The sequence below is a fragment of the Sciurus vulgaris genome (genome assembly GCF_902686455.1).
Source record: "Sciurus vulgaris genome assembly, chromosome: 7".
In the NCBI taxonomy this organism is placed as follows: Eukaryota; Metazoa; Chordata; class Mammalia; order Rodentia; family Sciuridae; genus Sciurus; species Sciurus vulgaris.
The window spans coordinates 46,014,256-46,302,613 of NC_136467.1; the positions used below are offsets into that span (position 1 = coordinate 46,014,256).

A 288,358-nucleotide genomic window follows, 5' to 3' on the forward strand; every position below is an offset into this window, starting at 1 on the left:
CTACCCAAAGTACTGCTGTTGTTACCTAACACCCGCCTTTGTGAATTAGCATCTGCATATCATAGAAAACATTCAGCCTTTGGTTTGGGGGATTGATTTATTTCACTTAGTATGATATTCTCCAGCTCCATTCATTTACCTGCAAATGCCATAATTTCATTCTTCTTTAAAGCTGAGGAATACTCCATTGTGTATATATACCACATTTTCTTTACCATTCATCTGTTGAAGGACCTCTAGGTTGTTTCCATATCTTGGCTATTGTGAATTGAGCTGCTTTAAGTATTGATGTGGCTGCTTCAGTGTAGTATGCTGATTTTAAGTCCTTTGGGTATAAATCGAGGAGGGATAGCTGGTAAAACAGTGGTTCTATTCCAAGTTTTCTAAGGAATCTCCCTACTGCTTTCCAGAGTGGTTGCACCAATTTGCAGTCCCACCAGCAATGTATGAGTGTACCTTTTTTCCCACATCCTAGTCAACATTAACTGTTGCTTGCACTCTTGACAGTTGCCATTCTGGCCATTCTGACTGGAGTGAGATGAATCTTAGAGTTGTTTTGATTTGCATTTCTCTAATTGCTAGAGATATTGAACATGTTTTTTATATATTTGTTGATTGTGTATCTTCTTCTGTGAAGTGTCCAGTTCCTTAGCCCATTTATTGATTTTTTTTTTTTTTTTTTGATGTTGGGTTTTTTGAGTTCTTTATATATCCTGGAGATTAATGCTGTATCTCAGGTGACTGTGGTAAAGATTTTATCCCATTCTCTAGGCTCTCTCTTCATGTTATTGATTGTTTCCCTTGCTGAGAAGAAGCTTTTTAATTTGAGTCCATCCCATTTGTTGAGTCTGATTTGGGTCTAATTTTTCTTCTATGAGGCACAGGCTCTGTTCTAGTGCCTAAGTCTTTGATCCACTTTGAGTTGATTCTTGTGCAGGATGAGAGATAGAGGTTTAATTTCATTTTGCTACATATGAATTTGCAGTTTTCCCACCATCATTTGTTGAAGAAGTTATCTTTTCTCCAATGTATGCTTTTAGTGCCTTTGTCTAGTATGAGGTAACCCTATTTATGTGAGTTTGTCTCTGTGTCTTCTATTCTGTATCATTTTTCTTCATGTCTGTTTTGATGACAATACCATACCATTTTGTTACTATAGCTCTGTAATATAGTTTAAGGTCTGGTATTGTGATGCTTCCCACTTCCTGCTTCACTCTTCTTGTCAAGGATTGCTTTGGTTATTCTGGGTCTCTTATATTTCCAAATGAATTTCATGATTGCTTTTTCTAGTTCTATGAAGAATGTCATTGGGATTTTAGCTGGAACTGCATTAAATCTGTGTAACAGTTTTGATAGTATGACCATTTTGACAATATTAATTCTGTCTATCCAAGAGCATGGAAGATATTTCCATCTTCTAAAGTCTTCTTCAATTTCTTTCTTTAGTGTTCTGTAGTTTTCATCATAGAGATCTTTCACCTCTTGTTAGGTTGATTCCCAAGTTGTTTTTTTTTTTTTTTTTTTTTTTTTTTTTTTTTCCCGAGACTATTGTGAATGGGGTATTTTTCCTAATTTCTCTTTCAGAGGATTCATCACTGATGTATACCAATGCATCAGATTTATGGGTGTTGATTTTATATCCTGCTACTTTGCTAATTCAATTATTAGTTCTTGAAGTTTTCTGGTGGAATTTTCTTTGGGTCTTATAAATACAGGATCATGTCATTGGCAAGTAGTGATAGTTCCAGTTCTTCATTTCCTATTCATAGCCCTTTAATTTCTTTCACCTAATTGCTCTGGCTAGAGTTTCAAGGAGTATGTTGAATAGAAGTGGTGAAAGAGAGCATTTCTGCCTTGTTCCAGTTTTTATAGAGGGAATGTTTTCAATTTTTCTCCAATTAGAATGATGTTGGTCTTGCATTTAGCATATATAACTTTTACATGTTGAGGTCTGTTCATACTATTCCTACTTTTTCTGGTGTTTTGAACATGAAGAGGTGTTGTATTTTGTTAAATGCTTTTTCTACATCCATTGAGATGATCATATGATTCTTGTCTTTTAAGTCTACTGATGTGATGAATTATGGTTATTGATTTCCAAATGTTTCATCAACCTTGAATCCCTAGCATGAACCCTACTTTATTGCAGAATGTGTTTTTGTATGTGATTTATCAGAATTCTATTGGGAATTGTTGCTTCTATGTTCATCAGGGATATTTGCCTGAAGTTTTCTTTCCTTGATGTGTCTTTGTCTGGTTTTGATTCAGAGTGATATGAGCCTCATAGAATGAGTTTGGAAGGGTTCCCTCCTTTTCTATTTCATAAAATAATTTGAGAAGTATTCGTGTTAATTCTTCCTTGAGGGTCTTGTAGAACTCTGTTGAGAATCCATCTGGTCCTGAGCTTTTCTTGGTTGGTAGACTTTTAATGATGTCTTCTATTTCATTGCTTGAAATTGATCTGTTCAAATCATGGATGTCCTCCTGATTCAGTTTGAGTAGATAATATGTCTCTAAAAATTCATTGATGTCTTTGAGATTTTCTATTTTATTGGAGTATAAATTCTTAAAATAGTTTCTAATTTCTAATTATCTTCTGTATTTCTTCTGTAATGATATTTCCATTTTCATTGCAAATTTTACTAATTGAGTTTATGGCTAAGGGTTTATCAATTTTATTTACTTTTTCAAAACCCCAACTTCTTGTTTTGTCAACTTTTTAATTTTTTAGTTTTGTTTCAATTTCAATGATTTCAGCTCTGATTTTTTTTTTTTTGGTTACTTACAAATATGAATTGATTAATCACTTAAACTAATATTATAATTATCATGAGTTTCCTCTTCATTTGGTTATAAATGTGCACACATATCTGCAAATATACATATGTATGTTCTTAACTCCATTTTATACCATTATGAGTCATTAGATGAGTTCAGTTTTGAACATGATATGTAAGTACTTTATTGTTAACTTTGAAAATTTAATTATTTCCTGTTTTCTACTGCTTCATGTGCTGGTGAGAAGAAAGTATATTCCCTCATATGGATGGAATATGGTATGTGTCTGTTCTACCTAACCTTCTGACTAAATTTTGCCATTCACTCTTACCCTGTCCGTCCCAGCTGCAGTGGACTCCTGCCAAGCACATGTTTCCCTCACTTGGCTTTGCATTGGATCTTTTCTTTACTTGGATAACTCTTTCCTCAAATTATTGCTTGTTCTGCTTTCAAATTTTATGAAAATCTCTCCTCCAACATCATTTCAGCAGGAAAACTTACACACACCACACACACACACACACACACACACACACACACACACACTTCTTATGCTTTATCTTGCTTTCTTTTCAGAGCTTTTTGTGCTACTTGAATTCATATTATGTTTTAAATTATCTTCCATATATTGAATGTCAGAAAGGCAAGAACTTTTTCATTGTTGTTCACCCTAGTGAACCCTAAAAAGTCCAATGCCTAGAACTGCAGCCAGAACATAGGACTAGCTCAAAAGGAAGACAGCCTTCCAATAACTACCTGCGTTAATTGTGATAGCCATCATTATCTTACGTTAAGCAAATTTTGAAATGGAAAATCCTTGAAGATTAGACTCTGGAGATAATTTAAGAGTAATCACAACTTTGCCTATTCTAAAATAGTAGTTTCTTTTTATTAATCTAAATAAGTGAGCTTTGAGTTTCAAAGCTATGATTAAGGTTCTGCCTGGAGGCAATGGAGGACAAAGAACAAAGGATAAGAAAGGCTCTTTTCTTATTAATTATTTCTTTCTCCTTCCCCATACCCCCACATTTGTTGAGTAGACAAGTCATTAGGACAGAAGAAGGGAAGAGGATGATGACATGCCAAATTCCCTTGGCAGAAAGAAGCTATCCTCCCAGCCTTACTCCAACAACCACGAGCCAACAGATTCAAGTAGATTGTAGAGTTCAAGGTATTTGGAAGTGGATAAAGTCTGTAAAACAGTTCCATCTTTGATTTTATTCACTCAATTTTCTGTAGTTTTGAGGAATTAAGTGATGATCAGAACCCTGAATCACTGGATCCAGTCAAATGAACCAACACCAATTTTCCATAGCATCTCTATCCATCTCTTCTGCCTTCTGGGTACCTTACTAAGAAAAATGAACCTTATTTAGAATTTTATTATTAGTCCATAACTTATACTTAATATTTTTAACTAATGTCCTTTTCATCATCACTTTCTGTGACTTACAGAGCTAAATTTATGCTGTATAAATGCCATCTAATGTAAATAACCTCTTCTTATTTTTTACCTACAAAATATCCAAACTTACAACCAGAGGAAAAGCCATTATAAACTACTATAGCAGTAAATTTGGGGTGGGACATCATAGGCAAGAATTACTTTCCAATTTCCTTTTACCATACTATATTTTCAAAATTTATGTGTTTCAGAAGTAATGTGGAAATTAACAACAGGAAATAAAATACCACTTTACAGTAGAATATATGTATTTCTCTCTTTCCCAGGTCTGTTCATGATTATAACAGGAGTTAGATGTTTAGACTATCCTAATCTGTATTTGTATATAAATTATCTAAAGCCATTCCTATGTCTGTGGTTTATTCATAAGATTATTTTGTACATGAAAAAGATAATTTATATAAAGCATTTAACATATAATAAACATTTGACAAGTGTTAGATATTATTAATTAATAAGTTCTAGCATTCAATTTAAATAGACTTAAGTTACCCAGAATATGATAGAAGGCACTACTTTTAGCTTTCACAAACCTAAATTATAATGGCCAGTCAAACAATACACAATGGAGGACATAGGGTAAAATAACTGTTTTGGAAGCAACAATGATTTTTGATTTCCTCAATTTATTCTATAGTGAAAAAATGAGGGAAAAATCTTTAATTCATACAACAAATATTATGTCCAGCCTCTACTATAGACCAAGTGCTAAAACATAGTAGTGAACAACGCTGTCAGGTTCCCTATTCCTATTGAGCTTGCACTTTATAATGAAGGACAAATATTAAGTGCATTGACTTTAACTCTGGTGAATAGTAAGAAGGAAAATGCAAGCAACAAACAAGCCTCTAAATTAGTGGGGTCTGAGTCACAGAATTCCTTGAGGAAATGGCAAGAATATGTAATTTACATGGACATCAGATGTGATTCTTTTAGAAATTTGAAATAATAAGAACTGAAATTTCAAACTTACACATGTGGATGTAATAACTGTAATAAAGCCATCTTAAACAGTCATTAGATTCTGAAGTTCCTGGCTATTGCACATAGTTAAAATTGCTTTGCAACCTCCAAGTTACAAAGGGAAGGAAGGAAGAATAAAAGAAAGGGAGAGAGGGAGGAAAAGAAAATATAAAATCAGTATATGTAGTAATATTTATATGATATTGACAAGATCGAATTTTAACTGAGCCCTATGTGCCTGGAAAATAGTAAAAGAAATCCACCCACCCCTCTGTGTTCCAGGAATGACTTACTGTAAAGAACATCTTTTTCCAGATGGCTTAGACAAGACTTCCAGCTGACCCCCTTATTTACCTATGATAAAATCAGACAGACTCTCCAAGTCCTCTTTTTTTTTTTTTTTTTTTTTTTGCTTCATATATGATTAGCTAAACTGCACACCCTCACTGACCAATGGCAACAAAATGCCCAACCTCAACCTAAGCCTGTACACAACTCCCTTTACACAGCCCGTAGAGAGAGTAGGCTGGTCTCAGAGTAAAACACTCTGATCTACTGTTAAATTATGCAACCCTTTCATCTGTCTTCCCCTCAATACTCACCCAGTTCTTTCTATCTTGTTTACCTCTTTCTACTAAAGAAAAACCACCCTTTTTGCCTAACATTTGAGAGGCTTGCCTTTTCCTCCATCTTGCAATAATCCTTTCAAATAAAGTCTCTCTTTGTTAAATCCAGATCTGTTTTTTATTTGACACCATATACTAGAATCCAAACCAAAATCTCTCAATAAGTACTGTACAATTGGGTTTACTCCAGCATTTGAAGAATTTAATGTTTCTCAGTTATTTAACAGATAAAATGTCTACTTGGTAATGTGGCACACACACAAAAATTATGTGGCTTCCAACATTGCACATGGAGCAAGATGATTACATCAGAGAGAGCCTGAGAGGATCTAAGATCAAAGTAACAGCAAAAGCCTCTCTTCTAGCCCAAGCTCAGGCCAAAATATGTGCTCACGGAGTGGAGTGGCTGTTGAAAACACCACAGTAGATTTTTTTCTGCCTTTTCTTCCACTCCTTCTCTCCTCCCGTGCAGACCGGAATACTTTTAAAAGAATTTTATTCTGAATACATATAGTTGAATTCAGTTAAGTGAAATGCAAAGGTGATGAGTCTTCTCCATACTTTAAAACACTACAATAAGAAGAGAGAGGAAATAAAGAAAATAAAATAAAATCTCAGCTCTCAGAAATCCCTAGAGGATATGACATTCTGAAATGTGGAAGATTTGCTCACTTCGATTTCTTTATAGAAATCTTTCTGAATTTCATTGCATATATTACTGCTCCCTTTAAGTAGTCTAACTATAACTTAACCTTTTCTTGGATGATAAATGATCATTCTTACGTTAAAAGAAAATCCACTGTAGAGTAAAGCAATGACACCATGATCTACTATGGCACTGTGTATTACTGAACTTGGTGGGGTTTTCTCTGCTCCTCTTCCTCCTCCTCATTTTATCTTTACTCTCTACTTTCTATTGCAAAAGGTCCAAAGTTGCTGTTTTTTATTTTTTTCACTTTTGTCATTGTATCTGCCTGTACCACCAACACTCCCCTTCCAAATGCTGCTTTCTATATGCTTTTTAGATTGGAGTCAAAAGGAAAATAGAAATTTCTTACACACCCAGGATCTGTTTGAAACACAGAATACTGTTTTATAATAAACTTTTTAAATAAATAGGAGCACACACCAAAATACCCATAAAAGTATAATACAGTGAATCTATAAACCAGTAACAGTAATTTGTTATTCTGATCAAGTATTATAAGCCGCACATAATTGTACATACAATAGTTTTGTGCCCCTGATAGTATAAGGGTTTGTTTATACTAGCATTATCCCAAATCACTTGGCTATAATGTGACCAGGTGATAGAAATTTCTCAGCTCCTTTCTAACCTCAGAGGACCACACAGTATGTGTTGTCTGTCATTGGCCAAAACATCATTATGTGACTCTAAAGAAATGAAAATCCTGGAAGAGCAAGATGATGGTAATAAGGATGAAGGCTGTCTTTGGCAGGATATGAAGGGGCAGGTTAACAAATCATGTGAAAAGATTTGACTAGAAAGATCAATTCCTTCTTAGGTAATACAATTTCCAGATCATTTTTTCTCTTAATAAAGGGATCAGGAAATGTGATTTAATTAAAAAAAAAAAGAGAGAGAGAGAGAGAGAGAGAGAGAGCACTGGACTTGGGGTGGAGTGTTTGGTTCAGACTAAAGGCCTGTCATGTATTAGCTATACGACCTTGTATAAGTGATTGATTTGTTCACTCTATTTTTCAGTTCCTCAACTATTGAAGGGAAATATGAATTCTTGTTCTATCTCTATAACAGTTTTTCTGTCAAGATCAAAGAAAGTAATAAATTTTAGAAGTGATTCATAAACATAAAAATAAAAAAAAGTGAATGAACTGTCCAAATGCCAGGTCATGACTATACTGTAAGTTTTCTCTTTTTATAATAAAAATGGTATATATTATCCATGGTTTGGATAAGTGTCCCCCAAAGTCTCAGGTGCTAAGTGCTTGGTCCCCGGTCTATGGCACTACTGGGATATGGTGGAACATTGTAGGGTAGAACGCTAGTAGAAGAAAGTTAGGTCACTAGGGGGTGTGTTCTTGAGGATCTCAGTCTCTCTTTCCTAACTTCTTTCATTTAGGCTATGAGGTAAATGAGCTTCCTCCATCACAATCTCCCATGACAATATATGGCCATTAAATGAAACCTCCAAATGTTTATAATTTGATTATCTCAAGTATTTTGTTACAGTAATGGAAAGATGGCTAACCAATATTTATGGTATATAATATTAATACAAAGTATATGTGTATGTGTGTGAAATGATTATGATTACCATGGTCAAACAAATTAACACGTCTATCTCACATGAGTACTTTTGTGTATGTGTATGTGTGATGAGCACACATTTTCTAGTATAAAACATGTTGTTAACTATAGTCCTCACGGTAGACATTAGATATCTAGACTTATTCATCCTCCAAAACTGTAACTTTGTACACTTTGATCTACATCTTCCCATTTGCCCTACCTTCCCATCCTTGTGACCAGCTATCTACTCTGTTTCTATGTATCCAACTTTCTTAGACTCAGCATATAAGTGCAGTTATACAGTATTTTTCTTTCTGCATCTAGCTTATTTTACTTAGTGTGATGTTCTCCAGGTTAATCCATGTGGTCACAAGTAGTAATATCTCCTTTTTCAAGGTTGGATAATATTCCATTTACTTATAAATAACAATTTCTTTATGTATTTATTTGGTGATAGACACTAAATCTGCTTCCACAGCTTGGCTAATGTGAATAATCCTGTAATGACCCTGAGAGTGCAGATGTCTTCTTGAGGTACTGGTTTCATTTCCTGTTAGTATATTCCATGAAAAGAAATTTCTGGATCATATGGATCTATTTATACTTTTTTTTTTTTTTTTTTTTTTTTTTTTTTTTAGGAAACTCCGCACCGGTTTCCTGAAAGGCTCTACCAATATGCATTCCCACCAACAATGAACAAGGAAGTACAAGAATTGGCTTGTCTTCACATCCTTATCAACACCTGTTGTCTCTTGTCTTTTCAATAATGGCCACCCTGACAGGTGTGAAATCATAGCTCATGTGGCTTTCTTTTCATTGATGACTAGTGACATTGAGAAATTTTTTCATATACCTATTAGCCATTTGTGTGTCTTCCTTCGAAAATGTGCAAAGAGTATTCATTCAAAGTACATACAAAGAGTATTCTGAATCATTTTTGTTCTAATCTCCTAGCTGATTCTAAAATTTAAAAAATTTTCAAAAAGGAAGGGAAAAAAGGTAATATCTATTTTGTTTGTGTTTGCTATTGAGTTGTAAAAGTCTTATATATTTTTATATTAACCCTTATCAGATTATGGTTTGCACATATTTTCTCCCAATCTGTGGATTGTCTTCTTGTTTTGTATACACAAGTTTTCTGCAACTCAAACCTCAAAAATTGTGGCAGTTGTCCTAAATTTCCTGATGATATACATAAAACACCTCCACAGTGCCTCTTGGACATTAGTTGGCCCAGAATTGTGTTAAAATGCATTGTTAAATGCAAATTATGATTTGGAAGGCTGGAAATCGGATGATGCTCCCGGATTATGCAGACATACCTCACCTGAGAGCAATTTGCTAGTTACGTGATAGCTTCTTAGAAATGCAAAATCACCAGTTTCTCCCAGACCTGCGGAACCAGAATCCAAAATGTAACTATCAGATTGATTCACATGTACTTTAAAGTTTGGGAAGCACTTTCATAGCCTACAGCAGTGACTCTGCCTATTAGAAATGCAAATTCTGAAACCCCAACCAGACTTGCTGAATGTGGAGGGGGAGAAGGAGCATTCTCACTTTTGGTTTTCATATGCCCTCTAGGTGATTCTGCTGCATTAGTAAAGCTTGAGAACCACTGGCCTAGAGCATTTATTAAATGTACAAATTTCTAGGTCACATCTTTGGAAATTCTGATTTAATGGATCTGGGTCAGGGCTGTAGAATCTGGGTTTCTGATCATCCATTTTGGGTGAATATTATGTTCAAGCAAATTTAAGAAATACTACCACGGCAGTGGAGTCTCGCCTTCTGGACCCTTTCATTTGCCTTTAATTAGCCCTATCATTGGGAACACTGCTATAACCATCCCTACTCCACTGAATTCAGCAAGTCTCTATTGAGCATTTCTGTGAATCAGACACTAGGGTTCAACATCCAAAGTCCTACCCTTATGTATCCTAAGAACCAATCCTAGATTTTAGCAACTTTATAGTCTGTGAAGAGTGTTTCTTTCCATCAAGATTTCTTAATCTCCTAAGTGGGTCTTTTAGCAACATTTTATCAGTTCATTTGATACTATAAACTGGCCAAAATTTGCCCCCAGAGGACATAGCCAATTTGTTACTTGAAAAGAAAATAGTGGTGTTTTCTTTTAAGTGGTTACAACTGTAGCACATACTAATGTTATCTTTAATGTAATAAAAACTAAGTCTATCATTCTACCCTTTTCCCAAACAATTCTGATTGGTTAATGTTCATTCATTTCTTTATATATATCATCATCTGTTACGTGGCTATTGAACATTCACTTCATGACTAAAGTGCTGGGCACTTGGAAAATGTATTTGAAATTTACTTTAAGATACTTTGGCATGGACAAAGGTGCCAAAAATATGCAATGGAGAAAAGATAGCCTCTTCAACAAATGGTGCTGGGAAAACTGGAAATCCATATGCAACAGAATGAAACTAAATCCCTATCTCTCACCGTGCACAAAACTCAACTCACAATGGATCAAGGACCTCGGAATCAGACCAGAGACCCTTCATCTTATAGAAGAAAAAGTAGGTCCAAATCTTCACCTTGTTGGCTTAGGATCAGACTTCCTTAACAGGACTCCCATAGCACAAGAAATAAAAGCTAGAATCAACCACTGGGATAGATTCAAACTAAAAAGCTTTCTCTCAGCAAAGGAAACTATCAGCAATGTGAACAGAGAGCCTAAAGAGTGGGAGAATATCTTTGCCACTCATACTTCAGATAGAGCACTAATTTCCAGAATCTATAAAGAACTCAAAAAACTCTACACCAAGAATACAAATAACCCAATCAACAAATGGGCTAAGGAAATGAATAGACCCTTCACTGAAGAAGATCTACAAGCAATCAACAAATATATGAAAAAATGTTCACCATCTTTAGTAATAAGAGAAATGCAAATCAAAACTACACTAAGATTCCATCTCACTCCAATTAGAATGGCGATTATCAAGAATACAAGCAACAGGTGTTGGCGAGGATGTGGGGAAAAAGGTACACTCATACATTGCTGGTGGGACTGCAAATTAGTGCAGCCACTCTGGAAAGAAGGGTGGAGATTCCTTAGAAAACTTGGAATGGACCTACCATTTGACCCAGCTATCCCACTCCTTGGCCTATACCCAAAGGACTTAAAATCAGTATACTACAGAGATACAGCCACATCAATGTTCATAGCTGCTCAATTCACAATAGCCAGACTATGGAACCAACCTAGATGCCCTTCAATTGATGAATGGATAAAGAAACTGTGGTATATATATACAATGGAATATTACTCAGCCATAAAGAATAATAAAATTATGGCATTTGCAGGCAAATGGATGAAATTGGAGAATATCATGCTGAGATAAGCCAATCTCAAAAATCCAAAAGACGAATGATCTCACTGATAAGCAGATGATGACACATAATGGGGGGGTGGAAGGGGGGCAAGAATGGAGGAAGGAGGGATTTTATAGAGGGAAAAGAGAGGCGGGGGGGTGGGGGGAAGGAAAAAATAATAGAATGAATCAAACATCATTACTCTATGTAAATGTATGAATATGCAAATGGTATGCTGTTACTCTATGTACAAACAGAAACAACATGTATCCCATTTGTTTACAATAAAAATAAATAAATAATATAAAAAAAGATACTTTGGCATGAACAATTTGATGTTATCAATGTTCAGGTTGTATTCCAGGTTTTTTTTTTTTTTTTTTTTTTTTTTTTTTTTTCCTAAACAGACACCGCCTGTTCCTGAACTCCGTGGGTTGTTCACTACTTATACTACTGAAAAAGGCTACTTACTTTGTAGATCCAGTTAGCACAAAAGGGCCTCAGTCATCCTTATATAAATGAAGCAGAAGTCTTTGCAAATTAGCATGATGAATATGCAAAAATCATTTCCTTTGCTAAGATTAGTGGCTTGTTTATTAGTATAGTGGATATTAAAAATGACATACATTAGTGAAATTAATGGTATTTACAGTATGTCATGTGAATGGAATATTTTGGAGCTTCCTCACCACACTCCCACATATCCATGAACAAGGCATAAGAATCTAACAAAAAGTTCATCTTCATCTTTCATCTTTCATCCCTGACGATGACACTGAAGTCTATATCTCTAATTGGCCTGGATCCTAATCATTGGTTAGACTATTCTGGCAGCTGGTATCTACTCTAAAGATAACTAAAACCTGACTCTAAACTGATGTTGCACTTGCTTTCAGTGAAACTTTTCGTAGATGGAATTAGAGCACATAAAAGGACCACAAACTGGGATTTTTATGGAGCTTACCAGAATATGTAATATACACTGGTTTTTCCCTTGTCATTAATTCATATTTGTTTGATGAATGACTTTGACAGAATTTATTCTAAGACTAGCTTACATCACTGCATAAAGGAGAGACTGAGGAGCACCTTCACCTTCTACTTGTACTTTCTATTATCTAACTACTATGCTTGTCCAGATTCAGTCCTTACTAAGAAACATTGGTGAGAAAAGCCAAGCAAGAGCCTTGTCCTCATAGAATTTACTCTCTGAAAGTAAGACATATCCATCACATATCACACATAGAAATGCACAATGCAACTCAATGTAAAATGTCCCTCATTTATGATGGTTTGATTTAGGTGTTGTTTTTTTTTTTTTTTTTTTTTTCTTTATGATGTTGCAAAGGTCATAGGCATTCAATAGAAAGTCTCCTTGAATTTTGAATTTTGATCTTCTTGATGTGCATTGCTATAGTCTCATGTGATGCTGGGCAGCAGTAGAGAGCTGCAGCTCCCACTCAGTCATGAAGTCATAAAAGTACACAACCAATATTTCACAGTGCACTGTGAGGCTAAGTTATGATGTCTGGAGGTCTAGGTGTATTAAATGCATGTTTAACTTATGATATTTTCAATTTAAGATGAGTTTATCAATATGTAACCCCACTATAAGTTGAGGAACACCTATATTCTAACTTAGTGTCTCAGGGGATTATGAGAACATGTAGTAGAGATTGTAAACTTGCCACAGAGTTTGGGGAAGTCAGTTCTTATGGATTAAATTGTGTCCTCTCCAGAAATCATATATTGAAGGTCTAAACCCCCAAACAACTATATTTGAGATAATTAAGTCATAAGAATGGGGCTTTTATCCAACAGGATTGGTGGCTTTATAAGAAAGGAACATTCCTTCTCTCTCTCTCTCTCTCTCTCTCTCTCTCTCTCTCTCTCTCTCTCTCTCTCTCTCTCTCTCTCTCTCTCTCTTTCTCTTTCTCTTCTCTCTCTCCCTCCCTTTCCCCTTTCCTCTCTCCCTCCTTCTCCAAGCATATACCAAGGAAAGGTCATGTGAAGACACAATGAGACCTTTTTTACCACCACTAATAAAACAAAAGTATTGTACTGTACTGTAGAACATTTTAAAAAGAACTCTGACATACCAGTAGTTCTTGTATAATGAAATCAAGTGTAACCTTAATCCATTCTTCCATTTCAACCCTGAGGATTCCATGATCAAGCAGTCAATGCTAAAGATCCCTATACCCAACTCATTACACACTCTGCTCTCATAACCACTATCTCTTCAGTGATGAATGATCCATCTGGCTTCTACCTCCTTAGGGATTCCATATTCCTAACAAAATTGAGAAATTCATTTCTATTTCAGCTTCTCCCACTGTCTCCAGAGAAGAGTCACTACACTCCTTTTGAAATATGCCAGAGATGTGTTATAAATGTGCCTCAAAGTCCTAAGATGATGCTTTGAATGTCTACACCAAAACTCATGTGGAAATTTAATCCTTTTTTCTTTTTTTTAGCATTAAGAACATGGAAGCTTTATCTGATTATGATCATTTGCACATAGGACTTTGGGGAGGTAAATAAGTGAGGCCATAAGAGTAGTGACTTAATTCAACGTGACTATGGCTTTGTAAGAGAAAAGACCTGAACTAGAATATTCTGTCCTCAGAACATTCTATATCATGGTGGGTTTCTGAAGAGTCCCCACCATCAAGAAGAATCTTACCAGATGCACCTGGCTGATGTTGACCTTCCCAGTCTTCAGAACCACAACCCTAAATTATTACTGTTTATAAGTTAGTCTTTGACAATCAGCTATAGCAACAGAAGATGGAATAAGACACCTAGTAATGGAATGTCTTCTGGTCCTTCTATAGGGAAACTTTGATTAGGTGAGTGACAGGCACCTGTGGCACAACAAACCTGGGATTCTAATCCCCAATTTCTTTAAATATTTTCTCTACATTATTCTAAGACATTTCTGACATCTCAAGTTCATCTGTAATTCCAGGTTAGTGTTAAAATGCCCAGATTCTCACCATCATTTGACATCAGTAATCCCTGGTAAGTAAATTTGCATCAATAGGTTTAACCTAATCTAAAATGATATTTTTCCATCCATAGTCATATACCTTAAAATTCTACTCTTCTATGTGCATTCCAAATTCTGTTCACGTAAATTGGTAAAGCCCTATAATCTTTTGATGTCTAAACCTTCTCCTCCTAGGTTTTACTTTATAATTAGTATCCTGAGGGTTTCTAGGTTTCTAACTGTAGATATAAGTCCATGAATAATTCTAGTTTCTTCTAGCACCCCAACCACCTCATTTAATGAAATAATGGTCACATCTTGAGTACATTCTATGCACCTGTATATTCTTCAAATAAATTTCTTCCTTCATTTTTTATGTTTTGCTTTTGTTTTCATTTTGTTAAGTTTTGTGTCCATGTGTTTTTATTGTTGTTTTGTTGGTGTTGCTGTTTTGCTAAAGGAGACAAGTATCACTTTCCGTTATTTATAAGCAAAAGAAAGCATCTTAACAAAAAAAAGAAAGAATGAAAGAAAAATTGGAAGACTGGAGGTATAACTCAGTGGGAGAGTGCTTGCCTAACATTCATGAGACTCTATAATGCCCAGCACCACAACCCACCCCACCCCACCATCAAGAATTTGGAACCAGAACATGGGGTATTACTAAAACCTCTAGAGCCTTCTTAGTATTCTGGGGAAGATAATGTGGAAGTTCATGGTATTTCATGACAAAAAGATAATTGGATTATAATCTTTGGTCACCCAGACTCAGGAATACAATAGGGATAAAACTCAGCATCAATTTTGTTGTACCAGTGAAGAATTCAAACCACTGAGTGGCCAAGGGTAGAAATTTGTGCTTTTGATAACATTGAAAATCTTAAAGAAATGTTACTAAATTAAAATACCTAAATTTTTAACTCGTAGTACAAACTAAAACCTAGAAACTTAGATATACAGCTAACCAAATGTTCATCCTCCAATAAAGCAAAAACCAAATTTTTACAACTCCAAACATCAATGCATTTTGGGTTTGCCACATTTCAATATCAATTCTTATATGAAATAAGGATTGTGAAACAGTGATCCCCCAAAAAAAGTTGGTGAGGGCATAGAGAAAGATTTCTCCCAAATAAGTACCATATAGAGGAACATGAACATCTCTCAAGAGAAACAATCTAGCAATAACATTAAAACACTGTGTCCAAGTACCATCAGGCTCAAAATGAATGCTGAACACTTCCTTGACCTTCAATCAGTTACTCATGAAGCAAGGGGGCAATTAGAAAAGCCCCAATCATGTGCTATAATCTGGCACTGTAGAAAAGAGGACTAGATTTTTCTAGATTCAGTAGCAGAAGGCTGGGAATTCTCTCCCATCAAGACTAGGGAGTGTCTCCCAAGAGAATGTTGGGAAGGAAGGGCCTAAGAAAAGGGGTAAATGTCAACTAGAGATGTGGTAAGATGGAGTTGTTTTGACACATACGAAAAAAGAATTAGGTAATTGTATATACAGATCTGAAATTCTAAGAACTCTAGATCAGAAATGTTAATTTTAAAATATTTTGCATATATGTGTTAACTGAAGCAACGGATATGAATAACATAAGTTAGGAAGATGGAGAGGGTTGAGAAGACATGAAGTTCCAGTACTGAGTCTTTAAGAAGGGTTAGTGTTAGGGTTAGAGTTAGGGTTAGGGAGGGGGGCAAGTATGGAGGAAGGAAGGACTGTATAGAGGGAAAAGATGGGTGGGAGGGGTGGGGGGAAGGGAAAAAATAACAGAATGAATCAAACAACATTACTCTATGTAAATTTATGATTTCACAAATGGTATGCCTTTACGCCAAACAGAGAACAGAGAAACAACATGTATCCCATTTGTTTACAATAAAAAAATACATTAATAAAAAAATAAATGCCTAAAGTCTTTAAGTAAAAGACAGGAAGAGTCAGGCAAGGTGGTGCATACCTGTAATCCCAGCAGCTCCAGAGGCTGAGGCAGGAGGATTGCGAGTTCAAAGCCAGCCTAACAAAAGTGAGGTGCTAAGCAACTCGGTGAGACTCTGTCTCTAAATAAAATACAAAATAGGGCTGGGGATGCAGCTCCGTGGTCGAGTGCCGCTGAGTTCAACCCCCAGTACTCACCTCCCAGGAGGACAGGAAGAGGATAAATCCACAGGAAACAATGAAATTGACCAGAAATGTTGAAAATGAAGAGATTGTGGGGTCACAGAAACCAAGAGAACTCTATTTCAGAAAGCAGGGAATGATAAACATTGTTGATTAATGCTGAGATGTTGTAAAGTCAAATGATCAAAAATTATCTCAGGAATTTACAACCCGAGGGCTCTGGTGACTTTCAATGGAGCTATTTTAATGGAGTGATGGGCCAAAAGCCAGACTCAAGAGGGCTGAGCAGAGAGGGAGAGGTGAGGAATTGTAGATGGCTAGTATCATTAAGTATTTGGAGAAAAGTAGTTGCTAAAAGAGTGAAAAGAGAGGGCAGTAACTGGAGGGTTGTTTTGTTTTCATTATGTTTAAAATCAAAAGGAAGAATATAAAAAGCAAGATTGAACATATGCAAGGGTAAATGAGTAAATATAATAATGCTACGGAGAAGGTGAGAAGTCTGGAAATCCAAAGCAAAGTGGTGGAGTTGGCTTCAACCAGGAGAAGGTTATAGCTCCTGTATTGTAACAGTAAGACATTCAGGAATCATTGTGGTGGGACAAAAACTTGGGACAATGAAATAAACCTGTGGTGCAAGAAACTACTGTACCATAGTTTATAGCTTAGCATGTTGCTTCTTCATCTTCATGCTCTTTTCAACGGACCTGTCCTAAGGCTCTGATGAAACTACAATGTTTGCACAGGATGACATTGTTACCAGGAGAAAACCTAAATAAATCCTTGAGCTTTGATTGTTTTTGTTTTTGTTTGTTTGTTTGTGCTGCTGGGGATTGAACCCAGGGCCTCATGCATGCTAGGCAAGTGCTGGGTTATTGCCCTAGTTTCACTAATTCTTAGCTTAAAAATCACTAATTTGTGAGGCTGTACAGCTGAGCAATACATTATGAGACTCCCACTAGCTTTGCTGTAGATAATCTGTGGTATGTGGTTTATGATGATAAACAGTTGCCTAGGTTACTTTTCAGGAACTTCAAGGCCTCTTTCGCTGAAAACACTGACTCTTCACTTGGGACTGCAGATGTCTGATAGTTGACTGGGATGGAATCTCTATCTTCATATTGTGTCTGTTCCCTTTGCTGCTTTAACTTTTGGGTCAGATTCTGTTTAGCTGTCCACGTGGATATGTTGATTTCCTGTTGGAGTTGGGGTTTGTTTTCTTCTACCCCATCCTTATGCCTTTTTAGCAGCTATAGTAGCTCAAGCACTCAAAGTCCTTCAGCCATATCATCAGGTACAGACAGAGCCACAAAGCCAGGATGTTTGCACAGACTGATATTGCCAGCTAAATGATAACTCAGCAGTTTCCAAGACAAGTTGACTGTGACCACTTGGTGGTCTGAGTCTCAAGCAAGAAGAAAGGTCATAGGGGAAACTATGCCCCTGGTCAGGGGAAATTTACCAGTCTCTATTCTACCACAATAAATCAATGAAAACTTGCATCTTTCTTTGTTTAGAAAGCAGCCTAGTCCCTCCATCTCAGTGCTTCAGCTGAATCGCCAATTAAAATATTGTCCATATATTACAACTCACTTGATCCAATTTCATTTCTATCATCACCAAGTCAAAAGTTCTTATCTCAACAAGATATGAGACTGGGTGCAGAAATACAAATCTGTTTTGTGTTTGAAATAGAAAAGATGCAAGTCGCTATTTTCTCTATCAAGGAGGAAAGACATATGCTGAGCCTGGAGCGCTAAAGGAGGGTTTCTGCACCTGAACACTCTGACTTTTGGACCAGATCGTTCAGTGTTCTGTGGGTCTATCCGTGTGTCGTAGGATGTCAGCCTTTACCCACTAGATGTCAGTAGCAGTCTCGCCTACCTCCAATGGTGACACTCAAAACAGTCCTCTGACAATGACAAATGTCCATAGGGAGTGCCTCTCTCCAGTTGAGAATCACTGGAATAGAGAGAATAGAAGAGAATGGAGAAACTCTGAAGGTGTTGTGGCAGTGTGGAAAGGTGAATAAACCAAGGAGTCATAGGAAGCTTGTCAGGCAGTTGAGGCCTGTTGGAAGTTGGAGATGAATCCTGGTGTTTTTAATCTGACATATTGTACTTTGCTCTTAAGACCTGGCTACCAGGGTATAGATACTGAAAGAGTAGATGCTTATGTTCCCTAGGGTAAAGTTTTTTGCCAGGAAAATGTGACAAAAAGATGGAGGTACAAAAGAAGGGAGACATTGGCAAGACATTTATTGAAATTATGAACCGCAGAATCTAAGAAGGTTGTGGGGTGGGGAGGAGAAAGGGTAAAACATAACCTCTTTTTTAAAGAAGAATGATGGGAGACTTGAGGAGCTAGAAATTAAGCTGTGGCCAAAACATCTTCAAGATCCACAGAAATATGCACGTGAAAACAACTTATTCCAAAAACAGTTTATATCCTCCATTTTCTTATACTTTCTATGAAGAAAATGAGAATAAATAGAAAATAATATATCCTATTGTTTTGTAGCCTAATTTCAATTCATGATTTCCAGTGTTCAGTTTCTCACTAACTAGGTTTGAAAACTTCTGCAAAGAATTTTATCTTTGCATTTTGGATTCCCAAGTCCCTTATCTACTACAGGTAATAAACAAACAGCAAGGAATTTATGAAATGACAAAAACCTCTGTTTTCACTTAAAGACTGGTCAACTAAAATGTCATGTAAGGCTGCTGGAAGGCAGTGCCCAAATTAAATCTTTGGAAAAAAACAGTAACACTGAGGGAAGAAATTAACATCTATTTTCGGAGATGGGAAGAACTAATGAGCCAGTTTCTTCTGACTGGATATAAGATGTAAAGGGCTAGACAAAACAAAATGAAAAACATAAACATTTTAAATTGAACTAAAACTTCAAATAAAGGGGAAAGCAAACTACCACAAAAAATGAGGAGCAGTTATACCTTTTTAGTCAACCAAACAAGGTTCATGTATTTTGAATTTACTAAGGAAGGCAGAATAGGAATAAAGATGGAAGAGCTGATGCTAAGTCATCTCACACTCATTCAGATTATTGCCTGTATGTGCCACATTCTATGGCTTGGAAAAGAAATTTTAACTGGAGATTTAGCTGTTGTACATTTCCATGTTTAAGTATTTCTAGTTTTATGTATATATTTTTAAAGACAAGGAAGATATAAAAGTGTATCATATGTGACTTTCAATGAGATGAGAATAATTGGTTTCCTTGTTTTATTAATGTCTTTTACTTTCCCCAATTTTTATAAAAAATATATTTGTACTTAGAAAAAAAGGTTACCACCTTTTAATTATGGGGCACATGGGAAAGTAAAAAAAATAGGTGGTCACAATAAATAGAATAGAGTTTGATTCTGATTTAAAAGAAAAGATCAGTGATAGAACCTCTTTCATTTCCCATTGGTTGCCATTTTTAAAATGAGAACATTTAGAGTTTTAGCAAAAGCATTACACATCCCCATCTGCCTTCAAGGTCAGGCAGGAAGCAGAGCTATTACTCACTACAAATAATTTTTTTAAAGAAGTGGGGAGGGAGGAGGAGGAAATCCAGAAACAATGTTTAGTTGAAGATATTGAAAGAGAGCATAACTTCACTGCTTTAAAAGACAAATGCTGTCTTCTTCCTCCCCCTTCTCTTCCTCCTCTTCTCCACCTCTTTCATCTTATCATATTATTGTAAGAATGTTTTTAGTCCATATATTATAAAATTTCCTTAATATATAGATTACATTTGGAATAAGGATATAAAATAATAAAAAGGTAAAAATCAATTTAAAAGAGAAAAATATAAGCTTAATGGATGTATGAATACTATGTGAAAACAAAAAATTAAAAAATCCTCAGGATGCCCTGGTAGTATTATTTACTGGAGATTTATGGAACAATAGCTTTTATTTTGATAGGATTAACTGAACATAGAAGAGTCAGATATATGTCCTGCTATGAATTTTATTACATATCCTATTAAATATTCATGATTTTTAAAAAAAATTGAATAATATTCAATTCTTTCAAATGTTTTAACTTATTAAGTTAAGGATCTTGGAGATAGATATAATTTTATCAACTTGGGATTCTCAATTATTATTGTACTGGAATTCCAATGCTAGGTTCTCCAAGTGCTTAATAGCAATAATAATAAATTCTAATTTTTATTGTTACTTATCTTAATAATCATTAATAGTCATCCCAATACCTGCCTGTTGTAGAGCATCCTTCAGGACACAAGGGATGTCTATTTTGCTTTTCACAGCAACTTTATCAGATAAGGGAAGTCCCCATTATCATACAGAAGAGGAAATCAAAGCTAAGTGACTAACCCATAGAAATCAGAGCTAATTTAAAAAATAGGTCTTCTGATTTCTCATCCAGTTCTCTTGCTCCTGCAATCATTTTGCTTGAGTGTAAAGCCCCTGCACTACGAACCAGTCAAGCTCTTCTAGAAACATCCTGATCACTACCATGTTGTGAGGTATGATCAACTTAATAGTAACTTTTCACACATCAACAATATGAATGATATTACTTGCCTATGTTTTACTTAAAAGGAATGAATGTTCAACATGGGGGTGATTAAAAAATGTTCCCTTGGTTTGACTACTCCACAAAAATATATATTACTTAAGCTAAGAAATTGTGGAATTTTCTTCTGGTTTTGAAAATATTTCTTGATTTTGTACTCTTTAATATTTAATAATGCTATTTGATATGATGTGAACTTCATCCTGTTATTGTTGTATCTTTTTTCATTTAGGATAGTCTACTGTTCTTCAACAAGGTAAGTATAAAACAGTACCAAAAGGAAAACACTTTGCAATAGTTTTATTGAACTATAATTCACATAACAATCCCCTGTAGTACACAATTTAATAGTTTTAAAAAATTATTTTCACAGAATTATGTAGTCATCACGACTATCAAGTTTAGAATATTTCATTACCCCAAAATGAAGCCCAATTCCCTTTAGTGGTGACCCTTCATTTTTCCATCCCCCCAACCTTCACCTTTCCTTATAGAATTATCTATTCCAGACATTTCATATAAATAGAATTATACCAGACGCCTTCTTTGGTGATTAGCATCTTTAAATTTAAAGGTTTATCCATGTCATAGTATGTGTCAATACTGCATTCCTTTTTTGTTAAATAATTTTTCTTGTTTGGATATACAGCATTTTTTTATTCACTTATCAGTTAGTGAACATTTGTATTGTTTCTACCATTTGACTACTAAGAACAATGCTGCTAAAAATTTTTGTGTGCACATATATTTTCATTTATGTTGAATATATACCTAGGAGTGGAATTGCTGGATCATATGGTAACTTTATATTTATCCTTTTGAGGAACTGCCAGACTGTTTCCCAAAGCAGCTGCACTATTTTACATTCCTACCAGCAGTGTATATGGGTGGAAAACAATTTTTAAAAGGAGAGGGAGATGATGAAACTACATACTCCTAATAAAATACTTGAGTACATTAAATATAACTTGTTAGTAATTGAAGAGTTCTACAAACTTAAATTTCCTAGGTTTCTTCTTATGGTAATTGATTCGACTCTACAAAACCTATGAAATAAAAGAAATTAGCTGTAGGATTATGGAAATAAACTAAATTCTTTATAGTGCATAATTTTAAGAACAATGAATTTAATTTCTTGTTGTAGATAGATATGAATTTTAATATTAAGAATGTAGGCACTTGACATTTTCATTTCTTGTTGATTACTGTAAAAGGTATCATCACATCATAAAAGAACTATTATGCCTATTTAATATTTGGGAGAGATTGGAGAATCTCCTGATTTCAGAGAACAAATTTCTTTATAATCTAAAAGCCAGATTAGGTATCTCAAATTCATCATATTTAAAGCCTGGTAATTTATAGAAAATGTATATGAGGCTCTGCCAGTCCCAATCAATTAAGTCTATTAGATTGATGGGTCAGTGGTTTGGAATTCTCCCCTTCTCTTTTCCCATGGCAATTTCTATATTTTTTTCTCTTTCCTTCCCACAGTCCCAACCACTCTTAATTATACCAAATGAATAGACTACCAAACATTCAGTAGACACATTTTTTTTAGGGACTATCTGCAACATAGATCTATTTTTCTCTTTGCCCCTAAATGAATCCGATGTACATATCAAGAGAATGCTCTAAATGAAAGTGAAAAATAACAAGTGGATAAAGAATCACACATAAATTCCTCTCCACTTACAGAACCCAGGGATAAGACAAAATTCTGTCCTCAAGGACAATAAGGACTGAACATGTAGTGCAAACAGTGTATTTATTTTGCAATAAAATTGGGAAGACAAGTGCTGTCAAATCATAGTTGTAGAGAGATTCTCCAAAATAGGAACAAGTTCATGTGGTTTTCATTTCACTTTATTTCATGGACACCATTTTCAATTGGGTAGAATAATGTATCACAATTTTTTTCTCTTTTTGAATTTGTTTTGTCTTTCTGGAAAAGCATATGATTGTTTATAAGAGGACGGAGGAAAAAATTTTTACAAAAAAAACATTCTTTTTAAAAATAAATCTAGTATATTAAAAACTTATTAAGGAAAAATTTTATATCTTTCTTTGGTCAAGGAAAGAAACTTTTCCTTTGTTCAAATAGTGTATTCTCAAGTCATAAAATTCCTATGTATTATTTTATATATTAGTCTATAATGGCCATTGCTAACATTCTATATCTAACCTTTCGGCTCTAAGCTTGGTTTCCTGATTCTTCAAGCACTAACAGGCAATGTCATTCTCCTTACTTTGAGACTTTGCCATTGCTTATGTTTTCCTAAGGCTTTAGAACTATAAAGCTGGCTAACTGGTAAACTTTTTGATTCTACTTATATAAGTGGAGAAACATTTGCGGGATCTATGACCTATCAAAGCCTAAGGCTGTTCAGCCCACCCATCCCTTCTTCTCCAGTGGATATTATTCAGTGGACATGAGTTGAAAAGTGATAATCCTATGAAGAACCAGTAATCCACAATTTCTTCCTCATTTCTCTTTTGTGGCTCTTCCTTAAAAGAATCCTATAGATACTGTTCTTCTGCCACTCAGAACTTTAATTCTGCTGCGGGGGGCGGGGTTTGACTTAAATTCTGTGAATGTCTGTTGTGCCAGACACATTAGTTATATCAGTTAGCCTAAGAGCCACAGCAATGCTGCTGATGAAGAATGACAGTCACAGGAGATAGGTGACTTATCTGCCATTGCCATGCAGCCGAGGACATGCATGTCCTCTATAATAAATTCCTCTCTTATTCAAACTCTTGCCCAGTACCTTAGGAAAGCCTCTTCCTGTGCCAATTTCTTTCAGTCACTGTGCTAATCAAATCAAATCAAAACAAAACAAAACAAAACAAAAACCACCATAAGGATGTCCTTGTAATATTCTTCAAACCAAAAGAAAAGTATGCGTGATGAAGAAAACCTATACCTGAGAACTTCCACACACCTTTCTAACCTTGAAAGTTGATTTAGAACTTCTCTGAAGCTATCATCGTATCCTCTTTCAAATAAATGTTTGTCCTCAGGCTCCAACATTCAAGATGAATCAAACACTTTCTAATTTAATGCTACTTTGATTACTAACATCGCAACAGTACTTTTTTCCCCCAACTTTGTAGTCTTCCCTAGGGTCTTGGGTCGTTGTAGAGAAGGCTAGCAAACTTTGTTTCTATGGAGAGAAAAGCTCTGAAAGTTAAAAAAAAAAAAAAAAATCATGAATGCTTGTGGACCTAATGTTTTCAAATTGCAGACTGCTAATATTTATGGAATGAGGGTTCAAAAGAAAAAAAGATCTTTCAACAGGACCCTGCAGGGACAAAGGGGCATGTTGGTTCAGCTCCTGACAGCCACTCCTTCTTTGGGCCTCCCCAAAGGTGATTGGAATTCTATAAAATAATCTGCTACGCAATCTAAAGTAAACCGAGGAAGGGCAAAAATTTGGAGTCATAGATAAAAGAGTACACTCCAATTTTAGTACCAAAAACTTCAATTAATTCCCATATTAGAAATTCAGAGTTCTCATTGAAATATTGCAATTCTAAGATTAATGTTCACAATAAAGTACTTTCTGCATATTACATTTTTTTTAATAAAAGCAAAAAACTTTTCTAACCTGGAATTTGAAGATGATTAGAAAAGATTTTTTTTTTTTAATCAGAAATTTAGCTTGGAAAAAGAAAAAGAAAGGAAATCTAGCTTGAAAATTTTTAGTAATTGCCATATATATGTATATGTATGTTTATATATATTCATTTATTTTATTAGAATACTTTTTTATTTTTAAATCAGAGAACAAAAATCCTCAAAAAGATTCTTTCATAAACTTCTAAATAGTACCTTCTGGAAATTGCCTAGTAAGAAGGGTTTTTGCCCTTTAGTTTTAGAAAACACAACAATTTTATAAAACTACTAATTCAACACAAGTTTTTATTAACATTTTGCCAATTTTTCCTCTGTAACCCTGCTCATAATTATTGTATTTAATTTTAGACATATTAACGTAAAAGTTAAATCTACCCTTTGTTAAATTAAAAAAAAAAAAAAAAAACAGTGAAATCCAAGCAACCAAATGAATTGGGAATTTTTTTTTGCCTTTTAGGGTAGTAGCTATGACTACAACCAGGTTTTTAAAAAATGACTTGATTCTAAAGATTATATTTTGAAATATGAACACTTACATGTTGTCAAAGAAAGAAACTGAGACACAAACACTGAAAAAAGGAAAAAAATAAGAATGAGCTTACAAGCAACTTGCAAAAGGTTCATTCAAGGGAGTTTTTCTTCAGAAAGACTGGCTGACAAATCAGAAGGCACAGCAAGTATTTAAAGAGAGAAAAAAAAATTCAACAACATTACAGAGATTGCCAAGTTTGCATCAGACTATTCATGAGAAAACAGCAATTTCATCACAATCACTGTAGTCACAAAGATCATATTTGTTTAGGTAGATAAGACTGGAGAGTATTATGGAATAGTCAAGATTTTAAGAGTTGAGAAACCAGAACTGGTCATTTTTTTTTTTTTTTTTTTTTTTTTTTTTTTTTTTTTTTTTTAATCTCAGGGTGCAAAACATTTTTTTTTCAACAGTAGAACATGAAGTACTTTGTGACACTGAAATTAAGGGAAAATGTCACATTTTTGTTTCCACAATAAATACATTTTTACTCCTTGAGTCTTCTCTCTATTCCTCCCTTCCTTACCATGCATATAAAGACTATGCATGGTTATTTTCAAGAAGTTTGCATGGTTGTTTTGAATGGTATATCTTCTGAGATAACTTTCATGTGATTTTTAAAACTTGCTCTAGCCTAGATACGAACATTCTCATATAGTACTCATTCCACCTACCACATACTGGTACCCTTGAATATGAGAGCTAATTTCTTCTTTAACCAATTATTAAAGCCAGGTTTCAATCACAATAAGCTTCTGTCTTATAAGAAATACAGATAATAAAAAATATTATAATAAGCTTCGTAAGAGTGAGTTAAAAATTAAAAGAGCAGTCACTTTAAAAGATTTAGAAATGATATAGATAAATCAAATTTAAAGTTCTTAGGGAAAAATCATTCCTAAATCTCAGTGCCAGTTTTTGAATGCTTTCACTACAGTCAGTAGGGTCAAAGCCCAAACTGGTTTGGTATCAAAATTAAAGAGTTCAGAAATAGAATTAGGTTACAACTTCCCTTTCACCACCATTTTAATATGCACTAAAAAATAGATTTATTACTTTTCTGGAATACTTAATAATAATTTATGCGAAGTTTCTAAATATGTCTGTTGCCATAAAAAAGTAATCTCTTTCTTAAAACAAAAATTTTAAAAGAAGAGATCATTCCAAAAATGATCATAAAATTGTTTGTTTCTTGGGTAATTAATCCCAATTTCTATCTGTCATTTAGGTATCTATGAAGTAACTCAGTTTTAAGGGTGTTGTTGGAAACAAGCAATATTATTTCACAGTGATTCAAACTTTTCAGCCTACCTACAACCTATAAATGTAGTTTGAAACAAAAAGTACCTTCCCATCATTAAAAAACAAAAAAAAAAAAATATATATATATATATTGTTTTATTTTTTCAGTCCTGAATTTATTACCCTGCTTGGATATGCTGCACTCTTCTGGGCATAGAATTTCATAGCAGGTATCAGAATAACCAAGCCATCAGTTGGCTTTATCAAACCATAATTTCCTATTAACAAGAACTTCCTATGACTGGCTCATTTTACAAAAAAAAAATTATATCAAGCAATGATAAGCTAAAATTAATACACATATGAAAACTGCTGTAGGATTTCTGATTTAGTTTTGTATTTTCTCAAACAGCCTAACACCTGAAAACAACCTTATTTGTGGGCACCTTCCTGAAAGATGTCATCTACTTTCATTGTTATAAGACAAGAAGAAGCTGAAATAAAATCACATTTCCAAAAAGAAAAAAAAAAATCATATTTCCAGAGAAGGATGAGGGTAAGATAAGGCTGCTACAAACCAGTTTTCAGTAATGGGAAGTCAACTTTTTTTTTTCTCTTTCTTTTTTTTTTTTTTTTTTTTTTTTTTTTTTCCTGATAACCCATTACTGGAGCAAAAGGGGAATTAGGAACACATTTTGGAAAATAATGCTGGCCATCCCTTCTGGGGGTAATGGGTTACCTACCGATTAGGTCCTAAAGTCGTTCTATGTGGTATCAGCAGGGACCTGGGCATTCCATGCGATGTCATGGGAGGTGGAGCCAGTCTCCATGACATTCCTTGAGATATCAAATACTGGAAGGCTGTGTTGAGAACACTCTATTGGACCAAGTTCTTACTTCGCTGGAAGTAGTCGGATCCAAGACTTAATTTCAACAGTGTTCAATTTATTGCTTGAAGCTCTGGCAGCATAAAACTCACTTCTTTGAATGGAAAATCTGAGCAACTGCTATGAGGTAAATGAATTTCGAAAGTGAGGGTGGGCGGGGGGGGGGCACACAACTTTATTTTGAAGGGGGAGAGGATGCATACGAAGATTTCTAAGTAACCATAAAACCATAAGTCTCTGAGGATGTAAAAGGATATTATTCAGATAGACCAGAGTGCTCAGAAGCTCTCGGGATCATGGTTCCTCTAAGGAGGGACTTTGGGCTTAACTGCTATTGGGCGCCAGAGAATCCCTGTCTTGGGTGAAAAGAGGGTAACTGGAGAAAAGACGCGCCTCAAAACGACCCAATGCCCTCAGATCTATGCCTTTTCCGGGACACCTGGAAGCGGGTCCCTGACCGCTGGGCATGGTCCTATCCAAAAGCAAGTCCAGGAGGTTCCGCTTCAACCCCAGGTACCTCCCTGATCACTCGAGAACCAACCACCCCTGGGACCCGGGCCTGAGGCCCGCGCGGAATGAACTCCCGGACCTGAGACCGCCGCCTCTTCACTCGGGGCCTCCACGCGGGTCTGGCCGCGCAGCTCGCGGCAGCTCCAGCCCGCCTCGCGCCTCCGGGACCAGCGACCTCCCCGCCCCCGGTCGGGCCCCCGCGAGGCTGCGCTTCCCGTAAACTCCCCGCCTCGCACGGCCCCCTCCCCGCCTCGGCTCCACCCCCGCGGGACCCTGGGCGGCGTAAGATTGGCCCGGCCGCGCTGTCACTCTCCGGACGTGTCACCGCCCTCGTTTCCGACCGCCCGGAGACCGGCAGTGATATTAGTGATCGCGGGGCCGTGGTAGAGGGCATCGTGCTTCCCTGGCCGCTCTGACTTACCCGCGGGTGGGCGCACTCGCCCACCTGAGTCGCGGCGGGGACTGCAGGGCAGCCGGGCTGCACGCTCAGTCGCCTCCTGGAAGAGGCAGCCGATCTCAGCTTGGAGATGGGGAGCGGGCGAAGTTGAGGAGCCCCCCACCCACGCTGCGCTTTTCCTGCCAGAGGTGCGCTACCCCCTCCAGGGGTGTCCGCACACTGCTCTGCCCCAGGTGTGCGCGGGACACCCTCCACGCCCCCGGGACTCGAAAACTTCACCTCAAGTGGAAAGAGTGGGTTGCGAGGGCGGTGCCCGGAGCAGGACTCAGGGTCTCTGCACAGGGGGACTCGGGGGTCTCTGCGCAGGGGGAGCTGTCCTGGTGGCTCGAAAGGCCGTCGGAGGGCGGAGACCCGCTGAAAACTTTATCATCATTCGCATAATTACTATGTTTTACTGTTTTCTCTCCCCGCAGGCGCTGCAGCCAGCGGTGTGTCACGCGTGCTTGTTTGCAAAGGGAGCCGCCCCGGGGAGAAGACCCGGAGGGGAGTTATTTCCCCTGGGGAGACCTGCAGCCCAGCGGATCGGTTCGGGCGGCCTGGATGCGCAGGACCCAGCCCCGCAGCCGCTGACGCCCGGCAGCGGCGAAGTTTGGCTGCTGACCCGCTCGGCGCCGGGCCACTGGACAGACGGCCGCTCGGCGGCGGCGGCGACGGCGGCGGCAGCGATGCCCGTGGGGGGCCTGTTGCCGCTCTTCAGCAGTCCCGCGGGCGGCGGTCTGGGCGGCGGCCTGGGTGGGGGGCTCGGCGGTGGAGGCGGCAGGAAGGGGTCGGGCCCCTCCGCCTTCCGCTTGACAGAGAAGTTCGTGCTGCTTCTGGTGTTCAGCGCCTTCATCACGCTTTGCTTCGGGGCGATATTCTTCCTTCCCGACTCCTCCAAGCTGCTCAGCGGAGTCCTGTTCCATTCCAGCCCCGCTTTGCAGCCGGCCGCCGATCACAAGCCCGGGCCCGGGGCGCGCGCCGAGGACGCAGCGGAGGGGTTAGCCCGACAGCGGGAGGAGGGCGCGCCCCGGAACCCCGCGTCCGCCCTGGAGGACAACTTGGCCAGGATCCGCGAAAACCACGAGCGGGCTCTCAGAGAAGCCAAGGAGACCCTGCAGAAGCTGCCGGAGGAGATCCAAAGAGACATCCTGCTGGAGAAGGAGAAGGTAGCCCAGGACCAGCTGCGTGACAAGGAGACATTCAGGGGGTTGCCAGAGGTGGACTTTGTGCCTCCCATCGGAGTGGAGAACCGGGAGCCCGCTGACGAAGCTATCCGTGAGAAGAGGGCAAAGATCGTAGAGGTGAGTGCACCGTAACAGAATCCCTCCCTCCCAGCTGGCCGTGTTTCTCTGGGAGAAATGGCAAACCTTTGAAACTCTGAAGACTTCAATATTACTCTGTGGTGGGAGATGGAGGTTTTCGTATTCCACCAGGTGCTATGTCAAAAAGGTTCTTTCGTTTCCCTTTTTTAGTTTTATAGTAGATATAGCTAAATAAGATCTATGTTGCATTCCATTACTTTTAACTTGCATGCTGTGGTGAACTTAAGCGATATGAAATAAGTGTTAATACTTACACAGGTGATAGGCAAGCCTCCACTGGTTAATAGTCTGAGTATAGTCACAGTTAAGGTACTTCACAGCCCCCCTTAATATGACTTGGAAGTGGTTTTAAAGTGAAGCTTGCTGGTAAACGCAAAGCATCAGTCAACCAGGATGTAAAGGTTCTAGCAGCTAGCCAGAGCTCCTAGCGTTCAGTCATGTGGCCCCATGCTGCCAGGTGGCATTCTGTATGCACTTATAAACTCTAAGGGTGAAACTGGAGAACTTCCCACCATAGGAGAATACTACTGTTTACTTTTCAAAAAATGAAAATTTCGCCAGTCTACTACCTCTTGTATTTCTAGTGCAGAGTCAGAAATAGAATTATTCCATGTGAAGCAACAGGTTTGCTTCATAACAGCACAATGATAACAAACTTAATCTGGGACAAACATGAACTTTGATAAATCCTTTAACTTTATGTAATTTGTAGTTAGAACTTGTTACCTGTGATTAGGTCATGACCAGTTTAAAGCTGAGGGATACCTTAAATATCATTTCAGGCTGTCATTTCAAAGATGAAAGTTTAAGGGCCCAGAGCTCCAGAATCAGTTAGTGACCAGGTAGAGAAATGAATTAGGACCTTGGGACTTCCTCCCAGTCACCTGTCACCAGGGTGTCTGTGGACATACTCTTCCAGAGCTGCTCCTCTGTGTGAAACTATGCCAGCCTGGGTTTTACTGACAATCAAGAGCTGTAGGAACCATATTTGAAGCATGTCATCCCAAATCATGATGCAGTTTTCTAAAATACATTATGAATGGAGGTAATTTTTTGACATTTTGAAAAATGATACCTAGTGTCCCTGAAAATAAATTTTGTGTTTTGATATTGGGTGAGTAATCAGGAAAGGAAGCTTTCTGGTCCCCTTTTCAGAAAGGAAACAGAATTTTGAGGCGGTAAAGAGGTAGGTTAAGTGGTTACAGAATAGAGGCTTATAGATTATCACAGCACTTTGACTTTAATATAAGACTGGATGAAACTGGGTAAGATGTATTTAAGCAAGTTAAAATGGATTTGGTTCCTTTTCAGTTTACCCTAGGAAGAGTGCCTTCATCCCTGCCCTGCACATAGCTTCCTTCTGTAGTGCTTCAGCCTTTCTGCTTCTGTAAGACTCCTCCTCAGGCACAGAACTGAGACGTGGGGGAATGAATTCTACTCTCCTGAACAACTCTAGCAGTTTCCCTTCTCCATGAAATCCTGTCAGAATCACCAAACCAGGAGGATAAGACAAAGCTCTGTCTCTTCCCAAACATCCTACCATCCTCATCTTCCAGACTCCTTAAAAATATCCAATCCAAACCACAGGAAAGCAATCCTAAATCATCTGTATGTGCTTGTTCTCTTTAAATTTGAAGAAAGTAAACTAAACATTTCATGCCTCTGCATTCATATGAGCTGCCAGTTAGCACAGATCACAATTTTCTGAGTAAGATTTTAAACATCAAAAATGTACAGGTATAAAAAAGCTGTTGTTTCTGACCAGTAGTGATTAAAAGTACTTTTAGAGCATAAGCAGTGATATAATAGCAGTACATTCAGGTCATCATGTTAACAGTACATATATCCATTCCTCTTAGATTCACCTAATCTATATCTCTAAATCCAAAGTTCGTAATTTACCAGGTGAAGGAAATTAATCTAGTCTCTGTTGGAATTATGGTGCCAACATCTTGGCACCAAGATGTTTTGAAACTGCCCAGTCTTGCATAAAGTTATAGAGTCAAATGTGTTCTTTAAAATTCCATGTTGTGAGAACCCAAAATAGCCAGCATAATTAGCTGCAGTAGTTGGTCAAAGGCCAATGGGGGAAAAATGGATTATGTTTTTCATCAGATTAGTTCAAGCAGATGTAGTCCTTTGTTTAAAAACAAAAAAATGTAATGCATGATACTCTAAAAGGATGCCATGAGTGAGTGGTTTTAGGAGGAAAAAGTGGTTGCCCATTGTAAGTAAAGCACTAGACTTTGCATAAGTAAGATTCAGTTTCACATAGCCCTATGGGCTCTTTATAATGAACCAATGGATCTTTGCCTTGGTTTTGCTCTTTCTTGTTTCTGTGTTTTCTAGATATTTATATATATAAATATCTAGAAATAGATAGGTAGACTTTTTTTTTTTTAGTTGTTAATGGACCTTTTATTTACATTTATTTATATGTGGTGCTGAGAATCAAACCCAGTGCCTCACATGTGCTAGATAGGTGCTCTACCACTGAGCCACAACCCCAGCCCTAGATCTTGTTTTAATACTTAGGTTCTTTATCATACCTGACTGTACCAACACTTTCATAGTTAAAATTTAGAAAATATAAGCAAGTCTAACATGTTAGGTCTTGGGCTGTAATTTAAGTCGAACTCTTATAAATGTGGCTCACAGGCTATTAATAGTAGTTTTCATAATGCTGACACGACTGTGTTATTGATTCCCAGCAACTTTTCAACAAATTTATGTCTTAGGGGAGATCATATATTTCAAATTGGATATTCCATAGTGCCCTTCCCAAAAAAAGGTGTTAAGTGATTTCCACTACTAATTTGATAGAAGATAAATTTTTGATGTAATATTTCAAATTAAAATTATGATTTTCCTGGACCTACCCCTGTGAAACTTTTGTCAATATTCTGTAAATACATTTACCCTGAAATTTCCTGAAATTTATAATGCATACAGAGTGCCTATTTATTTTCATGAATTGGATCTTCTTGAAATTATACTCAAGTTGCCCTTAGCTTTAAAAAGCAGTGTTAGAATAATGAAGCTCAGAAGCTAAATAGCACATGGAATTTTTAGAGAAACTGTTCATTTTCCATTTTACTTCACCCCTTTTTAAAAATTAGGAAGTATTCTTAGTTTTATTTGGTGATGGTGGGGGTAGGTAGAGGGGTTCTACACAATGAGCTTGCCCTGTCCTTTAGGATTAGAGCCCTAATCCAATTTGGAGGATGAATATTTTATTTTTCCATTTCCTGGAAGTATGAGGATTTCTGAGTAATGGATGCTGAAGATGAATTGTCCCTTCTCAGACTAGAGTCCCCACCAACTTAAAAGGCAAGTGGGGCTTATGCAGGTTGGCAGCCTTCTGTCTATCAAATAAGGGTTTAGGATCCATCAGCTCTTGGGATGCAGATGTCTGCTCAGTTTTTCAAAGAAGCCTTTTTTTTTTTTTTATTATTATTCTAGACTTGTACATTCATAAATTTAAAGAAAATTTCCATACTTGTGGTGAATGGTTAAAATACAGTTTTATTATATTTTATACTAATCTTATATGCATATCCTTGGGAATAATATATAATTTGTATTAGCTATTAGCCATGGATGCTTTTGGTAGAGCTCAGATGTGTGAATAATCTATCTGGACATACCAAAACAAAATAAAACACTTTTTATTTATTTATATTTTTAAAGTAATAGGGATTGAACTCAGAGTCTTGCATATCCTAGGCAAGTGTTCTACCATTGAGCTATATCCCTAACCCCACTTTTACTTTGAAACTTAGCTCTTTAGGTCGTTGGTATAGGTAGTTCTGGTATGGAAAATATCAGTTGCAAAGTAATAAAAGTGACAGCTTGAAAACCTGACCCAAGGAGGGTAGACACCCTTGGGTTGCTTCCTGTGACACTGTTCCCTGCTCTGGATACACACCATGCTAAACAGAAGCCAGTGAGAGACTGACCCACTCAGGGACCCTTCCCCAGAGCAGAGAGGGCATGGAATATTTTTAAAGGGTTTTCTCTTCAACAAGTAAAAGAGTCAGTTAAGATCTCAACAGTGTAAGTACCAGAGTAGAAAGATGCTGACTGCTGAACATCAATGTACAAAATCAGGAAAAGATTGTCAGTGGGTAGTTAATTATGTTCAGCTATAACTTATTGATAATTTCTCCAAGAGGAATATTCTGTCTTCCTCCTATTAGGCAGGTAAGATTCATATAAAATTACTGTATATAGGATTTAGAACCTAGTTAGAATTATGAAAGGAGATTGAAAAACATGCATTTTCAAATCAATGTATCTGTATTTCTTTGATGACCTAGTAAATTTAACTGTCTTGAGAAACTGAGCCTAGTATTTCATATATAAAAAAATGCCATTATATGAGATCTGATTTTGTTAGAATTCATTGGAGAACTTTCGTATTTCAATTAGATTATTTCATAAACTGTAGTAGTACAAATAAATTATTTCATAAAAATATGGTAGTATACATTTTGTGTTAAAGTGAGCTTTAAGCATATGCCTCAAGGTCAGAGGGAGGGAAAAAGATCTGTGTGAAGAATTAAGGCTAAGTATATCAGGGGATCAGAATCGCGCAGGTTCCCACATGTATGTCCTAGCCCAATAGAGTGCCGTGCAGCCTTTTAATTTCTTTGTACCCTACAAAATCGTAAACATATGTGTTTTTGAAAGATGAGTTTAGACTTGTCAAAATAAGACTAACCATTGTGGACTCCAGAGAGAGTGCGATATGTTTGGCAAAATGGTCTATCTAAGTAGATAAAAATGATAAAGAAGAAATCTGTTTAAAAGTTTAGGGAAGAATTTCCTTGTTTGGGAAAAGTAAGTATTGACTTTTCCCTCAGTGCTTTTAGCCTAGGGCTCTGCTTGGTGTTTTGTAATTGAATTACCTGTATCCACCCAGGCTGCCCCCATCTGTTGAAAGGCCCTTTACACAAACTATGCAAATTATTTTTTCTGTTACCATCAATATGCCATAAAATAATGGCTTTAAATCTCTTATTTTTGAAAACTAAACATATGCTGTAAGTCATATAGTATTATACTTGTGTGAGACCTTAAAGACAATTCAACTCACTCATTTTACCATGCATGCAACCAAAACACCAAGAATATTCTGGAAATCATGCCACCAGTTAGTGGCATAGTTAAGATTCAAAGTTCCAATCCTCTGTAAGTATTGCTTGCTATCCCCTGCACAACTTGCCTCCTAAATAAAACTCTAAAGAAGTATATTAATTGCCCACAATCATTATTTGCAGAACCTAATGTTGAGTACAAAACATGTACAGTATAATTCTGCAGTATTGTAGATTTGGTCTCATCTTAGTTTTTAACTTTTTAAAATCATACCAGTGAAATGATTGAGAAGACTTCTTATTTTTAAAGCCACCCAGGGCAAGTTTGATATAATAGTTTTTTCTGTTTATAAAGGTCTCTGCAGGAAGCAGAGGCATTTATAATTATTCAATTGAACATTCTTTTTGAAGAGAAGTGGGGAAGAAGAAAGAGAGAAAGGAAGAGAGAAAGAGTTATAGCATATAAGAAAGGCATGTGTGGGTGCCCAAAGAAGGGTGTGATCATTTGGGGGAATTCTTTCAAACTATAAATATCTGTGCTCTTCTGATGTTGCACTATGGATAACCAAAAAAGAGTCCAAAAGGACTCTTTAAAAGAAAATTGATTTGGAAAATAAAAATACTCTTAAGGATCATAAATAAATAAATAAATAAATAGATAAATAAATGGACATACATTTAAAAACCATACCAATCTATGATTCATTCTCTCTACCCAAGTAAGTTCTGGAGAGTCTTCCTTTGGGTGCCCTTTACTGTCTACTCCATCCTTTTACAGAGACATGGTTAGAAGGATGAATTCTGGAATCATTACCTGGATCTGAATCTGCCTCTTCTACTTACTAGCTTTGTGACCTTCAGCAAATTGCTTCATCTCTCAGAGCTTCAGTTTCCTCACTGAAAAAACAGTGTTAATAATAGTGCCTACATTGTTGGATCCTAAGGCTTAAATTTGATCCTCCACATAAGCACTTACAATGGTATTGGGCATACAGTGATGGTTACTGGTCAACACCTAATAGCAGGAAGCCATGATTACGTTGTTCTAGATACTGCCTAATAAGTGAGGAAAGTGGGTAATGAAGTTTTAAAAAGCCATTTTAAAAACAATTAAAAATATTTTTCAAGGTTTAAAGAGATATATTTACAGTTCATCAAAATGATCTCTCCATTCCCCAAAAACCTTAGGCACCCTTAAAATTTTACTCACTGCATATATTTCTTCAACTTGTGTACTTCAAAATAGATGTGCAAAAATTAAGTTGTCTCTTTCTCATAGTGGAATGTGCTTGTTCCTGAAGTACCATGTTCTCAGAGTAGTCACAGTTAAGTTACCCCCTTAAGCACTGAAATTATTCCTCAAAACAGAGAGATGGAATAAAGTGAATTTGAATTCATTTTGGTTTTGGAAGAATGTTTTTAAAAAGTGAGAAGAAACATACTTTAGACTTAGCAAAAATTATATAACTGTGATAAATTTTATTACCAGAGCTCAGTCCATCACCCAATAGTCAAATATTGCATAAATCAGTTATATTTTGTAGCTTAAAGAGTTTGGCCTTCTTAGGGGTTGGGGTTGTGGCTCAGTGGTAGAGCGTTTGCCTAGCACATGTGAGGTACTGGGTTTGAACCCCAGCACCACATAAAAAAACCAAATAAACAAAATAAAGGTATTGTGTCCATCTACAACTAAAAATATTTTTTTTCAAAAAGGAGTTTGGCCTTTTTAAGGAATTTCACATTGAATTTAGATGTATTAACCTTTCAGACCCAGGAAGATTTCAGTACTTATCTCACATATACATAGTAGGGGCTGATAAGGTGTGTGCCCCCGAGGTCTCCCCAGAATACCAAGGATGGAGCAGGGAACTGCTGCATAGTGACCAGGCCCCATCAGCCTGTGATATTCTGGATTCTTTATGACAGCCTGTTCTTTGGAGACTGGCAGACTGGCCCCTCCCTCTTCATCTAGGAATGGCAGCTTTGCTGAGAACATCCTAAAGGGATGGAACAGCTTTGCTTGAGAAGGTACTGCCTGAGAGAACAGTATTGGCTAATTCCTTCCTCTGAGGAATGTGGCTGCTGCTGCCCCACCCCCAGGGAGTCCTGATAAAGACTTCTGTGATCATTAAGTACTTGAAAGAAAACCAAATGAGATTAAGGTTTAAGAGCGTTTAAGAATCACAGCCCTCATTTCTGTCATGAATACTCTGGCAGTTGCTTTAGGTACATCAGAGCCTAGCAGTCCTGCACATAATCCAGAACAGAGAAAATAAAATTAAAAAATGCAAGTAGCTTTTGTATTTATTTGACTTCTGTAACTAGAATGGCTCCCTCCCTCTCATCTTTTGTCAGTCCATCAGGCTCCCTGGCTTTTAAACTTAGAGTATCCCAATCCTTAATTTGCTCTACTGGCTTTCTCATCGCTCTTATTCCACATCTTCCATACAGGTGACATTCAGACCGTATTATATTGGCCTCAACTTACATTTACCAGTGGAACTCCTGCCTCCAGTCCCTAGCGTGGGGAAGTTCAGTGAGGACTTGGTATGAGAAGGCATGGAAATGAGAAGGAAACCTGATGACCTCCAAGTTCTGAAAGGGTGGTTTTATAATGTAGCTCGTTACACCCTAAAACAATCCTTGTTGTAGTACTAGTGAGGAAGTCCGTTTGCATATGCTAGGAGTCTGTGGGAAAGAGTGTGGTGGAAATTGATGTACACAGGCTTGTAAGTGACTGTTTGAGACAGGGAACACAGGCCATCCCATCCAAAGACTATTGAGCTATTGCTGGAGTCTCCAGTTCTGCCAAATCCTTGTTCTTGAATGGTGTTTTCAGAGTCCCTTGAGGAGCACTTGATCCTTCTAAGAGGAGCGTCTCAGATAAAAGCTCCTCACCCACACTGGGGGTGGCAGTTCAACTTCCCTGAGCTGAGGTTTTAGGATATGCTTGACCCTAGTTTCTCTTTAATAGGAATATGTATGCCGGAGCTAGTCAAAGGATGTGTTTCTCTATCTTTGTCAGGACATGAGGAAAAAGGACAGATCATGGAATGGTTAAGGTAGCCTAGGGGTGTGTAACCAGTCTCTAAACTCTTTTCCAACTGCCTGAAATTTCTCCCTTTCTTGGATATATGGCTTCTTGAAGGCTGCTTTTAATGGAATATCACTCAGTAGAAATTATTGTACATTGAGGTTTGTTTTAGCAAGGGAGAATAATAGGTTCGTAAAAGAAGCAAGTATCTTTCACTGTAGGTTTTTTTTGTAAACCGATGCCTGCTTTGGAAAGAAAAATTCAAAAGCACACAAGTAGAAAAAAGAAAAACAATCCTTCATCGATCTATCAGTCACAGAAGGTTCAACTCTCCCCCTCTCCCGTCCAGTGTTAATTTTCCCACACCGTAGACACATTTTTTCTTTTTCTTTCTTTTTTTTTTTTTTTTGCCATGCTGGGTATTGGACCCAAACAAGTACTCTACCCCTGCACTACACTATAACCCCAGACCTCATTTTCATATTCCACCTCCTAGTATGTCATTTTACAATAGCATAATGTATCAGAAAGTTCATACTGTAACCACTTCCTTGGACTTAAGCATTTAGCTTATTTCCTTTTTTTTGTTTTTCAATTCAAAAGTGCCAAGATAAATGCCTTTGTCTAGTCAGTTTATCTTACTTTTCATTACTCCCCACCCCTATAAGGAGGATTTTCCTTGGATTTCTAGAAGGAAAAATAAATGGACCAAAAGTTTTAGTACATTTTGATGGATAACTTTTCAAAAATCATACTCCCACCTATGAAATAGTGTATGGGGTCTATTGAATCTTTATAAATGTTATAGGTGATGAATCAGTGTCTTATATTTTTAATTTACCTTTCTTCAATTAACATTTTCTCCTGTGTTGGCCAACTGCGCTACCTTGTTGTGAATTGTACAGTACAAGGAAGTTTTTAAAGGAGCAGGATTGGGAAGAAGGCAGAATTTGGAGGCCTCAGGGGTTCAGATACCAGAAGAGATGGATCTGGCAAACTGGCTGCAGGAATGTGATCTGAGGGAAGTAAAGTCCTAAAGGCGTCCATAGAGTTTCAGTGGAAAAAAAAAAAAAAAGTTACAATGAATTTCCTTCTTCCCTAGGCTAGGAAGTACTCTCCATTGATAGGAGCTCTTCTTACCCAACAGCTTGGGATACCCCACTTTCCCTCACTGAAACCCAGCAACTTCACTCAGCTCGTCTGCATTTTTAAGTTACTGGGATTTTTCATCAGAGACTGGATTAGCCTCTGGAGTTCTGTGGAAGGCAAGATAGGATGATCTTCCTCTGTTTAGGACTCATCAGGATGATTTTCTAGAATTTTAAGATCATATTTGAAGATCAGAAGTAGTACAAATAGAATTCCAGAAATAATTTTAATGACTGAAAGCAATGAATTCCTTTTTTGGTTTGTCTCGTTTTTGTACTGGGGATTGAACCCAGGTGCGCTGTACCACTGAGCTTTACCGGCAGCCTTTTAAAAAAAAGTTTTTGCAACTGGGTCTTGCTAAGTTGCTTAGGGCCTAAGTTGCCAAGGTTGACCTCAAACTTGTGATGCCCCAACCCTCCCTCCCTTCCCTGAGTTGCTGGGATTACAGGCATGTATTACCAGGCATGTGTGGGGTTGTGAGCTTATAAATTCTTACAAAGTTAAATTCCTTAAAAAATAACCAAGAGAACACCATTCAAAACATTTTATAACAATATCAATTCTTATGTTTGAATGGGCAGACAACTCTTTTATGTGTTAGGGACCTTTGGTGTTTTAAATAAGTTAAATATACATTTTTATCTAAGGCATTTTATTTTTGAATAATACAAAAGCATGATTTCTTTTGTTTTTCTTTTTGTTTTGTTTGTTTGGGTGAAGTTTGGGGTTAGTGTTAGTGTTGTTTGGTTTTGGTGGGACTTTTGTTTTGTTTGTTTTTTGACTAATTCCTTCAAGTCAAGCGCTTTCAGTAATGATTTTTAGTATGGTTAAGAGTTGCACATTTCAAAATGTGTTTGTATTCTGACCTCAGTTATTTCATAAAAGTCTAACAAACACTGGAACTATTTAAATTTGGCTTTGAGGCCATGTTAACATGATAATAATGATGGACATAAATGTACTATATTATTTTTATAAATTGTGGTTTGAAATGATAGTAATTTTAGAATATTTAAGATGCTGATCTCTGAGGCATGTTATTTCTTTAGTAAACTGGCAGTGTTGAATGTTATATCTAGTCAACTACAGGTTTTCAGCTCATAATTAGAATGCCTGAACAGTCCATATTGTGATTTAAGGGGTTATTAGCTCAAGTCAGCAACTTTATAAGGAATTCTTATTAAGACATATAAAGGAAACTTTATGTAGTAAAAAGGGTATTTTATAATTGGCATGTATTTAATAGATTGTATACATTCATTCATGTTAAGTACTTGGCTTTCTTCATCCTCCTGGGATTACTTAACCTAGAATGCATAATGAAGAACTCAGTAGCTTTAAAAGGGGAGGGGTGGATTTGAGGAGCATAAAAAATGAAGATGATTTATTAACTACTGTTGAAAGCTGCATTAATAGTTAGAGTGAATAAAAATTATGATTTACTAAGTATTCCATCAGTAATATGATAAAGTCACACTGTAGGTTAGAAGTACTTGCTTTTTCCTCTCACTCCAAAACCAGAATTTCTGTGACATAGCTCTATATGGTCATTGATCTGTTCCAGAACTATCAAGCTGGTTGGGGAACCTTCCCTGTTTATCATGTCCTCCAGGTCAGCTGTCTCCGGTCCTGCCCATAAATGGACCCAGTAAATATTTGTTAAATGAATGTGCTTTTTTAAACACACATACCAGCAGGAGTTATTCACGTTAAGTTCTACTCCCTTTTAAGTAATCACACATTCCTAAAGGGTCTCCACCTATCTTTGGAACCCTGTTTCCCACATGTATGCATGAGCTGCAAGGTGTTGTCTTTTGAAGGGGACTTCAGTTGGGTTTTTTTTGTTTTGTTTTGTTTTTCTTTTTACAGCAGTGTCAAAAGTCGTAAGTATATGATCTAGTGAATAAAGAGACTAATGAATGTAGAAAATGATCTTTTTCAGTTTTAAAGCTATTTTTCAAAATGATTTTATAAAATAAAAATGGTATTTGTTTCTTATACAACTTGTAAACTGTGAAAGTGGTTCATAAAATATCTTCCGAGTAAATGTAATATCCCTAAAATGTAGATAATTGTGAGATTTATTTAAAGGTCAACACTTCCTTAAATAAAAAAAGCTCTGTTGTTCTGTGAAAAGTCAGTGTGCCTTATATTTATCTCCAGCATTTTGTTTTTTAGGTACGTGATTTTTTAATTAGACTTCTCACTCATTCCTCTGCATTATTTTTTAGAGTTGTGGCTATATTTAATATTTGCTGTCATTTTCCTTTTGTTTTCCTTTCTGTTTTGGGGGGGATGGGCACTGGGGACATCCCCAGCCCTATTGTATTTTATTTAGAGACAGGGTCTCACTGAGTTACTAAGTGCCTCTTCTTTGCTGAGGCTGGCTTTGAACTCACAATCCTCTGCTTCAGCCTCCTGAGCTGCTGGGATTACAGGCGTCTACCTTCACGCCTGGCTAATTTTTCTTATATTTCAATTTTACACATTTTACACCTAATTAAAGTGTTGGGTTTTCCCTCTTCCATTCCAGCTAAAGTTTTTGAGAAAATAGTGTTTTAATAAGTAATGCTTATAGTGCCACACAGATTAAAAAGTCATAGGTTAGGTATCATTTCCCACTAGAGAATTCAGAATTTCATAAACATGTTCTTTTATAAGAAGAGGTGACATCTTGAGAGAGAAAGAACCTTGATCTTCTCTTTCCATCTTCATATTATATCTCCTGAAAAGTACTGTCTCATAAATTATTACTTGGCAGAGATTTTGTGAATTTTATAAATTTGCAAATGGTCCCCTTTCTAATTCATTCTGTAGATTACTATTAAATTGATCTTCCTAAAATACCAAGTCTCCTGTGTTATCCAAAGAGAGTTTCAGTGGTCCTCCATTTCCTGTAAGGCAGCCATTGAATCTGACTTTCATCAGAATCAATCCCCTGGAGGGTATGTTAAAATGTAAATTACAGGGCTCTGTCCCCAGAGTTTCTTACTCTGTAGGTATGGGTGGGCCCGGGAAGTTGCATTTTTAACATGTTCCCAGGTAATGCCAATGCTGACACTGACTTTGCTTTGAAGCACACTACTCTAGAAGTCACAGCTCCCTAGCTTAGCATGCATTGTCTTCGCCACATCTGCCTCAGTGTGCTTCTTAGTCATATCTCCTCTTACTCACAGGGAAAGACTCTGTTCTTTTACTAAACTTGCATAGTTACTATCTCCAAAACACACTTAGCAGAATTTTGCCCTGTTTTCTTTGTTGCTCTCACTTGCTCAAAATCTGTGTTCGCATGAAGCCCTTTTTACATTCTTAATCTTTACTGAGTTTTTCCTTCTTCAAATCCCAATGTCATTTATTATTTCTATCATTGGACATGCTTGTGATAATTTCACAAGCATATCTGTTGCCTTCCTACTAATTTCAGATGCATTATATGTAGATACACCTTTTTCTATCCCATAAGTTCATGACCCATAATTTGATAATAGAATGTGATTCATCTTAAATGTAACCAAAATGAAGGAACAACTTAAGACCAAAATTCTTTACAACCTGGTTAGATTATGAGGCAATATGCCAGAGAAGAAACACTTCTGAGTTTCCCTTTTCACACCTGTGAAATGAGGCTTATAATTCTCTTTTGCAGAATTGTTGTAAGCATTAAAATAGAAAATGTATAGGACTCTCTGAGCACAATGCCTGGCTTGTGGCATTATTCAATAAATAATACTTATTTATTAGTAACTAGGGATTAGTGGAAGTAATAAGCTTGGACTTTTATTAAGAAAAAGCATTGGTAAGTAAATTGGATTCAGGAAGTTATTTCCAGGAAAGAAAGGGAAGTTTGGCTGCAGTATCGCTGTATTGACCAATATCTTATATTTTCCATTGTTGCTTCCTTTCCTTAGTTGCTGTTGCCAAAATTCTTGCTTCCTGTGGCAGGAAAGTAAGCATTATTTGCCTTGTTTCACTTGTTTTCCCACCAAAGTGATATTCCTCCTTAGGAAAACCATGGAGAGGGTGTGGAATGGAGCTGTTTTTCATTCATTCATCAGTGTTCGGTTTCTCTGACTTCCCAGCCTTGTGTCACACAAACTGATCTGGGAGCAGGAAAGGAAAATTGGGTGAAGAGTGAAATCTGGAGATAAACCTTCAGAGCATCAAAAGAAATATTTTGTGAACTGAAAAGCTAAAAGCGTTTCAGCTATGTGTATAAATTTAGCTCAATAATTAGGCACATGGTGCTTTCCACAGCCTTTCTTATAATATCCGTTGATTATTAGAGCTGCCGCAGCTTTAACTGTATGGGCAGCAGAGATTTCTAGTACATTTAAAGCAAGAATTGAAGAGTGAAATGGAAAACTGAATTAATAATTTTGTTTTTGTTGGATTTTAATCTGCTGTTTATTAACTTTGTAGTTTATGCCTGAAGGATTAGATTTGGAAACACACCACCAATGAATGTTCTAAAAGTTTACTTTTTGGAACTTTGTACTTGAAAAGACTTTCCAAAGAACGTTTTGACTGCTTTTAGTGTTACCATCAGAAATGACAATTCATTTCTTTAAATTCAATCTCAAATAATAGAAAACTTTAAATCCATGACATTGTTAATTTTCAGTTATTTCTTGTTAGAATTCAAGGCAGGATTTACATAATAAAAACTGAGTGATATAAAAAGATAAAGGTATTCTCTGATGGGCACAAATGTATTTTGGTCTCCATTTTTCCTAGCTTTTAAAAACTCCCCCAGATCTCTGTTTTTCAATCTTAGAATTTTGAATCTTCTTGCCTTCAGTGGCAGCAAAAAAAATAAAAAATAAAAGTTAAAAATCAAAGGATATAACTATTTCCTATGCTCTGTTAAATGTTTCCAAAATTGATCGAAAACTTTTGTAATATTGTAAATCTAGGAAAGAGTTCTATTCCAAGGTACAGCATAGTAAAGTGAACTGAAATACAGTGATTTAAAAAGAGATGCCTAAGGGGAGTAGGGAAGGGGGGCACAGATCATGTCTTTCTTTCTTAATGCTTCTTTAACATAGTCCAATTAGAATATGTCTGCCTGAGAGTCTGGGAATTCTGTGTATTGCTACTGTGGTGGTAGTTCTCCACCCACCTGTGATCTTGAGAATTGCACTCTAGGTTTTCCTAAGGCAGAGACACTAAAATTTGGGCATTTAAGTAGGGATGTCTTTGAGGACCAGGAAGCTCGGCAAACTGTAGTTTCAGGCACCTGTCTGAGAAAACCAGATGAAATTCTTCATGAGGAAAACTACTGTGGATGTGTGTATTCCGATATATGAAAGTTTTGATTTAAATTCTCTACTTTTGGCTGATGTGCTAATAGAGGTTTAGGATTTTAGCCATATTGTCCCAGGTAATCAGGTGTTAGTTTTAGCTTTTATAATTTAGTGGTAGCTTCTAGTGCTTTACCTATAACTGTTAATCACCTTCTGTTCCTTTCTGTTTTTTCTTGGAGAAAGCCAATGCTAATGCCACAGCAGAAGGGTAGGAAGTGGGATCATACACGTTACACGTTTCAGATCATGAGTCACATGAGAAATCAAGAATTGATTATGGTTATCAGCAGGAACTGAGCAGCACTCTTTCCTGGAAACTCCAGGGGGGAATTCCAGACATGAAGACTTTGTGCAAAGATAGATGGGTTTCCTTTGACCTGCCCAGTACTTGCAACATTTTAGAATTGCTGAGGGAGAAAGCTGTCTAACCACAAGATTGGTTAGCATATTTGTGGGCCTTTGGCCCTCTATAGAATTGTTCTAAAGTCGTCTTAGGAAGTCATGCCTTTGATTGATTTGAAATTTCAGGCTTACCATAGTGTTGCTGGTGCTTCTCTAAACACTGGAGGATTTTTACAGGGGCTGATTTGAAGGTGGCAAACCAAACTGGCAGTAAGGAAAGGGTTTTCCTCTACCTCTAAGTGAGGCACTGCTCCAGACTGCTCCCTGAAGGATGTCACAAACCCCAGGGGACAGAGAGCACATTAGTGGCCATAAAAGTGAGCTTCTGCAGTACAGAATTCACCCGGCAGTTTATCATTATTATATAACATGAACCCAAGTTAGCTATATCTCTTTTAAGCAGAATTTTACCTTAATATTTAAAATAGGAATCTTATTCCTTGATTCTTAAACCTCAGCTATTGATTTACAGGTATATTTGGTTTATGAATCTCAACAGCAATAACAATATCTGATACTTTTCTCTTTTTCTCTATGTTTAAAATAGAGGCCACATGTTTAAGACCACATGTTTAATAAAAAGTCTAGCTTCTCACTATGTACTACACTATGTTCCCTCTTTCTCCTAATACAGCTTATTCTTCTTGTCTCTAACTGATTTTCTGTGTAACTTGATTTATATATAATTAAAACCACCAATGACTTGATTTTAAAAATCTCATCTTTGCACAGACTTTGTCATTTTAATTCTAGGCTGGTAAAAAGGATTCAAGAAAATATAGCATACCATTTGCTGAGTGTTTATTTCTTATTAGGCACTATTCTATCCATTTGCATATTCTTATTTAACTCTCAAAACAGCCTTATCAGTTTGGTCTTATTTTCCCAGTTTACACAGAGGAAATTAAGTCTGAGAAGGGTCAAGCGAATTTCCCAGGGTCACACAGCTCCTGTGTGCCTCATGGGAGATCTGAACCTGGGTCTGTCTGGCCTTGGCACCCAACCTCCCCCGACCCTCTTCCTAAGCACTCACTCCCACTGACTCCTCAGTGCCTGGGTGTTGGCATCTTGAGGCTCTTACCTACCTTGAGTGAGGAACCAGGACTCCTGTGGTAGTCACTACTTTGCCTAAGAAGGAAGTAGGGGGAACAGGGCATTGAGGGCCGGCCCTGTGTCCATCCCAGCTTATGCCACTTTAATTACTAAAGTAAAACCTATGTTCACTTTGTTTGGAAAAGCCTCTCTTAAGAGTAATATTGTGCTTAACATCAAGCATCATGTTCACTAGTATATATTCATGTATGCATATATACCTTAATAATACAGATGTGCATAATAAATACATGGTTGTATGTATGTATAATTATCTAAAATAGTGCTTTAAACATCAATGAAAGTAATTGGAGACTCTGGAAAGTTGCTTAAATCAAAATGAAGAGAAGGATGATAGTCATTGAAAGAAACAACATCTAAACTTGCTTCTTGTTCTGTCGATGTCCTGGGACAACTGTAACTACTAAATTTTATAATATATAATCTTGCAAATATTTAATTTTAAGCAAGAGATTTCATAAAGTATAATCATAATAATGTAAATGATATTTGGATTCTGAGTTCACAGTGAACTATAATACCAAAAAAAGATAACTTTGAGTTCAAGTAATATGTTGTTGCTGACTTTATACCTAAGTTTTGTATAGGAGAGACAACAAAGTCATGGTCAAATAGTTCTCAGAGATGCTCCCACACAGTGTAACTTTTTTCAAAGTATATATACATAGAGAGATGTAGGAATTATTCACACCTAGCTGGTCTTTAGAATTTTTAATATTATTTTCCTTCAGTAAATCAAATTAAGGATCATTTCCAAATATGCTCCTTCTATACATATTGAAACGTATTACCTATGCAAGGCACTGGAGGGTCAGTAGTAAGTAAAACAGATGAGCCTTTGCCACCATGGAATCCAAGGATTAAAGTACACACAAGCAGGCCAAGAAGTGCTGCGGTAGGGCAGGTAGGTAGGGTGTGCTCTGGGAGCAGGCAGTGAGGATGGTTCAATGAGATTTGGAGTTAACTCCAAATGTGTCACTCCAGTAGATTTGAGTGGTTCCAGAACCCTTTCTAAATGAAGTATTAGAGAGCCCTGAGAATGAGTGGGAGTTAACCAGTGGTGGGCAAAATGAAGAATGTTTCAGGATAGGGAAGGAGGTATGAGAAGGTGCTGAGTGCAGCCAGGGTGCTGAGCCAGTGTGGTGCATCTGAGAAAAGAGGGCTAAGATGAAGGCCATAGCAGTAAAGCAGAGCAGGGGTCCAACCAGTCAATTAGACTTTTCCTGAATTCATGGGAAGGTATGGAGGTTTTTAAGCTGGGGAAATTATATCAGATTTGCATTTTCTGATAAGACTAAAGTTAGGGACATATGTTAGAAGGCTTGATCCAGATGAGAGGCAATGATGGCCTAAGTACAGAAAGGAGTAGAGGAGATCCTTGAGACATTTAAAAAATAAAATGTGTAGAATTTTGTGTCCAATTAAAAAGGAAGGGTAAGCGGGGAAATGGAGCCACAGGGGATGCTTGGGTTCCTGAATTGAACGTGGGTTGACTGGCAGTCAGGATCCCTAGTGAAGGAGGGGAGTGGAAAGGTGTGATTGGTGGGGTTTGGGGTATGTTGCATGAGAGGAGAAAGATGTTCCAGTGGCAAGTCTTTCATAGGCAGTTGGGCATATATTGTACTTCAAACAGTTCTAGGTGCCAGTGTTGACCATCAAGCCATGGAACTACGTAAGATTACTCAGGGTGGAATGCCCTATTAGGAGAGGCAAGGACCTAGAAGCCTCAGGAACATCAACATTTAAAGGTCGTGCAAAGTAAGAAGTCATAGAGAAGAGAAAATCAGATGGAATAAGAAAACTAGCACAGTGTGGCAACTTGGAGCAGTTTTTAGATATTTAAATATTTTATGGAGTGAATCTCAGTGGTGTCAAATGCTGCTGAAAGGCAAGATAAGGACTGTGAATTGTCCTTGGGATTTGGTACCCAAGCAGATTTTAGGTAACTCTGACTGGGGCAGATGCAGTAGAGTATTTAGGAGCCATATTGCAGTGGCTTTAAGGAAGTACATAGACAAATCTTTCAAGAAAGTTACTGTGGATGGGACCAGAGAGGTTGTGTGGTAGCTGCAGTACAATAAGGGGCAACTGGAAGTCTGAGCAGAGAAACAGCAGTGCTGGACACTGCTCAGCACAGTTGGGGCTGTCAGCTGGGGGTTTGTAATGACCCCCTCTACTCACCAGCTTACTTTATTTTCCTTAGTGGGATTCAGTCACTCTGCCACATCTGAAGAAAATAATCAGATAGGTTGATCTAACTTTTAGACTTTTATAGTGTTTGGAACAGAAGTAAAGCACATGGTACCCAAGTGCATTACAGAGAATCTGATAGAAGGAATCATTTGTTTGTAAGAATCTAAATCCACTCAATTTGGGTTAAATAAGAGGGGCAGAGACATGTATTATAAGGGAAAAAAGGGTTATCTCATGGGTCAAGGTCACAAACTACAACAAGACCTCACAGGGTCTGGAACTACAAATCTAGAAGGCACCAGACACTAGACCACTGTTCTTCTTTCTTATCCTGGTATATTTGGTCTTTTGTCTCCAGACACATCTGCTCTATTCTTTCCTCTACAGACAAGCTTTCTATGAATCACTCTGGAATTTACATGGACAATGAGTTTAAGAACAAGTAGAATTTCTTATAAGCATCTCAGAGGCTCAATTCCAAATTCCCAGAAGGGAGACTCTGACCCAGCTTTAGTTAGGTGTCTAATCAGCTATGACCAGGGGGTGGAGTATTGATTTTAGTACAAATGTAGCAATGGCACAGAACCTCTTAAGTGACAGGAAGGAGAGGGCTGCTTGCATTCAAATGTCTGCTTACTGGAAATTTCTCTGATGTGGGCCTTTATGTCAGAGGCAGATCATCTGAAGTCCTGCTGTATATTCACTACAAAAAGTTCTGCCTTCTTGAAGTGACCATTCACAAGTATTAGCATGTTATGTTGTTTGATTAACTGTAACACAGACATGTCTGAAAAATATCAGTTCATGAATCAAACTAACCTGCCCTGAGGTGGTCATGATGTGATGAAGTCTGAACACTTTAATAGGGAACAATTAAAACACACACACACACACACACACACACACACACACACACACACTTTTATTCCAACTTTGCAAAACAATCAGGTGTTACCATTCCTTTATTCAAATCCTACCTGTCCATCAAGACTAGATTTAAATCTTATCTGTTCCATAAATTCTTGCCTCTTCTTATTCCCTGCCAGCAGAAAAGCATTCTTTCTTTGTGTTTTTATCACTCTTTGTTTAAGCCTCCATATTCTTTGCCTTCCTACTGTTCAAGGCAGCACATAGAAAGGCAATGAGAGGAAAGGACCCAGGGTTTTGTTGCTTATTAACAGTCCAACCCTGTGTACATTCACAATGCTTTTGAGCCTTTGTCTCTCATCTGCAAAAGTGATGATAATGCCTATCTTATGTGGCTGTTGTTTTGTGACTCCTGTTACAGGTAGGGAGTAACCCAAATGAAAAGAAGCTAGGTTCCTAGTAGTTTCTTTGTATTGCCAGCTGAACCACTACTACTGCAAATGATGCAGGGAAGGGAAACAAAGAGGCTATCTCCATATATAAGGAGTATTGATAAGTAGGAAAAATATTCCATTATTTCGGATTTTCATTGAAGCCTTACCAGTGGCTTTGGAAAAGTTTGTTTTAATGCCATTGTTGTTCCTGTTTTACAAATGAGTATCCTGAGCTCAGTAGAGATTATTTAAAGTGCTGGTGTTTTAAGACTACTAAAAATCTTGAAGAAAAGTAATTCCAATTTGTGTTTATTTTCCCTGCATCTTAGCAAGTATAGTGTAGAAATTAGGAGCACACACTCAGGAGCCAGACTTGCCAAGCTGTCACTCACGTGTTCAGTGATCTGTATACCTGTTTCCTCACCTGTAAAATGAGGGAAAAATAGGCCCTACTTTATGTAGTATTATTGAGAATTAAATTAAATGTGTTGATATATCTAAAGTGGTTAGAATTATGACTATTACATAGTGCTCTGTGAGTATTAGGGCTATTATTCTAAATGAACAAAGTTTGTTATAACCTTAGGTTTTCAACAAGGGCTATTTTGACCCTCCAAGATTACATTTGACAATGTCTGCAGATGATGGTTGTCCCATCTGGAGGGATGACATAAGCATCTAGTGTGTAGAGAACAGGGATGCTGCCAAGCATCCTATAATGCACAGGGCTGCCCTCACCCCAGAAGAATTAAATACTCCAAATGTCAATAATGTTGAAGTTGAGATGCCCTGCTTTAAACCAGTAGCTTCTACCAACTTCATTTGCAAATAAGATATTCATGTATTATGAACAGTGATGATATTCCTGCCTGAAGTCATGAGACTCCATGATATAATTAAAGGTTCTACAATAAGATAAAAAGTAGGAAATTTTTTTCCATGGGAATTTAAAAAATTTTTCTATACAGCAATTTTTCAATTTTTATATGCAACACATATCACTGGAAAAGTGTGTGCTTCACCCCTAGAATACACATTTAGGGATCAGAAACTTTTTGACTCTCTGAAAAATTGAGTGGAATTTCTAATTTTCTTAATTTCCTAATCTTCCAGTGAGCTTTCTTTTGCAGATCATAGGGAAATAAGTAACCTGGATTTGGGATCTTACTATGTATGTTAAAATACAGATAGCCAAGGTAACTATACTTAACAGCAACGAAGATTCGATTTACCTTGTAGTGGGTGTTTTGAGGCCCAAAACATTTTGCAGGGTCATTTTTATTTCTGAATATTACATAAAGCTTGTGTGTTTATGGTCTTCACCCCTCGCATCCCACAGGCATACCTAATTATGTAGAATGTCTCTTAGAGTTTTCTTCAGCTACTCCCTTGTCTACCACCCCTCACCCTTACCCACCCTGGTCACCTCCACCACACTTTCCCCCCAACTTTACCTATTCATTTACCTCTCACACTTTCCAAGACTCTATTTGTCTATTCTTGTGGTCACAGAATTTGTTCTTTTGATGGTTGGTCAGTTAGTTATCAATACCTGCAGTATCACAAAGTACAGGTAGCCAATTAGACCAACATCTGAGGAGCGTAGAAAATAATCTGGCACATTCCGGTACCTTCTGTTCTGTTATCCACTTGGAGAAACTGAGAACCACAAGACACAACACAACAATAACCTGCAGTTCAATATGGTATTGGATTAAACAGAACACTGACATGCTGGGTATCAGTACATTTGTCTTGTGGTATTGAACAAATTCTTGACTTATGTAAAAGTCAGCAACAGGAAGTTCCAATTGTAATGGGGATGATCTCTACTCAGTCTTTTTTGGGTCATGATGTTACAACTTTGAATCTGTAGGCATGAAGGGAAACACCCATGCATTTCATTCAAGAGGAAGAAACAAACATTTTTTTTATTCAAATCATGTATGCCATATTTTAAAATCAGGGCTAGAAACTGAGAAATAGTTCATAACAAAATTCTGTCTTATATTGTGACCTTTTGTTGAACTTTACAAGTTTGTTTTTGTGACAGTCAAACATGGTAGAACATCATTAACTACTTCTTCAGACTGTGTGATTAAGAGGGATCAGGTCTTAATGTAATTAGCATCTTTCAAGGGCTTGGACAAAGTCCAGCTTCTTTCCTGTGATCTCAAGCTGTTAGAATGGAAAACCTCTTCTGTCAGCAGCTGCCTTGCTATGGTCTTGATTGCATATTTGAGCAGCACATCAAAGATCAAGCTCCATAGCAGTTGAAAACTAGTTAAGGCCTTCCTTCAGTTTTGAAATGACTGTTGCCCAATCTTGTTTCACCACTTCATAATTCAGATCTTTGTGCTAAAGGATTTTGGAAAAATTCTTAACAGGTTTTTACCATAAAATTTGGGAAAATACTTAAATTTCTCCATCCAGAATTTGTGAACCTGAAGAAGAGGGACCTTGGACGACTCCTGTAAGCATGTTTGGTCTGGGAGCAAATGTCACCAGACTGTATTTCTTGACTTGTGGGAGTACATATAATGGCATTTTATGATAGCCTAGGCCCATGGCTGGAGTGGCCTAAAGACTAGAGATCACAGTAGGAAGACATTTCCTTTTGAAGAAATGATTGGCTACTAGTAGTCCTGAGATGAGAATTGAGATCTGAGTTTGGATGTAATAGACTACAAGTCAGACATATCACCATAGTGATGAATTAAACTGAGCACGTCTCAAAGGTTCAAGTCAGAAAGAGGGGAAAAAAGCAGAAGTGGACCGAGAATTGTTCCACTCTGTAATATTGAAAGATGAACCTAGGCACACAGCTGTGCTCCAGTAGATCCCCTGGGAATAGGAATCAAATGCTAGAGGAGAACTTGTAATAATGTGCTCAGAAGATGTTTGTGGCAGAGGCAAATTGTTCAACTTGGCACAAAGGAATTGGTGAGGATGGGATTTGGTCTGGTATTAGGACAGGTTCCACCCTGTTGCCCAACTGAATCTCCTCAGAAATTTTCTTTTGGCCTGGCTGGTGAAGCTGTGATTTGCTTCCTTGTATGAGTGCACTTTCTATAGGAGTGTCCCCTACAGTGGAGGACGGAGGCCCCTGGACACCAAACCATTGCCTATTGTAAACAATTTTAGGCCAGGTATTTGCTCCGTTCAGTTTCAGGACCTCAATTCCTTGTCAGTTAAATTCACAGGTGAGTAGTTTGTTTCTGGGAGAATGACCTTCTGAGTCAGGGCCAAGGAAGAGGCAGGATAAGCAGATTCCTCATAAATTCTGACAGAGCATCCTGGTAGAAGGTAAAACATTTTCCTGGTTTGAAAGAACATTTTAAACAAGGATATTTTAAATCAAGTTAGAGTCCTAAGCCAAGGACAGTGATTTTATATTCAGTACTAGGACGGTGTTTTCTGTCAACGGTAGAAGGTCATACTTCTCTGTTTGGAACAACAGTCTTGTTTCCAGAAATGAAGGATATGGAATTCTAATATTGTTCAAACAAATACAAAGTATAAGAGAGTCAGTTTATATGGAAATTGATGGTGGAAGATGACAAGTATACTGACCTGTTTTGAATAAAATAAGGTACAGTTATAATAAAACTTGGAGGGAGGGTTGTATTCTTTCACAAACAAATGTGCATATACACACACACATGCAAAATTAAAAGAAAAAAAATTTGAGAAAGAGAAATTGTAACAACTATAATACTCTTTAAAAGTAGGCAAAAATTAAATATTTCAACTTTATTAGTTTTACTAACAGTTATCAGTTTTACTAACAAGAAACGCAAGGCTTAGTAAAAGGATTAGAATTTCTTATTTTTTTTTTTTTTTTAACTTGAGCCCTTTGCAGAAAGCTAAAGCAGTTTAGTATAGTTAACAAAATGCATTGCAACTACTGAGGTAATTCAGTTTTTACTAGCACAGTGATAAATTTTTATAGAAGAATCCTTAATTAATATTTGAAGTTTTTATCCAAAAATTATTGCATAGTCTTCTTTGATAACAGTATTTACTTAAACAATTTATTCCATTTTAAACAAATATTTTACTCTTTTCCAACAAGGTCAAGAAAAGCTGCTTAAATTGTTCATGATGTCGCTGTTTTCTAAGTGAATCCAGGAATCCTGACTATATACCTCTTAAAAATCATTTATGTGCTCCCCGAGCCTCAGACATCAATCTTTTAAAACTTGATCAGAGAATTTCTTTGGTAAGTCAGACCACTTATCATCACACAACTTTGAAATCTTGAGTACTTTCAGCTATCAAATAGTGTTATAAATAGAAATACTGCAGAAAAAAAAAAAAAAAAAACTTCTTTTTTTCCCCAAATTGGTGTCAAATGAAGACCAATTTTGATCTGGCAAGTTTTAAAACAATAACCAAAGAATAGCCACTTAAATGTTAAATTCATTGGTAATTGGTAGTAGATGAGTAAGTAACAAAATAACCTGTACTTGAACTTTGAACAAGAACTGACTGACTCTTCCATGAGGGACCAGCCCCTGAAGATCTTCTGGCTTTACACTCATATACAGTAGCAGAGCAGCCACTGTGACTGCACATCTACACGTGTCACACCTTGATTTAAGGCAGGAAGAAGAGGGAAAGCCATAGACTTTGGCAAATGTCTCATCGGCTGAAACCTTGCCCTATGGACACCTCTGGCTATAGAGAGAATGAGAAAGCATACATCTGTCTGTCTTTTACAGGTCCCATTCAGGGACAAACAAGGAAAAGGAAGCTTAGGAGTAGGGTGAGTCGATCTATAGAATTCTCAATAAGTAGAATATGTATTTATATTTTTTTCCATTTTTATTTTTGTTTTATGGCTTCATGTAGTTCGTTTTAAAAATTAAGTTTATTTGACCTCTCCTGACGAACCTGCAAGATTTTTTTTTTTTCCTCCTCTACCCCTTCCTTCTTCTCCTCCTTTTTATGGAGATCTTTGCCTTGCTTTAAGCGGAACAAAATTGGAAGTCATTGCACTCAAAAGTAATACTAAATAATGCAGTCTATTTTAACAGGTCACTGAATCTGGCATATATATAATACTGGGCATTTGCCATCCAAATGAATGATGATTTTGAAAAAATGGTCAAGCTTTATCAGATCATAATGCTCAATCAGAATCTTAAGAGCAGTGCACTTTCAAGCCCAAGAAATCTTTGCCATCACTTATAGAATATCTCAGATGATCTGTGAATACATAGAAAGTACACTTTATAGGGTGGTAATGATACAAGCAAATTAGATGTCAGTGTTTGCCTTAAAAATGGTACTGTATCACTATCATCCAAAATAATTGTTTGCCATTTTCAGTAATAATCTTGGTAACATAGAAGGCTAAATCAAACTATAGTAGAGACAACTTTGAACAATAATCAATATATCTGTACTTATTTTTTGCATATGTTTGACAAGAAATGCAATGTTGCCATTTTAGGGACAATTTTTAGAGTACTCTGGATGTTTAAACTAGAATATTGAGCAATATGTCTTTTTTCAATAACCACAAAATGAAATTATTGTTATGTTCCGTTGGTGATGAAATGTCTTCTACAACAAAGTCAAGAATAAAGATTATGAGATAACTATGTGGGATACCCAAGTAAAGATAAATAGATATCTTTTAAAGGGAAAAACTTTCAGCTGTTAAATTTTTTTTAAAGCAGTATTCTATTTCAACATATGTCTGGTAACATTTCCCTAGAAGGCACCAGAATAAGAGATGTTCTCATTTTCAGTACTTAATTTTCCAATAGATTTAATGTTTCTCCCCGAATCTACAAGTTCTTCCAAAAAAAGGAAGATTAGAAGCTGGTTTTACATACCATGTTTCTGGAAGTCTCACTAAAAAGATAAAATTTTCCAGAATAATTAGGTAATACAGAAAGTTGTGTACCAACAACATGTGAATCACGCTTTATTTGGAAGTTTATTTGAAAGGCAAGTCTCCTGAAGATTGCACAAGTCACTTATTTGTCTCAGAACAATATACAGGACAATGTATCATAGGCTTCAGAGTAGACTGAATTCAGAGCTGACCTCTGACACTTGGTAGAGCACTTTGAGAAGATTACTTAACATCTTGATTTCTTCACCTATGCACTGGGATTTTCAGTGGGGATACTATATTCCCTGCAGGGTTGTTGACTGAGAGAATATATAAATGATTTATGTACTTTCTGACATATGAGTGCTCAATAAATGCCAGCTATGCCCATTACAAGTGTGATAAGAAAATACTTTTGGGGCCAAATTAACTGCTGTGAATTTTAAGTCTTTTGGAATCATTAGTTGCTACTCAGGATTATATTTGGGAATCAGCATTTCTGGTAGCATATAAATTTTACATTTCACAAATAATTTTTAAATGCTTACTTTTATGTACTTTTATTATTATTATGCCAAGATAATAATTTCTAAAACTATTATCTATAGTATACAAAATAATTACTTTCATTCTTTTATAAGATTATCATGGATTCTGATAACAATATTCCACTTGTTTATTAATAATAAACAATTTTAAAGGTAATTATTTCAGAAATATTTTCTATAATGTGTGACATATTATAACCAATCTGTTTGAACTTACAAATTATAATTCATAATGCAGTAGCTAACAAAATAGTGATTTCTGGTTTTGATCTACTTAAGAAAGCACACAAAAGGAAAGAAAAAAGAAAACACATATATCCTACGACTCTCCTCTCAATAACTAAAAGATAGGTCTTGACTCTGTAGGGCTAGTTTGCTTTAAAAAGGAAAGGAAAGGGAAGGATTTATTCAGTTAACTTCCCTGAGTCTTGCTCGTTTTTATAACATTCAAACTGATCCTTTTTCATTGATCATAATTATGTTTTCATAATTAATAACTTTACTATTACTATCTGGTATTAATTATTGAAACTATTAATGACTTGTTAATATTGTAAAGTTTATAAAGGGAATCTATAAGAGCAGAAAGTTGATTTTTATGAACTTGAAAAATCCATAAACAAATCCCTCAAAGTCAGCGTATTTCATTTCAAAAAGTCCTTGTGTCACTATTGCAGAAAGATATAGTGAAAATATATGGGTTCATGAGTTTAAAAATATTTCAATTTGCATTTTAAAAGTTTTTTTTTTTTTTTTTTTCAAAATTAAGGATTGAACCCAGGGACACTTTACCCCTGAACTACAGCCCTTTTTATTTTGATTTTGATACAGGTTCTCACTATGTTATGAAGGCTAGCTTCAAACTTGCAATCCTCCTGCCTCAGCCTCCTGAGTGACTGAGATTACAGGCATGTACTACCAATGCCCGGCTTAGACTTGCATTTTTATTATAAACATTTTTATAATAAAAACCTTTTGAGGTGAAATAACATACAAGAACAGTATTTGTTTTCCATGAAATGAGTTTTTAGTCTCTTTAGAATCTAAAAGGAGCATTGTGGTCCCAGCAGAACATACCATCTCTAAAAATTACTATAGATGACTAAAGAAGGGCCATCATTGTCAGTGCTTCCCACACTGGGAAAACCCTCCTAGGTCTTGGCTCAAGACTGGACAGGGAAGATAGCTGGCATCATGGCCTGCAAGGAGCCACTTGCTGATCTCACACTGATCAAAGAGGTCTTAGCTGGGTTAATCTGATAAAGTTTTAGTGTTAATTAAAAATCCTCTGGATTAACAGACCCCAAAATCCTGAGGTGAACCTTTAAACTTAAGTGACAACTTTTGCATAGAGACCAAAGTCATTAACCACAAGACAGCAAGCTTTATTTTTTTTTTTTTTTGATGGTGAAATATTTCAAGAAAGCTATTTTATATAACCAAAATATTCTCAATAATACTGTTTCTTTCCAAAAAGAAATGTACTAGTCACATATGAACAAGGTCTTTTCTAACCTCTAACTTATTAGATGCTAAATTCCTATCAGTATTTTAGATAAATGATTTCACAAGTTAATCAAATATTTCTTACTTTGCTTTTTTTTTTTTTTTTTTTCCTGTTTTTGTTTCGTTTTGTTTTTTGCCCTGAACATCAATCCTTTTGGTAACAGCACCATTCCTTTTGATAACAGAATTTGTTACAAAGAAAGAAAACCATCAAATGCTTATGATCTAATTTTTTGAGCTAAAACTAGAAACAGTGCCCATTTCTTAGGAGAGCTTAGAAACAGGAAGATCTGCCACTTCTTAGAAACAGGAAGATCTGCCCTCTATAAGTAGTGAGTACTAGGAGTCTCATTTTTCTTTTTAAACTGGTTTTATCAGAACATGGAGTCTTTAACGAACTTGCGCTGATAACCACTCTTTCATTTCACTGGGGAATTAATACTCAGTGGCCCATTAAAATTCATGCAATTGCATTAAATAATTACTCCTTCTTTATATATCTCCTGCTGTCTTCAAAAAGTATATCAAAATTGGCCATGGGAGAATTCAAGACATTTAAATTTAAAGAAAATTCACACACGTGTATATCCTGGTGAAAAGGTAACCTTGAGGAAAGTGGTCAAAAGCACACATGGCAAGATTATCCTGTTTCTAAGAAGTGTCTCATTCTCTTAAGAAATAAGCCAGTGTTTCTAGTTTTAGCTCAAAAAATTAAGAAGTAGAGTTGCAGAGAAAGAGGAAAGAAAAACTGGCTTACATTGGCCCTGATGATGGTAATAAACCACAAGAAAATATCACAGGAAACTGGTGGGGCGGTCAGTAGCCTGGCACAGAGGAGAGGATTCAGTGTTTCTTAAAAATCTAATGATAGGCCAGGTCAGAGTAGAGTGGAGCCTTCCTGTGAACCCAAGTGGTGAACAGGGCCTGATGTGGAGGATTTGGGTGCGGGCTGGAGCTGAGAGCTGAGATGGAGGGAAAAGGAAGACCTAGAGAGTTAAGGATGTTAGGCAGGCAAGGAGGGCCATGCTGTAAGCTTCATTCCATGTGTCACAGCTCACAAGTGTGATATGGTATGTGTAATTGTGATGCCAGGCCTGGCTAGCAGCTCCTTTGACCACAGAGCTCCCCTCTGTGTGTGAGAACTGGAATGGTCAGAGGCCACTGCTGTCTTAAGATTTGGAAGCAGTCAAAGCATTAGGTAGGGCTCTTTTTAGTGGTGCAGTGGAAGAATAAGAGCGAGAGTGCCCATCCTTGCTTCTCTGTGCTCTTGTGGGGCCTCAGCGCCCTCATCAGTAAAATGGGGATTAGGATACCCCACAGGGATATTGCAAGGATTAAGTGTGGTAAATTGTATCAAGTTCCCCCTCACAGTGCAGGGTAGTGGGTATCTGACAAAGTTCATTCACTTCCTCTTTATACCCTCCAACTCTAAAACCCACAGTGATGACAGCTCTTTAGGTTTCCTTTGTAGAACAGAGTATTTAAAATTCTAAATGCTTCCTAAAAGGTTGAACTACTACTCAAACAGGGAGAAGAGAATTGCTAAGAAGTTTATGCATAATGCTTTCTATCTCTCAGGTCTCACAGGCTCTCAAGGACTTTGCAAATTTGTGGCAAAAAGACTTCACCTATGGTGGGACCAGCATAGTTCAGGAAGCTGGGACTGCAGAGCCGCCTGTGCTGGAAATGGACTGAAATTACTGAGCTACGGGAAACAGGGCTGGTGGGAATTTTCAGGCCAACAGACTTAACAGAGTGGTTAGCTCTAGATCTGTGCCTATAAGTGGAGGCTTGCAGTATAGACTACCGAGTTGTGGGCTGTATGGCTCACACATATTTTTTTCCCCTTAGCCAACATAGTATTTTTAAAAATGGTTTTAATCAGGGCCTTCACTCTTGCTTTGTTGCATTCCCTGTTATTTCCAGTTGCTCTAGTCCTGGCCATTCTACTTCTGTTTGGCCCTTCAGTTTGTGTCCCCTTTTTTGAGTCCAATATAGGGCAAGGCTCCAGCCAGAGAGCTGGCAGTAGAGACCAAACCAGGGATTGAATGTGTCCTATCCTTCTAATTCCAGATAAACAAATTCTGTGTATGTGTGTGTGTGTGTTTAAGTATGTCTCATGTAATTATTCTGCTTCCTAAATCTGGCAACTATATTCTATGCCCATTTGTAATTCTTGTCCTGGCATCAATAGGTACTCAGTAAATTGAATTGTTATTGAAAAGTAGGAAAGAGAATCTTAAAAGTAGAACACCTTAGTAGCCTTAGGGAAAGGAAGAGAGGACTAACATATTTCAGCATTTTAAAAAGAAATTGAGCAAAGTATATGAATGCATGTTTTAGTTTGATGTGGGGTGAAATCGGCAACTATCCTGGCCCGGAGGTTTTTCTCCATGTGCCCACTGATGACAGCCAAAAGGTGACTGGAGGTGGGGCCTCGCTCAGTGAAGATCACTCCCAAGACTGACTTAGGTGGCATTTTGATACCTGTTCAGTGAGAATGCTCTAAACGCTTTTAGACATAATTGTGACAGACTCCATGGCCTGCAGTCTCTGTGAATGCGAAGTCATGCCAGGCTCTGCATTCTGTCACCTCTGGGTGACATTGGCCTCTTTTCTTTCCTATCCCATTAATTCATCTCTCCTTGAATCGCCCTGCCCACTCTGAGTTACTAAACGCCTGTTTTCTTTCTCTTATCTCTACTGCACTCCTGAAGCCTTGGAGTGCTCTGAGGAGGGGGTGCAAGTGGATAAAGGTCAGCCACACTCCCTGATCATCTTCTTTTAGGTTGGTGCATGACCACATTTGATCTCCTTACCAAGTTGTCAAGGAGATAATATTCTTTTTTATTTTTATTTTTTAAATAGCCTTATTTTTTTTAAAGTAGTCTAGAACATTCCCACACAGTCCCTCTCTCCACATAAACACAATCTCTCCCAATGTCAGCGTTTCACACCACCGTGGTGCATTTGTTACAATTGATTATTCTGCTTTAAGGAGGAGAAAACTAAGGGTTTGGGGGCCTTAGATCCTTAGGCTTCAGGGCTTGGGCTCACCCACTGTAGCCCTCCCTGCCATGTGCCTTTGGTAGGGTCTCAACATCAGTGTGCTCTTTCTGGCCCACTAAAGCCTTCAGTGCTGCAGGGAGATATAGGTGGTAGGCAGAGGAAGTGGAGACTCGTTTTCTGTTTCTTGTTCACCCCCCTGGAAATTCCTTTCCAGTGGAGATGTGAGGGCTGGAAGAATCTGGGAATTAACTCTCTCAAGTTACTTGTTACCATCTCCCTTTTCCAGTTCCACCAAAGATTGAAAGAAAGGAGGCTGATATCAATGACTTTAAAAATCTTTTGCATCGACATTGTATCTGAAAGTGTTAAATGTTGCTTTTATATGGCAGTCAAGCAGTTCCTGGCAAAGTTTGGTGGAAACTATTGTCATGCTTCTAAGTCAGTGTTTTTCAAAGCATCAACCCTAATTATAATTTAAAAAGTAATGACATATCCCTGTAGCTTTAATAATCGGTAAGTTAAATGCATCTCCCACTCTGGACTGCACCTGAGCTTGACCCAGACCTTTGCATTCCCCAGAACAGTGGGAATGTGAGCATCACTGGACTTCAGAGCTCCCTTCCTTTAGTGCTGCACAGCAGTCTCTTTTTATAAATGAGAAGAGGATGGTTTTTGTCTTTGGTCTCCATGTTGTTTATTTCCTCACTGTAGGTTAAGACTCATTAACCTAAAAACCCACTGGCAAAACTAAAAGTTTTACACATCCAATTATTTTTATTTAAAATAACTCAAGCACATTTTTAGCCATTTAGACGCTGCCTGCTGTACATATTCTGTGAAATCTTATCCAACATCTATTGGTTATTGATAAGATAGAGCGTTGTGGGTTTTAGACCTCAAACTGCTACTGTCCTTCAGAGTCCTCTGACCTAAAGACTCCCCAACACACTGCTGAGCAACATCACCTAATCTTAAGCCCTCTGTCCCGTCCTCTTCTCCACCAGGAGTTCCTTTGCCCTCCTCTTTCTCGGGATGGTGACCCTTGCCCTAGGCCTCTGGCCTGTCTCATGCTGTGAGACTTTCTCATGGAAACCTGTCTAAGCACCACCCAATAAAGCTTCTTGTACATTATTACCTCTTGTGATTATATATTTTTCCTAGATCAGTCCCCAGATCCCCTGAAATACATCTTCAAATCAATCTTACCTGGCACAATTAAGATTTCATGAAAGCCAACAGATAAACCTTTAAAGATAACTCGCATTACCTTACACTTGAAAAGGACCCTTTCTTTATCCTTTCTTTTACCTTTTGCATACAAAATAGTCATGTATACTTTTAAATGTATATATTTATAAAGAGTTTGTGCACATACAGATTACCTGGTTTTGTGTATATTTGTCCCTCCTGTTTATATATGTTACTGGGGAAAAATATTAAACTCTTTGAGATTGCAAAGATCAAAGTCATGCTTAGGTTTTGTACTAAGAATATGATAATGCCTAATGTGTTAGATTCTTTGCCTGAGTTATTTTCTCATCACCACAACCAATGAGGCTGTGTTTTTATTCATTCACATTTGATGGGTACAAAAACTGGACTCAGAGAGACTAATTGCTCACTGAGAGTCACACTGGTGTTGTCAGAGTTGAGACACCAACCCAGTTTGTCTGATCCCTATGCTTGTGACCTGCCCTTATACATTGCTTTCATGAGAAAGTTTTCTCTAAGGACATTCAGGAAGTAAACAAACAGTTTCAGTAGACAACAAGCCATGCCTGATGGAGGAGAAGAAGATAACTTACCAACATTCAGGAATTAACAGCACTGCTTATAGGTCTACAGATCTTCTGCAGACTAAACATAATTTCAGTGGTGCTCCATGCACATTCTCTCAGCCTCTTCCTCCTTTTCTTACCTTCTGTTTCCCCCATGGCTTCAGCTGCCTTTTGACTCCTAACGATGGCTTTTTCTTTTGGGCATCTCTACTTTTCTGCTTCTACATCACCCTGTGGCTCCATGTGTTCTCAGAATATCTCCAAGTTGCACTTCCCTGGGTGGAGGAGATGGTTGGGTCAGTCCAGCTTCATCCATCAGTGAGAACTCTGCACCAAGACACCTCACCTTGGAGGCTTGGTGGCCAGCCATCTGTTGTCTTTTTTTGAATCACCAGGATCATGCAACTGGGGACAGGATCACATTGGACAAATTATGGAAATTTCTTACAAGATCCCCTTTGAAGGGGGCTATAAGTGGGACGTGAACTTCTAGGCTTTTTAAAGGGGCTTTGTAAGACCTGTCTGGTAAAAATGGTAAGATTTTTACAAAGATTTTTAGAGTGTTTGTTATGAAAAAATTAAGGTCATATGATTAAAGCTTCAATAAATAGAAATATTTGCTAAGGATAGTTCCTAGCACCAAAAAACAGGTTATGAAATCTACACATAGTCGAGGAAATTCAGACATATTTTCTTTCTACTGTCCTTGGTTAGGTCAGGGTATTCCATTTAAAATAAATTGTTAAGTACAACAGTGAAATTGCGCATAACATTTAATTGGTTTTCTTATTGTTTCCCTGTGTTGATAAACTTTTATTGACTACATAAGAAGGAAGACTCTTAAGCTTTCATACGTTATCCATTGGATTATAAGTGAGACAGGGTCTTATATACTTCCCTTCTAGTCCTTCAGCATCTTATTATTCATAGAGTAGCACTCAATAAATGATATTGCCTAATTACTCCACTCTGATATCAATTGAAAAGAAAGTACGAAGTGAAGAATCTTTTCTATAATCATAGAGAGGAGAAGTAAATGCTATGTTTTTATGTACATTTTGCCTTCTTTTCATCTTCTCTGGACCAAAACAGTAGATTATTATGAAATTGTAGGTCATTCTCTGCTGTTTGTTTATAGGTATACAGTGTCTTAGCTATACTTTTCACCAGTGCAAATACAATTATAAAATTATCTTTGGCTTGTTTTCAGTTTATCTTTTTTCCTGAGGATTTCGGTATTGCACTTGAGTCCTAATCAGTCTCTAGTGTAGGCCTGTTTTAATCCTCCTTCTTCAGATATGAAGTTCTAGAACCCTAATTAAGTCGAGGAAAGGCTACCCAAAAAAATAAATAAATAAATAAAGGGCTTGAGAAGAGCAGGGATCAAGCCTATTCATGGACTTGTTTGTTAACAGTGGAATTTTAAAAGTGACCTTCTTGACTGTCAGCTCATGGTTAACGTTGCAGAGTCTGGAGAGATTAAATGCCTTAATCATCCCCCCAGCTGCTTAATAGTATAAAATTAAAAGCTAGTAACATTTTGATGTTTTCAAATATTTTTATAAAATCCATAAATCTCAGTTAGCAAGGTGATTTTATGTATGACTTGTGACTTCAATCACACAATTAGTCTGTGTTTTCACACACACACACACACACACACAGTCTTACAGTTAACTTTAACATGGCAAATCACTTCCAGAGCTGACCAACCACTGGAGCCAGTCGACAATGTGAATGTTTCTCTTCACTTTATAGACCATTGGAGAAACCACTTCTGATGTTCCATTCAGGTCATTTTGGCCACATCACTCACTTTCTTTTCTAACTTTAACTTAAAAATCTCATGAGATAAGGAACCCATTTTGAGAAGTGTGTCACAGCAACTTTTGAAATGTAGGAAACTAAGCAATTAGTGTTAGATTTTCCCTTGAGGGTAAAAAAAAGAGGAGAAAAGTTAATATGTACTACAGAGGTAACTTATAGCAATACATCATATAAATGGTAATTTTTGACAAAGCAACACAGTCTTCTATGGGAAAGCTTTATGCTATCATTAATACTATATGGCCTGGTTTTCATTCATATTTGAAGTTGAAACAATCATAACTTTTTTCCTTTTTCTATGTCAAGTGTATTCTAAAAACTCTTGAATTTTTAATAATTTTGGAAATTTATGGGTATGAATTATTTACCAAAAGTAGTATATTTAATGGAATAACCAAATAAAATCAGATTAAATCTCAAGTTTTTTGTGTATTTCATATACCTAGTCTTTCAGAAGCTCATTGATTTCTACTTTTTTTGTGATGTGATATAATTAGTTTCAATATAGCTTTAAAATTTAATCAACATGTTTCAATATAGCTTTAAAATTTAACCAACACCAATCATATATCAAGCAGCATGCTAGGTGTAAAAACACAGGCCATATTCATGGAATACTTTCATATACTTTATGAGAAATTAAAACCCAATATTTCAAGAAAGGAGAGTCTCACAAAAAAACGATGACTCATCCATTGGTATGTAACTAGCCTGTGGCATCACAGAGATTATAAATCATTATCTGACCCTCAAATCTATCATACTTTTCAATAAAATTACTTAATAAGAAAATCTTGAAAAAACTACCCTACACACATTATTTTGATTGTTAGAACGTCAACGATTTGAGTCTTTAAAAGCCATCATGTTTCTGACTGGTTATGCGTGGTTGGGTGATGCCTCAGCCTTTGGAATAAGGCCAACAGGGAATGAACCCTGGCTTCTTGGCTGTGCAGAACTGTCATGACTTCAAGTAAAGTTTTGTTTTCTTTTTAAATTTCATGCTTCAGTTTCTTCATCTACCAAATGATGGCAATAAAACTGTATTTCATAGGGTTGTAGCCAATATTGAGAACTATAGCAAAGATAAGCATTTAGGAGAGTGGCCAGCAGATGGTACAGATAGTTGGTAGCTGTTAGTAGTAGTAATAGTGGTGAGAGAGGAATGTACAAAAAATTAAAGGAAGATGCTTGTTATCGTGTTCAGAGATGTGTTCAGAGATCCTCACACATAGTATTTTATTTATACTGTTATAAATAAAATTGAATTGAATGATGAGCAGCCCTTGAACAGTATCTATAACTTTATATGATGCTTTTTAAAAATATTTAAAAATATAGAACCAGATTTGAGACTATTCAGATCATGTCCATATGTTAATTACTGTTGCTAAAAAATAGTGGCATGATTAAGTTCTACACAGTTGAGTTCCTAACCCTTTAAAAACTCTACACAAAAATAATTATATATGGTCTTTGAGTCATTGATAAATAGTTTATGCCACTAATTTATGAGAGAGGAATTCGACTGTTAAAAACATTGCTAGTACATGGATGGTCAATTGAGAATATATAGGATCCAATCTTAAGTTACGTATGTATAGACGTTCATATCTTGTTAAAGATTGACTATATTAAAATATGAAAGTTTTTCTACATGTAGGCCTAAGAGAGTTTAATTTTTTGTTTTGATATTTCAAAATACTTCTCCATATAGTATTAGTAAAGAAATTAGAGTGTTAAAGTGATAACCTTGGATATTTGTCTACAAACCATGAGGTAAACAAAGCAAAAAGAACCTTGTGCAAAGATACAGATTTTAAATATAGAGTCTTTACAGATCTAATCTGTTATGAGAATGACATAGATCAATATAGGAATGATTCATCCTTTTGGGATAAGCAAACTTTCTCTTGCTGGGAAGTGAGTTTTGAAAATTGTATTTATATTAAATAGGATTAAGTAGACTCAAAAGAAGAGTTTCCATTTGCAAACATTAAGGGGTAATCTGTATGTATGTGATGTACATGTGTTCTCATTTATTTATACTGTCATCTCTTTTTAAATTAATCATCACACTGGAGATGGCCTGCATTCTCCCTTGAACCTATATTCCTTGCTTTACTCCCAAAACTTCTCACTCTTGAAGTAACCCACAGACTCCCTTGAATGTGTCTCTGCTTTCCTAAATAAACCTCTGTCTGTTTCTCTGGGGGGGCAGGGAAGTATGTAATCTAATTTGTAACAAAATTTCACTTCAAATTATAATCTCATTTTTATTTCTTTTCTCAGATGATGAAACATGCTTGGAATAATTATAAGCGTTATGCCTGGGGATTAAATGAACTGAAACCTATATCAAAAGAAGGCCACTCAAGCAGTTTGTTTGGTGAGTAGAATGTGCTTTAGTTTCTTAGTGACATAACTTCTCTCCAATTGCCTGAGTATATGATGTTGGAGAAGTTTGTGTGATATGGTGCTTCTCCAAAGCTCCCATGTTGCTAGGAAACCTGCACACCCAGTGGAGTTTTCTTCAAGGACTGTGCATAGTGTGTCATTTAAATAGGGCACTGACTGCACATTAGCATGACCTGCAAAACTAAAAAGTACTGACAAATGGAGCACACTTCCAGAGAGTCTTATCTGATGGGTGTGAGGCACAGCCTTAGGATTTATAGCTTGAAAGGTATTTCCCACAGGAGAGCATTTGATCTGCTATATTTACTGCTTCCTTCCAGGTAAAAAAAATGTGTATTTATGGGTAAACTGGCCAAGGGCCAAGGTAATCAGCCATGGTGATCTTTGCTGCATCTCAACCTCGACTGTAGGTTCCTGCTGTTTGTAATATGGAAAAAGAGTCTGAGGATACATTGGGTCATGTATATGGACTTTCATCTGTATTGCATTTGGTCCTCATAGCACACTCCATGATTGGTCCTGTGGGTATTAATGGTGTTCCTGTGGTGGAAATGAGGAAGCTAAGAAACAGAAGGGTTAAATGGATCCCACTCAGTGTCTTTCCTACTGTACTTGATATCCTTCCAGTCCCCATACATTTTATCTATAAATGTTAAGATGAAAGGGAATGGAGTCTAATTCTAAGGATGCTGAATTCACCAAGAGAAAACACAGCTTTCCATACCTCAACAAAATGTGTTAATTAGTACCAATTCGTATATCAACTAACAGTTTCAACCGACATTTATTGAGCACTTACTCTGAACCAAGTACCATTCATACCACATCTCTTAACCTCTTCATTATACGCATTTTATTGATGAGAAAAATGAGGCTCAGAGAATAGCTTTCCCAGAGATAATCACACAGATTATGTGGTTCTTTGTTACATTGATGGTTTTAAAATTTATGCCAGAACTTTAAAAACGTTTTAAATAGCTGGACACAGTAGCACATGTCTTTAATCCCGGCAGTTCAGAAGGCTGAGGTAGGAGGATCTCAAGTTCAAAGCCAGTTTCAGCAACTTGGCGAGGCTGTAATCAATTTATAGAGACTCTATCTCTAAATAAAATATAAAAAAGGGCTGGGAATGTGGCTCAGTAGTTAAGGGCCTTTGGGTTCAATCCCCAGGACCAAAACAAAAAAATAAGAATATTTTAAAAAGACCCAATATACTGTCTCTTCTGCCTTCCTTTTTTTTAACAACTTTCATTGGACTTTTTTGGTAAAAACACATTCCATACTCCAAATAAGAATTCATTTGTTTAAAAAAGTCTTCAGATATTTGCATAAATAAATGAAATATTAATACAGTGAAATTTCTTGCTCCATATTCAAATTAAATAGGATACATAAGGATTTTCTTGTTATAGTAATACCAATGTAGTAGGACTTGTTACAAAGAATAAAGTTTTTATTTTTACAGATGAAGGACCTTTTAAATGACTTCCTTAGCTCATTTACCAGGCAGGTTCTTATTTGTAAATGAATATGTTGTGCTATATATTCTTCAGCTAATGAGGTAGAAGACAGGAAATTTTGAGTCCCTTACCACCAGGCTTCTTAGGGATGGCTTTTAGTTTGAGATAGATTACTGAGTTTAGACTTTAAAAGCAACCTTGTGTTTTCAAAGAAAGCATTAGTCTTTATGGATCTAAGTTTTCCCAGTTATTAGTCCAGGGAGCCTTCCAGGCTGCTTCCCTCTTATGGTTGTTTCTTTCCAGTTAGGTTGTGCCTCACATCTGTTTCTGAGGGAGAGGAAAACTGGTTACTTTGGCAACATAAACAGTAGGGAGCATAAGAAATTATCTCAAGTATCCATCATCTCCCAATTCCACTTTAAATAAGAAACTTGAGCTGTTATTTTAAGATTTCAGAGATAAGAAGATTTCAAGTGGAAATACACCTCAAACAGAGATAGGAAAGTGCAAATACTTGACCAGCTGTACTCAGGATAAAGCTGCAATATAAGAATAAAAATATTTACTTAAAGTTCTTAATCACTGTAAAATTAGATATCAGTGAAAATGTGAAGCTACTGTCTTAAAATTTTGCTTTAAAATATTCCCTTTAGTGTTTTCCTGAATCCATAGTTCTATTTTTTAAAAAATTTGTATTTTAGAGAACATTGACCTACAATAAAATATGTCATGAAATAAAAGTATCTTCAAGTATTTTTTCTCCTTATCATTAGGTAAGATTTATACTTACTTTATATATTTTTTGAAAGTTAAATATTTGATATTCTGTTTCTTGTGTTTTTCTAATGATAATTTCTCCATTTGATATTTGAAGAGAGTATGCCAAATGAAAAAACTTTTAACATGGGCAGATTTAGATTTGGATTGGCTACAACACTATCTGAGTAGAGTACCGAGTCTTTCAGCATCCATTCATTGACCATCACAATCACAATCATGCAGGGTACCATGAAGAATGTAGAAATGAGCAACACAAGGTCTCCCAGGTCTCAGGAAGTTTACAGATGAAAAGCGATTCATACAAAACAGAAAATGAGGAGTGCCAGAGCAATGTAAGGTCTCCCTACTGAGGGAGTTTGGAGAAAATAAAACATTCTGGACTGACTGGGTTGGAAAAGGGAGTTGGAATCAGTCAAGTTTTCATGTGGGGGAGGGGCGTGGATTCCATTTTAGAGTACAGCAGTCCCCCTATTTGCCCATGATTTTGTTTTTTGAGTTTTAGTTACCTGCAATCAACTGCAGTCTTAAAGTGTTAATTGGCAAGTTCCAAATCTAAACAATTTGTAAGTAATGAATTGTGTGCGGTTCTGAGCAGTGGCATGGAATATTAAGCCCTATTGCTCTGCACTGCCTGTATGCGGTCATCCAGTGTTCCCACTGAATGCGTTACACACCTGTTAATTAGTAACCAGCTTGGCTCAACTGTCCTGGTATTACAGTAACAGTGTTCGAGTAACTCAATTCATTTGCTTATAGCTCCAAAGTGCAAGAGCAGTGATGCTGGCAATTCAGATATGCCAAAGAGAAGCTGTAAAGTGCTTCTTTTATAAGGGGAGATGTGATATTCTAAACTTTATAAGGAAAGGGAGGGGGGAAATCATGCTCAGGTTGCTAAGATCTAAGAATGAATCGTCTATCCTTGTAATTGTAAAAGAGGAAAAAGAAATTCACGCCAGTGTTTTGCTGTTATAACTCAAACTATAAACGGATAGTCACAGTGTATAAGTGTTTAGTTGAGCTGGAAAAGCCATTTAATTTGTGTATGGTTAGAAAATAACAGTATATTCAGAGTTTGGTACTATCTGCTATTTCAGGCATCCACTGGGGTTATTGGAACATATCACCTATAGATAAGGGGGTGGTTAATGTAATGATTTCTTTGAGGTATCACTAAACAATTTTAGATGTAGTAGTTGTATTTAGATAGTTTATATGGTGCACTTCAGTGTAATTACATTAAAATTAATATGTGTGTTGCCCTTTGTTTTAGGCTTTTTTTTTTTTTTTTTTTTTTTTTTGCTAGAGACTCAATCACAAATTAAATTTCTAAGAGATTTATTTTCTACAACTCAAAAAAACCCATTGAAGATTAGTGTATCTTCCTGTAGCCTGTGATAATTTTTTTAGTTTGGTTTTGATACTTTTTTATATTGTATTTTGCTGAGAGAATTTTCTATTGTATTCAGTATTACTGCTTATTAATAAATTCAAAATTACCTTCTTTTCTAGGTATGGTCAAGTTTCATATGTATATGTGTCAAAAGTATTTTACTGAATATTTTTTTCTGATATTTCCAGGTAACATCAAAGGAGCAACTATAGTAGATGCGCTGGATACACTTTTTATTATGGGAATGAAAAATGAATTTCAAGAAGCAAAATCATGGATTGAAAAAAATTTAGACTTTAATGTGGTAAGTTAAAGTTGCTAATTGAGTTCTTGAAGCTTAGTTAACATGGATACATTTTGTATTGGAGCAGAATGCCCTATCATAATGTATCCTAGCAGAAACAAATAATGCAACCTTGCATAGTAAAGATATTACTAGCATACTATGTATTTGCTCTCTTTTACTATATATATACATATGTCTTTGTTTTTTGGTAAATTAAGGGTAAGAAAAATTAATATTTGTTGAAACCCACATGTGCCAAGTATTGTTGTTCAAGTTCCACAACAACCCTATGAGACAGATATCATCTTCATACCTTTATAGATTGGAAACTAAAGTGTAAAGGTTAATTGGGGTCCAGCTATAAAGGTTAAGGGGAGAGCAATAAAGAGGCAAGCACACAGGATAGTGAACAGCAAGAAGTGGCTCCCAGGGGAAAGCCAGTTCAGTTTATTATCTATTCCAGGGTCATATCAAGTTTTATTAGTTTACATAGTGCAGTTAGCTTTGCACATGTGCAGATCATATAACCTGCTTCTTGGACTCCACTCATACCAAATGTTATTATAATAAGATAATGTCTCTAGGCCTCAAGGACCGAGGAGTTGCAGAGTATTTCTAAATCCTTCAAATGGGGGGGAGGGGCTTTCATCCAAGAACTTTTCTCAACTCGAGGACATTGCTCCTCTGTACATTGACTGGCCTGAAATCCCTCCACGTAAGTATCAGAGGCTTCTATCCAGACCATGCGCCTACTTGTGTGTTGGAGCTGTGATTACACCACAGGTCTGTGTGGCTCCAGTGCTTGCACTTCCCACCATGCTTGGCACATCCAGCAACAGCAGCACCCACTTTCTCATAAATGCAGCTTCTTGGTCATGAATTCCTACCCGTACAAATTTTGACCATGTATGGATACGTGCATGCATATGTGCATTCTTAGCAAATGCCCTAAGACCCACTGTACACTGAAGAAAAGATTCATAATTAAAGGATAGTACTTCTTAATAATTTTGATTAGAGAGGACTGTGTTCAGATCTAATTTTATAGTCATTGTTTTATCTCATAATTGGTGTTGAATTTATTCTAAGAATTTATTCTAAGCAAAGGAAGCCCTGGCGTTTATTTATGTATTTATTTATTTATTTTTCTTTCTTTTGGGGGCTTTTACTTATGGCTGCAATATTGGTACTGTTTTTAATCTGAGATTACTTTGCAGAAATCCTTGTAAAACTCTTGTCCATCTAGTAAGCATTCAGTGATACCTGTAAATCTCCATAACCAGGCACAATAAATGTGATGTATGTTAAAATTGGACATAGAAAGAGGGTTTCCCTGCTGCACCTCTGCATTGTAGCACTTTTGTTCTCCCACCAGGGTCAGTCAGAATATTAAACATCAGTAAAGCCAAGTTTCCCCCCATCTTTTTAAATTAAAAACATGGAGAAATTTTAAAATTTAATATTATTTTCCGCTGCTCTCATTAATTGCTTAATACACCACATTTGAGAGACCTTATGGACAGGTAGATGAGTCTGTATTTCATCTGTGTGATAAAGGAGTCTAGAATATGAAGAAGACAGTATTTTAATACAAAGGGAACTTGGAAATCCATGTGTTAAGCCCTTTTATTTTAAATATGAGGAAAGAGTATACAGAGCTAGTGATTTACTCATGTTTGTAGAGCTCTTTGATTGAAATGACCTAGTTTTGATACTACTGATAGAAATAAATATGAAAAATTAAAGCAATGGGAAATTTTGTTTTGCAAGTTTGTTCTCTTAATACTTGTATGCATATATTTATGCTAGAAATCAAGGCCCTACAGATGCTGGGCAAGGACTCTGGGCTATATACCACCAGGCATCTTAATAATATGTTAATCCTATATTGTTATTTCAAATAAATTCAGCTACCTTCCTTCAAACTCTTACAGGTTTATCTTCATCTACATATGAACTCTCTCCCTCTTTCTGTGCCCCCTCCCCCACCTTACCTCTCTTACCTCAGCTGTGTCTCTCCTCTCTCTCCTAAAAAATAACTACACTCTTTCAAAATCCAATGATGGAAAACAGGAAAGTAGACTTAAATGGTAGACCTATAAATAGCGTCCAGGCCCTTCACTGATTCTTGGGTTGGTCTGCCTGATAATTACCACGTTGTTTTCCCAAACCTCCCCACTACTGCAACTGCTAAGTGCTCAGTGATATTCTGAGCAATTCTGGACTTGGGGGGTGGGGCATGTGAATCAGGGAGTGCTCTTTTATTTAAAAAGACTGAGCACAAAAGCCTCTCATGCTAAGACAAGTTGTTACCCTAACAAGAAAATTGGCTGGCCTCAGACCACCACCAAGTGACATAAATGTTCTGTGTGCCATGGGAGCCTGTGACAAAGCTGAGTGAATCTCATAGGGGATATCAGACAATACAGAAAATTAGAAAAACAGGTTACTTGGCCCCCTTACTTGTAAGATAAACAGATTGAACTATCATGAAGTGATTGCTAAGGTTCTGACTTTTCTTTATCTAAACTTGTATTCTTTTCTCTTTAATAAGATTTTATGCAGTTAGCTATAGACATTATGTATATACATTTTAAGACTGCTAATGATAATCTTGAACTGTATCTTTTAAAATCTACTTTCAAAATATATTTCTAAAAATGATAGTTGTAGGTCTCAAGTTTCTGTTTATTATATTGTTCTTAATGTGAAAGTTCTTAAAACATATTTGTTTCAACTCTTTCTTTAGGAATTATCATATTTTCCTTTTAAAAAATATAAACCATCAATAATGTACAAATGACAGTAATTCCCATATTAAAAATAGTAACAAATTCAGGAAAGGGGTATTGATTTACTCTTCTGATCAATCTTTGCATTATAAAGTTTTACAGTTTACTATTTTCTAATTGGTTTTATAATATATAACATGAGAATTTGTCTTCTCTTCACCCATTCTACCCACAGATTCAATTGATTGTGTGATTATTTCAACAATTGCTTGATCTTCCTTTAAAAAACATGGAGAAAATTTTTTCCATTTATCTGAGGGAAGAAAAAACTGAAAAAGCCTTAGCAAAAAGAGAGAAAAATAATTTCATTTTTTATGGATAACACGTAGTATCATTCCCACTTAAAAACATTATTACTTATATTCAAATTAATAATTTTTCCTGATAACATTTCAATTGACAATGCAAGGTTATTATAAAAAAATAATGAATCTAGATGTATTGTAGGGGAAGAATAAAAATGAAACTGAAGCAGAAACACTGCTATTGAGTTTTATCTTACAGTGTTCCTATATATAAACAAATCTTGCAGACAGGAATAAATTTGTTTATATGCAAAATATTCAATTTACATCACTTAAACGCATTAAGTAAATGCTTTTCATTGGCTTATACTGTCATTAACTAAAACTCATTTTCTTTTCATTAAGGCACAGCAAGTTGATACATTTTGTATACTTGATAGCACAAAGTTCAAATGGCTTTAATAACTAGCTTAAAATAAATCACTGGAATAATACATTTTTGGAAGTGGGAGCAAAGGCTTTACAAGCTCTATGTTCAATTCAAGCATCTGTAGAGGCACATAGGTAATCCTAGAAAACCCTAAGAGTCTATGTAGATGAGTTTTCTGATTTTAATTCAAAGTAATCTAGAACAAAGAGTCTAAGACTGATTCTTGTTTATTCATTATTCATTCACATGTGCACTAATTATTTATCAGGTACCCTCTAAAAGATAATTTACTTACCCTTATGGAGCTTCTAGTCTAGCAGGGAAAATAGAGTACCTCAGAGAAGGCTGAGTTATCTAAGGTATCAACAATTGAATGAGTACCTGATACAGACCAGGTATTATGGTAGTGATTGTTTTTTAATAGGTTAATCTCAATCTTTGTAACAACCCTACAGGGTATTTTTCCCCCTACTTTTATAGATGAAGATGTGGTTCATTAATCTGCCCAAAATTATACAGCAAGTAAGAGCCGTGGTTGTAATATGATCCGCCTAACTCTAAGACCCTGTTTTTTACTAGAGAGGAAATACAAAGAATTGAGAAATACATAGGCAACCAGAAAATATGAGTCCTCTGAGGTTAGGAATGTAATCTTATTATCACAGTACTCATTAGAGTGTGTCATTTAATAAGCATTCAGTAAGTGCTTGTGAAATGGTGAGAAGTTAGTCCCCCTGTCCTGCTTCTCAACTGAGTATCCTAGATTCAGCTGGAAGGCATACTGACAGGGAGCAGAGGTAGCTGTATTGTGTCATATGTTTTTATGGTTAGAAATGATCTGTAATTCAGATAAGTTAACCTACCTGTTTTTAGCTAACCTACTTCCAGGACAGATTTGTGGTGGTTTCTGCAACAGGAAGATCATTAACAGAAGGACAATCAAGGGTTTTCAACATGGGCATTTCGAAATTCGGTTGTGCGCTCCTTCTTTCTTACAGCACATACAAAAATAAATAAACAAATGAAAACACTGAAAAACACTAGTTACCTAGATCCTCGGGTACTGAGAACTACCCTTCATTAGCAAATTTTATAGAACATGTATAACTTTTCTTCAGATAACAATTTCTTATATAAACCCTTTGTAAATGCAAAAACTATATTAAAACTATCCTTGAAATACATATTTCCATACTGAGGTAAAATGATGTCTTGTCGTAAGAGGCAGGGCTTTGTCTGAGAAAGACAAAGGATAGATGATTACTCCAGACGCTAACTAGCAACACACTCAAACAGAACTTTGGCAAGCACCTGGATTGTGCCTTTGATTTTAATGAATGCCATATGTTTTGGAAAAGAGGGGTATTGGTGGCTAAGGTGACTTTATTTTTTAATTTAAAGATCCAAACTGTTTGTTTCTTTAATTTCAAGGAAATAAGGTAAACAAGCTGTAGGGGTCCCTACTGGAAGGATGTAAGTTGGCTTCAGGAAGCAGCTCTGAATCTTCTCATACGCCTGAGTACTTGACTTTGATCCAGTTCCATGCCAAAAGAAGTAACTTTTGCCCTAATAATGCTCCTGAAAATGATCTGTTTTGGAGGAGAACATTGCATCCCAGTGGGTACAGATAACTAAGTTAATTATCCTGTTGAATGGAGTTATTCAGATTTTCTATCTTATATTAAGAAGTACCTGCCAGGAGAGATGATTTGGGCTTTGGCTTTTGAAGGAGCTGTTCTCTGACTGATTAGCAATAGATCAGGCTACTATGTGAGGGCCTTTCTGGACCTGCATGGCAAAACCAATCTATTATGTAAACAAGGTAGTTATTTGCTTCTCATGGTGGCCCAGAGAACTTGCATTTTGTTAACAACCTCGAGATTTATCATGTTACTTAAATATGGAACTAAAGCTGCTAGGATATACTAAGAATATAAAATATTGCAATTTAATCTGTTACAAATGTTTTATGCTTACTCTTAATCCCCAAAGTATACAACACACATTTTGAAGTACTAATTATGTAAGTAAAGATGTATTTTAATTCTAAACAGGCAAAGCTTTCAGGCAGTTACCTGTCTTTAATCAATGACTGAAAAGTCTCAAGTTTCCAACATATTTCTCAGTAAGGTAAAACATAGTTATCGTACCTGTTAGTAGTGGCACGGTTATTAAATATAGTTACACACTGGATTTTAGTGGAGCAATTGTTATCAAACACAATTATTGTACTGGTATGTAGGAGAACAACTGTTATTAAATCTTGCTTATTTCTCAGGTATGATAATAGCCTGGGGAGATTCAAGAACTGCCCTTAAACACACACACACACACACACACACACACACACACACACACACACACATACAGACACATACTCCTACCCCTATTGTATTTTGAGTTCACCCTGAAAATCAAGGTGTCATAACTGAAAAGTTCTTAAAATACATCATTTTGTGAATAATTTTGATAAGCAAATTGCTTCTAGGATTCAATATGATAGAGCTTCTCTGAGTTGTTTAAAGTGCTGCCTTGTCTAGTGGAGGAGACACTCTGAAACAGATTTTAAAGCATTCACTTTCCTATCACCCAGATAGGGTTGGATTCTTCACATACTTGAGCTCATGACATTGATTTGAAGGAAGCCTTTCTAGCAGATAGATAGAGCATAGCGTTGAAGATGCGGGAGAAAGACAAAAATTATAAATTTAGACTCTTTTTTCCATTTTTTGCAAATATTTATCATTTCATATTATAATTTTACATGTGTGTATAGTAAATCAGAGGAGAGAAATATGAAGAGAATGAAGTAATTTAAGAGGGACATTACCAGGGTAAGGAATCCAAAAGACTTAGGCACTAATAATTTTTCCATGACTTATATTACTCACCAATTGATTGTTGATGTAAATTTAGTCATACAACATATTTTATTAAGCTTATAGATGGATCTGGTTAGGTATCATTGCTGGGGAAAAAAACAAAAATAAATGAGCAGTTTCTCCAATCCAGATTTGTTTTATGCTTACATCTTTAGTTGAAAATCTCCAAGCTGTGCTTGCTTATCAGGTATGATATTAACTAGTAGGTTCTTGCAATTTAAATAAAAGACTGGATCTACTTCTTAAATTGACACATAATGCTGTGTACTGAACCACAAAATATATAGAGCACACTCCTGGAATGCAATCTTAAAGATTTAGGGGAAAGTTTATTTTATTTTAAAACAAGCCCAGATAAAGTACACTACAAAATTCACATTAATTGTTAGGGTAGAGCACACAAAACTCTTATTTTTAGAGGCTACTTTATCTATGTATGTCCTTTCCTGCCCCATCCCCTCTTCTGTTATTAGGATAAGTGAATAGAAAACTTTCAGAATATCTTAAAACTACTGCATGAATATTAATAGGAGGAATGTATTCTTTTATAATATGATTATTTTAACAGACATGAAATCAGAAATTTGTAAAAATGGCCTAAAGTTCCTATATTGTAGAAATTCACTTTTGAAAATCCAGAAATCACATCAAGTATCTCAAGCCCAAATGGAAATTGGTCAGGATACTCTATGGCAAAAGAAGACTCCTCAAACATTGGGGAACACCATTCCTGTGAAGGTCACAGAAAATGAGTATTGCGATTGTTCAATTACCCTGTGGAAGCTAGGCCTTCCATTATTTTGGCTGAGCTGATACACAGAGGTAATAGCAACAACTGTCTATTGAGTGCCTTACTTTTTCCAGGGATTGTGCACAGTGCTTTACACTCATGGACTTATAATACCTTGTAAGGAATGCATTGTCCCATTCTATAAATAATAAAACCAAGACTCAGAAGAAATGAGTTACCTAGGATCTCACACTCAATAACTCCCATACCAGCCTTTAGTCCCAGATCTTTCTGACTCTAGGCCAGTGTTTTCCTAGTCTGCTAACTAGTTCCTTATGGTGAGAAAATTTTTATCTTCCTCATCCTTTTTAATCTAAGGATCTGTATGGAGTAACCTAAGTATCTAAATTTCAATCTTCTGGTGTAAAACATAATATAACCCAGAATATTAAAGTGGCTGAAATAAATTAACTTTGAAAAAACAGAGGGAGGAAGAATTTTACGAAGAGAATTCAAAAGTAGTTCTAGTTTTCCGAGGAAAATGGTGACTCTTGAGAATTACTGATAGTGATATTGTGACATTCCTGAACAAAAGTTTTAAAGACAAGGGCATAGCAATCACTGGGAACCTATGTGAATTCACTAACAAACCAAATTTGCTTCTTAGGCTCACTGGAACATTAGATCCATGAAATTTGAAAGTCACAGCAACTGACTTTCATTATAGTACCTTACAGGGTTATCTTTCAGTACCTTAGCGGCAGAGGAAGACAAATAGATTTAGGTTCTAGAATGCATACATAGCTGGATCAATAGCAGGTTGAATAACTGCATCTAATAGGTGATTGATGTCAAACTGAAGATATATTTCTGGTGGTATTTGACATGGCTCAGTCCTCTACCTGCAGTAATTTTTATCAGATGTCTTTATAAAAGTCCCAATGATCTAAAATTTTTGTGGGAGGAAGAGAGAATGCATGTGTACTGAATCCATAGTTAGAATTAGAACATAAAATCATCTTAGCAGGCTTCAATAAACAGAAATGTGGGGGACTGTTCTCAGGTTTAAAAATGGAAAAACACAAGAACAAATTGAGAGGAATATGATTTGAGGGTTAAGTTTGTTAGATTTTATTATTAGCATTATTACTCTTGGACAAGGAATAAAATTGTGTGAACCAAACTAAATTCATAGATTATCTTCCCTTTTCCTTATCAGTAATTTTGTAGACTACTCACAGTTTGCCCAATATTTATATAATCTTCATTCAGGGACAGATGAAGATAAATTGAACCTACACAGAGTAGCTTTAATCAAAATATATTACATACATGGTACAAAATATGAAATACATTTAAACAAACTCACCAGTGGTCTTATTGTATGACTCTTTTACCTAACTTTGGTCTACTAAGTCCCTTTCTTAATATGTTTTTATAATATTTCTTTTTCAGAAAATTTTTTGAATTATTTTAATCTTAAACAATTACTTAGCTTTACTTCTTAGATATTTTTATCTTTTTAGAGAGTATGTGTGTGAATTAAGTGACTCTATATTTCCTTTATTTTCTGGAAACATTTTTTTCCCACTAAAACGTAGACTCAAGGAGTTTGAGGACCTTGCCAGCCTTCGTTGCTATGTCTTAGCACCTAGGAAGAGCCTGTCACATAGTAGTTGCTTAATAAATGTTAAGGGAGATAATATCTCAAATTATTTTGACTAAGTACATCTGCCAGATAATTACTCCACATGTTACAGGTTGCTGTTAGCCCTTGTGATTATCAGTGAATGGTTTGATGTTAGGCAAAAGTGACAATTATTAAGGAGGCCCAGTGAATATGAAGAGAAATAGCTCACAAAAGCTTGAAGTGGACCTTGTATGTATTGTAGGAAAGTAACAGAATACAAAATTTATTTAGTAGACAAATACTGTAAAATAATAAAAGTATTGACAATAAGTACTAATTAGATGCTGTAATTATTTCAGGTATGCAAGGTATTATAAAAATCAGAATAGCAAAGCCCTGAACTGGGAATCACAAGTTCAAATCCTGATTCTACCACTTATTAGTTGTCCAATAAGTCACATTAACTAGTATAAGACTCAGTTTCTCTATCTCTGAAATGGGCATAAGAACAACAATTAATTCATAAGATCATTGTGAAGATTTAAAGACAGGGTCATGTAATGAGATTAGCCCAGCATGATTATAAATAATAAAAAGAAAGTGATTATTGCTATAAATAAGAACTGTTAGCAAGATACAGTATACATTATTATTATTTCTTTCATGTAAAGATGAAATGTCGTCTCTAAGAGTGCGACTGTCCCAAGTTGCAGATAGAAAGTTGGAAACCAGTGCTAGAAACCAATATCTATGACTTTAGATTCTCTCTGCATTCTGCCTGTGCTACTTTAACATAGTGTGAAAATATGCTAGACTAATGTCAAACTCCCAGCCACAGTAGAGTATGATTGGTCTTTCAGGGAGAAGAAGAAAGCAAATAAATAAAATAAAGGAGTACGCAGAATAGAAAAAGCACGCTCTGGTCCTATTGCCTTTGCACAAAAGAGAATGCCAAGTGTTGTATGATTTGTTGATCACAAGGAAGAAAAAACATTAAATATTTTTATGAGTTTTATTTTGAGCCAAATTATTTTTATCTATTTAAGTATATTTTGACACCACTGAAAGGGAGGACTTTTCCCCTTATATATACATTTCTCTGGGCAAGCATATAAGATTTGAACAGACTTTAAAGAATATGCAGCCATCATGATGGTTTTCTGAATTGTGTACTGTCACTGCATTTGAACCTCCTCCATTCTGTTTCCGTAGAATGCTGAGATTTCTGTTTTTGAAGTAAACATACGCTTTGTTGGTGGACTCCTATCAGCCTACTATTTGTCTGGAGAAGAGGTAAGATGAAAAACAGTGTGTACGTGTGAATTATAAAGTATCTTCAACTCACATTTATTTGTTAGATTTGCCTTTTGTGGCATACATTTAGGAGGAATCCATTAAATTTTCCTATTTTGGTGGGCTCATAGTTTGCATTGAATTTCTCATAATATGTGCTAATTAAATGAGCAAGTTGGGAACGTTTGGCAGAACATATTGTCAGGGAATGTTAAGTAATGCCTTTAAAAAAGCCTGGCTCCATCTATTCTGTTACGTATGGTGTAATTATAACTACAAATTATATATGCCAATAGACAAATTAAGAGTTTAATATAGTGGCAGCCTTGTGGATGGATTTTTTTCTTTGAAAATTATTTTAATGTTAGCATACGTTAATTTAATAAAAACTTTTTTTTAAAATGAAGAAAGCATGGCAAGTAAGATATAAAAATGATAGTATTTATGAAACTGAGGGGGAAGCGCTCTCAGCTTCCCAATGAAGAGTTCTACAGGCCAGTGAGCCTGTGCAAAATGCTTTGGTGTTCTTCCTGGGCCAATGATGAATTAATTCACTAATGCTTGAAGCAAAGGAAGAGTTTTTAATTTAGCTCCCTTTTATTGATAAAGAAAGGATTTTGTATCATGCTCACAAAGGATACTGATGCTGTTTTCTTGAAAGGGTTTGGACAACTTTATTAATAACGTTAAGTGTCCACTAAAATGCTAGAGTAGACCTCACCTTTAATATTGACAGTGTTAAAAACTGACATCAAGGAAAAAATAGTCACATTCTTCAATTTCACTTCAATCAGATTTGCATTAGCCTCAGCATTCCGGTTGGAGGAAGAGTAGGTCTTATGCAGTGTAGTGTTTCATGTATCTCTAAGCTTCAAACAGATTTAGGCAGAGTAATAAATGTTTAATGAGAAAAGCTGCTTGACTTTGTTCCTATCAGGTTCTTTCCTAATCATAACAAGACAGTCTTCACAATCTTATATTTTCTCTCTCTCTCTAGATTTTATTCTACCATATATCTTTCAGTGTAGAGATGGCTTCTGTATTCTCCAGTATCTTCCTGCCTAAGTGTTAAATTCTTACTTCTTTATGAACTGTGTCACCTTCTCAGCCAGGGTGATGAGGGCCTCTGGTATCTTATGCTTCTTCCCTTTTCCCAATTTTTCCAATCCCCAATAACTTCATTTGTCCTATTCAGTTACACATTCCTAAGTGTTAAGCCAAGGAATATATATTTTTAAAAAGACTTGCTTAAAATTAAATAATGTTATTCTAATTAATAAATTTATGCTTTTACAATGTGTTTCTCTGAGCATCCAATGCCTGGAGGTTCTCATGTTTGAACATGGCATGCTATGATGACCTTAGTTTTAACTTTCTCCATAATTTACATGTAGGTGAAACAATTTGGAGGAAATAAAAGACTGCATTTTCTGTGTCTAGGCTCAATTAGGATAATACATCATAGAAAAAGAAACAAACATGTATTTCTTCTAAATATGCATAATACTTAATTAGGATACTTTATCATTTATAACAATGTTTTAACCTTGCATACATGTAAGAGTTTCTACTTGTATATGTACTTAATGATACGTATTTATATATTTATCTAAATATAATGCTATAAATAATACACTTTGCTTATAGATAGAATAATTTGCTTAAGAACTTGTAAGGGTGTTTTTTAAATTTTGTATTTAGCTAGCATTAATAAACAAAGAACAGCAAAAAGCACCTCTATTGAAAATGACTATATTTTAGTATATGTGCATTGTTCCTTTCACTGTATAAATCTTGTTTTATTGTAGATTTTTCTATATTTTAATTTTATGAGAATAAAAGTTGCTTAAGGTATTTTCTTTCTTAGATGCTATTCTGTTTCTATAGAATGCATTTTAATTTTTGTTCATAAGAATTCTTCTTTTTGGCATATTTTTGATTGATGGTTCCCTAAATGTTAGACATTTGGGTTATTTCCAGTATTTCTGTATGTTGAAAAATGCAGCTGTAATCAGTCAATAATATTTATTCTCTCACATAGGGTTACTAGATGAGAACTCGTTAGTAGGAAATTGATTTAGCATCATTTCCTGCATCTTCTCCCTAATCACCTTGTCACTGACAATGGCCTTTCAATTCTCCAGTGCATTCAGGAGAACTGTCTATCAGTAATGTGATCAGGAAACATTATTTTACTCCAGGTCTGTGCTTGAACTATTTGTCTCCATACCAAAATGAAAACATGGTCATTTAACAGAACAGAACATGGCCAAATTATTAATAAGTTGGTTTCAGATAGTTCATGAAGTTCTCTTCCACACACTTTTATTATATCATAGGATTTAAGGTAGTTAAGAAAAATTATCTTCCTAAATTACTTCATAGAAGACTTACTATCCTACCATAATTTAACATCCTGATGTCATCACTGAGGCTTGGGAGCATTTTAAGAACATCTTATAAATCACCATCAGAAGTATATAGGCCCACCCTAATACAATTCCAGAAATCTTAAATTATATTGCAAAAGCAAGAGAGGCCACACCATCATTTGTGTTACATTCTACCGTAAAGTTCATTAGAAACACTGAACAATATTCAAGAATGCCACAAGAACTCTAACCTACCAAGAGAAGAGACATGAAATGCCTGTAATAAACTGAGATGATAGGAACATATTCATAAGTATGAAATGTCCTAGCTCAGTTAAAATATTTTGTAGTACCATAAAGTCAAGCCTCAAAAATTTCCCCAACTATAAAAGAAACTCAAGCAACCACAAGAATTACAAACGTAGAATGGAGATACGATGAATACTAAATAGGAATGATCACTGTTAAGAATAAAAGATAACATTGCATTGCTCTATAATAAGCTGAAGAGAAATGAAAATCCTTGCAGAAAACAGTAAATATAGAAGCATCTAGAATATCGTTACCCAAATATGTTATACTCAAGAGTTTCTTTTGATATGTCAGGATAAATCTGTATCTCAATGTACATTAAAAATAAGTTTGAAAAAAATCTACATCCCGTTTTCTTTCTTGGAAATTCACAATGCACAGAAAAAGAAACATTCAATTTTTTTTCTTTGTTATTTTCTACATTTATTTTATTTATTTTTATGTGGTGCTGAGGATCAAACCCAGTGCCTCACACATGCTAGTCAAGTGCTCTACTATTGAGCTACAAACATGGCTCCTATTTTCTACATTTAATTAACTATAACCTCCCTGGGATTTTTAAATGTAATATCTACTAACACTGAGTTGGAATTATTGTCTCCCAGAAGTTTTGGAAAACAACAGTGTAAACTAGTAGTAACCAACACAAAAATGGTATTGAAAATTTGCAAGTGCAAAATAGAGATGAGTAAATTTAAGGAATTGCAAAAGATGCTACATGTATAAAAGAGCACATACGAATATTATGTGACATTTTGTAACAGAAACCAATGTAACGGTTAATGGGGAGCAAATAAAAGGCACACACACACGATGTCCTACAGCAAGAAGTGTCTTCCATGGGAAAGCCAGTTCAGTTTTATTATCTACTTCAGGATTATATCAAGTTACATTAGCTTACGTGAGTGCAATTAGCTTTGCGCACGTGAAGATCATATAACTTGATTGCTTCTTAGAGTCCACTAATACCAAATGTTTTTCTAAGAAGATAATGTCTCCATGGCTTAAGGACAGAGGAGTTAGTTGCAGAATGTTTCTAAGGCAGAGAAACAGAAGGCCTTTATCATCCTGAGGAGTGTGCTCACTCAAAGGACTTATGCTCCTCTGTACCTTCTCATGAACTGAACCTCTACAAATCAACAGCTGTATTGAACAGGTAGTGAATTTAATGGGGCCTAGGGATACAGCAGAATCAGAGAGAATGCTGAAGAACAATCTGAAGCAAAACATCTCTGGTTACCCTGGAAGATCTCTTTAGATGCTACCTCCCTAGGACATTGTAGAATCAGTAAAGGTAGACTATTCTTTTATACTTCACTCAAGATACAAAGTTCCCCAAGAAGAAGGCATTGGCAATGTTTCTATTACATGCAGCCCCTTGGGGATTAAGGAGTAAAGGAAAGAATACGCTAGGAGTCTTCCGCAGGGTTTGAGTGTAGTATCCCATGAAGGCTTAGTGTAAGGAAGTATAAACAATTTGTGAGTGCAAATTAGGGCCCTGTTAGAAGAACGAGGAGAGTAGATGTTTTGGAACCAACAAGATGCAAGTTCACTATGGTGAATGGTAAGAGAGACAGAGGAAATAGACAAGCCATATGGAAACTGATAATTTAATAAAAAATTGTTCCCCCCCAAAAAAACTTTCCTTGATTCGAAAACCTCCTTAATTCTTTAAATTAAGGGAACACAAATAAACTCCTAGAATATTTAATCTTCAAAGGAAATATTCTCCTAGTATGTTTGAAGTCTGTGAACCACAAAAACACACAAATCAACAACCAAATTGATGTAAGAACATTTCTTTTGACGAAAAAGAAAAAAAAAAAAAAAAAGTAGAAGACACAAGATCCAAGACTGAGGAAGCACAGAGAATGGACTCTTAAGTTACATCACTTCCCTCAGACAAGATACCCTATCATTTTGGTGGCAGCAACAGGATTTTCTCTCAGATCCCCCAAGAGTTATCTGCTGTACCAGATGGTTGTTGAGAGACACTTAACTGAATAAGAGAAACAGTTGGTACCCCTGAAATTTTAAGACTATTAAAGGGGAAACATAGAGGAGGTTGAGGTTGAGGAGAGGAGACAGAGAAGATGGAATTTAGTGTTTGAAAGATCCATTTGTGTTTCATAACAAGATTTGGACATATGGAGTGTTTGAGCAAGGATTAGAAATTAGTTTTTGAAGTTTTCTTCGTGATGAATAGTCATAAAATTATTTAGAGATCCCCTAGAAAATTCGGATGTATCAATGTGGTTCCCTTTCAGACTCAATATCTGCCATGACCTGCCAGAAAGAGTGCCATCTCCCAAACTGTCCATCTGTCTCCTACCTTATTCTACAAATGAAAAATTAAAACAACTTACAGAAAATGTATGATGCAAACAGAACTGTGGAAAAGCAGAGAATAAATTCAGGGCATATTAAAGTTGCAGATGAGATTAGCACGTAGCAAAGCATTCTGCCAGCTTGTTAATCATTGCAGCTTTGGACAGAGACTTGTCTTCAGGTTTCCTAGCGACCAGAGCAAAGAAGGGGAGAGAATTAACAGCAATTTGGTTTTGCTATTTTTATGAACACTAAAAATTTGATAACACAAAATAGCCCACATATAATATTACCTGTGTATGTACCAAATTTTTGATAAAATAAAGACTATCTGATATAAATAAGAAAAACCCAGCAATACAGTTGGATCTAGCTTAGAACCCTCCCAAATCCTGCCTAAATTGTTAAAATTGGGCTCAGTTTTCTCTTGCTTTCTCAGATATATGGTATTTTAAGTTTCATCTCTAACAAAGTAGTTTTAAATCCAAAAAAGCAGAAATATCAACAAAAGACATAGTTTGCAAAAAATAATTCATAGAATTGAAAAAAATTCTTATCACAGTATCTTAAGATCAAAATATAATTTGTTCATTCTATGCAATGAAGAAATAATAGATCTATGCAACAGAGTTAAAAGGAAAGATTGTCATAGTGATAAAATTAAGTTTAAAAAATTAGGTAATCAGATTTTTACAGTATTTATCTTATAATACAGATAATGAGAATTTTATATTATGCCACCAATAAAATATAACATTAGAAATATACACATTGAAAATAGTAAAAAACCATATGAAAACTTAAAAATAATCTTTTCAATAACAATTACCTCAGGGAATGAATCTATAATATAAAAATTAGATTATTTAACAATTAAAATATAAGTATCACATTAAGTTTTCTGGACAGTAGCCAAAGTGATATTTAGGGTAATACATAGCATTATAGATCTATATTAAGAAAGAAGTAAATATATGGTTAAGTAAGTTTGTATTCCACTGATGAAAAACAAATTAAGGGACTTCATAAAAATAAGAGCATAGATGGTCAAATGAGAAAACAGCTGTACTTAGAAAGTTTTCTTCTATTCCCTCTCAACCTCCATGTTGAGATGATCTTCTGGGAAAGACCTTGATAACAGTAAGAACTGTATTATTCATGTAGTAGGACACAGGGAGGTTTGATGAAGGTGAGTTTGATGGTTCCCTCAATAGGAAAACTCTTCACAGGTGTGTCTTAGTGTTGCATCCCAACCCAGGCAAAGCAGAGTAGTGCTGGTCACACTGGGCAGAGATGCACATAAAGCAAGGAGACATGTACCCGAGGACACAATCTCTATTTGGGAGATATCAGTTGAGTGCCTGCCAACTGTATTAGAGACACTATTCTTGTCCTTGAGATGTACCTGAGAATAAAATAGCCCCTAAGCCCTGACCTTATGGAGCTTCTACTTTAATAAAGAAATGTAACTCAAATCAAAACTGTAAATCTTGAATAGACCTGTAGAAAACAAAAGTTTATATTTTGATTGGATTATTTTGGTTTTGCTATGGTAGGACATTAGGCAGGCAGAAAACTGACTTCAAATTCATCCAACTGAGCTGGCCTTCATTCTGCCATCATCTTCCCTCTTCTCAGTTGTTCACTTTGGCACTGAAAAAAAAAAAAAATCAGACCACACAGTCTTCTTACAAACCTATTCTGATACCTGTAATGTAAAAGTGAAGGTTTTTTAAATCATTGCATAAAGTCTTTATAATTTTTGTCCCAGTCCCCCTCCTCTTTCTGGTTTTGTCCATTACTTTCTTCACATACCTTCCTCTGTATTTTGGTTTTCTCCTTCTCCATCTTGGCAAATAAGCCAAACACATATGTGTGTTTTGTCCTGCTCCTTCTACCCCTAACCCTGAAGGTCATTTATGAGATGGTCCTTGACCTATCTGCATAAAGTCATCCCCATGAGAAGATTCAGAGGCTTCCTTTCCTACCTTCGCTGCATGTGCTGCTGTTAAAGTTCACTCTGCATGGTCTGAGTCATGTTACCTCCTCACTCCTCTTTCCCCAGTAAAATTTGTACAGAAATGTCAATTGAGTTTCCCATTCTTGTATCCCCTTGCTTAGCACCGTATGTCTGGTGGTAGAAAACCTTCAGTAAATTATTGTTAATTGAATGCTTCATTAGGTTTTCTGTGACCTTGTTAAAATTCCTGTAGAAAATGTTTCTGGTAATTTTTAAAGTAAAATCTTTTTATTGATAACATAAATAAGCAACTGGCTTGGAAGGCTTGGAGTAGAGGATGTGAGGAAAAGAATGTAATAAGGTGATAAGATCTCTAGCTCCCCAAAAGTCCCTGTGACTCACCCCAGTCTCCATGTCTAGCCCCCTAGCCCCAGCAGACATCTTCCTTTTTATCTGTTCTATGCATGCTGGTTCTCTGGAATAGATAGAATTTTGAAAACCAGTGAACTAGAAACTCTATCTAAATGAAATCATTATTAAATATGGGAGATCGTTTATTGTGGACCTCTTAAATAGAATCAACATTGTTAGGGCATTTTCTGAAATTACAGCCTAGGAGGAAATTATAAAAAGTAAATGTGAAAGGGATTCTACAGCACGTTTTCTTTAATTTGAGAAAACTATTAAGCTAAGACTTTCTAAATCATTTAATGGCCCATTTATGCTGCTTTCTTAAAAAGGCACAGTTTTAACCACATTTATCAAATAGTATTATTGATTATTTCTTTGTTATTTTGTACTATGATTATCTTATTATTACTTAGAAATTTAGACTGATCCTTACATATACTTTAAATATTCATTTACTGTTGGTATTCATTGCTGAAATTTTTATTAAAAAAGGAATAGCTAATACTTTCACTTAAAAAGGTTTAGTTTAGTAAAATATATGGAGAACAGTGATTTTACTTATATTATAATTAAATTTTCATGGTTCACGAATTACAACTGACACACATTGAATATTCCATTATGATTGGTAAATTTAATTTGTACTTTAAAAGGGATATAGCAGTATACAGAACTGATTCTGAAATAACATGCATTTTAGTCAAACGAAATTACTACCTTTTCTTGCCCTAGAGTGAATGACAGAAATCATACCTACTCCTTAACTCAGGTTTGTTATATGTGTATTCCTCATTATAAACCTCTATCTTGTATTTATAATTGTTTTCAAAAGCCTAGAGGTTTAATTAGGTATAATAATTTTATCTCTGTGGTCCATGAAGCATTTCTACAGTTTCCTAATAATTCCAGCCCTAACACTTACTCAAACTGATGTGTAAATGACCTGGCCTTTGACTTAATTGTCAAACTAGTGCTTAACACCTGAATGAAAGAGAAAGTCAGAAAATTCACTTGTGACTTAATGAACTATTTTTATCCCTTTTGCCTTAGCACAGTTCCTTGTACACAGTAGCAAACTACAAACTCAGATCAAAGAGAATGTACCTTAGTTATGATGCAGTAGCAACCTTGACATCTCAGCAGAATGACAGTATGGTCTGCTGTGGTTTTGCTTCTCCTCATCTTCCCTTCAGAGCCCAGACTATGGGGCAGCTGCCATCTGGGCCATTTCCAGCTGCCATAAGGAGGAGTGGTTGGCAAAAGAGGACCTGGAAAACCATTGATGTGTACTTGAAAGACACGTGTTGCTTCCATTGACACTTCATTGGTCAGAGGAAGTCACATGGCCATTGTAATTTGAAGGGTGGTTATGTGGATGCAGTTATTGCCCTGATATCCTGGGTGGGAAATTGGTGAAGGGCATTCATGACTGTCATATTGGCCTCTTGACTTCGATTACTCTGGAACCCTTCTGATCACCAAGAGTAGTAGACAATAAGAATCAGTGCAAAGAGAAAATTTGTCAAAGGTCCCCAAACTAGAATCAGTTGGTCCCCCTGGAAAGAGGCACCAAGGTAGTAATAGTAGAAAGTAGTGGTTTGAAAATAGAAATAGCCATCCTCAGTGAATTTCCAAGTAAAAGACTTCTTATCCAGTCCTTGTTTACAAAGTTCTGCTTCTCCAAGAAATATCCTCTACTCTACAAACTTTTCTCCTGGCATTTCAAATGTCAAACAGCAAAGCTGACAAACCCATGAACTACCCCATAATAAAGGAATGTTCATCTGCAGTGTCTGTGGTGAGGACTTAACATCGCTTTTGGCAGCACCTTATTATGTTGACCAGACACTAGGGACCTGGTGCTTTTCCTTCCATCACTTTCTGTTTTATTTTAGCATTCCCTAGATTGGTCACTTCTCATTTTACAAAAGTCTAATGAAAGAACTGGGTAATGAATTTATGTTTCATTTTACATTGAATGGTTGTATAATTCAAAATGGCTGTAAAAACCAGTATTTCAAATCTTTATTTTTTGCCTGAATCATATTGACATGAATTTTAAGACTGGATTTTGCCTGTGAGCATGTGTTTTCAGCAGAAGTTTTTTTCAGGAATATTCTTGCATATTCCTTTTCTTTGAAATTGTGTTATCCTTTTGAAGGGTTTCATGAGGTAGCTGTAGCAAGGAATTTAAAATTTAATAGGGCTAGTATAAAATGCCTTAGAATTGTGGTAATTACCATCTGGTAAATTCATTCATGAAGTGAATGAGCAGATGTTTGCTGAATACCTTCTTGAGGCATTGCACTTGGCACTGCAGAAACAACAATGAACAAGAGCAACACAGTATCTGTTGACAAATATTAATTCAAAATTTAGTTTCACAACAACCCTGTAAAGTAGGAGTAGATATTATTCTTATCCTCTTTTTATGGAGGAAGAAACAGTTATGTAACTTATTTGAGAATATGCAAAGTAGCAGTGGTAGGCTTCAAGCTTGGGTAGGCTGGCTCCAAGACACTGCAAAGCAGCTGTACATCAGGGTTGTCAAACATAGAAGATAAATGTTGACTGGAGCCTAAACTCATGAGTCATCAACAACTAAATGGTCACTGAAGAAATAGACAGCAATGGTGTTGCCCAGGGCATTATACACAGAGGAAGAAGAAGAACCTTGATGAATCAGCATTGGTGAAAAGAAGGAACTAGAAAAGGAGACTGGGAAGTGGTGGTCTGGAAGTAGGAGGAAAACCAGTAGAGTGATACAGAAGTCAAAAGAGAATAGTACTTTGAAAGATCAGGTATTCAGTTGTATCGCTGCTATGACAAGCTGTATAAGGACAGCTAAGTATCTTCAGATGTAACGATATGGAGGTCTTGGATGATTTTATTGAGAGTGCTTCTATCAATCAGACAGAATCAAAGTTGGTTTAAATTGAATAGGAAAAGTGGAAGGAAATGAAGATTAATTTAGGGTCTTTAGAGATGGAGAAGGGTAGAATTAGGAAGACAGATGACCTTAGGGGAATCCTTCTTCCATTGCAGTATAAAAAAGTGAAGGAGAAGACAGGTACAAATGTCAGTAACTTGGTAAATTTGATGACAAAGATACCAATTTCTATCTGATCGTCCCCTGTTAACTGTATGAAGAAGTAAAGACAAAGATAACTCTGAGACTTGGAAAGAGGACAGACGTTTGAGATGAGCGTGTTTAATTTAAAATGGTCATTCTAGAGAGGGTTATTAGAGAAATATGAAAGAGTTTCTGGACAGAATTCTAGAGTGGAGACACGAATCATGATGGGCCCCATCCTCCCATGCATATGACGTTTCTTCCTCCAACAGTGCTCAGTGTTTCCATGACAGCCATGGAAAAGGAACTTAGTTTCATTTGAGTTTGGGAGCCAGATGACACAGAGGAAAAAGGCATGGATTTTAAGGTGCTAACAAAATTTATTGAAATTATAGACCATGCAGTCCAAGATGAGTGAGGGATGATAGTGGGAAGGAAGCAGGTAGGAGACTGATCATGCAATATATTTTAATTGAAAAAAATATAATGTAAAAAAAATCTATGTAAAAAATGGTCTTTAAAAGCTACCAGGCATTTGCAATTTTATTTTTAACTTTGCTAAGATATAGTTTACATAAAAGCCATAAATCAGTCTGAAAATATGTACTGATCAAAGTTCCTACTGAAACAAAAAAAAAATTCTTGGGCAGAAAGCATTTCAAATATGTAATTGCTGGACAAGCATTCATGACTCCAGAGCCTAAAGGAGTTAATACATATGATTATAGCTGGCAAGTAGAAATGTAAATGAAATGCGTATCAGCTAATTAGTTGGGATGAATATGACCATACCTATACCTATATAAATCTCTTTCTTTTAAACTATGACTAGTGAGAATTTTTTTGGGGGGGGGAGTGGGCGCAGCTAGCCAAATGTTATCTATATGGAAAATGTAGTGAATTTGGGGGTAGCCATGTGAATTTGTTTTAAATTTCTTTTAGAGGGCTGGGGTTGTGGCTCAATGATAAGAGTGTTGCCTCACATATGTGGGGTACTGGGTTTGATCTTCAGTGCCACAAAAATAAAGTGAAGGTATTGAGTCCTACAACTAAAATTTTTTTTCAAAATTCTTTTCCTTTTAGAAATTAAATCTTACCTAATATATGAAACTATCATCAAAAATTAGCTTTGGTTAATTTTTTTGTTATTTGGAAATCTGGACCTTCCAAAACAAGTACTCTAAGGATTTCATTTGGAAACTTTCTTGTGATGACAGGCAAATGACACATGCCTATAATCTCAGTGACTTGGGAAACTGAGGCAGGAAGAGTCCAAATTCAAAGCCAGTCTCAGCAATGCAGAGAGGCCGAACAACTTAGTGAGACACTGTCTCAAAATCAAAAAACAAAAATCAAAAATGAGTTGGGGATGTGGCTTAGTGGTTAAGCATCCCTGAGTACAATCCCTGATACAAAAAAAAGAAGAAGAAGAAGAAAGTTTTTTTCTGTTATCATTTTATGGTATAAATTTATATTTTATGAATTTTTAAAAGTTATTTTCCTTCGAACATGTTAGAAAGAGATCACTGACAAATCTTAGGCTAACCATCTTATTAATTGAATCCATTTCTGCTACCTTATGAAATGTTTATTGAGAGGTCTGCCACCATTCACTTTGCATCTGAAAATGAATATAAATTTGCTAAAACTTGATTTATACTAATACTCAAATAAAACCTAAGTCTTGAGGGTGAAATTATTTCTAACTTAACAATTGATCTTTATTTTAGCTTGAAGTGTTCCATTCCTGTGAAGCAGCACAAATAGTGAATAATTCTAGGGTCTTGTAAAATGAGGAAATCCAAGAGCTTTGATGGATAGGCATAGAGCACAAGAATTATTTTTCACATTTGTTTTTCATTTTTACCATTAGGTAGAATGCTAGGGTTACAAAAGAAAAGCAGAAGAAATTGTCTCCTTAGTTTTTATAAGCATGATTTAAGCTAATGTGTTTACTTATTCATCTTATCTTGATAAATTAGTTTTTGACATAATAATGGCCACAATTTTTCTAATTTATAAATCACTCTTAACTTCTGCATTTCAATTCTTACGTTTGATAAGGTATTGAGATTATTAAATAGTGATATCTTTAGGGACTGAGGTTGTAGCTCAGTGATGGAGCATGTACTTAGTATGTGAGAGGCCCTGGGTTCAATCCCCAGTATCTTTTAAAAAAATGCAGACAAATATATACATTTATATATAAATATAAATATATTGTGATGTCTTTAGTCTTCTTTCATGCACTTAAGTCAGGTAGAAAATACACTGGCTTATTCAATTTAGGCTTAATTTTTAATGCATATAATGAATCCAGCATTTATGTTGAGTTTCTGCTATCGAATGCTTTACAACTAGACACAAAATAATAACAGAGTTTAACTCTAAAGAATTATAGTGAAATTTCCTATATCATCTGATCAGGCCTTCAATTATTAATCTGTTTATACCCTTATGATTCACTGCTTTATTCAGCAAATATGTGTTGAACATTTATTATATGCCAGTCTGTGTCCTAGGCTCTGGAGGATTCAGAGTGAACAAATAAACAAATTAGACCAAGTATCTACTTTCATGAAATTTTTATTCCAGTGGGTAAAATATATGTTCATAGGATAATTTTGGGCAGTGGTAAGTACTGTGAAAAAAATACAGTACTGTACAGTTGAGTAAGGAGTTATGGAGGGTGGAGTGGGGAGTTGATAAGGACCGCTTTAGATCAAATAGGAGTCACAATTTGACACAAAGGATCTGTATTTGGAAAATATCACATTCTAAACAGAGGCCCCAAAGAGTTCCTAGTTTACAGTTGCTTTCTATTTTTGGGGATAGAGAAGAGGCAGAGGAAGACCGAAGTATGAATATAATGATGACATTAAGACTGCTTTTTGAGGGTTTGTTGTGTGCCAGGTATATAGCACCAGTATTAAAGAAATTACATAATATCTATATTGTAATACTTAAGCTCTGAGAAGCAAATTTCTTAGCCATGCAGTATGTGACCAAAATAGGATCAGATCCTCCTCTGTCTGCTTTGAATCCCCTCATTACCACGGTTGGTACCCTAGTTTTTCTTATTTACTTGCTCTTTGTTCAGCATTTAAGCCTCATAAAATGAACTAGCAGCAATTTTCTAAAACCCATGAAATCTTCCACTTTCTGAGCAACAAAGAATAATTAAGTTAGGAAAACTAATCCATGACATAGTCAAAACACTTGTGAGTTAATAACAGATTTTTATTCAAGTTGTATTTGAAATTATTTATTCATTGCACTTAAGCCTGTTTAAAAATACAAAGGCAGAATTCTTTAATTTTTCCACATAGTTCATTAAGTTGCAAACATTCTCATTTTCCTTCTCCAAGTTTTCATTCCTCATTCCCTCCCCCATTAGTATGTTAAAATGCTTTTCATAGTCCAGTAAATACATGTAGCACAATCCTTGCAATATGTATAAAATACCCATGTGATTTCAGCTTTAATTTCTCATTTTACTCTGAATTAGCATGAGTTACAGTTCAAAATGTTGATAAAATTTATATCCACATTTTGATGTCACACTGTGATAATCAAGGTATACATTCAACTTCTTCTTTATAAGCAAGCATATTGAGGACAAAGTAACTGAGAGTGTTGAATGATGTAAATGTACACAATTTACAAGGAAGAATTATTTTCAGTTTTTGAGCATTTTTTGACACAGAAATATGAAGGAAAAAGGTAGTACCTTGTTTCAAATGAAGCTAAAATATTTTGGCTTTATCAACAGACATAAATTGTGAAGGCTTACCAATACAATTGGTATGCTTTTATGTAATTAGAGAATTCCAAAAAGCATTTAGAAATAGCTTATAAATCTACCATATGTTGACAGCACTTTAATAAATTTTTCTAGACTGTAGATAAAAACTCTGGAATCCATTTGCCTATTTGCTTTTTATATTTCATTCACTAAGAATAAGTGAGAAAGGAAATCTCAAATTTATTGTCATATATCATCAAAATAGCTTCAAAATAATTAAAATATTTCTTCATCATAGTTATTAAGAATTTGTAGGGAACCAACATTTTATACAATATTTTCCTTTAGTTATGTTAATTATTCTCAAAAGAGAAGTTTCAAACCAGTGCCCCTAAAGTTAAAGCAATATTAGATCACATGGTCTGGTATCCACCAGTTTTGTTTGTAGGAATCCATCTCATTGTGGAATTTTAGGAGTTTGATTAGCATTCACATAGGTGGGTAGTTCCCACATATTTATATTTCCCATTCCATTTCAACATTGCCTGGTGTATTTCTCACTACTTTTACTTATCCATTCAATGCTTCCTTGATGTCCAGACAGATGCAAGATCAGCAGTTACCCACTTTATAAATACTCACAGTAAAATATGAACACTTAGACTGTCTCCACCATCCGCCACCTTTATTCCTATCAAATTAACAAAAACTAAAAACCATGTTGATGCCAAGTTCAGTGAGAATATAGCAAAAACTCAGACATTTCTGATGGAAATACAATTTGTTATAGTTGTTCTAAACTACCAAGTCTGTAAGAGAATCCTTAGAAGTATTTATTTAGGTTCAGTTATTCTATATTGGGCAATCTATCCAAAGGAAATAATCTAAGTAAGATACAATAGTATAATATCTAAAGCAGTTAGTGGAGATAGTTTATATGTTTAACAAATAAGAATACATTCCAAATACCCAGTTTTAAGACAATGGTAGAGCAGACCGTGAAATACTAGGTAATAATAAATTTATGCTTGTTAATTTATTTAATGGCATGGACAACTATTGGTATAATAAATAAATCAGGATACCAAACTCCATGTATAGTATGATTTCTGCTATAGAAAACACGGAGCAGCTATTCTGAAATGTTGACTATTTGCTTCTGAGTGATAAATGATCTTACCCCCTGCCTTTTTTTTTTTTTTCTGTACTTATTGGAATTTCCATTGTAAATGTGTAATATTATTATAATCAGAAAAAAATTGGTAAAGAAGAATCTCAACAGATTTGGAAAAAATCATTACTAGGGTTTTGCCATTATTCTTGCTGAGAATTTGGTTGTTCTAGCCTTTCTTAAGATTTAAATTTTTTAAACTTTTCGTACCAGCCTGTAAAGTCTTGAAAGTCACCTTTCTCCTTTTCTGACATCTGTTTTATAAAGAAAATGACTTTACTTAATGATAATTGAATTTTCTTCTTTATAGTCAATTTATAGATTTCCATTTCAGAAGGTTGTTTATTTACAACAACATCAATTAGCTGTTAAAATTATTCTCGGTTCACATGGAAATGGAGGTGACACAGAGCTTAAGTAAACAGACTGGTTATAAATCTTTGCACAGTCTCAGTTCCAACTACTTAGTCTTTTTAGCAAAAGAGGTTTCAAAGACAGAGGTTTCTTATAGCTATGAGATTGTTGCACACACACACACACTCAGTATAATATAAAATAATATGTATGTACAGTATTTCATATTCTAAAAAATGTACATTTGAAATCTCTTTGCATTTTCTTTAATCTGCTATTTAAAAGTTAAAAAAAGTGAAATTATTTATAATAATCATATAGACTACAATGATGGCTAACATTGGTATATATTCCTACTGCAGAAGGAAATTGGGTATACTGAGGCACCTGCCACGATGTGACTTTGTCTTTCCCTGCAGGACCTAATTGAAAGAAGGTGTTAGGGAAGACATAGCAGAGAGGCCTTTTCCTGTTGTTACAAGCAGCATTTGTCCCTTAAGAAACTTCAAAAGGAATACATGCTTGCTTGAGGAAGAAGACAGTCAGAGAAAAGCTGTTCAGTAATGAGCCAGGGAACAAAGGAAACCTGGTCTGAGAGAGAAAGGAGGAGGCTGTAAAAAGGGGAGGAGAGTCTACCAGAAACTCAGGAAGCTCTGCAAATCAAAGCCTACCTAGACTCATTTCACAAGGGAAACCCAAGGTAATTAGAAAGTGAATTTTTTTTAATTTGTAAAATGTTATTTTATTTTTTTAAATCCAAACAAGTAAGAATCTAAAACCATGTGATACAAATTAATAGAGCTTGATTATGGGTACAAAGGTATTCACATTTTTTTCTATTTTTGTAATTTTTTTAGATGTTTTAGACAATCTATAGAGGTGATTTTTATTAAAAAATTGAAAGTTTCTTTCACTTTATTCTCTCTTCACCCCAAGAATATGCTTCTCCTTCCAGTTATGGGACATTAACTACTTGTCTGAGAATCTGTAATTAGAACAGACTTTTATGTGATGATCTGAGGCTCTTACTACTTATAATTGTACTTCTAAAGGAAATTGCCAAAGTTCGGCCTATCGTTATACCATTTGTAATTAAGGAACTCCTTGAAATAGTCATGATGTCAGAAATATTCACATCATGAACTTAAGAGGTATCTTATGGAGTAGATAAAACACTCCCCTTGGTATCTGGAATTCTGGTTTCACAGATCCTTTTTGTTTATTGTCTCACTGCATAACCTAAAGCAAACCCTTTTATCACATTAAGACTCTCTTCATCGATTTAAAATCATGAAATATGAAACAAATGTCTTTTAAACATCCTTTTAAATCCAGTTTTCTAAAAACTGGATATGATATGCTGATTTTCAAGTTCATAAAATGTTATTAATTGAAGGATGGTGTGCTAGGAGAAATTCCCTTGCTTTAACTCAAAACTTCTTAGAACACTTTTGGCTGTGAACATTCTGATTCCTCTGGTGAGATGTAGAATTGTGTTTCTTGTACAACACCTAGGTAGTCCAAGTATGTAATTACCTGGGAATGAAAATGAAGGGAAGCTGGGCATCTGTTTGCAATGAAAAAAATCTGTGTTCTCTGGGAAAGCAAGTGACTGATTAATAGTGGTAAGAAGATTCTAAAAGGAGAAGCTTCAAGAAAAAATGATAAATGGCTATAGACAAGTCAGAAACATGTGCTGATTCTTCACTGTGGAGTGGCCAGTCTGAACTCATTTCTGACCCTAAATTTGAATGTAGATTGCATTCATGACAAATATATTCTCCCATTTTAAGGACAAACTCAAAGGGAATTCTAACTACTGTGGTGAAAATGAGAAATAAGGATTTTATACCCAGTGAAACTGACTTTCAAGTGTAAAGAACACAAGCATGAAATTAGAGAATATTCTCCTAGAAGCCCTTCCTGATGGCTCTACTAGAGAAAAAGCTTCAGACAACCAAAATACAGTACATGGTATGATTTCACCCTTATGGAATGTCCAAAATAGGCTCATCCAGGGAGATCGCATGTAGATGAGTAGTTGAGTGATTGTCTAGGACAAAGGGGTAGAAGGCCAGGTGGGGATGGCTATTAACGGACACGGAGCTTCTTTGCCGACCTGATAAAAATACTCTAAAACTGATTTTGGTGAATCAATTCAGTGTGACTACTAAAACCACTTAAATGCACACTTTAAATGGGCAAATTATATGGTAAAGGTATTAGAAAAAAACAAAGTTAGAAATTTTAATTGAAAATGTTAGTATGGACATGTATTTCACCTTAAAGTTGTGTAAATATGCTCACATATGCATATCCCCTGAAAAGACCTAGAAATGATGAAGAACCAGTAGCTACCAGCATCCCTGACATGCATGTTGTACTCTTGAATTCCCATTTCCCACTGACCAGGGCTTCTAGATAAATAACTAAAACTGAAAATGTACAAGATTAGTCAAAAGCATCTCAACAAATCAGAAAACGAAGACTATTAAAGTAATGTCAAAAGACTCAGGAGCTTACTTTTTGAGGCTTCCACTGGCCAAAGTTAAGAATTTTCAGTTTCATTAAAAATTAGAAATGTTAACAGATTAAAACTCATTAAGTATGTTTATTAAGTTCATAATCATATTAAAAAGCAAAAATAATTGATTATCTTTTAAGAATGACAGGAAAGCCATTTATTACCTTGAAAACTGGTGAATAAAGGAACGAGACGGGCATTTATCTGACCTTTCCTATGTGAACCATATCACTGATGTTAGATGAGTACCATCAAATAGTAGATGAGCCAAGTGTCTCTTGGTAAAATTATTCCTGTTTATAAATCAAAGTGAAATGATAAAAATAAAAATTCACACATTTTTACAACCCATGATGAATTAATAGATCCAGTCTATGATCATCAGCAGCTCTTAAGGAGGGAGGAGACTATATAAACGACCCCTGATGAGAGATCCCATCACCCGTAGTCTTGCCAAAGGGATCAGGTCTCTGCATCTAGCTTCCAGTTTGTCAGAAATACAGAGAGAATACTTCAAATGCCACTACTCATGCACAACCAAGAAAACAAAATGTGTTTCCAGCATTTCGAATGATCCAAGTGTGTCCAGATGAATTATGAAGAAAAAAACAAGGAGCCTGTGATTTAGAAGTGCATATGACTACATATATAGTTCCTGATGAGGCAGACTTGGCTAATAAAACCTTAAGGAAACATAATACAGTAAGTGCCAGAATGTGGTTACCTGTGAAGAGAGGGAAAGACGGGTGATGGGAAAGGGCACCATAGAGCTTCTGGAGTGGGTGACAAAGTCCTGCAGCTTGACAGGTGTACCAGGGTGTTGTCTTATGCTACACAGGCTATACATTCTGTGTGTTTGTGTTGGGGATGAGAGGATTTGTACTTGTTTTTGTAATTTAAGTGTATTTTTTACATAAATAACTTAGAGTATCCAGATATATGGGCAAGCTTAATGGAATCTATTTCACATCTTGAGATTTGTCAGATCTCTCCCTCCATCCCCCACTCACCACTAAAAAGAATATTCAATGTATTGAATTAGGTTGATGTGTATAAAATTATGTATAAGTCAGAGATTATATTTCGGGCCTAAAACAAGCCTAATTCAAATATAAAGTATATGAAAATATTCTACATGCCTTAAAGAGCAGCTGTAAACATTCATGTGCAGGTTTTTGTGTGGACATAAACTTTCAGCTCTTTTTGGTAAATACCAAAGGACACAATGGCTGTATTGTACACTAAGAGTGTGTTTAGTTTTGGAAGAAAGAAACTGCCAACTGTCTTCCAAAGTACTGTATCATTTTACATTCCCCCAGCAAAGAATGAGAATTTCCCCTGCTCCATATCTTCAACAGAATTTAGTATTGTCAGGGTTCTGGACTGTGGCCATTCTAACCAGTATATATGGGGATCTCATTGTTGTCTTAATGTTCATTTCCCTAATGACATGGAGAATCTTGTAATATGCTTATTTGCCATTTGTATATATTCTTTGGTGAGGTGTCTGTTAAGGTCTTATCCTATTTTTTAAATTGGGATTCTTGTTTTCTTCTTGCTGAGTGAGTTGATCACATAGAACTAGAGAGCAGAAGGAGGCCACCAGAGGCTAGGAAAAAGAAGGGGAGAACAGGGAGGAAGAGGGGTAGATGGTGGTACTAAAACACAGTCCGGGAGGGAGAATAGTTCTGAAGATACAAAACACCCTAGGACAATTATAGTTGACAGTGATTAACTATACATTTCAAAATAACTACTGGAGAAGAGTGACAATATTTGAGGAGATGGAAATGCTCACTATCCTGATTTGATCATTACACACTATATACTTGTATTGAATCACAACTCTAAACCCCTTAAGTAAGTATGGGTATTATATGTCAATTAAAATTAAATTTTAAAAGAATTCTTCATGTACTTTGTAAATGGTCTTTTAACAGATACATGTTTGCAAATATTTAGTTCCAGTCAGTGGGTCCTTCTCATTCTCTCGATGGTGCCTTTCACAGAGCAAACATTTTTAATTTTAATGAAGTTCAACTTATTTGCTCTTTGTTTCATGGACCATGCCTTGAATATGATATCTAAAAAGTCATCACTAAACCTGAGGTCATCTAATTCTCTCCTGTATTATCCTTAGGAAATTTTGTAGTATTGCATTTTACATTTAAATCTGTGATCTATTCTGTTAATTTTTATGCAGGATAAAAGTTCTATGTCTATATTTATTTATTTTTTTCATATGGATGTTCAGTTGGCCTAGCACCATTTGTTTAATAGACTGTCTTTTCTCTGTTGTATTCTCTTTGTTCCTTTATCAAAGATCAACTAGTAGTGTTTGTGTGGGTATGTGTCTGGTCACTCTATTCTATCCCATTAATCTATTCTTTCACCATATCACGCTGTCTTAATTATTGTATCTTTATAGTGAGTCTTGGAAGCATCTTTGCCTTGTTCCTGATCTTAGAGGGAGCATGTTATGATTTTTCAAATGTACTAAGTTATTCAACCAGCACAAGATCAATGTGTTATTTTTCTCTCAACTTTAGATTTTAATCAGTGATTGAAAAATGAAGTGTCACTGGTATGAAAAGGGTTTAGAAATACCTCAGGAAATTTTAAAAAATCTTTATTTATTTCAATTTTCCAAGTTTCCTGAGTGATTCAGATACCAAGAAATATTTACGTATATCCATTAGTTTACATTTCCTTCCCATTGCTTTCATTATTAAGAACTTAAATGAAAATAAATCCCAAATGTACCTTAAGAAATTTTTACACAAATCGTCACACTTTTAACATAGCATAGGCTATTGGTATAGCTTCCACTATTGAAAGAGTTTCGCTCTTCAAAAATATGTTAACTTTGACTCATTCTATGCAAGGGTTATTTTACCTGTGATCTATCACAAGTAGATAAAATAACTACTTTACATTGGATGGTTCTTTAAAAATGAAAACTATTGTGAGCTGATTTGCAACGTAGTCTTATGAAGAGGGGAAAAAAACTAATAAATGCTGTGCTGGGAACCAATAATTAGACTCTCAATGTGGTATAAAGTACTCACAGGAGGTTCATTCTTGGCCTCATAAATTCGACTGTATCTTTTCATTCTAATGCTATTAAGTGACTTAGAGACATTATTTAACAGTAAAATATGCTTCTAAACCACAGTGGCAAGCACATAAAGCATGAGATTATTCAGTGATGACGTACCATTTGTTCAGGAATTGGCTGTCCTGTCCTATTTGCTCTTAAACATAACAGCAAATGGAACTTGGTTGTTAAACTGCAGATTCAGCATCACGTGGCTTAATACCTCTTGTGCTATTTGCTAGACTTAAAGATTATTAACGATTGTTGCTTTGACCACTGAAGAAATAGCACAATATCTGTGGCATTGTACAAATATTTTGATTACAGTGTGGTTTCCAATTTGTTTATTTCTCCTTCTTTTTGGATTCCCTGAGTATACTGAGTTCAGTGGTTTTCAAACTATGGTTACATCAGAATCCTGGGAAGGGCTTGTTCAAACACAAATTTATAGTCTCTGTTCTCAGAGCTTCTGATCCTGTAGATCTGAATAGGGCCAAAAAATAAGCATTTCCTCCAAGTTCCCCGGTGATGCTGACTCTGCCTATCTGTTGGAAGACCACACCTTGAGAGCCACTGACCTAATACCATAAAACCTCTCCCCCCTCATTTAACAGGATTCCTGTTTTTAAAAAAGGGGCTAAGAAAATAGACATTAGAAGTTAGCTGTTGCCATTGTTCAGGAAGCCATTTCTAATTTACTAGGTCAAGAATTAAGTAAACCAGCCAGGCATGGTGGCGCATGCCTGTAACCCCAGTGACTGGGGAGACCGAGGTAGGAGGATCACAGGCTCAAAGCCAGACTCAGCAATTTAGTGAGGCCCTGTCTCAAAATAAAAAATAAAAAAGGCTGACGATATGTCTCAGTGGTGAGCACCCCTGTATTCAATTCCTAGTGCCCAAAACAAAAAACAAAAACAAAACAAACAAAAATAATTAAGGAAAACATTTATTATATTGGAGAATATAATAAAGTTCTTTTCCTGAGATTGGACAAATATCATAACTACTAAATGGGGTATTAAACTATTTTAGATTTCCTTTATATCAGAGAAAATTCCTATTAAATAAATCAAATAGAAGAGCCCTCTTAAAATCTCTGAAGAATATGTGACACAAATTTCTATCATTAATATATAATGCACAGTTTCTTTTTCCCAGGTTCTTAGTCACTTGTCAACAGCACTGGAGATTATACAGTGATGATGTGCCATGACTAAAATTAGGACTTGAGTAAGAGTATCCCACTTTTATTTTGTCTTATAGCATGAAATTTTCAGTATTTGTATTAATTTTTTAGCCAGTGCTTTGCTATTTGTTTAAGGTTAAAATAGCTTGCCTTCATTTCTTTCTATTGAAGCTGTCTATGGTTTTGAATAATCTAATGGATTCATTCCTTAGCTACCAAGAGTGATTCCTGTCAGAATGATAATCTTCAAGAAACTGACTAGTCACAGGAGAAAAGATGTACTTAGGATGCGTATAGATCATATTGGGGCGTGTGCTTTGCCAAAAGCTGAATTTAAAATCTACAGGAGCACCTTGATAACTTTCCCTTCAGCTTTGTATTGTTGCCTTTGTATGTATCTGCGACACCTTTGCCAACATTATTTGGTAAGACTTGTTGGTGGCAAGGATTTCTCTGATTACCTTGTACAGGATTCCCAACAGTATTGTATTGTCTTCCCTTTCTTTTCCGAATAAGCAATAGAAGCTATTTCTTGATCTTTTCCTGTGTATTGTGAACTAATACAAATACTCCTGTGGATGTTTTTCCACTGTCATGCTTCAAAAGCAAGTATTACTGTGAGTCACTGACCACAGCCATCTCCTGTATCATGTATTCCACATGCCTTGTGCAGCTTGGCATGTAGTCCATAGGCGCTAAATAAATATTTGTGGAATAAATGAATGGGCATTTTGTAAAGGTCAAAATTATAAAAGAGGTCCTTCATTTTTAAAGTTTATCATTTAGAAAGTTCTGTTGAAATATATACATGTGGTAGCTTTAAAAAAAACAAAGCAAAAAAAAAAAAAAAAACATTGTTAATGCAAGAGTGGCCACAGTGGACAAGATAAATTATGTGTCCTGTTAGTTATTATTTATATTTGTATTTTAAACAGGAAATGCCTCCCAAATTACTTCAATTTAATATTTTCAAAACTCTTGTAATAAAAATATTGAGTTATGTGATACTTTAATATTCTGATGATGATTGATATTAATTCAGGGCATTGTTTCACTGGATTATTTATGGTAATATTAGACTGTAACACTGACCTATTAAAAATATATGCAGTGTTGTCACAAAAGAGGATACATGAAAATATTTTAAGACCTTTTAATTTAAATGAAAAATATTTAAGATGCTTTCAGGCAAGTTAACATAATTCAGGGTCTACAGGGTCCAGACACATGATTTATTTACATTTTGCTTATGACTGCTAAGCATACATATATGGTGAATGAGCCAGCCAGTGAGTGAGTGAGCAAGTGAATGAGTAAAATGCCTTCTGACCAGCAGTTGCACTTTCAAACACAGAACCTAAGGAAATTGTAATGCTACAAATAAGTAAGTATTGAGATGTTCCTTCTCCAGCTGTTGCATCCTAGCCAAAATTGACCTGAGACCTGTTTTTGTACTATCAGAGCTAAGAAGGGTTTTTGCATTTTAAAGAATTATAAAAGAAAAATAAATACACAAACCTGAGCCAGAGTATGTGGCTAGCAAAGCCTATCACAGTTACCATCTGAGACTTTAAATATTTGCTGACTTTGATATAGAATGTTGTTTGTGAGGTACATTAATTTGGTGGAGGTTGATGTAAAATATTAAAAAGTAGTGTATGCATAATTATGCCATTTAAAAATGTGACCAATACCATTTAGAAGGATAGATGATTAAGATATTTACAAGTTGTGTGTGGATGGACAGGATTAATGGCATCCTATATTTTTGATCTACCTAATTTTGTACTTTTTTAATAATGAGAATGCATTCATTGTATAATAAGAAAAAATAAAAATTCAATTTTGATGTGGGGAAAAATAAAATCACTTCTGTATGTTAGTTGTAAGGTTCAAAGATATGGTGCTCTATTTTGTGGATGAGGAAACTCAGGCTAACAGAGGTTAATTTACTTGGCTGGCAGGACACAAATATAAGACAAAAATAGCATTGTTGCCATATATTCTGTCCAGCAGCATCATCATTTGAAAATTTAAAGAAGTTATCCATCAGCTGACATAAAATTATGAACTCTGTGCCCTAAGGCAACTTAGAGGTATCAGTTATAATATATGCTAAAGAAGAGTAATGCAAAAAACCAAAACCACCAGCCTGATGGAATTAGATACATATTAAGTAGGTTTGCATTTGCTTAGATAGATTGGAAAAGGAATTGCTTACATAATGCATAAAAATTTTTAAAATGATGTGCACATTGGTATTTACTTTAGAAATTCTCAAACTATTCTTGCTTAAAAAATAATTCATTGTTTTTCTCACCTATAGAGTTAATGGATCAATTCATACATGAGACACAGAAAGGCACATGTTCTGAAGCTCATACCCTTTGCTATAAAACTGACCCAAAAGAGAACATTCAACTAATCCCCATACCTTCATGCAGACAGCTGCTTATGCTGCAAATAAACAACACTGAGAAGTCTTTATTGTAATAAACTGATAGTTAATAACAGAAGGAATCAGTAGGACCATAGAAAGTAGACATAAAAAGCCTAATGGTTTGGGGTCTTTTTAGTGTATGGACAAAAAGCCTCATATCCTTCCGTTATTCCCAAGAGAACCACTATCTTAAGCAAAGAATGATGACAGTAACTATAACTGCTCTTTAAAAAGCACTTGTGCATTTATTTACAACCATTTTGTGATTTTGGAGAATGATTCCTTAGTCACATATTTAGAAACTGAGACACCAGGAGGTTTACATGAGTGTTCAGGATGGTGCATACCATTCAAATGGTGACAGGAAACTAGATCACCTGGTCCCAGCACTGTGTCTGCAGATGATGGTGATGCTGATTCAACATGTCAGGATCACTGTACTTCTCAGTAAATAAAAAAGAACAGATAGAAATGCTTTTAAAACTGATATAAATAAAAAGGTAAACTATAAGTGTTTTTGTGCTCTTCAGAGGTGGGATTCACTTAACTGGAAAAATTCTCCAACACAGAGTGCCTCGTAACTCAGAAGGGTTAGGGAGTCACAATGTACTTAAATAGAGGAAGCTATCATTTTTTCCTTAGTCTTATCTTTTTATTGATATTTTTAAGCCTGGATTTGATATATTTCATATGAATTCTGATGTCTACCTGCAAAAGCAATAGTAAATAGAACAGCCCCTATTTTAACACTATGATATTATATATTAACCTCTATGTACTGGATTCCACAGATTCTTTTAGAAATCATGGCTAGGATAAGTACACATTTTCATAATTCCCTGTTCCTTTACCAGGCATTATATTCTTTAAACAAAAATAAAATATTTTCCTTTTGATGAGAAATGTATGCTTAGAAACTATTTTGCCTACTTATATAATATTAAACATTAGTCATTATATACTGGGTATTTTTCTAAACATCATGTTGGTGATTTGCCCCATTTTGAAAATCTAAACTGAGATGGAATAAGCAGTTTGACAGCCCCTGTTTAGGCACTGCATAATGGCTTGGATTTTTATGCTGATTTTATTGTTCTTATTATACTTTAATATTATTTATAATTCTTGAGAAGGTGTTTTAGGAGTTATAAAGTAAAAAAACAGCACAGTGGTGGCACACGTCAGGATAAACTTAAGCTATGTGACCACAAGGTTTCTTCTTCCTTCTCTGTGCATTTTTAAATTCCATATTAAATGCATGTTCGAAAAACCTAACACTTAATTATACTGTTTCCTTTCTCCCTACCCACTCCTCATTTATTGCTAACACAAATATATACTTGCTTCTTTTTTTTTTTTTTTTTGTAGGTCTTCAGAGTTTCATTTTGTTTAATTTATTTTTATTGTACACAAATGGGATACATACTGTTTCTCTGTTTGTACATGAAATAAAGGCATACCATTTGTGTAGTCATACATTTACATAGGATAATAGTGTATGATTCATTCTGTTATTTTTTCCTTTCCTCCCACCCCTCCCACCCCTCTTTTCCCTCTATACAGTCCCTCCTTCCTCCATTCTTACCTCCCTCCAATCCCCCACTATATGTCATCGTCCGCTGATCAGCAAGATTATTTATCCTTTGGTTTTTTGAGATTGGCTTATCTCACTTAGCATGATAGTCTCCAGTATCATCCATTTGCTTGCAAATGCCATAATTTTATTATTCTTTATGGCTGAGTAATATATATATATATATGTTTCTTTATCCATTCATCAATTGAAGGTTGGTTTCACAATCTGGCTATTGTGAATTGAGCAGCTATGAACATTGATATGGCTGCATCTCTGTAGTATGCTGATTTTAAGTCTTTTGGGTATAGGCCAACGAGTGGGATAGCTGGGTCAAATGGTGGTTCCATTCCAAGTTTTCTGAGGAATCCCCACACTGCTTTCCAGAGTGGCTGCACTAATTTGCAGCCCCACCAGCGATGTATGATTATACCTTTTTCCCCACATCCTCGCCAACACCTGTTGTGGCTTGTATTCTTGATAATTACCATTCTAATTGGGGTGAGATGGAATCTTAGGGTGGTTTTGATTTGCATTTCTCTTATTACTAGAGATGTTGAACATTTTTTCATATATCTGTTGATTGCTTGTAGATCTTCTTCTGTGAAGTGTCTGTTCATTTCCTTAGCCCATTTGTTGATTGGATTATTTGTATTCTTGGTGTAGAGTTTTTTGAGTTCTTTATAGATTCTGGGAATTAGTGCTCTATCTGAAGTATAAGTGGCAAAGATTTTCTCTCACTCTGTAGGCTGTCTCTTCACATTGCTGATAGTTTCCTTTGCTGAGAGAAAGCTTTTTAGTTTGAATCTATACCAGTTTTTGATTCTTGCTTATATGTCTTGTGCTATGGGAGTCCTGTTGAGGAAGTCTGATGCTAAATCCACATGTTGAAGATTTGGACCTACTTTTTCTTCTATAAGATGAAGGGTCTCTGGTCTGATTCCAAGGTCCCTGTTCCATTGTGAGTTGATTTTTGTACAGGGTGAGAGATAGGCGTTTAATTTCATTCTCCTGCATATGGATTTCCAGTTTTCCCAGCACCATTTGTTGATGAGGCTATCTTTTCTCCATTGCATATTTTTGGCATCTTTAACTAGTATGAGAAAATGGTATTTATTTGGGTTTGTGTCCATGTCCTCTATTCTGTACCATTGATCTACCTGTCTATTTTGGTACCAATACCATGCTGTTTTTGTTACTTATGCTGTGTAGTATAGTTGAAATTCTGGTATTGTGATACCCCCTGCTTCACTCTGCCTGCTAAGGATTGCTTTAGCTATTCTGGGTTTCTTATTCTTCCAGAAAAATTTCATGATTGCTTGCTCTATTTCTGTAAGGTACATCATTGGGATTTTAATTGGAATTGCATTGAATCTGTATAGCACTTTTGGTAGTATGGCCCTTTTGACAATATTAATTCTGCCTATCCAAGAACATGGGAGATCTTTCCATCTTCTAAGGTTTACTTTAATTTCTTTCTTTAGTGTTCTGTAGTTCTGATTATAGAGGTCTTTCACCTCTTTTGTGAGATTGATTCCCAAGTATTTTATTTTTTTCAAAGCTATCGTGAATGAGGTAGTTTTCCTAACTTCTCTTTCTGAAGATTCATCACTTAGGTATAAAAATGCATTGGATTTATGAGCTTTGATCTTATATCCTGCTACTTTACTGAATTCACTTATGAGTTCTAAAAGTTTTCTGGTGGAATTTCTGGGTTCCTCTAAATATATAATCATGTCATCAGCAAATAGGGATAGTTTGAATTCTTCTTTTCCTATTTGTGTCCCTTTAATTTCTTTGGTCTGTCTAATTGCTCTGGCTAGAGTTTCAAGGACAGTGTTGAAGAGAAGTGGTGAAAGAGGGCATCCCTGCCTTGTTCCAGATTTTAGGGGGAATGCTTTCAATTTTTCACCATTTAGAAGATATTGGCCATGGGCTTAGTGTAGATGGCCTTTATAATGTTAAGGAATGTTTCCACTACCCCAATTTTTTTCTAGTGTTTTGAGCATTAAGGGATGCTGTATTTTATCGAATGCTTTTTCTGCATCTATTGAAATAATCATGTGATTCTTAACTTTAAGTCTGTTGATATGGTGAATGACATTTATTGATTTTCAGATGTTGAACCAACCTTGCATCCCTGGGATAAAACCCACTTGATCGTGGTGCACTATCTTTTTAATATATTTTTGGATGTGATTTGCTAAGATTTTGTTGAGAATTTTTGGATCAGTGTTCATTAAGGATATTGGTCTGAAATTTTCTTTCCTCGAAGTGTCTCTGTCTGGTTTATGTATCAGGGTGATATTGGCTTCATAGAATGAGTTTGGGAGGGTTCCCTCCTTCTATTCATGGAATACTTTGAGAATTATTGGAATGAGCTCTTCTTTAAAGGTGTTGTAGAATTCAGCTGAGAACCCATCTGGTCCCAAACTTTTCTTTGTTGGTAGGCTTTTGATGACTTCTTCTATTTCATTACTTGAAATGGATCTATTTAAATTGTGTATGTCCTTCTGGTTCAGTTTAGGTAATTCATATGTCTCTAGAAACCTGTTGATGTCTTTGAGATTTTCTATTTTGTTGGAGTAGGGATTTTCAAAATAGCTCCTAATTATGTTCTATATTTCACTCGTGTCTGTTGTGATATTTCCTTGTTCATTCTAAATTTTAGTAATTTGAGTTTTCTCTCTCCTTCTCTTTGTTAGTGTGGCTAAGGATTTACCAGTTTTGTTTATTTTTTCAAAGAACCAACTCTTTATTTTGTCAATTTTTTTCAATTTTTTCTTTTGTTTCAATTTCATTGATTTCTGCTCTGATTTTAAGTATTTTCTGTCTTCTACCACTTTTGTTGTTGCTCTGTTCTTTTTTTCTAGGGCTTCGAACTGTAGTGTTAGGTCGTTTATTTGTTGATTTTTTCTTCTTTTATTGAATGAGCTCCATGAAATAAATTTTCCTCTAAGTACTGCTTTCATACTGTCCCAGAGATTTTGATATGATGTGTCTTTGTTCTGGATTACGTCTAAGAAATTTTTTATTTCCGTCCTGATATCTTCTGTTATCCATTCATCATACAATAGTATATTATTTAATGTCCAGGTGTTGGAGTAGTTTGTTTTTTTTTTTTCCTGTCATTTTTTTCTAATTTCAATCCATTATGATATGATAAAATACAAGGTAGTATCTCTATCTTCTTGTATTTGCTAACATTAGCTTTTTGGCCTAAAATATGGTCTGTTTTAGAGAAGGATCCATGTGCTGCTGAGAAGAAAGTGTATTCACTCTTTGTTGGATGGTATATTCTAAAAATGTACATTAAGTCTAAATTATTGATTGTGTTATTGAGATCTATGGTTTCTTTGTTCAATTTTTATTTGGAGGATCTCTCCAGTGGTGAGAGAGGTGTGTTAAAATCATCTAGTATTATTGTGTTGTGGTCTATTTGATTTCTGAAATTGAGAAGAATTTGTTTGACATACATGGATGAGCCAATGTTTGGGGCATGGATATTTATGATTGTTATGTCTTGCTGATTTATGCTTCCCTTAAGCAGTATGAAATGTCCTTCTTTATCCCTTCTAACTACCTTTGGCTTGAAGTCCACATTATTTGATATGAGGATGGATACTCTGGCTTTTTTGCTGAGTCCATGTGCATGGTATGTTTTTTCCCATCCTTTCACCTTTAGTCTGTGGGTATCTCTTCCTATGAGGTGAGTCTTTTGTTGGCAGCATATCGTTGGATCTTTCTTTTTAATCCAATCTGCCAGTCTGTGTCTTTTGATTGATGAGTTCAGGCCATTAACATTCAGCATTATTATTGAGATATGTTTTGTACTCCCGATCATTTGGCTCATTTTTGTTTTTTGACATGACTTGGTTTCTCCTTTATTTGGCTATTCCTTTAGGATAATTCCTCCCTTTGCTGATTTATATCGTTGTTTTTCCTCTCTTCCTCATGGAATGTTTTGCTGAGAATGTTCTGTAATGCCGGGTTTCTTTTTGTAAATTCTTTCAGCTTTTGTTTATCATGAAGGATTTTATTTCATCGTTAAATCTGAAGGTAAGTTTTGCTGAATATAAGATTACTGGTTGGCATCTGTTTTCTTTCAGGGCTTGAAAAATGTTGTTCCAGGCCCTTCTAGCTTTTAGGGTCTGGATTGAAAAATCTGCTGATATCCGTGTTGGTTTCCCCCTGAATGTAATTTGATTCTTTTCTCTCGCAACCTTTAAAATTCTGTCTTTATTTTGCATGTTAGGTATTTTCATTATAATGTGCCTTGGTGTGGGTCTGTTGTAATTTTGTGTATTTGGAGTCCTATAAGTCTCTTGTACTTGATTTTCCATTTCATTATTCAGATTTGGGAAATTTTCTGGTGTTATTTCATTGAACAGATTATTCATTCCTTTGGTTTGTTTCTCTAAGCCTTACTCAATCCCAATAATTCTTAAATTTGGCCTTTTCATGATATCCCATAATTCTTGTAGATTCTGTTCATGATTTCTTACCATCTCTGTTTGGTCAACTTTGTTTTCAAGATTAAATATTTTTTCTTTAATATCTGAGGTTCTGTCTCCCAGGTGTTCTATCCTATTGGTTATACTTTCTATGGAGTTTTTAATTTTTTTTTCAATATCTCCAACTCTTTATTGAAATGATCTTTTGCTTCCTGTATTTGCTCTTTCAACTGTCGATTGGTGCGATCATTCAATGCCTGCATTTGCTCTTTCATCTCATCATTTGCTTCTCTGATCATTTTAATTATGTACATTCTGAACTCCCTTTCTGACATTTCTTCTGCTGTGCTGTCATTGGATTTTATTGATGTAACATCTAGATTTGTTTGGGACATTTTCTTCCCTTGTTTTCTCATATTGGTCAGGTATCAGTAGAACACTGAGATATTGCAGATTTCCTCTCTTGGCTTATAGTGTCCCTGTAGATTTCCAATAACTCACCTCCTAGCCTTCAGTAGCCTGAAGTCTTGGAGGAACTTGATAATGCAGTGCTCCACAAGGAAGCTGCCCCTCTAGGGGTGGTGGCCTTCAGGTGGGGTATATTCCCTGCTAGTGGGCAGAGGCGCCTCCACTTGTTGACTGATGGTCAGCCAAAGGGGAACTAGACTGAGGGCTGAGGCAAGGCTTGTTTGGGCCTGTGTTTCTTGTTCTACTGCCCTTGTGGGAAAGCCTCGCCTGGCAGGGAAAACTCATCTGGTGGGGACATCTCACTGGTGAGCTCCCCTCCTAGAAGTTCCCCTCAATCCAGAACTACCACCTGGGCTAGGCAGCCCTCCTCTGCAACGTTCCCATGGACCGGACCTACTTCCTGGGCCTGGGAGCCTCGCCCTGCTCCGAAGTACATCATTGGTGGCCCGCAGTTCTGGAACCTTCACTCTGTCCCTAAGTTTCTCTCTGTGCAGCTCCTCCTCTGAGAGGCTGCCTAGGGTCCTGGGATGGTGCTCCGCGCCTAATTGTCTGACTGTGCAGTCCCTCCTCTGAGCAGCCTGCTGGGGTCCCGGGGCAGTCGCTCCCTGCCACAGTGTCTCGCTGCCCAAATGGGCAGCTGGCCTTCTCAGAGGAGGAGCCGCCTAAAATCCTTGGCTTTCGCTCTGCGCCCAAGCATCTTGCTGAGCGGCCCTTCTCTACAATGCTCCCAGTTGTCCTAGTTCACCACCTGGGAGTGGGGGACGTGTCTCGTTGGGCAACTCTATTTCACAAAGTTCCCTGCTGTTCCAGGACTACCGCCCCATCCAGCGTGCCTCCCCAATGGGAGAGACTCACCCAGCAGCTTTGAGTTGGTTGGTTTTTTTGTTTAACTTAATCTTTCTGTTTCTTGCCATTTTCTAGACATTATTAATCTAGCTCTCTGCCTGCTACGTATCATGAAAAGCTCTATGTGCCTCCTTCTCCCCTTTGCTTTATCTCCTGTCCTCCAGGTTAACATGAAGTATGTGCATAGATGTGTGCCTCCTCTCCTCAGATAAGCACATACCTGCCCCCATGTGAGGGGCACCTCTTCAGTCTTAGCTCTCTTCCAAGGCCCAATGCAATCTCTCCTTTTATTTGTATTGTCATTTTTAACTACACGTTTCATGTTTATATAGTTTTATATGACTGATTTGGCTTTCTGATTGTAAACCCCCTTTTCTCCTGTATCTCTCTTATAGCCCTTACTACACTGGTAAACATGTAGTAAGTGCTTACTAGTTCTCAAAAGCATATCCTATGGAGCAGAAAAGTAACTCAGGAAGTGTCTTATCTATAGTCCTCATATTACAAAAGAGGAAAGTCAGAACAGTGAAATGACTTGTCTTCATTAGGGCAGGACCATGAACTAGCAAATGCTGAACTAGTCAATGTCTTTTACCAGGCAACCTTGACTACAGTCTATGCTGAGGGAAAACACAGTACCCGGTCTAGGAGGAAGTGACAGTGATCGCTGCCCAAATGGGTAGTGGTGATGTGTCTTCCTTACAGAATAACCTGAAATTCTCCTGAGTATTTCTCCCCATTTTTGAACTTTCTCTCATACCTGTAATAAAATTCTCCCCACTTGGGTGCAAGGGAATGAAACCACAGTCCTTTCTGTGGAAAAATTCAATATCAGGATGCATTTTTTTCATTTATTTATCAGCATATATTCATTTTGACAGTGAGATCATATAAAAGCAAACTTCTTTTAAAGTTTCACCAAGTGGTAAGTTTTGCATGAGAATAAATTCTTTAAAAAGTAGATAGATCTAAAATGCCTACTTGCTAGAACATACTACATTTAGATTTTTAAATTATATTGCACAGTTTCTTCCTTCATTAAGCTTTGTGCTTTTGTACTTTAAGAAAGTTAAGTTTAAGGAACATTCATTGATTCTACTTTTTTGTGACCCATAGTTATGGCAAGTGATTTTGAATAAACAATTTAGAGAGTTTGGTGCTTTAATTTTTCAGGAAAATAAGCAATACTCTTTCCATCTACTTGCTTGAGGGCTAATTGAATTGTATAGAATTACAGGGAAGAAAAATAAAACAATTTACAAAAGCAGTCATCTAATTAAATGTTAATTTTTAAATGAAGTTCATAATGCAATTTAGCAAATAGAACAAATTATCCTTTTAATTACAAAAACTTCAGTTTTAGATATCAATTAGAAATTAAAAGAAAAAATGGGAAAATCAGAAAAAGTCAATGAAAGAAAGATGGGGGCACACACACATATAGAAATGACCCACAAGGGAGAGTTAGTCTGGATCAAAGAACTTCGTGAATCAGAGATGGCAGGAAGCTTTTGCTATTCACTTGACTGTACCTGTCCGTGAACCATTAAACATTTATCTAGGAGAATAGAGTCTGAACTTTAGTTTCTTTATCTGTATACCAGGATTATGGAACTAGATGACTTTTGATACCCCATTTATGCTTCTATTGCATTAATTGTTTTTACATTATCTTTATTCTGGTATTTAAACCTTTCAAAGTTCCCCCCTAAATTTAAAGCCAAAGAAGCTTAATATGTATTAGTTGATTGACTGAATTTAGCCCTCAGTGAATGATATTTCATATATTTTAGTTATTTTCAGCCAAAGATATTTATCACATCTGTGACATCTTGTGCTGAAAGCTTTATGTATAAAAATTAGTAATAGTAAACTCTGCTTATATTAATGGGGATTTAGTGTTTGGTCTTTTAACAGTGAAATTTTCAACATGAGCATTTGAAAAACGGCTCTGGTATTGATTGTGCATTTCAAACTGGAGCATGTCTGAACTGAAAATGTCTCTTTTCATAGCCATCTGTTCTATTCATTTCTTCTTTCTTTACTCTTTACTCTGGCATGTATATTATTCTTGTACAGTGTTCTTCAGGGAACTGTAAACTAGAAGGACAAAGAAAGCCATACATCTTATTTACAGCCTTGTCCAATCCTATCTGTAAGGGTAAAGTAAGAAGATAAATGTTTCTATTTGACAGATTTTAAATGTTGAAGTTTTTAAAATATTAGACAAAAACAGCAGTAAGATTGTGATGATGGTACTTAAATGTAATGAAAAGACACAATGTTGATGTGGTTATTTTGAAATTCCTAACTTTTGGCCATAAAAGTTACTATTTAAAGCTATTTGTTAGTTCATCTTTGAAAGATTATTTTAGAAGCTATTTCATCATATTTAACCATCCTTCTTTCAGCAAATTATATTAGTTTTGACTTTTGCTATCAGTGTAATCAGAATCTCTCTATAATGCAAAATATTCTTGGAGATTCTTGTTGGATCATAAGATATCTGTCCATCTCATACTGATTACTAATTGTACAAAAGTCCCATTTTCTTTTAATAGTCCTTTGTTAAAAAGAAAGAAAATGTCTTCTGTTATAAGCAGGGATCACATTCTATGAACTGTCATTTTTCATCTTGCCCTCCTAACATAAAATCCTCTCCACCAAATGAAGGTTACCAACGAACTTTGAAGACCAAAATTGACTATGAATTGGGTGTAAATTAATATTTAACTTTTTAAAAATATTATTAATTGTGCTTTTTCCCCCCAGATACACTTTAGTTAGTATTGTGACTCCTGTGTGCTAGTTTTTCCAGTGATAAATTGAAAGTAGAAATGACCAGTCCTGCTTTCTCATTGTACTAGGGAAACTCAGAACCAGAAAAGTTAAGCTTCCACCAAGCTTTACATAGAAGCAGAAGTAGATTCAGACCTGAGATCAAGGTCCTTAGTTCAGTCCCTCTGTCTTCTCCATCATGCCCAGCCCCCTTAGAAGGAACACTGAAGTGCCGTTTAGTGTGCTTTTTATAATAATTTGCTTTTCGGCACATCATCCAAGGTGTGCTAGTTAAAACTTAATTGCCCTTTAGAATGATTTGTGACTTGCCTCCTTCATTCTTTTAACGTTAATTCTACAAGTAAGTTTTATCACACACACATCATTTTAGGTAGAAAGACATTCTCTTTTGGAATCCAGATTGCTCCTCCAGCTAACCTCTCTTCAAATCTCAGGAGGAGATAACAAATCAAACATTGAGAATTGAAACCGATAGAGATTCATCTATGATTTTACTTAAAGCATCAATGGAATAATTAAATTTGTACCCAAAATTATTTTGTAATTGTCCCCTAATGATGCCCAATGTTGAGACTCCAGAATTCTTGAAATAATTATTTGCAGACAACAGCAGCTAGTGGAACAGGATGGAGCACTTTGCAAACACTATAAGACCAATGGTTTCTCAGAACGCTGCCCCAAGCATATTAATCAATCTTCGATGGATTCATTCATTTGTTAAATGAACATTTATGGAGTACCAGATACTGTTGTACTGAATACTGGGTACATTTATAGCAATGAACAAGGCAAAGTCTATGTTCTCATCTTTCTAATAGCAAGTCATCAGACAGTAAAACAAGTAAGCAAATAAGATAATTAAGATGTGATAAATAATGAGACAGAAGTGAACAGGTTGATACGATAAGAAATAAATGAGGATGCCAACTTCATGAGTTTAAGGAAAAGGTCTCTTTTAAAACAAACCTTAAAGATAAGAATGAGCCAGGCATGCAAAGAGCCATATGGCCAGAGGAAACAGCTCCTGAGATGAAAAAGGGCCACAGTGCCCTATCTGCTCATTGAGAATACAAGTGTCTTCCTAACTACCACTCGGGAACACTGTGGTGGTACCAGATTTAAATTTTAATCTTGGTTGGCTATGTATGCATAATAGTCAGTAAGGGAGAAATTGAGGTCTTTTTCTGTACTTCTAGAAAGAAAAGAAAATTATCAGGAGACACAAGAGAATAACACATGAAAACATTTAGAGGTCAGCATTTGAAGTTTACAAACCCTGCATTGTGATGCCAACTGTTGATGTGAGACCCAGTGTTGACCCGGTGTTGAAAATTGACCTGACCCTTGATGAATGGACAAATTTGGACTGACCAAAAGAAGGCAGGCAAGGGTGTTTCAAAACAAGAGGATTGTGTAAATAAAGATGATAAGGTGGGCTGCATTGGAATGAATGCTTGAGACCAGGAAGTCTCAAGAGCACTCTCCGAGGGAACAGAAAGTTCATAGGAATTGTTGAAAGATCAGTAGAGCAGTTTTGACAACAAAGGGAATTATTGCAGTTTCTTGAACAAGAAGTAGTATGTTAAAAAGGAGAAAGTTGGCACTATTAGATAAAAATTAAAACTAGAGAGAGAATCATAAGAGGCTAGATAGAAGAAGCTTCTTTTCTTTTCATCTCTTTCATTGTTATCTGGTGATGAGAACATGGCCTTATGCTGATCTCAGAGAATAAGCTGTATACAAGACATAGAGGAATTGATGATGATACTTGGTTACTGAAAGGCAATAAATCAAATGTCAGTGCCAGCTCTTGAGTTGAGCTCAAATGTCAGTGCTCAGCTCAGAGTTGAGTCCAAGGAACTGAACAAACAATACAGTGATGGAATTGGGGACATTTGTGCAGGATATTAAATGATTCTTTCTGTTGGACATGTTAAATTTCAAAAGACAAATAAAACACCCATTTTGTGATTTGTGCACATGCAGAACTAGAGGGAAAATGGAAAGTGGAATCTGGAATGTTTTGGTGATGAAACTGGGGGCTTAGCTTTAGGGAATGAATACTTACCCGGAAGGTTAAGAGTAGGTGGTGGGGCGGGGTGAATGGGTATTAACAGAGACGGAAAGACAGATAATATGAGTAGGTACAATGCATCAACACACCAAAACAGCAGTCGTATAAAGCCAATAGAGGAAGGCATTTCTGGCAGTAAATAGAGAAAGTTTTTGAGGAAATACCATTATCATTATCACCATAAAAATGAGAAATAACCTTTTGGAATAATTTCTAGATGTCCTAAGTTCTTTAAATATAATATTTATTTCTTTCCACAACCTTTAAAAAGAAAATGCTATCATTAGCTCCATTTTGTAGATGAGGAAGCTTAGGCCCAGAGAGATTAAACGATTTGCCCAAGATTACTCAGTTTGAAGAAGTGGAGCTGAGATTCAAACACAGGCATTGTGCCTTCAAACCTTGAGTCCTTAACTCTCATGCCATATGGTTATACCCAAAATGGTGTTTTAATTACAGAGTTTAACTTCTATCTTATGTAAGTGTCTTGAAAAGGAGTTAATTAGTAGTTTAAAAAGTTGGGTGGAAACCAGAAAGTCAACAGATGGCTGGACGGTGATTGGATGAATCCTTACAACAGAAGACACCCTGAAATTCTCAAAGGCGAGGCAGAGAAAGGGAAGGAAGAATGTACCCTTTGATCTATTTTTTCTTTCTTCTCTCCTCCCATAACACTGTTAGTTGTTGATAAAGGAAACTGTCCACTTTGATAAGAGCAGCAATACTAATTTGTGAGGAAAATGACACCTCTACTTTTATTTAGCACTTCCTATATATTATAAATGTGTGTCTTTATTTGTGCACAAGGAATGGCAGTTTATCTACATTGATTGTCAACCAAAGTTTTAGACTAAAACTTAATTGTTTCCTAACTTTCATTACAAAATGAGAGTTAGATTTCCAAAATGTAAGGTCTAGATAGTAACCTCAATGTTGGTCCCTTAGTCAGGAAATTCAAGTGCTGGGCCTTCTCTGTGAGGAGGCTCAGGTCTTAAAGCAGGATCTGTAGACAGTAACTCTTCCCTCTGGAGCAGACACACATGCCTGATTTTTTTTTTTTTTTTTTCAGTTGTAAATGGACACAGTACTTTATTTATTTATTTGTTTGTTTGTTTGTTTATTTATTTATTTAATGTAGTGCTGAGGATTGAACCCAGTGCCTCGCACGTGCTAGGCAAGTGCTCTACCACTGAGCTACAACGGAAGTCCCCACATGCCTGCCTTGACAACCACTTTAATCATTGCTTCCTCACTGCCTGGAGAATGCCTTTTCATCCATTCTCCATGCCCTTCAGGGCTCCTCCCATCTTTCTCATTTCTCCCGTGCCTGAAGAGGAGGCAGAAAAAAATAAATTCCCAGTCTACTAGGCTCACTAAGGAGCGCACCTGCCTGGTGACACAGCTATCACAGGGAGAGCTGTGGTGGTCCTTCCTTCAGTGAATGAAGTAATGCTTTTTCTTTGAACTTCAAAGTGTGAATGGCTACGATCTGATCATTTTGCATAAAGCAAAATACTGTCCAATCGAATTGGCAGCTCGAAACTTTTGGTATTCTCCCACTTAAACAGAATAAAATTCTTGTGACTCTCCATGATTTTGGCCCATGCTATAGATTAGGCCCACCCTTATTTGCTAGTATTCCCGTTTGGTCAGGCCAGCTATGCTCTTCCTTGTTATATTCTGCAGGCTTCTGCTTTCCTTTCTCTGTGCTTAGACTGATTCCACAGGGAGGATCTCTCTTCCTACTCCTCTCTCCAGTCTTTAGTAGTATTGGCCCCAGTTCAATGCTGCCTACTCTTCTCATCTAATGTTATCTCTACAACACAGCCTTGCTGAATTCATCTAAACAAGAAAAGATTTCATCTCCAACTCTCATTTTATCTGTTCTAGATATTTATGTGCATATATTATCTTCCCTACTACACTTAGAATCTGTATCTAATTTAACTTTGTATTTTCCATGTCACCTACTCTTAACAGAAAGTTAAAGCTGCAAGCTCTAAGAGACATATACTTACTAGTGATAGTATGTCAGTTTTAAAACTTCTCCTTTCTCTATGCCCTAGTAAATAACTATACTGAAGTGGGTATAGGAACAGATCTCCTGGCTCTCAGATGAGAACTTACTCTCCAACAATGGTGCTTCTTCCTCTGATATGCACACTTAAATATGCTTTAGAAATTCTGATCCAGGAGCCTCAGACCATAAAAATGACTGGGACTGGAGCCTACGCTTCAGTTGTGTTAAGACCTCCATATGATTCTAATATGCAACCAAAACTAGGAATAAGAACCCCACAGCATAAAAGTCCCTGGATCATTTTTTGTTTACTAGGTAATTTTATTAATTTTAGAAACTTCTTTTTATCAGATAAGGAATGCTTGAAGTAGAAAAGTGCTAAGCCTAATAGATCATTTTGTTTTGCTTGCAACAGTAGCTTACTTAACTGTTTAACTTTTCAGATTTTTCGAAAGAAAGCAGTGGAACTTGGGGTAAAATTGCTACCTGCATTTCATACTCCCTCTGGAATACCTTGGGCATTGCTGAATATGAAAAGGTAAAACTTCATTTTCAACAACATATTTGAAGGGGAAATGGTTGAGATTGTGGACTAAAAGTAACCACTAGATGGATTATTACTTGTGTGATCATACTGACAAACCAACCCCCAACCAGGATCTATCCTTGTGTTGGAAATTATAAACTTTTCAGTGATCTATAACTTCATATGGATCCACCATGTATAGCACAGCCCCAGCAGGATCATGCAAATCAGACATGATCTGAGGTTTTCACTATTACATGGAAACATCACATCTGTGATACTGTCTCTCTCCATAAATACCAATAGCATCCCACTGTCTTTTAAGTCATCATGAAAGTGTTTCACTTCAGAGAAAGCAAATTTCTAAGAGCATCTAACTACTGGAGATATTACACAGATAGAAACTGGGACAAATCAAATTCCCCCTAACAAGGAGCTAATATAACTGAGGTCGGGAGCACCTGAGGCTTCCCTGCACACCATTGTTAAGAGAGAAAGAAGTTGATCCATTGACCCAGTTCAATCCAACCTCTCATCTTCTTTGGGTGGGGAAACCTGGTATGCCAAGTCTATGAGAATATGGCTCCAATAAGAAACCTAAACTAAACAACTTTCTAGTGTTCTTCCAGGAAATGGTTTGTGTTTTCACAATAGTTTATGCTTGTCACTTAAGATTCTTAACTCCTTCCTCTCCATGAATTATTAATGGCTCATGGGGCTCTTTGAGATTATGATGATGATGGTGGTAATTGCCACTAATATTATTATTATAAAGTATGGTGGGTTCTTTACATGTATTACCACACATAAGTTTCACTATAGCCCAGTAAGGTCAATACTGTTATCTCCATTTTATTCATAGGGAACTGGAGTCACAGAGAGATTAAGTAATTTGCCTAACATCATACAGTAAGTAAATGGTAGAGTTGTGATATGTACTTAGATGTGTATGTATGTATATACATATATGTGTGTATATATGTATATATATACACACACATACACACACACACACACACACACACACATTGATGTATACACATAAATAAAATGGCTTTCTTGTTTAGAAACACCAAGAAGATGAACAGGGTGGTATGACAGGATTAATGGACATTTCTTCTTAATTATTTTTAGAGACTGTCTTTTCTGAAATTAATCATGAAATTGCTGATTATTTTCTTTTTCCTTTAATAAATAAATCCATGAAATGCCATGCTTTAATTTGTATGTTATATTTATTATGACCTTGAAATCATCCTGTGCCTGTCTATAAGTGTGTGTCTATCTAGAGGGCAGGTGGGGGTGTTGAGGCAGAGGGATGGGGAGACTCCGTACCACTGGGCTCTCTGCTGTATAGTGTCTCAGGATCTGTTTTTCCTAATAGATCGCCTAAGACTTTCTCTTATCAGTTTGAAATCTTTGCATGTTCTGAGCTTGACTTGGAGACAAGTTTTTGTTTATTTGGAGGCCCATGTGTTTTATATTTGGCTCATGTAGACTTTCTCTATTGCATTCCATATCAACAGACTCAGTATCTAGAGATAGCATTCTGACCAGTATATCCTTCTCTTATGTGAGGTAAGATCTGGTAACAAAAGCATTGCTCAGTTAAATCACTTTTTCCCCTACCTTCCGTCTAAGAAAAATAATATGGGCTTGGTAATACGCTAAACTAGTTGGTTACTGAGAGATCTGCTCCTAGGTTTTTCACAGCTATTAGAGGTTTGTTTTTGGAGCAATCATTTAAACTCTCCAGTCTTATTTATAAACTGGAAGAAAGGCTCGTTCAGTAGTTCTTTTGTGAAATTCACAGACTTTCAGATTCCAATGAAATCTATACCTTGTCTCATAAAATGCATGTTCCTGAGTATACATAATTTCCAAAAGTCCATAATTTCCAAAAGTTAATAGGCGCCCACTAGGACCTGAGAACCTCAGGTTTAAATTCTTGGAGTAATGATCTTTCAAGGTTCCTGTTATAGGATTCTGTGGAACTAATTCCTATTGCTTCCTGGAAAGTAATGAAATCAGATAAAGTCTTACTGAAATTATAGGGTGTGAGCTACTTCTTTGCATAAGTTGAGTTGGTTATTATAAGATGTTGATATTTTATTAATTCTAGCATCTCTTGAAATAAACTTAAGAAAACTGGATTGTGTTGAAGTATATATAACTTTACTTAGTGTTTATTTGTAACAGTCAAGTGGATTTTTCCTTAGTGAAATCTTATTTTTTAGTGTACTATGAAGATTTCTTTCAGTACATAAAGGAATAATTAACTATTAAATTCTAAATCCTTCATTAGTTTTTCATACCTGTGCCTACCAAGTTATGAACTGTGGTGTTAAATTTTCTTAAAATACTTATGTTTAATTTCAAAGATTACAGGAAATTTTTATATGGTGAAAAATGAAATGACCATTTCATTTTCATTTATGTATTCTCTGATGTCTTCAAGTTAAACTGGAGGAAATTAGGTAATCCTTTGGCAGCTGATGTGGTTCTTCTTGGAAACTTGAATTAATTTTTTATTATGTGTTTTGTCCACTTTTATTCCCGTTTACCAAATAGCAGTGACTTACCCAAATTCACACAACGAGCATTGGCAAGATTAATAGTAACAGTCCACTGAAATTCTTCTGATCCTTTTGCCCAATCACCTACATTTATATAATACAGTCTTCTTTTATCTGTGAGGCTGATTAATTATATTGAGATTTTCCCTATAGGAAAAGAAAATGACATTTCCTATTTACCTACAATATTACTTTTCAGGTGTGCATAGATGCTGTTTTCTCTGAATCTCTGTGTTTTCACAGGGCTTAGAAATGGGGGAGACAGCTGTCGTGAGCTTCTTTTCTAGCTTTTGAAGGCTGTCACTAGCAAAAGTTTCAAAGGAGAGGGGGAAAACATGTCTGGCCAAATCATATTGTCTTAATTATCTTCCCAAAATAAGAGAATGTTCGTGGAAGGATGCCCAAGTGGGTGGGGTGGAGAACACTTTTTCGACTAGAAATGTATTCACTGTGGACTGGCTTTGAGACTCAGCAAGAGAGATGACAGGAGGGACACTGAATATACTGGTTATAATATCATAATTCTGCTCTTCCCACTTAACTTTGAAAATCATTATGAATACTACCTTTTACCAATACCTGTATTTCAACAAAAATATGAACTTCCTGGTATTATCTGTTCACATTCGTCTAATATTCTGATTTTGCCTGAAGATAATTGACATCTTTACTTTTTCTTTGTCAAAAACAATCATTTATTTGAGTCCTGGCATGATAACGGTTCTGTTCTAAGTACGAGGAAGATTTTCTCTTTCTCTTCACTTTACTCAAAAAGATAAGAGACACGTTCTTTCCCTCAGGGAATTCACAGCCTCGTTGATAAAGTAGAATATATATTTAATATGTCATATTTTACACTCACACATGTAATTGACAAATGTAAGGTAGCCTGTGCCAGTGAACAATAATAAATGGTCACTGGGTTGAATTTAAAGCAAGCAGTATTTTGAATTGGGAAAGGTTTATGTATTTGGAGCCAAAAGACCAATTAGAGAAATTGCAATTCCATATTTGTGCAAACCGAAATACGCAGAGAACCTAAAATAATGTATTATATGCTACCTTAGGAACTCTGTCCCAAAATCTGTGCAGAAAAAAATATATTTAAATCGTCTCTTCTGCTTAAATTCTTAATTTAAGAGCTTCCATATTAAGTTCTAAGTTAACTAAAATTGTGATTTAATAGCAAGTAGTCATTTGATAGGTTTGGTGTTACAGACAGTGCCAATCAGGCAAATATGCCTACTTCACCAGTGCAGTTGTAGAATGGAGATGCTTAGGTTATGTAACATCTCTGCTAAAAGAGAACCATTTCCTTTCTAACAGATTAGATTTTGGTGTAACTCAATTTCTCTAATGTGAAAATGTCAGAGATTGATGTCTGATCTTGTTACTACTATTAGCAAGAAGCCCTGTGCGGTTTTTTCTCTAACTGCAGAAAAACATCACCTCTGTGTTTATAAAATCAAGGGTTTCCCCATTTCCATATTTCTAGGTAGAATGCAGGCCTAGGTGTAAAGTAGGCTTAGATTAGATTTTGGACTTTCTAAAGTGTGTTCTTAATTTAAAATAATGTTGTTAATGTTCCCATTATTCATTTCTATCACAAGACATACCGTGTGGGCATTCCTAATAATTATTTTGTCTTTCTTGATAAATGACTTAGTTTTAGCTAGGTACTGTTTTATCACTTGTTTCTATTGTGGGTTTTTCTGAACTGCCACGTGCCTGGTGGTTATATTAAAGAACTGTCTATAGTGTGTGCTTTTATTGCATATCATCAGGCATGTGCCAGGACCTGGCCAATCTCCATTCGAATTCTAATTAGTCAGCAAGGTGATAAATGAGGCACATCCCCCAACCTGTTTTTATTTCCTTTTTGGTGAAGTTTTATTTACCATTATTCTAATTATCTGATGACAATGTGTCATTAGTTACATTGCAGCTCATTTTATTATAATTAAATTGCAAAGTCCTTTACCTGAAACAGGGCTTTATTAAGAACAGTACGCGATTTTTAATAGTGAAAAATTTTCTTATGTGAAGTGCACATAGTGTGTATATTTTAATAAAAGGTGATAGCCTTCTTATTGGAATTTTAATAACTTGGTTGAATAAAATGCTAAAATATTAAATTGTAATAGGTTGGTTTTAATTGACACAAACTAGAAGAGCCAGTTTAATGGGGTAAATATTTTTAAAGTATTTTCCATATATCTACTTAATAAATTTCTACATTATTAAATTTGCTAACCATTTTCAAAGTTTCTGATTTCAAATTTGAAGGAAATATATATGTTTTAGGATGAAACAATACAGTTCCATACTTTCACATCATAGGAATAGTATTAAAATATTAATTAATAAATTTTTTTTGGAGCATAAGCAGATCAAACTGACTTAATGATTTTTTTAGTATTCAAGAGGTAAAAAGGATTCCTTAATTACCCCAAAAATGTTCTTCAGCCAGTGTGTAAGCCTGAATGTAAAATCAGAGCCTCAGCTTACAATTTATGTTTTATTTATATATTTCACAAATCTGTTAAGAATTCAAAGATAAGTTTATCAACTCAGAAAAGTAAAAAGAGAGGTTATAGTCTTCCCAAGTATCTTAAGCTGAACTTTTTTTATGGGTTTTTTTTTTTTACCTCTGCAATTCTTTTGTTCCCTGAATTAGACATTTTGTAATATTGGACTTCCCTTTTTTTTTAAATTTGTACTTTTTCTGGAAATGATAATCAGTCATACTTTACATTTAAAAAATGACATGCCAGAGTTATTCATAGCAGACATTTGAACATTATTACTGTTACCCATCCAGGTTTGGTTTTGCTCACCACACTACTGCCAGCAGTATTCAAGCCAGAGTTAGGGGAAGGGAACCAGGTTTTATTAGGAAAAACTTGCTGATAGGGAGATGGCCAGACTCTCATCCTGATGGCCATTTCAAAGAATTCAGTACATGAAAGAGTTTTTGTTTTTTTTTTTTTTTTTTTGTAAACAAATGGGGTACAACTTGTTTCTCTGGTTGTACATGAAATAGAGGTGTACCATTTGTGTTATCATACATTTACATAGGGTAATGGTGTTTGATTCAGAAAGGGTTTTTTTATGGGGAGGGGGAAAAAAGCAGGAAAGTGAGTCAGTAAAACAGTTGTGTGCCAAGCAGCATATATTCAAGGGTGCTTTCCTTTCTCTTAATGGGGTAGCCCCATGACTACAAGCAACCTTCAGCTCCTGGGCCAGTTTATAAGCCTTTAGAGGAACACGGTATTTTCATGTGAGTTCAACATTATTCTTCTTTGGGATTAGCAAATACTTGGCTCATACTTTGGTGTTATTTGAAGACCACCACGTGTTCCAGGTTCTGAAAATCTAAAGATTACTGATTAGGAGGTCCGGGAGACTAATTTTTTTTTTTTTTTTTTCCTCTTTGGTCCTTTTTACTAGACTAATTGACCCTAGTAGTCAATATGTCAGCCTCTCAAAGTGGGGATTTCTTTTAAAACTTGTAATGCTGGGCAAAGGGAAAAACAGAATAACTTTACAAGAGGCAGTTTTTCAAAGGTAAATAATCTTGAATAGGATTGTGTTAAAAACAAAATGGTGTAGACATTTCTGCTGTGGTATTACCATAGTTGAAGCTCACTTATTAAGACTGTCAGCACAGCTTTCAACCAAGGATAACTGACTCAGAGTTTGTCTTCTCCTAGTAAAGCTAAAACAATAGCAATATGGTATCTATCCTGATGACCTCACATGCCTTTGTGAAAATCTAATTAAATAATACATGAAAAAAACCATTGCAGTGTTGGGAAGTAGACACATGTTGGTTTTATTCTTAATTTATGGTTTCATTGACAATATTTGACTATAAAATAATACATACAAGTATGGCCTATGAAAATGAAGAAGTTAAGGATGTGCCATTCAAAGCATGCCAAACCATTATATTGGTTATTTCAAGCTGAAATCACCCAAAGAACTGTAACGGCACAAGAGCCATTTGGCCTGTCCTTTCCTACCTGCGGATTCTTTTAAAAAGGGATGTCCTTCCCATGTAGGTGAGAAAATAACCTTAATCACAATAGTCTGGCAATTGGGACTCAAATGAATCTGAATAAATAAGCTCTTTGGAATAACTCATTCCACTAATTTCATCCCCTGATATAGCTCTCAGTGACATTCCTATAATTTACTGCCCCCATTCAGCAATCCTTGTATCCTGTCATTCCTTCACAAATCTGTTGGTCTCTGTTTAAAAACTATGAAAGTATCTTGCTTTGTCATCGTGCTGGACTTCTCCATCATGTGATCCCGTTGTACATATGAAATTACTAAAACTTGCCCTTGTATGCTTTCCTCCTGTTAATCAGCCTTATATTAATTTGGTTCCTAAATCTAGCCAGAGAATTCACACAAGAACTAAGGCAGAGGAGGAAGAGGATCTCTCCTTCCCCTGTAATAAAATTGTGGGTAGCCAGAACTAACTCGGTGCTAATGTCCTTTCAGTAGTCTTCAGCTCCTAGCCCATCAGTGCTCCTAACCTATTCTCAAGCTGAGCTCCATATTCCTAAGCCAGTAAGGGAGATGGTATTGTATAACGAACTGAAAATATGGAGCATATGTCTCCATGAGGTCCATATAAAATGATGTGGTTCTATGCTCATGCTTTTACTGTTTTCTCTTTATTATTTTAGATCCAGCATGTAGAGTCAAAACTGAATTTTCTCCCTAAAATTACATTTACTGGTGATTTATCTGCTCTAGAAATTAGAGCTGTGTAATCCATAAGCTTTTAAGAGTGTGTGAGGCAATAAAAGGTTATGTTCTTTTTTTAAAGTCCAGCATGCTAACTAATGCCTAATTACTATGGAAGTGGGTGCATTCCTGCTATAAACATCCACATAGCCATATTTCCTTATTCTTGGGTTATGCTACTTCTACTAAGTGTCTAACCACTGTGGTCACTTTATATCAGTGATTCTCAACCTTCCAGTAATGGGAAATTAAATATATACATGTACATATATTTTTAATTTATACACACACACACACACACACATAATATTGCTGCCTTCCTCCAGTCTGTCTCAACTGATTTGGGATTGGGTTCTAGTATTTATTTAAGTGTCCCTGTTACTCACAATTTGCTGGTTCCAACTCAAAGGGGAGACCCCCAAAGCAGGATATTTTTCATTCAGTGTCACAAATTCAAAAACCTGGGACCAACCACTGAGTTCTAATAGCACAAGTTGATCCAGTAGCCAGAGGATGGAGAAGCAGGAGCACAGCTTCCAAATGAGCTTTTCAACCCATTGGAGATGGAGAAGTCATAGATATGGGGCAAAAAAAAAAAAAAAAAAAGAAAGGACAGGCTAATAAAGGGGAGAAATATTCATGTATTTTCATAGATGGGGATTTCTCAGCACTTGGGCACCACATGTTTTCACTCCTTTTATGGTCTTTTGCTTCCCATCCTGGTGGCTATTAAGAGTGTCGCTTAGTGTGGAACTTAGATTATAATGATGTGAGAGGTTACCTGGATGACACTCTTAGCCATTGTAGATCTAACTGGTTTGGGCTAGTCTACTTGAAGACAAATTTCTGGTTTTCAGGTGTCCTGTCCTCAAAGATAAGAAAGATTAGAAATTCTAATAAAGCATGGTAGAAGTTCAGCTAGACCAGGTAGCCAATAGTACACTGGGTAACATCCCAGAGCGTTCTAATATTCAACTAGAATTGAGGATAACTGCTTTTGGGCTAGTATTTATATGCCAAGGATAGCCTCATTTCTTACTCACCTTTAAAAACTTTCCTCCATCCATAATGATCAATTTAATTATTGAAATATAACAATTCCAGAAAAATTTGTAAATACCCAACTTTAGGAGAACAATGTGTTTCAAACTTGGACTGTATCTGAGAATTTCTGGAGAGATTGTTCTACACATAGAGCTTCTGATTTGGTCTGTTTAAAGTTCTATAGTTTGTTCTTCTAATCAGATCCCCACTGATGCAAAAGCCACTGCTGCTGTTGTTCTAAGACCTCACTTGGAGCAGTATTATAATAAGAAATGACAGAGCCATCAGGTGGTGACACACTTCTGTAATACCAGCTACTCGGGAGGCTGAGGCAGGAGGATCTCAAGTGTGAGGCCACCTTAAATAAATCTCAAATAAATTTTATGAAAAAAAGACAAGACTGAGCTATCTGTGTTCTTTATATCTTATTTGTCTTAGCTGCTCAGTGAGGTGGCTAACTTCACTGTTAGGAAGGGGGTATCAGGGTGTATTCTTTGGTCATTAATTATACTTTTGTTAATAATTATGCCATGTTTCCACTTAAGTTGAAGCAGTTTTTTGCATCTTCTGAAAAACTGCTAATTCCAAACATTAATTCCCTTAAAATAATTGACATGTTCTTTTTCCCCTTGTACTTCTTTTTTAACCTAATGAAACTAGAAAACCAACTTTGAACCATCCTAACGTAAAGAAAACTAAAAGGTATTTTTAATTAAGAACTTGAGGGTAACTGTTTAAAAGCAAAACCATTTCAATAAAGCCATATTTGTGGCTTCAGGCAAAGTGACTTTATTATAAGCAGCAGGGGACGTGGCTCCTTAACTCAAGGTGCTACAAGAGCCAAAGAAAAGGGTTTATCTTCCCTCCAGATGAGTAGGAGGGAGCAAAGGCCTCTTCTGAGATCACTTAACCCTCTCAGCAAACCTTGGATCACTGTCTCCTCCATGCATTCAGTATATTGACCAAATTTTAAAAATTTGCATTTACTTATTGCAAGTGGATAGATAGCAGCACTTATTTAAATGCACTGTGTGTATAGCCTCCTTTATGAAGAGGGAAGCAACGAACAGTTTGAACAGAGAATGTTTTGATGTTATTAGGCATGCACTGTAAAGCAGTTGGTGCCTGAAAAACTTCAAGATTCCTAAGTAGTTTCCTTTCTTCTCGCCTCCCTGGACATGATTGAAGTTAACACCCAGGTAGATGAGATTTTAAAGCATCTTTTATTCTCTAGAAGAAGAAACAGACCACATCTGCTTCTAAACACTGGCTCTGGGATCCTCATTTCTTTTGCACCTTACCCTCTGAATTCCATCTGCACAGACATCTTCTATGCTTGTGCTAAGACAAGGGAAGAAAATTGAAATGTGAATGGAGTGGCCTAGTCAACAATCCTAATCAATGGATCCCTCATCCATTGGTTAAATATTTTAAAATATTTTTCTCCACTTACAGTAGGTCCTATATTTTAAGGGTAAATTGCAGCATATGAATAATAGATGCAGGGATTTATCAAAAGTGATATGTAGGACAATTGAAAACCAATTTATCCCAAGAAGTTTACTTAAATCCCTTTTAAAAAATTTATTGATATGTGGGAAGTCTGTTAATGTTTACTAGAGTTCTAGACCAGAGATCCAACTCTGGGGGTCCCAACAAATAAGATCTGGCCACTTTCCCCAAAAACCAAATGGAAAAAATAATTATAAAAAGCAGCAAAGGAACTTTAATCAGTGTAGCTATACTAGAAAGAAAAAGGGAACCAGCATTTCCAGCCCTGTCCTAGGGAAACAGTTACAAGCTTCTGGGTTAGATACACAAAGGTGGGGGGACATTCTTGGTCAGACTATGGTCTGGTTGATCATTCTCTCAGGATTAGTCAGCCAGGGTCTCATCTGCTACACAGAAGTTGCTATTGCCGGGGGATAGCTTCAACCAACCACATAATGTTTATTGATCAGATATGTTCTTTCTGGAATTCAGGGTGACTGAGTAATAGCAAAGAAGATATACAAAATGAAGGCAGGGATGCAAAGTGTTTTATCCTGCTTTTAGTTGCCCATGGGACATTTGTAGACCCAATTAAAGAGTATAAATCCTTGTTATGTTAAGAGGTCTTCCTCACTCTTCTCAATTTGGAACAGATAGAACCTTGGTACAAAGTACATGGGATTGGATTGTTAAGTATAACCACTGCTTTCCCCACAGTATCTAGCACTCTTTAAACAGTTAACTCACTAGGAAATTTTTGTATAAAAACAATTATAGTTATTTGAATGCAATGAACTAAATTTTCCCAATGCACAGAACTAAGATTTTACAAATTCAGCTTTGCTCACTCTATTCACACAATTGGTAGCAAATCAGCCTTGGCAATTTAAAATTTATGCTGTGTACAGAACATAGATTAGGGACAAGTCAGAACACATAAATTCATACACTGCCTTTGCAGGCCAGCAATGGAATAATCTGTTCAAGGAATTGACTTCCCCAGGTTTTTAATGAGCCAGCAATCAATTTTCCTGTGATTGATCTCAAGACCAGGCTTATGTTGTTAGTGTGGGGCCAACCTTTCAAATATCTAATTAATGAAATTTAAAAGTTTATGAAGTAGTTTGAATAGATATTTGAAAATCAGCCCAGGTATCAAGGCACTTTACCAGCCCTTATAATTGTTAATCATTGTAAATATTTGACTTAATACATTGAATATGAGTGGGAGTTGGAAGGTCAATATAAAATATTTAGACTACAGTCAATAACTTTTAAAAGCCTCCCAGTCTCAGTGGTGCATTAACCACTCCAGGCCTCCTCCTTGTGCAGTAATAACTATAGTGGATCTGTTCTGGAAAATGGGATGAACAATAATTGATTGCAGTCTCTTATTAGCTGGAGAAGGAAAGTGATGGAGCAATACTAAGAATTAATTGTAATTTACGAATCTGGAAATTAATGTGCAGCTGGGCATGAGTACAGGCAATTTGGTGATTTAGCAATCATGACAAATTATCTTCATCTGTAAGGTGGAGAGTTGTTAGGTTCCTTTATTCAGTTTTTAGTAGCAGACCCAGTTTCAGGAAGACTTTATATGAATGCTTATGTTGCCCTTTTGTCCTGAAAATGTCAATTGGAACTTAGCGTTATTAATTAAATATCACTTTTCCTCTTTGTCATGTCATGCTATAGTTTTTATAGAACATTTGTACAAAACAGTGATTACTGGTAATTGACCTGCATATGTTGAATAATCTTAAGATGCGACTGAGAGTTTAATGTACCTTGTAAATTGAGAGGCATCCAATTAAGTCAAGTTCTTAAGATAATCACTTTCAAAACTAATCAAGTAATAGGACATTAGTAAAACTCTTATTGACTTAATTGTGACAAATTAATAAACAGATCCAGTGCAATTACTACAATGGCTTTATCAGTGAACAGTTTTCTGAGATTTAAGCATAAATCTGTTCTGCACCCCCCCCAAAGTAAAACAAAAATTACATAAGCCATTTTATGGTGGGTATAATTTATAATAACTGTGTTTGAGAGGTTTAGAAATGTTTGTATTTTTTGTATTTCATTTAAAATATGACTGCATTTGTTTATTCCAAAGGTCAGTGAATCTAATTTCTGAGCCCTTAGAGCACATGATTTTGCAAGAGACCTTTCATGTGCCTTGGACAAGACTATTACCTCTTCTTATGTGTTCTCTCATCTCTGCTTTCTATGTCCCATGCCAATGCATTGGTGCATTTTCTCTCCTCTTGAGAGCTTCAGAATTTCTTCTACTCTTTGTCCCCAAGAGCTATCACCACACTGTTTTTTTTTATACCCATAGGTACTCTGCAAATGGGCATTGGAAAGTGAGTGAGTTATGAATTACAGATTTGCCATAATTTTTAACTATCTGACAGTGCCAATTTCCATAATTGGGCCGATTGTGTTTAAGAAAGCTCAGCAGAAAGAAAGGTCAGCAGAAAAAGCAGGGATGTAAATCAAAACATATCAAACTGTGTATGTGTGTGTCTATGTGTGTGTGTGTGTGAGATGCTGTGCTTTATTGAATATAACTTTCTTAAGTATAATCACAAGTCTTCTCTCAAAATTAGTCTTTTTATTTATTAAAGTAGACCTAATAAGTAGTATCAATTTTACAGAGATAATGCTTATGATAGAAGCTAGAAATCTGAGGATTTGGGAAGGGAGGTCATTGAGACCCAAAAGAATGAATCACTGTGGTATTTTAGGACCCCAGATGGGTCAGTACCAGCTTATCATCCCTACAGATCTTCAGAAATCATCATGGAGCCATCTCCACCGCCTATGATTGAGTCAGATGTTAGGAAGAATGGATTTTCAAGTAAAGAAGTTTGTGTGTGTGTGTGTGATGTATACACACATTTGTAATTCTAATGGTTCTCTATGTATTCAGTTTATAACACACAGTCCTCCGCAAACAAGGAAGCATTATAGAGTCCTAGTAGTAATTGTCATCATCTGGGACAACAAAGGGAAGTACACAATGAAGCAACCCAGCTGAAGAAGGATTATTTTAAATTATCAGAATACCCTGAAATGAGACTGAAATAAGGACCAAAGTTATAGCAATTTTCCTTATTATAAAGTATTTAATTGTAGTTTTTAAATTTAATAGTAAAAAAGAATGTTAATACTGTATAAATGGAGCACTTTTTGCTATTTATTTACATGTAAATCACTCTAAGTGGTTTCATGATGACATAGGGATTTGCACCCCACAAATCCAGCAAGACCATAAACTAGTGGTCTTTAAACTCTTTTGAATGCTTTCTCATCAGTAAAATATTTTCTGTGTACTTACTGGTAATTATATATAGATATTTATTTATTTATCATTTATATGTATTTATATATTTACCTACACATATATTTATAATATACATACATATACATACACACATATGCATCACTGTATTAATGTCATGATCTCATAAAACATTCAAAAAATAAAATTATAAATGAATAAGATATAGATGAAATAAAACACATAAATTATTGAAAGTACAGGAATATTTTTAGTGAGAACAGAATGAGATATATATTTTACAGAAGTCATTAAAATTTCTGTTTTGGTAGTGACTCAAAGGTTTTATTCTACGTTGCTTACGTCAAAACATCTGTCCCAGGTAGAAAAGATACAAAGTTATGTTGATGAAAGAAGTCCAGTATTAACATTAAAACATGTTTGTTTTAAATGCCACTGTTGAGTTAGAAAAAGAATTTTCTTAAAATTCTGGTAGAAAATTTTCATCTTTCATGGTTCTTGCAAATTAATAGAAAGGTTTTCTATGTCTAATTTTAATATGTAATTATACACATTTAAAATTTTTAAATATGTAAGTTTTATTGTTTTATATGTACACACACACACACACACACACAGAGTTTTTAAAAATAAATTCAGAAATCCCTGAAATGCCTCCTTCTGGAAGGTTTTAAAGTGAAGTAGAAAATGCCATATGTAAGTTTGGTACAAATATGAGTTTTATAGATGAACTACTTTCACAAATATTTTCATAAACATCCAATTTCAAGGTGATCTTTCTTTAGAATGAGTTTCTTTCTAAATGCAGATGTTTTATTCATGTTAAATTGTCGCCTTTAGCTTGCAGTGGTTGATTGTGTTGTTTTCTTTCTTTTCTACTCAAATATTTTATAGGTAGCATACTAATGGACAACTACTTGTCACAGAAAACACGAACAAGCTAGGGGCACCTTTCTGTGAAATGACCACTCTTGATTAAATACTTGGCCTCAAGATAATCAGAAAAACTCCATTTGACGCAAAATATTATGATGGTCATTCTCCAGCTTGTTACAAAGTATTGTGATATTGTAATTATTGTCCTATGTAAGAGTTTTGGAATCTACAATACATGAAAAGTAACTGAAGGCCATAAAACAAGGAAAGGTTCCATTGCCAGGTTCTCATTTTGGAGTCTCTACTGGAACCTCCTGAATAGCACCTTTCATAGAAGCACCAAGAGAGAGCAGTGTATATCTGAATATTTAATTTAATAGAGCTTTTTTCCCACTTTTAGATAAAATATTTAGAAATAGCAACTTTGATAGTTTCTTCCTACACCCTAATTAAGAGTCTTGCATTCAGCTTCAAAGGCTGCTGCCATAAACAATAAATATCTAAATGTCATCTACCTTTAAGTCCAGACCAATTTCTTATCATTTGGCAGTTCATAATGGGCATATTGTCTCATTATATTAAGTGGGCTTTGATCTTGTTTAGATTACTCTCAAGAACATTTTTTTAAATTGGCTTACTGGAAAGTTCTAAATCACTTTTAGCTAGATATAAATATTATGAAACTAAATAATCCTTTGACACATTCTCTTTTATTTGTATTAATTTTCTCCACTGTAAAGTGGGCCAACTACAGCCGTATGCTCACAGTGATTACTGATTAGATCAAGAGGGTTTTTTCAAATGAGATAACTCAGAAAGTGCTTAATCGCATGATCCCTTAATGTTGGTTGAGTAGGCAACAAAATGGTGGAGGGTGTCACTCTGCAGGGAAAGAGAGGTGCCACAAAATGGACAGCACATTGGTTCAAATATCCAAGATTTTTATTATATTCAGAGGGATTCGCATTACAGAATTCACTAATCTGAGCTTCTGAGTGCTGTGAGCAATAGATCCACAATTTCATGTTTTATACTTAAAAACGAAGTTTCAAAAGTAAAATTAGTAGCCAGGTATGGTGGCCAACACTTGTAATCCCAGTGACTCAGGAGGCTGAGGTGGGAGGATCACGGGTTCAAAGCCAGCCTCAGCAAAAGTGAGGCACTAGGCAACTCAGTGCGACCCTGTCTCCAAGTAAAATACAAAATAGGGCTGGAGATGTGACTCAGTGGTTGAGTGCCCCTGAGTTCAATCCCCAGTACCAAAAACTAAAAAATAAAGTAAAATTCATAGAATAAATGTAGCGCCACATACAGTAATCTAGAAAAAACTATAAATTTGCTTTTCAAGTTTTTCTAAGGATGGTAAAACCTAGGTCCCTTCCAAACTAAAGATGATTCTAAATACATTTATCACTGTGTTGATCCTAAGGGAAAAGAGTGTAATGGGAAGGAGGGAGTTGGAAGGAACTGTGAGAACAGAAGCTATGGGCATCCCAACAAGCCAATACTAATGCTTTAGGCTTCCACAATTCCCTAGTCTTCACAGAATTTCTAAATATTTGTATACTTTTAAGATCTCATTAATTTGATTTTATCTAATCTGGTGTAGACAGAATATCCAATTTTTGAACTCTGGGAACTAAAAGAAATAATATTATTCTTTAAGACTTCCCAGTGCCTGAGGGGAAAATGGGGAAGAGAAAATGATCTTAGCATTTCATTGGGACTGGAGGATATCACTGTTCATGTATTTGGATTATATTCATCACTGATCAATTCCAAGCTTATTTAAAAAGCTTTCCATGGATCTGATTGAATTTTACATACCTTCCAGAACTAAATTTCACTGGTCAGATTAGATTTGACTATACAGGACCACCTTTTGTTAGCCTCACTCTTACTATTTAAAAGTAAATATAAACGTACAGAATCTCCTCTCTGTGGAGTTAAAAATGGGAAACTATTTTCATAGCACCTTTCTTATCAGGATACAAAAACTATGATTATGTAAATTTTCCCTGCATCTTCTCTTCTAGAATAAAGAACCTGGGTTCTTTCAAATATCTTATTAGAACCAGTTTTTCTTCCTCATTGCCATCCTGTGACTCCTGTACTTTCTGCTCTCCCCCATCTTTGTGATAATGTGATTGGAATTTGCAAGTGTATTCAGGAGGGACCTTAGTGATAAGGTGAAAGCATTCTCTGCAGTTCTTATCACTTCCTGCTACCAGTCCCTTCAAGCAGCCAGGAGACCTCTTGTTCTTTCCTCCACCCTCAAATCTCCAGCTCTCCTCTCTTCACCTTTCACGCTACCCACTCATCACCTCATCCTCCCCACTCTGTAGCCATAATTACCAGACTCCCCGGGAGCTTCTCTAGGTAAAGCATCTCAGTAATTCTCATGTTTGGGTCCTGAGATCATACCTGAATCACCTCCCATTACTTCCCTTGCCTCAGAAAGAAGAATCTATCGCCAGTCTTTGTGTTCTTTTAAGAAACTTATTTTCCAGAAACTTATTTCTCAGCCCTCTTTCCCTCCCTCACCCTATCTTTTTTCCTCTTGCTGATTCTCCATTCATTATGTTTCATATAAACCCGTTTCTCTGATCTTTTCTACTGTTTTAACTGTTCTTTTCCCTTCAGATCCTTTATTAGATAGGGTTCTCCAGACAGGGGAAAAAAAAAAAAAAACAACAATAGGAAACACACACACATTTATAGGAATTGGCTTATCCCATCAGTATGGAGGCCAAAAAGTCCCACAATCTGCCCCATCAGCAAGGTGGAGACCAAGGAAATCTGATGGTGCCAGTCAGTCTAAATCTGAACCCAAGAACCAGAAAGCACTGGCTATAGGCCTGGTGTTCAAAGGCCTGTGATCAGGAGCTCCAGTGCCTATGGGCAAGAGACTATGCTGTCCCAACTAAAGGATGGCAACTTTCGCCTTCCATCCACCTTTTTGTTCTTTCCAGGCTTTAACAGCCTGGATGATGCCCACCCACACTGGTACAGAAGGTTCATCCTTAGCCAGTCTGATTCAGATGTTGATCTCTTCCAGAAACACCCTCACAAATAAATTCAAAAATGTTTTACCAGCAATCTGGGCTTCTACAGCCCACTGAAGTTGACACAGAATCAACCATCACAGGCCCCCATCATGACTTATTTCAGTCACTGCCATAAACTTTAATGCATCTTCTTGCTGGTTTCCATGTCACCTTTCAAAGTTCCACACTGTCGAAACTGTTTTGGTTTGGGGGGGGGGGGTTTAGGGGGGGTTTCTTTTCTTTTGTACCAGGGATTGAATCCAGAGGCACTTAACCACTGAACCACATCCCCATCTGGTTTTATGTATTATTTTGAGACAGTATCCAGTATCTTGCTAGTTTCTTAGGGCCTGGCTAAGTTGCTAAGATTGGCTTTGAACTTGCAATCCTCCTGCCTCAGCCTCCTGAGCTGCTGAGATTGCAGGCTTGTACCACTGCCCCCAGCTCTGTTGAAACATTTTTTAAATGGAAAATTTTATCATGTTCATTCCTTATCTCTTCTCCAGTGGAAACATTTTACCTTACGTATAAAACCAAAATTAGCCAGATAAAAAGATGCTACATAGCCTATACTTATACACATCTCTACATTATCTCAGTTTTGCCTTAATTTTTACTTCCTCTGTGTGCTCACTTTGTTCGTTCTAGAACAACCTTCTCTTCTCCTTCACCTTCAAATCTTGGCATAGGCATTGCCACTTCTGGAAAGTCTTCCTCACCTCTGCCTACATCAGTGCTTCTGCCCTACTGTCCTCAGTTCCCTCATTGCTTCCATGGAGTGGCCTTGCTTGTCTCTATCCTAGAATACTCCTTCAATGACAAGTGTTTAGGTGCTTCTTTGGGATCTGGTTAAACCCTAAGAAGATGTTAGATGACATTGTTACCTTTGGGCATCAGTGAAGGACTGTGGCTGTGAACAAGGCCAGGGTATTAGACACACATGGTGTTACCCTGACTGCGTGGCACAGGCTACTAAAAGGTTTGAGGAGTCACTGACCTGGGGAGTAGTTGTTTCCTCTCTGGCTTCCAATACTGTCACTGCCAGGCATCAAGGTAGACTCAGGTATATATAAGTGAATATATACACCTCTATAGTTGCGCTGGCTCTTTCAAACACATCTAGAGTCCCCCTATATTGTAAGACAGTAGCCACTTATTAATTCTTAAATTCTTAAATCTCTAGCCCAGTCCTTGCTAATGAATTTTATCGTTACATCCAACTGGATACCAGATAGCCCCTAAATTTAATGTCAGAAATCATGTGCATAATGTTAACCCTCAAACCAGTTTCCCTTCCAGACTGACCTTTTGTTATAACGGTAACATCGGTTTAAAACCCTGAAGCCATCTTTAAATTCTTCTCCCTGACAGTCTGTCAGATCCTGTCTGCTACCTTACTGTAATATTTCTGACATGACTCGCAGCTGAGTTTCTTTGCCACTCCTGTTCCACCACCCTGCTCTTGGACCCATCAGTTCAGTTCTGCTCTAGAGCAGTATCTCTGGAAGTAGTCTCACTGCTGCCAATTTCTCTTTCCTTCCTTTTGACTATTTGCACGCACACACGCACACGCACACACACCCATCACAGCTAAATTCATCTTCTCAAGACATATCATTCCTGTACTCTCCATACTTTTTCTCCTTCAGACCAGAAACTTTCATTGCTTCCCAGAGTTGTTGGACTTTTTTTCAAAAAGGTATTCTGCTCTTAAATTCCTGTGTTCATGCATATGTAGTGCCCTTTGCTTAGAAGATACCTTTTACTTTTCACCCCCAAACTACTCTGCTCTTTTTAAAGATCGAGTTGTGTCACCTCTTTGGTGAAAGGTTTCTTTAAATCCTTTCTCTCTACCACATCCCTTTTCTGCCTTGGAAAAACTGACCACCTTCCCCTTCCTTATTCTCCTAACATCCTATCTCCTACTAGAAATAGAAGCTCTGCCACTGAGTTGTGGGATTTCAAAAAGTTCTGTATTACTGTGTTGAATGAGCAGAGGTGAGAACTCCTGGGCAGATTAAAAAGTAATATGTTTATTTCTCCTAAAGTAAAACATATAACTTCTGGTCAATCCCTATCATGTAAACATGGCATTAGTTATTTAGCAATAAAATAATAAAGCAGCCAGACATGGTGGCACACACCTATAATCCCAGCAGCTCGGGAGGCTGAGGCAGGAGGATTGCAAGTTCAAAGCCAGTCTCAGCAAAAGTGAGACACTAAGCAACTCAGTGAGACCCTGTCTCTAAACAAAATATAAAAAAGGGCTGGGGATGTGGTTCAGCAGTCAAGTGCCCCTGAGTTCAATCCCCGGTACCTCTGTACCAAAACAAACAAAACAATAAAGCCATCTTTTCATGCAAATGATATTTTTATCTTTTGCTGTTTTTGTTTTACATAGCTTAGCTAGATAGACATTGAGACTTCTCCATCATTTAAAAATGATCAGAATATAATCTTTAAAAACCCATGTACCAGGCCCAGTGATTTATCTAAATACTGTTTAAATTCTTTTATTCTAGCATGATAAGAAAACATTAGTTGTAGGAAAAACTTAAGATGCTTTATTTAAAGGATGGAAGAAGATGTTTTGTTTAAGTAGGCTGATTTTAAAAGTAGACCACATGAGGACTTTTATTGCCTGTGTGCTGGAAGTTTTCTGAGAGCGAATTTTAGGTACTTTTATCAGAAAGAAAAAAGAAACAAAAAAACAGTTTTATGAGGTGATGGATGTTAATTTGCTTGACTGTAGTAATCATGTATGTAGTATATCACATGTATGTAGTATATCAAAATGTGTTTTCTATATTTTATATTTAAGCAGCAATTTTAAAACAATAAGAGATACTACTTTTGGGAAAATACATTGTAATTTTGCAAGTATGAGAATATTCTAATTAGAAGATGGGGAGGAAAGTTAATCATATTAAGAATGTATGAGCATGAGTCCTTGGTCCAGTGTATCTGTAATGAAAAAAGTAGAATATCATCAAGCACCATTAATCACAAACCTACTTCCCAGTGCTAGCAGTGCATGCCTCTTGCCTTCAATGCAAATTTCAAAAATACAGCTTTAATAATGAAACTTTATCCAACCATAGTGTCCTTTTTCTTAGCATTCTGATGAGCAGTTTCCAGGGTTAATGAAAAGGCAGGATAAATTTTGTTAATGCTTTGGCACAAGAAACCAACATGCTCATGGATAGCATGTATTTGAGTTAAGTCAAGTTAGTATTACTGCTCATCTCTGTCTCCAGAGCCAGAAAGCATACTACCAAATCATGTAGGATGCCATCATCAGGAGAAGAACCATGTGGTTCAAGATACATGCTTATGCTTGTTACTTGAGGTTCAGTTTTTCATTCACGTCACAATTACTACAGCCAGTTTTGTCGTTGTTGTTTTGTTTTGATATTGGAGATGGAACCCAGGCCTTGATGCACTGCTGCTACATGAGAGCTCTTCTTCTGAGCTCCACCCCCAACCCTCCTACAGTTATGTTGAAGTGAGGTGAGCACTGGCACAGAGAAGCTACTTAGGAAAAGTGGTCAGTGAACTAGATACGTGCTCTCACCGTGATGAATTCAAGGAACCTGCTAATTTACTCAGAAAATATCAGGTGAACCCCCTTCTCCTAGATTCTGTGCTACCTGCAGAACAAAAACATTTTCTTGGTGACTGTCATGGAGTTTACAATCTAGGGAAGAAACAGACATTAAGTAATCACAAAAGCATATCAAGTTACAGGGAAATCAGAGAGGGCCCTCTTGAAGAACTGAGATCAAAGAGTTGTGTGGATGATATCTAGCTAGAGAGGGCCTTGCAGGCTGTGAGGCACATGCTGATGAAATCTGCTGGAAAAAAAGTAAAGGCCAAGAGACTGAACAAAGGCAAGCTTAGGCGGAGGCAACAAGTTGGAAACAGAAGCTAGAACAGAGTTCATATCACATTTAACTTGGCAGCAATGGGAGGCCATTGAAGGTTTTGAGGAGGGTGGGTTGTATTTGAGTTAAGTCGAGTTAGAGTTACTGCTTGTCTTTGTCTCACGAGCCAGGAGGCATATGACCAAATCATAGCAACTATCAGGAGCTGATAGTTTTTGGTTCTGATAGGTACATCTTTGACATTTCTTTTAACTTTTTCCCCAAACACAAGCTTATGGAGTCCTACATATGGAGTTCACCTCTAGTTAGGCCCTTGAAATGCCGGACATAGTATTTAACTCTGGTTGACCTTTTGTTCTTGGTTTTGCCATCAAGTAATAGTCCAGAAGAAATCTATTCATTTAAGCAATCTCTGTCATCAGATTGTTTGATGAGGAAATCCTAGGAAAACAGGTCCAACAGGAGAAAAAGCACATAACGTATATAAATAGCAAGTTTGTATTATTTTAGTTCTGTTCCCTTGTTTCAGAAAGTACAGATATATTTGCTTATTTTTACCAGCTGATTTTGTATATTTTTAAATAGAAAAGAAGGGATTACCTGGGCTAGAAACAAACAAAAAAAAAAAAGTAGCAGTATAGAAAACCAAAATTAAATCTCCTGAAAAATGAAACAGTGTAACCTATTCTAGCATTATTAAGGCATTTACACTCACAGGACAGGTGTGTGCTATTGATTCCCAATCAGAAATACTGGCAACTCAACTGCATTTGTAAAAATGCAGCACAGCAGAAATTTATAGATAATATTTCCCAAACAGCATTACACAGTTTATTATACCCATGAAATATTATTAAATGATCTGTCAAAAAATAGAACCCCATAGGTAAATAAAGCTATGAACATTAGGTTAAAAAGGTTTACTAATTATAAATGTCTCAAAGGAGTTAACTGGCTTATGTGCAGTGTACATTAATAATCTCTGGGATTGGAGCTTTCTTATAACATTATTTCCCAAACTTCTTTCTCCATGGAACCTCTTTGATCCAGGACACCTATTACCTGAATTGTACTTCTTGTCTCTAGAACACAGTTCGATAATCACTGATTTTGATGAATGTTGTTATATATCTTTCAAAGTAGTCATCTTAATGAATATATATATCCTAGTAACAAACTTCTTGCCCCAAACATATCTAGAAATAATTTGAGGCAAGTAATTTATTACACATTTATACTAGAATGTCATGTGTTGAATAATATGAAAACTTCATCTAAAAAAGTGCCTACTGCAGAAAATTAGTAGTATTGCTTATAAAAGGAGGCTTGCATGGACTGTCATTGAGAGTATCAGACATACGCTGGGGAGATGGTAGAGTGACCCAGATGAGGCTGTGCAGGCCAGGAAGCGTGCACATACTTCTTATACCTATATTTTGTTATTGATAAGAGGTATACAGTTGGTACACTTAAATTATTCTTTTTTTAAATTTTTGTTCTGTTTAGTTATGCATGACAGCAGAATGCATTTTGATTCATTGTACACAAATGGAGCACAACTTCTCATTTCTCTGGTTGTACATGACATAGAGTCACACCATTCGTGTAATCATACATGTACATAGGGGTAATGATGTTTGCTTCATTCTACCATCTTTCCTTCCCCTCGCCTCCTTAGTTTATGTGTAGGTACATCATTTGCATCATTATTTATAAAGATTTTATTATTCCAAGTTTGATTATAAAGTTTTCCTGATTTTCAATTTCTCAACCTTGTAGCTAAGAAATTAGGGTTTCCTATAACAGTTTTTTTAAAGAGTTTGACCTACTTAATTTGTGAGAACATTTTAAGATGTGTAGTTGCAAAATTCTTTTTCTGAATGACAAAATTGGCCTTTGTATTCGATTACTTATTTGGGCGGTGGTACTGGTGATTGAACCCCAAGGTACTTCTTTATCACAAAAGTCACATTCCCAGCATTTTTGTTTTTTTTTTTTGTTTTTGGAGTCAGGGTCTCATTAGGTTGCCTAGGGCCGCGCTTAGTTGCTGAGGCTGGCTTTGAAGTTGCCATCCTTCTGCCTCAGTTCTGAGTTGCTGAGAATACAGGCATGTGTCACCATGTCCAGCTCCTAACGCACGTTTAAATGACAAATATAGATGGTTGAGTTTCTCAGTAAAAAGTAAGGTAAAAAATTATTTAAAAGCTGTTTGAAATTTTTATATATATTTCAATACCACAATACCATATTTTTAGTATGATCATTTGTATTGACTAAAGCTTTGGACTTGTTGTAAACGTGAGAAATACCAGTAGGGTTAGAATTAAGTTAATCAGATGCTCTGTTCTTGAACTACAGGTAAAACTTTCTTCAATTAAATTAACAAGGAATAAGTACACTGGCGCACAATCAATAAGTAATTACCACAAAGCTATATTACAACGGTCTTTCTGAACCATATCACTTTCCCAAGTTAATATTTCAACATGGTTTAACTTTTAGTTAAATACGTTAAAGTAAGAGCCGGGAGAGCAAATATCTTTGCTTGACTCTTTTTCATGTATCATTTGCATACCAGGAATGCACCCTTATTAAGTATAAATTTCACCGAATTTTGACAATCATACGTACCTGTGTAATCACTATCCCACTCAAGATAGACAAATGTCATCACCACAGCACCTTCCATGTGACCCTTTGCAATCATTCACTTCTCTTCATCTGACCCCATTCCTGTCACTACAGACTACTTTTGTCCCTCCTAGAATTTTACCCCAAGGGAATCATTTTATGTGTATTCTTTTTGTCTGGTTTCTTTTTTTTATATTTTCATTATAGTTGTACATAAAGGTGGGATTTGTTGTTACATATTCATACATGCACACAATATCACAAAATAATTTAACCAAAATCATTTAACCAAAAAAGTATTTACCCTTTTCCTCCCCTGCTCCCTTCCCCCTGGTCACTTTTAGTTACTCTACTGGTCTCCCTTTGATGTTCATGTAATCCCACACGCACCTTTCTTTTCCTTTTTCCTCTACATGTAAGATAAAACATGACCCTTGACTTTCTGAATTTGGCTTCTTTCACTTAACATGTTTTCAAGTTCCATTTTCCTGCAAATGACATAATTTAATTCTTCTTTATGACTGCATAAAAGTCCATTATATCTATACCACATTTTCTCTATTTATCCTTTAATGGACACCTAGACTGGTTCCACAGTGTGGCTATTGTAAATTGTGCTGGTATAAACATGGGTATGCATGTATCATTGTAGGATGATGATGTTGATTCTTTAGGATAAATACCTAGGAACAATATAGCTCGGTCATATGGTGGTTCCAGTCCTAGTCTTTTGAGGAAACTCCATACTGATTTCCATAGCTGTTGTACTAATTTACAATCCTACCAACAGCATTCATTATTTTGTATTCTTGATGGCTGCCATTTGCACTGGAGATGAAATCTCAGTATAGTTTTGATTTGAATTTTCCAAATTACTAACAATGTTGAACATTTTTTTATATATGTGTTGGTCATTTGTATTTCTTCTTTTAAGAAGTGTCTGTTTAATTCATTTGCCCATTTATTAGTTGGGTTATTTGTTTTTGTTTGGGGGGATTGCTGTTTTCATTTTTTGTTTTTTGGTGTTAAATTTTTTGAGTTATTGATGTATTCTGGATACTAATCCTCTGTTGAAGAATAGCTAGCAAAGATCTCTCTCCCATTCTGTAAGTTCTCTCTTCACATTGTTGTTTCCTTTGCTGTGCAGAAGGTTTTTAAATTGAATGCCACCCCGCTTCTTAACTCCTGGCATTATTTCCTTAACTTTTTTGAAAAAGTTGTTGCCTGTGCCTATATGTTGGAATGTCGGTCTTGTTTCTTTTGACAGAATAGATTGAGGTTCATCAATATTATTCTCTTTCTAATAGTTCATTCTTTTTTTATTGATGAGTACTATTTAATTTATATTATAGGTAAATTAATAGGAATGGAATTTTTAAATCGAATCGATTTTGTTGCAAACTGTCTTTTCAAGGATGTTTCACAGTGAACAGCTCTAGAAGATGAGCTAAAATGTCACCTTTTAGGGGAGTGAACAGGGTTTTTTGGGTTTGTTTTTGTTTTTGTTTTTGTTTTTGCTTTTGGTTTGGTTGTTTGCTTATTTCTTTATGGAGCAAAGATTTGGCAGGATTGCCAGCAGCCCATTTAACAGACTAAGATTTTTGCATCTGTAACACAAGCCAACCAAGTATGCATCTTGCACCCAAACAGCTGTGCCTCACCCTGTGTGATGTGGGAGGCATGCAACTGATGTAGATGTGAAGTTCAGGCTGCCTGCTGTTCTTTACTATCTTTCCTGTGTGTGTGTGTGTGTGTGTTTTATGTTAAATATTTTTTAGTATTATAATATTCTCTCTCTTTTGATACATTATCTATATTGTCATTTCATTCAAATTTTTTTGTTTTGTTTTGTTTTGTTTTGTTTTTGGTAATCGCTCTAGGGATTATAGTCTACTTAGAGCTAATATTGTATTTCAGGCAATTTTAGAAATTTTGCAATAGGACAATTCTTTTTAGCTGCACTGTTGTTTGGAAAGGAGATATTCAGATGGATGGATGGGTGGATAAACAGAGAAACAGACAAACTGACTTTGTTTGCCTACATAATTTATAATTTCCAGTGTCCTTAATTCCTACTTCTAGATCAAAGTTATCATCTATTGTTATTCCCTTTAGCCTCTATGTATTCCTCTAGTATTTCTTTTACTGCAGATCTGCTGGTGACAAATGATCTCCGTGTTCTGCTTATCTGAAAATATCTATTTCCCTTTCACTTCTGGAGGAAAGTTCTATCAGATACTGAATTATCAGTTCTCAGATTCTTTTTGTCAGCATTTTAAAGGTGCCATTCCTTTATCTTGTGGCCTCCATTGTTTCTTTTTTCTAATTTTTAATTTTTATTTGTTCTAATTAGTTATGCATGACAGAAGAATGCATTTCCATTCATTGTACACAAATGGAGCACAACTTTTCATTTCTCTGGTTTTACAAGTCAGCCATTCCTCATGTCACTGTTTCCCTGTATGTAATGTGTTCATTTTCTGGCTGCTTTCAAGATTTTCTCATTATCTTTGACTATCAGAAGTTTGATATACCTATAACCAGGCATGGTTTTCTTTGTATTTGCCTGCTTGCGTTTGTTGGACTTTTTAAAATTAGTAAATTTATGTTTTCCACAAAATTCAGGGAGTTTTTAGCCCCACTCTTCAGATAGTTTCTCTTCCTTTTTTTCTGGGACTCCAGTTATTCTTTGGTTTGGTCCCTAAGTGTTATTCCACAGGTCTCTGAACTCTGCTCATTTATATTTAATCTTCTTTTCTCTCCCTCTCTCTCTGCTCTTTAATACAATCACTTTAAGTTTACTATTTCTTCTGCTCATTTCCTTAGTATATTTTCCTTTCATTCTTTGAACATATGTAAGCAGTTGCTTAAAGTCATTGCTAAATCTAACATTTAGATTGTTTGAGAGTTCCTGCTAAATGTCCTTTGTACTGAGCCCAGGTCACAGTCTCCTACTTCTTTGCATGTCTAGTAATTTTTGGTTAGGAACTGGATATTTTAAATATGTTGAGCATCTTAGTGTTGTTCTTCTGAGGATTATTTTGTGGTGGTTGTTCAGTAAGCAGTTAACTCTACCGGATTCCAACATAAATTGTGTCTCCCCTGCAGTGTGCACCAGCTGATACTTCTGCTCAGTTTCTGTTTCCAGCTGTTGTTGTTTTTAACCTGGCCTCCCAGGGATTCTCATTGTACCTGTGCTACTTAGCATTCAGTCAAGGAGTTGAGCAAAGTTTGTAGTAGGTCATCTTTAAACTCTGTCCTCTGACATTTCAAGTTGGTTAAGATTTAGCTTTTTGCCTCCTGAGCTGGGTATGGCTTCAGGAGTAACAGAGCTCAATAAAAAGCAACAGACTCACAAATCTTATCTAGCACAGTTCTGTCTTCCACAGGTAAATGTACCTTTGGTTTCTGTCAGGTTTTTTTTGTTGTTGTTGTTGTTTTTTGTTTTTTGTTTTTTTTGCGGGGGGGTGGGGGTTTGGTTCTTTTTTTTTTTTTTTTTTTTCCTGTGACCACCTAGTGTCTCCCATGTGCTTTTTTAGTGTTCATCCACGTGTTTGAGATAAGAGATTATGCTTAGATTTTTGGTCTCATCTCCTATGTTTCACTTGTTTCCAAGAGTTCACCTTAAATTTTCTGAAACCAGGCAAAATAAAAAATAAAAAAAGAAAAAAGAAATGAAGGAAGGGAGGAAGGGAGGGAAAGAAAGAAAAGACAGAGGGCTTACACATTGCAATTGTCTTTCCGTTTTTTTTTTATTAAAATATTTTTTATTTTCATAGACACATTTTGATTCATTGTACACCAATGGGGTACAACTTTTCATTTCTATGGATGTACACAATGTACATTCACACCATTCATGTAGTTATACATACATATATATATACATATATATATGTGGTAATACTGTCTGTTTCATTCTACTGGTATTCTTTTAATTTATGCCTGCTGCTTTTGGTCACTGCCCGATACCTTTGAATAGTTGGGGTTTTTTTTTAAATACATACATATAATGGCCAGGGAGTATTTGCCAAACAATTTCCCTCACCTTTACTAGAGACCAGAAACCCTTCCATAATTTTAATATCATAAGGATTTTTTTGTTTTTCAGTATTCTCTTATAAAATGATCTTTAATATATAATATTAAATCCTTGTAGTGGGTCATAATTTTTAACCCAATTTCTGTTGTTAGATATCCAAATTCTTTTCACTCTTTAATAATATGAACAGTATTATAATGTGAAAGCCAAGTATTTATAGTTGAGGATATAAGTAATTATACTTGCAGGTAAAATCATAACTGAAGGATTTGGATAGTAGGCCCCAGGGAAGGAACTTCCCTTACTATTTCCCTACCTGCCCTCCTGCCCTGACCTGAAATAACCTCACCACCCAAACTCCTCCCATGACCTGGCCCTGCCCCTCAAAAGGCCTGCCAAAAGTTACTAACTCCTCCTCTGCTAAGGCCTTACAAATCCCAGGCCCTCGTCATGACCCACTGCCATTCCCCCCAAGATGTGCCCCTCCAGTGCTGAATAAAGCATTGCTGGTTTACTGAGGTCTGCCTCCATTTTCTTTTTCTTTTCATATTCTCTTTCATGTGCTTTCAATAACAATTTCTGTAGAGTCCGTTGCTATAAATGAAATTATTAATTAGCCAGTGTGAGCATATTGATACTTTTGGTTTGTTTTATCAAGCATTCCTGAAGAATGGTTGTACTAGTTGTCAGTATTCCACCGTGATACATAAGATTGTTTACTTCCCTTTAAGTCAGATAACCTTAAATTTATTATTGAATGTTGAATGTTATTTTGTTTTGCTTTTGGGTAAAAGAATTATTTGACTGGTTTATAAAGCAAAAAATGACTTCTTATTTATCCCTGTTTAGTAGGTGTTTTCCCATTATGTTTACATTAACAAGAATCACACTTGTAACATTTATGTAATCAAAATAGTGGGTGAGTAGGAGTTTTAGTTTATTTAGTTTAATTATTGAAGCTTTCATTTCAGTAAATAGGAATACATAGAAAAAAATTAATTCTACTCTAGGGAACTAATATGTAGAAGTGAGTTTTATATTTATTTATTCCTTCCATTCCTTTTTTTTTTTTTTTACACTTTATTGAGATACAATTCAATACATACACATACCTTCAGTTCACTCACTAAAAGTGCATATTCAGTGTTTGTAGATATAGTCACAGAGCTGTGCAACCATCACCACAACCCACTTTCCTTCCTTTTTGAATAATAAAATGAGAATCCGTGTGGAATTCTGGCAAGATCAGTGATCAGAGAGGGTATGCGGAAGAGAAGGAAGATCCTGGGGCGAGGAGAACTGGATTTTGTCTTCCCCACTCCCTAACTCTGCCAAGATTTTAGCCATGATACATGCATAACATCTTTAAGGTAAATTTGTGCATGTCAAACTGTAGAAAGCCAGTCAAGTTGAAAATTTCCTATGCTAACCTGAAAATGAAATCAAGACAGAATTTTTTTTAAAAGATGAAAGGTACTAGTAAATATAAAATATGAGCAACAACAAAAAATGACCACTGTAGGGTAAACTTTCCTATAATATGCTAGAAATACTATAGTAAAAAATGAATTCTATAAAAAATACAGTTCACATTCTGAAATCTATAGGGGAAATTTGAATATAAACTAGGCACTAGATAATTTGAGGAAGTTATTACTAACAATCTTTGTTGCCAAATGATAATGTGCACGTTTAGGAAAATACTTCTTTTTAGAGCTGAAATATTTAGTGTCTTGATGTTGGTACTTTGCTTAAAATAATCCCTGAAAAGAATATTAATATGCTTATATATAAATAGGTGGAACAAACTTGGAAAAATAAATTTCATATTTGTTAAATCTAGGTGGTAAGTGTGATTTTTGTTTGTTTGCTCTCTTGTTCTCTTGTGTGTGTTTGAAATTCTCATTAAAAATAAAGTTTTAAAAGTTAGGCCTCTTAATGTTCTAGGTAAGAAATGAAAATATGATCTTAATGGTATGTTTTAATCTTCTAGTATTTATGTAAAATGGAGAGAATGTTTATTCATATTTGTTAGTATATGCAAAAAAACCTTAGAATGAGAAAAAGGACATTGATTGTAGAAAGGGAATAGGAAAAGGGGATGAGTAGGATTCGGAAGTAAAATACTTTGAATTTTTATACCTTTGTATATTTCAGAACATTTTATTATCTAATAAAAATTTTATATATATGAAGTGAAAGAGACAGAGACCAGAATGAATGAGAGAGTGAGAGAATATCATTTAAAAGTGCCTTAAGGATTGAACCCTAAAATATAGAAAAAAATTATTTTATACTCAAAAGACTTTTAGATATTGATAAAGCATTGTGCTAGTAAATTTAGTACTTTCTTTGACCTGGTAACAATGTATTTAGAGTTTGTTTGGGGCATATTAAAAAATTAAACTTGTTTTACTTTATTACAGTATGTCAACATTATTTCTCTTTCATTATCACTTCATAGCATGTTTCCACTGGAGACTTTTACTTTAAAGAAAAGAATATGAGTTGGTTTGTATATGTTGTTTTCTTATTTTAATGTCATCTCATTTCAAATAGATAAATACAGAGCAGTGATAACTCACTTTTCAGTGCTAATATTTTGCTCTCCTAGACAGGAAATTGCCTAATTTACTGCTAACCTATACAGGAACATGAAAAATGATATTATGTAGAAGCGTATCGAAAGAGCTGGGCACACATTGTTGAAACCCACCTGTGTCTGCCACTTAGTGACTAGAACAAGTCTCTTGACCTGCCTAAATTCCAGTCTCCTTTGATAATTAGTAAGATAACATTGCTACATGGTTTTTGTGAAGATTAATTGAATTATATGAACACCCTCTCACTTACAATGCCCTCATTTAAAAGAGGCTTTTAAAAATGTGGCTTACCAGTAAGTAAATTAAGGACTAGAACTTTCAACATTAGTTACATATATTGATTTATTTACTTACAGATAATTCTAATGCAAAAGAACAGTATTTTACATGCACATAAGACACTGTATTAAAGTATTTTTTAATTGAATTAAAATATGATCAATATCTTTTCAAGGTTGCCAAATAAAACAAATTCCTGACTTACTAAATATTTACCCTTTAGAATTAAAAATTTATTATTTCATCAAACTCATTCACTGATGATGGGATCAGCCACTCTAAGAAACCATGTCCTTTACAAATATGATACTTGATGTGTCATAATAAACAAGTTTGGGACTAAGAAACATTAATGTGGTTGACTTTTGGAAATAATTCTAAAATATTCTGGTAAAATAAATTAAGATTATTTTTTCTTTTACTAATTTCTTATGCATATAGATATTCAAAAGTAAATGTATTTTGTAAGCAAAAAATTCTCTGTAAATACTCGTAACTCATTGTTTAGCCACCTTACAGGAAGGCTGTATTGCACCTGCCTCAAACAAATTATGATTTCTTTACCTTTTGGGAGAAAATCAATAGACAAGAGTTTCCAAGCCTTTCTAATTAAATCATATAAAGTATCATTAGTTCCTATGGCTACCTGTAACTATTCAAAATATTTTTTAAGTTACCTTTTTCTAGAAGATTCATCAGCCATAAAGGAGGTTTCTTGAAATGCTGCATATTTGGTAATTGTATAGCAATTAAATTGCTTTAAGAAAATTGGCTGTTAACAGTAGCAGTTTGTTACATTTTTAAATCTTGGGAATGCCTTACTTCATTTCATTACTACTTGTTCTGTAATTCCATCTCCAACTGAACATTTGGTGAATTTATTTTTATTGAGTAGACATCTCTAAAATTGAAAAGAAAAACTTTTGGTTAGCTAAATGTCAGTTGCTTAATCTAACAAGATAAAAATATTTTTTCTAGGCTAAACCCTGTAGTTTCAGAGAATTCCTTTGTTTCATCCCGTTTGATCCCAATGAAACCCTACAAGGAGGGGTAGGCAGGGCTACTTTGTTTTTGTACATCAGGGAATTACTACCTGAGAGAGTTTAAAGGACTTGCCCAAGGTCACACCTGAAATTTCTCTTAAGTGCATAAGTAATGCCCATTCTCTGTTTACATTCAGTCTCTCTATTGTCTATATTTTTCTGGATAAAGTGTTCTCTGTTACTTAAGTGTAACTTGTTTTCCACCCTCTTAATGGGGAAATATTGACGAAACCACTAAGTCCCCATCAAAAGTAAGTAAAATCAGTGAAATTTTACAGTAAAATCAAAGAGAGAAAAAAATTGCAAAGAGAAATTAACTTTAAAATGCTAAACTATTGAAAAGCCATAATTACCTAAGTTATTGTACAGGTAAGCCTAATGCAGATTTAAAAAAAAAAAAAAGTGTCCTATGATATGTATTGTTGAAGTGTATAAATCTTTTACTTATTTATAAACTATGCTACTATGATTTTCACTGTTAAACCTAACTAAAAAGAGAAATTATTGCCCAGATTTTCAGGATTTTTAAAACATAAAATGCAGTACAATAGAAAATATTGAAAATGTTTACCAAATAAAAATTACTTTAACAAAAAAGAAAAAGACTTAAATCGAGAGAACAAATTGCGAAAATGCTGCAAAACATAGGATGGATAAAAGACAGGCTTTCTTAATGTATAAAAAGCTCTTCGTGAAAGCATTAGGATGAATTTGCATGACTGATGTGGCGTGATTATAACATCTTTAAAAATTTGAAGAGGTTTACCTGTTTGCAATACAGAATGGTTTAATAATGTGTAATTATCCATTTATTGAATGCTATTATACCACTCTTAAAAACAATTATCCCAGAAAGATGTCCGTAATGAGCTAATTAAAGCAGTCATGTTGCTAAGTAATTTATACAATGTAATCCCATTTTATTGAAAATAACATGTATACATACACATATATATAACGCATATATATACATCATATATATAACACATACACACACATATATAAACATATAACATATATAAACATATACATATAACACATATATAAACATATACATATATCCATCTCTTCGTTATCCAATAATGGATGACATTGGTTAACTAGAATTGGCAGGTTGGGAATGCAGGAAGAATTACAGAAAGGTAGGGATACAATGTTAACTTTTTCTAAAGTCATCTTTACATTGTTCAACTCACTATAAGGAGTATATGTTACTTATATGCTTTTTTAAAATTTAAAAAGAATAATAGAAATGAAAGAGGCAATAGCATAAAAAATCCAAGTTCATGAACAGGTACTTCTCAGAAAAAGAAGTAGTCATCAAATATTGGAAGCTTATGACTTAAAAAATGCAAGATTTGGAAGCTTATAACTTTAAAAATACAAGTCAAAACAGTACTAAGACATTGTTTTTCACCCAGCAGATTGATCAGGTTTTAATAATTTTTTAAATGCTTAGTTTGTGAGCAGCTAGACCATTCTCATGCATATTTAGGGGAAGTATGTATAGGGACAAACTCTTTAAAAGGCAGTTGGGTTGTGTTTATTAAATTTTCAATACATACTTTACAACCTAAAATTTTATCCTGGAGATCTACTCATCGAACAACATTGCTTATGATAGTAAAACTTGAAACAAAAGAAAACTATTAAATAAAGTCACTGTATACCACTTACTGGAATAACATGCAGCTATGAAAAGTAGAATGAGATACTTTAGTTTTTCAGAAAATATAGTATACTATATATGTATATATATATATATATAATATTATATTGTTTTTTTTTTTTAATTTGTCTCTTCCATACATGACCATACAGTAGGAAATTTTGGGAGAGATTTCATTAAATCGTTGATAATATTTACTCTGAAATTACAGTAGGATTTGAAGTATAAAGCAACATCATTCCTATTACATAATCTTTTGTATCGTCTCAATTTTTTAACATATGTAAGTTATTTTCATAATCTTTAGATGCTTTCTGAAAAGCCATTGCCAAGAAAGTTCCTCAATTTGAATAAATTGATCTTTATAAAAAGCTAAAAAAAGAAAAATTAAAATGCTCAAATTTGGCTTTTTACTTATAATTATGAATGATAATTATGATACCAAAATCTGAAAAATAGAACTTGTTTTTATCACACTTGCTCCTACCTCAGTTTTTCCATCTTCTTAAATGGCATCACTATTTTATCAGATGCTAGAAACAAAAAAGAGGAAATCATCCTGATTCTTGCCCTCTCTTACCCCCAAATCCAATCCTTCTGACAATTCTTATTCACAGAACATAGCTCCAATCTCTCTACAGATTAACAACTGTGGTATTAGCAACTAGTCAGGCCTCCCTCATCTGTTTCTGGGCTGGACAACCATTTACTTGGTTGCTTTCTGCCTTGCTTTTATGTAGTCTATTCCCACAGAAATAGAGGGAATTTTTAAAATGCAAATCACATTTCATACCACCTCTGTTTAAAGGCCTGCTTGGTCATTACATTTAAAATAAGTCCAAATGCTTGCCTAAACCTAAGGTCCCTGCATGATCTGCCCCTTTATCAGCTCTTCAGGAGCTAGATTCCCCTCACTGTCTGTTCTCCTGCTTTACACAGTCATGCCCACCTTAGGGCACTGGCAGGAGCCACTCACAGATCTGCTCTGGTAGGTACTTGTTGACCATTTCCAGTCTCAGCTTGAAGATCTCTCTTGCAAGGGGTTTTCCCCAACAAACCAATCTAAAGAAGCCACCCGTCAGACTCCATCACATTATCCTGTTTTATTTTCTTCTTAGCACTTTATTTCACAAGATAATTGTGCCATTTTTCACATTGACATTCTGCTATTAACTAAAGTAGGTAATCCAAAATTCTAAGAAAGTATAGTTTCCTCGTGGGATGCAAGAAAGCAATTTTATTTTGAATGGTGAGGTAGGGGGAAGTAGCCCCCAAACATTGTTATTATTCTATTATTCTTAAATTCACATTCAAGAGAAAAGAAGGCATTCATTACAACCATAAGATATATTTTGTACCAAGAGTAGACCCAATCCATGAAACCCTGCAGTTCTCCTATTCATTTGTTGCTTCATTTCACAACAGTCCATTTCAGATCAGATCTGTCTGGGAAAGTTATATCTTAGCTTGTACAAAATTCAGCCTCTTCCTTTCCATTCCAGATTCCTCTCTAAGTTAGGAGACTCTCTTTTACCACATTACTATTCCCCATCCTCAGTGACTAAAAGCAACAGCCTTTTGGGTCTTATTATTACATAAAATTTTCTGTCTGCTTTGCTACGGATCTTGCTCTGTATGCCTAGTGCCACATAAAGCCCAGACTCCATTAGCAGAACATAAAGATAGAAGGCTTTAGTTTTTCTTCCATTTTCATAAGGTAGAATGAGAATGGTTATTACTTCTAATTTCAAAAATACTATTTTGATGTTTTCATTTTAATAATTTATAGTGCTTTCTTTTAAAAAATTAAGTTACTAAAAGCCACAGTTTTTAGTGTTGGCACTCACTAATTTTGAGTACTTAAAGGTAAAATAGCAATTATAATTTTTCATTTCAAAATACCATGCATTCTGCTGTTTTCATTTTTTGCATTTTATAAAGCAGATGCATATTGTTTTTTAAATAAATTTGTTATGTCTCTCAACACGAGTTGAATATTTCTTCTAGAAAAATAGAAGCATTGTTTTACTATCCAAGTTTCACCAGCAGTCGCTTAGTCCTTTGAAATATTTTTAAAATGTTCATATTATCATTAGGAAATGACCAAAAGTTCAGAGCATGCAAACTACACATTTGGGTCATTCTTACTTTATAAAAGTTGTTGGAGTTTAAGGACATTTTCAATGTTTTTCCAGTAATATAAGGAACCTTAATCACTGAAACTGTGTAAACACATAAATTAAAGATAAACACACAAATTGTCAATAGTTATAAAATATTTTAAGTATGAGTAATAAACCTTGCTCACAGTACTTCCTGAATTTTATAGAAAATCTTAAAGTTTACTGCAGTGTGTTAGAAATGAATTAGTTGCTACCATATATAAATGCAACAATTACCAAATTACAGCCTCTAGTGTGCACTTAACTATTTGAGGGTGAGGTTGTAGTAAAAGAAACAGAATTGTCTTCTGTCTTTAGATCTTATTCTCCAGTTAGGGAGATAAGCTAAGCATGAAAAGCAAGATGCAGAAAACATCACAAAGGAACACATAACTGATCCTACACTGACTGTCCTTAGCAGAGACTATGTTCTATAAAGATATTTCTGAGGCCCAAACAAGTCAGATGTTGATTTCATTGTTGTCATTCATGTCCTGTTGAGAATACCTGCCTTTATTGTTGCTCTTTATTCTTCATAATCCTCATTATTCCTTTACCATGGCTTTTGTGTAATCTTTTTTTGAAACTTAATTGATAAACTATCATAACACAGTTTCCAATCGCCTCCAAACTGTAAGTTGCAGGCGGAACACAAACAGAAGAATGAAGCAGTATGGTAGCTTTCTTCCCCAGCATCTGTGGAGAGTAGTCCCTGGATCTGTCTGTTCTTGCCACAAGCCAAAGCCACACATACTTATTTGCATGTTACTACTTACATAAAAATTCAAATCTAAGAAAAGCCACTGTTTTATATTTTAAGATGGTTTCATAAACCATCTCAATTCTCTGGGTTTATTGGATTTACATTAGATATTAAGAGTAATACCTAAGTTTGCATAATGCAGCTTTGAAAGAACAACCTAATTATTGGTCCTGCTTATCTAAACATCATACATTTTCTTGAACTTTCTTGCTATTAATTTATCATTAGGGAATTTGAATAGCAATTATAGTATTTTAACTTCATTTTCTTACTACGCATTCCTTAATTTAGCATTCATTTCACTGATCTGTCTTTAAAACAATTTATTACCCACTCTGAAGTTTAGTGATAACGTAATTTATTAGACATCAAGGAATGAATTCTTCTTAATTACTCCCAAGTGGTTTAATAGCTGGAAAAGACCTACAGTGAGGATCTGCTGAATTGGGTAATAAGATATCAATGTGCTTTGTATACCAGTCAGACAAAGTTCACTTTCTTTTATAAAACTTTAATTAGACCCACTTGATTTCATGGTTAAAGAGCTCTAAGGAATACCCACAAGAGGGACAGAAATGGCTCTCCCCTGCCTGTATCTCTCCCCAAACCCCTGTAGGTAGGGAGAGAAGAGAAGGAGAGGGGAGAGGACCTGCCCCCTCCTCAGGCGTCTGGGAGGGCCCTGCCCTTATGGGCTTTACCCTTTCCTGTGGGCTCTCTCCCCAACATATTTGTTAAAATCAAACCTGAATAAAACTACAAGTTTAATATGAAAAAAGAAGAAATGGTTCTCCAAAATTTCTGTTTCCTCTGCTCAGCTGCCAGAACAAAAATTTAATTTTAACTAAGACCCCCCCCCCAACTCTCCCAAATTTCAGGGCAGACCATCTTTACCTTAAAAATCCTGAGCATATTTCCTACAGTGTGTTTGCATTGCATGATGACTGTCACACAGCAAGCATTCCATGACTTAGAATTGACTGGCTGTCTCAGTATTGCTTGCTGAATTTGGCAAGAAGCATCCCAAAGCACTTATTTTCTAACCTGTTGAACAGAATCACTTAATAGTGTCCGTACATACCTCAGAATTTCTGCTGAAGACTGACATTTGTTTTGACATAATTGATAGTGAACCATTCTTTCCAGTAGTAATTGGCTCATGGCTTTAGTGGTACCAAGATCAATGATGCCTGGCTTTTAACTGTCACAGACCAACCAAGTTTCCCAAATTATTATGGAGATGCCAGCCACAGTGAAGTATACAAAACAAAACCTACCTACAATCATTATTTCATTCAAAAAGGAAAGGATGAGGGCTGGGGAGATAGCTCAGCTGGTAGAGTGCTTGCCCCACCACCAGCACCACAAAAAAAAAAAAAAAAAAAAAAAAAAAAAAAATGGAAAGGACAAGCTTATCACAAAGAGGAACATAGATTCAGAATTAAAAAGAATCATTATAATGGAATAAAATTTAGCCTTCAGAAGAATTTATCACCCTGTCTTTATTTTCCTCATTTTACCATATCTCAGCTCTTAGAAATCACAACTTCAGACCACTTCAAGTTTGTGATAGTAAACCATATGACCATCTTAAAGGAGAATGTTAAATTGACTATCAAGACACGTGTATGGTGACAGTGAATATGGGATTATTGTTATCTAAAAACAAATTTGGAGTGAAAGTCGATCCTACAACTCTTTTGTTTTTGGTTTTTAATTATATTAAATTAAGAACATACTAAGCAGCTCTGTTTCTTGACCTGTGTACTTGACGTTGGGATTACACTGGTCTACAAAGCAGGTTCTCTGTCCTTAATGATCTTAGAATCTAGTAGAAGATTGACCACTAGGATTACAGCAAGAGACAATAGGACAGATTTGGGGGAAATCTTTAGAAACCTGGAGTCCATGTTGATTTCATATAGTTTGGTCCATAGGTAATTTGCTGACCCATGAATGAAAAGCAGACAAAGAGATAAACGTAATCCAATTTCAGTGTAGTCTTTCCGTCTTAAATATTGTCTTAGAATGGTGTTATGTGCTAAACTCCAAGGGAATGGAACAATTGTATAAAACTAAGAGGGAATTTGAAGGGGTTGTCTGGTAAACTAATTTAATGAATTAACATTTCTGAAAATGGAATATACTGTGCTTCTGTTCCATTCTTAGATTTTTTAGAAAAGTATCTGCATATAAGTGATTGTATGTAGTTATCCCCTCCCTAATTTTAAAGGACTTGATGCAATCATTTTTAACACATGGATCTGAGATATCCCAAGAGTTCCAGAGACTTCTGAATGTGGTGGGACATCATAGGCCCACACCATAAAGAGAAATAATTCTGGAAGTAGTGGGCACTTATGCCTTTGATACACATTACCAAATCTGTCCTCCTTATCAGTTTCAACAATTACACTAACATCTTTCAGCTGGAATCTATGTAGATATTTTTGTCTTTTAATAAGCTAGCTTTAAAATGGAACTAATTAGACACACCATTGAATTGTTTATAGTGGCAAAAATAAAAATAAATTAGCTTCAGGGTTCTTCAGTAAGATTTAAATAAATGAGAATATATCCAGTCAGACACTATGGACTCAATAATGATGATGTATGTTGATTGGCATGGAAACTGTAGGAAAAATGCAATGTATATTTAAAACAATGTGTAGAATATGATGCTTTTTTCGAAGTAAAATAGATGTATGGGTATACATGTATATATTAAGTGCACCAAAATGCTTTCTTATCAATTTCACTAGCCTTTCTGGTATTGGTCTTTTAACCTAATAAGTTATTCCAATTCGTCCAATAACTGGGAAAAAACAGCTTTCAACTTCTCTATAATCTGTTGGTAGCAGTTAGTAAAGAGATATTACCCAAAGGACAACTGAAAAAAAGAGAATTACGGTGTCTTGAGACCTCAGAAACAGATTTTTTATGGAATTTGAGGGGGTTCCTCAGCATCTCAGTCTTTGTAACCCCCAACTTCCTCCACGATTCAATATGGTCAGATGCAAACACAGGGGTACTGAGGGTCAGAGTAAACTAAAACAAGTCTTCAATTTCAACACGTCTGAGGTAACTATCCAAGACAGGATTGAGTAAGACGTGACTAGTTTCAAGCATCATGTTAGCCTTTGGTTAAGAGTTTAAGTGTGGAAATTCCTTGGAAATTTACCCCCTGTGCTGCTGCTCAGAGCAGTAGTGAATGAATTCAATCAAATGTGTCCTTTGTTAACCACTTTGTCCCTGAGAAGATAGTTCTCCTATGGAAGTCCCCACAGGATTTCCTATGGATGGGCTGCAGAAGTGTCTTGGCTAGTCCCCTAGAAGTGTTAGTCCAACTCCTACTGAGATCTTAGAATGTAAACTTGTAAGATTAGCACTGTGCAGACCTTTTTAGGAAGGAGACATTTGTAAGTGAAGCTGAAATTGCTTTATCTCAAAATCAGTTAGCTTTGGGAATACAGCTAAATGAAACAGTCATTCATGAGATTTCTAATTATTCTTCCTTAATTTGTACTAAAATCCAAAAGGAATAATATCACATTATTTGCTCTTTTGCATTAAATATCCCTGTGTGCCATTCATTTGCATACAAGATTAAGGCTTTATAATAATGTATAGGATATGGGGGAGTTTTTCTTCAAAAAATGGATAAATTCATCACCCCAAAGAGTAAACTGTATTGTGAACTATGAACTTGAAGGGAGTTTGCTCACTGATCAGCTAATCAGAAATTATGCAGGTAAGAATTCTCAAAAACAAAGTATTTTTTATTCTTTATTCTCTAATGAAAACTCTTCATTTCCCATTTTGCATAGAACAGCAAGTGGCATGGAAGGGTAAATCGAAAGTCATAGCTAATTAGGACTGTGTATCTATTCAATGCTTTGTTGATATAGTCACCTAGCAATTTTTTAGAATCATTTCCATTTTTAAAATTCTTTATTTCTAGCATTTCATTATCCCAGTAGCCAGATATAGTTGTTAATGATTCAGAGTATGTGTGGGCCGTCACTATAACATATACCTTTAGTTACCTCAATTTAAGATTATTTCGAAAGGACACACCATCCCTGCAGAACAATCCTGCAGCTACTTGAATCATTATGGGCTCTAGGAAAAGAGTTAACAGCTCTCCCATGGGAGTCAATATATTGGAATAGCACCATTAATACTGTAGTTCCTTCCTCTGGCCCTGTTAACCATTCCCAGGAGGCAGAAGGAAAAGCATATAAAGCCCATTGCTTATCAGAGCTATGATGTCAACAATTAATTATGCTTTCTTGCTTTTGAGTACAATGGGATGAGGAAGTACATGCAACTGCTAATAAACCACACTCAAATAACAGTCTGTAAAGAAAATAGTAATCCACATTCTATAAAGAATTATAGTGACTCAATTCCTTTAAAAATGTGTTTCTAAGTTCAGTTGCCAAAAGCAGTTATTTTTGTTGTGACATGTTTTATTTTCAAATAATTATTACCTTTGTAGAATGTTGAAAATTTAACTTAAATTGGAAATTGAAATGTACATATTAAGTAGTATTCCAGTTTAAAATGGAAGAACTAGGGATTGGAAGAAACAGAAATAAATGAAGCAAGAGTGATACAACAGTTTAAAGCTCTGTTCCAGGATTCTTTGAACCAAACATTTGGTAGCTCCCCAGATCATGTTAATTGCCTTTTTGTGTATGCATTTCTGTAAGCCAACTCATCATTTTGGCTCAAAATGTAATCATTATAACGAGATTGGGAATATTTAAATATTCCTCCCTTTCATGTCTGTCCTATAGAACTAATAGTTTCTGAACACAGACTGTTATTTTGTGTTAAAAATGTTTTTCTAGAATATAATTTGTCTTTATAAAATAAACCAGATAAAAAATACCACGACTGCCTTTAAGACACTGATTATGGCACTATAGTTTAAGACATTTCAAATTCTCTTCTCCCAGAAATGAGAATCATTTGGGCCCACAGGTCTAGCATTCCTGGCCTTTGGTAACATGGAATACCCAGGACACCCTGACCTACAGACTCAAGAGCAGAATGCTCTCTTAATTCAGTTCCCTTTGTCACTAGCCCACCTTTGTAGGTGGGCCTACTGTCCATACTTCATCATAGTGATTAGAGCCTTATAAATGTATAGATTCCTCAGTAGACTTAGACTCCGGAGGCAAAAAAAGACCTTATAAATCATTCTGTGCACCCCCTCTTCAGGTGAGTGACCAAAACTTGGTTTTGACTCAGTGCCTACTTGCAATGCAAGAGTGGAGATAGCCATTTCCAGGACACACATGTCAGCTGTGATGGCCAGTTATGTATGCCCTGTGTTCTCCCTAGGTCAACCTTCAGGACTTTGCAAGAAAAGACAAGAACTTTGTAATCTCTAGGTAGAGTTGTGCCCTTTAGAGTTTCTTGAACCACTCTCTGATGTCTATTTACATGCAACCATTACAACCACTGATTTTATAAATAATTTTACTGAAATATCTTAATTTTGTAGGTTGAATGCATGATAACCAGAGCTATCCTTTCTTAAAAACATACCATGTATTCTAAACCCAGCCTTCTTTCTATTAATATAATAATATGATATATGCTTTTAATGTTCTTGTTCCTAATAAATTAAGCAGTGATAGAAAAGAGTACTATTTTTCTTCTGATATGAGTATCAGGAGGATGAAGGAAGGAAAATGAAGAAAGGACCTTAAAATTTTTTTCTAATTTTTTGTATTGAAAAATTGTCCTTCGATCTCTTGTTTTCTCTTGATTCTGCATTAGCACAGAACAAATGCATGGATGCAAAAGAAATTCGAGTTTCATTTAGGACATTTATGTTGCTTAGCTACACATCTGAGTGTGTCACTACACACTCTAAACCCCTGAACTGAAAAGAATGAGTCCCTGAAGATTTGGAAGACAGACTAGGCTTCTTCAGTACCATGTTCTCTTTCTACTTCAGGATAAAGTCATACCCTTTTAAACCAATCCTGTCTTACATTGCTGCTTTGTTTTTAAGACTTCTCAAAAATATGGACACTTTTTGTTTTGCTGAATAGGTTATTGACTTTGTTCAGTGATGGAATGCCTGGAATAAAAAACTGATATGTCATGACAACAAATTAATGACCAATTACTATGTGTACTGGCCATATGTTAATAAAATCTGAAAGTAGCTGTTCATTCCATTTGGATGATTGGACATTCCTTTTATCTAAACTAACAATGAAAATAAAACCTGACTCACATTCCCAGAATCTAAAATTTAGGGCATTTTCTAAAATAAATGAATATGTGACTTTCAAATATCTGATTTATTTCTCTTGACTTTTATTAGGAGTACTGTACATCTGTGTTTTGGAATAAAATCCAGGTTTCGCTCTAAAAAAGAACAAGAATATGAATGAGGCTAGCCCAGAACTTCAGGCGCCAGCCGTCCTCATTATTCCCCTTCCTCATTTCTCAGCAGTCTGTCGCAGAGCCAATGACAGGGCTGAAAGGGTTTACCCGAGCAGAGGAGCTCAGTTAGGAAACTGAGGGAACACCATGGAAAGCACTGAAATGGGATAGACTGGGAAAGAGAGGAAAGTGAGAATTCACAAACCTTCAAGAACTGGCCTCAGCTTTTCCTTAAGCCTTCTCTCCCAAGAAGGGCTCTTCTTGCCCTCCTTTTCCTCCACACACCAGCATCAGGAGCTACAAGTTCCTGGCTAGCCCTTGTGCTTGTACATTCTCTCCATGTCCAGCACCTTTCTCCTTTCCTCACTAATGCCTATCCTGATGACTTTCCTACCTAAAGAAGTCTGTGATCCCTATGACATTGGATTGTGTGTCCTGGCTTTAGATACTTAGGAAATCTCCTCACATGATCTTGGCATTTGCCATATTCTATTGGATTATTTATGCTTAGGCCTTTCTCTCCCACTGCACTGTAAAGTTTTTAAGCAAAGAGTGATTCATTATTATAACCATGCTTGTAACCCAATGCTGTGCTTCATCCCTGGCAAATAGTATGCAGTAAATATGCATCTCAACTAAAACCAAAAAGTGCATTTACATATACTGGACAGGGAATTTATTGGTCATGAGAATAACTGACTATATTTAAATTATAACACATGTCTTCAATTTTAAGTGTTTCTCCAAAAATAAACTGTATGCAGGAATCTGACCACATCTCAAGAGGCAATTCATGTGTATTTGTATACATGTAACCCTTAGACTATCTCTTTTATTTTCAAATAATGATTACCTGTGTATTTGTGTGCAAGTAACCCTGGGCTGGGGATGTAGCTAAATGGTACAGCTCTTGCGTTCCATGCATAAGGTCCTGAGTTCCATCCCAGCGTGTATGCGCACACACATACGCGCACACACACACACAAATTCTCCAAGATGAGCCATAGGCAATAACGTTTAAATCTCATGCTTTTAACATCTCCCATATTTGTATAACACAAATGTGTTTGGATTCTTGAGCATAGGTTAAATAAAGACAAGGAATAAGGAATATTATTGCCTTATAAAATAGATAATATAATGTGAAGATAAACATAAGGAAGGAAATCTAGTAAATGAAAGGAGGATTTGGAAAAAGTTGAAATATATAACTAATGAATCTTTGAAAATTATCTTCTATACAAGTAGATTTTTCTAAATATTGTGAATGTCTAAAATCCCGTAGAAACCGTCAACTTTCTGTTATTATAACAAAATGCCTGAGATGGTAAACGTAAAAAAGCAATAGTTTATTTTAGACTAAAGTTTTGGAGGTTTTAGCCTATGCTTAGCTGGCCCTGCTTTTGGTCCTGTGGCAAGGCAGTACATCATGACAGGAGGTTGTGGGCAGAAGAAAGAAGAAAGAGTTGGGGTTTCATTATCCTCTTTGCAAATATGCCCCAATGACATAAGACCTCCCACTATGCCCCACTTCTTAAAGATTTATACAGTCACTCAGTCACTCTAAGATGGGGACTCACCCTTACATACTTGGGCCTTTGGGGAAAATTCAAGATACAAACTATAGTAGAATCTCAAGCTGACATTAATTAAGATGTTTAAGGGTTTGGCATGGGGAAGAGTGTTTAGTCTGATTTTGTTTTATAAATTCTACTTGGAATGGTTGTACATCTCTACATAGCAACTATATCTTGCTAAATGTTTGTTCATCAATGGCAAGTAGACAACCTCTTCTTTCTGACTTAAGTCAACACTAATTTTCAATTTGGAGATAGAAGAAAAGCCTAAAGCCAATATCCAAAGAAAACAATGCTCTCTTTCACAATATTCAGCATGGACAATTTGCTGAGAAACCATTGTAACTGCCTCTTACTTCTACTATGTAGCTGTGAAAACTGGAATTGGTCTAACCCATGACTCTTCAATGTTTTTTTCTCCTTTAGTGGTATTGGAAGGAACTGGCCCTGGGCATCAGGAGGCAGCAGTATTCTGGCAGAATTTGGAACCCTGCATTTGGAGTTTATGCACTTGAGTCATTTATCAGGAAACCCCATTTTTGCTGAAAAGGTGAGATTCTCCCATATACCTTGCATTGCAAAGAAGGTCTTATGAGAAAAAATATCCTCTCTTGGGAGATTTAGTAACATTGAATGTGGAAAATAACAACCAGGGTTCATACAGCTCTCAAGAAGTCTGTAACATGCAGCATTTCATTTGACCAAACTGCAAACCCTCAGTCTTTCCATGGCACCGTCTGACTCAGGAGAAGTCCTATTTCTCCATTTTCTCTCTGTACTCTAAGTTACTTCATCTGTCTAAATTTTTTTCCTCATCGAAAATATATAATGTTGCATGGACTACAGGAAGCAAGCACATTGAAAGACTTAAAATGTTATACAAATGTGAGGTAAGACTTGAATTGATTTCTAGTTTTTAGGAAGCAGTTCCATAGATATTTGGATAAATGCATATCCACCTAGCTTTCATCCCACTTTTCTGCTTCCCTTCATAATAATTTCTTGAGAGAGTTGGCTCTGTCTGTTGTCTTCTCTCCTTGTCTCCCACTCTTGAACCCTATCCATCTGGGCCTTTCTTCCCATCAACACTTAACATAGTGACCCATGAATACCACATTGCTGAAGCCATTTGTCCACTCTCCCCCTTGTCTTCCCTGTCCTCTTGGCATTCAGTATGGCTGGTCAGCTCCTTCTCTTTTTTAAAAAATATTTTTAGCTGTAGATGGACACAATATCTTTATTTATTTTTCTATGTGATGCTGATAATTGAACCCAGTGCCTCACACATGCCAGGCGAGTGCTGTACCAGTGAACCACAACCCCAGCCCCAGCTCCTTCTTCATGAGACACACTTTGTACTTGGCTGCAGGCATATAAAACTCTCCTGGTTTGCCTCTTCCTTCTGGGTGCTCCTTCACCTCTTTTGTTGGAACCTACCCCAACCTGTAAGAATTGGAAAGCACCAGGACTCAAACCTGGGTCTCTTCATTTTTATATTCCCATTCTATATTGTCTCATCCAATGTCATGGTTCATATGCCATTTCTATATTGAATCCCTTTTTATAATTTCCAACCTGTACCTTGAACTCCAGATTTTATACAAAATATTTATTCAACATCTCCACTAGGAGGCCTAATAGGTCCTACTTAAAATCCCCAGTCCCAGACCCAACCCCAGACAGACTTCTACCTGAGTCTTTACCATTTGGGCAAGTAGCATGTCAGTTTATCCAGTGGCTCAGGCCAAAGACGCTGAGGTCATCCTGGTTCCTCTCTTTGTAAACCCCAGGTCTACTTCATCAAGAAATCCTCTGGCACTATCTTGTTGCCTCTGCTGCCATCCTGGTCCAGGACCTGTAGTTTTTCATCTGGACTCTGCAGTGGCCACCTGACTTGTTTGCTCTCTTGCCCCCTCAGTCACACCAGTGCTATTAAACAGCAAGCCTTTGCTGATACTTGGAGTAATAACAGCTCTTATTGTTTCCTGTGAGGTCTGTGTGCCCTGCCCCTGCCCACTCTCCTATGTGCTTGCCGACATTCTCCCCTTTGCTTCCTCACCTCTGATCTCAGGGGCCTTACCAAACCCAATCTCTTCTTAGGACTTTTGGTATGCATTCCTTCCTCTGCTCAAATGCTCTTCCTTCACATTTCTCCATGACCTGCTCCCTCATTCTTGAATATTCTGCTCAGACACGTCAGCCTTCCCACCATCCTAACAGTGTATGACTTCTCTACCTCACCTTGCTCTGTACGTCACCCTCTGTCTTAGCTCAGACTTCCAAAACATACATGCATAGACTGGGTGCTTTTCAACAACAGAAATTTATATCGCACAGTTCTGAAGGCTGCAGAATCCAAGATCCAGGTGTGAACAAGATAGTTTTCATTCTGAAGTCTCTTGACTTACAGGCTCTCACTATCCTACCATGTGCTCAAATGACTTATTTTTACACAAAGAGAGAGAGAGAGAGAGAGGAGAGAGAGAGAGAGAGAGGGAGAGAGAGAGATCTCAAGTCTCTTTTAACAGCAATAATTCTGTCATGAAGGTTCTACCTCCTTAACCTAATTACTTCCCAAAGGCCCCATCTCCATATACAATCTCATTGAGGGTTAGAGCTTCAACATATGAATTTGAGAAGGGATACTATTTTTTTTAATTTTCATTATATTTCTCTTCTATTACCATACTGTTTTTATTTGCTTTTTTTCACTGTGTCATCCCCCTAAAATTCTAAGAGAACAGTGACTTTATTTACCCACTTATATCTTTAGTTCCTAGTATGGTAGGGACCCATTATTGTAAATAATCACTGAGATTATAGTCACCTATTATTTTTGCAACAATAAACTAATGGCAGCTATCTTTGTTCTAACTTGTCATCATCTAAATCCACTTATTTTTTTCTAGAGTGGCAAAATAATCAAAAAAGAATGACATGAAAATTTTTACTTAGATTTTTCATAGTAACATTTTGTTTTCTGTTGTAGGTAATGAATATTCGAAAAGTCCTGAACAAATTGGAAAAACCAGAAGGCCTTTATCCTAACTATCTGAACCCCAGTAGTGGACAGTGGGGTCAACGTAAGTCAAAAGATTAGCATTCCTTTAGGTAGCTCTTCATGGTACCCAGCACTGTGCTAGGAGCAGAAAGGGAGCACACAGCTTACTGAGGAAAGGTTAAGAAAAAGAGAAAAGAGAAGAGTGGCTCTTTTAATAAACAAGTGTCTATCATAAGACAGATTGTGTTATCCAGAAACTGGACATTTGATTTTCCATGTATAACTGTAAGTATGTCATATGAGCACATTCAAAGGTATTCATCAGAAAGAGGGAAGGTCTGGTGAGGAGGTGTGGTTGTCAGTCCCCGACAAGCTGACCATGTGGCTGGAAAAAGAACGTATTCCTCTCTGCTAATGATGAGGGTTTTGCCCAGAACAACTCAGTCATCCCACTTCATAATGTTTTCTGACTTTTTGCATGGAGGTACAAACAGGGAGCTTTCTCTGCTTAACTTTAAGCCGCCAGATAAAGATTTCTTGCCAGTAGAATTACCTTTAAAATAGGAATAAGCATCATATAAGAACTTGTGATCATTCACTCACTTCAGAATCTTCAGATAATTTCAAGCAGGTTATACAGACTTGAGACTAAGTGAAAGAAATGTTCTCAAGCTAACTTGGATAGAATAGTGGTAGACTAAGCAACATCTGAAAGCAAGTGAAGGATATTACATGAGTTGCCTGGCTGTGGTGAGTTTTGGCATTGCCTTACAATTTCACTCGAATTAGTGAGTTTTCATTATATTTAAATATCATATTCTTAGATGATTAGGCCTCACTGTTATTTCAGAAGTGTTTCTTTAAAGAATAACTCAGCAGAAAATAAAAAGTGTGCTAAAATTTATATTTGTGTGTTGGTGATGGATTATAGTGAAGGTTGCTATTTATTCAGTGTAGGCTGGTGTCATGGGAAGTCCTAGGGGTCCACAAGGTCAAAAGTACTCTGATGATATTATGGAAACTTTCCAGCTTTTCATTGTGCTGACATCTACACTCAAGTTGTAAGAGCAACAGTGGGTAGGACTGCCAAAGCCTTAGCGAGAAGCACGGCAGACACCAAACAGAATTAATACTCATTATATTCTTCACCACAATTAAAAAAAAAAAGAAAGAAAGAAAGAAAGAGATGCCAGGTTTTTTTGAATGTTCTTTTTTTTTATATATATTTTTTTTAGTTATACATGACAGTGGAATGTATTTTGACATATCATATATACATGGAGTATGTAACTTCCCATTTTTGTGGTTGTGCATGATATGGAACTTCACTGTTCATATATTCATATGTGAACATAGGAAAGTTATGTCTGATTCATTCTACTGTCTTTTTTATTCCCATCCCCTCTCTCTCCCCGTGACTCTACCCTGGCCAATCTGATGAACCTCCTCTTCTCCCTCCCCAACCCCGCCACCTGACCCCAGCTACCTATTGTGAGTCAGCATCTGCACATCAGAGAAAACATTTGGCCTTTTATTTCTTCTTCCACTTAGCATGAGAGCCTCCAGTTCCATTCATTTACTGACAAATGTCATAATTTCATTCTTCTTTATGACTGAGTAATACTCCATTGTGTATATGTACATTTTCTTTATCCATTCATCTCTCAAAGGGCACATAAGTTGGTTCCATAGTTTAGCTATTGTGAGTTGAACTGCTATAAATATTGATGTGGTTGCATCACTGTAGTATGCTGATTTTTCAGTCCTTTGGGTATAAACCAAGGAGTAAAATAACTGGGTCAATTGGCGGGTTCCATTCCAAGTATTCTGAGGAATCTCCATACTGTTTTCCAGCATGGAGTGGTTACACCAATTTTCAGTCCCACCAACAATGAATGAGTGTACCTTATTTCCCTCATCCTCCTCAATATTTATTGTTACTTGTATGCTTGATAATTGCCATTCTGACTGGAGTTAAATGAAATCTCAGTGTAGTTTTAACTTTCTTTTCTCTAATTGCTAAAGACATTGAACATTTTTTCATATATTTGTTGACCAGTCGTATTTCTTCTGTGAAGTGTCTCTTCAGATCCTCTGCCCATTTATCAATTGGGTTATTCGGGATTCTTTTGGTGTTTTTTCTTTTTTTGCGTTCTTTATGTATCCCGGAGATTAAGCTCTGAGGGTCAGGTGGCAAAGATTTTCCCCCATTCTGTAGTCTCTCTCTTCACACTCTTGATTGTTTCCTTTGCTATGAAGAAGGTTTTTAGTTTGAATCCATCCCTTTATTGATTCTTGATTTTACTTCTTGTACATAAGGAGTTGTTGAGGAATTTGTCTCTGTTGGAGAGCTGGGCCTACTTTTTCTTCTAGTAGGCATGGGGTCTCTGGTTTAATGCCTAGATCCTTGATCCACTTTGAGTTGAGTTTTATGCAGAGAAGGAATCTAATTTCATCTTGTTATACATTGATTATCAATTTTTCCAGCACCATTTTTTGAAGAGTTTATCTTTTCTCCAATGTATGTTATGATGCCTTTGTCTAGTATGATATAATTTTATTTGTGTGAGTTTGCGTCTGTGTATTCTACTCTGTACCATTGATCTTCATGTCCGTTTTGGTGCCAATACCATGCCATTTTTGTTACTATAGCTCTATAGTATAATTTAAGGTCTGGTATTGTGGTGCCTCCTACTTCATTTTTCTCACTGAGGATTGCTTTGGCTATTCTGGGTTTCTTATTTTTCTAGATGATTTCTTTTTCTATTTCTATGGAGAATGTCATCAGAACCTTAATAGGAATTTCATTAAATCTTTATGGCACTTTTGGTAATATGGCCATTTTGACAATATTAATTCTTCATATCCAAGAACATGGGAGGTCTTTCCATCTTCTAAAGTCATCTTCAATTTCTTTCTTTAGAGTTCTGTAGTTTTCATTGTGGAGATCTTGTACCTCTTTTGTTAAATTGATTCCCCAAACTTTTTGAGGCTATTGTGAATAGGATAGTTTTCCTCATTTCTCTTTTATATAGGAAATCAATTGATTTGTGGGTGATAATTTTATATCCTGCTATTTTGCTAAATTCATTTATGAGTTCTAGTTTTCTAGTGGAGTTTTTTGGGTCTTCTAAATATAGAATCATGTCATTGGCAAATAAGGATAGTTTGAGTACTTCCTTTCCTATTCGTATCCCTTTAATTTCTTTCTTCTAACTGCTCTGGCTAGAGTTTCAAGGACTACATTGAATAGAAGTGGTGAAAGAGTGCATCCCTGTCTTGTTCGAATTTTTAGAGGGAATGCTTTCAATTTTTCTCCATTTAGAATGAGGTTGGCCTTAGGTTTAGTATTTATAGCTTCTACAATGTTGAGTTATGTTTTTATGAATATTCTTAATGAAGTGGTAAAATAATTATTGATTCTAGTAAATGTCAACTCTTGAGTCCATGTCATGATAATGTTCTACATGATGAAATGAATGCACACAGAGAATACTTCTATTACACAATGAAAAATAATAGTGTATAAAGGGAAAGCTCGTGATTGAGTTGCAAGTTATTGCTGATTATCAATTATTATTGATTGTCAGTTGCTTTGAGATTATTGTGATTGTTGCTTCATGGATCACCATTTCTACTTAGAAGAACAGCTAAAAGCAAACTGTTTATTCAGACATTGGTAATTAGCAGACATGATCTCAAAAATGAACCTGTCACTTAAAGGACAAGTGACAGTATTTGTGCCAATGATGATAAAATTTGAGTTTCAAAATAAAAATAAGAATTTTGGAAAACTTGTATATGCCCCCATGTGCTTGACACCAATAGTGTGCCTATAAGATTAGTGGTGATGTTAACAAATCATTTTTTTTCATAGTATATAATGAAATGTGTCAACACTTGGAAGATCTGCATAACTCAGAGAACCAGTATTTTCCAGATGACCAGTGCATGCTATTACAAAATCATGCATGAGAGAAAGATCCACTCAAAATGCAAGATAGAGTAATAGATTTTTATGTAAGAGTACAGAAATTCATTGGTGTAATTTCTGATTCTACAGTTCAACTAACCTTTTAAAAAACTTTAACCTTTAAAAACCAAATGTCGAGTTTTATCACAATATTGAAGAAAAATATCCACAATTATCTGAAAACAATATTATACATACTACTCTTCCTTTTTCCAACTATGTGAGTCTAACTTTTCTCCACATATTTTAGCCAAAACAACACGTAGCAATGGATTGAAATTAGAGTAGATGTGATAACCCACCCGTTTCCTAGGAATGCAAATGCTTAGATTTGGAAAAATGTAAATCAGTGTCAGTCTTCCCACTAATTTTTTTGTTGTTGTCTTGTAAAATATCACATTCGTATGAGAAATATCTATTTATGTTTACATAATGGATGTATGATTGTTATTTTTAATGAATCAACCAACAAAAATACTTTTAATGTGTTTTTATTTGCCTGTATGATAAATACTGATAGCTACTACATAATCAAGTTCTTAGGAGTACCATTTATTTGTAAGAGTGTAAGGAGTGCTGAGACTAAAACATTTCAAGACCACTAGACTACTGAGATAGACAATGTTCATATATAACTCCTAAGGGGTAACCATTGTTGGAGACCTCTTCATCACAGATTTCACAAGTTGAAGACTAGTCTCCTTCATTTACCATCTTCTCTCTTTAATTTAGGATATAGAAGTGACTTATTACAAAGAGGGACAGAAGAGCCAACTGTGTTGGAACATTCTGGCTTCACCTTCCAGGTCACTCCTATGCTATATATTTGGCCCTTTTTCCTGATACAAACAGTCCTTTATGTTTGGATTGCTTATGGGCCAGTTTCCTGATGGGAATACAAACAGCATTGATGAGTCTCGTGTCCTCCTCCCCCAGCCTCCATCCTCTGTTCTGGCCACAAAGGCACACTTACTTTTTTATTCTTGAATCAAGGCCTGCTCGGCCATATCTATGCTTGTGCTCTTTCCTTAGCCCTTCAGCCTCTCTTCTTCCTCTACTGAGGCCCAGCTTGATTGCCATTTCTTCCAGAAGCCTTCTTCTTCAACACCCTTCTTGGAATTTGAAGTATCCTCTACCTCTTTCTCTCCTACCCTGGCTCTTTGAGCAATCCTTTTCCTGATGATTCATGTACATACACATCTACTCAGGGAGCCAGAGCTTTGGAGGGTGGCAACCCTGTCTTGTTTATATTTTGTCAATCTGGCACACTGTATCTTGCACCTAGTGGAGGTTTACTTAATTGAAGTTTGTGAATACTCAAGTGCTTTGTATCTGACCCTTCTGCTCTGGTTTTACTAACGATTCTCTTTATTTTTAACAGTTGCTGCTGCTCCTCAGTTGTGGCTGAGAAGCATCTTTCCCTCCTGGCCACTGATAATATAAACAGGTTTTGTGACCATCAATGCTGGATGTGGGATTCCATGTCTATACACAGAATACACACAGAACAATTATCACATATATAAATAACAAGTGTGTGTTTGTGATATCACTAGTATGACCCGGAATTGTTTCAAAAGAGAAATTCAGATTCTGATAAAATCTACCAATTAAGTAGTAGAGATATTGACTAGTTTAATCTTCTTTTGTCTTAGTGCTTTTGTTCTTTATTGCGTTTTCTCTCCCTTTTAGATATTAGAAATTCATTAAAGGAACCTATTCCCATCACAAAGAAAACTGTAACTTACCCTTCAGAGAAGAACATAATATTTGCATGACTACAGTAGACAGTTAGAATAAAAATACCATATATGCTCCTTTAAAAAACGGCAGTACTTTCCTTCTGAAAAGTCAGGCACCTTCTCTCCTACGTTCACAAAGATGTTTACACAGAACAGTTTGCTAATGCAAACTGTCATCCTGGCCCTGGGGAAGTTTAGTGAGGGGGTGTGTTAATTATCAGAAAGACATGTTTCACCTTTATGTTCCTTTATTTTGATTTTTTTCCAAATGTGAAATTTTAATAGGAAGAACATTTTAAAAGTTAACTAGCATTTACCAACATTAAAGCAAATATATTATTGCACAATTCTTTTTCCTTTTTTAAAAATCTCCCAGTGCCCAAACCTGCTTCTTCTAGTCATTACAGAATCATAACCCAAGGGAAAAAATTACCAAGCTGCTTCTGGCTGCTGGTTTTCAGCTCTTGTTGCTATAACTCTGAAGGACATGTCTGGATCATGGCCATCGTTCCCTATTACTTCATTTAGCCCTTGTTATTTTGACAGTAACCGGACAGTGATTTGCTTTACCATGCATCACTTGCATTTGTCTCCTACAATCACGTTTATGACAACAGGGCTTATTATTGACGAGACAGTACTTAGTGTATTTAGTTTGTAAATGTCAGAGGTTTCTATGGTGATTTATTTAGGAAACTGTAAAGGTCACTTCAAACACACTCATTTTGAGAATTAGACTCACATTTTTCCATTAAGATTCACTAATATAATTCTGGACTTTCTGCAATAAGGAAGTTGCATATTTCAATACTTAACAATATGGCCCTTAGAGCTTGAACAAGGAGTCCATATGAAGGCTGACTTAGAAGAATTTTGGTTTTCTTGTCAATTGTTTATTGAGTGCAAGATACTTTGTAGAGGCTGGTGTGGACTGGGAAACATAGTGGTCTCTGCTCTCTTGGGTCATGATCTTGTGGGAGTGGTAGAAAACAGTTCTACCACATTGTGAAATTACAAGTGTGGTAAATGTGTGCTATCAGAAAGCTTGTGATGGAGAACCTAGTGGGGGCTTCAGGAAAGGCTTCATTGAGGAAGTACCATTTGATCCTAGATATGAAGAATATGCATTTCAGGGCTTGTTCAGAGAGAACAAGGCCCACAGAATCACTGAAGTGGGATGGAGCCTTATATTTTTGAGGAAGGGCCATAGAGCAAGTGAACAAAGAGCAAGTGGATCAAGACTGATAATATAGAGAAGAGTGAGAGCTTGCAGGGCTCCTTAGTCTTCAGAGACACAGAATTGAAGGACTTTAAGTAACAGGTCAGATTTCTCTGACGTTAGTGTGGGAAATAGACTGGAGTGGTTCTGCTGTTAGAGTCTTCTACAGTGATAGAAATGTTCTGTATCTTTCCTGTCCAGTATAGTAAGAGTTACATGAAGCTACTGAGCACAATCATGACTGAGGAACTGAACTTTCTATTGAATTTTAACACATTTCAGTAGACATAGCACACACCGCCAGAATGAAAGCAGGAAATGAAATAATTGACCATTGCAGAGGCAGAGGTAGGAAGTAGCGGTGGCTTGAACCAGGAAGGTACTGGTGAGGAAAGAGAAGGGTAGATGGATTCAAAGTAAAATTTTTAGAGTTTGGGAATTCATTGTGTGTGAAAACGAGAGAGAAGTAGTAAAGAATGACTACTCGATTTCTTTTTTGTGTACTTGGATGGAACCCAGGACCTCTTGTGAGCTAGACAAGCACTGTACCACTGAACTACGCCCTTAGACCCATTGACCACCAGTTTCTAAGGGTATAAATGGAAGGGTGGAGACCTGAGCAGAAGATAAAACTTAGGAGGAAAAGATAATGAATTCAGTTTCTAGTCTCTTTGATTTTAGATGCCCATGTAGACATCCAAGTGAAGTTGTTGGGGAAGGCATCGGGAGAACAGAAAATATATATATGTGATTATTTTGTATGACTATGTCAACAAGTAAAAATTTTATTTTTTAAATAGATAAACAAGTTTTAAGTTATAAAACTTAAAAGGCTATCTTGTTTATGCTCAAATTCTCTGAATTCTAGGAATGATGTTTCAAATAGATTACATTTCTGGCTTTAGAAACAAATATGCTTGAAAAATAAAAATATTAAGTTCAAGTTATAGGGAAAAACACATATATATATTTGATGGCCTATGGTGTTGAGCAGGCAGATCCTAACATGAGGCCCTATGTGGATTGTGGAGTCAGATGGCACTGATCAGTGTAGTCCCATTTAGCTTCTCTAAGTCTCAGGTTTCTTGCTTGTAAACTAAAGAGACATACCCATAGTTATAGAGAGTTGCTCATATTTCCAGTGCATCAGGTATAATAAATTGCAATGGAGGTAGATTGTAAGAATGAAGCTTTAGGAGGAGAAACTTCTGCTGCCCTATCTTCTTTCTTACTGTCTCCACCCCATCCGTTTTTGACCTTTCAGCACTAGAAAACTTATCATATAATAATAATAATTGCAAGAACCTGAGAAATGTTGTTTTACTAGTCACTCCTTAAGATTTGCTAAAACTCATGGGTTTCACAGAATTTTATATTATTCAGAACTAAAACAAAAATTTATTTAAATACACACTGTGAAGCATTTTAATTTGGTATTTTTAACTAAATTTTTAGAATTACGTATCATTAAATATCTTTTATCATTTTGTTTATGAAACTACTCTGGTAATTATTAAGTGTACATCACATTAGTTCACAGTCCATCTGCTTATTTCAGAATATCTGAAAATAAGAGATTTGTTGAAATTTAAATGTAACAAGCTGCAGTCGACATGGGGTTTTGCATCCTAGTTGCTAATGTGATTTTGCTGCATTATCTGAATTAAAAGCTGAGTCACTCTGAAATTCATTTCCCTCTTTTTTTCAGATCATGTATCAGTTGGAGGACTTGGAGACAGCTTTTATGAATATTTGCTCAAGGCATGGTTAATGTCGGACAAGAGAGATCTGGAAGCTAAGAAGATGTATTTTGATGCTATTCAGGTAACCTGATATTTAAATCATCTTCACCACTGAGTTCTGACTTATAACTTGCATATTAATCAAGCTTTAATGAAATGAAATACTATATGAGTGGGTTACAAAATTATCTCCTGCTAAGCAGAGTGCAATGTGTGCCAATATAAATGTAACAATAGTAATCATAGGTGACGTTCTTAGTTCTGATAGAGCAGTTACAAGTTTTTTACATGGTTCAAACCTCACAAGCCACATGAAGAGTCATGCATCACATAGCATAGACAGTGACAGACTATATGTATGACAGTGATCCCAGAAAATTATATTGCCTACTAACATCATAGCTCTCTTAGTTTGTACTGCCCATGATAGTCATACAATGAAATCACCTAATAGCACATTGTTCAGAGTGTATCTCCTCATTAAGCAATGCAAGACTGTATTCTTCCTTCATGAATATGAGCTATATTTTAAATTACAGGAGAAAAATCTTGAATTTATACTCTGAAAATTGACTAAATTAAAATTACCCAAGATTATACACAATCCCAAAGTAAACTTGTTTCCAGAGATATATGGGCAGTACTGAAAAGAAATCTACACATAAAAAATCTGAACAAGCTAGTATTTAAGGGAAGCTCATTAATAGTTTTCAAAAACTCTAATACAGAAGGAGTAAGAGGGAACAAATACGTGTTAAACTGTATACTTTGTGGCCCTCTTAAGATCTCTATATTCCAAGAAGAAGAGCTTAAAACTATCATTTTAAATATTTCCTCCAGGTTTCTGGAACTCTACCCATGCAACTTTAGTATATTCTGTTTAGGCAAATCATTGACAAATCCATTAGTAATAAATGAAGTCAAAGTGTTTCCTGTTTCTCTTAATAGCAAAAACATTTTCAACCCATTTCATATTCTCAACTGAGGGAGAAAAGGTAGAACAATTAAACTTCTGATTTTGAGAAGTGGCACTGTCATATATGACAAAAGTTCTTTCTGCTAACTTGTATTTTAAAAGATCATTATATACCTATAGTCCCAACTACTTGGGAACATGAGGCAGGAGAATCTCTTGAGTCTAGGGGTTAAAGGCCAGCCCAAGGAACATAGGAAGACCCTGTCTTTAAAAAAATCATCATCATCATCATTTTCAAGGGGAGGATGCCTTACATTTTCATTCAGGATAGTTGAGTTACTGAAGATATGGTTAATTAGTTTCAGCTTCCACTGGATTCTGGAAACCATTTTATACCAGAGGGATATTTTTCTTTGGTTGGTTTAATAACAAAATACTTTTGAGATTTCAGCAGGTTATTCTGGCACTATTGAGAGACCACAGTAAGAATCTACAATAGGGAGGTGTTTCTCAAATATGGAAGGATTAAACCACAGAATATGTATTTCCTTCTTAATTAATTTGTGATAGCCTTAACATAAAAATTTATTAGCACCACTAAAGACTATTTTTCACTCTTTGTACTTATTTACATTTTCCTAGTTCCACACAAAACTACTGCTTTGAAGATCTTGGAATTTCATTGTAGTTTATTTTAGGAAGTAGCCTAGTTGGTCAGAATCCTGCCAAAAATAATATAGCACTTTATTCAGGATCCATAACAGGGTAATAATGTTTCTCTAATCTATGCTCAAAAGCTATTACTCTTGCCATGTAGAAAGAATAATTTCTTGGGTGATGAACAAGTATCTGCTTGAAGGACTTTATTGCAATTTGTGTTATGAGAAGTGTAAATAGCTAAGATGTTCAGTTGCATTAAATAAGAATGAAATATTAATGTAATAACTAAACCATCAATAAAATTAGCTTAACCACAGTTAATGAGCACAGTAGCATGTTCATTTATTTCATAACCATCTTGGTTTCATTTGTTTATTTCTAATAAAGATAGAAAAGGTTTTATCTTCTTGTGTATTCATTTTAATTCATTCTTCTCTATCTACTATTCCCAAATACGCTTTCTGAAAATCCTTTTTTTGTGTATATTAAACTTCCTTTTATTTTATGTTTTAATTTTTTTCTTTTTTTCCATATTTTTATTGGTGCATTATAGTTGTACATAATGACAGGGATAACATGTACTTGGTCACAGAACCAAACAAAATCAACATGTTGGCCCAACAATGAACATTCTAACTAATCAAACCAGGGCATTCGCTAGAAGCACAAAGAAAGCAATGACACAACATTTCTGGTTAAATTGAATTTGTAACACCAAACTCAAATCATAAGTCATTTTTTAATGATAGTATAATAATACTATAGAGTTTGTATAAATTTGAGAAGAGATTACACAGTGTTAAAATAAGTACTATTTTCAGGCCATTGAGACTCACTTAATCCGCAAGTCTAGTGGGGGACTGACTTACATTGCTGAGTGGAAAGGGGGCCTCCTGGAACACAAGATGGGCCACCTCACCTGCTTTGCTGGAGGCATGTTTGCGCTTGGGGCAGATGGAGCACCTGAAGCCCTGGCCCAACACTACCTTGAACTCGGGGCTGAAATTGCACGTACCTGTCATGAATCTTATAACCGTACCTGTGAGTACCTATTATTCTTCATTTATAATCCATTCCCACATGCTTTGATTTCATTTGGTAAAGAATTTGTCACTCTGCAGCCATCAAAAGACTATCCACTGGGCCCGGTGAAACTGATGACCACAATTAGTATCGTATATTTTTACTCTTAACAGGCACTGCTTTTATACCTAAAAGCATCTACTCTTAGTTTGCCAAGTAACAAAAACTCAGACCTAAAGACTAAGCCAGCAAAATTTACTGACTCCTGCTTTTACTAAATAACATTGGGTGAGGGTCTCTGACCCAGTACCCAAAAAAAAAAAAAATTATAAACCAATATGAACCTTTTCCATGTATCTTCTCTATAAAATAGACTATGAGTCTGACTGGTTTTCTTTTTATAAAACATGAACTTGAAGCATGAAGATTAAATAACTGGTTTTTTGTGACAGAATGACAAAATTCTCAACCACGGAGTTTCCAGCTAACTAGAAAGGTGTGTTATGGTGTCTTGAGCTCACCTGATGGATACTCAGTAAATGGGGGTCAAATGGAAAAAAAAGAATACAAGATTTTTACTATTTTCTGAAACGGGTTCTTTTAGATGACTAAATTTTGAAAGCATATTGAATTTTGTGTATCATGTAATGTTTATAACTAATCTGTCTTGACTATTATTAAGTACTTTCTAGTCTCATTGAAGTTATAGACACTAAGCATTATGCATATAATAATCCTTGTTAACCTGTTGCATGTCCTTTAGTTATGAAACTGGGACCAGAAGCTTTCAGATTTGATGGCGGTGTCGAAGCCATTGCTACAAGGCAAAACGAAAAATACTACATTTTACGACCAGAAGTGATTGAGACTTACATGTATATGTGGCGACTGACTCATGATCCACAGTACAGGAAATGGGCCTGGGAAGCTGTAGAGGTGATGCTCTAATTTGCATGTTTCTTATAGATTGGTGTCTTAATGAAAAATGTTCAGCAATACCTATAAATGTGGCATCTCAACTTCTCTATGATGCTTAAAGCTTTGGGCAGGTTTTTTTTTTTTTTTTTTTTTTTTTTTTTTTCCCATTCAGTACTGAGTATTTCTAATTAAATCCTTCCCTCACCCTGGCTTCAGTTTCACTTTGTAAATCAGTGATAGAAGGATACTACTGGTAGACTTGAGTATTGATGGAGATATGTAACATTAAGTTCCCATGACTATAGAAACAATGGTCACTTAATTCTAGAAAGGATTGCTGGCAAGTTGGGGATATTCACCTCTCTTTTGTCTCTTTTAAGAAACTCTGCAGGTACATGATTGCTTGAGTTGGTCTTTAGGCTTTAAATTATAATATATACTTTTACTTCAGAGTAAATGAGCTCCTTAGATTAACTTTTAGAAAGAATTTACAGAATTATTACTTTGGTCAGACATGGTAGTATATGCTTGTAATCCCAACTATTTGGGAAGGCTGTGGCAAGAGGATGGCACGTTTGAGGCCAGCCTGGGCAATTTGTGAGACCCTGTCTCAAAATAGAAAACTTACTTTGTGTAAGAGTATTCCTTCATTAGTCACAGGTTTCTCTGAGTATCTGTTAACTTGTCATGTGTTCTTGTATGTCATTTTAATTGTCTGTCATCTCCTGGGTCTTTTCCTGCTAAATATGGTATATTATCTTCCTAAACTAATCTATTGGACATTTTGTGCGCTAGATGCCAGAGGAGGTGCCCTCCAGGATATGCATCAAACAATGTCTAATTTTAAAAGCCATTATTCTGAAAGAAGTGGGAGGAAATTTGGGGAATAAGAACAAGCAACTGCTTTAATTACAGTCTCATTCTCTAATGCTCTTTGTTAGACAGTCAGCTTTCTTTAAAAACTGTCCTTAGGAATAACTTCTCTCAGGAAATCTAAAATGAATACTGCCTTTGTGTAGAATTTAACTAATATCTTTGAAATCCTTTGATGAATCTTGCCTGTTACCCTCTTCACTTACTGTGTCTTATCATGAATCATCAGTCATTTCAAGTAATAACATTTTAAGTAAAAAATGCAAAGTTCTCTAATTGTGTTCATTCCATAGTAATTCCAATTTCTTTAAATTCCTGTTTTATTTTTTTCTCTGAAAAAAAAAAAGATGTTAATGTTGAGGTTCATCTAAGCTTCCGTGATAGGGAATTATTTGGTCTTGAATTGACCTCCAACTGAACTATGAGTTTAAGTCACACTTTTAAGTTTAAATTGAAAATATCAATAACATACTTCATCAAATCTAACACATGGCAATTTGTAAAACAGTCTCATTATTTTATATGCCATTAAGAAAGAACAACATGGGACTGGCAAAGCACTTGCCTGGCATGTGTGGGGCATTGGGTTCCATCCTTAGCATCACATAAAAATAAACAAAGGCGTTCTGTCCATTTACAACTACAAAAAAATAATTTGTTTTTAAAAGAAAGAACAACACTACCAAATTACAACCAGTTTTACTGATGTTAAAATGTGGGAAATGTCTAACAGGGAAGTGATTGAAATGGGAGTAAATAGATCTCTGTTGCTAGGTGGGCAGGAAGCTTTGGTTAACTTGATTCTTCAAGGGACTTGTTTGTAGGAAAAAGGTTGGTTTGTGTGTTATGATTTTTATCTCTCATCATCTCTTTAACATAACAGATGATACAAATGTTTCCCTGTGTCATAACACAAGGTTCCCCCTGTTTTCACCTCTGGTGACTCCTGCTGGAACTTGAGGTATGATAGTGGCAGCACTTGCTTTTTCCTGTGACACATCCCTTTGGTCTCCTGTTTCAGCAGCACCCCTGCAGACAGTGCCCCTGTGTCCTGGCAGCTCCCAGTGCTTCTCAGCTACTTATGACCTAGACTCAGTCTGACTGCCTGACCCTGAAAGACCACAGCTGGAAACCAAGAAGTGGAAGAGTTGTTTTCTAGGTAGCTGGCCATGGTCTGGGATAGATAGGAGTGTTAGCCCCAGAAGCAGCCCTCAACCAGTAAGGTTTTAAAGTTGATGGATAATTGTTCTGGGCTTCTTTCTTTAAAGAATAATTACATGATGCACTGCAAAAAAAAAAAAAAAAAAAAAAAAAATCTGCAATATTGGTTCCTCAGATGATTTTTCCAGCAGGAGTGAGCCCCTACTCCACATATTTCGTTTGCTCTGATCTTGTTCCTGTTTCACTCTCTCTACTCACTCCCTGATATCACCTCCTCAATAAAATTCCTGCTTCCATCCTGTCTCATCTTCTCTTTTTAAGAGAACCTATTCAAACATAGGGAGTCACCTAGTTCATGCTTCTATTCAAAGATAACTCCTTGTTGTGTCTTTGCCAGATAACTATTTCTTGTCAACTCAAGGAGTTTGCAGCAAAGGAGAATGTACTACCTGTTAATTTATTCCGTTTTTGAATGATGGGAGGTGTTAAAAATTTGCTCCTTCTGAAACCCAGAATTTATACTGTTCTGAACTATGTGTTAGGGTAGAGAGGTGGACTCACTCTCTTCTACATCCCAGTTTCTTCATTATCAGAAGACAGCACATTCTGCCATCTCTTGACTTCCTTATCCATCCTCTATGTTCTGGTTTCCAACTGTGATCTTTCAAACTGAGCAAAAATGTCCCTCAGCCTAAAGTCAATTGTTCTTTTAGTCCATTTATAAAACTTGGCCAACACTGAAATGGTGGTCACACAGTGTTATCTACTCTAGCCACCATTGAGTCACATCTTATGCTCTGTACCTATTTGGGTTCAGCCTTCTTTCAGTTTGTGAAGAGCCATTCTTCTATCTTCCAAAATTCTCTTTTCCCAGCCTTCTGTCACTGACACACTTCATAAACGTGATTTGCATGTCTTAAATTTCTTGATAATAATGTCAAGTAAGATATGAAAAAGTATGTAATACAGCAGGACAACCCTGGAGACTTCCTCCACAGTGAACAGCAATCCACTAATCACTGGTGTCCAAGCTTTTGTGAACCCACCTAGCAGAAATAACTTCCAAATGATATTTCTTTTGCTTTTTCTCAATGTCATAATGAACTATATTAAATTTCTTGCAATTAAACATCTGACAACTTACAGACGAGCTTTATCAGGAATTAATTATACATGCACATTCATATGGATTACAAAGTCATGTCTGCCGGACCACAGTAGTAGATAAAACCTAAATAAAGCTTTTTCTTTTTTTCATTTTCTTTTCTTTCTTTCTTTTTTTTTTTTTTTTTCAGATGTTTTTCTTTAGTTGCCTGAACCTAACCCTTTCCTCATAGACATTCTGACTCTGAGAGTGATTTCACTTTTCTCTTCCTGCTTCTACCTCCCCAGACTCAGTCCCTATTTCCAAAGTCTCTTTGATATATTCATGCAGTTGGGTTCTCTGTTTTCTACGCCTAAGTTCAAACCAAACTCTAACAGACAGCCTTAGCAGCATGTTCCCTGAAATTCATTCTTGAAAATCTCTGTAGATTAGCCATTCATCTAATCTAGTCTATGAGAGAAAGTTTTTCTGCCTTCATAATAATAGTTTCTGATTTAGGATTTAATTCATGCTGCTTGTTATCCTGCCCCACCAAACCCAAAATATGGTAACTTGGGGTCAGCTTTTTCTTTTGTTTAGAGATTCAACCACCTTCCTCTGTCCCCTTCTCTGTTATTAGCACATCCAAGCCACATATGGTCACCCATAATATAAGCATTTACACAAAATTCAGGTGATGCCGGTGCCAAAAGCCGCAGTCCCAGCAGTAGACCAGCGAGCCCATGATCTGGTCACACTGCTGCAGACACAGGACTACTTCCCCTGTTGCGATATGGGTTAAATTGGGCTTATGTTGAAGGCCCGGGAAAGCTACTGGTTCCCAGCTTTATGTTACTAAAGTCTTAAAATTCAGACTTTTAACACAAAGGTATTTCATTTCTTCAAAGTTAAGAATGCCTCTTTTGCATTTCCCCTTTTTAAAAATTATTTTTAATTTATTTAAAAACCTCAAAAAATGAAAATTACTAGGCTACTGAGATGCCTTTGTCACTGGCATTTCTTCATCTTGTCTTTTTCTTGCTACAATTCCATGCTAAGAAGATATTCACTACCAAATCAGGGAATCTCTGAGGCCACAGTTAGGAAATGTAGAGCTGGAGATTTGCTCTCCCCCCACCACTGCCAGAGTCAACTGTGACTTCTGTGAGGACTCTGGGAGTAAAAGAATGAGCAGGGTGTGTGGGAAAGAAAGACAACTAGACATTGTCCACCCCCGCAAATCAACAATTTTTCTTCACAAATGAAGGAAGTTACAGAAATATCAGTAGGCAAGAAGGAGGCTGTTTGTCATGCCTGGCTCTCTCATTAGCTCATCACCAAAGAAATTCAAGAGAACAACCAAGAAAAGTCTTTATGGTTGAAATAGTTTTAAAGGAATATCTTGAAATGGGGTTTCATTGTAGTCTGTAATAAGCTTGTGAATTTCTTTTAAATCCTGATTTTTTTTTCCTTTACAAATAATTTTTGGCCTATTCCATGTATCTGATATTTGGCTTTTTATTAAAAATCCCTTTTCTCAAAAAAAAAAAAAAAAGGGGGGGGGAAGAATGGAAAAAATTACAAGGATCTGAGGGTTTCCACCTTCAGTCTTGTCTCTCATTTGTGTTATTATCTGAATCTTAGAGTTTAATTGAAGCATCTTCTTAAGTTGATTGTTCCTTTTTCTGGGAGGTTTTAAAAGTACCAAATCATGAGAAATTTTATTTCTTTATTCATGTAACCTGCTGGTTAGATTTTCTTTAACCTAGTAATTAAATGCTTCTCCTCATGTCCTCACATTCTTTCTTCTCTGCAACCAAGATGTAGAAAATCCATATCCTCATCGTCAGTGTCTAAAGACAGAAGCTGAGCTCCTGGTGCAGCGTCCCTGCTCATGAAGTAGCAAGGGCTGCTCTGTGTCTTCTTTTTCCTCTTTTCCTCTTTTCTGGATCCATATTCTTAGAGCCTTATTTTCTTCCAAAAGCGTTTTTCTAGCCAACAAAGGTTTTTTCCTAACTAATATGGCAGACTTGATCTATGCTTTAAAAAAAAAATAGTGCCTAGAAATACATGTAAAAGAGAGAGGAGTTGGGGGAAAGAGGGTCATGAGTCATTCAAGGAAACTGAAAGATAAAAAAGAAAAAGGATGTGGGATACTAACAGTAACTTTATTTTTTCTTGATTTCATTATAAAGTTTTAGTTTTAAACTTTGTTATTTATATACACAGCCTAAAACCAGATTTTAGAAGGCAATTTTTGTCCAATGAGAATTTTTGTTTTACCATATAATTAATAGAATTAGGATGTGGTGAGCAGAAAATAACTTGCCTAAAGGGAAATATTCTTGGGTACCTAGGAAAGCCAGCAGTGTCATTTCAAAATGCAAACAGCACAAAACATGATTCAAAATGAATTGAAATTTAAACATAAGATCCAAAGCCATAAAACTCCTAGAAGAAAACAGTGAGGAGAAAGCTCCTTGACATCAGTCTTGATGATAATTTTTTTTAATTTGATATCAATGGCAAAGGCAACAAAAACAAAACAAAACGTGGGATCACAGCAGATTAAAAGGTTTCCATACGGCAAAGGGGACAGTCAACTAAGTGAAATGTGACCTACAGAAAAAGAAAATATTTTCAGCTATATGCAGCCATGTGCCAAATTTGCATCAAGGGTAGACTATATGTACGATGATGGTCATATAAGCTTATAGCTGTCAGTTCATATAAGAACACTCTTGATATTCATATGACAATGCAGTTCTCAGAACATATTCCCATCATTAAGTGAGACTTTACTGTGTTTGACAAGGATATAATATCCAGAATATATAAGGAATTCACACAACTCAATAACAAAAAAAATAATTCAATTAAAAATGGTCAAATGACTGAATAGACATTTGTCCAAAGCAGACATACAAATAGCCAACAGATACATGAAAAGATGTTCAATATCCCTAATGATCAGGGAAATATAAATCAAAATCATAATAAGATATCACCTTATTCCTATTAATGGCTACTATCAAAAAAATAAAAATAACTAGTGTTGTCAAGAATGTGGAGAAAATTGGTATGACCATCATGAAACACAGTATGAAGTTTCCTCAAAAAATTAAAAATAAAACTTCTGTAAGATCCAGGAATCTTCTTCTGGTTATATATCCAAAAGAAATGAAATCAGAGATATCTACAATCTCATGCTTATTACCTGATTCACAAAAGCCAACATATTGAAACAGCCTAAGTGTCCCTCAACAGATGAATAAATAAAATGTGGTATACATGCATAATGGAATTATCCAGTCCTTAAAAAAAAGAAAAGAAAGGAAATCCTGCCATTTGCAGCAACATGGATGAACCTGGGAGATATTATGCTAAACAGAATAAGCTAGTCACAAAAAGACAAATATTTTATGATATCACTTCTATGTAGAATCTAAAAAAAAAAAAGAACTCATAGAAGCAGAAAGCACAGCAGAATTTACAAAGAACCAAATGGTAGAGGAGAAAGGGGGATATTGGATCATATGGTCAAATGGTACAAAATTTTCTTATAAGGTGAATAAGTTATAGAGAGCCAATGTATAGCATGGTAACTATAACAATAATGTATCAATAGATTTCAGGTGTTCTCACCACCACACACACACAAAAATAAGAAATTGTGTGATGTGTGATAGACATGTTGATTAAGTAGATTGTGGTGGTCATTTCACAATGTGTAGATACATCAAAATATCACATTGTACATCTTAAATATATGCAACTTGTATTTGTCAATCACACATCCATAAAACTGGCAAGGGGAATATATTTTAGAAATAGTTACCAGCCACATTTTTCCCATGGCCTTCCATTTTCTTCTTCTGACTTTCTCATCATAATCATTAATTAGCACCCTATCATCATTTTTTTAAATAATAAAATGTGATTATAGTAGCAGCTGTTTTGGGTCCAGTGCACTTTCTCAACTAGTGGTTTATAATCCCAGTTGACGTTAATAATTCTCTGAACCAGGAATCAGCAAACTTTTTGTAAGGCCTCGACAGTACTAGGTTTGAGACCATACAATCCCTGTTGCCACTGCGCAAATCTGCCATTGTAGTACAAAAACAGCAACAGAGAGTATGTAAACCAATGAGTATGGCTGTTTCAGTAAAATTTTATCAACAAAAATAACGGTAGTCTAGAGTTATCCTGTGGTCTTTAGTTTGTCAAATCCTATCCTAGACCATAGGAAAAAATGTTGAAAATGAGTGAAAAATTATTCTAAAACTAAATACGAAAGTGTTTCTAATTAAATTCATATGTTATTTGACTTTTCATATTTTATTTGTGTTTCTGTAGAATGGTCGTTAATTTTTTTCCCTAAAACTGTCAAGAAGCTTTATTTCAATCTGAATCTTTGCTTTATCAAAATGTGACAATTGAATAATAAAATTTATTGGCAATCAATTTACTGAATTTTCCCCTTCTCTTTGTAATTCAGGCCCTGGAAAATCACTGCAGAGTAAAGGGAGGCTATTCAGGCCTAAGGGATGTTTATTTCATTTATGAAACTTATGATGATGTGCAGCAGAGTTTTTTCCTGGCAGAAACACTAAAGTAAGTGAAAATTATTCTAAAACAATACAACTGAGGTACCTGATAGAACTCCTTTGTAAATGTCTTTAGTGGATACATTCAAATAATACCAAGTACAACTGATTTAAAATGTCATTCCACACACAACAATAATTGCTTGCATGTGTGTTTCCAGTAATTCTGAAGTTTGATGACTTGAGACTGCTTTGTGTGGTTTTCAAAGACTAACAGTGAAGGACAGAATAAATTACTCCCCATTTTGAGGATATCCTTCACGGTTCTGATAGGCTTGACCTGTCCATGATTTTTCATAAGATGAGTTGAGACACTTAGTGTTTTTCACTGTGATTTTGTGGTTTCACAGCTTGATATGGTCTCTTGGGGCTCATATACTCATGTTTTTCTCTCCAGATATTTGTACTTAATTTTTTCTGAGGATGATCTTCTTCCACTGGAACACTGGATCTTTAATACTGAGGCGCATCTTCTCCCTATACTCCGTGAAGATAAAAAGGAAGTTGAAGTCAAAGAGAAATAAAAATATATTTTATATTTTACTCTGCTTCTTTCCTTTCACTGCATACCTTAATCATTTCTTTTCTGGTAATCAGGCACATGATAAACTTTTATCAATAAGTCTGTGATTATTCTAAGTTCTAAAATTGTTTTGCAGTCTTTTATGTTTATTATTATAGGTATATATGGACCTAAATTTCTTATTCCTTTATTATCTAGCCAGTAGGTCTACATGTTTTGTTTGCAAAGGGTTTTTTTTTTCTTTTTCCTTAAGTAACCTCTTATCTCTGGAGTTCATAAAATTGTGATTTTTCATTAAATAGAATGGTATACCAATGACCTCTTAATTACAATTTGATTTGACTGCAAAACTTTTTCCTCCTCTATGAGGAGATGATATCTGCTTTAAGCTGTAATGTTTTGCCATGTTGCAAAAAGCCATAATAATAAATTAAGTATTACAAAAGCTTTTTCCTTTTCAATTTCATGTTAATCTGGTTTGTCTATCCACCAGAGACAGATCTTATAACTGTGACTTATGCGGGTCTATCATTATTTGATAGAATGTCTTCTAAAATACTCATTCACATTGTAAGTCAAATTAAAAAGTCATCCCAGGAGAATCATCTCATGTTGACCTCATTTCATTGGAACTGCAATATATTTTTGTTGGTTAATTATATTAGTGTTTCCTGATTTATGAATTTATTCTTTACTTTTACTTTTAATGTCCTGTGTCATCTCTCTGGATCTTCTATTGCTTAATTTCTTCCATTCCATACCACATAGGAAGGTGAGCTCTCAAGTTTTTCAGAGCTCTGCTATTAATAAGTTACACTTTTTTCAAGGGAAACAGTTTAACTATTAATGTTCTAGCTTTTGCTTTTAACTGAATATATAAATAAATTGGGCTTTGAAAGAAAGGGTAAGAATTTCATATAGCTATTAGTTCATTTGTTTGCATTTCACTTTTAAATTTTTCTCTTAAGAAGAAAACATTCCATTCAGCTGATTTTTCAGACATGAAAAGGGCCCTTTCTCAAATGTAATAAATTACTTCATTTCAGTTTATAAAAGTAGGATTGACTTGGTGAAAGCAGCTTTGCCAATTTGTCTATTCACTGTCCATTAAGGAAAATTTAATAAACTCTTAGTCAAATAAGAATATAGTGTATCTTCAACAGTTAAATTCTATGTAAAGATTCCAACTTAGAAGCAACAAATAGAAATGGACACTCCCAATTCCCCAAATTTGATCTGCAGCAGATTAAAATAATTATGTAATTCTTCTAAACAATAAGTGTTGAAACACAAATGGTTTTCCCAAGAACAGATTTGATGACATCTTGTGTTTTCTTGTATCAGCACTGTAAACAGGCCGATGTGGTGATTGTACCAACAAGTAAGGTACAAAGACTTTGACCACCTAAATTTTCAGCTTAGAATGGTCAGATAGATCAGTGCAACCCCTCGGATTAGGCTGAAGCATGTGACATTGCTGCATTTATAGTTTAAAACACTCTAATATCAGCAATTTCATATAACTCCAACCTAGTATTTTAAGAATTATTTTCTTAGCTCTCAATAGACAATAGTTTTAGCTATTTCAGCTTTTGAAAGTGTTTCCAAAGATTTCCTTTGTCTCACAGAACCACCTTTTATTTTTTTTCAATATTGCACATTAGTGTACATCAGAGAACAAATTAGAAATTAGTGAATGAAAAAGATCCTTCAGCACATCATTATCACCATGTAAATGTGCCTGCCTCTGTGACCCAAAATAACTTCCCATGTCTTCAACTTACTTATTGAAATGAGTGGATAACAAAAGTTCTTTTTTCCAAAAACTTTAAGGTAAAATATTAAAAATCACTGCCAAAATTAGGCCATATGTATTTTGATTATAACGTTCACATCACTGTCCTTGGACCAATAATTTAAATAATTATCTTTTCATTTCAGTTTTATTCGAAGGAACACACAGAGCTGATACATAGTCCTGCAGCAGAGAGGATATTAAAATTGAGTTGTGTGTACACACTACACTGTACCTTTTGTGTCCTTGTTTAAGTAGACAAGAAGCTGTACTCCATGTTGCTCTGCCAATGGCAAGAAAAGTTTTTTCATTTCTAGAACTTGGATTTTTTAACAGAAGTTCCAAAGCACCAAAAATGTATACAAGAGATTAATACTATAGTAATGTAATTTAATTAAAGTTATACTTTGTGTTATTTTAAATAACTGAAGTTGCTAGGTAGACACTGTCTTTCATTCATTTCCAACAAAACTGTGCAGTTGAATTTATATATGTATTCACATCCCTAAAAGATGAACAATTAAAATAACACTTAATTTCGTGTTTATGCAGTATGTTTTGATATATTTTGTGCACTCAATATTACACATATAAGTTGTATGCCAATTTACAGAAGTCAATGACTTCTTTATCATGATTTTTTCATGTGTATTACCCACTTTTTACATTGTTTTTGATTTGTACATAAATCCATTCTGTCGTATTCAACTTTATATAAATCTCTAATGTTATGGGAAGCATAATAGATTGACACATAATTTTTAAAAGTTATATTTGTAAGATTTCTCTATTGTGAATAAAGTCTTTTAATATATCTCCTCCTGTTTTATATTTTTCTCCTTTAACTAAGCTTATATGTCTAGGGTTGATTGCAAACAGAAATTAGATCCTAATAGCAATTTTATAAAACACCTAGAAAATTCTTGACAAGGAAACATTTCCCATTAAAAACTTTACATTGCAAATGATTTTACATACATAGCCTTTGGCTAATCAGATACCTTTATTAAGAGTCCTAGATAGGTTCAACACCAGGACATGCAGGGTAGAAGCAGGGATTAGTGTCAGAAAGGGCATAAAGTCTAATGCATGTTCTTAAGTTTGCAATCCAAAGAGATCACACTAACCTCATCCCATCCCTAAAACAAAACAAAACATCATTTTGTTTTATTATATTACAAGTTAAATTCTGCTGTACAAGTTCAGAGGAGAGGGAGGTCCCATAGATTTGGGGTATTCAGAGAAACTTAGTAGAAAAAGAGAACTTGGGTCACAGGAGAGCCTTCAGCACTTTTGAAAAAAAGCCTAGGTTATATAATTTTATGTTGTACTTTGTTCAGACATTTTGGTTGCAGTTCTTGCCACCTGAAACTCTATGTCCAATGTAGTATAGCTCATTTTGTTAGGTAGCTAGTCCAAACAGGAATGGGTGAGCAGGGAAAAGAAAGGAAGGGTCACCAAAAACCACAGGGAGCCTTACCTGACATATAAGCACCTGGAAAATGAGGGCCTGGTGTGTCAAAGTCTCCCCCAGCTACAGTTACTCATCCTCTTGAGGAAAAAACCATTGTTTCAAGATCAGATCACACCCTACCAGGTGGTCTGGACCTTCCCTACCATCAAAACTATCGCAGCCCCCATTCATCTTGGCAACTGAAACAAGACCCTCAGATCATGTACATCCACAAGACACTCATTTAAAAAAAAAAAAAAAAAAACTGTAAGTAAATAGCAGATCAGCAGAGTAGAGGGAAGGGAACAGGGAGGGAGGCTCATGCGCAGAAAAGGAAGTAGTGAGGAATGAATTAGAATAGAATAAATCATTCCATGCTTTTATAATTATGTCAAAAAGAATCTTACTGTTATGTATAACTAAAAAGAACAAATACAAAAAAAAAAAAAAAACAAGCTTGCTGAGGGCTATTCAAAGGGTAATAAACAGATTTAAGGGGGCAGGAAATTGAGGCAAAAACAGGGAGACTGTTTCCTCTGTGAGCACCACGCCATCTCCTTGAATTGGTCCATCTAGTTCCTATGCTATAATCAAAGTCAGAAGGTGGATTTGGGTGGGACTCTAGAAACTGCCCTGGGACTCCCAATAAAACTGGAGGGCATGCTGTCCCTCTCCTCTCTGAGAGAACCCACTGTCTCTTTTTTCCCCTTTTCTATCACTTCTAATAAATTCATGTCTGTTACTCTGAAGGATGTGTCTGAAATCTTAATGGTCTGTGATTGTAAGAATCAAGGTGAAGAGGGGGGTCTCCTGGCTGCCTCAGTTTCAGAGGACACCCGTGCTCTGTAAGGATTCCTTACCTCATTCAGGTCTTTCAACTGTTCCCTTATCAGAGTGCTTTCTTTGAGAAATCAGTATAGAATTCCCCACAACCCTTTTCCCTTACCCTATTTTATTTTCTACTTAGCATCACTACATTATATATTTGCTTCCTTGTTTGTTTATCATCTGTCTCACCTCTTAGTGTTTAAGCCCCAGGAGAACAGAGACTTTCTTTGCCCTCTACTACTACCAACGTTGTTCATTTCCAGTGCTTCAGCAGTACCTAGCACATGGGTAGTGATCGGGAACAGACAGATGTGAGTCGTGGGAACAAGAAGTTACAGGAATAATTCTATACAATGGGCCTACTGTATTCAACTCCCATTCTTTCATTTTTAAAAAGCAATTGCCTGCAGCCCTGCCTGGCTTAAGTCGACAAGATATGTTACATTCCTCAGCAAACTATCTGTTATCTGCAGGAGAAATGCAGGCCCAGAAATGGCCATGACTAGAAGAAAGCAAGTTACTCTGCAGGGAGCAAGGGGGACTTTTGTGACCCTTACACAGACAAGATCCTGGAACACAGGGAGATAAGGATAATCCCCCGTAACCATAAACTCTGTAAGAACAGGTTCTTATTAGAATTGGTCAGCATGGGCCAAAGTGACCCACCTAGAGTGGTCATGGCAGCCAGGACTTGAAAGTCTGATGTCATCCTGCTATCAGTCAAAAGTGAAGAGGTCAACGTGGGTGTGACTCTAGAAACTTGCCTGAACTCCCAATAAAACTAGAGGGCAGGAGGGACTTGCCATCCCTCTTCTCTCTTTCATTTTCGACATCCCTTCTAATAAACTCAAGCCTGTTACTCTGAGTGACATGTCTGAAATCTTTCTGACTTGATTGCAAGAAAGGAGGCATAAAAGGGAAACTTCACACTGCCTCAGTTTCCCTGAAGTCCCCAGCCTTTTAACAGTAACCCCACAATGAACGTTTGGTGAATGAGTCCATGAATGAATGAGACGGGTGTATATTCAGAGACTTTGCTACAACTATTTGCAAATAACTTAATCGGCAGTTTTTCTTTTATATGTTAAAGCAAACTTGTATTTGTGACTTGAGTTAACTTTCAACAGGTTTTTTGATTAACTACATATTTCATTAAGGTACCAGGTATAACCCTGTGTAAAAGAAGGAGGAAGAGGAGAAGGAGGAGGAAGAGAAAAGTAAGTCGTGATTCCTCCCATATAGGGTTTTTCAGTGTTTCTGTTTAAATAATTTACTCTTGTTTTATATGACTAAATCTCACAGTCTCTGCCTCAGAAATTTTTAAAAATCACACTTGATATTATCAAGCAAAAGAATTAGTTTTTCACTTAACAAAGAGTTAGTTCAATGGGAACCTTCTGGATCCAACTATTTGTAACACATACAGCTTTAGTTGTGTTTGCTGTCTTGGTGACACATTTATTAAAATTTATTCTGTCTGTTTTTTATTTATATTAATCAACAGCCATTTCTACAGAAATGGAAACTTGGCAGCCAATACATCTAATTTTTGATAATGATATGTAGACAGTTATTTTGAATTTTAAGAAAAGTTAGCAAGATAAATATTTCTTCATTTAGGCATAGAGTTTATATCTCTAGTAGCCATTCTAGTTCCCTAGGTAGTGCTTGAAATGTGTGGGTGGCATAGGGAATCTTCTTAAAACTCTGATTTAATGATCCAAAGGCTGATTTCTGTTTTTTTCCAGACTCATTCCATTCACACTAGCCAAGGCATGAGTCATAATTTTCAAGAAATGTTTGCCAGGTATTGGATATGCATTTAAAGTATTAGAACTACGTGGGAGTCTAGACAGCATTTAGCCCAACTCAGATATTAGAAAAGTAGGAGATTTTCCAAAAGTTAGAAACTGTTTTTTTCTACCTTTCCTGTGTTCTCAGACACAGGGCTGTGATAAGATTTTATGCTTAATAATAAAGAATGATGTTTGACAGCACAGTGTAGGTGTGCCCAGCTAGCCACTCTAAAATAAAAGTACAAATTCAGGATCCACTATTAGAAAGGGGTCTACTGCTATCTTTCTCGAGGTGTGGGCTACAGCAGAATCTCTTCTAAGTCTTTTTTTTTTTTTTTTTTTTCCTTTTCCTTTTTGTACCAGATTGAACTCAGAGGTGCTTAATCACAGAGCCCATCCCAAGCCCTTTTCCTTCTTTCTTTGAGACAAGGTCTCTAAGTTGGTTAGGGCCTCACCAAATTACTGAAGCTAGCTTTGAACTCACAATATTCCTGCCTCAGGCTTCCGAGCCAATGGAATTACAGGCTTGTGTCACCACAAGTTCAAAGTTAATTTAAAATGAAGATTCCAGGTCTTCACCCAAATTTAGCAAATCAAATTTGTGAGGAGAACTTTGTACATCCACATTTAACTAATTCCTTATGCTATTCCTATGCAAACTAACATGGAGAAGCACAATTTTTAAATTGTATGTAGGTGGAAATTCCAGAACTACTAAATTAATGAATTAATTTGCCAGTCATTACAATCATATGTACTTTTTTCTGTATTTTTCTTTTGGTGGTGTTGTTGTTGTTCTATCTTAAAAGTTTAGGTACAACTTGACAATTTTGACTACTTTCAAATAGATTCATTTTTTTACAAATACATCTCTAAGCAATAAGCTATACATTTAAACCTTTTAGAAACAGATTCACACTGGATTTTTAAACACAATTCTTTATTAGGGGAATCTCTAATCATCCCATTTTTTTATTCAGCAATTTTCATTTGCTCTTTTCTCCCCCTAGTTGCTTTTAAAGTCATTTCTCAAATTTTTTTTTTTTTCTGGTAAATTTTAACATGATTGTCACTTGCACAGTCTGCACAGAACTCCTAGTTTTTCCACGTGTCATATAAATGTATAAAGTGTTCTTGGATAGGACACGACCTCTGAAAAGCACCTTCATTTCCTCCACCCCACCCATACCCAGGGTTTTCACTTTCATTTTTATGTTAACTGCCAAAAAAATTGTTGGCTTGCCATTATTATGATCATTTTGAATCCCCTTAAAACATGTTGTTACTTACTGAATGAATTAACTTAAATTTGTGTCACAGATCCATTTAATTCCCCAGTGAATGCAAATTACCATGAAATGTTAGAAAACAGTAATAGATGTATAGCTGTAAAAAATATAAAAATAAAAAATAAAAAATTTTTCCACATACTGGTTCATTTTGACCGCAGGCTATGAGCACATATTAATTCACAAGTCTACAAACAGGGCCATAAAATGTGCTGCCTTTCAAATAGCATTTTCCATAATAACTGGCACCTCAGAGTTTTCCTTTGATTTGTTTTGTTTTGTTTTGTTTTGTTGTTTAACTCTCCTAGGAGAAACAAGTGAATAATCCCCATTCCCAGAATCTTTGAGAACTTAGCTTCTGACTTTCCAACACTTGGAATTCTCAGTGGAAAACTGAAATACATAACCTGGAATCAATCACCTCCTAGAACAAGGATGGGAGCCCTCGTGGGATGCCACTTTCTTGAGCAAGGCACAGTGCTAGGATTTCCCTTCATGGAAGAGACAGATTTGGCTTATTGTAATCCAGGAATCTGTTTGGTTGGCAGCAGAAGGAAAAGCAGACTAAATTTCTTCCTTACTTGCACAAAACCTCTTTACCAACCACTCTGCCATTTAAGTTAGCACCTTAAGCTCAGTGTAAATAAACCCTAAGTGTGTTTCACTGCAAGTTGTATTCCTTTTCCATCCTTCTTTGGCCAAATGATAACTTTGTAATTTACAGAGTCTTTTCCTGAAGGTGCAACAATATATACATTTTAAATGTCCCCATTAAAAATATTTAAGTGTAGCCCCATGCAGTGGCTCATGCCTATACTCCCAGAGGCTCAGGAGGCTGAAGCAGGAAGATATCAAGTTCAAAGTCAGCCTCAGCAACTTATTGAGGCCCTAAGCAACTGTTTCTAAATAAAATATATAAAAGGGGTTGAGGATGTGACTCAGTGGTTAAGGGCCCCTGGGTTCAATCCAAAAAATATGTTTGTGTGTGTGTGTATGTGTGTGTGTGCACACCCACAAAATATATATTTATACACATGTATATATACATACACATATATATATATTGTGTAAATACATTTTTACACACATGCACACATAAATACATGTATAAATTCCCTCCAGTCTTTTCTACATGTAATACAGCGTAGAAGGGGAAAAATATAGGTGCAGTTGCGCCAATGGGAAGCCAATTTCACTAAGAATCAAGACAATTGGGTTCCAAACTTAGCTCTGTTATTAACTCCCTGTGTGATTTGGAACAAGCTCTTAAAATCTTTACATCTTATTTTCTTCATATGTAAAATAAAAGGTGCAATTAGCCCAGTCATAACAGCTAGCACATTGAGTGATATCTGTCATGGATATTCAAGTAAGAAACATAAGAACACACACCAAGAATTACTTATCAATGGACAAGAGACTACTACCCCCAAGTTACAAGCCATTAAAACATTAATATTCTGATCCATAAAATGGGAATAATCATATCTACTTCCCAGAGAATTAAAGTGCCTAACCATAATACTAGTTAATCATTCATAATCCAAAAATCCAATATTGGAAATGCTCCAAAATCTAAAATATTTTGAGTGCCAACATGACATCACAAGTGGAAAATTCCACACCATGGAACTTTGCTCCATGCACAAAATTATTGAAATTTTTTATAAAATTATCATCAGATTATTTGTGTAATGTCTATAAGATACATAAATTAATTCAGAGTTTAGATATGGGGACCAACCCAAGATATTTTATTATGTGTCTATAGAATATTTTGCAAATATTCCAAATTCAACAAAATCCTAGCCAGTTCTGGTCCCAAGCATTTCAGATAAAGGATATTCAATCAGTGTATATAAAAGTCCTTAGACCTTTGCCATATTTATGCCTTCAATTCATGAGTTCCATCTCCTACTTCCAGCTCTCACATTGTGTGAAAGAATCATCTCTCCTCTACCTTGGGATGCTTCCAGATTTTTCTGTTATGGCAACACATTTGCTATTATTTTGCTTGCTGTTTCCAACTACCCTAGGCTTTTTTGGATGCCTTCCTTCAATTGGACTGCATCGAACACATGCTACTACTCATATTTTAAGGTCAGAGTTTGGCTTTCTGACATGCAAAGACATAAATAACCAGTTCTTTTTCTTCGCACCTGTCTGATGAACTAATTGAATATTTTTCACTTATTTTTCTAAATGAAGAACAGAGGTATTGCGTTTTGTTTTATTTTGTTTACTATTGCAGCAGAAAAGAAATAGGGATCAAATTGCATGAGTGATGATGCATTGGCCAGAATACTATTATCAATTATATCATTGGTATATTCAAATAATCCAGTGAAAATAAGACAGTAACTGAAAGCAGATAAGAACTTCTTTTAGATTGAAGGGCAATTTTATGTCCATCCCAGAATAGCTTTGGAAACCAACAAAATCAATTTTAAAAACTAGGAAGTGTTACTGAAATAACTCTTCTGAAAGAGCCAGTGTTGCTTCAAAATAAGATTATATATTTGACAATCACTTACACTGACTTAAACCTGATCACTTTCAAAGAAAAATGAATAGAATAATTTTGACTAAGAGTCCACTGACTCGTTTTCCACCAAGACATCCCCTCTTAGTTTCTAAAGATGGGGATATGACTTATGCACAATTAACACTTACTATATTCTTGCTACTCCCCTCAAAAGAAGGTTGGACATAACTGCTGAAGAGCGGCTCGCAGTTCTGCTCCCAGATTCTGCTTCATGAAGGAATCAGCGTTTCCTTCCTTTCCCCATATGCCACATTTGTTGGGTTTCATTCCTCTGCCCTCTGCCTTTAAAAGCTCTCCCAGCCAATCTTCTACTCTTCTTGGAAAACATCTACTCTTGTACTATAGTTTAGATAATAAGTGCCACCTCATAAGCCTCAATGTTAGAGACTTGGTCCTCAGCCTGCAGGAGGTGGCTGAACCTTTAAGAAGGGGGACCTACTGCCTCCTTTCCATCCTCACTGGAACCTTAGAGTATTTCAGTTCTAGATGAAATCATCATCTCCGTTTCCATGGGTAAGCAGGATTTGAAGATTTTACTCCTTTTCCAGAACTGACTTTATATCTGATCTTCTGTCCATTTCCTTTTACTCCATTAACCCAACTATCATAATGAGGAAAGAGGGACCCAGAGTGTGGAACCAATTTGTATCTCAAAATAATATTATTATTCTCTGTCCCACAGAAGGACAAAGTTCAAGTCATTCCCACAAATGAATGTTGACGGACAAAAACAAAAGATAGAAATTTCAGTAATTTGGATTAGAAATGCCCTCCAAATGTCCATATGTTGGTCCAAGTCTTAGGGGGTATTAGGAGGTGGTGGAACCTTTAACAGGTGGGGCCTACAGGGAGGAAGTTAGGAAGATAGGTCACTGGGGCATGCCCTGGAAGGATATCCACTGGGGATCCTTAAAATGTATCTCCCACAGATAAAGAGGAAACTACTGTATTTATTTTTGACTCAGCTGCACCATTTCATCCTTCACTTGGAAGGCACTCAGTGAATATTTCTTGAAAAGTGAGTAACTATTAAGAGATAATGGGACAGTCCCAAAACTTTTGTTCAGAATATAAACATGATTTTCATCTTAAAATTGCCTGCAACAGGACACAGTCCCTGCTAAGTCCTACTAACTAAAAGTGGCACTTCTGTCTGCAAAGTTGAATACAGATTCTATTTTTAGTGAATAATCTTGTGTTCACCTTAACTGTGAGATACCTAATTATAAGCTGTCATTAGAAAAATTTCATCACTATATTTGCAAAAGCAAACTCACCAAAAATAGGACAGTTTTTTTCAACTTTAATATGTTCAAAATACACCAACCATCTTGGGGGAAACCCACATGAGTCCAAGCTGTATTGCTGTCTTGTAATTGCTTTCAGACCACTACTGTCATGAAGAAGAACACACACCTCAGCTACTCAACTCCACTGGAGTTTGGTTTATTCACTTTGGAGGGGAGAGAGGGTCTAGGGTTGGTTGGTTGACCATTATGATAAAGCCTGTTGGTTGGCATTCCAACACATCAAGAACTGACTTTTTCTGATTAATAGAACAATTAAGGGACACTCTCAGACTTCTCTGTGAATAATAAAAAGACTTCTCTGTAGTGACTACAACCTTTTTGTAATCCTCTTCAGGAATGGGACAAAGGATTCTAGGACTAAAGCAAAATCATTAATAATTATATTGTTATATTTCCTCAAATAAGTTTAACTTCCTTCTCCCAAGCTGGCCTTCAACTGTTCTAGCTGGTGACAAACATGACTGATTAGAATTTCACCCTCAGTCACCTTATCTTCTTGTTTCTAACCTCTAGAGCAGGTGCTAATATAAATGAGCAAAGAACAGAGAGGGAGAAAAACAAAGGATCTCAGAGAGATTAATCAGTCCCTGAAAATCTGAAAGTGACTTTTGTCACTATTATAAATCAATATACAGAATTTCTTTAAACACAAGATAAAAACCATATAGTATGTCAAAACCATGATTAAAAGGTAGATAAGCATAATGAATTTTAACAAGATCATGAATTTATTTTTGCTGCTTTAAAAAAATTATAGGATAGATTGCTTTCTTTTTTCTGGTCTCCTTCACACAATGATGATTACATTAAAGGGGAAGTTTCAAAATTTCCACATTGTATAGCTGGGCTTTTAACCTCTTCCAAAGATCAGATAAAAACTGCCAAACCAAAAAAGCATTCTTGGCTCACGTACACAGCTCATTCTTTAAATAAGAGCTTTAGCACATCCAGACAGGAGCAAAGACTTCTCCAGAGTTTTTATCTATTGATTAACTCTACACGATATTCTGTTTAAAATAAATCTTGAATACTCTCTAAAATGAATGTTTTATTCTACTTTAGGGTAAAGAGAGTAAGGGAAAAATGAGACAACCAACCCTCTCTCACCCTGCAAATATATGTTACATTATATTTTTGCCCATGTTATTTCTATAAAAAGCTAGAAGCAGAAAAAAAAAATCCCTTTAGCAATGCGATTATACTTTTTCTCCTGTGATGAAAATCCAAGACCAAATGCAAATTACCACTCTACGGAGCAGAGTTCATTTGGTGGCTCCTTAGCACACGTTAGAAACTGTCTTCAGACCTTAGGTTTAGCTACTCATCGGCCCCACACCTGAAAGAAGGCCAGGAAAACCTCCCTTTTTCTGTAATTCTGATGGTTAAGTGATACTAAGATTCCTAGATAGAAACCTGAGGAGCAGGCCTCATACTGATGGGATTCATTTGAAGTGAGAATTCCTCATCATTTTCTTATAGCCATTATCTTTATCACAAGTGGTATATCAGCCAGGAAAACAGAAACCACTCTATCTAAGAAATCAAGGAACTGAACACGGGGAATTGGTTAACAGGTGACAGTAGAGTTGAAAAGTCACAAAGGAGTGGTGCAGTCCGATGGCAATTCAGAAGCCGGGGGGGACAGGGGGACACAATTATCTGGGGAATCGAATATACCAAGACTACTAATGAGGACAAGAGTATGAGCTGGATCTACAATGGAGGGAAGCAGTCATCCATCAGGGGCTATAATCATGAAGGAAATGTAGCAGTGAAGAGGAGAAATAATCTGGCTTCTCTCTGTCTCTTGGGTTAAGATCTATGGATGCCTCCTGTTTGGTCAAGATTATCAGGGAAACAAGACAACAGGAGTCTGGAAAATGAGATACATAGCAGGGTGGGGAAGTGACAGAAAAGAGGTAAATATCTGACCAAAGTGGCCATAACTAGTCACTTTTCACCATTTGAGATCTCTGCTTAGCTTCAGAGGTCTTCATTGAATTAAACAAGACTCAGCACCCCAGCTGCTAGAACCTGATAAATTTAGAGTCTTGATTGCTGTCATCTACATGTCTTTCTGAGATACAGCATATTTTTGAGCCAGTATGACCTCCTTTATATCTCAGTGTGAACTTGCTAGTGAGATTCTTGCTAGTGAGAAGCTACATCCACCACTCCATGAGAATTCAAAAAAGATGTTTAACAATTGCTTTCAAAGAAGAAACTTCAAAGAAGAAAATCTGTGAGTTCATGAAGCACTTGTTTCCAGAACAAGACAGGAGGGGAGATAAGCCTTAAATCAAACCTGCAGAGGGGAAAAATGGATGGAACTAAAGACCATCATGTTAAACAAAATCAGTCAAACTCAGAAGGTCAAGGATCCTGTTTTCTCTCAAATATGGAAGCTAAAGAGGAAAAAGGAAAAGAAAGGTGGGGTGGACCTCTTGAAAATCAAAGGGAGATCAGTAGAGGAAAGGGACCAAGAAGTGGGAGGAGGGCAGAAAAGGGAAGTACTGGGAGTGATAATGGCCAAATTATAGTATTGCATTTGTTGTGTGCATGGACAAATATGAAATAACAAATGCCATCATTATGTATAACTATAATACACCAATAAAAATGTGGAAAAAAATAAAGCCCACAGAGGATATGACCATTGCTTTGAGGTTACCAGTGATGAAACTTTGGCCAACCTGCTTTGAATCAACTGATCCTAATTCCAAATTTTCATGTGACTGAAAGTAGCACTTTGCTAAGCCCTCCATCCCCAACCCACATTCATCAGCCTGGTTTTATATTCTACCAAGTGGAGCATAAAAACGATGAAGCTAAATGATCATGGCAGAGAGGGAACTTAGATTTTTAGAAGAAATTAGTATTCACCAGCCTGGAGTCCTGTGATATAAAGAAATACATATGAAGAAAAGATGTTTTAGAACATTGGTTTTTGCCTTCCTCCCTGAGCTTAGATGGCAATGCCTACTCTTTCAAGCCCAGTTCAGTTGTCACCTCTGAAGCCTTCCTTGTCTTCCTCCTTTTTGTTCTGTTAGAATCTAGTACAAACATTAATGAGTATGCTTATTAGGTATTATTGCAATTATTTGCAACCTATCTCTCCCTATTAGTGATTTAGATCAAAATAATTTGTCAGAAATAAATTAACTTTACAAAATTAAAAATGTAAGTTGGTCATCACCATCATTTGGTCAAAAAAAGAATATCCCCAGTTCCTGGTGCCAGTAGAATGGGGTCATTTTGCAACAGTTAATGAAGCCAGAATTTAAATATTTTTGTCATTTTTCTGGAAATAGATTTTCTCATTTCTTGTTAATTGACTTTCAGTTAGTTGTTGCTTCCCCATATTATTTATAATAGGTATACGTTGAAAACACCAAAATATCCAATTTAGGAGACTAGTTGAAACATATTTTCAGGAGATAAATTGAGACAACTTTAAAATCCAAAATTGACTGGCTGGAAAACAATATGTAAGTTATGTTTTCCCTTTTATAGAAAAATAATTAAACCTATTCATCTTTGACTCCAGCTCATGATATATAATAAGTATCTAATAAATGAGTAAGAATATGACTTTTGTTCTTTTTCCTTCTGAGTGCACTCCATAGATGGCATGATAGTTGGCACCCACTCTCTCAGGCATTCAATAGATGCATGTGTATTGACTGACCAGAAACCTGTCTTTGGATTTCTTTAGATTTTTCATGAATGCACTAGTTCCAACTTGATTCTACTGAGCTAAGATGCTATTTTTCACACTGGGAAATAAATGTTGAATCTCTCTTTTCTCTTCCCTCAGACAGAAGTCTGTTTCTTTAATTTCCAGTCCTCATCCCCCCACCCCCCGCTCCTATCTCCAAATTCTCAGCAGAAGTCTCACTACACAAAAACCATATGCCAGGACAAAGTTATCCCTTTCATGATGATTTTCTTTCCAACTCTAAGAATTTCATTTAGACAACACTCTTGAGGGCCTTCCATATTTGCACTACATATTATGGCTAAAGGCACCAGTAAGCTCATCAATTATTCTTCAGTAGTTACCTGCTTCCAAAGACTTGTAATAGGCTGGGGGCAGTGGTACCTGCCTATAATCCCAGTCACTCAGGAGGCTAAGGCAAGAGGATCGTGAATTCAAACCCAACCTCAGCAAAAGCGAGGTGCTAAGCAAGTCCGTGAGACCCTGTCTCTAAATAAAACACAAAATAGGACTGGAGATGTGGCTCCGTGGTTGAGTGCCCCTGAGTTCAAGCCCCTGTAACCACCTTCCCCAAAAATATCCCCAAAAGACTTGTAATAGGCATCCTTTGTAACCAGTCCTAGTGTTCACTGGCATTCTTTCCATTATATGCTGAAGGAGATGTGAAATCTAATTTGGTATATAATGAACACTAATGGTCTATAATCACTTTATAATAAGAAATCAGTTAAACAAACAAGTAATTGGCTTGCTTAAAATGTAATTAATAAAATTATTAATTCAGGTCTGAATTTAATTACTTTTGACAAGATCTTCTTTGGAGGTATTTCTAGGAGCAAGATCCTCAGAGAACAGTGGGAAAATGTTTTGGCTTTTTATTCCACATAATGCAAAGTGCTTTATACATAGTATGCACCCAACAGGATCTGTCCTGCAGAGAGTAGATATGCAATCCTTTTTAAAATGCATCATTTGACTGAAACAAGAATAAAAAGGCATTTTAGATTATGATAATGGAAAGGTCACATTTTAGAGTACTTTCCATATAATGGATTATCTGCTGTAACATCACCCAACAGGTTTAGTGTTGAATTTTAAATGGCCAAATTCAAATAATAATATCGACATTCTCACATTTACCCTTTATGACATGTCTTCACACACACTGTTTCATTTAATCATTCCCACAGAGAGTGTGTCATTCATATATGCAGGAAGTATGTGTACATGTATGAAGGTAAGCAGTACACTCTAGAGTGTACCCCAAAGAACATATAAACACAAGAAATTTCTGGTCTGGTGTCAGATAGATGACTATAACCTCAAAGTCCATGGACAAAGCCTCCGAAGATGTAAGTGTATGTGCATTTTTCAGGAATGAGGCTCTAAAACTTGAATCAGATTCTCAAAGGGGGAGGAGAGAGTCCACGACATGAAAAAGATTAGAAATCCCTGTTTAGGTAGACACTACAATAAGCAAGTAGGTATAGATGGTTTAGTGAACTCAGTAGCTTCCCACATGATGGTGTGTTGCACTATCTGGATCTGGGGAATTGGGAAAAAATTGCTTAATTTTCTTCCTTGCTCTCAGTTAATATACAATGAATATGGTGAGCTTCCTTTTTATTCACTTAGATTCTAATGAGAAACATGAAGAGATGGACATGTGAAAAAGGAAGGTGCTGCTGTGTGGGATACCCAGTGTATGTTCTGCTAGACCATGTGAGTTTATCAATGGTCTGCAGACAAACTGCATACTGGTAAGCTATTCCCCTTGGGAAACTGAGAACAGATGCTTGCTGACTTACAATTTTTCAGCTTTATAGTGGTTCAAAAGTGATATGCATACAGTAGAAACCATATTTTGAATTTTGAATTTTGAATTTCAATCTTTTCCTGGGCTAGTGATATGGTATAATACTCTTTTGTGACTGAGCTACAGCAGTGAGCCACAGCTCCCAGGCTGCCACATGGTCACAGGGAAACAACCAATATTCTAAAAGGCATTTTGCTGCTAAGCTAGGACATTCAACTGGTCAAGTGTATTAAGTGCATTATCAACCTGTGATGGATTTATTAGGACATAACCCTATTGCAAGTCAAGGATCATCAGCATATTCTCTTGAGTCACCAGGGTGTTATTGAAAAGATTTGTTTTATTTACTTGTTAGATGACCACAAAGTGACAATCTGAATCTTGAGACACACTTCCAGATCTTCTATTCTGGAACAACTCATGAAGAGAAAATGTATATCCAGTGGAGTAAAACTAAGAGAAGCATCCAGAATTAACTAAAGTATTGTCATATGCATTCCAAATCCTAAGACATTTGCAGATATCAACTTCCTGTAGTGGGAAATCATATAGAAGAGATTTATTTTCATTAAGCCCATTTTCTAAGTGCTGTTCACAAGATCATGCATTGGTTTCCTGAATGTCATCAGCCAAGACCTGATTTGTGCTTGTGTCCTGATTTTTCTCATCATAATATCCCCCAAATACTCTGCTTTATAGTTATATGTGCAATCGATCTCTATATAGAGATTTATGTCAAAATAGATGCCACAAGCTAGGAAATGCTAAATTAATCCCATTACTCTTTCTTGTGGGAAAGAAATGCTTGTTGTTGACCAAATATCAGCCTCACTGGCTGTTCACTGACTGGGTTAATAGTTCCAGAATGCTATTCCTGAGCAGTTGGAGTGTTCATTAAAACATTAATTCCCAGGCTATTCTAGAAACACAGTGAGAAGGAAGTATTAGAATAAATATAAATGTTTCCTTTTACTCAACACCCATACAATGTGTAACTTTTTATTACTAAGCTATTGAGAATACAATGAAAATTGTCCTTAATGCCAACATAAATGAGGTCAACTAATAACAGGAACAAAAACAAGAGAAATAAACAGAAATCAGAACCGCAATCATAACAACCAAAAGACCAGGTGAAAGGAAGTTCAGGAGAAAATCTAAACTGAGAAAACTGATTTAGACCTGAAGAGCTAAATGTGGGCAACCCTAAACCCCATGGGCCCTGCCAGTTGGCCCAATTCTGCCCTCATGTATAGGATTCCTTGGCCATAAATTATCTCCATCCTAAACCCTAGTTTAAAGCAAAATGGAATAAAACCACTGCATCAGCCCAACCCTCAGTCCCAGTGCATTCCTGCCAGAGAGTAGTCACCTAGGTCACACAGGGTTTCCCTGCTCTACTGGCTTCTCTCACACCATCCCAGGCTCTGTCCTGCCCTGGAAACTCCAGTTCATGTCATTTCCTAGAGAGAAAATCCTTCAAGCTAAGGCCGGGAGCCAACTCTGGATTTGACAGGTGTCTAACTTGGAGAGATCTCAGCATGTGTCTTGAGTATCCAGCATGGGTCTAACAGCTTGTACTGTTTTCAGAAAAGGCTCATTTGGGACACTTCCAAGTACCATAGAGTTTGGTGACCTGTGACTAGGAGCATGCCACTTCATTGGAACAACAGGATGCCAGCAGCAGGTCAGCCCATATAACAAACCAGTCATGCAGGAAAAACAAGGTGAGGCCCTGCATTCACAAACATAATGTTGGTATCTTTGCTATGGGGGAGCAGTCTGATGGAGAAATCTAATTTACACACATTTCTTGAGCAGTCACCCACATGCTCCCTACCTGGACAGGCCTTAGATTCTGTGGTGACAAGGCAAGATGACCAGCTTTGGCATTCGAGTCCAGATCTACCTCTAACAAGGTCAGAACTTGGTTGACCCTTCATTAAATTGATTCATCAGCTATTGATTGAGTACCTACCTCATGCCAGTCACAATTTCAGTGCTTGGAAACATAACCAGACAAAAAATAACCACATATCCTGCTCTTGGGAAGTTTATAATCTAAAAGACAATAAATTTCCTAAATAAATTATAAAAGTGTTAAGAGACAATAAGAAATATAGAACAATTAAAAAAAAAAAAAAGCAAGCCATCAGAAGTGTCAGGACTGGTGGCATAAAGGCTATGTGCATTGTAGTATTAAGAGGGTGCTCAGGATGGGCCTCATCAAGAACAAACATTGGAGTAAAGGCATGAAGGATACGAAGAACTAGTCAAGCAATTTATTTAGGATAACAGGAGAAGAGTGTTGCAGGGAAAGGAACTGACTAAAGCAAAGGATTTAAGACAATAGGGTGTGGAAAGTCAAGGAACAGTGAAAGCAGCAGAGTGGATAAGAACATAAATCAGAGAAGAGGACAGCAGGAAGAGGATGAGGAGACCATTCTGAAAATGGGACCAAGTGCCTCCTCTTGGCCCTCATTTCCTCTTCTGCATGGGACTGTGAAAAGGTGACAATAGGTGAGGTCGCCTAATGTCTGTGGTTTTTCTCCCACTCCCTTCGCCCCAAATGGCATAAGTAATACAAAAGAGTCCAAAATTAGGACCGGGAAGCTAGAGGTGTGCAGAGTGCAAACATTTTTAAATAAGACATTTAAATATTTGTTTTTCAACAGATTTGAACTTTTCATTGCTCTAGATTTTCAGCTGCAGCCAGCAGTCCAAGCTTAAGGCCACCTCCATCCCTGGCCAGGGTAGAGACTGGACAACCTAGAGAACAAAGGCCAAAGGGGAGAGTCCACGGTGGAAGAACACTGTCCACAAAGCATTGCCCTCACCTCTTTGTCTCTCCTCACCTTTCCCATCCCCATACTTGTCCCTAAACTATGGAATGAGGTCTTCTCCTGCTGCACAGAGTCTGTCATGTGGCTCTTCTGGTTGTGTGCCACTGGATACAGCCAAGAGATACCCAATTAGTTCTTTGGGGATGAAAGTAGGTATAAAACAGCAGGTTCTTAGGAATAAGAACAGTATGCCAGGGAGGAGAGAGAGTAACTGGTAGGCCTCCACAGAAGAGGAACACTTAACTCCAGAGGGCCTGGAGGGTTGCCGCCTTCCAGCCCTCCTGATGAAGGCAAGTTTGTTACAACCTTTTCCCTCTTCTCTCTTATGACCATTAAGAGGAAACCAAGAGGCATTTCCTCTTTCTACCTTGGAAGAAATGCAGGTGCTTGGATGAGAGCCTACTGCTGCCAAACTTCCAAAAACATGATTTCTTGTGGCAAATGCCTCTTTCCTTCACACAAAGCCTCTCACCCAAGGGACAGCCCAACGTGGAGAGGTATGTGAATTCCTTCCCAGAAGAACATAAGCTGTCTCCAGTGCCATGTTAGGTCAAAATGAACCCTAAGAATAGCTTTGGGTGAGAAATTAAGGAAACTGTGGCCTTGTTCTGCTTGTATGTAAATGAGTTCTGGGAATGCTTCTTCCTATTGCCAGACAGTCACTGGACCACTCCTCTTTCTCTTCCAAGAGCTGGCTGCCTTGTCTCTATTCTATAGCAGGTCACAGCTAAGAGCATGAACCTCCTACCTGACAATTCCTAAACCCAGTGAAAACTCTACCCTTGTTCACATTTTGCTTTTTTACTGTGTATAACATTTAGTATTCTTGTTGTTGTTCTTGTTGGTTTTGGTTTGGATACTGGAGATTGAACCTAGGGGCACTTTACCACTAAACTCTTTTTGAGACAGGGTCTAATTAAGTTGCTTAGGACCTCACTAAGTTGCTGAGGTTGGCCACCAATTTGCAATCCTCTTGCCTCAGCCTCTGGAGTAGCTGAGATTACAGGCATGCGTTATTTTTTAATTGACCATGTAATAATTGTACATATTTTGCTTTGCATGTGCAAGACCCTGGGTTCGATGACCAGCATTGCAAAAAAAAAAAAAAAAAACAACAAAAATGTACGCATTTATGGGATATGGTGTGATAATCCAGTATAGGTATATATTGGGTAATGATTAAATGGTGGCATTTATCTACACTTAATTTTCACTTCTTTGTGTTGGGAACCTTCAAACTTCTTTCTTCTATTACCTATTATAAAACACAAAATGTCATAAATTCTGTTGTAAATTCTGTGTTGTAAATCACCCTACTGTGTTTTAGAACAGTAAAACTTAACACTTTCCATCTGTATTTGGTACCCCTTATTGGACCTTTCTCAATCTTCCCCAACCCCAACCCCAGGCTCTGGAAACCACTATTCTACACTCTACTTCTATGAAATCAACTTTTCTAGCTTCCACATATGAGATATGCAGTCTTTGTCTTTCTGTGCCTGACTTATGTTGCTTAACATAATGTCCTCCAATTCCATTCACGCAGCTGAAAATAACAGGATTTCATCCTTCTTTGTGGTTCAATAATATTCCATTGTGTATATGTATCACATTTTCTTTATCCATTCATCCATCAATGCACACCTTGATTGATTCCACGTCTTGGTTATTGTGAACAGTGCTGTAATAGACATAGGAATATAGATATTTCTTAGATATACTAATGCCCCTATCTGTGCTTACCAAAGTTGGAGTTTAGGGAGAAGAATTAGATAGTGACCCTGACCTCAACACATTTTTACAAAGAGTTGGGGGAAGACAAAACTAATGCAAGAGATCAGGATGAGCTTTGGGAAAGAGTGAATAATTAATTCCAACCAGATGGTAATTACCACTGATGGTCAAAAGAGAGGAGAGTCAGGAGACCTAGATTTTATGGAAGATTAGAAATTTCATAATGCGGCCAATAAGGTGACTGGAAGGGATCTTGAGGACAAGTACAAAACAACTTGCATAACCAGGGTGTTGAAAGTCAGGGGGAAATGGTTGGAAGAAATTATCCATTAGGAAACCCAGGGTCCCTGGAGGTTTCGTGTGCTGAGCTGATGTTGGTGGTGTGGTGGTGAAAGAGCAGCTGCACAGCCGTCTCAGCTTCACTTCATGCACAAGGCCCAAAGTGTGGCACCTGCGCAGTTGTCACAAGGAACAAAAGGCTGCCGCATCCCCACAAATGGCGCGGCTCAGAGAATGTTCTTCTCGAGTGGACGAGATCTCAAGGGAAGTTTCTCAACCTGGACACTCTATTTCTGGCAGACAAAGAAGGTTGCCAGGATATGGGAAGCTCTGCATATGAAAATAATGTCAGCCGCCCCTGGAGGGAAGGTTGGAAGCAAAATCACTCTGCGAACTCACAGATGGCAAGCACAGACTGCACTGTTTTGGCACCATTCATTTTTGTTCTTTTATTTTGCATTTCCAGGTTCTGGTCACAGTGGCCTGGGAAACATTTCGTGACAGAGAGCTGGACTTGATGGGGGAGAGGAACTGGAAGGACAGGCTGGGTTTGCTACTACCAGACAGAATGCACCCGCCCGGTAGGTTGCTGCAGCAGCGGGCCACAAACACCAACAGCTGACGCCTTGACCTCCACTTCACAGCCCCTCTCATTTCTATCCCCATCCAGGAAGGAAGGAGCATTCTCCTCTCCTTGTTCTGTCTGACAAGTGAAAAAGACTGCCTAAGGTCAAGAACTCTTCCCTCTCTACTAGATCATGGCTTAAGCTTAACCACGGGAGTGGAGAATAGGGAAGGAATGACAAACTGCAGGTGACAAAAAGGTAAGTGCATGCCCATTGCCTTATCTACATTGTCCTCCCTTCAAAGGGTGGAGGTTGGAGTGGGGAGCATGACTTCTACTGGGAAAAGAACTGTGATCTTTCCTTGCATTTAAAATGTTTCTTACTTCTCATAAAGTTATTGATGGTTGAAATTACTGATTTCTGTTTCTGTACATAGTTATGGTACTATACTTATTCCGTGGTGTATGACATGTGTTACATGCTCATGTTGATTACCTGTGTGGTTATCATACCCCAGTAACTTTTGAGGTCTCCACCCAGTATCCATACACTCATCTCCTTTAGCACTGTGCAAAATCAAGGACTATGCCAACTCTTTGGAAAACATCTGGGAAAAGCCAGATGTAAGGAATCCATAGCATCTCAGTTTGACTTGAGTTTTGTCTACCACTCAAGTCATGGCCAAATCCCAACCTCTGCATCTCCTTGTTCTCAAATACAGACTAAATCATGGTTTATTAACTATGCAATTGAGTTGAGTATCAGGGAATTAAGAGGGACTGCAGTAAGGAAGGAAGGAAGTCCTACTGGGAGTGGTGAGAAGCAGTGTCAGCCAGAATGGCATCAACTAAGGCAGGCAGTAGGCCTGGCCTGGCCATGGAAAGATATAGTGAGCATTTGGTGAGAGCTGGATGCTTTGAGGTCAGTGATCTTGAGGAGACTGTTCCAGGCTCCTGCAAGCTGAGCTCTTGCCAGTGCTGAGATCGGCTCTTGGAAAAGATCACTGGCACTTACTGAGGCAAAGGTTAGGCTAGGAGAATTTCCCAACTCTAGTTCTGAGATATATTTTCTCAGTATTTTAAAATACAGACCCCAGGTCTTAGCTTCCCTACCTCCAAATGGGAGGTCCCACTCTCTGACTCTATTCCCACAAACAACCAAAGTTACAGAGGTGAGAACCTCAACCGAAACATATAACACACATCACAGAGCCTCAACTGGCTCCCCCTGCTATACTCTTGGGTTAAATGAATTGTTCCCCTGGCATCTCCAGCCTCTCACAAAAACATGGTGTTGTGCTATGTACCACAATATTCCTGTGCAATTTGGCTCAACATCAGAGAGAGTTGGCAGAATTTAATAGCCTTGTAAAAAATATATTGGCAAGGGTTGTTGGCCATGTGATTATTTTTTTTAAACCACAGTGTTTGGGCTACAGTTAAGTGTGTGTATCATTTATTTAAAGTTCATGCTATTAATTAATAAATGCCTGCTTTAATCCTTCTTGTCATCTATTTCCAAAGAGTTTATTTTATTCTTAAACAAAAAATCTCAGAGCAGCAGGACAAACTCATTGGCTGTGAACTTGGGCATGTGTTAACATTACCTTAACCCACCCTCCACTGTTCTTACATTGTCCTTGCCTCTGTGCTCACCTCATGCATGAAGTAGGCAGCTTTTAAACACATCACTCCAATCCTCCCAATGCACCAAGGACTTCTTTCTGCTGGACCAGCCAATCCCTCAGGGAACTGTAATCCATGAAATTTCTCAAAGTAGAAGTAGATGTCTGGTGTTCTGACCCTCTTGACCCTCTTTGGAGCCACATGACCATCTAGAGCACCATCCTGGACCATCAGCCATGTCTTAGTATGGTGCCACTCAGCCTCTATCCCAGTTTCAACTGGAGACCTGAGGCCAGTGGTGGGAGAGAGTCACGTGAGATTTAGTGCACAGCTGGAGCCCCTAACCAGTTTTGAGTTTTTAGTCCCATAGAAATTTCTATTCTTCCAATTTTAAAATCTACAGCTACTTAGGTCATATCTGAAGTCTTTTCTCTTTTTACTTCATTTATTTACTTATTTTGAGATGAAATCTTGCTGTGTAACTAAGGCTGACCTCAAACTTGAGGTCCTCCCACCATAACCACCCAAGTCGTTGGGACTATAGGCATGTACCACCATGCCTGGCCTATTAGATATTTTAGGCAGTAAGAAGAAAGGATGATCTGCTGCCCCACACTTTTTTTTATATATAATCAGCATGTCCTTGAGTTCGTGTTGGAGTCCTGAGTACTCTCCAAAGGGTTACCAGGAGCATAAACTCAGGCATTGGTTAGGTCAATAGGTATTCAGGATGACTGAAAACTATCATAAAAATGCACTTACCTTTTATCCTTTCCACCCAAAGAGCATACTCCTGAATGAATTCCATCAATCCTGACCTTTTAAGAGCCCTTCTTTTGCTTTGGCTGCCATGGAAATGCCTGGAGTACCCAGACATGGGTGGAGGGGTGGATGTGAACTGCTATTCTGTCTGGGATAAAGATGTGATTCAGGAGGTGGTCAGAGGCTAGAGTAATAGAAATTATTGGGTCATTTTCTTTAAAAAAAAAAAAAAGAAAGAAAATGATGGTCAGCACACTAATAGTTGGTAACAATATTTACCTTTTTCCAGGGTCACTAATGAAAGGCAGAAAATGGCAGTGTTTATACAAATTTGTCACTCTGAACAACTTGGGAGAAAAAGAAGAGTTTAGAAATCTATTCTAAGCACACACTCAAAAATTGAATTTATATTCAAAGTTTTCACTGCAATATTTATACTTGTGAAAAATAAAAGCCAACCTATGTTGTAAATAATAAGAGAAAAATAAATAAAATTATAGAACATCAATAAGTCAAATATTAATATCCAAAATATACAAGAAACTGAAAAAGCTAAGTACCAGCAAGAATTCAATTAAAAATGTTCTAAAAAACTAAATAGATACTTCTCAAAAGAAGGCATACAAATGACCAACAAGTATATGAAATATTCCTCGAACTTACTAATCACCAGTGAAAAGCAAATCCACAGTAGGATATCATCTCACCCCAGTGAGAATGCCTATCAACAAAAGGTAAAAATAAAAATGCTTGTGAGAATTCAGAGAAAGGGAACTCATATGCTGTTGGTAGGAATGTAAATTAGTACAGCTATAATAGAAAACAGAATGGAGATTCCTAAAAAAAGAGAGAGAAAAAAAATAGAACTACCATATGATCTAGCAATTCCACTACTGGGTTTTCATTCTAAAGAGATGAAATCATTATTTTTTATGTGTATTTATTTGTCCTTTTTAGATAGACATGATGGTAGAGAGTATTTTGACATACACTCTACAAGTATTAATACATACATGGGGTATAACTTATTCTAATTAGGATCCTATTCTTGTACGTGAAGTAGAGTTTCACTGGTTGTATTTTCATATATGAACGTAGGAGAGTTATGTCCAACTCATTCTAGAGATGAAATCATTATAACAAAAAAGACACTTGCACTCTTATGTTATAACCCTATTCATAATAGCTAAAATATTTAATCAACCTAGAAGCCCATGAGTGGATTAATGGAAAAAGAAACTGTGGTATGTACACACAATGTGATATTATTCAGTCATAAAAAAGGATAAAATTCTGACATTTGTAGCAATATGGATGTTCCTGAACATCATTGTGATAAGTGAAATAATCCAGATACAGAAAGACAAATACCACATGTTCTTTCTCATGTGTGGAAACAAACATGTTGTTCTTATAAAAGAAAAAAATGAAATAGTGGTCACTAGATCACTGTCTTTCTGTGATAGGCCCTTAATGAAGCTCAATAAGGGCCACCAAAACACAGAGAGAAGTAATTAGTTCTGTTTTTTCTATAGCACAGTAGGGTAAGTATTGATTAAAACAATCTGTAATATATTTCAAAATAACTTAAAAAGTATGAAATTCCCAACACATAAAAATTATTGAAGAGATGGTGGTGCTTATTACCTGATTTGTTTATTACACATTGTAAACATGTGTGGAATTACCATAACATACAAATATTATGTCCCAATAAAAAATCTTTTGAAGTCAGATATTACATACCATTAAAATGAATGTCAAGCCAAAAAAATCAAAGATGTAAAAAAATAATCGTGATTAAAGTAAAAAGGATAACATTTGTATAGATGATATAAGGGGGACTATACTGACAACTCTGAATTTGTTGAAAGAAGATTCTGTATCTTTTTTATTTTCTTCTGTTTTCTACAACATGTCTCATTTGCATAATCAGAAACACCTAAAGACTAGAAATTTTAAGTAATATAAGCACTTTACATAAGACATACTAAATGTATCTTAAAGTAGTTAGCTCCCCTATGGCATGAAAATATGATTTAATTTTCACATACAGCTCATCAACTGAACAAATATTTGTTAAGTACCTACAGCTTTCCAGGTACTTTATTGAGCCATGAGATAAATATATATTGGAGGATGAGCAGATGATATAGAAAATAACAGTAGGTCCTCTGCCTTCTTGGAGCTAGGAATCTACTAGAAGTTGAGATACTGAGATAAAAGACAAAACTGTCCCCTTAAGCAATTCTATAATCCAGGAGAGACAGACAAGTGAATAAAAATTAGTGCCCGGAATAAATGCTAATACTCTGCTAAGTGCACATTGGGGTGTGAGAGGGGAACAGGGGCTGCTGGTCAGGAGACTGGTCCTCAGTCAATGCAGGTCAACTCCTCGTGGTCTCCTAATAGATCTCTATAATAGATCTCAATTTCATTATTCCCTCTACCCAAGGGATTTCAACTGTGTTCAGAATAGGATCCTCTTTTAAAAGGGTCCACTTTTAATTGAAAACAAAAAAAAATATGTAAATTCTCCATGTTCATACCCATGCCACCACTAAAGTTCTGCCACATTTGTTTGTTAAAAACACTACAGAAACCTCGTTTAACAACTACAAAAATGCTTAGATTCAAGGCAAACAATACAAAACGTAACAATCTGGGGAGGGATCAACATCTGTCTTCAGTCTATACCTTCTCTTTCTACCTTTTTCATGACTTTTAAATGTCTTTAGTGACACGCAGATAAAATCCTATACCTGCAGGATCTTACGCAGAAGACTCTTATAGGGTAAGATCCTGGACAGCCTAAGATCTCAGATCTGATTTCATATGATCAGTGAGAACTGGTGACCACTACCTACCCATCTGTCTGCACAGACTGATGTCTGTGGGAAATTGCTTGTTCTGTGGTGGTGGTTGTTACTGTTTGTGTTGTGGCTGGAGGAAAGGTGGAAAGGCAGGGAAATGAAGAAGAGCAATAAGTGGAGAATAAGAGTCTGAGACTGACAGGTGGAGCCTATCAGTCAGGAAAAAGTGTGTATCACTCATAAACATATCACCCAGGGTACCCACCTGCTGGTGGGATGCAAGACACTCAAGCTCCACATCATCTCTTAGAAGACTTACTTTTCTCTCCAACCACTGACTCTCCACCTTTGAACTTTTAAGAATCTCATGGTCATATTTAAAGCTTAATTACAAAACCCCTGTACAACCTCTGAACGTATTTTTCCTATCTTAGTCTTGTCTTTCTAGTCTTTCAACTATTTTGCAAAATTTCCTTGTTCCTATTTCTTAATTTTAATTTACCTTTCTTATCTTGTGTGGTATCTGTGGTCAGTAGATCAAAATCAAATCTCGTTTGGAGGGAAACTGAATATTAAGAAGTACATGAAATGTGATCTCCCTAAGATACCCCTATGGAACAGCTGGACCAACCTGTGTTTCAGCTATCCAGATGGGAACACTAAGGTGCTTAGTGTCAAGTCATGTACTGCTGTGTTACCTGTAGTGGTTGTTAGTTAAAAGAGGGAAGTGCTTACCAGAAAGAGGTGACTCAGAGGAGAATTCCTAACATCAACATCTTTGGAGTAGATCTTTGCTTTTTCATTTACCAATAAACTTAGGATTGTCATGGTAACCGATGCCATGTTCTTACTAAAGCATTACCTGTCTAGCTAAGTCATGAAAAAAATGATGGAGAAAGAACTATCAGGTGATATAGAAAGTAGTGTTTAGTCCCCCTTGGGGAGGACTAGGGCCACACAAAGGAGGATCAGCTGCTGGAAGAGGTGGGGGAGAGTTAAGCAGTTCTAAATGAAAAATTAAATTAATTTAAAAATCTAATTTAAAGCAAAATAGAGCAGCAGATGTGGAGGGAGTTGAAACTCCTCCTTGGATTGTATCGCCTAAACTTTCCTGTACTTTCATTCAGGCTGAACATCATCCTATTTATACCAAGTAGCAAAACCAGATTAATTAAGAAATAAAGTACTCCAGACAGTTCATTTCTAGGGATTGTTTGTACGCAGCATGTGTGAAAGGAAAGAAATGCTTGCAATTTTAATTTCTACAGAAAGGAAGACCATCAACACTTCCTACCTCAAACTTTAAAAGCATATTTTCCTGTGAGGATGGCCTAATGACCCTTATGCCCCAGAATTATATTATTAAAATACATATTTATCTTTGCAACTTATTCATTCTTACAACAAATGCTTATTATTGAACAGCTTCTCTGAGTCAGGAGCTGTGCTGCTTCTCTGCTGGGCAGGTGCTTTTAGAGATTCTTCTGGCTTAGAGACAGTTTGGATGTCAAGAATGAAACTCAGGTGACAGGCCAGATCGGTTCTGCAAGACTTCTGCATAATTGTCATCTGTGCAGAAGTTCATACCAAGAACTGAGAGAATAAAACTGCTTCCTTTGTGCTGTCACAGAACAAGTGTAAAAACAGCAGCCACCAAGGAACCCTGCTATGAATCTTGTGCTTCTCATGAAGCAACTTCCACTCCCCAGAGATGTGTGAATAGCAAATCAGGACGCCATGCTCCACCCCCACCTCTGCCTACTGCTGCTGTATCTTGTGCTAGCCACAGACCTGACATCTGCCAGAACATCTTGCAATTTAATCATGGATGTTGTCTGGTTCCACCTTCACCTTGTATAAAACTATTCTTATACCCCAGGTTTTCTCTTTAGCAATTTCAGTTCAGGGTGCTTATATTTCTAAAAATCTAATCAACAGCTTGACTAAAACCAACTTTTGTTTATTCCTCTTTGCATATGGGTAGGCATCACAATAAAAAGAAAGTTCTAGTAACCAGTAACCAGGCAGGAGAAACTGGCTGGGAATATCCCTGGGTAAAGGAACTGGTGTTAGGAAAGGTAAGACACCTCACTTGCCAGCGTCAACAGCAATAATTTTGAACATGCACTGAATGCTTACCGGGTGCCAGACACTGGGTTGCATGCATCCATGCTGAATTAATTTCCTAGGACTATCATAAAGTACCACCAACTGGGTGGCTTAAGTAGGTGAGATGTTTTGTCCCATATTCTGGAAGCTCAAAGTCTAATGTCAAGGTGTCAGTAGGGTTGGTGCCTTCTGTGGGCTATGAAGGAGAATCTGTTCCATGCTCTCCCCTCCTCTAGCTTGTGGTAGTTTTTTGGCAATAGCTGGCATTCCTGCCTTATGTACACATTATCCCAGTGTACATGGAGTTCTCCCTGTGTGGATATCTCTCTGTGTCCAAATTTCCCATTTTTATAATGAAATTAGTTCTATTGGATTAGGGCCCTCCCTAATGACCTCATGTCAGCCTGATCATCTGCAAAGACGCGCTATCTCAAAGAAGGTCACCTCACAGGCACTGGAATTGTAACTTCAGCACTTTGGGAGGGACATAATAAATTCCTTACATAGTTATTATCTCACTTGTTGCCCACCCAGACAGGACTATGACTATCAGTATCACAGACTGAGACACTGGGGCTTGGAAAGCTTTGCTTACATTTTTCTGAATTCATCTATTGCACAAATGGTCAACTAGGGTTTAGGTGCAGACAGTTTGACTCAAACTGTCTTAATCACCAGATGGTATTTCCAAAGAAGCATGAAGAACTTCCCCAACCTTCCAGTTGTTTGACTATCCGTTATATTGTCATCATCTACTCTACTCACAGAAAAACTAGCTGCCTTCACTGAGCACCTATTGTGCATAATATATTATCTCATTTAATCACCCAAACAACTTTAGAAGCCAATAGTCTTCATCCCAGTTCACAGATAAGCAAATTGAGGGGCAAATAAATGGAGAATATTTGATCAAGGTCACAAAACAAGCAGGATTCAGGTCTCCCGTTGCTACCACTCATCACCACTTGATCCTGAATATGTATTTCTTCACTAATGCAATACTATCTCTCATACAGAGCTGGGGACTATCAGGTTATCTTGCAGTATCACTGAAAAATAAAGCTCAACCAAATCCCTCAGGGCTCTGTTTTACAAAACAAGCACAGAACGAACCTCAATTCCAAATAATTTGAATCAGTCAAAGGAAGGCATAGGAAAACATCAATATCCAGGAAGCTTTGCCCATGCTATGTAAATGTGTAATGACTAATCAGCGAGGGCAGTTGAGGAATTTTTCTAGATTTGGGCAGTTTTCATTTCACCTATGATTTACCCAGCTATGTAAAGCAGGAGAAAATCTTCTATTTATTTAGCATAATGATGGACCAAAACAAAAGGAGAAATCATTTCAATTAGGTAAGACATTTTTAAACTTCCTTAATCTCTGTGTGACTATTTTTGTGTTTATAGCAACTAGCAGACTGTTTAGGACAGAAACATGCATATGCTGAGTGCAAAGAGACAGAATCAGGTGGTGTGATGTGTACAGCAGAGAATTAATGTTTGACAAGCGTCAAATGTAAATGGCCATTGATTACGAAGAATCCCTAAATAATGTAAAGATTTTCTGAGGGTTGTTGACCATTACTCGTTTTCAGTTTTTTGACTTTTGTAAGAACAGGAAAATATAGATCTCTACTCCCTGGGGCTTTGCAGTTTGACAACTCTTGGAGAGCATAGGTAGCTTTACAGTGCCATCATGTGGTCACCTCTCAAAAGTCATGAATGATTCGTACATCGCTGTGTTGGGCGGCTTGGGAGAAGGTTGCAGGCTACTCATGCATCTGACACAGGCATCAGGGGCAGGAGCCAGGGGGCTGGGAAGGAAAGGGCTGGGGAGCTAGCTCCCTGGAGATAGTGAAAGGTGGGAGGAGGAGAATCCAGGCAGCAGGACTTAGACGTGTAGATCAGCAGCCAGCAGAGAAATAATTTATCCACTGGGAGTTAGGGCCACATTAAAGGACTTGGTTCACAAAAAGACTAATCCCTGAGGATTGGGTAGGAGTAAGGGTAGGCCATATCGTGGAGAGGTGGGACTGAAAAATAAAGTAGGAATGGGAGCTGAAACCCAGTAACAGTCTTGCCTGGTCACTGGCTCTTAAGAGAAGGGGGCCTCCCCAGGAGCCCCTTTCTGGGGAGCACTTGAGGTATACCCAGCTCTGTCTGGGTATTACCTCAGGAATGGGTTCCTGCCAACCACCCTCTTCTGTCCCAGCTCTTCTCCCAGCAAAGGAAGAAATCTCTTATCTACACAGCAGAAACAGATTTGAGGTCTTATCACTAGGAAATGCACTAAGGTGGTGTGGGCAGAAGGATAAGCAGGTTACAGGCTCTGTGGAAATAAACAGACTAACTAAAGGAGAAAAACAAAGCTATTTATTATGAGCTAGCAGGGATTTGTCCACTGCCACTTGTGTTTGGGCAGAGACCCCAACACAGGCAGAAGAGCCCCACAGTGGAAAAGAAGGAAAGCGGCAGGTATGCCCTCGTTGGAGGCTGCTGGCCTGGGGAAGCTGCCAGCGGCAAACCAGGAGCAGTGCATCCTGTGGGATTGGTTAGGGGGGTGCATAGTTGGAGTTCTATGACTGGTCCCCACTTGAAAAAGGGGACAAAAATCAGAGAAGCTGTCAGTTATTAATCAAGTCTGGCCATTTGGAGCTGATTGTTATGAAAGTTACTGTTTATCTTCCTGGACTGTCACTGGAGAGTCATTTGGCTTCCTGCAAGTCTGACTTATAGCAGACTGGCTTCCTGGGTTGTTTATTATAGATAAGGGAATCAGTTTTCTGGGCATGTTCCCTACTGCAAGTTATGGATCTAAGTTCTGTCTGTAAAGATATGATCCAGCCCATGTGTATAACCATTCTCTCAACTCTGGGGGGCCATGACTCAAAGATCAGTCTAGTAACAAGTAGTCAGTGCCAAGAGACCTCCTCTTAAGTCAAACGATGAGGAGTTGACCTTCTCCCTGGTCAGAATGAAGTCTGTGAGGCGATAGGACTAGTTGTAACTAGTGGGGTATATCATGGCTCAGATGAATAGCTAAGATGAACCCAGGTTAAACCTGACAGAGGTGCTAGGGCGGCACATTTTGTGAGCATCTGGGAAAGGCCAGTGACATGAAACAGTATGATACTTCCCCACAGAGTGTCTTGATGCCTTTAAGTAAGTCCTGGGGCCCTAAACCTGTCCCCTTAAGGAGCTATATTTGGTTTTCTAGAAATGCAGTGACCATCATTTGGAAAGGGAGGGGCACTGCACAGGCAAGTCTGGGGAGCACATCTCTGGAAGGAAACCCTCCGTCAGGTGCTTTTATTTTTCTCTTTTTTCTTTTTGATGGTGCTGGGGATTACCTAGGGCCTTGTGCATTCGAGGCAGCAAGCTACCAACTGAGCTATATCCCCAACCCCCATGGGGTGCTCTTTCATTCAAACACAGCTGAAAGAGCTCCAATGTGCACAACAGGGAAGTTGTGGGTGTTTCCTTTCCTTTATAGCATTTCAAGTAGGAAAAGTTGGAACAGGAACCCACACAACTCTGATATTAGAATGCATTAGTCCCTTATTTGTTGACTTCTCTAGGAGCCCACAGGTGGCACAGAAATCCTAGTTGTAGCACAACTGACTGTATTATAAACAGACTTCTCTGGAAACAGGCAAAATATGGGTGAGCGAATCAGGAAAGGTGTTTGGGAGCAGATGTGTATATATTTAATTGTCTTAGTTTATAGCAATCTTGTTTGGTATGGACACTTGGGGCTTCTTGAGAGCCGGTGTGGAGTGTTGCAGTGTTCCCCAAATTTCAGTCATAATTTTGGTCATATCCATACTCAGCCTACACTGCTCTTTTTAAATATTTTTCTTTAAATTTATGTATTGTTTTTGTTTCATTTATTTTGAAAGGGAAACTACATCAGTATTGAAAATGGAAAACCAGTTATCACCTGTCATAAATAAAAGATAATCTTAAATATAAATACATAAGTAATCAAATAATACTCTTTGCCCATGGATGGCCCCAAATCATCGCCTATTCTCTCTGTAGTACTGGAGCCAAATTTGGTGGATTATTTATGCAATATTTAAGTGCTCTGGATCTGGTGTCAAAAGCCTGGGTTCAACTTCTCAAACTGGGAGCAAATATTTAGCCTCTCTGCTTACAATTTCCTCATGTGTAAAATTGAGTGTTTTTTTTATGGAGTTTTGTTGTGAGGATTCAATAAGACGATAGACAAAAGATTTATCACAGTACCTAGCATCTGATAAACAATAAATATTAGCTGTCACTATTATTATTATTATTTCTCTTTTGGACTGGGTCACCAGTGCAAAGCTCCTCCTCATGGCTGGTCCTCAAAACTCTCACACTTTATCTACAGATAGGCAGAACATGCAGAAGGGGAATGTCTTAAAAGATTTGTAGACTACTGAAAATAAAATTTTAGCCAAGTCAATAGAGCTGTTGGGCCTTTGATGTTAAAAAGCCCAGTCAGCAAGTCAGTGAACCTAAGTACATCAATCAACTTTTGATTTTGAGTTTGATTATTCCTGGTCTTTTCCTAGACCCCTTGGTTTTCTGGGATCCTTTTTGTCCTGGCACTCATTGAATCAGTCAGTCTCAGTAGGAATCAGATGATCCCAAAGGAATGATTGAAGAGTTTTAAAAAGGATCTATTTACAGAGGTGTGGGCAAGAATAAAAGAAGCCAAGGCTAGATAATGAACACCCAGGACCTGGCAACCACAGGAGGCCATTACACTCCTAAAGCCTAAAAGGGAAGGGAAGGAAGACTGTTGCTGGAGCCCTGGAGGGCCATGGCCCATCCCCCATTGGAGTGGAGGCTTTAGTAAGGTGCAGCAGGGAAGGAGCCAAGAGAATACCTGTCACAAATGAATTCTCCTTCTTCCTGCCTGTCTCCTGCAGTGCCTCCAAGGAACAGAGCCCAGTTGGAAGGTAGAGGACTAGGGAAGCACAGGAGCTGCCATGCTCAGAGGTCAGTCAAAGGGGCTGAAAGCAGACATTTCATTAGCACCATGACGTTTATAGGTCTGTGATGCCCCTTTGCACCCTTTAAACCCTCAGTAGAACAAGTTATAAATGTCTTATAAATCAGACTGAGAATGTGTGTGTCTTCTGGGTGCAAACAAAATGTCAAAAAGGCTCCTTATCTTATGACAGGGAAATAAAATATCCACCATTAAGTTGAAAATATTGTAAGTAGAAAATCCATTTAACACATCTAATTTACTGACCATCACAGCTTAGCCTCTCCTACCTTAATCATGTTCAGAATGCTTACCTCAGCCTACAGTGGGCGTCAGGAGAGAGAATCTACAGCATAATGCTAGCCCAGGAAAAAAATCAAAACTCAAAATTTGAAGTAGTTTCAGCTGAAGGCATTTCTCTTTCACACCATCCTAACTACAACAAAAAAAATCATAAGTCAACTATTGTAAATCAGGGACCATCTCTAAAGGCATGTACCACTGTCTTGCAAGGACTCAGCTCCTGGGAAACAGATTTGGGATCCTGGCAGGTGAAGGAAGATTAGAGGGATAACTGGATGTAGACATACTTTATTTAGCAGCCCCCAGCCTCCCACATCTTTCCATAGGCCTTTTTTTATGTTCAGGCCAAAGAAAGAAGGCATAGTGTTAACAGGTTACATAAACAAGTGCACGCTCACAAGCAGATGTTTACGATCCTGAGTAAATATGCTGAATCAGGGTGTTTATGATCTTGACTACAAACTAAAAACATAGCTGTCTGAAAGTCTCAGCGAAGAAGCCTAAGTATATCTGTCTTGGACCTGCCCTACCACCAGGCATTGGGGTACAGCCCCCAGCGGGCCTGGGGCCTCTCCCCATAAGGCTCTCATTCAGTAAGCAGAGAGTTAAAGCCAATGCTGAACCAGTCAGTCAGCTCTGCTACCACACAGCTTGATTCAGGAGGTGAAGGGAGAAGTTCCTTTGGAGAGAACCGCATGACTTACATCTTCACCATGAGCTAGCATAACTCACCTCCTAACAAAGAACAGATATCTCCCTAAGTTTTGAAAGAACACAGCACTGTCTCCCAGGCATATGCTGAACACCTGAACCAAACTTCCTGTGACAGCAGTTTGGAATAATAGTGACTGAGTGGGTGGGGTGTGAAGGCGAAGCCAATACCCACCAGAGTTATGGGATCCCAGGCCCCATTGAAGGAAGGTAGGCAACCGCCTCCTTCTGAATACTCCTTTAGGGTGAAGCCCCAGGCAGAAACAACATTCTCCAGTAAGGAAAACAGCCTGTTTTCATTGCTATGAGAAACTGCCTTCTCATAGCAACGCCAAGCAAATAATCCTATGAGAGCAAGCCCTGTCCACATCTCTCATTCTCTCTTAGTTGTGGTGAAAACACACATACAAAAGTGATGTTAATCGGTTTTAAGTGTAAGCTGAGTAGTGCTAAGTGCATTCATATTGCTATAAAATCAATCTTTGGAACTGTTAGGGTTTGGATGTGACGTGTCCCCCAAAAGATCATGTGTGAAACAAAGCAAGAAAATTTGGAGGACAAATGATTGGGTTATGAGAGCCCTAACCTAAGCAGTGAATTACTCCCCTGATGGGATTAAGTAAGTGGTAACTGAAGGTGTGGAGGGTGTTGCTGGAGGAAGTGGATCATAAATACCTTTGGGGTATATATTTGATGAGTCCCTCTCTCTCCCTCTTAATCATCATAAGAGTCACTTCCCTCCACCACACTCTTCTGCCATGATGTTCTGCCTCATCTTGATCCCCAAGGAATGGAGCCTGCTGTCTATGGACTGAGACCTCTGAAACTGTGAGTCCCCAAATAAACTGTTCCTCCTCCACAGTTGTTCTGGTTGGGTCTTATAGTCACAGCAGCAAAAATGCTGACTAAATCAGGAAGGTTTTCATCTTATAAAATGGAAATTTGATACCAAATAAATAATGTCCCATTTCCATCTGGCTTTGATTAGTCTAGATATCCCTCATGTAAGTGTGATCATGTAGTATTTGTCTTTTTGAGACTGGTTTATTTCACGTTAGTGTAATGTCCCAGTGGCTCGTCCAAATTGCAGCTATGTCAGGATCATTCTTTTTTAAGACTGAAAAACAGTCCCTTATATGACCCCATCTTGTTTATCCATTCATCTGTTTTGGATATTTAGGTTGTTTCTACTTCTTGGCTATTGTGAACATACAAGGGCCCTGCTTTCAATTCTTTTGGGTATATATCCAGAAGCAGAATTGCTATACATCTCTTTATTATTCACCTCCATGCCAACTGTTTTTAGAGATAGAGATCAGTTAATTCTCTAAACAGGACCATATGGATTCTCTCTGCATCCCATAAGACAAGGTCATGTGGAGGGAAAGGTCTAGGACTTGACATTACAACTCTGGGTTTCAAGTCCACATTTTAACAATTTACCTGCTATATCATCTTGGGCAAATTCCCTAAGCAACTCTGAAACCTGTGTTTTCACCCTATAAATTGAATATTCCCCCCTGTGTTCATTTGCTAGGGATGCCATAATGAAGTATCAAAAACTGAGTGACTGAAAATAGCAGAAAAGTTTGTTGTTGGTTTTTTTGTTTTGTTTTGTTTCATTTTGTTTTGTTTCCTCCACAGATATGGGCACTAAAAATCCAAAATCAAGGTGTTAGCAGGGTTGGTCCTTTCTTGCAAGCTCAGGAGAATGTGTCCCATACTTCTCTCCTGGTTTCCGGTGTCCTTGGCTAACTATTCTAAAACTCAGTATCTGCCATCTTCCCTGGTGTGTCTGTGTCTTCACTTGGCTTTCTCTTTTCTGTGTATGTCTGTATTTCCCTCCTCTTATAATGATACCAGTAACAGGATTAGGGCCCATCCTAATCCAGTGTGACCTCACCTTAACTTGGTTATATCTGCAAAGACCCTATTTCTAAATAAGGTCACATTCACGAGCACTGATATTAAGACTTTGGCATATCCTTTGCGAAGACACAATTCAAGCCAGATGCTCACCCTTCAGATTTCTGTGGGAATTTAATACATTTTGTAAATGTTGAAGCCTCATACTGGTGGGAGTAATGGTCACAGCTAAAGGGACATTTAGCTTCTGTATCCTTTTGAATTCGAGAAATTCCTTCTCCCTGTGTTGCTGATTTAGAGTGTCATGTCCATTCTTGTTTATCGAGTGCCACTCTGGCTCCAACTGGGACTGCATTAAAGTGTGAGTTGTTAAATGTTCAATGTCATTTTCATCCTTGGGAGGAGGAAGTGCATTAAGGTGAACTTCAGTAAATCAAGCCTGGCTCCTTAAAGTTTTTTTTTTTTTTTTCTTTTTCTTTTCTTCGGTTTTTTTTTTTTTTTTTTTTTTTTTTTTTTTTTTTTTTTTTTTTAGTTTTTGGTGTTCCAGGGAGTGAGACCGTCAGGACTAAAAGGTCACTATGTCCTTCCCCAGCCTATTCAACAGTCGGCCCATTCAAAAATACCACACACCAGAGAGGCCTGGGCTGCCTAACTGATATATTGTCTTCAGATGTTGGTCCATGTTCTACATAATGTATTCCAAGCTGGGACACACAAAACAGATTTACTGGGAATAGGGAGTGGAAATGATTAACTCTCAATACTTTGTATTGCTGGTAAATGACTTACTTGCCCATGTGCCCTTCACTTGTGAGGAAAACCATTTTCCACATATGACAATCAGCATTTCTAGAAGAGATAAAACTAAGAGAAACTTATTTGAGTTTACAAAGGACTCATTATGTGATGCCTTCAAGGAGAACATATAATAACAACAACAACAATAATAATAATAATAATAATATTTCATTTAAACATTTTCAGATCTTGTCTATTGTAAAAGGGGCTACTGAATATCTATCACTTGCCTCTTTCCAGAGTATGTGACTCTGGGGCCCTGAGATGAACTTTTAATGGAGTTCAGTCATAGCATTCCACTTCATCTATTCACCAGCTAGCAGACTGCAACCAGCAGCTCAGGTTGTGCATATCTGCACTGGACTGTGGAACTGCAGGCAGCTAGAAGGGAGAAGTGACAAGCTCAGTAACACAGACTTCTCAGAGCCATGGACAGGGCCACCTAGTGATTTATTTACAGAGGCAGTTTTGCTTTAAGATCAAAACCAGGGCAATTTGAGTAGGCAGGTTGCTAAACCCTAAGGCAATGTCAGAGTTTTAAAGTGTTGTTATCTTATGCTCTCTGTGTCTAGTTGGTTTTAATGAGCTGTGGCTTTCTAGTGAAAAAAATGAAAGAGCAATTCCTAATATGAAAAACTCTGAGCAAGGGACTTAGAGACACAAATGGCCACCTTTCCCTCTGTCCCTGCAACCTACTCTTGACCACATGAAGTAACCCTGGCTTCCACACCTTCCAGCAGACAGAACATCAGGGTGGCTTATTTCCAGTTGTAAAAGTCTGCTTAATACTGCTAATAGCATAAGTAATTTTGCTGGAGAGCCTGGGGAGGATTCTTCCATTTATTACCTAGTGAATCAATTCTAGCTTTAATAGAAAAGCCCATAGACTGCAGTTCACAATAAAGTGCCATATGTAAATTCTAGCAGGGCTTTGATGCCAGGATTCTGAAAGGAAAGGAGAGAGTCTCCCTCACCTCCCTTTCATCCTTTTCCCTCCTTGGGGTGTGGGAAAGAAGTCGCTCTGCTTCTGGCAGAAGCAGCCTCTGTTCTTCCACTGGTGCCCTTGACATTTGAGACTGCAGCTGCAGGGAAGGAAGGTGAGGGAACCAGGCTGCAGGCATTGAGTTGCCAGCAGCAGAAAGGTGTGGACGAGATGATGGTGATTACAAGGACTGAAAGTAGAGAGCTGGGTTTCTGAAAATGGTTGCGAAAAGAAGAGTCCAGTCCTGTGAGTCCAGGAAAGTGGATATTGCCCATTGGGTGCCTCTTGCGCATTTGTCCTTCAAAGACGAGGCTCATTCTGCCTGAGGTTAGTTTTGCTATTTCTCCCCGGGGCTCTCTCATGAGCAGGGAAAACCAAGAATTATTTCCACTGAAGAAGGAAATCTGACTAGATGATCAAGCAGCATGGGAAATTACAAACTTGAAAGACACATGACCAGAAAGTTCATTCTCCTGCCCCCTTTCTGAGCATACCCTTGCATCATGGACATCCTCGTCTGGAATGCCCAAGGCACACACCCACAAGGGCAGATTATGCCATTTGCCTTGTCTTCTTGAACATTCTAATACCCAAGTCACACATTTTTCAACCATTCTCCACTGCAAGTCCTTAAATCTCCTCCTCTCCAAGGGTCTTAAGGTCCAAACTGACCCAGGCAGGCCCAGCCAGGCACAGTTGTGTAAGGCTGAGGAGTGAGCACCCAAGTTTAAGGCAGCTTCAAACAGCCCTTGCATCTCACTCAACTGCATCTGTACGGGTTAATTTTTCATTTACTGTGACTGAGTTGGTAGGTCCTTACCTGGAATCAGAAAAACCCTTGTCATTTGCTTGAAGGAAAGAAGGGGGCTTGAATTCAACCCTCTTTTCTCTCAACTGCTCCTCTACAGGGGACTTGGGGAGAGATTTGTAAAACTGCAGCCTGAACCCTGATGATAAAATGCCAATTAGTTTCTATTTAAAAGGGTCACTAAATATCCCCAGTGGTGTTTTTCTCATACCTCAAATATGCAGTTTTATAGGATAGAGTAACACTTTCAGCAATTGCTTACAATCTTTTCCCCTACAAGGAAACAAATTCCATATTTTCTTATTCATCTGAATCTTTTTACTGTCTCTATGCTATAAAATGTGTCAGAATATCTTTTAAAGAAGTAACTTTTCTTCCCAGTAGTAATCCTGTAGGTAGGAAATCTCACTCCACAGAGCTCTCACAGTTACAGCTTTCTGGACCCTAGCTGGAATACTCTGAGAACAGTGTGTCAAGTATAATAACTGCTGGGTTGTTCTCCCCAGCAGTACCGGAACAGGCCTGAAACTTGACACTTGACTCCCTGATAAACAGAAAGCTCTCTAGGGTTCTCTTGAAACCTCTCAGGCCCAGGGGAAAAAAGACTGATTTCACTTTGGTTGTTCCTGTGTTTCAGCCATGTTGCTGCTCATTTGCACAGTGTGAACACGACTAAAATGAGAGAAGAGGAAACATGCTTCTGATCATGACTTGGGCATACTATGGGTGCATGGGGAGGGTGGAAGGCAGTAGGTGGGACCCCCACAGATGCCTACATCCTAACCTGGAGAACCTGTAGTGCATCACTGGCAAGTAAGTCTCTGCTGATGAGATTAAGCAAAAGGTTTTGAGATGGGGAGGTTTTATTTGGATTATCCAGGTGAACCCAAATATAATCACAAGATCCTTATAAATGAAAGAGAGGAAAGGAGAGTGAGGACCAGAATGTCATGATGGGAGGAAGACTGAACTGGCTATGGTCAGATTTGAAGCAAGAAGGTGGCCATGAGCCATGAATTCAGGTGGCTTCTAGAAGCTGGAAAAGATAAAGAAATAGATTCTTCCCAAGAGCCTCCAGGATATGGCTCTTCAGCTACTTGGATTTTGACCCAGTGATGACCATTTTAGCCTTCTGACCTCCAAACTTTAGGATGACACATTTGTGTTGTTTTTAAAGCCTCAATGTTTGTGGTAAATTATCACAATGGCAGCAAAAGGAAACTAACACAGGGAGGAAACGGAATATTCTCTAGAATTCAAAAAACTACAAATCCCATTCACATTTTTGATAGCTTGCATAGTGCATTTTATTCTACCTGCAATTACTGCACTAAAATACAAACAATTTTACTAGAAAGTGAGCTTCTTAAGGACAGAGTCTTCATTTTGTTCTGTATCTTCTTTTTGGTTTGTATCTTCAACTTGGTTCTTATATCTGACATGATGCAATTGTCAATAAGTGTTTTTGAGTGTGCAAGTCAGAGAAGAACACTATGGACTGGTTATGCAGATGTAATACAATCTTTAGGCATAGCAGCCTGTTTAAGAAATGACTCACATGTTAATTTTTCTCTATTCTTTCCATTCTATTCTAAACCATTGGCCTTTGGGGCCACCTCACTGAACTAGCCACAGCCACTATTTTAGTCAGTTTTTTCAACACTGTGACCAAAATACCCGACAAGATCAATTTTAGAGGAAAAGTTTATTTGGGGGGCTTCTGGTTTCAGAAGTCTGAGTCCATAGATGGCTGACTCTATTGCTGTAGGCCTGAGGTAAGTAGAAAGGCGTGGAAGAGGAAGGCAGCTTAGGACATAACAATAAAGGGGCAGAGAGAGAACTCCCACTCACCAGGGACAAAATATGTACCCCAAAGACATACATACCCCAAGGGACCACCTCCTCCAGCCACTCTCTACCTGCCTATAGTTATCACCCAGGTAATCCATTCAAGTGATTAATATACTGCTTATGTTAAGGCTCTCAGAACCCAATTGTTTCACCTCTGAACTTTCTTGTGTGGTCTCACACATGAGCTTTTGGGGGTAAGTCATATCTAAACCATAATAGCCACCTCTACTGCGTTCCAATACTCCACCATGTTGTAGTCTGAGTGATCTTTCAAAAACACATGCCCAAGCATGTGCTGTATCCCCAAAGGTGCCAGAACAGAGAACCAACTGTTTCCAGGGCCTGATGGATGCCCCTGCCTTGCCCAGTCTCATCCTGCATCACCACTCTTCCCGGTGTATCCAGGCCTCCACCTCAAGGCCTGCACTCATGTTTCCTTCCCCACCTGTTCTCCCCCATTTCTCCCAGGTGACTCCTACTTATACTTCATTTCTCTCTCAAGAGCCATCTCTTCAGGAAAGCCTTCTGCAATCTGCACTGCCAGAGTCACTCCTACCACCCCAGCTTCACGCTCTTGCAGCATCCTATACTTTGACTTTCACAGCTCATATCACTGACTTCCCAATATCTAACACAACACCCACTAGTAAGAAACATTTGTAGCACAATGAACTTCCCGGAGGTTAAGTGATTTCCCTAAAGTCACACAGCTTGGAAGCTCTGGAACTAGGAATAGAACACAGGTTCTATGGAGGGAACTTCCACCTGTTCCCTCAGTTTCACAGTTTCTCCAAGTAATTCCTGTTAAGGTGTCTGAAAAATAGAAAGAGGAAACTACAAAGATCAGAGCATTGAGGGTAGTAGAGATGAACTGCAGAATAGGAATAGACTAGCAAGTCGGCCTGGCGCATGGACGTTGGAGACAGGGCCTGGGCCTTGAGAACAGCGCTGCTTGGCCTAAAAGGAGGAGAGGAAGGGCTGCCAACAGCAATAAACCTCACAGAGTCTGACAAACCCCTGACTGATGACTCAGGAAATGGCTGGCACTCACTCACTGGACTTTGCAATCACATTTGTATGGAGGAATGAGAAGATGATCAAAAGTTAGTTAGCAAATCATGAGTCTCATGGACAAAATCATGACTTGCAATTTCATACGTTGAAGCCATAAATGCCCAAGGTATTTATTTCCAGAAAGAGCCTTTAGGAAGGTAATGAAGATTAAATGAAGTCCAGTGGGACCGTTTTTGGAAATGGGACTTTTAGGTGGTAATTAAGTTTAAACGAGAGGTCCTAATCCATTAGGATCTGTGGTCTTACAAGAGAAAGAGAGTGGTCTCCATCCTCACTGAGCAAAGACCATGTGAGGACTCTGGGAGGTGGCAGCTGTCTGCAAGACAGGACAAATACCCTCACCAGAACCCAAATGTGGAACCCCAATCCACACACCCAGCCTCCAGAACTATGAGAAAATTAATTTCTGCTGTTTAAGCCACCCAGACCAGCAGACTAGGACAGTGCCCAGATGTTTGTAGCATTAATTTATTTTGTGCAATGATTCTGAATAAGAATATTACAGCAAAAATAATTTCTGCTAAAGGAGATATAGTGGTTATCTGCTATTTTGCCTACCCAACATCAATATTCTTTGAGTAACACCTTTGGAAAATTCTGACACCTGACATGCAATCCTATAATAGTAGCAGTCTCAGTGAAAATGTCCATTAAACTGTACATTCTTCTTTTCAAGAAATGGTCACATGGCCCAAATCAGTTCAAACCATAGCAGGAATTTGAAAGATGAGCACAATGGCAGATAATCTGAAAAAATAGTAACGCTAACCTATTTTGATAGTCGTACCTAGGAAAAAAATATTGCCTGTTAAGTTCCATTGTGTAGATGTGTGGAGCTACTGTAATTCCTACCTTTCCAAAGTGTAGTTGCTCAATTGCTTCTTCACTTTGATGAAACCTTCCATATCCTTTCTGGAAATTATTTTTTTAGTTTGACTCAGTCATATTTGAACTTGGTGGCTTGCAACCAAAGAACTCTACATGATATATGGGTCTATCAAATTTATGCTGCTGACTTTTTGTGCCAATGAATTATTTTTATATAATTATGTAATTAAAATGCATATACATTATTGAAAGGTATCTATGATTTGGCAAGAGTTTTACTTTCAAAAAGTTTAGTGATTCGTGTATGCATTAGAAAAAAATAATATGCTTTATTTCTGGAAATATTCTTTCTGCTGATTTTTCATCTATAGAACCCTAATATTTAGAGCCATCTAAGTTAATAGTGAAGTTGGTAGAATTTCTCATCTGAAACTTTGAATAATAATCAGGAGGATAAAGAAGGAAATGTATATTTCAAGATTAAAATTATGGATGCTACAGACCTGAAAAAATAAAATTCACCCAATAAGTCATTTTTGATCAAATTCTAATTTTTCTCTTGCAGGAAGTTGGGATTGGAGCTGATTATTATTCTCGTGCTATTTTAGCTCTTCTTCTAAAACTCCACATCAGTGCTCTGGAGCCAGACAAGGAATCAGAGGACCCAAGCACATTACCATGCCTTTGGAGTAACGTTTGCAAATTGAGGAAACTCCACTCTCTTTTCCAGGCTCAGTACATTTATACTTTTTTATTTTGACAGAGAAGAATGGAGGATGGGGAGATTCTTGATGCATAATGATGAATATTTAAGAACATTCATTTGCTCACTGAAATAGCTCTGACATTTCAAATTGTGTCCTTTTTAAAGAACACTTTAATTTTCAATGTTGTTCATTGTGAAGCATATCATTTTTACAAAAGGACTGTATAAATGTCTCAGTAGAGTTTAAAGAATAATAAGCTCTCTATCGAGCTCTTTATATTGAGAAATAGAATATCAGTAATTCTTTAAAACCTTTCATGGACCCATTTCCAATTGCTTCCCGGTCACTTTCCCATGGAAATAACTGCCATTCTGTGTTTGTAATGAACATTCTCTTGATTTTCTTTATAGTTTTACTTCATATATATGGCTCTGTAAAGAACATATTAAGTCTATTCCCTCATGAGTTGAACCCTTTGTTCAACATTGTTTTTTCAATTACCTAAGGTTGATACATGTACTTATTGTTCATTGATTTTGGCATTACCATATGCTATTCCACTTTATAGATATGACGTATTGGTCAGTTTGTGTTACTTCGATGAAATACCTGAGGCAACTAACTTCATAAAAAAGAAAAGATGTATTTAGCTCACAGTTTTGGAGATTCAAGGTCATAGCAGCTGCATTGGCTCAGGCCTGGTGTGGGCCACATCACTTCATGGACTGATGCCATGGCAGGAATACCACTGGAAGCATCATAACATCTCAAACAGGAGCAGAAGGAAACAGCATGAACAGGATCAGGCTTGCTCCTTTTATGACAATCCTCTCTGGAGAACTTAGGAAGTTACACCATAATAACCTCCCCCTAAAGACTTAAGGAGGCCTAGGAGGCCCCAACTCTCAGAGTTTCTACCACCTCCTAACAGCTCCACCTTGGGAGCCAAGCCTTTATGACAAGTTGAATGGGACACAAACTATATTTAATCCATAGTATATACATAATTATTTTATCTACTTACAAATTATTTGTGAATTTTGCTCTTTTGATTTAAACTTCAGCAAACATGTTATCCAGTGCACACGTGCAAAGGTGTAAAGTACATGTTAGGAGAGGAATTGCTGGATCACAGGTTGAGCACAAATTCAATTTTTCCAGGAAGTACACGTATTTGTGTATATGCCAGTTTATATTCCCATAAGCAGAAGATAGTGTTTCCATCGTTCCACACCTTTGGACTGAGGGGAATCAATTTGGCTTATTGACCCTGATGCCTTTTTCTCCCAGAAGGAAGGCAATTGAATGGAGGAGTCATATAACATGATAACTCTTCTGTCTGTGGGTTATCCTTACAATCCTGGTGCATGCGACTGTGTCCCTTCCATGACAGGGAGTGACAGGCTTTTTAATTTTTGTCAATTTGATAGATGTGTAATTGCGGTAGCCAGCATCACAGATGGTTCTCAACTCTTGGTACTCACACCCTTATGAAATACACTCCCACAATGAACACAGCTGATTGGTGTAAATGATAAGATATTAAGGAAATGATGGACTGTGATTTCTGAAGCAAGATCATAAAGGACATTTAAGATTTTGCCTATCTTGTGGATCAGTTGTTCTGAGAGAGGCCAGCAGCTGTGTTGTAAAGATGTACAATCACTCTTCACATGGGAGCAATTGACATCAACTTTATATTGTAGATACTAATCTTTTGTCAATATAAGTTGCAAAAACCTCCAAATTTTCAGTTTATCTTTTTCATTATCATCATTGTGTCTTCCAATGATCTGAGTTACTAATTTTAATATAATTGCGTTTTAATGTATTAATCTTTTCCCATGTAGTTCTTTAAGAGCTCTGCCTTTCTTGAATTCTTGAAGATACTCTCCTATCTGCTATCCTAAAATTTTCTGGGTTTGCCTTTCACATTAATTCTTTTAATACCTAGATTGACATTTGGTTACAATACCAGGGGAAGATTTTTTTTTTTTTTTTTTTTTTTTCAGGACTGTAGCTACAACCCAGGGTTTCACACATAGTAAGCAAGTGCTCTACCGCTGAGCTACATCCCCAGCCTGGACACCATATTCTTAATTACAAAGTCTAATAAGTGTTCATACCCTGTAGCACAAGTTTTCCACCATTCTTCCTTCTTGGTCTTTCAATCTTCCATATAAATCAACTTGTCAAACTCCCCAAAAGTCACAGTAAATGTTTTTGTTGTATCAGAATTTCACTTATTTATACATGAATGTGGAAGAAAGTAAATCTTTGCAAAAGAGTTTTCTAATCACAAATGTTCTGTATCTTTCCATTTAGGTATTCTTCAATATTTTTTGAAAAGTTTTAATCATTTTCTCCATAAGTTTATTATACATGTTTATATTTATTTCCAATTATTTTCTATCTTAGACCACTAAATGGTATTTTACATAAAGTTTTCTACATAATTACTGCTAATTTATAGAAATATGATTGACATACACATATATATATTTATTTTGCTTCTAGCAACTCTAACTTTTTTAAACTTTTAACTTTTATTTTTCTTTGATCCGAATGCATTTTGTTTCATTGTACACTAATGGAGCACAACTATTCATCTTTCTGGTTGTACATGATGTAGAGTCATACCATTCATGCAATCATACTAGTACCTAGGGTAATGATGTCAATCTTATTCCACCATCTTTCCCACTCCCCTGCCCTCTTCTCTCCCCCAACTCCCCTCTACCCAAACCAAAGTTCTTCCATTCGTCCCTCCCCCCTCTTTATGGATCAGCATCCATATATCAGCAAAAACATTTGGCCTTTTGTTTCTTGGGATTGGCTTATTTTACTTAGCATGATATTCTACAACCCCATCCATTTACCTGCAAATGCCATAATTTCATCTCCTTTAAAGCTGAGTAATATTCCATTGTGTATATATATATCACAGTTTCTTGATCCATTCATCTATGGAAGTGCTTCTAGGTTGGTTCCATAGCTTATCTATTGTGAACTGAGCTGCTATAAACATTGACCTAGCTGCATTATTATAGTATGCAGATTTTAAGTCTTTTGGGTATAGACAGAGGAGTGGGATAGCTGGGTCAAATGGTGGTTCCATTCCAAGTTTTCTAAGTGATTGCACTAATTTGCAGTCCCACCTTCAAAATATGAGTGTACTTTTTCCCCCACATCCTCACTAATACTTGTTTCTTGTATTCTTGATCACTGCCATTCTGACTGGAATGAGATGATATCTTAGTTTTAATTTGCATTTCTCAAATTACTAGAGATGTTGAACATTTTTTCATATACTTATTGATCAAATGTATTTTTCCTTCTGTGAAGTGTCTGCTCCATTCCTTAACCCATTTATTGATTGGGTTATTTGTTTTTTGGTGTTGAGTTCTTTTTATATCCTGGAGATCAGTGCACTATCTGATGTGCATGTGGTAAAAATTTTCTCCTACTCTGTAGGCTCTCTCTTCACATTGTTGATTGTTTCCTTTGCTGAGAAGAAGCTTTTTAGTTTGAATCCATCCAATTTCTTGATTCTTGGTTTTATTTCTTGCACTTTAGGCGTCTTGTTAAGGAAGTCTGTTCCTAAGCCAACATGAAGATTTAAACTTGCTTTTACTTCTATTAGGCACAGGGTCTCTGGTCTAATTCCTAGGTCCTTGATCCACTTTGAGTTGAGTTTTGTGCAGGGTGAGAGGTAGAGGTTTAATTTCATTTTGCTGCCTATGGATTTCCAGTCTTCCCAGCACCATTTGTTTAAGAGGCTATCTTTTCTCCAATGTAAGTTTTTGTCATCTTTGTCTAGTATGAGAAAACTGTATTTATGTGGATTTGTCTCTGTGTCCTCTTTTCTATACCATTGGTCTGCCTATCTATTTTAGTGCCAATACTGTACCATTTTTGTTACTATAAGCTGTATAGTATAGTTTGAGGTCTGGTATTATGATGCCTCCTAATTCACTCTTCTTGCTGAAGACTACTCTGGCTATTCTGGGTCTCTTGTTTTTCCAAATGATTTTCATAATTGCTTTCTCTATTTCCATGAGAAAAGATGTTGGGATTTTAATTGGAATTGCATGGAATCTGTATAGTACTTTTGGTAGCATGACCATTTTGACAATATTAATTCTGCCCATCCAAGAACAAGGGAGATCTTTCCATCTTCTAAGGTCTTCTTTAATTTCTTTCTTTAATGTTGTATAGTTTTCATTGTAGAGGTGTTTTACCTCTTTTTTTAGATTCGTCCACAAGTATTTTTTTATTGATACTATTGTGAACGGGGTATTTTTCCTAATTTCTCTTTCAGAGAATTCATCACTGATGTTTAGAAATGCATTAGATTTATGGGTGTTGATTTCATATCCAACTACTTTGCTGAATTCATTTATGAGTTCTAGAAGTTTCCTGGTGGAATTTTTTGGATCCTCTAAATATAGAATTGTGTCATTGTCAAATAGTGATAGTTTGAGTTCTTCTTTTCCTATTCGTATCTGTTTAATTTTAATTATTTCCTGTCTTCTTCTACTTTTGGTATTGACTTTTTCTTCTTTTTATAGGGTTTTAAGATGTAATGTCAGATCATTTATTTGTTGACTTTTCATTCTTTTAATGAACGGGCTCATAATGTACCTGCAGGCTTCCAATACATTGCCTTTAAGGGGGAGATCAATATTCAGCTTTAAATCAACAATGACCTTTCCTCTTCATAATGTTCCAGAGATTTTGATGTTGTATCAGTATTCTCATTTACCTCTAAGTATCTTTTTAATTTTCATCCCTGATTTCTTCTGTTATCCATGCATCATTCAATAGCAAATTATTTAGTCTCTAAGTGTTGGAGTAGCTTCTATTTTTTTATTTTATGATTGATTTCTAGTTTCATTCCATTACGGTCTGATAGAATGCAGGATAGTGTATCTCTATTTTTTTTGTATTTGCCAAGCATTGCTTTGTGGCATAACAAATTTATTTTAGAGAAGGATCCACGTGCTGCTGAGAAAAAAGTATATTTTCTTGTTGATGGATGGAATATTCTATATATGTCTGTTAAGTTTAAGTTATTGATTGTATTATTGGGTTCTATAATTTCTTTATTTAGTTTTTGTTTGGAAGATCTATTCAGTGGTGAGAGAGGTGTGTTAAATTCACCCAGTATTATTATGTTGTGGTATATTTGATTTCTGAAATTGAGAAGGGTTTGTTTGATGTACATAGATGCTCCATTATTTGGGGCATAAATATTTACAATTGTTATGTCTTATTGATTAATGATTCCCTTAAGCCATATGAAATGGCTTCTTTATCTCTTCTGACTAACTTTGGCTTGAAGTCCACATTATCTGATATGAGGATGGATACTCTGGCTTTTTTGCTGAGACCATGTGCATGTACAAGATTCTTGGTTGGCATCCTTTATCTTTCAGAGCTTAGTATATATTGTTCCAGACCCTCCTAGCTTTTAGGATCTGGTTGAGAAATCTGTTAATATCTGTGTTGGTTTTCTTCTATATATTATCTGATACTTTTCTCTCACGGTCTTTAAAATTCTATCTTTATTTTGTATTTTGGGCATTTTCATTATAATATGGCTTGGTGTGTATCTGTTGTAATTTTGTACATGTGGTGTCCTGTAAATCTCTTGGATTTGATTTTCCATTTCATTCTTCAGGTTTGGGAAATTTTCCGATATTATTTCATTGAAAAGATTGTGCATTCCTTTGGTTTGTGACTCTGTGCCTGCCTCTATGCTGATAACTCTTAAATTTGGTCTTTTCATGTTATTCCATATTTTTTTGAGGTTCTGTTCATGGTTCCTTACCATCTCCGCTGTGCAGTCAACTTTATTTTCAAGAGTATATATTTTGTCTTCATTGTCTAAGGTTCTGTCTTCTAAGTGATGTAGCCTGTTGGTGATGCTTTTCTTTGAGTTTTTAATTTGGTTTATTGTTTCCTTCATTTCAAGGATTTCTGGGTTTTTTTCCAATATCTCTATCTCTTTGTTGAAGTAATCTTTTGCTTCCTGCATTTGCTCTTGTAGCTCTTTATTGACGTGCCTGCATTTGCTCTCTTATGTCATCCTTTACTCACAGAGCATTTCAATTATGTACATTCTGATCTACTTCTCTGACATTTCTTCTACTGTGCTGTCAATGAATTCTTTTATTGAGGCATCTTGGTTTGTTTTGGGTGTTTTCTTCCCTTGTTTCTCCATGTTGTTGGCATTTTTTTTTCCCTCTAGCAGTGTAGATCTAAGGTGTTAAGTTTTCTATGCTATAAGATTTATAATGTACCTGCAGGCTTCCAATACATTGCCTTTAAGGGGGAGATCAATATTCAGCTTTAAATCAATCAGCCTCTATTAAGACTTTACAGTTTTGTCACAATAAACAGAATTGTTGTGTTAGATTATTATCTATAGCATAAACAGTAATTAGTGTTTACAGTTTCTAATGGTGGACAAAAAGAGAATGGGGGGATGTGAGGTGTGATGTTTATGGGGTAGGAGGCGAGAATATAGAGGTATTAGGTCATAGGAAGAGTGAAAGAGGAATCAGTAGAAGTTGACTGTTAGCAAGAGAGAAGAGAGAAAGAGACTCTGAGGTGTAACTGAGCCTACAGGGACCTTGGAAATGGTCTTCCAGATCCTGGCCTGTTTTCCCTAGATGGAAGTGCCCACATCCCTAGTTGGTGGTGGCAGCAACAGCTAACCTATAGGTACTTTGATATTGGGCTTCTAGTCTCCAGCCGGTGTCCCACGATGGAAGCTGCCCCAACTAAAGTTTGTGGTGGCAGCAGCAGAGGTAACCCAAGATGGCAGCAGAGGTGACCTAGGATGGAGGCAACCACTTTCAGAGATGGGGCTCGAGGGCAGTCTGTGTTGTGTCGTTAGGAAGCCTGTTCAAATATGCAGCACTGTGGTGGGCATTGTTGCAGGGGGCAGTTGCCTCCTGGCCCTGTCTGTTGTCCTAAGGTGGAGGCTACCACGTGGGTGGGGCTATGGCAGTGACTGCAACGTCCCAAGATGGAGGACAGCCTGGGCAGCCATGGGGACTGCAATGCGGCGCTCACCTGCCTACTTGGCAGGTGGGCAGCCCACATGGGGGTGGCAGTTGCTCTCCTCTCCACAAACTCTTTCGCAATTGTAATTATTTGTAGATTATTTTCTTCATAGACAATCAACAACATGCAAATCACGTTTGTTTTGCTTCTTCCTTTTACTCTTTAAACACTTGCTTTTTCATGTCTACCATACAATGCTGAATAGAAATAGTAATAATGGTCTGATGTCTTTTTATGCTCTTAGGAAGAATATCTTCAAAATTTTAACATTGAATATGACATCTGCTATAGGCTGTGTGTACAAACTTTAAAGGTTTGGTCATCAACTAGAGGGGCTATTTGGAGATGATAGAGCATTCAAGAGGTGGGGCCTAGGGAAGGAAATTAGGCCAATGGGGATGTATTCCTGAAGGAAGAGGGTTTGGGGACTGTAGCTGCTATTCTATCTTTTTGATTTCAGGCTACCATGAGACCAGGGGCTTTGTTCTATCATGCACTCCCTGCCACAGGCCCAAAAGCAACAGAGCCAATTGACTATGGACTGAAACCTGTGAAACATGAGTCAAAATTAATCTTTCCTCCTTATAAGTTGATTATTTCAAGTATTTTGTCACAGTGATAGAGAGCTGACTAACACAGTAAGTTTTGCTAACTACTTCTTATGAATCTCCAAAATTTTGATGGGTAGTATTTTTATTATTTAGAATGTAATATTTTCTAATTTCCCCATTTTTTTTTCTGTGAGCCTTAGACACATGTGGTTTCAGAATATTTAAATGTATAGAATTGTCCTAGCTATATTTGCTTAATGATTCCTAATTTTGTTGTGTTGTACTTAGTGAAGTGATCTAAATGCTACCAGTCCTTTGACTTGAGGTGGCTTACTACCAAGTAAATACAACAGCTCTGGTTTCTTAAAAGACAATATCAATTTTCAAAACCTATTATATGTACGCCAAAAGAATTTGTACACTCTAATTTGGAAGATTGAGTTTATTGATTTTGTTCTTTAAATCTTCTATCTTCTTATAGACATTTTGTCTGCTTTATCTATCAATCACTATAATAGGTATTTAATATCTCCCATTATGTTTGTGGATTTATCAATGTACCCCTGAAGTAATGCCCAGTTTTGCTCTATATATTTTGAGAGAACATTAAGTATATGCAAGTTTTGATTTGTTATATCATTGTCTTAGTCTGTTCAATCGACTATAACAAAATATCATAACCCAAAATTTTTACTCATAGTTCTGGAGGCTGGAAAGTCCAAAATCAAAGCATCAGCAGAAAACTCTTTGGGAGATTACCTCTTCTATTCTTCTTTCAAAAAATGTCACAGAATATAATAATTGTTTCTCAAGCCTGCATACTTTTAAACACTGCTCTTTAAGTTGCTTATTTAGCTCACCTCCTTTTGCCATCAAGGCATTGTGACTGATTGTTAGAGGTTTTTTTAACTAAAAAAAAAAAGAAAAAGTTTTTAGCATTTTGATTATGCTTTGAATAAATTGTTACGAAGTTAAAATTCTAGACAGAGAAACAACAACAAAAAGCACTACGGATTTGTGTTTGGGGAGGGGTCACCTTCTGGTTCCCAGATGGCACCTTCTCCCTGTGTCATCACATGGTAGGAAGGGCAAGGGAGCCTCTTGGGCTTATTTCATAAATGCCCTAACCCCATTCAGGAGAACTCTGCCCTCAGAACCTAATCACCTCTCAAAAGTCCCACCTCCCAAAACTATCACCTTGAAGGTTAAGATTTCAACATATCACATTCGGGAGAACACAAACTTTGAGACCATAGCCATCATCTAAACAAATATAATATTTTCATTATGAAGTAATTTCATATTTAACCCATAAATTGTATGTTGTCTAATATTAATTTAACCAGTTTTCTTTTGGGGGGAGCATAAACTAATTTTTATTCACATGTTTTTCTCCCAGATTTATTAAACTATAATTGACAAATTAAAATTACTTGCATGTGTATATATAAATATTTATGATGCATGATGTGATGCTTTGATATATGTATACATTGCCAAATGATTACATCAAGATAATTAACACATCACTTCTCATACTTAAATTTTTTTGTGGCAAAACATTTAAGATCTATTTTCTTAGCAATTTTCAAACATGTTATTATTAACTACAGTCACCATGCTGTATTATAGATTCCCAGAATTCATTCATCCTAATGAAAACTTTATACCCTGTTTGTGTTATTTTTCCAATCCTTTGATTTTTAATCTTTGTGTTTTTATGTTTAGCTATGTCTCTTATACAAAGCCTGTGGAAGTATTTTATTTAGTTTGACAAAATTTACCTTTAAGTCCAGTTATTGTGGTTATTGCTGTATGTGGAGTTATCTCTAGTACTGTAGCATATACTTTCTATATATCTTCTTTTCTGTTTATTTTTTATCTTTCTTTTTCCTTAGCTCTCAGTTTCAAATAGGAAAACCATTCTGGATGACTAATCTACCATACTACCAAAAGTGAAATATAAATTTTCTAACATTTTTAATCAGTTTAGATCATTCATAATAAACTAGTGAACCAATCTAGAAAAAAATAAAACTCACTTGGAAAAGCTTGTGTAAGGACAGAACTGTGGAATTCAGTTGGCAACAACCAATTAGTAGAGTTTATTTATGTGCCAATTTTTATTTGCCAATTTTCTCCTCTGAATGTGTGCTTCCTCTTGAGAATTTAATAATTCTCAAACCTCTGATGACATTATCATTAGTTGGTTAGACAAAATACCCACAATTGGGTGTAAACAAGTAAAATCAAGTAAGAATTACCATGACTCAGTTCTTCAACTCATTGAAGAATTCCCAGACCAGTAACATCTATGATCAAATCCTCTCTTTATTGCCTGACTGGTTCTTTTTCCCCTGATATTTTCAACTATAAGCATTGATTAAAATGAAGGCAGCATTCTGTGAACATCTGGGTCCCAGTTCAACTCATTCTCTAAGCTCCTCAGCACCAAGGGAAATGTGACCAGTAATTGAATCTAATGTTCCTGAAAGAACAACTTAAAGCCAGAGTAATAAATAGATTTCACCCCAAGTGCCACCATCCAACATGGTAGCAACTACTTGGATCATTATGTTGCAGAGGATTATAGGACTCTCCCAACTCAAAAGAAAAAATTAGTTGTGATCCATTAGAGATCTTTCTCCCAGGTTAGTGAGGCAAAGCAGCAGTGTGGAGTGGCTAGTGGTATAAGGCAACAAGAGATTGAGTAAGAGAAATTTCAAATAAATAAAAAGTGGTATTTACAATTTTAATTAACTTTCTCTTCAAAAATGTAGATCTGATGTGCAGGAATTATTGAGACCCAGATCCATGCAGCTGTTGTAGCACCAGATGACAATTGTAGTGATCTCGTGGGGTTGGAGTCATATCAGAACCTTAAACAATAGCTCTTGTCCTCTAGCCAAGCCAGCCTAGTAGGAGTTACCAAGTTTGCTGCCAACTAACATTGTGAATTATACTGCATTTGCAATCACAGACTGATAGGACAAAAATTCTTAGCAGAAGGGATGGGCAAGGGACAGGAACGGATTCTGCAGTTATTAGATGCTGGCTAATATAAAATTGTTCTTTATTATGAGAGCAATAATGTTTATTTTGATACTCAGTATCATTAAAACCTACAGAGAATTTGGCATTTGTCATTTCAAAGAAGAAATAAATAATGATTTTATCAAGAGCAAAATTTTAAATTTTTATTCTCAAAATGAGACATGAGCCAGGCTTGGGAGACCTGTGACTTGGGAGTCTGTGGTAGCAAGATGGCTAGCTCAAGGCCAACCTGGGCGTCTTAGTGAGCCCCTATCTCAAAATATAACAAAAATAAAATTAAAAGGTCAGGAATGTAGCTCAGTAGCTCAGTGGCAGAGCATCCCTGGGTTCAATCCCCAGCACCACAAGAAGAAAAAAAAAAAAAAAAAAGAGGCATGAACATGCTAAAAACACATTGAATCAAGTTAGTTAGAAATGAAATTTTATTCATCTGCATGCTTTATTTGGAAGATTTAAGTGTAGGCTATTTTTCTCCCTCATAAAACCTCCTTGCAAATCCCTGTCTGAAGATAAATGAAAGAACACCCCCCACACCTAAAACTGTCCTTGCCTCATCTTCCAATACTTGACTGTTTTCCTATATTTATTATTATTATTATCATTACTATTATTATTATTATTATTTTGATACTAGGAATAGGATTGAACCCAGAAGCACTTACCCACTGAGTCACATCCCCAGCACCCCCCTTTTATTTTGAGATAGGGGCTCGCTAAGGGTTCACTAAATTGCTGTAGGTGGCTTTGAACTTGTCATCCTCCTATCTCAGACTACCAAGCCACTAGGTTTGCAGGCATGCACCACCACACCTGGTTCATATATTAAAATGTATCTGTGTCACAAAGTACAACAAAGGATAGTATTTTATGATAGGGTAGATTAGGTTATAAAATACCTAAAGGTCCTCCATACAAGTAAACAAACTTTTAAAGAAAGAATAGGAAGAATTCTGATTGCAACCAGTCTACTTAGATTCCTCAGGCAAAAGCGTAAAGAGAGAAATCTTCTTCCCACACTTATCAGGGTCCTTTGCGCTTACTTGACCTTGCAACATTTTTTTTTTTATTATTGTTTTATTTAAAGAATCTAAAACAATTAATTAAGAAGAAAAATTTCAAGTCCGACTAGATCAGAATCTATATGTCTCTAAACAGTGCAAGTTCTGGAAGCATTCCCTTCTACCTTTGATTTAGGAAATACACTGACATCAAGAAATAAAATTCTGGAGGGTTTTCAAGATGGCGGCCTAGAGGGTGGCTGCATTACGTGTTGCTCCAGAACTCAGGATTCAAGAGAGGAGATATTGAGACGCTTGGGACCAACTCAAAGTAGCCGGGTGACTCTCACCCCCTGGGGGGGCATCCCGGATGGGACGGGGGTCCCGGAACGCAGGAAACTTTGTGAAGTAGAACTGCCGGCGAGACGCCCCTCCCCCCGCTGGAGCGCCATAGAGGAGGCCGCTCGGCACAGCGCTGGGACTCGGAGCAGCCACTGGGGCTCCGGCGGCTGCCCGGGGGAGGAGTGGCGGGGAGAACTGTGTGGACTCAGGACACCGGGGCCTGCCCTGAGGAGGAGGAGAGGAGCGTGGCCACTTGGATTCGGAGAGACTGCGCCAGAGCTGCAGGCGGTTGCCAGAGGAGAAGCCGCGCGGCGAGCTGTTTGGAATCAGAACGACTCTTCTGAACACCGGGGCCTGCCCTGAGGACAAGGAGGAAGAGGAGCGGCCGCTTGGATTCGGGTGACTATACGGGAACTACAGGCGGTTGCCAGAGAAGGGGCTGCGTGGCGAGCTGTTTGGACCCTGACCACTTCTGAACCCCGGGGCCTGCCCGGAGCAGTAGGAGAAGGAGGAGAAGGAGCGCGGCGGGTCCTTTGGACTCGCAGTGACTGCATTAGCGCTCCAGGCGGCTGCTCAGAGGAGAAGGCGAGTGGTGAGTTGTTTGGTCTTAAAGTGACAGCTCCTGAACACAGGGGGGCTGCCTGGAGGAGAAGCGTGGTGGGACGCTTGGTCTTGAGGGACCACACCAGAGCTCCGGGCGGTTGCCCAGAGGACCCGTGCAGCGGGTCACGTGGATTCAGAGCCACTCAGAGGGACTGCTCCTGAACACCCGGGGGGTTATCTGGAGAAGGAGGAGGAACGGGCAGGGTCAATTCGACTCGGAGTGATTGATTGCCCCGGGCTACGGGTGGTTGGTAGGAGGAGGAGGCACGAAGTGAGTTTCTTGGACTCCTAGTGACCGCACCGGCATACTGGGCGGCTGTCTGGAGGAAGAGGCCTGTGGCGGGTCTCTGGGACTCAGAGCGATTGTTCGGGGCCACAGGTGGCTGCTCAGAGGAGGGGCCACGCAGCCAGGCGATTAGGTGCAGAACAGGGTCCCAGGATCTAGGAGGCTTCTGGGTGGAAGAGCCACACAGAGACAGGCTTAGGGCGGAGCGAAGGTTCCAGGCCTATGGGCAAATTCTCTGAGGAGGGGCAGCCTAAGGAGATTCATCTGCGAAGGGTGAGGCTCCCAGGCCCAGGAGGTAGGGCCGGGCCCCTGGAAACTCTGCAGAGGAAGGCAGCCCAGCCCAGGCAGTAGCTGTAAATTGAGGGGAACCTCTAGGAGGAAACTGACCAGCGAGACCTCCCCACCGGGTGAGTCTTCCCTGCTGGGTGAGGTTTCCCACAAGGACGATAAAACCAGAAACTCAGGCCCAAACAGGCCTTGCCTCAGCCCACAGCCTAGGTCCCCTTTGGATGACCATTGGTCAACAAGTGGAGGCACCTCTGCCCACTAGCAGGGAATATACCCCACCTGAAGGCCACCACTCCTAGAGAGGCAGCTTCCTTGTGGAGCACCGCATTATCAACCTCCTCCAAGACTTCAGCCTACTGAAGGCTAAGAGGGGATATATATAGAAATCTTCAGGGTCATTGTAAATCAACAGAGGAAATCTGCAATATCTCAGCGGTCCACTGATATCTGAACAACATGAGAAAACAAGGAAAGAAAATGCTGCAAACAAATCTAGATGTTACATCAATAAAACCCAATGACAGCATGGCAGAAGAAATGACAGAAAAGGAGTTCAGAATGTACATAATTAAAATGATCAGAGAAGCAAACGAGGAGATGAAAGAGCAAATGCAAGCATTGAATGATGAGATGAAAGAGCAAATGCAAGCATTGATTGATCGCACCAATCGACAGTTAAAAGAGCAAATACAGGAAGCAAAAGATCATTTCAATAAAGAGTTAGAGATATTGAAAAAAAACCAAACAGAAATCCTTGACATGAAGGAAACAATAAACCAAATTAAGAACTCCATAGAAAGCATATCCAATAGGATAGAACACCTGGAAGACAGAACCTCAGACATTGAAGACAAAATATTTAACCTTGAAAACAAAGCTGAACAAACAGAGAAGATGGTAAGAAATCATGAACAGAATCTACAAGAACTATGGGATATCATGAAAAGGCCAAATTTAAGAATTATGGGGATTGAGGAAGGCCTAGAGAAACAAGCCAAAGGAATGAACAACCTATTCAATGAAATAATATCAGAAAATTTCCCAAATCTGAAGAATGAAATGGAAAATCAAGTTCAAGAGGCTTACAGGACTCCAAATACACAAAATTACAACAGACCCACACCAAGGCACATTATAATGAAAATACCTAACATACAAAATAAAGACAGAATTTTAAAGGCTGTGAGAGAAAAGAACCAAATTACATTCAGGGGAAAACCAATACGCATATCAGCAGATTTTTCAATCCAGACCCTAAAAGCTAGAAGGTCCTGGAACAACATTTTTCAAGCCCTGAAAGAAAATGGATGCCAACCAAGAATCTTATACCCAGCAAAACTTACCTTCAAATTTGACGATGAAATAAAATCCTTCCATGATAAACAAAAGCTAAAAGAATTTACAAAAAGAAAGCCAGCATTACAGAACATTCTCAACAAAATATTCCATGAGGAAGAGATGAAAAACAAAGAAGCAAATCAGCAAAGGGAGGAATTATCCTAAAGGAATTGTCAAATAAAGGAGGAAACAAGTTGTGTCAAACAAATAAATAAACAAAATTTTAAAAATGAACCAAATGACCGGGAAACCAAATCATTTCTCTATAATAACCCTGAATGTTAATGGCCTGAATTCATCAATCAAAAGACATAGACTGGCAGACTGGATTAAAAAGAAAGATCCAACAATATGTTGCCTCCAAGAGACTCACCTCATAGAAAAAGATACCCATAGATTAAAGGTGAAAGGATGGGGAAAAACATACCATGCACATGGACTCAGCAAAAAAGCTGGAGTATCCATCCTCATTTCCGATAATGTGGACTTCAAGCCAAAGTTAGTCAGAAGGGATAAAGAAGGTCATTTCATACTGCTTAAGGGAAGCATAAATCAGCAAGATATAACAATCATAAACATCTATGCCCCAAACAGTGGCTCATCTATGTATGTCAAACAAATCCTTCTCAATTTCAGAAACCAAATAGACCACAACACAATAATACTAGGTGATTTTAACACGCCGCTCTCACCACTGGACAGATCTTCCAGACAAAAATTGAGCAAAGAAACCATAGATCTCAACAACACAATCAATAATTTAGACTTAACGGACATTTATAGAATATTCCATCCAACCAAGAGTGAATACACTTTCTTCTCAGCAGCACATGGATCCTTCTCTAAAATAGACCGTATATTATGCCACAAAGCTAATGTTAGCAAATACAAGAAGATAGAGACACTAGCATGTATTCTATCAGATCATAATGGATTGAAGTTAGAAATAAATGAAAGAGTAAAACACAGAAACTATTCCAACATCTGGAGATTAAACAATATGCTATTATATGATGAATGGATAACAGAAGATATTAGGAAGGAAATTAAAAAATTCTTAGAGGTAAATGAGAACAAAGAAACATCATATCAAAATCTCTGGGACACTATGAAAGCAGTACTTAGAGGGAAATTTATTTCATGGAGCGCATTTAATAAAAGAAGTAAAACTCAACAAATAAACAACCTAACACTACAGCTCAAAGCCTTAGAAAAAGAAGAACAGAACAGCACCAAAAGTAGTAGAAGACAGGAAATAGTTAAACTCAGAGCTGAAATCAATGAAATTGAAACAAAAGAAACAATACAAAAAATTCACAAAATAAATAGTTGGTTCTTCGAAAAAATAAACAAAATTGATAAACCTTTAGCCACACTAACAAAGAGAAGACGAGAGAAAACCCAAATCACTAAAATTCGGAATGAACAAGGAAATATCACAACAGACAGGATTGAAATACAAAACATAATTAGAAGCTATTTTGAAAATCTATACTCCAACAAAATAGAAAATTTCGAAGACATCAACAGGTTTCTAGAGACATATGAATTGCCTAAACTGAATGAGGAGGACATAAACAATTTAAATAGACCAATTTCAAGTACTGAAATAGAAGAAGTCATCAAAAGCCTACCAACAAAGAAAAGTCCGGGACCAGATGGGTTCTCAGCCGAGTTCTACAAAACCTTTAAGGAAGAGCTCATTCCAATACTTCTCAAAGTATTCCATAAAATAGAAGAGGAGGGAACCCTCCCAAACTCATTCTATGAAGCCAATATCACACTGATACCTAAACCAGACAGAGACTCATCAAGGAAAGAAAATTTCAGACCAATATCCTTAATGAACATCGACGCAAAAATTCTCAACAAAATTTTAGCAAATCGCATACAAAAACATATTAAAAAGATAGTGCACCATGATCAAGTGGGTTTCATCCCAGGGATGCAAGGTTGGTTCAACATCAGGAAATCAATAAACGTAATTCACCATATTAATAGACTTAAAGTCAAGAATCACATGATTATTTCAATAGATGCAGAAAAAGCATTTGATAAAATACAGCACCCCTTCATGCTCAAAACACTAGAAAAAATAGGGATAGTGGGAACATTCCTTAACATTGTAAAGGCCATTTATGCTAAGCCCATGGCTAATATCATTCTAAATGGTGAAAAACTGAAAGCATTCCCCCTAAAAACTGGAACAAGGCAGGGATGCCCTCTTTCACCACTTCTATTCAACATCGTTCTTGAGACTCTGGCCAGAGCAATTAGACAAACCAAAGAAATTAAAGGGATACGAATTGGAAAAGAAGAACTCAAACTATCCCTGTTCGCTGATGACATGATTATATATTTAGAGGAACCTGGAAATTCCACCAGAAAACTCTTAGAACTCATAAGTGATTTCAGTAAAGTAGCAGGTTACAAGATCAATGCCCATAAATCCAACGCATTTTTATACATAAGTGATGAATCTTCAGAAAGAGAAATTAGGAAAACTACCCCATTCACAATAGCCTCGAAAAAAATAAAATACTTGGGAATCAATCTCACAAAAGAGGTGAAAGACCTCTACAATGAGAACTATACAACACTAAAGAAAGAAATTAAAGAACACCTTAGAAGATGGAAAGATCTTCCATGTTCTTGGATAGGAAGAATTAATATTGTCAAAATGGCCATACTACCTAAAGTGCTATACAAATTCAATGCAATTCCAATTAAAATCCCAATGACGTACCTTACAGAAATAGAGCAGGCAATTATGAAATTCATCTGGAAGAATAAGAAACCCAGAATAGCTAAAGCAATCCTTAGCAGGAAGAGTGAAACAGGGAGTATTGCAATACCAGATCTTCAACTCTACTACAAAGCAATAGTAACAAAAACGGCATGGTATTGGTACCAAAATAGAAAGGTAGATCAATGGTACAGAATAGAGGACACGGCCACAAACCCAAATAAATACAATTTTCTCATACTAGACAAAGGGGCCAAAAATATGCAATGGAGAAAAGATAGCCTCTTCAACAAATGGTGCTGGGAGAATTGGAAATCCATATGCAACAGAATGAAACTAAACCCATATCTCTCACCAGGCACGAAACTAAACTCAAAATGGATTAAGGACCTCGGAATCAGACCAGAGACCCTGCAGATTATAGAAGAAAAAGTAGGTCCAAATCTTCACCTTGTTGGTCTAGGACCAGACTTCCTTAACAGGACTCCCATAGCACAAGAAATAAAAGCTAGAATCAACCACTGGGATAGATTCAAGCTAAAAAGCTTTCTCTCAGCAAAGGAAACTATCAGCAATGCGAAGAAAGAGCCTACAGAGTGGGAGAATATCTTTGCCAATCATACTTCAGATAGAGCACTAATCTCCAGAATCTATAAAGAACTCAAAAAACTCTACTCCAAGAATTCAAACAGTCCAGTCAACAAATGGGCTAAGGAAATGAATAGACACTTCACAGAAGAAGATCTACAAGCAATCAACAAACATATGGAAAAATGTTCAACATCTCTAGTAATAAGAGAAATGCAAATCAAAACAACCCTAAGATTCCATCTCACCCCAATTAGAATGGCGATTATCAAGAATACGAGCAACAACAGGTGTTGGCGAGGATGTGGGGAGAAAGGTACACTCATACACTGCTGGTGGGGCTGCAAATTAGTGCAGCCACTATGGAAAGCAGTGTGGAGATTCCTTAGAAAACTTGGAATGGAACCACCATTTGACCCAGCTATCCCACTCCTTGGCCTATACCCAAAGGACTTAAAATCTGCATACTACAGAAATACAGCCACATCAATGTTCATAGCTGCTCAATTCACAATAGCCAGACTGTGGAACCAACCTAGATGCCCTTCAATTGATGAGTGGATAAAGAAACTGTGGTATATATATACAATGGAATATTACTCAGCCATAAAGAATGATAAAATTATGACATTTGCAGGCAAATGGATGAAATTGGAGAATATCATGCTAAGTGAGATAAGCCAATCTCAAAAAGCCAAAGGACGAATGATATCGCTAATAAGTGGAGGTTGACACATAATGGGGGGGAGGGAAGGGTTAGAGTTAGGGTTAGGGAGGGGGGCAAGTATGGAGGAAGGAAGTACTGTATAGAGGGTAAAGAGGGGTGGGAGGGGTGGGGGGAAGGGAAAAAAATAACAGAATGAATCAAACAACATTGCTCTATGTAAGTTTATGATTACACAAATGGTATGCCTTTACGCCATGTACAAACAGAGAAACAACATGTATCCCATTTGTTTACAATAAAAAAAAAAAAAAAAGATGAAAAAAAAATAAATAAAAAAAAATAAAATATCTTGTCTGTTTAAAAAAAAAAAAAAAAAAAAAAAAGAAATAAAATTCTGGGCATGAGATTGTGGCAAGAACCCAATTAGAATGGATATTGAGAGAGCAGAGCATTGTTCTAAATGTTTATATGATATTAAAACTAGGCTTTTAAAGATCTGTTACAAAAATCTTCTCATATTGTAAGGATTCTGGTTATGTGATGTTTGCTTAAACAAATAGCTGAATAAATTTCCACAGTGCAGCAATGTCTATAGGGGAGGCAGTTCAGTATTTCCTAAATTAGGTCACTAGTTTTTTTCATAGAATTTGGATTATCAAACAAACTTTCCTGTAAATCAGTAAGGTTGCTTTCATTTTATTTAAAACTTCTTTTTTCAGGGATTGAATTATTAAATCCTCCCCTATGACAATCCATGTGGCTTCTTTTCTTCCTGTAATTCCAGTTCTTGACTTTGGGCCAGTTTGCCAGATGTATTTGATACTATAGAAACATCTGTGTCTGATGGCAATGGATTGAGGGCATTTATCTCTGTTCCCTGCATAAAATCCCTAGGAGTCTATCAGTCTTTCATGAAATGCTTATTTCAGAAATAATACACTGTTTACTGATGTAGGGGCTCCCTAAAATTTCATTTCTAGAATAGGAAGTCCTCCTTTAATAATAGTCTTCTGATTTTCCTCTGGCTCTAAATAAAACACATGAATTCTATATAACAGTTGTGGTTTAATTGAAAAAAATTATGACTCATATTCTAAATATTGACAATCTCCAAGAATTCCACCTCTTTCTCTTTAATGTTTAAATCCTTATAAGCCTCTGTTTTTACATACTGCTCTATATGCTTAAAAACATTTGGTGTGTTTCTGCCCTTGTTGGGATATAAGTTTATATAGTTCAGCAGATCTTTGCCAAAGGCAAGAGCATCATTAATGCTTACAATGGAAATTCCCAGGCCTCAACCCCAAAGCTTCTGATGTTGTGAATCTGGATCAAGATCAAGGTCATCTATATACTGATCTTTTCTTTCTTAGTACTGGAGATCAAATCCAGGGCCTGGCATGTGCTAGGCAAGCGTTCCTAGCACTGAGTACATCCCCAGCCCTATATACCATATTCTTTAAACTCTCCCTCAGTTTAGGTTTTCTACAAACATAAAATTGCCCTTGATATAGTCTGTTTTAATGCAAATAATTTAAAAATAAAAAATAAATACTCCCTCAGTGTTTTTGGCAATCAGCCTGATTTGAAAACACCCAGGAATTTCTCTATTACTGACAACATTAAGGATCTTAGGTTGTCTTTTGGCTGCAATAACTAATCCTTCTGGTGCCCTCTAGTGGACTAGGATAAAACCCACTTTCTTCAAGTTAGTCATACAATTATGCATCAGTCTGAAATGCATGTGAGAGCTCCTTTGGAGGTTCTAGCAGGGCAACACAGCTACTCGTATACCCTTGACAGAAGAACGGTCCTCCTCTATCAGGGAAGGTCGACCTCTTTGACCGAATGCACAGCTTCAGGTGAAGACCAATTATGAGATGCGTTCTGAAAACAGAAATGTGCATCTCAGCAAAATCATGATAGCATGGCTTTTTGTTTTTTTGTCCTTGAGATGGGTCCTCCCAGGTGTTGGTTTTGCTGGTGGAGAAGGAGCCAGAGTTGGCAGTGTGAGCCACAGGCAGATTGTCCTCTGCAACTCACATTCAGGTATCTCTGTCCAGGCTCCACTATGATTTGCTCTGTGATTTTGGAGAACAGAGAAAAATGAAGTTTTAGAACTCAATACATTTTATGTTAAATTCATGTCATTTATTCTACTCAATGCATCTTTCATTGAGAGAGGGGAAATTGAATCTTGTTGAATTCCCCCTTGTGTTCAAGTTAGATAACCTTGCCATGTGGACGAATTCCAGAAAAACCAAGTTATGAAGCCAAATTTACAGGCATGACTGTCTCCATTAACCTTGCATTCCTCCTGGGCCTGAAGGAGAGCAAAAGTTCTTCTGTAGGGGTAGATTTCATCCAAATGTGCACTGCCTTCAGGTGTCAGCTTGAACTCTTCTATTCCTGCAGTAACTTGAGCGGGAGTGGGGAGAAATCAATATGAACCAATATGAATCAGTGCTTCTGATTACTTTCCAGAGGTTCAGAGAGATCAGCTGCAGAATCAGTCTTTGATGTTTCTAGTGCAGCTCCCTCATTGAGCAGATAAGAAAATAAGACCCTAGAATCCAGATCCAAATTTTTCTTGGGTATTTACTCCCAGTGGAATGTTCTATCCCAAAAGAATAAGTAAATTCTAGCAAGCTACAGAAGATCTTCTATCTTGTTGAACAACCTTAAAGAGCTTGTGAAAGGAGACGGCACAACTTGAATAGCTGTGGGTATAGCACAAAGGGACACAACTATATATTAAAGGACATGCAGCTACATTCAATCCTGTACCTCCTGTAACTCATTAGCACAATTTGTAAGACTGGCTATGAAACATGCACCAACTCAGGTCATAATGGGCTAATTGTAGTTCTTCAAATAAGCCTCAGTCATTTAAGTTTCCACCTCTTCATAAATGTATTTCCTTTGCCTGAAGCTGTGTCTCCCTTCTCACACCCACTCCGACCCTTCCCCAGCCTCTTTACCTACTCAAGCATCACTTCCTCAGGGAGATCCTTGCTCTCAGATCACACCATATTTTATGGTCCCCACTCAGTAGTCTTCATCCTCTTACACTCACTTGTCTGTCTCTCAAGCTGGAAGGAAAGCAAAGAGCCTATTTTCTTTATTCACTCCAGCAATCCTGGTGCCTAGTCCAGTTTGGCCTAAAGTAGGTGGTCAATGAATGTGTGTAGAATGAACGAATGGAAGGGTGATGTCTTGAGGAACAATTCTACACTGCACATGATCATCCCTCCTTTCTAAATCTTTCTTTCCCATCCCCAACTCTGTTACGACATCTTGAGAAGGAAGGAGAAAAGCTTGGTTGGAAAAGCTGCCAGGTGACTTAATGGTAACTGTTTCCTTCCAGCTCTTCCTCCTGGCTGAGAATTTCTGATCTCTTGGACCCCTGCAGCTCCAGGCTTCAGAAAAGTAAACTGATCTGGTCAAGATCACTCAGAGAAAGAAGCAGATTTTCTAGGCCCTGGGCTAAGTCCCTTTCTATGAGGTGAAATATCGTTGACAAATACACAGAATATGCCCTCTCATAGCTTGCTTGTGCTTTGATATCTTTTTCTAAAGAGCAGACACCTTGTTTCCCCTGCCAGATCTTAGACCCGCCCTCCCACTGATTCCCCTCCAATGTGCCCCATCACCACCAGTGTGCATATACCTTTTCCCAGTTTTTCAAACACTAACCAAGGTGCTGCGCTAAAGGGATTTTGCAGGTGTAGTTTAGGTTTCAATCTTAAAGTCTCCCTTAGGAAAGGGAGATTATACTCAATGGGCCTTACACAGTCAGATGAGCTCTTAAAGGGGACTGAGCTCTTCCTAGAAAGACAGGTTCAAAACATGAGGCAAATTGGATGCAAGGGAGACCATCCATTGCTGACTTGCCACACAGCAGGAAACAGTGGGCATCATCTAGTCTCTGAGAACAACCCTACCAGTAAGAAAGTGGCACCACAGTCCTATAGCCACAAGGAATGAGATTCTGACAACTACCTGAATAAGCCTGGATGACCCCAAGCCTCAGATGAGAATCACAGCCCTGGTGGACAGCACGATTTCTGTTTTGTGAGACCAAGAACAGAGAACCTCGACATGTTATACCCGGATCTGTAACCTACAGAGCTGTGAGTTAATAAATGACTATTACTTTAAGTCATTAAATTTGTGATAATATGTTATGGAGCAATATAAAACAAATATACACTCTACACTGCAAGTACAACAGATCGTATTTAGGAAAATTCTGTAAGTCTGAGGCTGGAGTGCACTGGGAAAAGCCTCCAAACTACTGGTTGCTAGTTGATCCTGACAACTTTTCTTGGTGTACACAATGACTGACAAATTCTCCTCACAGAGATATGACCCATAACCCAAAGTAGAATTAAATCCACTCTTTTGGGATTCAAAAGTAGCCTGACTGCTGTGGGCACAAACTCATGGATATATGGTTTATATGCTGGAAATTGCATAATCCCAACCCTGTTAAGCAAATTGGTGTGCCAATTTATAAGTAATTCTTCAATAATGATGAGAAAATGCACCTAAGAAAAGTTGATAATATCTTGGTATTGGACTTGCAGCAAATGTTAACTATATGTGCATTGATTGACAGATTAATAAAGCCAGTTCATACCACAGACCATACTTTCCTGAAAGCTTAAGAAAACTATTCATAGATGCAACTGATTGGATAAGAGTCAAAGTGCCTGACAATAAGCCACAACATTATTGATAAAGAATAACTTATGTCTGGTGCAGTGGCACACACCTATAATCCCAGGAGTTCAGGAGGCTGAGACAGGAGTATGGCGAGTTCAAAGCCAGCCTCAGCAACTTAGTGAGGCCCTAAGCAACTCAATGAGACTCTTTTTCTAAATAAAATACAAGAAAGGGCTGGGGACTCAGTAGTTAAATGCCCCTGAGTTCAATCCCCAGTATCAAAAACAAAAAAAGAATAACAAATAATACCTTTCAAAGGACTTTAAAGTATTTATAAAATTAGCTTAATTACACTAAATATTTTCTGTTTATAACTCACTAGGAGTTCTATCAAGAGGGCTGTGTATCCCTGGGATTTTTATGTAAAATTAAGCATGCACATATGCATTTTCTCAGGGCAAAGGTTTAATCACCTTCAGCAGATACATAGTCCCAAGCAAGCTAAAGCCAACTGTACATTGTAGTTTCTGAGGTTATATCTTCTTGGAATATACAAATTAATAATTGTTACCAAGAGTACTTTAAAGATATAAAATAAAATAAACCATTAGGGGCATGGTTTATTTGATCTTTTAATTGGACTATTAGTTTGTTCATGACTTAATATCTTTTCAAGTATTATTAGGCTTGCCAGATGGAAAAAAAAGACCTCTACTATCAGGGCATGACTTACTTTTTATATCCATTTTCATTTAGATGAACCCCTTGTAAGCAATGATTTCAGCATGACTCATTTTAATAGCATATAAAACCATCATCATTTTAATAGAGTACGAGAAGGATTTCACACCCCCAGGTAACATTTTATAAATAAATGCAGACTTCTTTAATTATAATTGCAATTACTGGCATGAAGTGCAAGCCAATGGGCTAGTTATGATCGTTATTGCCTTGATTTAAAAATTTAAGAGATGCCATCATAAGTTTCAACATAACCTAATTCTAAAACTTACATAAAGTGTTTCCAGTCAATAAAATTTGTTGAACTTATAACATGAACTTTGATACTATAAAACTCTTTGCATAGTTAAGATATATGAGGTCTTCTCTGCAATTGCTAAGAACTGGAGTTAGAGCAACACTGCTGGAATTTGAGTTGTGATTCAAATTCAGAAAATTATACTAAATGAAAAACAAGATAAAATTTCTTGGAATTAAACAAATTCTTTGATTATCATCTTTAATGCCATAAATGCTGATTAACTAAAACTATGAATATCCAAGGACATTTTAAATTTAAAACATAAAATGATAATTTTCAAGGTTCATGGTATAACTAGTTATATGAGGTTGTGTAAATACCATTTGACAGTAAGTATGTGTTTGACGTGTGCAAAGTGGTATTTGAAGTTGCTTTAAGATACTTTAGATCTTAAGTGTCCCCCAAGGTCCACATGGTAAAGGCTTGCTATCCAACATGGCACTATTCGAAGGTGGTGGAACCTTAAGAGATCGAGCTTAGTAGGTCTTTAGGCACATGCCCTTGAAGTGGATCAGGGAGCTTAGTAGGTTTTTGGGTACATGCCCTTGAAGTGGATTATGAAACTTGACTCTCTTTCTCTTTCCAAAAATTTTTTGGCCATGAGGTGAGTAGTTTTGCTCCACCACACATTCCTGTCATGATGTGCCACCACATACCCAAAGTTACAAGGCAAACCACTCAGGGACTAAAACTGCTAAAACCATTAGCCAAAATAACAACCTTTTTCTTTTTATAAATTGATTCTCTCAGTATTTGTGATAATAACAGAAAGCTGATAACACAGAGGTAGACTATAAATGTTGATGTCAGAAGATTTATCTAAGCCTCTATATAAAGCCGTAATGTAATCCCACAATTTGTATGTGAGTAACATAGAGGGATTTAAAATAGAAGGCTAGGAGGGAGAATTATTGTTTGCCCACCACACATGAGGCCCTGAGTTCTATTGCCAGAACTGCAAAAAATAAAAAAATAAAAATAAAAATAGAATAGGAAACAGATGTTTTGAGATGTATTTCTCTAAAAGAAAGTATTGAACAATTTATATTTATTTCCTAAATGTACCTATCTCCCCAAAGATAGTATGACCCAAACATCTATGCATACTCTAAATAGTGTGAATGGCAATCAATGTGTCAACATAAACAGCAGAGGTTTTTAAAAGGAGCATGCTCTTAATAGGTAAGCAATACCTGAATTTCCCTAGAAGGCCTGTCTATGCAAGACGTGTTTTGGAGACATTTTCCATTTCTTTGGTCACCAAAGCTGAAACCTCTGGGACTGGGAGAGCTGCCCCTTTGGTGCTTCCATAAAGGTTGCATTTTTGCTCAGAAAGAAGAGCAGTGCTCCTTAATACACTCCTGTCACTAAAAAGTGACAGTCTACCTAGAAAGCATAATAAGTAGAGCTGATTTCCATTAAGTACTGCATCACTTTGCTCAGCAAAGCAGTCTAGTGATTCATCCTCAGTTCAGATGTTTATGCCTTTTTGAGAAATCACTTTGCCTTTTTCAAAGTCCACTTAGCCTTCTAATCTATTTAGCAAGAAGCCAGCTGTATTGATACAGCAGATTAACTAATTTATATTTAAAAACCAAATAATCACTCAACTGGTAACCAATATCTTAGAGGTCTGCACTAGAATGTTGATGCTACTTAAATATTTATAAATAAGTATAGATGCCACTCCAGATTTTCTGACATCACTGAGTTTGAATTTCTGGATCATGCAATTTCAAGACTATTAAAAATTAATGAAATGGCACTCAAACTGAAACTCACGTACTGCTTACTTATCTTTAACTTTTCCATTTCTCCACCCAAATAGCAATAACTTTGCAATGAGATATCACTTCATACTCACAAGCATGACTTTAAAAAAAAGAGAGAATGACAAGTGTTGGTGAAGATAATAAAGAACTTTGAAACTTCATACATTATTTGTGAGAGTGAAACAGTGTCATCACTTTACAAAACAGTTGGGAAGTTCTTCAAAATGCTAAATACAGTTACCATATGACACACCAATTCAACTCACAGGCATATACTCAAGAGAATGGAAAATATGAATCCACACACTTGAGTACTCAATGTTGCTAGCAACATAATAGCCAAAAAGTGGAAACAACTGAATGTTAATCAATCAATACAATGGACAATTACTTGTCCATAAAGGGCTGGGGTTGTGGCTCAGTGGCAGAGCACTTGCCTAGCACATGCAAGGCACTGGATTCAATTCTCAGCACCACATATAAATAAATAAAATAAAGGTCCATTGCCAACTAGAAAGTATTTAAAAAAAAACAGAAATGAAGTTCGTAAACATGCTAAAAAATGGAGGCATCTTGAAAATATGCTAACTAAGAAACATGAGATACAAAAGACTACATATTATATAATACCATTTACATCAAATGTCCAGAATAGGCAAAGCTATAGAGAGTAGATTAATGGTTGTCAGGAGCTGGAGGAGCAAGGGTATCATGAGTGACAACAAATGGGTACAGAATGTATTTTGTGGTAATAAGATATTCTAAAATTAGACACTGGCAGTGCTTGCACAACTCACTGATATACTAAAAAAAAATACTGAATTGTACATTTGAAAAGGTTAGATTTTAGGATTTTTGAATTATATCCCAATGAAGTTATTGTTTTAAAAACAGCAAAATCTGGGCTGGGGTTGTAGCTCAGCAGTAGAGCACTTGCTTGGCATGTGTGTGGTGCTGGGTTCGATCCTCAGCACCATATGAAAATAAATAAATAAAGGTATTGTGCTTGTCTACAACTAAAAAAAAATTTTTAAGAAACAGCAAAATCGGGCTGGGGAGATAGCTCAGTTGGTAGGGTGCTTGCCTTGCAAGCACAAGGCCCTGGGTTCAATCCCCAGCACCGTGAAAAAAAAATAAGAAAGAAACAGAAAAATCTGATAGCATGTTGGAGAAATTTCTATAGTCTCTTTTTCCTCATCTTTTATAGCTATGATTATGTTGCATTTACATACTTAAAATTTCAAGATTATGCTTATTATAAACTTATCAGAAATGCAATTTTAAGGACTATGCTGTTATTCTCTTGAGATCATTTTCCCCAATAATAAAGGTAACTATTATTGAGTGCTTGATAGAGCAGAGCATTATTCTAAGCCCTTTGTATGTATTATCTAATTTAATACTGACCACAATTTTATGAGGTAGATGATTTTATTCTCACATTTTACACAGAGAATATCCAAAGTTAAAATAATTTTATAGCTAATGAGTAGTGTAGCCAGTTGTGCTATTTTACATTTGTTTCCAGTTTTTAAGTATTGTAAAATAATAAGGATTATCCTTGATTACTGAAAGCAATATTTCCTCTGCCTCTGTGAAGGCTCTGGCTTTGTTAATAACCATAGACCAGAACCATCCATGCCTAAAAAAACACATAAAATATTCAGAGAGCAAAGCCTCTGCTTTAGGATCTGAGTCATCTTTGATGACACCTAATCTCATCTTGACACTCTGTGACCCAGAATGTTGACACTGCCTGTCAGGCCCTCTGATGCTTGCTTCTCTCTCCTTTCACTGAGTCCCTGACTGGTGCTTCTTCCAGGAGGCTCCAATTCTGCCAGTTTTCTCCCAACACTTTGCTACCTAAATCTGCATATGAGGTGGACTCCACAAGGCTGGACTTGCAGTTTCCAGAATCCTTAGCCAATTAAATTAATCATTAAAAAAAGAGTATTTGAGTCCTCCATTTCTAACCATCTGAAGAAGAGAAAATCAACCTCTCTGAATTTGTATAGTTACAGAAAAAAGATAATAATCCTACTGTATACGTCATAGGGTAGTTTTAAGAATCCGCTAGGATAAGATCAAGTGCTTCCTGGACTGTAAACGTGTGTAAGGATGAGGTGTTACCTTTGGGTCACAGGCAAGTTCCAAAGCACTTGCCTCTGGCAGCAATAACAGAATTGGTACAGCCTTTCAAGGTGACCCTTGTGGAGGCGGCCACCTGGGTAATGGTATCTTTATAATCATTGCACTCAAATAGACTTTGCTACAGAATGCCCTGTTTCCAATTTTCTATGCAAAGGACTAGCAGGAAACACTGACATAGTTACCTCTAATTAAACAATCCTTCAAAGATCTCATTATTTCTTCTCCTCTCTCCCCTCTTTTTCCTATCTCTGTTGAAGGTACCAACATGTGCACTGTTTATCAAAATCAGAAATCTGATGATCCTACTCACTTCCCAGTGGGCCAAGTTAGAAATTTCAAGAGTTATTTTCTCATTTTACTTCACCCTCATACACAAACTGATACACAGACTTGGGCCCCAAAATCTATACCTGCTCCTGTCCCCTGGCCTTGGTTAAGGTCTTTCTGGTCTATCTAGACAATTCCAATAGTTTCCCACCTGTTCAAACTTGATGGCTCTGCTGGTCACACCCTCTCCAATTCTCCAGCAATCTCTTAAGACCCAAATGACTTTTTTTTTTTTTTTTTTTGTACTGGGAATTAAACCCAGGGTGCTTAACCACTGAACCACATCCCCAGTCCTTTTAATTTTTTTTTTTTTTTAATTTAGAGACAGAGTCTCACTAAGTTGCTTAGGGCCTTGCTAAGTTGCTAAGGCTGGTTTTGAACTTGCAATCCTCCTGCCTCCTTGCTGGGATTACAGGTGTGCACCATAGTGCCTGGTTCCAAATAACATTTCTAATATTCAAATGTAAACTCATCTTTGAGGCTTTTCCATTTTCCATGGGATAAAGTTTTAATGCTTAGAATGGTTTATAGGTCTCTTCACATTTCTTCACAAATTGTCCCCACACCCAGGTTCCCCTTCTGGCCCTTGCTTCATCTCCAATCCCCCACACCCTTTACAAAGGGACTACAGATTGTTTTCAGAATAAACCATACACTTTCACATGTTTATGATTTTCCAAGTACTTTCTTTAAGCCTGAAAACTCTTTCTTGCCCTCCTCAATCCTTTCTCTGTCTTGTGAGATTCTTACCTTCTATAGGAAGTCAATGTCACCTTCATGATGTCTTCCACAAACAGTTGGACACTAACTTCACGGGGATTTCATAACACTGTGAACAATAGTCACCTTGTAATATTGTTACTGATTTACCTAATTTTCTCTGCCATACCGGGATTTGTAATAGTCTGACTCTATGTTTGATGTCTGACTATGGAGAGTTTTCCAGCCCTAGAGCTACTCTTTTCCTTTCTGTACCCTTTTCATACCCTTTTCATTTCTTTCAGGAAGAAGAAGAAGAAGGAGGAGGAGGAGGAGGAGGAGGAGGAGGAGGGGGAGGAGGGGGGGGAGGAGGAGGAAGAAGAAGAAGAAGAATTATTTCTTTCAGGAAGAAGAAGAAGAAGGAGGAGGAGGAGGAGGAGGAGGAGGAGGAGGAGGAGGAGGAGGAGAAGAAGAAGAAGAAGAAGAAGAAGAAGAAGAAGAAGAAGAAGAAAGAGAGAGAGAGAGAGAGAGAGAGAGAGAGAGAGAGAAGGAAAAACCCATGGTGTGTCTCCTTTGGAGCTAATGGGAGATTCAAATCTCTATGTTGCTTCAAACAGGGGAACACTCATTCACCCCCAAGACAGTAGTCCCCTTTCTCTGGTTTTGAGCCATTTTTGAACCAGCTTTGGAAATCTGACCTGCTCCACCCTGAAAGTCTCATTACAAAAGTAACAATACTTCCCATTCTCTGGATGTGTATGTGGTATCATTAGTCTCAACATCTGAATCATATTTTGGATGAAAATCTCTTCCCCTTTTATAGAGTGATTAGAACAGAATTATTAGACATATGAGCTGTATCTTATTTATTTTCCTTTCCTCAGTGCCTGCAATAAAACATCTACAGCATAAATGGTTATTGAATGGACTATATCTGAAAACATCTACCCAAAAGCAAAATATTGACTAGATATTTTTCCAAAGAATATATACAAATAGCAAAAAAAGTACATGTAAAATGCTCAACTCTTATCATTAGGATGCAAATCAAAACTATAATGAGTTACCACTGCAGTCACACTATGATGGCTATAGCCATAAAGGCAAACAAGACAAGTATTGGGAGGATATAGAAAAAGTGAACCCTTACATATTGCTAGTGGAAATTTAAAATGGTACAGCAACTTTGGAAAAAAGTTTGGCAGTTCCTCAAAAAGTTAAAAGTACAGTTCCCATAGGACATAGCAATTCCACTCTAAGAGAAATGAGAACAAATGTCTACACAAAAATGTGTGCACATTTACAAAGGCATTATTCATAATAGCTCAAAGGTGGAAACCCAAATGTCCATCAACTGATGACTGGAGAAACAAAATGTAGTACATCCATCCAAGGAAATATTATTCAACCATAAAAAGAAATGAGGTACTGATTCAAGCTACAACATGGATGAGTCTTGATAATAGTATGGTAGGTGAAAGAAGCTGACACAGAAGTCATATGTTGTATGATCTGATTATGAAAAGTCTAGAATAGTCAAATCCAGAGAATAGTGGTTTTCAGGGACTAGAGAGAATGAGAAATGACTGCTAAAGAGACCAGAATTCCTTTTGGTATTGGGGGGGAAATGTTCTGGAATTGGATGATTAGATTATACAACTTTGTTCTTAAATCTACTACATAATGCACTTTCAAAAAATGAATTTTGGTGGTTAGGGATATAGCTCAGTTGGTAGAGTACTTAGCTCGCAAGCACAAAGCCCTGGGTTCAATCCCCAGCACTGCAAAAAAACAAAAAAACAAAAAAGTGAATTTTGTGGTATGTGAATTATATTTAATTTTTTTAAATAGACCTAAATATGTTTGTAAAACGTGTAGTAGGAACTGTCTAGAAGACACATTAAGCAAAAGTAGCTTTCATCTTCTGCTAGTTTATGAGCTAACATCAAGGAGACAAATGTGAATCATGGTGAAACACATATGTGCAAATATTTTTTTTTTTAAGTTTAAGCAAATAGTAAGATCATTTTTAGAAATGAAAGTTCTTGTCAGTATATACTAGAAGAGAACTTAAAGATCTCTTAATAAACCCTCTTTCATCAACTAAATTAGTTAAGCCACTTTAAACTTAAATATTCCAAGCTCCATTGCTTAAGACAGTTTGAGCATCAAAATATGTAGACTGGGTAGTTTAAGAAAGAGATGTTTTTCACAGTTCTAGGGGCTGGAAGTCAAAAATGAAGGCATCAGCATGTCTGGATCCTGGTAAGAGCCATCTTCCTGGCTTATAGATGGTTGCCTTCTCACTGTGTCCTCACTTGGTGGAGAGAGAGTGTGAGCTTTGGTGTTGACTCTTTCTCTTTTGATAAGGACATAAACCCCCTTCATGGCCATATCCTCATGACCTCATCTATACCTAATTATATCCCCTGAAGGCCCCATCTCCAAATACTATCACATTGGAGATTAAGACTTTAATATTTAAATGTTGGGGAGGGGACAGAGTTCATCAGCCCTTGAAAACACACAAAGCTCAGTTCTATGCCTGGGCAGTCAGAGATAATCAACCCCATTCACATGAGGGAAGCTGTAGAAAGCAACCACTAGATGGTGAGCTCATTGAGGGTAGATGCCATGCATTTTCCTCTTTGTATTCCCAACACCTACTAAATCTTCTGATACAAACTCATATTGGAAAGGAAAAATGAACCACCTTCAAAGAAATGGCAGCTTCTTCAAAGTCAGAGAATTGAAGGTTCTCAAAAGGTAGCACTGATCATCAGACTCAGAACTCTGGAAAAATCTCAAGACACTTTATCAGATCCCATGGTTTAGAAATGAAGATTGTTTTTTTCTTGCTATTGTTTAGATATGAGGTATCCCCCAAAAGCTCCTGTGTTAATGCATGAATGTTCAGAGGTGAAATGAGTGGATTGTGAGAGCTATACCTAATCATTCCATCCTAGTTAGAATGGACTAACTGGATGGTAACTGTAGGCAGGTGGGGCATGACTGAAGAAGGGTTCATCTTCCTTGTGGCCCCTTCCCCTCTCTTTCTGGCAACACACCTAATTACATTTTGCCCATACCCTAAGATTTTATGTGAGGCTGAATTTAAAGGTGATGGACTAATTAATCTAGCAAAGGAAATTCCAAGGCGGCACAGCATTAAGACAATGTTGTGGATATTGCTAGCAGTTTTTAGCCAGGTTTAATGTGAGAATCAGGAGCAGAAATCAGAGCTGAAGTATTTTTTTAAATTTTCAGTTTGACCAGAGAAGTGTGTACAAAACTGGAGACAAGGAAAACGTGGTACTTAAAGAGATTGTAGTCACTAAAGAGATGTTACACACTTTGCACAGAGGAAATAAGAAAGATGCCTCAAGGGTATCTCAGGAATTTGCAAAATCAAACCCATTACAGGCTCAAGGGCGTAAAAGTGAAAGCTCCTTTAACAGACCATGAGTTCCCTATTTGCACAGGGAAGCCCAGAGTTTTTTTCCCAGAATTTATTTCACCATGATCAGTTAGTTACCCAAGCACTCAGAGTCAGCTGCAGCCTTGGTCCAGGGTAATTCTAACTATTGCTTGAATTGGCAACAGAACTTGGCATAGTCCATGTGGTACTGGCTCTGTAGGAATGGAGGAGTCTGGAGTAAAGGGGTCATGGAAGCTTCCACCAACATTTCAAAGGAAAGTCTGGGAGGCCAAGAGAAGTTTCCCTGCAGTCAGCCCCTGAGAGAAAAATTCATGAAGCTGTGATGGTGAAGCCAAAGCTGGAATGGAGACCCTAGGAATTAAGAGATGCTAATAATGTGGACTGTCTGTCAAGGAAATCTTCCAGCTGCAGAGGAACCAGGCTAAATTAGAGGCCATGAATGCAACCAGCAAGACCAAAAGAGGCAGGACTATCCAAGACTTTTGGAAACTTAACTTGCCACTATGTATCCTAGAGGCTGTAGGCAGTTACGGAACTTGTTTGCCATGCTAGGTTTCAGTCTTATTTTGGTTCCTTCTTTCTTCGTCTCACTCCTTCCTGTTAGAATAGGAATGTTTACTGGGTGCTATTGCATATTGGATATGTGCTTTTGATGTTTATGGAGACTCACAGTCAAGAGTTTTCCTTGAGTCCAAGATGAGACTTCAGACTTCAACTTTCCGGCAAAGTTGAAACTATTAAGACCATGGGGACTCTGGAAATGAACTAAATGCATTATGAACTTTGGGGAGCAGGAGTGAATGTGATGGTTTGGATATGGCATACTCCCAAAGCTCCTGTGTTAATGCAGGGATGTTCAGAGGTGAAATGATTTGATTGTGAAAGCTAAAACCTAATCAGTCCATCCTAGTTTGAATGGACAAACTTTAGTTTGGATGGATGGTAACTATGCAAGTGAGGTGTGACTGGAGAAGAGGGGCCACTGAGGGTGTACCCTGGAAGGGTTCTTCTTCCCTGGGGCCCCTTCTCTGTTCTCCTCTCTGCTTCCTGGCTGCTATAAATGCAGCAGCACTCTTCCTTCCAACATGATCTTCTGCCTCACCGTGAGCTCAGAGCAATGGTATAGCTCTGACATGGACTGAAGCTTTCAAACTATGAACCAAAGTTTGCCTCCTCTAAATTGTTCTCATTGAATATTTTGGTCACAACAACAAAAGGCTGATTAACACATTTCTTTTGCAGGAACTTCTGTCCCAGCTTTTTTGCTCAATATAATTAATATATAAACCTTATAAAAACAGGCACATGAAGAATGGTTTCTATCATGACTCTCCAAATAAATTCGAGGCTACATATACATAAATATAGATATGAATGTAGGCAGAAATTCTTAGCCAATTCAATTCAGCATCATGTTGAAAATAAACAAATTGCCATGGGAATTTTACTACATATGAAGCTTCCATTGATCCAAGTACAGACATAATTCTTTAGCAAATGAATACAAAACACAACAAAAAGCAGTGTTCATAATGCTGGTCTTCTACACAGGGGCTTTTATGCAAGAGAGATCTGGGGACTTTTTCAATTAAAAAACATAACAATACGAAATGACAATGAAAAAAAACAGCCCTTAATCTGCCACACCAACATGACTGTTTTCTTTTTTTGTTTGTTTATTTGTGCTTCTGGGGCTTGAACCCAAGACCTCCTGTATGCTTGGCAAGCAAACTATTTCTGAGCCACATCCCCAGCCCTCAACATAACTATTTTCATTTTGCATGTTGTTTTAAACTCTTATTCACAGTTAACACATATTTTCACATTTGAAATTGTAACATATATTTAATTAATTGTACTTTGCTGAGGTCCAGCCCTAGCAGGGGTCATAGTGGTCTCAGGTGATGGACTAGGCATTGGCGCGGTGGAGAACAAAGCAACACAAACTCAAGGAATGGATGCTAAGTTCTAAATTTTATTTTTCCCAGCCAGCTTTTTATACATGAAAAGGTTGACAGTTACACATATTTTTTCAGAATAGGAAAAGGTCACAAGGAGAAAAACAAAAATATTTTGTATGATCATTACTGGACTAGACAATGAAGTATTCTAATTATTCTAGTAATTATTTACTTGTGATATCCTATAACTAAACAATAAGACATATTAATATTTAACTAAACATAAAGTTTACAGCAAGCTCAGTAGGGTTGAATAAACATCAGTCGTGTGACTACTGCTGTAGTTAATAAATGCTAGACATTTTAAGCTAACAAATATATGATATCATCTTATACTGTGTGAACTTAACATTGAGGAACTCTTTATTTCCTCTGTTCCTGTTAATCCTTCCTGATGGGGTTGGAATTATTTGCCTATGTGTTTCAGGTCATCTGAGAGTAGTCAACAGGGAATCGGCAGCTAGAATCTGTATTTGTATTTTCTCGTAGCAATCTTGGTTACTCAGCGTTTCATAGAAAATGACTAAATCTGAAATCACTGTTCCATTAGAAGTCTGATTTTTATGTTCTAACCCTGGTTCTGTTAAGACCCCTATTTTCAGGGAAAACACATAAAATATTAATAGTAAACCTACACATATTAAGCAAGCAAGGAAGGAAAGCCCACAACCGAATTCCCAACGAGATGAGACTTTGCAAACATCTTTATTACTCAGCAGAATCCTTGTCAAGCACTGAGGGGAATTGCAGGTGGCGTAACAGTACGTTCTACTGTTTTCACATATAATGTCATAAATCTTATTCCATATTTACACTTCTTTTTCTTTGTTTTTTGGTAGTTCTGGGGATTGAACCCAGGGCCTTGTGCATGCTAGGCAAGCACTCCATCAACTGCCCCTCCTTGTTTATAACACTTAATCCATACATTTATAATTTTAAGGAATTCATGGTATTCCATTATATTCAAACATCTTTGTTTTCTAATATGGGACGATCATTGGAAGGGGAATAGGGAATGACATGTGTTGTTTTTATTTTTATTTTGTTTTTCCTTTTAATTGTCACATTGTTTCCATGAATGAAACCTCTCAACAAAGTGAGAAATTATCTTTTTCCACATAGCCTCTAAGTATTTTGATTAGAACCAAAAACCACCTCACTAATAAGCTCATAGTCACTACAAATAGGTTTCATATCTAATTCATCACAGCCACCACTAATCCCTCCTTAAACCAACATAGAAAAAGAGAGGCAGAGAAGTGATGGGCATATAATACTGCTCTCAGGGTCTGTGTTTCTTTACCTTCTGCTCTGTGATGTTCCAGAGAGCAGGGTAACAATATCCAATAGATCTTCCAATGAACCAATGAGCCAACATAATGAGAAGCCGTCTCCTTGGCTGATCCGCTGCTCCTTCCTTCCTCAAGTGGCAGGTTTTAATATTCTCTTTACAGAATGGGTATGCTGAGCTCAAGATGGACAGTTAATTGCTTTATCCCTCTATAGCAATAGCCCATTCACTTCTTGGTTCTTGTTGCCCTGGTTGGGTTTCATTTACTTGATCATTGTACATTAAGCATTTGTACCAGATATGAGATGTACCAGTCAGAGAGAATATCGTAGGGAACAAGACACATATAGCTATTGTCCTCATGGTTCTTTAACTTAAATAGACATTTAAACAAAACATATAAACTGCTATGGTGGAAATTAAAGGGTACTATGATGCGGAATAGCTGGAGGAGTCTACTTTCAGCCTCACTGAGGAAGTACTACTTCAGGTGAATGCTGAGAGGGGAGAGAGTCAGTCATGCAAAGCCCTGAGAGTGGAGTGTTTAGGCAGAGGACCCTACAAGCGATAAGGCAACAAGGCTACAGAGAGCTTGGTTCTTGAAACTACCATAAAGCTCTTATGGCTACAGTACAGTGTTGAAGAGGAGACTGGCGTGGGCTGAAGTAATGAGGTGCCCAGGGCCACATCTTGCATGAAGCCCATGGTCACACCTACCTTAGGTCTCATCCCCTTGTCATCAGGGTGACTGGAGGTCTGCACAGTAACACCAAGACTCCACTTCTCCAGATTTCCCTATTCCTAAGCATTTACAGGGTTGCCAACCCCTGTCAGCCTTGAATGCCAGCTTTTGTCTCTGTTTTTGTCTGTCACCTGAGAAAAGTTCATATTTCCCCACATCCTAAACTCCAAACCCCACAAGGCTCTGTGGGCCTCCTCTTCTTCTTCCTCCCATCCCTCCCCAGTGGCTAAAATCTTCCTACTGTGCCTTTTGAGGTTATAGTTCCTCATCAGAAAAATCTACTACATTCTCAACCACTTTGGTAAATACTTCTTTGTTTTCTCATCCTAATGGAATTTGGGCTCCCCTCTCCTGCCAGGTCACTTCTTTCCCTGCAGCCCCTTCAAGTGGTAACTCTTTTCTCCCATATCCCACAGACTGCAGGACCTGGAAGTGGAGCAGGAACTGCTATTGCTGCTGTCAGACCAATTTTCTTTCCTTTGCTGGAGAACACACCCTCCCTTCCAACCTCCTATCATCAGCTCATGTCATCCACTGCCTGACATTGTAGCTGTCATCGCCCCACCTCCAGCTCATTCTTCAAAGGTCTTAGCTCCGTGCTGTCATCCTTTTCTTCCCCAGACCTTCTGCACCAGCAGTCTTGTCCAGTCTCCACTGATGAAACTCTGTCCTTCCAGTTTCTCCAGCCAAAATCCTTGATATTGTCCTTGATCTCCCTCTTTTTCTCACATCCTTCAACCAGTCGACCTAGAAATGCTGTTCCCTCTACCTTCAAAATGCATCATCCAGAATCTGACACATCTCCCCACTCCACAGTTACCTGCTATCACTGTCTGTCACTGGATTACTGGAAAAGCCTCATAATAGAGCTCCCTGCTTCCTACAGTGATGCTTTAAAGACATAAGTTAGATCATGATATTCATCTGCTCAAATCAATCCAGTAGCTTTCCATTTTACTCAGAGAAAAAGCTAAAGTCCCAAGACTGGTTACCTAACTATGAATGTCCTGGCCGCCCCAAGTTACTCCAGCCTTACTCACTAGGCTCTTCCTGAACAGACCTGCTTTCGGGTCTGTGAAAACGCAGTCACATTTCTGCCTTAGAGCATTTAAACTGCCTGAATATTTTCCTGACAGATTTCTGCACAGCCAACTATCTTGACTCATTTGACTCACTAATCATGTGTTATCTTCCAAACAAAACAACATTCCCCAACCATCCTTATTCTACCCTACTTTTTATTTGTATTATTGCACTCATCATTTTTGAACCTAGTATTAAGTTTATTGCTTATTAATTTCTGCTATGGTCTAGATCTGGAGTGTCCCCCAAAGTCCCATGTGTTAAATTCTGGGTCCCCAGCATGTTGCTATTGGGAGGTGGAGAAACCTTTAGGAGGTGGGGCCTCATGAAATGAAGTTTTGTCATTCCCTTGAAGGGAATATTGGGACCCCAGTCCCTTCTCCTTTCTCTTACTTCTCAGCTGCCATGAGAACTGTTTACTGCTGCCACATGCTCCTGCCATGCCGTGTTGAGATGGGCCTAAAGCAACCAGGCCAGGTGACCACAGAGGACTTAAACCTCCACAACTGTAAGCCAAAATAAACATTTCCACCTTTTAAATTGTTTATCTCCAGTATTTAACCACAGCACCAGAAAGCAAACCCAACTTCCTTCTGTTGGCAGAAGATAAATTCCAGGAGGCAGAAATGATTTCCTGTTCTGTTTGTTTTGGTCCCTCCCAAGTGCTTATGAGCCGTCTACTCTATCACAGAGTACAGATTCAACAGTTTTAGAACCACAACACATGGAGAGGTATTGGGATTATATTAAGTGAAATTAAAGCCTTAAGTAGGTAACTGACGTGATCTGATTGGCTTTGGTGTTACTAACACAAGCTAGGAGGTGATGTGGGAGTGTAGGTGATGTGCTGCCAGGGAAGGAGGAGAATGGATTCAGGGATGTTTTGAAGAAAGAGATGTTGACACCTCTGCCTTTATTGAATGAGCCTAGTGAGAGAATGAAGAGAACCAAGGAGAAGCTGTAGGCACCTGGCTGGGAAGAAAAATATGTTGAAAGAGGTACAGATTTACTGAAAAAGGGAAACAGAGGCAGCTTACTGGGCCTTTCATATGTACCTCCTTGGATTGTGTGCCTTCCCTTTCTTTCAGGACTTCTTGATATTGTATCCTGCCTCCACTGCTGGTTCTGTCACTGATATCAATCAACCAGTCACACACCCAGGGTAGGTAGTTCCTCCTGTCATTTTAACAGTGGGCACAGAAAGGAGATGGAGTTCAGCAGATAAATTACCTCTGTCCTCTCCACAACAGACTCATGATCTCTCCAGCAGGCCTGCCCGAGACCTTCACACAATCAAGTCTTTCTTGACCACTTGCATAAGCACCAGAGTCAAGCAAGGAGCCTTCTTATCCTCACTCTGGCACCAAACTATGATGGGAACTTGAGAAGGCCGCAGGAGAACCAATGGTCTGGGGATAGAGTAAGGTTTCTTTTAAATTGGTGCAGGGGAAGAATATTGAGGATCCAGAGAGATTTGGGGAGAGTTAGGGGCAGAACACACACGTGAGAGAGTTTGTTGGACACAGATCTAGAATTTTTAAAATGCAGTGAGAGCCTTTAAAAGGGAAGAGTTAGTTCAACAAGCTCATACTGAATATCTTAGGAGCCCATGAGAACAGTGTCCATGCTACGGGAATGGGCTAGGGCCAGACCCCTGCTACACTCAGTCATTGACTGGAGCAGCTCTGTCTTAGTGAGGACACAGTGGGCAGCAGCTAGCTGGCAGTCAGCTAAGCTCCCCTTAAAAGTTAAACTTCCCCTCTCCTTTTTCAAACAGCTCCACTAAACATTTAGCCTAAGGAAGAAGTGTATGATAAATGCTTTTTAACAGCAGTTAGTAATTCTATGGCTTCTCTGCAGAAATCATCTTATCTCCCCACACCCCTCTTTAGTACTGGGAGTTAAACATAGGAACAGTTTACCACTGAGCCACATTCCCAGCCCTTTTTACTTTGTATTTTGAGACAAGATCTGGGCCTCAATAAGTTGGGGAGTCTGGCCTCAAAATTGTGATCTTCCTGCCTCAGCCTCCCAAGTCACCAGGGTTACAGGGGTGTGTACCACACCCAGCTGAAGTAGTCCTTTATCTCACACAGACAATTTCATAGATGTCTTGGATCCTTTTATTGTCTTCTCTGATATTTTAAGTATTTTTCTCAATTTTGTTTCTATCATTTTTACTAATTTCCTTTAAAAAATGTGTCTATCTCAAGTTATGAAAAATGATTGCAGTCTATTTTCTAAATGACTAAGGTGCAGTTTCCCTTTCAAGTGTGCCCATCAGATAGGCCCTTCTTCAGAAGAATAATAGGTAATAGCTGCTGATGCTTCAAATCCCAAATGCTAGAGTAGATGCCAATTAAACTGAAAGTGGAAAAGGGAAAAGGGACTGCTTTACTCTGAAGCCCATTAAACTTTCAGTTGCCAGAACACTAAAAATATTATCTTAGAAGTCTTTGAAATGATTTAAACGTAAACTGGATGGCAGTCATTATGAACAGCATGTTCAGTTTAAAATAAGACAATTCAGAAACCCTGGGTAATACACCATTTCATGAACACAAGGGGTCTCCACCTGCTTTCTTTCCAGAATAAATAAAATTTGCAGATTATATAATTTGAATAGTTAAAATTGTATATTTTATATATGCACATATATAAACACATAACCTTGTTATTTTGTTATGTTCTAATATAACTAAAACTACTGAAAGACCATGGCAGTGATTTTTAAAAATTATCTAGGGCTGGCTGTTAAACAGTCCAAAACCTATTTCTTGTAATGAAAATATTCAGCTTCATATACCAAGAAATTGCTTTATAGGGAAATATGAATTGACCTACGTTACCCTTATTTGCCTCCTTCCTCAATGTTGAAACTGCTACAGGCTTTTTTGTAGCACATTAAATTGCTGCATCCCGACATTGCCAACAACAGCAGCAGCAAACACTCCAAGCGATTAGAACATGACAACCAGTTCATCAACGGGCAAAGCTGAGAAAAACTCAAAAGACGTGGTGCCAATTTATCACTGCATGATAATATAAATTAGAGTACACCTCATTTCTGTATTCTAAGGAATCAACTTACTTCCCCAGGAGTTTAATATTAAATTATTTTTTTTATTATGGCAAAATATACACGACATAATCTTTACAATTTTTTAATCATTTTAAAATGTGCAGTTCCATGTCTTTAAACGCATTCACACTGCTGGGCAACCATCAAAGTCACCCGTCTCTGGACCATTTTTATCTTCGCCAACTGAAACACTGTACCCGTTAAGTGCTAATTCTACATCCCTTCCTCCTCCATCCCTGCCCCTGGCAACCACCATTCTATTTTCTGCCTCTATGGATTTAGGTGTTCTAAGAACCTCTAAAAGTGGAATCATACCGAGTTTGTCCTTTTGTGACTTGCTATTTCATTTAGCATAATGTGTTCGAAGTTCATCTATGCCACAGCATAAGTCAAAACCTCCATCCTTTTTAAGACTGAATAATATCCTGTTGTATCTAGATATACCACAGCTTATATATCCATTAATTGTCAATGGGCATTTAGTTGCTTCCACATTGGTTTTTGGACATAATTTTGCTATGAACATGGATGTACAAACAGGAAATTCAATTTTAAGGAAGTACAAGCAGTAGTAATAGTAGGATATTATCATTGCATTCTTCCTTTCCATTTCCTAGGTCATTATGCTCCAGTTAAGGTGAAAACCAGAGTGAATATCAAGTTTAAACTGCAGGTGGCAGCAAATATCCAAAAACCAAATGTAATGGTTGACAAAAAGCATAGTTATTTTCACTGTGTTAAATTCTGCCTCTTCAGAGTATCTGCATTTTTCTCCGAGGCTCTGCTACAGTTTGCATATGGCTTCAGTGTGTCCCCCAAATGCTCATGTATTAAAATTTAGTGCCCATTATGAGTCATTAAGAGGGTGAAAATCCAATCCAATTATGGTGTTGAGAAGTGGGGACTCAGACAGTGATTAGGATCAGATAGTCATCAAGGTGGAGCCCGGGTGATTGAATACTGGCATCTTTATAAGAGGGAGAGACAAGAAAACACATGCGCATGTGTGTTCTCTGTCTCTTGCTGTGTGGTGACCTGCGATTCTTGGGACTCTGCAAGCAGGAAGGCCATCACTAGATGTAGCTATAGCCCTATGGCCTTTGACTCCAGCCATGAACCAAAATCTTTTTGTGAAAACTTACCAGTCTATGACATTGTGTTATTGGCAACAGAAACAGACAAATGCCATCTTCTATGTTCAATGTAAGGAACACCTAAAATATTTATTTGGGCTTAACTAATGATGAGTACTTTAATTGTGCAACAGGAGAATAGTGAATCCGTGGGTTCACCTGAGTGCTTGGAATTCTGCTCAGAGCTTCCACAACCTTGCCTAAAGTGTCTCAGCCAACCACATAGTCATAATCTTGCTCCATCTTGGAACTCTGAAAGTAGGTATGCATCATTCATGAAGAACTGTCTCTGGCTTTTCTACGCAACAGACACTGCTACTTATCAATCTGATATCCTTCTCACATTCTCCCCTACTAATAAAAAACCTAATTTTGATTAGAGCCACAGTATACCCAATGACCTCCCTCTCAGTCATGACCCTATGACCCAGTTCTGCCCTGGAAACGTAAGCTCAAATCTGCTGGAAATTAAAAGTTTTTTCTTTCCTGAGAGAGGCTCTCCTGACCCTCACCCTTCCATTGCAGTTGTTGTTTTATTTCATTTTGTTTTGTTTGCTCCCTTCCTAAAACTTGTAAGGGAAACACAAAGGGAGAGAGTTGTGTTGAAGCAATGAGAACACCAGGAAAATAAAAGCATCATGAAGCAGAAAAAGGAGTCTGGAGCAACAATGATCCAATGAGCTGTTCCACCACCTCAGGACCGCATCTCTGCTTGGATCCTTACTTTCAAGCAGGACTTCCGACTCCCTGTTAAGTGAAAAAAAAAAAAAAAAAAAAAAAAAAAAAAAAAAAAATTCCCTTATTGGGTTAAATTACTATGCTTAGATGTTATGGTTTTGATTCAAAAGCTTGTGCATCAGACAATGCAAGAAAGTTTAGTGGTAATATGATTGGGTTATGAGAACCTTAACTTAATCAGAGCATTGATCCACTGATACTACGTAGTAACTTAGGCAGGTACAGTGAAGCCAGAGGAGGTGTGTCTATGTAGGCATGCACTGGGGCTTATATTTTGTCTATGATGAGGGGAGCTCTTTCTGTCTGCTTCCTGGTGCCATGTTCTGAACTTCTTTCCTCCACCACACTCTTCCACCATGATGTCCTGCCCTGAGGAATGGAGTTGGCTATCTATGGACGGAGACCTCAGAAACCGTGAGCCCCAAAATAAACTTTTCCTATTGTTCTTGTCAGGTCTTTCGGACACAGCAGCAAAAAATCTAACTAAAACATTAGATTTATGTTAGGTGAAACAGATCCCAATCCCTAAGTGAGATGGCAGATATTCTCTGAGATGCAGAAGCATTAAAGTTATGTTTAGAGATAGGAACAATAAATATACTGGTTTTGTAATTGAGAAAAGGTGACTAAAATGTAGTGGAGAACTATATTTGTTACCATATGTTGGCTCTAAATACCAAGGAAGAATTATACAGTATTTAAAGTAAATGTAAACATTTAAAGTAATATGCCTTTAGATAAACAAAACAGACATTTATGAGTGGAAGAGAAAGACTTTTTAAATAATAGAAGTAGAACTGAGTGTCCTAATATTTCTTATAAAATTCTCATGAACAAAGGAGTCCTTATTCATTAACAAATTCAATTTGTCAGTTACCACAGTGCTAAAATAACTCATTTATGAAATACCACAGGGTCCAGATAATATACACCCTATTGCATTTTATTAGGAGGTTTGGAAGTCTGTGTACTAAAATATTCATCCAGTGAACATTTATCAACATCCAAAAGAGAAGAAAGAGAAGTATTCACAAAAAAAGTAAAATTAGGGTTGGAGAAAATATTCCCAAATGAGGGCACCTCATGGAATGGAACTAAATGGAAGGAGAGCGAGGGCAAGGAAGTTGGAGGATTAAGTGTTAAAACAAGGTCTAAATTGGTGGCCCTAGGTTCTTCTCTATGTTTAGCACAGGTCTCTGCATTTGTAAAGCGAGAAATGTGAAATGTCTTGGGACACTTATAATTTAGTCACAGAATTAAAAACAAAGACACATTAACACAAAAGCAAGTAGTATGGCACAATATAATTAATGGCTAAATTATATGGTTTGGAGGACAAGTACTACAGAAATCGAGAAAATAAAGAGAGCAATAAGACCAAGAATAGTTGGGAAAGTGTTTTGTGGAGGGCCTAGAAATAGGGAGAATTCACAAGAGGAGAAGGTTAAAATAGATCTAAGTAGAAAGGAAGGAGAAAAGGAGGTATGAAGATAATTGACATTTGTAGACAGGAAGGAAGACTGGTTTAGGAAAATAATGAGGAATAGATTTGATTTGTAGTATTGGCTCAACTCATGGATGTCCTCAAAAGCTTGGAAGAAAATATTTTGAAACTGACTATAAGTAAATCCTATTTCCTGGAGATTAGAGATGATCGACTCCAGCATTCCCAATTCCATTCAAAAGCATTTATAGTTAGAAAACCCAGCAGCATCCCAGGTACTCAAACTTGTGCTGAGTTTTGGTTCATAGGACAGCAGCTCCTTTCATTTTCCATCAAATTCCATCCACCAAGGCCTGAGTGACACCTAAAGAAGAAGCCAATCCAACCTCTAAAGGTGACTCTCATTTCTAATCTACAGAGAGGAAATAGGAAACCAACTGGTTTCTGCAATTTGAAGAAAAGTAAACAATTTGAAAAAGTAGATGGAGAATCTTTTTTAAAGGTCAAGACAAAGTTCTTAGGAGTAGCAATCCAATACACCACCATGGAATTTTGGAGGAGGCAAAAACAGCCATTAGGTGTTGCTGCCCTCCATAGCTATTGACTTGGAAGAAGCAAAGTAGAGTCCAGAGGAGTCCAATACAACCAGGATGAGGCTGAGGGCATCTAACAATGTTTCAGAAGAGGGAAGAGACCCTGGTTCCTGCTGATGGTTCCACTCTGCTTTAGGCAAACTTTCAACTCCTCCCGTTTCCATATCCTCATTCAACAAAAACACTACTATTGGTAAGTGTGCCAAGGGGAATTCACTCATCCTATACAAAGGTACCAAAAGGTCTGGATGAGCAGCACATATTAGCCAAAAACAGGAAGAAAAGGAATTTCATGGCAGCTATGCAAGAACCCTCCACGCACATATTCTAGAACTAATCAGCGATTCTCAAACTTGAGAGTACTATACATAATTATGTGCAGAGCTTGTTAAAACAGATTCTGAACCTCACTCCCAGAAATTCTGATTCTGCTCTTGAAAGAATCCTGGTTAAAGCATACAGCAAACCTGCTTGACCTTTTATTCCAATTCAATTGATAATTATAAAATGAATAAAGGCCTGGTACATTTTACTATCTTGAAACTTTGTACAATTATGATCCTATTCTTGAAATCTTTGTTGGAACACCCCCTGTGTAATACCATTTGGAAGAGGCCTTCCCAATTTTTCATATTACTTCTCTGACAGACCTTTATTAGGTACATTATTGAATTCTGGGACTATGAACCTGAGACACCATCTTTGTCCTCAGAGGTTCACATTCTCATATTAAAATAATTCCATGTGCTGACTGCCAACCCTTTCCTCACTTTCTCTTGCTATGGTATTTGGAATACGTGCAAATTCAAACATCTTTTAAAACTATCCTCATTTTTGAATATATGGGGTGATGCATTATTATTGGGGAAAAGACTAAATATTTCTCCTTCTTTTTAAAAATATGTAGTTCTTTGTAGTTAGAATTTCCCTGAATATTATCTCACAAGTGAGTGAGACAGATAGTGCTATGTACTGTCTCCTAGTTTTGTCCTCATCTATTCTTAAAAAGGCAGAGTGGGCATGCTGGAGTGGAAGGTCTACTACCAACTTAACCTTGACATCAGCTAAAGTGACTGACTACAAGTGATAAAAATCCCTCAGCCAAGTTAGCTTAAATAAGAGAAATTCCTTAACTCATACATCAGAAAATCCTCAGGTATTCAGTAGTCAGGGAAGAGGAGGGGGATGGGTGTAGCTACTCACTACTGTCAGCATGAATCTAACTGCATTCCATTTCTCTACTTGGCCATCATCAGTGTCCTGCCTTTGTGATCAAACTGGTAATAGGACAGTAGCAGCCAGAGGGTCAGTTCTGGTTTCTAAGTAGAGCTGGAGAGTCAGTTCTTAGTGAATTGTTCTGTTTTTAATACTATGTCGTGTCCTGAATTCTTAGTCCTGTGCAAATCAGAATTCATTCAGTACAATATCCCTGACACAAGGATAGGGCCTGGGACTATACAAGTGAAAAATGTAGTCTTCAAAAAATCCAGCATTATTCTGTCTAAGACTTGGTGGGAAAGGGGATGGCATTCCAGAACCCCAAATTTCCTATTTTTTTCAAGAAAAACATTTTTTTTATTTTGAAATGATTGACCCTTTCTCTCTACCCCCATCTTCCAAAGCAGACACAGGAAGCATAGCTGAATGGAATTTTTTTTCTTTTAATTTCCTCTCCTGACAAGTTGCCAAGTCAGTCAGCATTTATTAAGCACTTGTTATGTGCCAGCACTGTGGATACATTGAACAGACAATGTCAGACTCATGAATGTTGAGAAGAAAATAAAAACGGTCAAAACAGTAGAATGCCAGAGAGAATTAACCAGAACAGAGACATATACTAGAATTTCAGAAAATTCGGAGAATTCATTTTTAGTTTGTCATAAAAGAGAAAGAGGACAAAATAAGAGGCAGGGAGATTTTATATAGGAAACCAAAACCTGCTACACTCTCTTTGCAACATTTGCTTGCAGGTTTGGCAGTATTTGCTGGCAAGTCTGTTGCCTTTAAAACCTACTCTGAGAGCTCAGATTGTTCTCTGTCTTTTCTTAATATTTTGAAGTCAAGATTTTCTCCATCATAATAGCTCTCTGCTTTCTTAATACATACTAAAGCTCAATTTTGCTATAGTTCCTTTTAGCTTATAAATTTGATTCTAAGTAGAGATTATTTTAGGCACGGCCCTCCTTTTGCATGCCTTCTTTGTCGTTGGATCATGACAATTTCAGTAATAGTTGGGGAGAAATACAAATTATATTAACTATTGGCCTACAGCAAATCCTGAGGCCATTATCTTACATTATGATCAACTTCACTCTTTGCATTGAAAATTGCATTTCCAATGCTGGAAGAAATACAATCTGCTATTCCTGTGACTTCCCCTAACTCCTACCAGGATAGATTATTGCTCCATTTCCTTCTAATATTTCTCTGTTTGTAATGGGTTTGTATTCTTTGTTCTTTACCAAAAAAAAAAAAAAAAGGTGTTTTTTTTTTTACCTTGTTTTCTTTTTCTTTTTTTTTTTTTTTTTTTTTTTTTTTCTTTTTTGGTGTGGGGATTGAACCCAGGGCCTTGTGCTTACAAAGCAAGCACTCTACCAACTGAGCTCCCAACCCTCCTTGTTTTCTTTTATGTATTCCACACATCTACTAGGGATATAGATACAAGAAGTTCACATTATGAATATTAACATGATTTGTACATAATATTTAAGTATTGTCAGTGTATTCCATCCCATGCTCATGCTCAAGAAATTTGTGCTGTTATTGGAGCAAATGTGGGTATGGTGGGAAAAATACAAATATCAGAATCAAAAGAGCCAATTTTGTACAGCAGACACTTCTTTCTTTTTGGTTGTGTGGGGCAATATTTAACTCGCCTTGACCACAGTTATTTTAAAGTAAGGTAAAGCTACTAATAGTCATCTCAAGGCCTGTTTTGATTTAAATAAGATAATTGATATGAAAGTACACTATGAGAAATGTGAGATATTATGGAGTAGTATTATTATCATAGAGGCCTAAAAAACCCAACAAGGATACAGAGAAGTATTTTATATGTTTTAAGAGGAGTAAAACACAGAGAAAAAAGTTAAATTAGCAGATGACTTTACCTAGACAATGATATGTAACTGGTTGATGTTGGTGTCCGTTCAGATCCCCTCAGGCCACACAGGAGGTTATTGTGTTTGGGTAAACAATTTTCTCCCCTCCAGTGGCTTCTTAACTATAAGCAGTTCTCTACCTAAGGGCTCCCAGAAAGTTAATTTCCCAGGGAGAAAATCTCAACCAGTAAAGGGCAGATATTGATGGGAACCCACTGATTGTCTCTTGTTGGGACAATTTGTGATGTGTTTTACACAGTCTGTCAGGGCATACACAGTGATACTGAACCCCAATCGCTCACAGTAGTCACTTGAATATAAGCAATGCACCATCTTTGACTTTGTCTCCTACCATTTCCTGTCACTTCCCCTCTCCCTCACCATACTTCTAGGATCACCTTCCAAGTAAATTGCTTACACCCAAATTCTTGTCTCAGAATCTACTTTCAGGTGAAATCTAAAGTAAGACATCTGATTTTTTTATTTTAAAAATTCAATCATGTGGATATGTAAAACTCATTTCTACAAATAGTGCCCACCTTTTATTTCAGTCTTTGATTTTAATTGTTCTTCCTATAAAGTGAGCATGAGAAATTGGAGGACAGGAAGAAGGAAGGAGAAAGGAGGTGGAGAATTTGAAGTTAAACTCTCTCTTTTTTTAAAAAGTGAGTTGAATAAACAGTTTTTGAAAAAGGAAGTAGCACTTTTCAAGTGTGAATAAAACCAGTCATGAGACAGGGGTGAGAGAGAACAGTGTGAACCACTAGATGGAAAGAATGGAAGTCAATGCCGTCATTGCACTGACCTCAAAATGCCTTTAGATGTATTTTTTCTAAATCTGGACTCTTCTTATTGCCTTGTATAAGCCCCACACTTTGCACTTGCTGAATTCCTCTTCCTTAACCCCATTTCTCCTTTCCCAAAGTGACATGATAAAATCTTCAAAAGAGAAAGGAGAAGGAGACAATGCACTACTTTGTATCTAAGTTCTAAATTTGGGTGGGCTGTCTGGAGACCAACCCATGCCTACCAATGTCAGGGACAGACCCAGAACTGAAAGGAGCAAGTAGGAGAAAGGGGAATGATTGGTGTGAGGAGGTACAGACAAACATGCATCCATACATTTAGACAGAGGACCTCAGCCTAGGAAGTGATAACAATATTAATTTTATCTAGCATTACCTTTTTTTTCTCCCTATTCTTCCAAAGTAATGCAAAGAACCACTTCCAAAATGTGCAAGGTTGTCCCACACCGTAAAATCTACAAATTCCAGATATCAATATCTTGAAGACAGCCAGCCACAGGGACAGGGAAGAAAAGAAATGTCATAAGAGAGAAGACTATAAAGACAGGAAGATGAGGAAAAAACTGTTTTCAAGTCTTCAACTCAGAATACACAGTTAGGTATGTTTTTCCTTCTGGCACGAAATATCACTACCTCAAAGGGGTGATTTTTTGTTTACGATCTGAAAAACTCTTTTTAAGAGTTGCTTTGAGGGGAGGTGTAAGAAGACAGTTCAAGTACAGATAAGATTATGCAAAAGTCCAAAGTCAGAGAAGAAACTACACTGAAAAAGAGACTCAGAAGAGAAAACAACTTACAACTTCAGCCAACTGCCCCCACCCTGGATAAAAAGTATGGAAGATGGACCAGAAGTTCACAAAAGAATGGACAAACCCATAATATTTCTCATCTAGATATTTCAATATCTTTATTGCAACATCCAGAGGGTGCCATGAAAGTCAGAACAACATTTTATCTCCTGGGCAGATTATGGTGCCAGGAGCAAGGGATGACCAAATAACAATTTGCTTCTAAGTCTTCCTCCAATAACACAGATGGGGGAAAAAAAAAAAAGCGACAGGAAATCTCTAACTGCTGTTGCTAGGATCTTCCCTAATGTCAGCACTAACTTTATAAAGTACTTGTGGATTGTTTTTTACTTCCACTCAGTCCTTTTGCAGAGACAAAGGTTATCCTGGTAAGAATGGATAGGGCTTATAAGTTAGGGTTTTTAGCAAGAAAGAGATGGGAATACTTAATTGAAGGAAATCAGGAGATTATTTACTGGCATATGGGGCTGGCTTTGGTGATAAAACAGATGCTCCTCTTAACTTGTGCTGCTCCACTCAGTTCACCTTTGATTCATACCACAGTTGCAGTGAACTTTCTCAGGCATGCAGATGGACTCTTACCACAAGAGAGTCTTTATCCCTCTGACTTTCCTATGTCTTTCTCTTAAGCATTGGGAGCTTATACACCTGTGTGCACAGCAAGCCCAAAGTACAGGGAGGAATGTCCCCAGGGAAGCAACAACCAGTGGGGCATGGAAGCCCAGTGGATAAATGTTTCAGCCTCCCATTCTTTTCAGGGACATTCTTTTCTGAACTCTGTTCACACAGTTCTTCAGAGGCTCCTCAGAAGGCTTGAGCCCAGTTGCTCACAGTGTAGTTAGCATGTTAACTGCTTTAGTCAGCTATTTTGTTACTGCAACTAAATGACCCACACAGAATAATAGAAGGGTAAAGGCTTATTTTAGGGTTCATGGTTTCAGTGGTCTTAATCCAAAGAAGGCTGGCTCTATTCCTCAGGGCTCCAGGTGAGGCAGAACATCATGGTAGAAGAGTGTGGTAGAGCAAAACAGTGCACATGTTGATCAGGAAGCAGAGAGAGAGTTCCTAGAACTCTCTAGATACAAAATATATACCCCAAAGCCATGCCCCAAGTCCCACTTCCTCCAGCCACACCTTACCACTTAGTTACCACTCAGTTAATCCTTTTCGGGGGATTAATTCACTAATTGGATTAAGACTCTTATAACCCAATTATTTCTTCTCTGAACCTTCTTGCATTGTCTCACACATGAGCTTTTGGGGGACACCTCACACCCAAACCATAAAAGTAAATACACTTTATTGACTTTTCTATCTTCCTTTGCTCAATAAGTTTCCTCCTCCTTTCTACTTCCTGGAGCCTTCTTCAAAATAAATAACCTAAACTCCAGTCATTATCTCAGTCTCTGCTTTTGAGGGAACTCAAACTAAGAACAGTAGTACCAAATATAAGCCAAACAAGCAGATCCTTAGGATAGAATTCTGGGAATGGTTTACCTACCAGTCAGATGGGAACAAAACTCCATTACTGATGATAATTGTGATGGCAATAACCCCTGGCATAATATTAAACTCTTATGTGTGGTAGATCAGATGTGGTGGAAGGGGAATCTTTCCTTACATTGGATCTCTAATACTGGAATGAAAAGGGGCAATGGCCATTATAAAAGTAGTGTAATTGACTGGTTTTCATGAATTACTTTAAAGGCCTAAAAGAATATCTTAAAGAGAAAGCAAGTTCAGTTCCACCAACCAACAATTTATGGCATTCTGTGAAAGTCAAAGCTCCCTCAGGAGAACAATTAAAGAGAACCTGTGGAGAAAGGGTCAGAATTTAATTGTAGAAATGGAGAATGGCTAAGGGGTCTAAATGTGATGGTTTCCTGTCAGAGATCTATGCCAAAGTCACAGCTTTGGTAAGGAGTGGGACCCTGAGGCTTGGGGTGAAGACATCTGCAAGTATACAGATGAGGACCTTAAACCCTTATGCTCTTGAATGATGGAGGCTGTGGAAGCCAGTTTCTTCCCCCATTTCTAGAGGACAGCCATCTTCCCTTGCCTAGAGAGGATGGAAACCTCCATGTTGGGTGCCCTGCAAAATGGTTGCTCCTCCTCCTTGGGATCCCCTTCACTGACCCCCTAATTGGTTGCAGACTGATAACATGTCAGGTCCTAGCACACCCTGACATAGGAGGCACAGTCTCTGCTATGGGAAGAAATAATTTACTGAAAGAGTTGCAGAAAACTTCTGACAGGAAAGGGAAAAAGAGCTATGGCAACAGATTTTAAAGCGTTAAATTGAATAGGGTGTGTGGGGTATAAGGCTGAATAGGCAAGAGTTTATTGGCTTGGGAACATTCTCCTGTGACTCAGAGTTTAATATCCTGTCAAGGACACCTGGCATTTGTCCCAACACTGCTAAGAAGGTGCTTTGAAATTTGGACGTAACAATGATGTAGAAATGCCAGAGCTACCTTCAGGTTTTAAAAACAGGTCAAAAGGTTTAAGGAGGTGGGAATATAAGAATGAAGTTTTTATGTGAGAACTATTGCCTATGATTCCTAGGATATTCCCTTCACTTAGACAACACAGAATGTACTAGCATGTGTTTAAAGGTCAGTGGCAGTGGCCTACATGAATCATAGTTCACTGAATAAATTACTACCATTCAATGTGGCTCCATAGGTCCATGGGAATGGAAAAGTTCCAAAATTTTAGAATCCAGGTAGCTGCACTTAAATACCAAGGGTTATTTAGGTATAATTAGTGTAATAGGGAATAGGATTAAATGGGTAGCCAGAGAGTTAGGATTCTAGAAACTTGGGGTAATGGCTTAGAGGCTTTTATGTTCCTAGGAATGAGAAAGACAGGCAACCTACAAAATTATTCCTTAACTTTAATCACTAGAAAAAAATCAAAAGCATATGAGCATTGGATGGCCAGGATCAGCAATCACAATAGAAAAGCATGATGTTTTGTTAAGTTTCGATAGCTGAGCCCATTACCAGACCCAGAGCCCAACCATTGAAGTGGAAGACTGATGCCTTTAGAAAAAAGACCCTGCAATCCTATTGTAAATACATACGTTAACTTTCTCTCCTGCCAAAGAGAACTATTTACCCAGGGTTTGCAAGGGGTGTTAGATATAGACACTGTTAATAGAGGACCTAAATAGTATTATGACCCCATCAATAAACTAGGGGATTAAAGAGGCCAGAGGAAAAATGTGGGTTATTTGTGCTCATCCTCCTAAGTCTGAGTGCATATAGGTTATGGATGTACTTAATTATTGAACTTTGCATCCCTCTCACTTAGAAAGAGTTGCTGCAAAAATTTGGTCTTTTCATTGTAGAGGCAGGTAGCTCCTCTACAGCATACTGCTTCTGTAGTAGTCATATCTACTAAGTAACTCAGAATCTTGTCAGTTTCAAGATTCTGGAATAGGATCCAGAAATGAAGCAAGCTTCCTGAACCAACAGATTCAGGGCTACTAGAGGTATCCAGTAGAAGAGTGGCAACTCAGAATTCCATGATTCAGAATGAAGTGATGCCTCCTGCTTAGAGAGTCACTCACTGTTTGAAAAGTGGTTTCTGGCATGCCACGGGGTCCTGCTAAGGATTCAGCAGCTGACCAGGGATATTAAGAAACTGCAACTGAAGATACCTACTCTGAGCTGCATACTATCTAATCATCTAAGTTATAAGGTGAGTTTGCACAGCCACAATTCATCATATAATGAAAACAGCACTGTAGAATTAGGTCTGAGCAAGTCCAGAGGGCACAAGTAAGTTTCATAAACATGTGGCCAGATTCCCATCTCTGTTGTACCTGTAATTCTCCACCATTGCACAGCTATGGCCTTGTGAGATGTTCCCTGTGACTATCAAAAAAGAAAAAATATAGGTCTGTTTCTAAAATGAACAGCCTCAATATGTTGGTTAAGTAAAGTAGTGGTCTGTTGTCAACCATTCTCAAGTGGTCCTAAAAGATAGTGGTGAGGAGATACCTTCACACTTGGTGTGAAGAGGTAGAACTAGCATGATGTAGGATGTATATGCTTTCCTGTACAGTACTGAACTACTTGGCTGACTGGTTAGGGGAGTAGAATGGCAAGACTATAATGTTGAGTATAGTCATGTGGATGTTCCTGTGAGAGTAGAAACAAATATGCACATCTTCATGTTTCACACTATTATCTACTGGAAAGCATCTGTGATATTCAGTTTTCATCACTGTGACAAAAATACCTCACAAGAACAACTTGGAAGAGGCAAAGTTGATTTGGGTTTATGGTTTCAGAGGTTCAATCCATGGTTGGTCAGCTCCATTCCTCTGGACCTGAGGTGAAGCAGAACATCATGGTGGAAGGACATGGTGGAGCAAAGTCATCCAGTTCATGGCAGCCAGGAAAGAGAGAGTGAGAGAAAGGGTCCATTGACAGATGTTTCAGGTGATGCCCCCAGTGATTTACTTCCTCCAGCCATGTTCTACCTTGCCCAGATCTTCAAATTATCAATTCCTGAAATGGATTAATCCACTGATAAGATTACAGCTCTCATAATCTAATCTTTTTTTTTGTACCAGGGATTGAACTCTGGGACACTTGACCACTGAGCCACATTCCCAGCCCTATTTTGTATTTTATGTAGAGACAGGGTCTCACTGAGTTGCTCAGCACCTTACTTTTGCTGAGGCTGGATTTGAACTTGGGATCCTCCTGCCTCAGCCTCCCAAGTTTCTGGGATTACAGGCACGTGCTGCCACACCTGGCATTTTACCTCTGAACATTCTCTCATTGTCCAACACATGAGTTTTTCAGGGACATTAAGGATCCAAACCATAACAGCATCCATCAACAAGGACACTCTTAACAACATACAGAGAGCTGTATGCTCTCTCAGTTGATGTCAGTCATCCTTTATTCTTGGCACGCCAATGGTAGTGTAATGGATTCATGAACAGAGTACCCTTGTTGGCAGAAATCAAGGCCATGCATGGCCCAGTAGTATTGAATCCTCTCACCAAGTTACTGCATAGCTACTGTTTCTGAAGTTCTGACTTGTTGGTAGCCAAGACCAACATCAAGCATTTGAGAGAATACCAATCTTTAAGGACACCAGCTAGACTCTTAGAGATAGATTGATTATATTGGATCCCTCATCTCCCTCCTCTCAAGGGACAGATGAGTCACCCTTACTGGAATGCTCTCTATTCTGAATATGTGTTTGTTCTCCTTACCCATGAGTGTAACTTCTGAGATTATTTGATGGGTTACAGAATGCTTTATTTACAGACATGATATCCTGCTTTACAACATTTTGAACCATGGTAAAGGAGATACAATAAGACAATAAGTGCAAGATTATGGAATAAACAGCATGTTATCCAAAAGCAGTTGTTCTAATATACTGTTGAAATGGGCTATTAAGGGCTTGGTTCACATGGAGACAACACTCTGCTTAGTTTAGAGTTGTCTGACCCAATGAGGTATGTGGCTTGAGTCAATGACCAATATATGGTGCTATGTACAAACTAGCTGGAATACATACACCTAGAAACCAAGATGGAAAAATAGGAATGACTCCTCTTACTATCATACTCAATGGCCCACTTACAGAATTTGTGCATCCTGTTCCTACATCCTTAGGTTCTGCTAGAGTATAGATCTGTCTTACAATGGGAGGTAAGAAGGAGAAACTCTCTTCTACAAGGGCACACAGTAAGGATCTCATAAAGCTATAGCTATAACACCACCTATTCACTTTGGATCTTCATGCCACAGGGCTAGAAGACAAAGGAAGGCATTTTTTATATGGGCAGAATAATTGATCCTGGTTATCATGAGCACCTAAGATTGTTGTTAAATAATGGAAGCTGGAAGGAAGGTTCTAGATCTTAAAAGATTCACTGGGACTTCTCTGTTCTTCCATGCCTCATGAAAGCACTGAATAAAAATCTCAATAGTGACCTCAGCCTGACACAGACAAGCTCACCAAGAGCTTGAATTCCTCAAGGAAATAACTTACATCAGTTGAAATGCTCACCAAGAGTAAGGAAAATCTTGAATGAGTGGTGAAAATCTAGTGGTTCACATCCTTAGGCTCTGCTAGAATATAGATCTATCTTACTATAGGAGGTATAGTAAGAAAATCTTATGAACTTTGGGGCATTTGCAGCAAGGGGCATCTGCTTGCTACACTAGCTCTCTTTTCTTGAGTCTTTTTGAGAGATAGTATCTGGCTTTGATATTAAAACATTGGTTACAGAATAGCTTTAGTACAGGGTAAAATCCTTCTGAAAAGTTCAAGGGATAAAAGTTTAATGTCCTCTGCTACTTTTAATTTCAGCTGCAAAGATGTTGGACAGTTCCAGTGCATGTCACAGAACTTCTCCACCCCTCCCCCAACTGCCTGCTGCATCTTTCTGCTGTCCCAACTCACCACTATCTTCAAAACCACAGATGTTCACCAACCCTGCCCTGAATGACATTCGGGGGAGGTAATTCTCCTGGGAATAATCCTCAACCAATGAGTGAAGGAATCAGTGGATGAGTGTGTCAGCCTTTGGTCCCAGGGAGGGAAAATTCTGAGTGCATTCTACAGTGTTCCTCGCAGAGTACCTATTGGAGCTGAGTTAGAAGTGATCAGTTATGTATCTTTCCATGGCTTTTCCCTTGTGTATTTCTCACCTTTGTGCTTCCCAAGATCACCTACCAAGTTAACTACCTGATTCAGTGTCTGCTTTTAGGGAAACTTAAAGTAGATGAATAAACCAGTGGCTGCTAGTTGATTGTAGTCTTTATAGAATAGGTTTGCTTTGTTAATAAATGAACAGTTAAGAATTATGAGGATAAATAATTAAATATTGAAAATAAACATTTATTGAGTGTTTATTATTTATCAACCATTTTAGAAGTTATCCAACACAGTCATCTGAATTATATAATTTATCTAAAGAAATCTATATCCTTATTTTGGTTTATCTTGTTAACCATGCTTTAAGTATGTTAAGATATGGATGTGAGGGTTGGAGAATAACTGATGTGTGGTATATCCAAATAAATATAACAAAATTATTCCCTAAAATATGAAATTATTCAATGTGTACTATGTAAGAAACACTCAAGATTCAATGCCTAATGTCTTTATCTTATAGATGAGTGGCACAATCAGGTCTAGAACATCAAGATTTTCATATTCTTTTCATTATACTATTTAGACACTTGCACAAAGAGGCTACATTTGGAAAATGTCTAACTTAAAGTATTTTATG

The 288,358-nt window shown here is 36.9% G+C and overlaps 2 protein-coding genes across 7 annotated transcripts; both read left to right on the forward strand.

Annotated features, from left to right (window-relative positions):
• Positions 1–27,354: 27,354 nt before the first annotated feature.
• MAN1A1 (mannosidase alpha class 1A member 1) lies at positions 27,355–190,087 on the forward strand. Of its 3 annotated transcripts, none has more exons than XM_079148053.1 (13): positions 27,355–27,548; positions 28,802–29,668; positions 66,092–66,188; positions 70,036–70,151; positions 80,055–80,135; positions 119,786–119,880; positions 164,461–164,584; positions 167,024–167,117; positions 175,678–175,793; positions 178,109–178,328; positions 179,074–179,246; positions 186,845–186,960; positions 187,351–190,087. In XM_079148053.1, the coding sequence occupies exons 1-13, from the start codon at positions 27,522–27,524 to the stop codon at positions 187,475–187,477; spliced, it is 2,253 nt and encodes a 750-aa protein (XP_079004179.1). In that variant the 5' UTR covers positions 27,355–27,521; the 3' UTR covers positions 187,478–190,087. The 3 variants fall into 3 exon arrangements, with proteins under 3 accessions (XP_079004179.1, XP_079004180.1, XP_079004181.1); XM_079148054.1 differs by lacking the exon at positions 27,355–27,548 and adding an exon at positions 28,334–28,561; XM_079148055.1 differs by lacking the exon at positions 27,355–27,548 and adding an exon at positions 28,334–28,516.
• An 18,869-nt stretch (positions 190,088–208,956) lies between these two features.
• On the forward strand, positions 208,957–233,996 carry LOC306666381 (uncharacterized protein). 4 transcript variants are annotated; one of them, XR_013765291.1, is made up of 5 exons: positions 208,957–209,251; positions 209,349–209,463; positions 209,553–209,706; positions 223,484–223,583; positions 231,528–233,996. XR_013765291.1 is itself a non-coding variant. In XM_079148418.1 (4 exons), exons 1-4 carry the CDS (start codon positions 209,030–209,032, stop codon positions 231,568–231,570), a joined length of 480 nt encoding a protein of 159 aa, XP_079004544.1. In that variant the 5' UTR covers positions 208,957–209,029; the 3' UTR covers positions 231,571–233,996. The 4 variants fall into 4 exon arrangements, 1 of the variants encoding a protein (XP_079004544.1); XR_013765290.1 differs by having other exon boundaries at positions 209,349–209,706; XR_013765292.1 differs by lacking the exon at positions 231,528–233,996 and adding an exon at positions 225,154–225,600 and having other exon boundaries at positions 209,349–209,706.
• Positions 233,997–288,358: the final 54,362 nt, after the last annotated feature.

Excerpts from the sequence above, each read along its gene's own strand:
- LOC306666381 (XM_079148418.1), top strand. The coding sequence starts at position 209,030 with ATGCACAAGGCCCAAAGTGTGGCACCTGCGCAGTTGTCACAAGGAACA. Across the intron at positions 209,252-209,348 it reads CAGCCGCCCCTGGAGGGAAG|GTTCTGGTCACAGTGGCCTG; the intron begins GTTGGAAGCAAA and ends TTGCATTTCCAG. Across the intron at positions 223,584-231,527 it reads GGACTGAGACCTCTGAAACT|GAAGTTGGGATTGGAGCTGA; the intron begins GTGAGTCCCCAA and ends TTTCTCTTGCAG.
- MAN1A1 (XM_079148053.1), top strand. The coding sequence starts at position 27,522 with ATGGAAAATCTGAGCAACTGCTATGAG. Across the intron at positions 179,247-186,844 it reads GGGCCTGGGAAGCTGTAGAG|GCCCTGGAAAATCACTGCAG; the intron begins GTGATGCTCTAA and ends TTTGTAATTCAG. Across the intron at positions 186,961-187,350 it reads TTCCTGGCAGAAACACTAAA|ATATTTGTACTTAATTTTTT; the intron begins GTAAGTGAAAAT and ends TTTTCTCTCCAG.